Source organism: Macaca thibetana, chromosome 5 (assembly GCF_024542745.1).
Source record: "Macaca thibetana thibetana isolate TM-01 chromosome 5, ASM2454274v1, whole genome shotgun sequence".
NCBI classification, from domain to species: domain Eukaryota; kingdom Metazoa; phylum Chordata; class Mammalia; order Primates; family Cercopithecidae; genus Macaca; species Macaca thibetana.
This window is the reverse complement of record NC_065582.1, coordinates 128,074,821-128,319,063: the sequence shown is the minus strand read 5'-3', so window position 1 is coordinate 128,319,063 and position 244,243 is coordinate 128,074,821. Positions and strand designations below refer to the sequence as shown.

Below are 244,243 nucleotides of genomic sequence, written 5' to 3'. Positions count from 1 at the left end.
TGTGGTGAAAAGAGAACACTTTTACACTGCTGGTAGGAACGTAAACTAGTACAACCACTATGGAAAACAGTGTGGAGATTCCTTGAAGAACTAAAAGTGGATCTACCATTTGATTCAGCAGTCCCACTACTGGGTATCTACCTAGAGGAAGAGAAGTCATTATACAAAAAAGATACTTGCACACACATGTTTATAGCAGCACAATTTGCAGTTGCAAAAATATGGAACGAGCCCAAATGCCCATCAATAATGAGTGGATAAAGAAATTGTGGTATGTGTATATATATGATGGTATATATAACACTCAGCCATAAAAAGGAATGAAATAATGGCATTGGTAGCAACCTGGATGGAACTGGAGACCATTATTCTAAATGAAGTAACTAAGGAATGGAAAACGCATTGTACATTCTTACTCATAAGTAGGAGCTAAGCTATGAGGATGCAAAGGCATAAGAATGATAAAATGGACTTTGGGAACTTGGGGGGAAGGATAGGGACGGGGATGAGAGAAAAAAGACTATGCATTGGGTACAGTGTACACTGCTCAGGTGATGGGTGCACCAAAATCTCAGAAATTGCCACTGAAGAACTTATTCATGTAACCAAAAAAAATAAACAAAGGATGCCCAGAAATATTCTGAAGGAGGCATTTTACCGGAATCTCCAAAGGTTGTGACAAAAAGAAGAAAAAACTGACTACAATTTATATATCAGCAAGCAAGAGGTAGAGTTTCCTAAGATGGCTTTTTATATATTTTCTACAGCTTCAGTAATCCTTTTAAAAATATTTAGCAAAATAATATGTTGGCAAATTCTCACTCTTAAATAAACAAACAAATAAATAATTTGTCCAGATGCCTAGGGTTTCTACCAATTCAGGACTGCTTTCCAATTTCTCACCTTAAAGTTCTATTTTTTTGCTTTGTTTTGTTTTGTTTTGTTTTCTTTTCTTTTTTGAGACGGAGTCTCACTCTGTTGCCCAGACTGGTGTGCAGTGGTGCGATCTCAGCTCACTGCAACCTTCGCCTCCTGGGTTCAAGCAATCCTCCTGCCTCAGCTTCCCAAGTAGCTAGGATTACAGACATGCACCACCATGCTGGGCTAATTTTTGTATTTTTAGTAGAGATGGAGTTTCACCACTTTGCTAAGTTCTATTGTTTTTGTTATTCAAATACTTGTTTTTGTTATTCAAATGCTTGTTTTGTTATTCAAATACTATTATATATGAGTAATCCTTTTGGGAATGAAATGGCCACCTTACCTGGCAAAAAGTCTAGAAATAAACACCTGGAACATCACCAATCTCATTCTTAAATAACATATGCTCACTTGATTACTGTATTTAATACATTTCACCTTTGAGTTGAGAAACAGAGACAGGCTGAGAGATTCTCTAAGTAACGACTACAATTATGGTATGGAATGTATGGAGTCAAAATTACCATATGGAGCGATTATCAACTTGTGATGATGCAGATGTCATGAAAATAGGTGGTTTCTTATTTATTTATTCAGCAAACACTAGCATCGAAATACCAAGGTGACAATGATCAAGTCTGTTTTCTTCTCCAAATTGGAAAAATAGTCAAATAAATTCCAGAAGAAGTATGTTTTTAATGTTGAGCAAAAGAAGCCAGACGTCAAGAGTATACACTGTGTTCCTACTAACATGAAGTTTTAAAAGAGACAAAATTAATTTATAATGATAAATGTCGGAATTGTGGTTACTTGGCGGGTAACTGACAAAGAGAAGGCATGAGGGAGTCTGCTAGGAAGATGCAAATCTATATCTTGATCTGTTGGTGGATATGTTTCTTCTCCAGTGCCTAGTATGGTATATAACAAATCAATAGTTGTTGAATAAGTACATAATGTGTGTCAGGCACAGTACTAGGAACAAGATGGACAAGATGCCTACCCTTAGTCTTGCAGAAATCCTACCTACATGCAAAATAATGAAGTTGGGCCCTTACCTTATACTGTATACAAAAATCAACTCAAAACAGCTTAGAGACCTAAATTTAAGAGCTAAAACTACAAACTTCTCAGAAGAAAACACAGGGGCAAATCTGCACAATTCTGAATTTGGCAATGGTTTCTTAAAATGATAACAAAAGCCGAAGCAACAAAAGAAAAAATAGATACATTGGACTTCATTAAAATGAAAAACTTCTGTATATCGAAAAACATGATCAAGAGAGTGAAAAGATAACCCACAGGAGAAAATGTTTGCACATCATATACCTGAGAAGAGTTTAATATCCATAATATATTTAAAAACTCCCACCACTCAACGACAAAAAGACAACCCGATTGAAAAATAGACAAAATATTTGAATAGATATTTCCCTAAAGAAGATATACAAATGGCCAAAAATCACATTAAAAGATGTTCAACATCATTAGTCATTAAGGAAATGCAAATCAAAACCACAATGAGATACCACTTCACACCAATTAGGATGGTTATAATAATAAAAACAAATGAATAGAAAATAACAAGTGTTGGTGAGGATGTGGAGAAATTAGAACCCTCCTGCACTGCTGGTGGGAATATAAAATGATGCATTTGCTGTGGAAAACCGTTTGGCAGTCCTCAAAAAGCTAAGCATAGGTTTACCATATGACACATCAATTCCACTCTTAGGTATATACCTAAAAGAATTAACAACAGGAACTCAGATATTTGTACATCAATGTTTATGGCAGCATTATTCACAATAGCCAAAACGTGATAAGAACCCAAGTGTCCATCAACAGATGAATTAATAAACAAAATGTAGTATATACATACATGGAAAATTATTCATAAAAAGAATGAAATTTTGATAGGTTATAACATGGATGAACCCTGAAAACATGCTAAGTGAAAGAAGTCAAACGCAAAAGGACATATACTGTATAACTCCATTATATGAAATATCTAGAATAGGCAAACTTGTTGAGACAGAAAGTAAATTAGAGATTATTAGGGACTGGGAGAAGGAAGAAATGAGGAGTTAGTGCTTAATGGATACAGAGGTTTTTTGGGGGGATGATGAAAAAATTTTGAAATAGTGATAAATGATGGCATAATACAGTAAATATAATTAAAGCCACCAATTATAAACTTTAAAAAAATGGTTAAAGTTACAAATTTCATGTTACATATATTTTGACACAATTTTTTAAAGTTGTAAAAAATATGAAAAAGAGAAGGAAATTTGAAAATTAATGAGCTAAGAATCCAACTTAACAAATTGGAAAAATAGTAAAATAAATCCCAGAAGAAGTATGTTTTTAATGTTGAGCAAAAGAAGCCAGACGTCAAGAGTATACACTGTGTTCCTACTAACATGAAGTTTTAAAAGAGACAAAATTAATTTATAATGATAAATGTCGGAATTGTGGTTACTTGGCGGGTAACTGACAAAGAGAAGGCATGAGGGAATCTGCTAGGAAGATGCAAATCTATATCTTGATCTGTTGGTGGATATGTTAGTATATATGTAAAATTTTAATGAGCTGTACACATCAGATGTTTGCATTTTACTATGTAAGTTATTCATTAAGAGAAAAGTTGGCCGGGCGCGGTAGCTCACGCCTGTAATCCCAGCACTTTGAGAGGCCAAGGTGGGTGGATCACGAGGTCAGGAGATAGAGACCATCCTGGCTAACACAGTGAAACCCCGTCTCTACTATAAATACAAAAAAATTAGCTGGGCGTGGTGGTGGGCGCCTGTAGTCCCAGCTATTTGGGAGGCTGAGGCAGGAGAATGGCGTGAACCCAGGAGGCGGAGCTTGCAGTGAGCCGAGATCACGCTACTGCACTCCAGCCTGGGCAACAGAGCGAGACTCCTTCTCAAAAAAAAAAAAAAAAGAGAGAAAGAGAAAAGCAAAAAAAATGCAGCATTTTCCATCAGGAAAATAATCCTAGAGAATTCACTCCCCCATTATCACATAAAGAAACAAGCTTCCTGGGAGCCCTAAGGCACCCTAAAGTCTGCAGACTTTCCCCCAAACATTCTTTATTTTGTGGTACTCATCCAGGGGAAGAATATTTCAAATATTTAACAACCAGTAAAGCATATACACTAACCAATCAGGAAGATGGCCAGTAGATTGCAACAGCAGAGTCCTAGAGTCCCCTAATCATAATGGCATCTTCCTTTAGTTGCTGATCTTGCAGAGAGTGGCTGGAGCCGTCAAAGCACAACAGTCACTCAGAATTGCTCACAGCAGTGGCTATTTACCGACGAACACAGTGTTTTGACAACCATTCTAGTCCTAAACCTTGTTTACCTGCTTACTGTCAACCTTCTCCCTCACCCACAGAATCTCCCTAGAGATTTTCCTCCACAATGTTGTAAGTGGCTTCTTGAAAACTGCCCTCAGTGTCGACTACACCTGCAAACCAAATAACAATGGGGGTAAAGGCAGGACACCAATAGTCAACAAGAGCATTTCTCACTTGGTCAATAGCACTGAGCATGATGCCAGATAAGGGATTACAGATAAATTTGACAAGGTTCCTGCCCTCAGGAGGTTCTGGTTAAGTGGATGGATGGGTCCTTTAGTTCGGTCTGGCTGCTAGATTTGAGGAAATGCCTGAGGCATCTGCAATAGGCTAGACACACTTAAAGGAAGACAGTGGAGATCTGTACCTCCACTCTGTTGAACAGAGGGCCATGAAGAGTAGATGGGATGTAGGGATACATTGCTGGTGGGAGTGTAGCTAGGAGAGTTATTAGGAGAACAATCTGGCAGGACTTAGTCAAACCAAGTATACGGTATCTGCTGGCTGATTTGTTCTTCACTGCCCCTGCTCTGCCCTGGCATCAGCAAGCTGCATCGGGGGCTGGATTCGACTAGTGGAAAGCACTGATAGGAGATGGGGATGGAGGAAAAGAACAGGCTGTTTTTCTCTCTCTTATCTCTCTCCTATTTATAGAAGCATCTATATTTCTTCCCTCTCTTGCAGCTCCCACCAGGTGCTATGATTCCGGCTTTTGTCAGATGACCCAAACTCTTGGTTCCAAGCAATTCCTGCAGTTTAGATGTGGTAGGGGCTTCCTATTATTGCCAATCGCTAGATTACCTATGTCCCCTGTTTGGCCGTCAGCTCTTTCGTCACCTCTGTAACTATTCCCTGCATTAAAATCTTAGTTTTACACACGTAGACACACTGTTTTCCTGGTTTTACTCTAACTGATACGAATGTTACTTATGACTCAGTATTTCCACTGCTAAGTATAGGAATCCAGAGGAATTCTCACACACGAGGTAAGATGTATGAGGATATTGCCACAGTATCGTTACTAGTGTTGGTGAGTTGGGGGCAATGTGCATGTCCATTTCTGTGAAATGAGTGGATAAAATGGATGAATAATTAGGCATCATTAGAAGCAATAGTCTAGACAGATACTCAGCAACATGGTTAGACTTTTTAAAATATATTGCTGAATGAAGAAAAGCAGAATGAAAATTTTACTACAACGTAGTTTATATAAAAATGTATGTATAAAAAACAAAAATGTACCTATTATAAGAATTCTAACAGAGAGAAGACATATGTCAACACTTAAGAATGACTGCCTGTAGGCCAGGCGTGGTGGCTCATGCCTGTAATCCCAACACTTTGGGAGGCCGAGGCGGGTGGATCACGAGGCCAGGAGTTCAAAACCAGCCTGGTCAAGATGGTGAAACCTCTTCTCTACTAAAAATACAAAAATTAGCCAGGCGCAGTGGCAGGTGCCTGTAATCCCAGCTACTCAGGAGGCTGAGGCAGGAGAATCACTTGAACTCGGGGGGGTGGAGGTTGCAGTGAGCTGAGATTGTGCCATAGCACTGCAGCCTGGGCAACAGAGTGAGACTCCATCTCAAAAAAAAAAAAAAAAAAAAAAAGAATGCCTGCAAACAAACATATGAAAAAATGCTCATCATCACTGGTCATTAGAGAAATGCAAATCAAAACCACAATGAGGTATCATCTCATGCCAGTTAGAATGGCGATCATTAAAAAGTCAGGAAACAACAGATGCTGGAGAGGATGTAGAGAAATAGGCACGCTTTCACACTGTTGGCAGGAGTGTAAATTAATTCAGCCATTGTGGAAGACAGTGTGGTGATTCCTCAAGGATCTGGAACGAGAAATACCATTTGACCTAATGATCCCATTACTGGGTATATACCCAAAGGATTATAAATCATTCTACTACAAAGACACATGCACACGTATGTTTATTGCAGCACTATTCACAACAGCAAAGACTTGGAACCACCCAAATGTCCATCAGTGATATACTGGATAAAGAAAATGTGGCACATATACACCATGGAATACTATGCAGCCATAAAAAAGGATGAGTTCATGTCCTCTGCAGGGACATGGATGAAGTTGGAAACTATCATTCTCAGCAAACTATCACAAGAACAGAAAACCAAACACCACATGTTCTCACTCATAAGTGGGAGTTGAACAATGAGAACACATGGACACAGGGAGGAGAAGAACACATACTGTGGCCTGTCAGGGGTCATGGGGCTAGGACAGGGATAACATTAGGAGAAATACCTAATGTAGGTGACGGGTTGATGGGTACAGCAAACCACCATGGCACGTGTATACCGATGTAACAAACCTGCATGTTCTGCATATGTACCCCAGAACTTAAACAAACGTAAAACTTAAAAAGACATAAAACTTTAAAAAAAAACATAAAACTTAAAAAAACATAAAAAGAATGACTGCCTATGGAGAGGGCAGAGGAACAGAAGTGGAGAATAGGGTTGCAAAGGAGTGAATGAATAAGACAATTGGTAGTGGAGTGCCATGAATTTAAGATTAACCAATGCTCTGCACCTGAAGTAGAAAAATAGTTACTTGGTGGCAATGAGATACAATTCAAAGAATGCTTTGTGGGTTATGAAATACTAAAATAATACCTGCCCCAAATCCAAGTTAGTTTGCAGTAATAGGAACAAAATCATGGGACAGATGGTGAAACAAGACCCAGAGCTTATATCAGGTACTAGATAAAGCAGGAGGTGTTGTCAAAATTCCATGGCAATTTTATGTGAATCTTGCTGATTTCTTGCCAGCTGCATCAGACATGAGCAGAGATTATGATTTGGAGTCTCATGGCTTAATATATGTTTTAGTCAGTCCAGTCCACTATAACAAAATACCATAGACTGAGTGGTATATAAGCAACAGAAACAGTTCTGAAGACTGGAAGTCTGAGATCAGGATGCCAGCATGGTCAGGTTCTGGTGAGGACCCTCTTCCCAGATGCAGACTGACTACTTCTCGCTGTTTTGTTACATGGCAGAAAATAGGGCAAGATAACCGTCTGGGGTACATTAATAATGCTGGGCAACTCGCCCACAGTCTACATCCCAGCAGTTCTCCTTCAGTAAAAGAGACCTAACAACAGTCTATGTTATAAGATTGTTATGGGATGCAATATAAGAATAATGTAAAGCTATACTTTCCAATAGAAATGTAATGCAACCCACAATTGTGAGCCACATAAGTATCCATTTTCTAGTAGTCATTTTTTAAAGTAAAGAGAAACAGATAAATTAATTATAATAATATATCTTGTTTAGCTCCTCACAACAAAAATATGATTTTAACATGTAATCAACATAAAATATTACTGAGATATTTTACATTATTTTTCATACTAAATCTTTAGAGTTTGGTGTGTATTTTACTTTCAGCACATCTTAATTCTGACAAGCCACATTTCAAGTATTCATTTGCCACACGAGGCTGGTAGCAACCATATTAGACAATAGAAATAATAAGTATTTAGCCAAGTGCCCAGCACAAAGAGGCACTCAAGGAATATTGGCTCAAACACATTCCTTGGGTGTATTAGGTCGTTTTTACATTGCTCAAAAGAAATACTGAGGCTGGGTAATTTATAAAGTGGTTTGTTTGGCTCACAGTTCTGCAGATCATAGAGGAAGCATGGTAATGGCAACTGCTTCTGGTAAGGTCCTCAGGAAGCTTACAGTCATGGCAGAAGATGAAAGGGGCACAGGCATCTCACATGGTGAGAGTGGGAGTAAAAGAAAGAGGGAGGAGGTGCCATACATTTTTAAACAACCAGAACTTGTGAGAACTCACTCACTATTGCAAGGACAGCACCAAGCTATTTATGAGAGATCCACCCCCCTGACAAAATACCTCCCACAAGGTCCCACCTCCAACACTGGGGATTACATTTTAACATGAGATTTGGAGAGGACAACTATATAAACCATATCACTAAATTTATCCATAAGTTTTCTGTATTCCTTACTCTATTATAAGCATAGAAAAGATTTGTTGGCAACACAAGTTTGAAATCACATATAAGTCACATACTTCCTCCATTTCAGCTATTCTTGTCCTGTTTGCTCCAAGAAATAAGTGTTCCCCCTTTTTCCTTCTCATATGAGAAGATACTTGTTAGCCCTCAACCTGCTCAGATGAGGGACTTTCCTGCCGAGAACCAATGTGAAGAGTGTAGCTTCTATAAAGGATTTCACTGGATTTTTGTACTAATGAACAAAATTTTATTTGGATGAGTATTTTTTTTTTTTTTTTTTTTTTTTTTTTTTTTTTTTGAGACGGAGTCTCGCTCTGCCGTTCAGGCTGGAGTGCAGTGGCTGGATCTCAGCTCACTGCAAGCTCCGCCTCCCGGGTTGACGCCATTCTCCTGCCTCAGCCTCCCCAGTAGCTGGGACTACAGGCGCCCGCCACCACGCCCGGCTAGTTTTTTGTATTTTTTAGTAGAGATGGGGTTTCACCGTGTTAGTCAGGATGGTCTCGATCTCCTGACCTCGTGATCCGCCCGTCTCGGCCTCCCAAAGTGCTGGGATTACAGGCTTGAGCCACCGCGCCCGGCCAATGAGTAGATATTTAATGTGCTTTTATTACCACTGGAGTTAAAAGTATATTATAAATTCTTATGTCTTTAAAACTAGAGAGAGGATTCTGGGAAGACGGCAGAGTAGAAAGCACCAGGAATCTGACTTGCCACCTAAACAATTGTTCTAGCAGAATCTGTCTGACATAACTATTTTAAAACTTTGGGGTCTATTGAAAGCTTGCAACTTCTAGGGGAAGAGTTGGACAGTAAGCTGCAGTTAATTTCAGTGAATTTCAGCACAGTAATAGCCAAGAGTAGCCAAATCCTACTCCTCAGCCCTGTATCAGGCAGCCGTGTATGTGTTCCTGGAGCAGTATGCACACAACTTGCTGGAATCAAGGTTGGAAAAAAAAAAACCAAACTGTCCTCCAAATAGTAGGGCTCTGATTGCTGATTGTTGCTTTATGAAGGTGCAGAAAAAGAAATGACAGCCATTGTTTTGTTGTTGCACTTTCCCCCACATTGTGGCAAACCGCACCTCCTCTGGCTGAAGCAACTTCCAGGGGATTAAAACGATTAGAGCCTTTTTCTGCCCTTCACTTTTCTCTTTTTCTCCATTTTTGGAAGCCAGACATTGAAGGCTATGACATTCAAAAACAACTGTATATACAGAAGATATTAGAAAGTCACTGTGCATGCCCAGGGACAGGCTTAGAAAAGACCCAAGAAGACTGTAAGCTTATACTTCAGGCTATTTCCTCAGCACAGAGACAGCCTACAACAATAAAAAACAAAAAGCTAGTAAACCCTGCGGGAGGAAAATAATCTGATTTTCAGAATTACCAGATTATTAGATTCAAAAGTCAAGTTTTCAACATCAACAACAAAAAAACAAGAGATACAAAGAAACAGACAAATATGGCCCATTCAAAGGAAAAAATAAACCAACAGAAATTGTCCCTGAAAAGGACCTGATGGAGGATCTATTAGACAAAGACTTTAAAACAGCTGTCTTAAAGTTACCCAAAGAACTAAAAGAAGATGTGGAAAATATGAAGAAAATGATGTATGAACAAAATGGAAATATCAATAAAGAGACAGAAAACCTAAAAAGAAACCAAAAAGAAATTGGTTTCCAGAAATTTTCTGGAACTGAAAAGTACAATAGCTAAAATTTAAAAAAACACTTGCTAGAGAGATTCAATGGCAGATTTGAGCAAGCACAAGAATCAACAAACCTGAAGAAAGGACAAGGAAAATTATTGAATCTGAGGAATATAAAGAAAAAAAACTGAAGAAAACAGAGCCTAAAGGACCTGTAGGACATCGTCAAACAGCCCCACACATGCTTTGTGGGGAGTCCTTGAGGAGAAGTGAGAGGGAGAAAGGGGCAAAGAGATTATTCAAAGAAATTATGACCAAAACCTTTCCAAATTTAATGAAAGACATGAATATAAATATCCAAGAAGCTCAATGACCTCCAAGTAGGATAAATTTAAAGACACACCAAAAGTATTACCATCAAACTATTAAAAGCCAAAGACAGAAAATTTTGAAAGCCACAAGAGAGAAGTGATCATCACATATAAGGAATCCTCAATAAGATTATCTGCAGATTTCTCATCAGAAACTTCAGAGGCCAGAAGGCAGTGGGCTGATATAAAGTGCTAAAAGAAAGAAACTATCATCTAAGACTCCTATATCCAGCAAATCTGCACTTCAAAAGCTAGAGGATTCACACTTCTTTGTTTCAAAACTTACCACAAAGTTACAGCGATCAAAACAGTGTGGTACTGGTACAAAGACAGACATATAGACCAATGGAATAGAACACAGAGTCCAGAAATAAACCCTCATAGTATCTTTAACAAGGGTGCTAAGATTATCCAATGGGGAAAAGATGATCTTTTTGACAAATGGTGCTGGGAAAACTGCCACATAAAAAAGAATAAAGCTGGACCCTTACCTGATACCAATTACAAAAATTAATGCAGACTAGATCCATAACCTAAATGTAAGAACTAAAACTATAAAACTCACAGAAGAAAGCATAGGGCAGAAGCTTCACAACATTAGAATGGGCAATAATTTCTTGGATATAACACCACAAGCACAGGCGACAACAACAAAAAAAACCCACAAATTGGATTGTATTACAATTTCAAAATTTTGTGCATCAAAAGATAGTTTTAACAGAGTAAAAAAGGCAACCCACAGAATGGGAGAAAATATTTAAAAATCATGTATCTAATAAGGGATTAATATCCAGAATATAGAGAAAACTCCTAAAACTCAACAATAACAAAAAACACGATTCAAAAAAGAGCAAAGGACTTGAATAGACATTTCTCCAAGAAGATATACAAACAGCCAGTAAGCACATGAAATGATGCTCAACATCATGAATAATTAGGGAAATACAGATCAAAACAACGAGATACCACCTCACCCTTATTAAGATGGCTACTATTTAAAAATAATAATAATAATAAGTGTTGACAAGGATGTGGAGAAATTGGAACCCTTGTGCACTGTTGGTGGGAACGTAAAAGGGCACCACCGGTGTAAAATGGTGGTTTCTTAAAAACTGAAAGTAGAATTACCATATGATCCAGCATTTCCAAAAGAAGTGATAGCAGTATCAAAGTGGTATCTGTACACCTGTGTTTATAGCAGCATTATTCACAGTAGTAAAATGTGGAAGCAGTCCAAGTGACTATTGGTGGATGACTGAATAAGCAAAATGTGGTATACGCATACAGTGGCATATTATTCAGCCTTAAATAGGAAGGAAATTTTGATATATGGTATAACATGGATGAATCTTGAGGACATTATGTTAAGTGAAATAAGACAGTGACAAAAAGGCAAATACTGCATTATTCCACTTATATGTGATACTTAGAGTAGTCAAATGGTGGTTGCCAGGGGCTGGGCGGAGGGGAGAATGGCGGTTATTGCTTAATGAATACAGTTTTGCAAGATGGAAAGACTTCTGGAGATGGATAGTGGTGATGGTAGCACAACAATATGATTGTGCTTAATGCCACTGAACTGTACACTTAAAAATGATTAAGATAATAAATGTTATGTTATGTATGTTTTACCACAATTAAAAATTGGAAAAAATAATAAACAAAGTTTTTTTTAATGTTGTCTCTGTACCTAACATGACTAAGCACCCTCCTATTCTCCTTCCCATCACATCTCTCCTAGATTATCTTGGGCATCTGAACCTAAGCAGGTGCAACATATTCATTTGATTGCCCCCTTTAAGTCTGCTCCTTGGACTCAGAGTTGCCTTTACCTGCCTACTTCTTGGTTATCACTGGGCTGAGCTAGGAGTTCTGCCAACTGCTAGTTGCTGTGCTAAAGATAAATGTAGTATGAGGAAACAAACTCACCAGTGCCCTGGCAGGATCCTTCAGCCAGCCCACAGAGCAGTTGTTGCCTATTTGTCTTGGAAACTGCACACTCATATTTTTAGAAAGGGACAAACAGGTTCCCTGAGCCAGATCAAAAATCAGCTGGGAAGTGGAGGTAGAGAAAACCCTGTTCCTAGTACCTGAAGACTGTGAACCAGACTTGGAAACGCTAGGCTAACCCAAAGTAACCTGGGAACATTCAGCCTGACCTGGGTCAACCCTGATGCAAAGGAATATTTAGAGTCTTGGCAGGAAGAGACCTAATAATTCCATAGCCTTCCTTATGGGTCATGGCTCCCCATTAGATACAGAATAAATTCAGACTCTTTAAGCCGGTATTCAAAGCCTCCCAGGTCTGGCCTGCTCACCTATCTTCCCTTATTTCCCAATCTTTCTCCTCTCTATATCATTATAGGGCTACACTGCAAACTCAACTATGGGTCTGATACAGTTTGGATAAATGTCCCCATCCAAATCTCATGTTGAATTGTAATCCCCAGTGTTGGAGATGGGGCCTGATGGGAGGTGATTGGATCATGGGGGTAGATTTCTCAGGAATGGTTTAGCACCAGCCCCTTGGTGCAGTTCTTGTTATAGTGAGTGAGTAATCTTGTGAGATCTGGTTGTTTAATAGTGTGTAGCACCTCTCCTTCCTCTCTCTTGCTCCTGCTCTGGCCATATGATGTGCCTGCTCCTACTTCACCTTCTGCCATGATTGTGAGTTTCCTGAGGCCTCCCCAGAAGCTGAGCAGATGCCAGCATCATGTTTCCTGTGCAGCCTGTGGAACTACGAGCCATTAAACCTCTCTTCTTTAGAAATTACCCAGTCTCAGTTATTTCTTTATAGCATTGTGAGAATGAATGGACTAACACAGGGTCCAAACTCCTGGGTTTTTCCTCAGAATAACTGTACTTTAGTCTCTGAGATATTAATGATAAACGCAGGAGGATTGGGACAGACAGACATCCAAAGGACTAAAATTAACTCTGAGTCCTATATACCTTCACTGTTTTTCATACTATCTCAAGCCAACTTTTACCTTGTAAACCAAAAATAAAACTCTAAGGCCCTGCAACCATCTGAATGGACTTTCTCAGCCAGGGAGGGCACTTTTAAAAGTAAACCTGAGAGACTGGTTCAGGCCACGATGGGAAGTGGGGTTGGACATGCCAGATTATACCATTCCAGCATTAACATCAACACAGACTTTAAATCTGATAAGAAACATTTTACAGCCGGGCGCAGTGGCTCACACCTGTAATCCCAGCACTTTGGGAGGCCGAGGTGGGCGGATCACGAGGTCAGGAGATCGAGACCATCCTGGCTAACACAGTGAAACCCCGTCTCTACTAAAAACACAAAAAATTAGCCGCGTGTGGTGGCAGGCATCTATAGTCCCAGCTACTGGGGAGGCTGAGGCAGGAGAATGGTGAACCTGGGAGGCGGAGCTTGCAGTGAGCCGAGATCATGCCACTGCACTCCAGCCTGGGTGACAGAGTGAAACTCCGTCTCAAAAGAAAAAAAAAAGAAACATATTTTACAACCTATTCTCTCTGAAGCCTACTACCTGAAGGCTTCCTCTGCAAATAAGAACTTTAGTCTCCACAATCCTTTGTCTTAATCCAGACATTTCCTTTCTACTGATCCCAGGTCTTTAGATAAACAACCAGTTGTCAACCAGAAATTTTTTAAACCCACCTTTAAGAAGCCCCGACCCCCACCCCACCCCCCAACACCCTACCCCACCACTTTCCGTTGTTTCACCTTTCTGGACCAAACCAATGCATTTCTTAAATGTATTTGATTGAAGTCTCATGTCTCTCTAAAATGTAAATGTCTCCCAAAAATGTTCTAAGCTGCACCCCAACCACCTTGGGCGCATGTTCTCAGGATCTCTTGAGGGCTGGGTTATAGGCCAGAGCCACTCATATTTGACTCAGAATATATCTCTTCAAATATTTTACAGAGTTTGATTCTTTTCATCAACAACCTAGATGTGGGTTCTACCAGGCTGCTGCAGTTTTTATCCTGTGTTTTTCACAAATTACCTTTGATCATCTTGTTGGAACCGAACTGTCGATTCTCTCCTGGGCAGGGGTCGCCGCGAAGGATCACCGACACGAGATTCACAGCAGAGAGTTGTTTATTACTAGCGCGCTAGGGTCCCAAGCTCTAAGTTGGCCCTGGGACCCCGAGTGCTTGTTACAGGTTGTTTATATAGGCAAACACAAGTTTAAACACAGCTTAGGGCGCGAAATTCAAACAAAGCTTTAGGCGCGTGGTAATTGGGTCTGTCTATGGCCTGAGCAAGGTATCTTGTTCTGATTGGTTGGGGCGGGACCTTAGGAGGTTCTTTCCTGGAATTGCTGATTCCGGGAACATCGGGGACATTGAGGCAGGGTGGGACCCCATGAGTCTATCAGGGTGGGACCCCATGAGGCTATTTCCCGGAATTGTCTTTCTGTTTGGGTTCTGGGAACATCGGGGGGCTATCCGTGGCCATCTGGGGTTTAAGTTTCATGATGGCCAAGCTTTTTAAATTTTATGAGGCTTAGGAATTATGAGGCCTAGTTTCAATCTCATTATTTGAAATAAATACAATATGAAAAAGTTTCAGACTTGGTCAAAGTCCAAAGACATCTGGATTGCTACAAAAGCAAAGGAACTTAGATAATTGAGTGTATACTGGAATGAATCATTTAACATCTGTTTGTTTTCATTATTTTCCTTTAACATTCTTGTGAGAACTATAAAGTGACTTAAACCTGAATAACCAGTTTGACAGGTTTCTGTTGGGTGGGGACAACCAAAAAAAAAAAACAAAAAATGTTCTTTAATCTCTCCAAGCCACTTCTAATATGTAAAAAATTCAAACCAGTTGTTATACTTTGCTCTGGTGCCAGAGGTTATAAAAGACAGGTAAGAGTATGACATTGGCACCAGTCTGCCAGGAACGAATCCTAGCTCTACTGTTTACTAGCTGTGCAACCTGGGGAAAGTTATCTAACTTCTCTGTGCCTTGGGGTCCCATCTGCTAAAATGAGGATACTAATAGCACTTACCTCATCAGATTGTGTGAGGATTAAATTGATTATCACATACAGAGTGCTTAGAACATGCCTAGCATGTAGTTAAGTTCCCAGTAAATATTAGTGTTATAAAGCAGAGGATTTCTGAAATGGAGAATCGATCTAGAACTAGTCAATGAATTTCAGTGATTTGTGGGTCTCCTTTGTGAAACAGCAGCATATGGTCTTAAGGTGGTAATATGAACATGAAAAACACCTTCTTTTCTCTTAACAGGTTGATCTCTCTTGAGCCCTTAACTGGGAATCTATCTGTGCTTAGTTCCTACCTTCATGATCTTGGAGAAGCTAATTATTATCTGAGATTTTTCCAGGTTTTTTCAAATGTAAAATGGGGATAATAATTCCTAGCTCCCACAGTTGTAAAGGAGGTAAAATATGGAGAGTGCCTACTGCTGTCCCTGGCATAGGAGGCTTCTCCTCCAAACACCTTCTAATCCCAACCTTAGTTTTAGTGAGGACAGGTAGCTTAGAATTATATTTTTAAATATATTTTCCAAAATGAAACTTATCTTAATTTATTTTTATTTTTATTTATTTTTTTGAGACAGAGTCTCCCTCTGTCGCCCAGGCTGGAGTGCAGTGGTGCGATCTCAGCTCACTGCAAGCTCCGCCTCCTGGGTTCAGGCCATTCTCCCGCCTCAGTCTCCGGAGTGGCTGGGACTACAGGCGCTCGCCACCAGGCCCAGCTAATTTTTTTGTATTTTTTAGTAGAGACGGCATTTCATCGTGTTAGCCAGGATGGTCTCGATCTCCTGACCTCGTGATCCGCCCACCTCGGCCTCCCAGAGTGCTGGGATTACAGGCGTGAGCCATCGCGCCCGGCCAATTTATTTTTATTTTTATTTTTCAGGAGGGGCTGCTGGTCCCCACCCTGTCCCTACTATCTTACTTTAATTTCACTATTTAAATAAGGCAAAGAAAAATTTTGTTTGAGAGACAGGGTCTAGCTCTATTTCCCAGGCTAGAATGCAGTGGTACAATCCTAGCTGGCTGCATCACTGCAGCCTCAAACTCCTGGGCTCAACTTACCTTCCCACCTCAGTGTCTTCAGTACCTAGAGCTACAGGCACACACAGCCATGCCCGGCTAGCATTTTTTTCCCTTCCGTAGAGATAAAGGTGTTACTATATTGCCCAGTCAGGTCTTGAATTCCTGGTTTAAGTGATCCTCTCACCTTGGCCTGCTAAAGTGCTGGTGAGACAGCCAGGTGGGAAGCGGGTCCCCGGAAAATCTCCAACCGACATGCGCTCTGGGGTGGAGCCTCGCGAAGTTCACGCTGTTTGCAGCCAGGAGGCTTCAAACTTCCTTCACTTCCTGTGTGGAACCTGGGATTAGAATGGTTAAGCAGGAAGCGTTCTAGCAGGGACTCTGGCCTAGAAAGAGTCCCTGTTAACTCCTTTTCACTCAATAAAACTCTGTCTTACTCACCATTCAAATTGTCTGCAAGCCTGAATTTTTGTGGCTGTGGGACAAAGAACGTCATCTTTAGCTTCACTGAGGAAAAGTCCTGAAACATTTTTGACCCTCAACATGGGGCTCAAGAAGCGGTGAGTGAAATGAGGACTCAAAACCTGTCACTGTGGCTCCTAAATCTTTTCATCCTCAGACTTCTGAGAGTGGGAGAAATCACGCCCGCACCCCCCATCGCTCCCCAGCCTTTTCATGGCCTTTTCTTTCCTTTTTCGGGATGAACCAGAGCAGCGACTCCCCTCCACTCTCCCCTCCCTCCCGGGCTGGGACACAGGGCCCAAGGTGCGGCGGGCAGCTGGCTGGTGTTTTTTGCGACACGCCCATGGAGTCTCCTCCTCCCTGGGCCAGAAAGGCCAGCTCTGACCGGCAGCGATTAAACTTGTCTCCCTGGTGAAGGAACCACTTGCATAAGAAAAAGAGGTTCTTCCCGAGACATTTTTTAAACTTTTTATCTTTCCTGTTCTCCACCCCATCAGTAGTAACTTTTAAAGTTTTTTTCCTTTTAGAAGACGCTTTAGTAAACCAGCCGCCCCCTCAACCGTCACTGTTTGTATTATCTGCAAAGTTTTAGTTCTGAAATGAAGCCTTCCTCCTGTTTTACATCTTAGGGGCATTGCCTGTAACTCCTTGATAGGGCTTTGTTGAGCAATCCTGCCTTAGGGAATGAGCCCGCTCTGGTTTGATAGCTGGATGTTTTCCTAGCCCTGCCTCTTAAAGAACCCCACCCGGGACTGGGTTTTCTGTGCAGTTATGTGTGTGCGTGTGTGTGTGTGTGTGTGTGTGTGTGTGTGTGATGTCTGTAAAAAGAACTCTAATTAATTTGGCCTGAAGAAAGACAAGTGCTCACATCTAATTTTTTTAAGGGAAGATAAAAGCTGTGATGCCTTTCAGTACACGTGACTTTAATCTTTGAGAAATAAAAGCAACCTTAAAGATTATTGGTAAAAAGCAGATGTCGTTAAAATGTAAATAAGTGGGCTGCATAATGCAGGTCAGATGCAAGGTTTGCTAAATGTTTTATGGTTACAAACTGCTTTTTGGGTTGTGAAAAATATGACTTGCTGGCTTCACAGCTGGTAAGGCCTTGGGGTCATATGGAACTAACCACACCCTTAATTAAGAAGGCAAAATTTGGCTGCAGTTAGCACACAATTAGAACAACTTAACAGGTTTTAAATTAACGTTAAAAATTCTAGGAGTTACCATTACAACATGTAATTGAGACTACTGGAAATAGATTTACATGCAAGGTGTGTAAGAACAATGTGGTTTTTAAGTAAAAGGTTATAAGGAGGCATGGAAATGTAAATTTTTGCCTAGGGTTAAAGGATTGTTTTGAGTTAGATAGGAAAAGCTGAAGGTTCAAGCAAGTGGTGCAACAATTATGGAAATTAATCTTGCAGAAGAAGTTCTTTCTGTGACCACATTAACTAAATTCAAAAGTGTTACAAAAGGTTTTTGCTTCTTTAAAATTTCTGAGTCATCATTTTGGCAAAATTGTTTATAGTAATCTGGAATGCTGTTTCATAATATCAAGTGCTTTAAACATATTTAACAGCCTTCCAAAAATCAAACTTAAGTTTCAAAATTGTCTTTCCTGACACCTGGCTTTTAGATAGTCCAGAGGGCCCCTGAGACATCCAGAAAAGAGAGGTAAACGGGATGATTTGACATGTTTAGGTAAGTGAAATTGTCAAAATGATGTTCAATCTTCTTTAGGTTATATTTTTGTGAATGATATTAATACATGTTCCAAAACTGGGATTTTCCAAAATTCTAATGTCTAAGTTATGCTACCAATATAATTAAGGTTGTTAGGTTAACTTATTGTAAACCACAGAGAAAACCAAACTCCTTTGTCAGTTGTGTTTCTAAATGTAACTACCCTGGACATTTTGCTATTCACAGACAATTGTTGTCTTGTTTTAATCCTTTTCAAGAGATGATTTATAAGCCATAGAACTTTAACAGGTGCTCTCAAATACAGGCTTGTGATAACTTTGGAGATTGTGACATTGGAATAAAGGAAAATGTACAGAACTCATGAAGAGCTGAAATGTTCATGAATATCAACCAAAGCAAGAATTAACTGAATGAACGGAACTCAGAAAACTAAAGCAAATCTTTTTTACTTTTGCTTGGAATATTGCTCATCCTTGTTTTGTTTCTCAGAGTCAAGGAAACTTATTTTGAACTATTTATGGCCTTTAATAATTAAGCAAAGTACACTTCTGTAACCAAAATTTGGAGCATGTTTGTTTCTCTCTGTCTGTTTCCTCTAAAATTTGAAAACTATCTGTGAGTATTCGTGACTTACGGCAATATAGTTGTTTACATCAGTGCAATAAGAATCCATTTCTCTCTTGCAACAGGCCACAATTGGAAAAACTGGTTACTTTACCAAGTCTTTGACTGGAAGGGTATGCTTTACTTTAAGGAGTCAAACTTGATTTGCAGCGCCGATAAAAGCCCAGTGGGGAAACTGGCCTCATACCCTTGTTTACACAGTGCCTGCACAGGGTTCCTATGGTCAGTAAAGAATGCCACTTTTAACAGGTCCAGGAACTCCAAGTTTATCTTGGAACCGTAAGAGGAGAGGATCACCAAACTCACAGGTATTTGAAGATAAACCCATGGCTGGGCTCAGCTTTAAAAGGTCTTATCTGATTCCTTGTGGAACAAACTTCCATCAAAGCCAATCCAAAAGGCCTATGCAGAAATAATAATTCTTGCTGTATTTTATGCAAGTAATCAGGCCAAGCATACAACTGTAAAGTCTATTTTGCAAACAACTCAGTCCTATCATGATTTGTTTGTTTGTTTTTAACAAAAATGAGGACTGGCGAATGAGAAATCATGTTTCAAAACCTATCATATATTTGTCATTACATTATGAACTCACTAATTGTTTTTAAGTTTTTACCTACATTTTAAGACTAATCCTGCTCATTCCTGTCTACCAACCAGCAGTCTCCAACTGCAGCTCAGAAAGAATAAGAGGGATGGGTAATGTGAAAATCTGGATCAATATTCTAGTTCTGAGGAATTATCCTGCAAACCCTGCCAGGTGATGGGAATAAATAGGATGCCCATCACTTGGACGTTTCCTTTTGGGAAAATAAGACCAAAGGAGCTAACCAAAGCCAAGCATCATCCACCCAAATCTAAGTAAGTGTAACTTTAGTTATCAGTTATCTGGGTGTGTCACAAGACATCCTTTCTTCTCCCTTATTGGAGGAGGACTCAGTTCTACAGTTTCACCTTAGCATTCAGCTTATGATAAGGAGTCCATGCAACTCCCCTGAGACACATTTTTGTCCCAAACTCAATTCCAAGCTTTGGGTCAAAGCCCTGGGAAAGAAAACTGGATCTAAGGGATCCAGAGGCAGACAACAACAGCAGTTAAAAGGCATGGCACAGGTGAGCATGGCTGATTTCTGCCAATTAAGCCAAGCCCAAGCTTCCTGTTTCATGGATAAAGGCTACGTTAGTATCGATGGCATAAATGAGGTCTAGGGAATTCAAGGCTACTGACAGTAAGGGAGATAGGGTATATGTGGGTAAGAGTGGATGATTTTCATCCCCTAGACCCCCTGCTTCATGAGTGTAAGTTGTTTTAACACCCATGGTGCTGACTGCCAAGGTTGTCAGGACTCGGGGACAGAAGGACGAAGAAGGAAAGAGGACGACGCTCTTTCCTCTCTCCCTCACATACCCCAGGTATCTACTAGGAAGAGAAGGGAAGCTTCCAACTGAACTTTGTAATAATTTTACTGGGCATAAACTGTCTTGAGCAGAATCCAGGCATTGAACAGGAACTGCTGCAGAAAGGAGCACAGGAGCCATGGCCCATCGAATGGACAGACAGGGAGGGGCAGGTGAGGCCTGAAAGTCATGCTTGCTTTCTCAGCAGGGAAGCTTATAGCCTGGGGCAAGGTCTGAGTTCTCCCACAGGCTTCCTGGAGATTAATTTGCCACTGTTAGGAGGGCACAGAGGGAGCAAGACCAGCCTCACCAACTGTGTGCGAGTTGGGTTAGGCCTATTGTTACTGGCTTTCCCTCACTTTCTTAGTGACAGAGGTGGCCATAATCCCCTCTGGAACATAACCCCATTGGCCCAAAAACCACCCTGCATCCCCTACAGTGGGCACAGCAAGCCTTGCCCAAGGAGAGTCTGAGCTCAGACTTGTCTAACCCTGCACCCACCTCCTGGTTTTTCTCTACCCATCCCAACAGCCAATCACAAAAGACATAAACTTTTGGGAGCTTCATGGCCCTGACCATTACCTGAGAACCCCAAATACATATCCTGGCCAACTTAGGGCAAGCTAATATCCCCATTCTACTATACTAGCTGGTGCTCTCTTGAAAGCACCACCTCCTGGCTGGAGGCCATCCAACTCGGGACATTATAGCAATTAATGACAGAATAACCCTGCTCCAAGGGAGGAGAAAACAACACCTAATTCCACTGCCTGCAACATCCTGGCTAACCAGAGGGCCTGGGTCTGTCCACATAAAAACTTCACTGCTAGCATAACCAGCATTCAAGAAAGCCAGCACACTAAACATATCTACAACCAAGGACTCTCACAGAGTCTACTTCACTCCCCTGACACCTCCATCAGAGCAGGTGCTGGTATGCACAGCTGGGAAACCTGAAGACAGATCACATCATAGGAATCAGGTATTTCTCAGCACCAGCCTGGAGCCTGGAGCCCCACTGGGTGGCTGGACCCAGAAGAGCAATAATAATCATTCAGTTCAGCTCCCAGAAAGCCACATCCCTAGGGGAAGGGAGAGCATACCACATCAAGGGATCATCTTGTAAGACAGAAGAATCTGAACAGCGGCCTTGCATTCCAGCTTTTTCCACTGAAACAGTCTACCCAAATGAGAAGGAATCAGAAAAGTAATTCTGGTCATATGACAAAACAAGGTCCTATAACACCCCACAAAAGACCACACTAGCTCCCTAGCAATGGATCCAAACCAAGAAAATCATCTCTGAACTGCCAGATGAAGAAGTCAGAAGGTTGATTATTAAGGCTACTCAAGGAGATACCAGAGAAAAGTGAAAACCAACGTAAAGAAATTTAAAAAACAATACAGGATATGGATGAACAATTTTGCAGAGAAACAGACGTCATAAAGAAAAAACTCACAACTTCTGGAAATCAAAGACACACTTAGAAAAATATAAAGTGCACTGGAAAGTGTCAAGAATAGACTAGAACAAGTAGAAGAATTTCAGAGCTTAAAAGCAAAGCTTTTGAATTAACCCAATCTGACAGAGACAAAGAAAAAATAATTTAAAAATGAATAAAGCTTCTATGAAATTAGGGATTATGTTAAACAGCCAGAATAATTGGTGTTCCTGTGGAACAAGAGAAATCTAAAAGTTTGGAAAATTTATTTGAGGGATTCCTTGGCCTTGCTGGAGATCCTGATATCCAAATACAAGAAGCTCAAGGAACACCCAGGAAATTCATCACAAAAAGATCATTACCTGGGCACATAGTCATCAAGTTATCTAACATCAAGATGAAGGAAAGGATCTTAAGAGCTATGAGGCAAAAGCATCATGTAACCTATAAAGGAAAATCTATCAGATTAATAGCAGATTTCTCAACAGAATCTCTACAAGCCAGAAGGGATTGGGGTAGTGTCTTTAGCCTCCTTAAGCAAAATAATTGGCAGCCAAGAATAGTTTATCCAGTAAAACTAAACTTCATAAATAAATAAGAGACAAAGTATTTTTCAGACAAATAAATGCTGAGACTAATTTGCCACAAGCCAGCACTACAAGAAATGCTAAACGGAATTCTAATTTTTTTTCTTTTTTTAGATGGAGGCTTACTCTATCACCCAGGCTGGAGTGCAGCGGCACAATCTCAGCTCACTGTAACCTCCACCTTCCGGGTTCAAGTGATTCTCCTGCCTCCACCTCCCGAGTAGCTGGGATTACAGGCACACACTACCACGCCCAGCTAATTTTTGTATTTTAGTAGAGATGGCGTTTCACCATGTTGGCCAGGCTGGTCTCTTAACTCCTGACCTCAAATGATCTGCCCCCACTTCGGCCTCCCCAAGTGCTGGGATTACAGGTGTGAGCCACCGCACCCAGCTGGGATTCTAAATCTTGAAATAAAACCTCAAAGCAGACAAAATAGAACCTCCTTAAAGCATAATTCTCTCAGGGCCTATAAAACAACAACACAACGAAAAAAAAATGGTATTCAGGCACCAACTAGCACAATGAATAAAAAAGTACCTTACATCTTGAAACTAGGCCTCATAAAACTTAGAAACTAGGCCTCATAAAAAAACTTAATTAACACCAGGTGGCTCCAGATAGGGTCCCACCCTGCCTCGATAGGGTCCCACCCTGATAGGGTCCCACCCTGCCAATTCCGGGAAACAACCTCATGGGGTCCCACCCTGCCAATTCCGGGGGTCCCACCCTGCCTCGAAGTTCCTGGAATCAACAACTCCAGGAAAAAACCTCCTAAGGTCCTGCTCTAACCAATTAGAACAAGAAACCTTGCTCAGGCCATAGCTAGACCCAATTACCACGCGCCTAAAGCTTTGTTTGAATTTCGCGCCCTAAGCTGTGTTTGAACTTGTGTTTGCCTATATAAACAACCTGTAACAAGCACTCGGGGTCCCAGGGCCAACTTAGAGCTTGGGACCCTAGCGCGCTAGTAATAAATAACTCTCTGCTGTGAATCTCGTGTCGGTGATCCTTCGCGGCGACCCCTGCCCAGGAGGGAATCGACAGTTCAGTTCCAACAATCTCAATACTAAAGTTAAATGTAAATGGCCTAAATGCTCCACGTAAAAGATACATAATGGCAGAATGGATAAAAATCAAGCAACCAGGTATCTGCTATCTTTAAAAGACTCACCTAATGCAGAAGAATTCATGTAAACTTAATGTAACGGGCTAGAAAAAGATATTCCAGGCAAATGAACACCAAAAGCAAACAGGAATAGCTATTCTTTTTTTTTTTTTTTTTTTTTTTTTGAGACGGAGTCTCGCTCTGTCGCCCAGGCTGGAGTGCAGTGGCGCGATCTCGGCTCACTGCAAGCTCCGCCTCCCGGGTTCACGCCATTCTCCTGCCTCAGCCTCCCGAGTAGCTGGGACTACAGGCGCCCACAACCGCGCCCGGCTAATTTTTTGTATTTTTAGTAGAGACGGGGTTTCACCGTGGTCTCGATCTCCTGACCTTGTGATCCGCCCGCCTCGGCCTCCCAAAGTGCTGGGATTACAGGCGTGAGCCACCGCGCCCGGCCAGGAATAGCTATTCTTATATCAGACAAAACAGACTTTAAAGCAACAACAGTTTAAAAAGACAAAGAGGTGGCACATTATATAATGACAAGAGGATCAGTCCAACAGGAAAATACCACAATCCTAAATATATATTCACCTAACACTGGAGCTCCCAAATTTATAAAATATGTATTACTAGACCTAAGAAATGAGATAGATGGTAATTCAATAATAGTGGGGGACTTCAATACTCCACTGACTGCACTAGACAGATCATCAAGACAGAAAGTCAACAAAGACTCAGAAATCTCCACTAAAGAACTTTTCCATGCAACCAGACACCACCTGTTCCCCAAAAACTACTGAAATAAAAAATAACTAAATAAAAGAACAAAAATTAGCTGGGCCTAGTGGTGTGCATCTGAAGTCCCAGTTACTTGGAAGGCTGACCTGGGAGAATTGCTTGAGTCTGGGAGGCAGAGGTTGCAGTGAACCGGGATCATGCCACTGCACTCTGCCTGAGTGACAGAGAGAGATCCTGTCTCAATAAAATAAAAAAAGCATTTTTTAAAAAAAGTTATAATTGTAAATTCTTTCTCTGCCCTTTTAAGATGTATGTAAAGCTTCTTAAAAGCTTTAAAAAAGTCTCTGCCACCTTTACAACACAGGAATGTTTTTCTTAAGGACTTGGGAGTGAACCCTTTGAAGTGTAATCATCAAGAAAGACAGCCCCTCCTCTCTCCATTTCTGTGGGAGGCCAGGAGCCTAACTCTAAAGTGCCTGGCTCTAAGTTGCAAAACTACCTCCTTCATAAAGATATGAGAAGTTTTATTTTTCTTTTGGATAAAGGCAATAACACAGATGGCCATCACAATTATCCAGTGAATTTAGGATGAACTATGTGTGACAATGAAAACGTGTATGTAATGGACTGTATCTGCCTAGATATAGAAAAGGGTAAGATTTCTTTCTGATTTTGCAATCTACAATCTCTTTAGCAGATTACCTGTGATGCAAGTCACATTCTGGTTTAATACCTATCCAATAATAAATTGTCTTTCCCTTCTGTGTTTGTGGGGAGGTCTCCTGGTTTGGCAGGATATTTTATTTTTAATTACATTCCCCCAACATCATCAGAACCTGGGGAGACAGGGCATGACTGTGTCACACATCCCTCAGGGGTAGGGGTAGCAGTCCAAAGATCAAGCCTGAATGTCCCAAGACATACTGATCTTCAGTAGTCCAGGGAGATCCTGAGGGTGGAAAGCAGGCCAGGGACACTCTCCTTTTGGTGAGGTGGAGTCAGAATGGAGAGTCCAAATACCAGTTATGAGGTCCCTTGAAGGAGGGTTATGGGAAAGCATGGTTGTGACTGGGCCTTGAGGGACTATGGGCTAACCTGCTATGCTTCTCACACTTTACTCATGGGTCATAGGTTGTTCTTGTTCAAATGCAAATTTTGTTCAATTGGCCCAGACCAGGGCCTGAGAGTCTCTATCTCTAACAAGCTCCTAGCTGGTTCCAATGCAATGTCTTGGGATCACACTTTGAGTAGCAAGGGATTAGAGGAAGAGAGTGGTGATAATGAAGACAGCTGTGATAATATTATCATGCACATCATATTCTGATTCTGATTCTGAATTATACAGGATCCTGCTATCTTCTGACAGTACCCAGCCAAATTTTGACTTCTGGCTAAGTAGGACCCAATAAGGGGTGGGCTGCCATAGCATTCCCCAGGATGCAGATTACCCAAAACTCACTGGAAATTTACCAAGGAGACAATTCTGTCTCCCAAAGCCTTCCACAGGCCAAGCACTCTATGTGTTTGGAGGGAACACTTGGTTAAGCCACTTGCAGAAATGAGCTGAGGTTAAAATAAAGTACTTCCAAGGAGGGTAGTTTTCATTAACACCTGGAGGACTGTTTTACTGAACAGTGTACAAACATGCCCCCAGAGCTGGACTGACAAGGGTTGACATCTGCCACCAGCCGTCACCTTTGATATTGAACAATTATATGGCTTTGAAGAGGTGTGAAATTATCATTAGTCTGATGCATCCACCTGTCAAGGTCTGATCCTGTCAGAGAATTCTAACACCTACATGGTCCATTCCCATGCACGAGGCTTCACCTGGGCCTCTTCCCACCTGCCTTTCTTCTGAGCTTCAGCTTGGAACTCTTGCCTGACCAAGACTTAAACTAGGCACTCAGCTGGGGCTTACTAGTCCTCCGTAGTAGAAATATCCATGACCAGGGTCTTCTTCCCCTACCCAGACCTTTGAAAAATTAATAGATGTGAAGTCCTTAGAACAGAGCTTGGCATATAGCAAGTAATATTTACCTTTTGCTAAGACAGAGTAAATAGAGTTTGAGAGAACTTCAATAGTGACAAGCAAAGGATGGGTTTGTGCTGTTGACTCTGAAAGAATGTAAAGGACCAAAACCCTCCTCTGGCAATTACCTGGAACTTGAGAGGCTCCTCTAGGATAGGGCTGGTGGAAGCAGCGGAGAGAAAAGGACTAAGGAGAAGACAGGAAAAAGGCCGTGGATGGTGACTCACGCCTGTAATCCCAGCACTTTGGGAGGCCGAGGCAGGTGGATCACCTGAGGTCAGGAGTTTGAGACTGGCCTGGCCAATATGGTGAAACCCCATCTCTACTAAAAAATACAAAAATTAGCTGGGTGTGGTGGCTCACGCCTATAGTCCCAGCTACTGGCGGGGCTGAGGCACAAGGATTGCTTGAACCCAGGAGACGAAAGTTGCAGTGAGCTGAGATCATACCACTGCACTCCAGTCTGGGCAACAGAGTGAGACTTGGTCTCAAAAAAAAAAAAAGAAGATAGGAAAGATGATGCCCAGATATTCATGAATTGGACACTGGAAGGATTGGAGACTGAATTTAGAAGTATTATTTTGTACCACTGAATATTAAGATTTTTCTTCAGATAAAGGATTGGGCCTGCCCAGCCTCCCTGAAATTCTGTGTAGTCCTCATTCTTAAATGTGCAGTTTCCTTTTGTTGTTTAATATAGAGATATTAGTACACCAGGTGGATCTCTTCATGGTAGTCACCTATTGTTATAGAGTTTGGGATGAATTCCACAACATTATGTGGCATAGATTAAGGAATATGCATTTTTTTCCTTTGATTTTTATTTTAGGTTCAGGTGGTACATGTGCAAGTTTGTTACACAGGTAAACTGCGTGTGGCTGAGGTTTGGTGTGTGAAGGATCCTGTCACCAAGGTAGTGAGCATGATACCCAATAGGTAGGTTTTCAACCCACACTCCTCACCCACATCCCCCTTCAAGTAGTCTCCAGTGTCAATTGTTCCTGTCTTTGTGTCTGTGCATGTTTGATGCTTAGCTCTTTAGCTCATAAGTGATAACACGTATTTTGTTTTCTGTTCTTGCATTAGTTGGCTTAGAATGATGGGGAATAGGCCGGGTATGGTGGCTCACGCCTATAATCCCAGCACTTTGGGAGGCCGAGGTGGGCGGATCACAGGTCAGGAGTTCAAGACCAGCCTGGCCAACGTGATGAAACCCTGTCTCTGCTAAAAATACAAAAAATTAGCCAGACGTGGTGCCAGGCCCCTGTAATCCCAGCTACTCAGGAGGCTGAGGCAGGAGAACCGCTTGAACCCAGGAGGCAGAGGTTGCAGTGAGCTGAGATTCTACCACTGCACCCCAGTCTGGGCAACAAGAGCGAAACTTCATCTCCACGCCGCCCCCCCGCCCCTGCCAAAAAAAGAGGAATAATGGGGAATAGGCTTTAGAGGGGAAAAGAAAAACTCCCCAGGCCAGGACCAGTGAGGCAGTGGTCGCCCAAGCTTACCATCAGTGAAGCAGGTGAAGGCTGCTGGGCTGTATGGTTCTGTTCCAGAGGAGAAAGCCTGTCCCCTTCCCCTGCAACAATGGGTTTTTCTTCCCGTGGACAGGTATGTGAAACTGGCCTTGTTCGTAAGGGAATATATAGATTGCATGGTGCCAGGCAGTCTGGATTTAGGGAGCTGACTCTACAGGAGTTGATTAGGAATCAACTAGGGACCTTGGGGCCTGTGAGTTGTACAGTTTCCCATGGGGAAATAAAGAGGACCAGAAGGAAGCTGCCATCCCCAGGGGAAGCTGAGTGCATGTGCTGTCTCTGCTGAGAGAATGAAGAAGCCCCTGTGGTCCCAGCTGACCCCAGGTGAGCACCTGGAGGCATTCTTTACAATCTTTCTTCTTATGTAACAGAAAATGCACCTATGACTGGTTATGCCTTTTATTTCTCCCTGGGTAAAAAACTGCCAGAACTTTCTAGAATTCTTTTCCCATCACTGATTTTTAAAAAGATCATATTCTAAGAGGGACCATTACTCACATCAGAAATGGCAGATGAGAAAGAAAAGAAGTCTGCACTGTAGTAGCGTGTATCAGGACTTCATTCTTTCTTTAAGAGACAGGATCTAGCTCTGTCACAGGCTGGAGTACAGTGGCACAATGATAGCTCACTGCAGCCTTGAACTCCTGGACTTGAGGAATCCTCCTATCTCACCTTATAAGTAAGCTGGGACTATGGGTGCATGCCACCATGCCCATCTAATTTTTAATTTTTTTGTAGAGATAGGGTCTTGCTATGATGCCCAGGCTAGTCTTGAACTCCTGGCCCCAAGCAATCCTCCTGCCTCAGTCTCCCAAAATACTGGGACTACAGGTATGAGCCACCACACCCAGCCTATTTCTTTCCTTTTTATAGCTGAATAGTATTTTCCATTGTATGTATATAACATATTTTGTGTATCTATTATTGTCTGATTACATATGGGTCGGTTCCACCTTTTGACTATTGTGAACAATGCTGCTATGAACACTGGTTTACGAGTATTTGTTTGAGTACCTGTCTTCAATTTTGGGGGTTAGATACCTAGGAAGACAGTTGCTAGGTCATACGATAATTCTGTTTAACTTTTTGAAGAACTGTGATTTGCATCTCTATCTCCTCTGGTTTGATTCAAAATGGAGGAAACAGTGCTGCTTAAGATAGCTTGCAGTGTGGTTGAAGCAATCACTACTCATTAATATTCTGAAACATTTTACATTGACACTAATAAGAAATAGTATTTATTTATGAAAGAACTGGAAATGCTTACAACTGTTGTAAAGTTAACTGAATAGTAGTATTCTCTGAGGTTTGATGAGTATAGGAGGCTTCTGGGTAATCATTTCAGAGTCTCAGGATATGTCGTGAGTGCAGTGGTTAGGAGTCATGTGGGGACCAGGTTAGTGGTGAGGGGTGGGCTTATTTTTACCCTTTTAATAGTCTAATATCTAAGCCCCTCCTTCACCATTCCACCACTGCACCCCTATCTGTGGTCAAATATCTTCTCCCCACCACTCCAGGCTGACAAAGTCTGCCTCTACCCTCAGACAGTCCCGTCTTCACTCTCCATCCCCCCTTTCTCCCCTGAGAAAGATGCTGAGTAAACCTGGCTTTCTCGTTTATACAGCTTCTCCCCATGGAACACATCATTAAAGAATAACTGTGACCTCTCGTGTTGTTTATTTAGCCCTGATTTCACAACATGCAGGAAATCAGACAGCCTTGATATTTCATAATATGCTGGCTTTGCCACACTGACTTTAAACCCAACCCAAGCTTCATTTGCTTCTAGAAAGTACCATTAAAGTACCTCAAGTGAGAACAGATTAGAATACATTTCATGTCAGAATATACATTGGATATATTGGAAAGTATATTTTTGGCCACCGGACTGGCAACTCCTTCCTGGCCCTCCATTCTAGTTCAACATCAGGTTCAGGCAGAGGCATTCCCTCTCACACACACTAATTCCAACCTTTGCCCCTCCTGGATGCCCAAGTCACCATGAGTATTCCAATGCCATAGCTTTTTTTTTTTTTTTTTTTTTTTTTTTTTTGCAGTTTTCACTGCTTTCCTTTTACTCTCAATAAGCATGAGGCCAGAAGTCCCAAGCAGTGGCTAAGGGATTGAGAGTCTGGCTAAAGCATCTGACTGACTTGCGTTTAGTAATACCTTTGCTTCCTACCGGCCTGTAACATTGGACTACTTAGTCAACCTCTGTGTGCCTCAGTTTCCTTATCCTTAAATAAAGATAGAATGTTTACATCATAGGGCATTGTGAGGAGTAAATGAAGTAATGGAAGCCCACTGTCTAGCATAGTGCTTGGCATATGTACAAGTAGCAGATAACATTGCTGACATATTCACCCTTTCTGCCCACTATATTTTTCTCCTCTTTGCTCTCCTGACTCCTCACCCTCCAACCACACGTTCTATTAGTTAGACAACACTACGCTTGTGTTTTCAGGAAAGGGAAGAGAAGAAGGCAAATAGGATATCTCCTCCTAGTTCTATGTTTCAAAAAGTCTGCATTCTTAGGGGAACAAAAAGGAAAATAAGAATTTGAAGAGGGGAGTTCTCATTTTCCCATAACCCAAAACAAAAGAAAAACCAAACCAAACCAAAACAAACTGGAAAAGGCTCCCCTAGTTGGGGGTGCAAAGATGATAAGGAGGAAGCCCTGAGGGCTTCTTGATCGGAGGAGGCAGCAGACAGGGGCATGGGTAACTTTACAGAGATGCCCTGTGGCCTGGCACAGGTGCCTGTGATACAATATAAATGGTATATGAGCTCTCCTCTGGGATCTGTAAGCCTATCTGCATAAAGCAGTTCTGTAATGTAAGAACTTTGGGATGATAGGTAGGGGAGGAGAGAGGAGAGAGTAATTTTTTCTCATGGATCCTGTATTGCTCAGGATTTAGGATGCTCTACAAACATTTAGGAGTAACATATGTCAAATCACTAGGGTGTGATGGTACATTTTATAGATCACCTTCAATAAGAAGAAAGCCAAGACTTTTAGAAGTATCTTGGAGCCTGACCTATCCCAAAGTAGGCAAGGCCTAGGGCCATTTCCATTCATTTTTAGGCACCTGGAATATTAAAATGATCAATAAGTGATAAAAATACTGTTTCTGTTATTTCTCATGGCATAACAAACCACCCCAAAACTTAGTAGCTTGATATACAGCCATTCATTTGCTCACAATTCCGCAATTTGGACAGGACTCAGCAGGGACAGCTCATTATCTCTGTTCTGTGGGACATGAGATTGTATTCATCTGGAAACTTGGTTGGAGTTGTGACATCCATGTGGCCTCTATTCTCCAGTGTCCCTCCCCACATGGTCTCTTATCATTCAGTGGTCTAATCTGAGCTTCTGATATGGCAGTTGGGTCCCAAGAAGGCAAACGAAGAAGCTGCCAGATCTAAACCTGACACTGGCACATATGGGTTCTGTCATATTCTACTGGTCAAAGCAGGTCACAGGGCCAGCCCAGATTAAAGGGAGGAAACAGACTCCACCTTTGACGTGAAGAGCAGCATGAGCCTACAAAAACAGGAAGAATTGTTGGTAGTCCTGTTTGGAGATTATCTACCATACAGGGTTATAAACATTGTGACGTATTTTTTGTTTTATTTTATTGAGATAGGGTCTCACTCTGTCACCCAGGCTGGAGTGCAGTGACACAATCACTGCTCACTGCAGCCTTGACCTTCTGGGCTCAAGTGATCTTCCCACCTCAGCCTCTCGAGTAGCTGGGACCATAAGCAGGTGCAACCATGCCCTGCTAATTTTCTTATTTTTTTGTAGAGATGAAGTCTTGCTACATTGCCCTGACTGATCTCAAACTCCTGGGCTCAAGTGATTCTCCTGCCTTGGCTTCCCAAAATGCTGGGATTACAGGCATGAGTCACCGTGCCCTGCCTGTTGTGTATTTTAAATGCTTATATTTAACACATTAACACTTTGAACATAAAAATATATAATGACTACATCATTAAACTTGTTTGAGTATAGTATCGACATTCTAAATTTAAAGTAGAGCCCAAAGAGCCCTCTTGCTTCCCCATGATAGCCCTTAGAGTCTGTGAAGAAAGCTCTTTTTCTAAGTCCTGAATGACTGCATAATTTCAACAGGCACCAGTAATCATTCATTAAGCGTACTTGTTCTTCTCAGATAAAGTCTTCTGATTTTAGGTATAGAGAGGTCACCGTTTCTCCTTGCCACAGCATCAGCCTCATTTTCCACCCTTGTCTGTTTGTGTTGCTGTAACAACACCTGAGATTGGGGAGTGAAAAGAGGTTTATTTGGCTCATGTTCCTGCCGGCTGGACAAGACGCACGGCACAGGTATCTGCATTGGGTGAGGGCCTCAGGCTGCTTCCACTCATGGGAAGGCAGAAAGGGAGCACACATGTGTGAGGCACATGGGCAGAGAGGAAGCTAGAGGGAGAAAGAGGAGGTGCCAGCTCTTTTCAACAACCAGCTCTCTGACAACTCACTCATGCCTGAGGGAGGGCATTAATACATTCATGAACAATCTCTCCTCAGGACCCAAACACCTCCCATTGGGTCCCACCTGCAACACTGGGGATCAAATTTCAACATGAGATTTGGAGGGAACACAAATCCAACATAGCAGAGAAGTCACCAGGAAGATTCCTGATTGTCTCCCTGCCCTGGCATCAGCCTCCTTATCTAAATGCTGGGAGCAGTAACCCCTTCCCAAGCCGTCTGCCCCTCCAGAGTGTGTTCAGGGTTATTAGTGCCTGGCAAGCAGGGGCTACTCCCTGGATGAGAGGGCATGTCTCACCTGTAGGGTAAGATGATCCTGTGGCAATAAACTAACAATGCCAATTAGCGGTGTAGACATGTCCTGTAGATCAGAAATGAGGAGGAAGTCCCACAGGGCATTGAGAAACTTAAATCTGGATTTTGGGGCTTTGTGTCAAAAGCTTCTGCACGTAGCTGTGGGTAGAGAAGATGGAACTGAACAGAAAGACAGCCAGGCCAGCTGCTGAAAAGCTGTGCCAGCCTCTGTGATAAGACAGAGTTTACTGTGGGATCACAGACTGCTATTTTGGGAATATACATTATTTTCTTAAAAGCTGTTTATATTTTCTGTAATTAGGTCCTTTTTGTTTTATGTTTGTCTTATGTTTAAAAAATGCTAGTTTGGTCTCAGCTGTGTTAAGAAGAACCAAGTTAGAGGTTTTCATTCGGCTTGTCCAGAGTGTTAAAGGGGAAGCGGCTTACTAACCACCTGACATAGTGGAAACAGAGTGAGATCCTCGGAGGGAAGGTAAACTGAGGGCAACTTGAGCTGAAAGCCCTTGTTTAGAAACTCTCCTACAAGTGATACGTTTATCAAATCTGTCTCCATCTCTCCATCCCCACAGTCTATTACTGTCCTGGTGGCCCAAACAAGAGACAAGAAGGGACCTCAATGAACAATAAAAAGGAAGAGTACACTGGGATTGGTGGTTCAGGGGTGGAAGGGGTGGGTACTGATTGTAGCAGTCAGAGAGTAGGGGGTGGAAGTCCAATGTGAACATGAATTTCTGAGTGCCAAAGTACCCAGGCAGGCAAGTTACGAAATACTTTTTTCTAGTTAGGGAAGGAGAAGACATATAGATTACAGGAGGACTTCAACCAGTGCCTAGGTGGGGGGCATCTGAGGGTTTGTGGGCTAGCATTGCTCCTTAAGCAAACTGGGGCACAGAGCAGAGTTAACGTAACTAACTGGAACTTAACAGCAGAGAAGACGTAGGATTGGGGGAAGAGAAAGGCTGCCGATTGTGGACACCTGAGGACTGCAGACCACTCATCCATCAGGCTGGGGACAGTTGAATCATTCAGGACCCCACCAGGTTCTATTTGAACACAGGACTGGTCCTCTGGGGCTGCTGCTTGAAGAGCTTTGGTAGCTGCAAAATGTCCCAGCTTCAGTCCTGCCCTCACCATCTGCTCCAGTTATCTACTGAGTAACATACCACACCAACACTTAGTGGCTTAAACAACAACAATCCTTTATTTTGCATTTTGAGCAGGGCTCAGCAGGGACCACTCACCTCCGCTCTATAATGTCTAGGGCCTGTGACTCAAAAGGCTAGGGACAGCTGGGGACTGGTGGGACATTTCTCTTCCTACAGACTCAAGGCTTCTCCCCGGAGTCTTTCCCATGTTCTCTGCAGCAGTCTCTGGGCAGCTGAACTTAGGGGTGACTTAAGGCTCCAAGAGCAAGGATTTTCAGAGGCCCCGGCAGAAGTTGCAAGACATTTATGATCTAGCTTCAGAAGTTCCAGGATATGGTCATTTCCACTGTATTCCATTGGTTTAACAAATTGTTAAAACCTGCCCAAATTCAAAGCGAGAAAGTATAGACCCTACCTCTCAACAGAAGGAGTAACAAATAATTTGCCACCATTTTTAAACCATCATGCTATTTCGCCAGCTCCTCAACAAAGCCTCCTAACTGATTTGCTGTCCCCAAATTCTCATTAGTAACAGATTGGGAGGCAGCAATGCACAGAGTACAAAAAAGTGAGGGTTTTGGAGGCCAACAGCCAGCCCTACATCCCGGTTCAGGAAGGATCCACCACTCAGTAACCGGTTGAGCTTGTTAGGTTACTTAACTCAGAGCCCCAGTGTTCTTGAGTGTAAAATGAGGATAATACACTATAGTTGCCAAGAAAATGTACTTCTTCGGTCTTGCAGTGTAGACAGCATAACTGACCAATGGCTCCGCCTCAACTGCTGAGCTCTGCTGAAATCCATCCCCTGATATTTATCCCCAGGTTGCTGCAAAGGCCAGCTTCCTAAGGCTGCTCCCAGCTCATGACTGAGCACAACAGGGACACTAAGGCAGGCCTCTTTCTGGGAGATGCCAGACTTCTGGGACAAGCCCATTTGGCTAAATGACCTTGCTGAACTTTTTAGACATGAACTGTATATAGTATCAAATGCTTCCTTCCACCCAACCTTCCTTCCCTGCTTGCCTCTTTCCTTCACCAGGAGCACACCTGCAGCCCAGGTCCAGATCCCTGTTTTCCCTCAAAACTCTCTTGCATAGTACCCCCATCTGGGACTGTTTCTGGAGGGCTGGGACAAACACAACCTCCTATTCATAGGACTGCCAAGGTTATTAAATGAGTAGAACTGTGCAAAGAACCTAGTAAAGGGCTGGCATAGAAGAAACACTCATTTAACTAATACTTCTTGAGTCCTGGCTGTGTGTAGGTCTTGGTCCTGGGTGTCTGGGCCACGATAGTGAGCAAAGCAGGCAAGAACACCAGCGCTGCGTGCTTTAAGCTCCTTCCCAACTTCCACCTCTTCAACAGGATAGGAGCCCTTCAAAGTCTGACTCCTTGGGGCCTCAACACCTCCGACTCCAAACCCTGAACACCTGAGCCTACAGTCAAAAGGAACTTCCTTCTTGCTTCCTACAGGTTTTGCTCTTTCACCCCCAATGCCTTTGCCCACCTTTCCTTCTTCGTGAAATGCCTTCTCCTCCCTTTTTTGCACATCTTCCTTTCTTGCACATGCCCCTTACGTGACAAACTTTTATGCATCCCCCAGGCCCCAGTTCAGTGTGAGGGCCCTAGGTCATCCAGGCAGAACGTGCTTGCTGGCATGATCGCAGCAGGCACCTAGTAGAAGCACTTGTTACATTGTGTTCTAATTGCGGTAACAGTGTCCCCGCTAACTTGCGAGCGCCTCTAGAGCAGAGGAATGTCCCAACCACCTTGAATTCCCCGCGCGTGGCCCATAGGAGGCCCTCAGACCTATCTGCGGAACGAGTAAATGAGTGTGTGAACCGGGTTCGGCGATTTCGGTGGGGCGAGCGCTGGGCCTGCGGTGCAGGGCGCTGGGAGCCGCCAGGACGGGCCTGGCTCAGGCACCGCAGCCACTCAGGGCCACCGGGGACCGACCGGGGAGGGCGCGGGCCGAATCACTGCAGCCGCCGCAGGGCACATGACTGCGGCCTCCGCCCCCGCCCGCCTCCCCGCGCAGTCGCCGGCGATCGCCTCCTGGGGTTGCGGCGAACCCGGCCCGCGAACGTCACGTCCCTGCGCGCTCCCTGCACTCTGCTGAGCTGCGCTAGGCTGGCGCCGCGGCTGCAGGGCGAAGGAAACTGAAACCGAGGCCGGGCCCGTCCCTCGGTGGCCCCATCCGCCCAGTGCACCTGGGGCCGCGCTCGCCAGCTGCGCGCACGAACTGGGCGCCGGGAGGGCGCGGCGCCGAAGGGTCCCGGGTCTTCCAACGCCTTTGCGGCGGCTCCTCCCTCCTTGCAGTGGGATCCCGGGCGGGTGCGGCCCGGCCCGGCCCGGCCCGGCCCGTGAGCGGGGCACAGAATGGGCCGATGCTGCTTCTACACTGCGGGGACGTTGTCCCTGCTCCTGCTGGTGACCAGCGTCACGCTGCTGGTGGCCCGGGTCTTCCAGAAGGCTGTGGACCAGAGTATCGAGAAGGTGAGGCGGGGCGGGCTGTGTGTGTTTGTGTGTGGTGGAGTCTTCCAGCACGCCCCCCAACCCCTGCTGCTGCACCTTGTATGGGGAAGACCTGCACTCGGGCAGAGCCTCTGCACTACAGCTCTTCTTGCGTCCTTGTCTTCCAGGGTTTGGTAGGCGAGGGTTAGGGAAGGATGGGGAAGGATGGCGCCTACTCTGTTCCCTTTACAGTAATAAGTAAGGCTATGGATCCTGACTTTTAAAAAGGCCTTCGGTTGTGTTCTGTCGTTTGCATCTCTCCACATTCCTTCCGTCTACACCCCAATCTCAGGTGAGCCCAAACTTGTTTCCCTCCCACTTCATGAAGAAACAGAACTAAATGAAAGACACCGCAGAAGAGGCAGGTTGTGTTGTCTGCTTGCTGTGGCCTTTGAAGTGGTGTGCGCCTGGGGATGAGACGTGGGTGTGCGGTCTATTGTGTTCTTGCTTTCTTGGGCTGGGCAGGGGCAGTTGGTAGCTGGGCCAGTCCTTTAGGTTGGGTGACATTTCATCCATCAGTCTTCGCTGAACGTTGACTTAGTGGCTTTGTGTCTTGTACCAACAGCCTGTGTTGCTTTGTCTCACCATGAATTCTTGTTCTTCTCAAACGGCCATAATTTTCAGGCACAGATGCATTTAGATTCCCTACAAGAATCTGAACTTGTTTCTTACTCTAGATGATTGGGCTGGAGAGCCAGTCCTTTAAGAATACTTCATCTCTTGATTTCACTAGTCATTTCATCTGCCCTTTCCCCCACGTCCACCAAGCTGTGTCAAAAGAGGAACAAGAGAGAGTTACTGGGATCATTTTTTCCTTAAGAAAGAAAAAAATCACCGGAGCAGCAGCTTTTCTTGTTGGCATCCGTAACTGCACGCTTCATTTCTCCCACTGGTTTGCACTTGCTGTGGCCAGATAAAAAAGCCCAGGCCTAGTCTACTTTGAATCACTGCATTCTCCAGTTAGTAAAGCTGTTTTATTCCAGGTGGCAATGGATATATTCCTTTAACTGAGTTTCAAAAGTAATTAAGTGAGTACCTGAAATCTGGCAGTTAAAGGCAATTTTTCAAAAAGCACCATGGCAAAGCATAATGAAATTTTTAAAGTTCACATGGCCAAGGGAAGACAAGGCCCACCGTCCGAGCATCTCAAGGATCAGTTTCCTCTCAGTACTCATGTTCAAGGAAAAAAGAAACTGAATCCTTTCTCCACTCCTGTCCATGTCCAAATACATGGTGAGCTGTGTCTGAGGATGTAATCTCTTGCTTTGGGTGACTAGAGTTAAGCAATCCAATTATAGTCAATATGTGAGTTTTCTTATATGGCTTTGAAAGGCTGTTTCAAGGAGCCCTATAGGATGAGTGATCTTCCCCATGGTTCCAATATAGCCAGCCCTTAGATTCTCTATGTGTCTCCATTTTTCTGGGCGAGGGGGTGGCTGTAAGGCAACTTGACTGGGGCCTGAGTTTGTGTTGGTATTTCCAAGTGGTTTTCTCCATGAGGAATGGACTCTGTTCTGATAAGTAACAGTACAGGGAAGTGGACTTTCAGAGCTGCTCAATCCCAGCTAAGGAGGACTGCACGGTGTATTGTATGAAAATAAAGGACAGGGCTAGTTTCAGTGGACAGATGTGGAAATACTGTTGTCATTAGAGGTAAGTCACACATCACTGTTTTGCTTTTTCCTGGATTACCTGTAGGGTGGTAGGTAGCATGGGATAGTGGGAAAGAATGAGGATCTTACACTCCTGGGCATGAAACCTAGCTTCCACCATGTACCAGCTGGGTGACCATGGGCTGTTTAATCTTATTTGATTCATGTTTTCCCCATCTGTAAATAGGGATAATAAGGACTAACGATCACATCCGCTTTGTCAAATAACTCTGATAACCTTAAGATGTGATCTTTCTGGAATATAGTTAGTGCTTAATAAATGATAGCAATTTTATTTTTATTAGAAGCCACGCTAAGAAAATACATGAGATTTGGAGTCAGATTCCATATTTTCAAATCCTATTCTTGCCATTATAAGCTTTATGACTTACGTCAAGTTACTTCAGTTACCTGCTTCTCAATTTCATTGCTTGTAAAAGTGGGGATATGAGCTGTTAGCTAACTTGGGCACAGTGATGCATTTACCATGAAACTTGCAAAGTTAAGCTTTGGGTCCCTCACTTGCACAGGCCCTTCCAAAGCCCTGTACCTCATTCTGTATCCCAAATTTTCTTTTTCTTTTTTTTTTTTTTTTTTTTTTTTTTTTTTTTTTTTTTGAGACAGAGTCTCGCTCTGTCGCCCAGGCTGGAGTGCAGTGGCGCGATCTCGGCTCACTCTAAGCTCCGCCTCCCGGGTTCACGCCATTCTCCTGCCTCAGCCTCCCGAGTAGCTGGGACTACAGGCGCTCACAACCGCGCCCGGCTAATTTTTTGTATTTTTAGTAGAGACGGGGTTTCACCGTGGTCTCGATCTCCTGACCTTGTGATCCGCCCGCCTCGGCCTCCCAAAGTGCTGGGATTACAGGCGTGAGCCACCGCGCCCGGCCCCCAAATTTTCTTTTTCTTAAGAAGGGACCCACAAAACCTGTATTTGTCTCTGCATGTGTATTATTGTAGGACCAAGAATAAAGCACTTAGCATAGTATCAGGCACAGAATAGGTGATCAATATATGGCAGTCATCTTTATTGCCACTAGTATTACTATGGGAGAATTCATTCATAACTTGATTTTAATATAGTTGTAATATAATTTACTCTGATATTTCCAATTCTTTGTTTTTCATTTGAAGATTGTGTGTGCCCTGACTTGTCTACATCATAAAGGGGAGAGGGAAAAGGGATGAAATTCAAATGAGTAGGTGTGGGAAACTTAGTAAGATAATTCCTATCCAAAAAGTTGTCTCAAATGATAATTGTCCTTGAACCCTGCAGTGACCAGAGATGAGAGAGACTTTTAATTATGGCCAGTGATATTATATAGTAGAAGGAGCCAAGACAATTTTGTTTCATTCTTGGCCTCAGTGGTGACTGCCTTGTATTGGGCAAGGCCTGTAATTGTTTCTGCTTCAATTTTCTCATTTGCAAGACAGGCATAATAGTACTTCTCTTCTCTTTTTCCCACACCCTCTTCCTAGGGGATATTATGAGCATTAATACGGCATTTCCTTATAAGCATTTGGGCCTTCATGAAGAGAGAGCTTTGCAGAGACCCAGCAGTTCCTTTTCCTCCCTTAGGCCTGGAAAGGCAGGAGTTTATGTTACATTTCATCTGGTATCCCAGTGAACTGCCTTGACACCTGGCACAGTGCCTAAGATACATATTAAATACCTCTTGACTCACCTGTGATCATTTTAATAGAAAGAAGAGTGTCCTGAGAATCAGCAGAACTGAGTCAAACATTTTTTTTCTGTCCCTAATGATTTCTTGGACTAAGCTGAACAAGCAGAGTGGCAAGTTATTTAATCCCTCAAAACCTCAGGATCCTCATTTTGAAAATAGGAATAATAAGGATAAGAATACCTACCTCATAGAGTTGTCACAAGAATGAAATATGATTGCTATAAAGCACCCAGCACAATGCATCACACAATGCCTGAACGTTAACATTTGTTATGTCTTTAGCTATTATTTGTCATCTGTGAATTGAAACTTATTATACAAGCTATGGTTCCTCCTAGCTCCAAACTTCTGAGATCCTGTGACCTTTAAGAGCAGCTGTGCAGCTCAGAATATTAAGTGTGCACTCCTAATCTCTGCAGACATGCTGGCAGTTTGACTGTCTCCCAGTAATAGGGATGCAGAAGTGGCCACAGTCAGGGCTGGTCAACAAGGGATGGGCTGTCAAGGGAACCAGTGGGAGTCTAGTTTACACCTTTGACTTCCTCTTCACAGGTCAAGGCAGGACTGTAGCATTAGGTCTCAGAGATGCAATGAACACGACAAATACACTTCCCCTTCGTCTGGACCAGAGGCTTTGCGCAAGTCAGCACCAGCTGGTTTCTTTTGGGAGCCATAGCAACTTTGGAGCTGTTCTACTGAAGCCTCAAGAAGTAAAATATATGCCAGGCACGCTGGCTCATGCCTGTAATCCTAACACTTTGGGAGGCCAAGGTGGGTGGATCACAAGGTCAGGAGTTCGAGACCAGTCTGGCCAATATAGTGAAATCCTGTCTTTACTAAAAATACAAAAATTAGCTGGGCATGGTGGCGGGCACCTGTGGTCCCAGCTACTCGGGAGACTGAGGCAGGAGAATCACTTGAACCTGGGAGGCGGAGGTTGCAGCGAGCCAAGATGGCACCACTGAACTCCAGCCTGGGCGACAGAGCGAGACTCTGTCTCAAAAAAAAAAAAAACCAAAAAAAAGAAGTAAAATGTAATCACTGATAACCAGATTGCTTTGATTAGTGACTATATGGGATTTTTTTTTTTTTTTCTGAGACGGAATCTCACTCTGTTGCCCAGGCTGGAGTGAGTAAAGTGGCATGATCTCCACTCACTGCAAGCTCCGCCCCCTGGGTTCATGCCATTCTCCTGCCTCAGCCTCCCGAGTAGCTGGGACTACAGGCGCCTGCCACTACGCCTGGCTAATTTTTTTTGTATTTTTAGTAGAGACGGGGTTTCACAGTGTTCGCCAGGATGGTCTTGATCTCCTGACCTTGTGATCCACTGGCCTCGGCCTCCCAAAGTACTGGAATTACAGGCGTGAGCCACCGCGCCCAGCCAGGATCTTGTTTTTTAAAGTCAAATCAGTAAAACATCTTTATTGATGTGTATGTAAAGGCATTCAGCTATATATAATTTTAAAGGACTCCTTCTTGCATATCTACCTCATCTCCCGAGTTGCCTCTATTCAAAGAAGACTTATCTTAGTCTGAGATTTTTCTTGATCAGAAAAAACCAGTAAAGATATCTCAAATCTGTTATCTTACGGTCAAGGAAATTGAGGCTCTTGGAACAGAAGTGACTTATCTAAAGTCAAATGGAGAGGGAGGGGTAGAGCTAGCTGTGCCAGCTGGTCTCTTGATCCTGAACCCACTTTTCCCATCCTAAGGATGACCATACATCCCATTTGCCTGGAATAGTCCCATCTGGTTTCTGTGTACCTGTTGTTCTGGTGTAATCACTAACACCGCCTTCCCTCCAAAAGATTTCTGCTTTGGACAATAAATTCTGTGGCCATCCCTCACCTCTCATGCCACATTGTCCTTACAGACCACAATGTATCCCGCTTCTTGGCTCTCTTAAGGAGTTAAGGCCTATTCAAACTAGCTCAGGCAAGATGGGATTCTTTTTTTCTTTTTGTAAATCTGGAAGGGGAAACTCATAGAAATCAAAGGGCAAGAACCATGGCACAGTAAGGCCTCATGAGAGGACAATCGAAAGTGGAAAGTCAGCAGGAGCCAGGCACACTCTGTCTCCCACTTTTTCCTCTGCTTTCTCCAACAGGCTTCCTCTGTTTACTCAGCCTGGCTCTGTACTCATCCGGGCTTGCTCAGCCCCGCCTCAGTGTGACTTTCCAGCTGCTGACCTCTCATAGACGTCCTTCATCTCCTAGTTTCTCTTTTCCGAGTTTGTAGCGGAGCAATGTGATTGGCTCAGCACAGGAAGAAACTATAGCGCTGTAAACAGAGGCAGTGTCATTAATTTCCTTGCAAGATTCTCTAACTCCTAAGCAAAATTACCCAAGTTCTTTCCTGGCTTTTAGAAACATGATCTTGTGATATCAAAATCATATTAAGTTTCTTTCAGTGTCTTACTGATTCATGTTGACTATGAGTGCATTCCTTATTAATGATTAAGACAATACAGTAGGCTAACAGTTGTCAGCATAGTCCCTAGACTCTACGAGATGCATCTAAATCACTTACAAAGATTTAGACAATACCAGACCCCACCCCAGACCTGCTGAATCAGACTCTTTAGGAACAGAACCCAGGTTAAACTCCTTATCATAAAATCCATTACTGGAGGCAGGTTGCTGTGGGATCGTAATCTGCAATTTTGGGAATATGCATTTTTTTAAAGTTGTTTATATTTGTATAGTGATTATTTTAGACCATATCATCATTCCTTAAGATGGTAATTCTAATTGAGGATATTACTACTAATAATTACTATTAATCTGCAAGTTTACATTAAAGGAAATATTATTTGGTGAGGAGGGGAAGGTTCCCGCCTGTGGAAACTACTTTGCTTTATTGTTAAATAAAATCCAAGATTTCATTCTGTCAGGCCACAGCAAAGGGGCCATCTGTTCTGCCAGACGTTTGCTTGTTTCCCAGGAAGAATCAGGAGGTGGAATTATAAGCTCATTAATGAAAACACAGGACGTTGGCCAAGTGACTAGACATTCCTGGCCATATCATCAAGATATCACTGTCTATACACTATACACTAAGGAAGGGACCATTTTTAATCCAAGCTGGTGACTAGAAAAAACAACCAAGGGAAATAAAGACCACTTTAGGTGTTTGCTTTCTGTATCTAAAAGCACCTTTAGGTACATGCTTTGGCAGTCATTCTTTTATTTGACAAGTATTTACTGAGTGTGTACCATTTGCAAGGCAGTGTGCCAAGACCTATGGATATCACACTAAGCAAGATGCAGTCTCTACCCTTACAGATTGTATAATCCAATTTAAACTCCTGGGCCCCTCATACTCTTAAAAATTATTGAGGACCCCAAAGAACTTATGTTTCCATGGGTTATACCTATTGATATGTACAATATTAGAGATTGAAACTGATAGGTATTTTTGAGAAATGTTTAAAACAGAAGAATACACAAGCACATATTCCAATATGACATCATTACACACCATGGTAGCCTCTGGAAAACTCCACTCTACACTCAGAGAAATAATATAATTAAAAAGGCAAATGATACCTTGGTATTAAAATAGTTTTGACCTTGTGGGCCCCTCCTTAGAAGGTCTTGGGGCTCCCCAGGGGTCCTGAGATCACACTTTGAGAACTGTTGATCTCGTTTTCATTTAATTAATTATTTTGATTTTTAGAATATTTTAAAAAATACATAATATCCCTGTTTCATATTCCTGTAAGGCCAGTTTGGAAGCTATATTGTTAACGTTTTCAAACAACCAGGATTTTGCTTGGGGTGTCTTTCATTTACTGTGTCCTTTTGGCTTTCCGTGAGTCCAGTGTTAAAAACAGGAGTTTGGGCCATCAGTAATTCCAGTTTCACAATCTCCTGTCTTTCCCAGAATGCTGATCAAAGTAGACAAGAGCATTCATATCTCCATAATTGAATTACTCAATAATTCCCTTCTAGCCTCAGCCCTGCAGGGATTTTCAACCCGTATGAGGTAGTTTGGTATTTTAATCTAGTGTGAAACTCTCTTTGAGGGTAGAGGTCCTGTCATATTTGGTTTTGTGTCTTTTCTTACTGCCAAATGTAATGTCTTATTCACAATAGATGGTCAGTAAGTATTACTTGGATGAATAGAGAAAATAATTTCTTTGGAAATGATTTTGTTTGCATTTTGTTGTTTAATCTCACATTTTGCCCCACTTTGTAGGCCAGTGGTGACATGTTTGTCTCATGAATGATTTATACCTTTAAAATCTGGAAACTTCACCCATTGGTCCAGATTTCCAACTTCTCTTAAAACATGTGGATGTTCTTTGGTACTCGTCATACCAAGTTCTGTGTGGTAGCTATCTGGTCAGAAAAGAGGCTGACCCTTAGAAGAGACCTGCCTTCCCTGTTTCCCACTGTCTTAGTCCATTCAGGCTGCTGTCACAACATAGCATAGACTGGGTGGCTTATAAACAACAGAAATTTATTTCTTATAGTTCTGGAGGCTGGGAAGTCCAAAGCCCCGGCAGATTTGGGGTGTGCTGAGGGCCCACTGCCTCATAGATTATGGACTTCTCACTCTAACCTCACATGGCGAATGAGCTCTCTGGGGTACCTTTTATGAGAACTAATCCCATCCGAGAGGGTTCTATGCTCATAACCTAATCACCTCGTAATCTCACCACTTTGGGGGTAAGGATATCAACAAAGGAGTTTTGAGGGGACACAAACATTCAGACCACAGCACCCACCGTCCTTTGCGCCCTTATTGGCTCCCAAGGCCCAGTGAAGGTGTCTGTTGTTGTGCATGTGCTGTTGTGTTTCTTAGAGAAATATTTCTCTATATCTGACACTCCTTACCAAAGGAAGGAAAATGAAAGATAGCTTGAGAGGATCATGGGTTTAACAGAAATGGGCATGTTTCTTTGTAGAAATGAATATTGCTGCTGGCGTTTGACATGCAAACAAATGTGCAAACTCACGGCCTGTGTCACTCGTTTGCCCTAGCCATCTGGCCCCTTCAGCATCTGGATTTTACACACTTTCTAGAGAGAGTGTGAGGCAGAGTGCCATTGTTACACTAATGTAATCACTCATCGCAAGTCCCAGTTTTTTAAATTCATTTTTTAATTGACAAGTCAAAGTTATACATATTTAGGGCATGCAACATGATGTTTTGAGAGAGATATATAGATAGATATACATAGTGAAATGGCTAAATCAAGCTGTTTAACATACGCATTATCTCAATTGCTTATCTTTGTTTTGTGGTAAGAACACTTAAAATCTAATCTCAGCATTTTTCAGGTATACAGTATTTTTGGGGTTTTTTGTTTGTTTGTTTGTTTTTGTTTTTGTTTTGAGATAGGACCTCTCTCTATCACCCAGGCTGGAGTACAGTACTGCTACCATGGCTCATTGCAGCCTTGACCTTCTGGGTTCAGGCCATCCTCCTGCTTTAACCTCTAAAGTTGCTGAAACTACAGGTGTGCACCACCATGGCAGGCTAATTTTTAATTTTTTTTTTGTAGAGATGGGGTCTTGCTGTGTTGCCCAGGCTTGTCTGAAATTCCTGAGCTTAAGCAATCCTCCCGCCTTTGCCTCCTAAAGTCCTGGGATTACAGGTATGAGCCACTGTGCCTGGCTCAATATATTCACTGTAATCACCATGATGTATGTTAGATCTCTTGAATTGGTTTATATCAAACTGAAGTTTTGTATCCTTTGACTAACATCTCACCAGTCCTCCCAGCCCCCGCAGTTCCCATTTTAAGGATATTTTCTTTTAACACTGTGCTTCTGATAATCAATGGTAATGGAAGAGGAGACACAGAAATAGGTAGGTAAATGGAATACTATGCAGCCATAAAAAAGGATGAGTTTGTGTCCTTTGTAGGGACATGGATGCAGCTGGAAACCATCATTCTCAGCAAACTATCGCAAGAGAAGAAAACCAAATACCGTATGTTCTCACTCATAGGTGGGAATTGAACAATGAGATCACTTGGACACAGGAAGGGGAGCATCACACACTGGGTCCTATTGTGGGGAAGGGGGAGGGGGGAGGGATAGCAGTAGGAGATATACTTAATGTAAATGACGAGTTAATGGGTGCAGCACACCAACATGACACATGTATATATATGTAACAAACTTGCACGTTGTGCACATGCACCCTAGAACTTAAAGTATTAAAAAAAAAAAAAGAAATAGGTAGGTAATGAAAATATTACTTATTTCAAATTTGAGAGATATAATCACAACCAAACAGGTTGCAAAATAATGAGACTGGCTGTGTAAGTTACACACAGAATATCTGGGCCTTGTTTCCATGACCTTATTTCTTATTTATTCACATCAGAAAATCCTCTTTCTCTCTACCCTCCCCACTCCCCATATATGTATATATATTCCCCACCCTCTGCCCCCAATTTTCATCTGGTTCTATGTTTAAGTTTCTTTTTTTTTTTTGAGACGGAGTCTCGCTCTGTCACCCAGGCTGGAGTGTAGTGGCGTGGTCTCCACTCACTGCAAGCTCTGCCTCCCGGGTTTACTCCATTCTCCTGCCTCAGCCTCCCGAGTAGCTGGGACTACAGGCGCCCGCCACCGCGCCCGGCTAATTTTTGTATTTTTAGTAGAGACGGGGTTTCACCGCGTTAGCCAGGATGGTCTCGATCTCCTGACCTCATGATCCGCCCGTCTCGGCCTCCCAAAGTGCTGGGATTACAGGCGTGAGCCACCGCACCCGGCCTATGTTTAAGTTTCTATCTGGTAGCTGCTTTTTTCCCTTTAGGTCATCAGTTTTCAAACTTGGCTGTACGTTTGTAATCACCTAGAAACTTTCAAAAATAAGTTAGTGGGTATTTTGTAGCAGGAGGTTTTTTGGGGATTGCCATTCCACCATATTGTCCTTTTTGTAATTTATAAACAAAGTAACAGTCCACCCATGAGCTAGCATTTGAATCTGAACTATCAGCACTCATTAGTTAAAACTATGACAGTTGCAAAATCAAAATGAGTTAAGCAACAGTGACATAAATAAATAAATGCCAATACATTTTTACTGAGTTAAAATAAGGTGAGGGAATAAGAGTAGAATGTTAATGGCAGTTTATTTCTTTTATGTAAACAGTGGAAATTACTTAAATTACTGCAAGAGTCTGAGTTGGGTTTGCTTCATTTCAGGGAGCAATTTTAAAAAACAAAGCAAAGCAATTTGTGTTTTGCCATTTGATGAGTTTTATTAATCTGGAGTCCAGTATGCAATTAGGCCAATACCATCCATACACAATTAGGCCAAGTTCTCCAAGTTGGTCTGCATTATCTCTGGATGAATTTAGACTGTGCAGATGGCAACGTGGATGCTTAAGTTGCATTTAATTATTAAGTAGCACTTTACTGACCTTAAAGAACAACCAGTAGTGCTCTTAAGTCCTGAAACTTTCCTTAAAAGTCTTACTGATTCCCGTGAAAGCCTAATGGATTCCCTGAGTGCTTATTTTTATCATTTGGAAGTGACTTACATCAGGACAGCTGGTTTAACCACTCACGATGTTGCCTTCCCAAAAGATTGCTGTCAGGCTGACTTGGGTTGTGGCTGTAGTAAGTCATGTCAGTGTTCAGCAGTCAAGTTAATCCAGCCTGCATCTGTTCCTTCATCTGCAGGTCAGGTGTCAGCCTGGCCAGCGACTCTGTGTTCACTACACACAGCGCAGAGAGGCTGTTCTCAGTTCTGCCTCTGACCAGCCTTCTGTGTACCCAAATGGAAGGAAGCTTATGCTGGGAAAGATTCTTTTACTTTTGTTTTAAAACAGTCTCACTTCATACATGGTAAAAACTATTATGCTTCTCCAGTAATTCAAGAAATGCAAGTTCAAACAAGAAGATGCTATTTTGCCACTACTAAAGAAGCAAAGATTTCTGAAAACCTTAAACACCGATATTGGGATGGATATGCTGAAATGGTTGCTCATACACTGCTTTCCGGAGCAACTTGTTGATATTTAAAGGCTCATGAGTTCATGAAAACTTGTTGTCCCTAGAACCAATAATCCCAATCTAGGAGTCTATTCTAAGAAATTATTCACTGATTTGGGCGGGGTGTGATGCCTCACGCCTGTAATCCCAGCACTTTGGGAGGCCAAGGTGGGCGGATCACTTGAGGCCAGGAGGTAGAGTCCAGCCTGGCCAACATGGTGAAACCCCATCTCTACTAAAAATACAAAAAGTAGCTGGGTGTGGTGGTGTGCACCTGTAATCCCAGCTACTCCAGTGACTGAGGCATGACAGTCACAAGTTGCAGTGAGCCAAGATTGCACTACTGCACTCCAGCCTGGGTGACAAGAGCGAGACTCTGTCTCAAAAAAAAAAAAAAAATTCACTAATTTGGACGAATATATTCAAGAACATTTACTTCAGCATGAAAACAACACAAATTTCCTGTAGTAAAAGAATGATTAAATAAACTGATTTAGTATATTTTATAAAATAATATAGTGGATTAATATACAGACATTAAAATAACAGTTTCAAAAACTTTAATAACAAGGATAATCATAAAAGATGAGTGAAAAAATGATACAATACATATGATCTCAATTTTGTTTAAAATACACATATGTATGACTAGATCAGAGGAAAGTAAACCCATATGTTAATAACTATGATGTGGGTTACAGGGGATTTAAATTTTCTTCGTTTTACTTTCTTCATTATCCAAATTTTCTGTGACAAATACGATGGAATGGGTAGGGAGTGGATGGAATAGCATTTACCTGATTAAAAGTAACAACAGGCTGGGCACGGTGGCTCACACCTGTAATCCCAACACTTTGGGAGGCCGAGGTGGGCAGATCACCTGAGATCAGGAGTTTGAGATCAGCCTGACTAACATAGTGAAGCCCTTTCTCTACTAAAAATATAAAATTAGCTGGGTGTGGTAGTGCATGCCTATAATCCCAGCTACTCAAGAGGCTGAGGCAGCAGAATTGTTTGAACCCAGGAGGCAGAGGTTGTGGTAAGCCAAGATCATGCCACTGCACTCCAGCCTGGGTGACAGAGTGAGACTCCCTCTCAAAAAATAAATAAATAACTGAATAAATAAAAAATAAAGTAGCAACAATCAGTAGCCTCATTCGTGAATAGAAATTGGAGGCAACACATGACTTTTCTACACATTTGTAGTAATGTTATTTGCTACTTTAAACATCTCTTCTAATATGAATATAGAAATTTCTGTAGATTGATAATTTATCATGACATCTAGGTATTTTTCCCTTCGATAAATGTGATATTTTATTGCTTACAAGTCTAGTTTGTTCCGTGTTATCTCAAGGAGTTTTTAGAATTCCCCAATAAAATGAGAAGGTAGGAAATCTTGTCTACTGTTATATCTCCAATACCTAGAACAGTGGCTGGCACAAAGCAATTGCTAAGTTAATATTTGTGGAAAGAATGAAAGAGTTTCATCAGTTTTAAGGTTGTGAAAATCCTATGCTATACTTGCTATGAAAAAGGATATTATAAAAAATTTATTAAAACCAAAATTGCTAAAGACAGATCTAACAGACTTAGAACTAATGTTTGTGTGCCTCTGGCATATTAATTATGCATAAAAATAGACCCTGCTAATTCCAAACTAGTCTTAACCATTTATGAAAGGAGGCCAAAATGTCTCCTTGAAAAATAATATTTGCAGCTAAGAAAGTTACTATCTCTTCTTGATTCTGCAGTACTGAAATTCAGACTTTATTTATGCAGATCACCTTTCTCACATATTATTTAGAATATGCGGCATTTTGCCACACTGAAGACTTTACGAAGAACTAGGTAAACAGCAGAAGATGAATGCCTGGCACAGCATTGTGCTATACGCTACAGTATCATTTGTTTCTTCATTAATTATTTATTGTGTCCCTTCTGTGCCAGGTAAATGCTATTCCAGCCACTCCCTACCCATTCCATCATATTTGTCACAGAAAATTTGGATAATGAAGAAAGTAACCTTGTTATGTGCTGGGGATCCATGAAAAAGATACAGTCGCTGGGCGCGGTGGCTCAAGCCTGTAATCCCAGCACTTTGGGAGGCCGAGACGAGTGGATCACGAGGTCAGGAGATCGAGACCATCCTGGCTAACACGGTGAAACCCCGTCTCTACTAAAAAATACAAAAAAACTAGCCGGGCGAGGTGGCGGGCGTCTGTAGTCCCAGCTACTTGGGAGGCTGAGGCAGGAGAATGGCGTGAACCCGGGAGGCGGAGCTTGAGGTGAGCTGAGATCTCGCCACTGCACTCCAGCCTGGGTGACAGAGCAAGACTCCGTCTCAAAAAAAAAAAAAAAAAGAAAAAGAAAAAGATACAGTCCTTAGTATCAGACCCAGTCTGATACTAAAGACTAATAAACACATTTTCCTTCTAAAACTTGTGAAGTTTTGTGAAAGCAGAGAGAAAACACACAGCCCAGAGGGGCCTTCTGAGAGATGGCACTTCTGTATTGAGCCCTGAAGCCCAAGTAGAAGTGAACCAGGTGATAAGGGCCCTGCAGAGACTTCTGGGTGAAGGGCAGTGAGTGACTCAGGCCAAGGCCCTGGCTGAGATCTTGTATGGTGGGTGCTAGGTAACAGTAGATGGTTGCGTGTTGCTGGTGCATAAAGTGCCTACCAGGAAATGACAGCGACAGGTGATGCAGTTGCATCAGATCACAACAGGTCAAGGACTGTGGACTTTATCCTTTGAGCAGGGCTGGAGTATCTGTTCCATTAGGCACTTGTGACAGGCTTCTCTGAAGGCTGAGGTGGATGAAGCGTTTAAAAGGACAAAGGCTGGAGAGAGGGAGACCAGTTAGGAGCCTACATACAGCATTGTCACAGTCCAAGCCAAGGATAAAATGTGCCTTGGGGTAGAAATGGGGAAGAGGAGGAGGTGAAATAAGCAGGACTTAGTGATCAACTAGGGGAGAAAATCCTGAGTCCATTTTGGTCATGTTGTCTTGGAGCAGCCTGTGAGATGTTCGGATGGGGGAATTTTGTCACTGATCCATGCCACTGGAAGGATCTAAATCGTTTCAGGCATAAGCTGTTTGTTAGACTGAATTACTGGGTCTTACACATTTTTCACTCCCTGTTACATGCATGTTGGTTTTGTGTCCTTAGCTAAATTTCTTCTTAAAGACAGGGCCTATGCCTGTTTGCAGGGCATAGTCCGGGCACATAGGAAGCTCTCAGTAGGTACCTATTGGCTGATTAACTGAAAAGTATGTTTTTCAGTCCAAATTATTAATTTAAGCTGTTGACACTGCGAATTCACCATATAACTTGATTATTTTCCAGTATTTTTGTTTTAGTGGTAGTGCCACAGTATTGTGCATGGAAAAATTCTTTATGTTCGTCTTGGTTAAAATTAATAAGCAACAGTTACATTGTGACTCCACAGTGCCACTGTTAATATCCAGAGTCACACTGTAAAACTGATTTAAGGCCTTATGCTGCTTTTTCATTTAGTGTAACTAAGAAGACTCAGCTGATTACAAGGTTTGTCTGGTGGCTGTCACCACCACAGCAGAACCCTCAGTAAGGAGGATCAGTTGTTCCCAAGCCATGGCTTTCTGTTCAGACTGGCAAAGGGCGCTTTTGAGGGGGACACTAGCTCGTTGTATCTGGCGGAATGAATGACTTCCTGTGCCAGACAGTCCGCGGTCTTGAGGCTGAGGTTATTATTTGTTAGTTTCTCAGGCCTTCCTTTGCCGAGCAAGCTCCTGGGAGTGCACACTTGAATGCCCTGAGGATCAGAAATAGAAGGGGCAGAAATTAAAAGTTTAAGTCAAAACAGAGCCCTCTCTGGACCATCTTGTGGCAGGAGGTTGAGGTGCTTTCTTTGGACACATTAGCATACTGGGACTGCACGGCCACCTGGAAACTCTGGAGTTAAACTCTCCCTTTCCCGGTTCCTCACCTGTGGGCTCCTGACCAGGAGCTGACCGTGACCTCACACAGCTGTCCTAGTTTCCTTTCCTCCAGATGGCGGGGGTGACACTCCAGGAAACCCTGAGAGTTCAGGGTCCAACTTATGGCTGCTCCATAGTTTCACTGTCCCTCTGGGGCTAGAGTTGCCAAATAAAATAAAATACAGGACACCCAGTTAAATTTGAATTTCAGATAAACAACAAATAACGTTTTAGTATGAGTCTGTCTTGTGTGATATTTCGATTTAGTCCGATGTATCAGTTGTTAACATCCTGCCATATTTACTTTATCTCTCTGGTGCACTTTTTCTTGAATTATTTGAATGTAAGTTATAGATATCACACACTTTGTTCCTAAATCCTTCAGCATGCATCTCCTATGAATAAAAGCATTTTTGACGTAGCCCATGCAATATTTGGGACATAATCGTATTAGAAAATTATTTGTTGTTTATCTGAAATTCAAATTTAACTGAGTATCCCAGGTTTTATTTGCTAAATCTGGCAACTCTACCCTCAGGGTGCCATAGGGTGGCAGCTGCTGCATGGGTGAGCAAATCTGCAGACCTGGACTTGGTCAGATTTCATTTCACTTACTGGCTTTGTGACTTGGGACAGCCAGTGCCACCATTTCTTTGTTTGCAAAATGGGGATTTTAATTTTGTAGTGTCATTGTAAAACTCAGAGATAATGTACATTGTAAAGCCCCTAGCATAGCACCTGACTTTAGCAGACTCATAGTAAATTGCAGCTGGGGTGGTAGTAATAATGGTAACTGAATGGTAACTGTCATTTTCTGAGCTGAAAGTGAGAAAATAAAAATAAAGACACAACTGTTTTAGAAATGTTGGCAGCTGTATTTACAACTTCCCTCTGTTCTTTCATTCCCCATCTCTCTTCCTACTTAGTGCATTCGTGTGAGCATGCGCGCGCGCGCGCACGCACACACACACACACACACTCTCTCTCTCTCTCTCTCTCTCTCTCTCTCTCTCTCTCTCTCTCTCTCTCTCTCACTCACTCTCCAACACATGATCTACTCTGGGATTGACAGAGTTTCCTGACAAACATCCAGCTTGTAAGGTGGAGGAAAAGAGACATATGAAAGGATCAGGAAAAGCCACCACTCTTGAGGGCAAGATGTGAATGGAGTAAAAGGGGCTATGAGGATTTGTCTGAGTGCCGGTGACTCAGCTAAGAAGTGGCCAGGCAGAGAAGGGCCGTAGGGGTGGAGGCAGACAGAGGAGAAGCCCCGCTGTAACACAGTCTGGGTTGGTTGTGACTCTGGCATGCTGTCAAGGACTGTTTTTATTGTTCTTGTTATTTTTCGTTTGCTTTGTTTCATTAAGAAGTCAAATGTACTAAATGTTTATTTCTATCCTAAAGGTTGAAGGAACAAGTTCAAGTCACACTGTTTACACATGTCAGAACAACCAGGTTTACCTTTCCTTCTGGTAACCCCCTGTTTCTGGAAACCCTTTTACTTGTCTTTAGATTTATGGTTGCCTAAAAGCTGGACGCCAGCCCAGCAAGATAAACCCGGGAGGTTAGCCATCTGTTCATTTCTGTTTGCTGACTCTTTCAGGGTTCCTAATTCTGAGGTGATTTTCTTCACATGAACAAATAAATGAGATCTCAAGTCCTTTCTCACTGGAAACTTCACACACTATGATGCTTGTCAGGAAAAATTAGGCAGGAATACAGAGTGCTCACTCAACTGTCCTGACAGTCACAGGAAGGGAAGTGCGGTAGAGCCGGGAGTGGGGGCGGGGCAGCTGCTCCTGGGCCTTTGCAGCAGAGCGGACCGCAGCTGAGGCAGCATCAGGCTGGCCTTTGTTTTGCAAGAACAGAGGAAAGCCAAGATGAAGTGGGTTCTCTTTGTGTGCACTCCTTCTCCCTGCCTTAGGGTCTATCCATAACATCCTATAGAATCGGAGTTTCTTAGATTTTCACTTAAAAAGAAAAAGGTAAGGGAACTTTTTTTTTCCTGCTTACAGAAGTAATTTATTTCTGTTGTAAAAATCCAAACAAAAGCAACAGTGAATGGAAGACTCCTAATCCAGATGTGAATTATAACTGATACAAATTCTCAACACTCAAAGTTCACATTTTGGTTTATTTGCAATCTGTGCTTTTATATTATTTTTGTATTTCAGTCGTTTTTACTGTAAAAATACAAGGCTTTTCTCCATTAACAGATAGAGGACTGTTGGGAATACCAGGTGTCAGGTTTCTGTTAACCTCAGGCACTGTATTTATCAGGCCTCTGCTGCCATGGTGAGTGACAAGTAACTCCTCAGTCTCCTTGCTTGTAACAATAATATGTGGGTGTGCAGGCTGGTTGCAGTTTGGGCTCAGCTGGCTCAGTGGAACGAGGCTTGACCCCAGGTTTCTGGTTAGCTTTAGGACTAGTCTACACATCTCCATTTTAGAACCTAGGCTGAAGGATCAGCAGCTACCTGTGGCCTGCTCTTCTCTTTTCCGAGGGTGGCAACTCCGAGATGGCAGATAGAAACTTGCTGTGCATCTTAAGGCCTCAGCTCCAAATTGATGCACTGTCATTCCACCCACATCCTGTTGGCCAAATCTCGTCACTTGGCCTAACCTGAAGTCAGTGAGGCAGGAAGAATACTTCACTCTAGGGGAGCCATGGTGTATTAATTTGCTAGGGCTTCCCGAACAAATACAACAGACTGGGTGGCTTAAGCAACAGAAATTTGTCTCATAGTTCTGGATGCTAGAAGTCTGAGATCAAGGTGTTGGCAGAGTTGGTTTCTTCTGAGGCCTGTCTCCTTGGCTTGTGGAGGACCGTCAGTTCCGCGTGTTTTCACATGGCCTTCCCTCTGTGCTTCTCTGTGTCCCAGTTTCCTCCTCCAGTTAGGACATCAGTCGTATTAGATCAGGGCCTACCCTCATGACCTCATTTAACCTTCATCAGCTCTTTAAAGACCCTGACTCAAAATACAGGCACAATGTGAGGTATTGGGGATTAGGACTTCAGCTTAGGAATTTAGAGTATGGGGGGCATTATTCGTCCTATAATGCAGAACAGGGGTGGAACTTGCAGGAGGGATTGTGTGCAGAGTTCAGTCTCTGTTGTCAGCTAACCTCAGTGAGGCTAGGCCTCCTGGTTTTTGAAGCAGGGATAGGCAATTCCATTTTAGGGTTTTTGGGGATCCAATAAGAAAATACATTTAAAGCGCCTGGTGGTGGAGATAGTAGGGATGGATGTGGTTCGACTTGAAATGGAAGGACCAAAACTGGCCTTCTTGGGCCCTTCCCCTTGTTCTTCTCTCATCCGGGCAAACTGGGAGTGCTTTTCAGAATTGCTTAACTTCTATAGAAGATACACCATCCATGGAATCTTCAAAAATAACAAAGCCAGCAGGCCCTTTAGGCACTCAGTCTGTGGCCTAGGTTTTGGTAACACTATGCTTCATGCTTCTGCCCATGTGCTGTCTTTAGTACCCTTCTTTTACAATTATTAATTAATTAATTAATTTTGAGACAGAGTCTTGCTGTGTCACCCAGGCTGGAGTGCAGTGGCACAATCTTGGCTCACTGCAACCTCCACCTCCCAGATTCAAGCAAGTCTACTGCCTCAGCCTCTTGAGTAGCCAGGATTACAGGCACGTGCCACCACACCTGGCTGATTTTTTGTATTTTTAGTAGAGACGGGGTTTCCCCATGTTGACCAAGCGCAAACTCCTGACCTCAAGTGATCCGCCCGCCTTGGCCTCCCAAAGTGCTGGGTCACCAGGCCCGGCCACTTTACAAATATTTATCGAAGGCCTTCTCTGACTTATTAGAACTGTGGGCTCTATTGGTGTAAGATATGGCCCTATTCTCAGGAGACTGCAGTTGAATGCCTGTGAAATGATTAAAATAGTGATCTAGGAGGTCAGAATAGGGGGGCGTCCCTTCCTCTGCTTCTTGGGTTTAAAGCCAACTACTACCTTACATTTTTGTAAATCTTTTGGTTTTCTTCCTAGAAAATTGTGTTAAGGAATGGTACCGAGGCCTTTGACTCCTGGGAGAAGCCCCCTCTGCCTGTGTATACTCAGTTCTATTTCTTCAATGTCACCAATCCAGAGGAGATCCTCAGAGGGGAGACCCCTCGGGTGGAAGAAGTGGGGCCGTACACCTACAGGTAAGTCTTGATCGCCTCCTGTCTTGCAAGAAATACAGAGTGACCCTAATATGGCCTGCATCCTTACCTCTTCCCAAGAGCAGGGCTCCAGGGCTGTGTGGGAGCACAGTTCCTGATTTCTTTGTCTGAAACGCTGCTGATGTTTTGTATGTGTGTGTGAAACCTCAGCAGAGAATGGCTTTGTGGACTGGGCCAAGTCTCAGCATGTTGTGTTTTGAAGTGCGGCGGTTTCCTCCTGAGTTGGCAGACTGTGATTATTAAACCATGAAGAGTTACTCCTTACCCTGACGCTTTTAAGGTTGCCCCTTGATATTCTTTTAAAATTTTTTTTTTAAAAGACAAGGTCTGGCTTTGTTGCCCAGGCTGGAGTGCAGTAGAGCACTCATAGCTCACTGCCACCTCCAACTCCTGGGTTCAAGTGATCCTCCTGCCTCAACCTCCCTAGTAGCTAGGATTACAAGTGTTCACCACCCACACCAGATAATTTTTTTTTTGTAGAGATGAGGTCTTGCTATTTTGTCTAGGCTGGTCTTGAACTCCTGGGCTCAAGTGATCCTCCCGCCTCAGCCTCCCAAAGTGTTGGGATTACAGGCGTGAACATCACCACGCCTGGCTACCTTGATATTCTTAAGTGACTTTTAGGGTCTCCCTCCATTTCCACTCCCCACATAACTAGTTTTAAAGCAGTTCCAGAATTTACTGTTGTCTGGGACAGATCTTTCTGTTTCTTACCCACTCCTTTTCTCCACCCATCCTGGGTATAAGCAATAAGCAAGTAGCAGTGTCTGTTAGAGTCTTTGCTGGTGACCACCAATTTCAAACACTGGGGAATCAGGATCCCTTTAGTCATTTTTAAATGATTAGTAGAGGGAGATGCTTGAATCAGAGCATTTTCTCTGTTGCAATCTTCCCCTTTTCCCTATTATAATACCTTCTCCCTCCCCCATACAATAATCTTTCTAATAAAGTCTCTCCTTACCAAATTAGAAAACAAATTAATAGAGGAAGCAGACAACAGGATCTTTCTTTTTCAGAACTGCTGAATGATCAAAATGCCTCACAATTCTGTTGTAATCGATTGCTCAATAAATTATTGCTGACTGATTCATGTGTTATGAATCAGTACTAATCCTAGTTCCTTCTTGGGTGCTCATGCTGTGACTCTGGAGTCAGATGACCCATTTTGACCGTGCTCCCATTTCCTTATCTATAAAATGGGGATACAAATAGGACCTCCTTCACACGATTGTTATGAAGATTGAGTCAATGAGTCATTATGTACAAAGTGCTTAGACTAGTGCCTAGCACATAATTAGTGATACTTAAGTGTTTGCTCTTACTATTAGTTGGATTAGGCTATTTTTGCATTGCTATAAAGAAATACCTGAGTCTGGGTAATTTATAAAGAAAAGAGGTTTAATTGGCTCACGGTTCTGCAGGCTGTACACACATGGCATGCTGGCTCTGCTTGGCTTCTAGGGAAGCCTCAGGGAGCTTTTACTCATGGCAGAAGGCAAAGCAGGAGCAGGCACGTTACATGGCGAAAGCAGGAGCAAGGGATGAGGAGGTGCCACACTTTACAACAACAAGATCTCGTGAGAACTCACCACTTTGTGAGGACAGCACCAAACCATGAGGGATCCTCCCCTATGACCCAAACACCTCCCACCTGGCCCTACCTCCAACACTGAGGATTACAGTTCAACATGAGATTTGGAGGGGACATCCAAACTGCATCATTCCACCCCTGGCCTCCAAATTTCATGTCCTTCTCACATGTCAAAATATAATCATCCCTTCTCAATAGTTCCCAAAGTCTTAACTCATTCCAGCATTAACTCAAAAGTCCTAAGTCCCAAGTCTCATCTAGAGATGAATTCCTTCCACCTGTAATCCTGTAAAATCAAAACAAGTTATTTCCTTCCAAGATACAATGCAGGTATCAGCATTGGGCAAACATTCCCATTTGAAAAGGGAGAAATTGGCCATAAAAAAAGGACTACAGGCCCCAAGCAAGTCTGAAACCCAACAGGGTAGTTATTAAATCATAAAGCTCCAAAATCGTCTCCTTTGACTTCATGTTTCATATCCAGAGCACACTGGTGCAAGTGGTGGGCTCCCAAGGCCTTAGGCAGCTCCACCCCTGTAGTTTTTTTATGCTGAGATTGCAAGCTGATGGTGGCTCTACCATTCTGGTGTCTGGAGGATGGTGGCCTTCTTCCCACAGCTCCACTAGGCAGTGCCTCAGTGGGGACTCTGTGTGGAGCCTTCAGCTCTGCATTTCCCCTCCTCACTGCCTTAGTAGAGGTTCTCTTGAGGGCTCTGCCCTTGGAGCCATTTTCTGCTGGGGCACCCAGGCTTTCTCATATATCATCTGAAATCGAGGTGGAGGATGCCAAGCCTCTTTCACTCTTGCACTCTGTATTCCTGCAGGCTTAACATCACATGGAAGCTGCCAAAGCTTATAGCTTGCATCCTCCAGGGGAATGGCCCGAGCTGTGCCTGCACCCCATGGCTGGAGCTGGAGTGTCTGGGATGTGGGAAACAGCACAGGGAAGTGGTGATCCTGGCCTGGTCCCTGAAACCACTCAGTTCTCCTAGATCTCAGGGCCTGTGATGGAAGGGGCTGCCTCAGAGATCTCTGAAATGTTTTCAAGGCCTTTTCCCTATTGTCTTGACTATCAGCACTTGGCTCCTTTTTAGTTATGCAAATCTTTTTAGCAATGGTTGCTCTACAGCCTGCTTGAATTTATCTCCCCACAAAAATATTTTGTTTTGTTTTGTTTTATTTCTGAGACAGGGTCTCAGTCTGTTGCCAGGCTGGAGTGTGGTGGCATGATCATGGCTCACTGAAGCCTTGACCTCCTGGGCTCAAGGGATCCCCCTGCCTCAGCCTCCCAAGTAGCTAGGCCTATAGGCAAGTGCCACCACATCTGGCTAATTTTTAACTTTTTTTTTTGAGACAGAGTCTCCCTATGTTGCCCAGGCTGTGGAAATGCTTTTTCTTTCTCTGCCACATGCCCAGGTTGCAAATTTTCCAAACCTTTATGTTCTGCTTCCCTTTTAAATATAAGTTCCAACTTTAAGTCATTTTTTCACTCCCACATCTGAGTGTAGGCTGTTAGAAGCAGCCAGGCGACATCTTGAATGCTTTGCTGCCTAGAAATTTCTTCTGCCAGGTATCCTATATCATCACTCTGAAGTTCAAACTTCCACAGATCCCTGGGGCATGAACGTGACAGTGACCAAGATCTTTGCTAAGGCATAACACATGTGAACTTTGCTCCAGTCCCAGTAAGTTCCTCATTTCCATCTGAGACCTTTTCAGCCTGAACTTCACTGTCAGCAATTTGGTGACAATCATTTAATCAGTCTCTAAGACATTCCAAACTTTCCCTCATCTTCTTGTCTTCTTCTGAGCCCTCCAAACTCTTCCATTCTCTACCCATTACCCAGTTCCAAAGCTGCTTCCACATTTTTCAGCTATCTTTATAGCAATATTTGACTCTCAGTACCATTTTTCTATGGTACTGAGAGTACCATAGAATGGTTGTTCTTACATTGCTATAAAGAAATACCTGGCTGGGTGCGGTGGCTCATGCCTGTAATCCTAGCACTTTGGGAGGCCAAGGTGGGTGGATCACTTGAGGTCAGGAGTTTGGGACCAGCCTGGTTAACATGGCAAAACCCCACCTCTACTAAACATACAAAGATTAGCCTGGCGTGGTGGTGCCTGCCTGTAGTCCCAGCTAGTCAGGAGGCTGAGGCAGGAGAATTGCTTGAACCTGGGAGGCAGAGGTTGCAGTGAGCGAGAACATGCCACTATACTCTAGCCTGGGTGACAGAGCAAGGCCCCGTCTCAAAAAAAAAAGAAGAAAGAAAGGAAGGAGGGAGGGAGGGAGGCAAGGAAGGGAGGGAGGGAGGGAAAGAAAGAAACGACTTGAGACTGGGTAGTTTACTTAAAAAAGTTTAAAATTAGCCTATAGTTCCACAGGTTCTACAGGAAGCATGATGCTGGCATCTGCTTGGCTTCTGGGGAGGCCTCAGGAAACTTACAATCATGGTGGAAGGAAGAGGGGGAACAGGCATGTCACATGGCCAGAGCAGGAGCAAGAGAGGGGAGGGGTGCCACACTTTACAACAACCAGATCTCGTGAGAACTCACTTACTATCACAAGGACAACACTAAGCCATGAGGAATCTTTCCCATGACCCAAACACCTCCTACCAGGCCCCACCTACAACATTGGGGATCATATTTCAACATGAGATTTGGAGGGGACACCAAAACTATATTATTGGTCTTTGTGGATTAATTGTTTTAGTCTGTACAAGTCAATATGTAGAATTATAAAGATGAACCCTGTTGCTATATGAAGAAATCTAAGAAAATACGTGGGTCCTCATTTTAAAAAGCCATTTTGTATGTGTTTTATGCCTGAAGAAACATTGTGTACTGGGTAGAGAAAGTTTGTATTTCAAGCTCTCCCACTGGTGACAATTAGAAGTTGAACCAGGATCAGTATCTAAGTGTCCCTTTGTTTGTTGTTGTTGTTATTTTTAAATGAAGTTCCTTAAGATGTGATGGAGACTCTGCAAACTATCCAAAATAGTGTCATTCCAACATGTTACCAATATTTAGAATTATTAATGAGACACTTTACAATCTTTTTTATACTATTTTTGAAATCCTGTGTGCATTTTACACTTATAGAACATTTCATTTCAGACTAGCCACATTTTGAATGTGCAATAGCCATATGTGGCTAGTGGCTACCCTATTAGACAGCATAATTCCAACCATATTCCCATGATTTTTTTTTTTTTTTCTTTTTTTTTTGAGACAGAGTCTCATTCTGTCTCCCAGGCTGGAGTACAGTGGCACGATCTTGGCTCACTGTAACCTCTGTCTCCCAGGTTCAGGTGATTCTTCTGCCTCAGCCTCCCCCGTAGCTGGAATTACAGGTGCGTGTCACCACACCTGGCCAATTTTTTGTATTTTTAGTAGAGACAAGGTTTCACCATGTTGACCAGGCTGGTCTTGAATTCCTGACCTCAAGTGATCCACCTGCCTCGGCCTCCCAAAGTGTTGGGATTACAGGCGTGAGCCACTGCGTTTGGCCACTCCCATGATTTATAAGCTCCCCAGACACACTACCTTGCCAATATTCATGCTGTTGCTGCAGTCAAGAATGAATTCCCCAGCGCTACCTCTCTTGACCTTCACATCTTACTTAGTGCAAATGCTATCTCCTGAGACTTTCCTGACTTGGGATACTCTCTCCCTGTTACATCTTATTTAAAATGTCAAGTAGACTGGGCACGGTGGCTCACACCTATAATCCCAGCACTTTGGGGGGTTGAGGCGGGCAGATCACTTGAGTTCAGGAGTTCGAGACCAGCCTGGGCAACATGGCAAAACCCCGTCTTTAACAAAAATACAAAAAATTAGCCAGGTGTGGTAGCATGTGCCTGTGGCCCCCAGCTACTTGAGAGGCTGAAGTGGGAGCGTCGCTTGAGCCTGGGAGGTGGAGGTTGCAGTGAGCTGAGATTGCACCGCTGCACTCCAGCCTGGGTAACAGATTAAGACCCCCATCTCAAAAAAAAAAAAAAAAATGTGTCAAGTATACCACTTTATAGCAATTGTAAAGTGGTATGTTGATATGGTCTGGCTGTGTCCCCGCCAGCCAAATCTCAGCTTGAATTGTAGTTCCCATAATCCCCGCATGTCATGGGAGGGACCCAGTAGAGGGTAATATAATCATGGGGGCAGTTACCCTCATGCTGTTCTCTTGATAGTGAGTTAGTTCTCACGAGATCTGATGGTTTTATAAGGGACTTTTTAAAAACCCCTTTTGGCCGGGTGTGGTGGCTCGTGCCTATATTCCCAGTGCTTTGGGAGGTCAAGGTGGGCGGATCGCTTGAGGTCAGGAGTTTAAGACCAGTGTGGCCAACATAGTAAAACCCTGTCTCTACTAAAAATAAAAAATAAAAAAAAAAATTAGCTGGGTGTGGTGGCACACACCGGCTGAGGCAGGACAATCACTTGAACCTGGGAGGCAGAGGTTGTAGTGAGCCGAGATCATGCCACCGAATGACAGCCTGGGCGACAACGCAAGACTCTCTCAAACAACAACAACAACAACAAACAAGCAAAACCCTTTTGTTGGGCACTTCTCCTTTCTGCTGCCATGTGAAAAAGGACATGTTTGTGTCCCCTTCTGCCATGATTGTAAGTTTCCTGAGGCCTCCCCAGCCATGCTGAACTGTGAGTCAATTGAACCTCTTTCCTTTATAAATGACTCAGTCTCAGGTATGTCCTTATTAGCAGTGTGAGAACGGACTAATAAATATGTGCATCCATTATGACAGTGACTAAGTGCATTTTAATAATTGGCTTAGGTATCTGTCTTTCTTCCCAATGTACTGGAAGCTCCATGGGGTGCAGTGACCAAGTCCTTTGTCTCTGACTGTCTACTGTTTAATGAATATTTGTGGAATATGTGAATTAAACATCTTCAACTGTGGTTTAAATTCATAGGACATGTGTGGAAAAACTTTTTAACACTATAGGACACAATTATTAAAAAGTGTTTAAAAGTAATGACAAAAAATGCAGTTACTTAGCACCTACCTAATAGCCGGAACCATAGGACTTAGTTCAGGAAACCCAAGTATAGGTTCAAGAAAGGGGAATCAGGCCCTGAAAATGAATGGCTTTGTTAGGAATATGCACATGTGCAGTGCAGGCTGCTAAGAGCTCCTTACAGGCTAAGTGGGTCATGAGATCTGGGATTTGTAGAAAAACATGGCTTTTTAGGGAGCTGTCCAAACCCTCTGTGGAGCCTGCTAGTCTCTACATGTGCCTTTTGCAGTCATTCACTGGATTTGATTTCTGTCACTTGTGGCTTTATGATGCTATTGTTTAGGCTGGATAAGACAGAACATTCCAGTAGCTCCTGCTCCAGTGTTTTCTCCCAACTGACTCAGCTGATTCCATCAATCATATGCCAGGGGGCCTGGGACAAAGGAAGGGGAGGGTATGTAGCCCCTTTCGCCAGTTATTATGGATTGGTGTGGTGGTGGGAAACCTCTGAGATGGGGAAGGGCCAAGCAGGGCTGTGGAGGTGGGCCCAACTCATCTGACACAGGATTTACGGTGGCACATTTCCCAAACCTTTCACATATTGGGGAGTTCAGAATAGTAATATTTTTGGGAAAAGACGATGGGCGTTCCAAATGTTGATAACAGCCAGATAACAGTCTGTTTTAAGGAATGCAGTGTATTATTTATATTTTTGTAAAGCTACGGATTGAGCAGCCCTGGAACAGGTCTGTGAATACAAGGCTCATTGGCCTTATGATCCTTTTGCTCAGGGACATATTTGTATAAAATTTGTATCCAAGTCATGGTATCCCATGGCTTCTGCAGCCTTTTTGAGGTTTATTTTTTGTCTTGTCAGATACCTTTTTCTATTTTGCATACCATTTAATATTTCAAGGATTAAAAAAGAAAACAGTTTGTCTAAGGGCACTTCCAGTTAATTTTCATATTTCTAAGAAGTATTTGCTAAATTTACAATATCCCGTGAAATATCTTATTTTGGGGTTTCTTAGTTTTGCCATTTGGATTATTCATTTCTTTTTTAGGCTTGTATTATTTAAAAAGATGTAAGGGCTATATCTTAAGTTATTTTATTACTCATTGATATCAAGTAATACTGGATTTTCAAATATCAACATATATAATGTATACAGCATTATCTTTAAGAGTGTAAACTATATATTATTAAAATTACACATATATATGTGTCCCATATATATAATCACTAAAGATCAACTTGAAAATGCAGTAAAGTTTTGAACAAAAATTACTATCCACGGCTTCACTGTCTGAAAAATAACCAATGCTAACTAACATTTTAGTGGATATCTTCTCGGCCATTTTTCCATGGATGAGTTTTAGACGATTATCATACTATGTACATATGCATGTGCACATATAAAATACATATTTTTTTATTCACCTAATGTTATAGCATAGGATTTTTCAATTTTATATTTTTGTCTTCATACAAATGAATTTTAATGATGATTATATTTTATAGAGTAAATGTATTACTACACCTAACTGTTCCTTTCCTGAACATGTAGATCCGTTTTCATTTTCTCCTCTGGTTACCTCATGGATTGAATGTTCTGCCCATGTTTGCGAGCCAGTTGTGTTTCCACACTTTTAGTTCTTGTCCTTTGTTGATTTGCTTATCTGGGTTCTGGAACATTCATGCCACTCTGTGAACTTTTTATGTTTCATTTGGGGCAACTGTTTTTCCATTGTTTGCCTTGTTAATTTTTAAAATATATTGTAATCAAGTCTATTCTTTTTCAACATTTCTGTCATGTCTGAGCTTTAAAAGTCTTTTACTCCCTTCAATGGTTTGATGTTCAAGTTGATTTTCTTATAGTTTTATTTTTCCACTTTTAATTTCTTCAGGATCTAAGTGTCTTCCTTGCAATTTAGCAAAGGCAGGAATTTTGTTTATACTGTCTAATTCTGTCCTGTTAACCCTTTAGTTCTTTAACCATCTCTGAGCCAAGCTGTATAAAAATTTTTTTTAACATAAAGAGATAATAAAAAATTTAGGAACACCATGATCATTGTTTCCATTATTATAGGAGAATGCTGTATCCTTTTTTCTAAACTTGCCTCACCTTTCTCTGATAGTGTTTTTAGATTGGTAGCTAACATTGTGTGTGTTTTGCCAAAATAGAAACAGATTTCGAAAAAAAAATCCTTAAACTGCTCAGAAGTTAAAAAAAATAGAAAAAGATCTCTCACACCATCTTATCATGCACAAAAGGTTGTGACCAGGTGTGTGTGAGTTTTAAATGCACGTGGTACATCAGGTGAATTGCCTGCATGAGCCCAGGGGTCACTGCCTGGGGACAGGGAGAGCAGGGAGATGTTTCCATCTTCAGGAATGAAACTGTTTCTTGCACACTGTCAACAAGTGGCTGAGTCTTCTCCCGATCCTGTTCTTACCACTTCTTCTCAGTATCCTGCTTTGTATCTAGAGGTTGCTGCCTTCGGTTACCTGAGTGGGCAGGGTACTCAAAGTTAAGGGTAGGGGCTTCTCAGCCTGTGCCTTTGGCCAGCTCACCTTGCTTTCCCTCTGCTCGGTGGTCACCCTAAGACTGCAGTACTCTTTCCACATTGATGTGTTCATCACCCCAGCCTCACCTGGATCTGTGATGGTCTTTTAAAGCGTGTCCTCCTCCTCCATGACCACAGCTTTCTCTCTCCCCACGTGGGAAGTGTTTTCATGCTGTGCTGCCCGCCCTGGCCCTCCTGCTGCCTCTGCTGGAACGCCCTCTCCACCCTCCTACCTGCAGAAGCCCACTCTTTCCAGAATCAAGCAAAAGTGTCTCCTGCAGGAGTCGCCTTCCAGTCGCCATCCCTCCCTCCTCTGTATGCCCACAGCGCATTTAACTGTGAGGGAGGTGGCCTCTGAAGGCAGCCTCCCATGCTCTACTGTGGATTCTTGGAGGACAAGAACCAGGACTTAATGTCGCACCATCTCAAGAGCTTAGCACAAGCCGTTGCACGTGGTATCAGTAGCTAATCCCTCCTAAGCAGCAGGTGTGCCAGGTAGTGTTCTAACTGAATTTATGTGGATTTCATTCTCATAACAACCTACAAGGTGAGTACGTTATTACCTCCATTTTACAGATGAGGAAACTGAAGCACAGAAGCAGTGAGTAAGATGAAACCAGGGTTGAAAGTCAACCCTGCCAGCCACATCTCAATCTAGTTTGTATCCAGTGTGTGCTCAATCACTTCTTAATAGTAATTCTCAACAGAGGATTAGGTGAATGAAGGAACCAATATGACTGAAAGATAATGATTCTATGATAATATTATATGCATCCAATTTATCAAACACCTCTGAGGAATTAGACATACAGATGTTAATTTTCCACCTAATTCAAATTATTCCTTTTGATTTCTACTCCTTATCTCAGTCTGTTGTTTCTAAAATTATTTCTAAAACCAACCATGAATTTTCCTACCTGATTAAATAGTTCATGGAGCATAACTGAACCTTTTCTTAATGACAAGGACCATCATAGTAATTCACAAATGTTACACTGTAGTCTGAGATTCATTAGCATCTATTAAATACCAGGGACCATGCCGGGTACTTTTAAGTATAGTTCCTTAATTGCCTAGGCCAAAAATTTGCTTTGTTTTTTGTTGTTGTTTTTGTTTTGTTTTTTCAAACTCTTGTTTGTATTTCTGAAAGATCCTTTGGTCTTCTTTGATCTTGTAGGACAGTAACTGATCAATATGCCCCTCTCTGCAGGCACCAGCCTTGGCTTACAGAAAAGTTTGACTTTGAAATTTCCTTTCCTCCTCCATATGCCAATAAATTACTGTGAATTAACCTCTGTGTAAAATCAGGGAATACCCTGGATGAGAGGTGAGGTCACCAGGATTCTTAACCTGGCCCTGACACTTTTGATTGGTCCTGAATCTACATATTCTTATCTATGAAAAGACTGAGTTAATGATTTCTAAGTGAAGGCTCTTTGGTTATAAGCAAAATAAACTACCTCTGGCTAATTTAAGTAAAAGGGGAATCTGCTTGGAGGCTGTAAAGTAGGTTAACAGAATCAAGGAGAGCAGCTTGGAAGACAAAAGCAGGATGCAGGGCAGCTTTAAAGATCCAGGTCACGAGAATGTATTGATCATCACATCATGTGTCTGCCACCAGGAGGAATCCTGTCTGTTACTGAGTTTTCTTGTTTTTAAATTAAATTCTTTTTTGGTAGAGACAAGGTCTTGCTCTGTTGCCCATGCTGGAATGCAGTGGCACGATCATAGCTCACTGTAACATCAAACTCCTGGACTCAAGCCATCCTCCCACCTTAGCCTCCCAAGTAGCTGACACTACAGGTACAGGTCACCATGCCTGGCTCTTTCACTGTGTTTTCTGTCTTGAGGCACTGTGCTCAGGATTCAGAGGCCAGAAGAAAGGAATTGGTTGAGCTTAGGTCCCATAGCACCCTTGACCGATGGTCTTACACAGCTGTACAGTACAAGAGAGGAAAGAATATCAGGGCTATTACCAGAAGAAAGGGGAATGGTTGTCTAACAAACGAAAAGTCCACTGCAAACACCGAACTTCAAGCTGTGTAAGTGTTTTAACATGGAAGTGTCTGTCAGATTTTTAAATATATTCTTTGTAAACTGGAAGGGCATGTAATTTATCATTTAGATTTGGCTTTGGTTAGAGGCATTTGTTAGAGGCATTAGCTGGTTTCATCCTACAGGCGTTTCTTAGGTACCTGTTATGAGAGGTTGTCTCATACAGAGGGAGGAGCACCTTGTGCTAATGAGAAAGACGTGGGATCAAGTTCTGACTCTTCTGCCTATGTTCTGTGTCCCCATCTGTGAAGTGGGGCAATACTACATGCTCTATTTGTACTACAGACTTGTAAGGATTCAATAAAATAAAATAAAATAAAATAATGTGGGTTAAACTCTTTGAAGAGATATGCAAGTGTCAGATATTTATAGGATTTGTGGGCATAGCTTGGTGCTTAGTGTGATATGATGTGTGATATGCGTATATGTGATACGAAGTGTGCTTCCTTCTATACACTTGACAGAGTATAGGATATAGACATGTGATATGATGAAATGTATTTAGTCTTCCTCCATTTCCTGGTATACAGCTCCTAAAATCCTTGGAATCTCCTAAGTGATAAGTGTCTTTTTGTGTGCTAGTGAGTTGACTGATGACTGGCTGCCTCTATGGCTCCTGGATAGGAGCTGGTCCTGAAAGAAGAGGACAGGATTAGAGGGTTGGGACTTTTAGCCCCATCCCCCAACCTCCCAGGAGGGGAGAGGGGCTGAAAGTTGGGTTGATCACAAATGACCAGTGATTTAATCAATCATGCCTATGTAATGTAGCTTCCATAAAAAAAACAAAAGGACTGAATTTGGAGAGTTTCCAGAGAGCCGAACATGGGAGGTTCCTGGAGAGTAGCGAGCCTGCAGAGGGCATGGAAGTTCTGAGCTCCTTCCCCTATACCTTGCCCAGTGCATCTCTTCATCTGTGTACTTTGTAATATCCTTTATAATAAAATGTAAGTGTTTCCCTGAGTATTCTGGGCTGCTCTAGCAAATTAATTGAGCCCAAGCATGGGGGGATGGGAATCCCAATTTATAGCCATTGGTTTGGCAGCACAGGTAAAACAGCCTGGGGCTTTTGATTGGCATAGGAAGTGGAAGGCAGTCTCAACCTGTAGAGTCTGATGCTATGTCCAAGTAGAAAGTATCAGAATTGAATTGAATTGGAGGACACTGCAGAATTATTGGTGGGGAGAAAACGCCACACACTTCATGATGACCAGAAGTCTCAGAAATCTTCTGTGTAAATTGTTACAGTATGAGAGCACAGAAAAAAATGGTTTGTTTTTTTCTACTGGAGAAGATACAAAGACTCATTTATTTTTATGCATCATATGAAAGCTTTTGTTTATTTTCTCATCTGTTTTTATTTTAAAATCTAGAAGGGATTTAAGAGGTATAAAGAGATATAATATACAGACAGTCCTTGACTTACGATGGTTCAACTTAAATGATTTTTTGACTTCGCAATGGTGTGAAAGTGATAATGTACTCGGTATGCCCCTCCAATGATGATAGAGTTACATCCAGATAAACCCATCGTAAATTGGAAAAATACTAAGTTATTGAATCAAAAACAAACTTTCAACTTAGGATCTTTTCAACTTATGATGGGTTTATTGGGACATAACTCCATCATCACCGAGGAGCATTTTTACATACAAGTTTCAGCCTTCAGCTTGCTTGCAGTCTGAGGCTACATGATAATTCTTTCACAATCTAAATGATGTCACTCAGAAGTTTATAATTGAATGCTAAAGACATGTACAGACATCTACAGGTGGGTGAGAAAAATCCCTGTGCTACTGTGGTTGGGAAAGGCCTCAGAGGAGGTGTGGGTAGCCCAGCTGGCCAATGCCTTCCTAACCTGTGCTCTTAAATTAGCTCTGCCCAATAGAAATATTACATGATCCACGTGTGTAATTTAAGATTTCAAGATTTTCTAGTAGCTGCATTTTTTAAAAAGTAGAAGGAAACAGGTAAAATTAATTTTAATAATATATTTTAATTTTACCCATTATTACTGAAATGGCATCATTTCAATATGTAATCAACAAAAAAAAAGGTTGGCACAGTTTTTGAAATTCTGTGTGTATTTTACACTTACAGCAAATCTCAATTCCAGTTAGCCACAGTTTAAGTGCTCAGTGGTCACATGTGATTAGTGGCTACCATGTCAGACATAATAACCCTAGCTGGTTTAGGAAGAAGAAAAGTTAAACAAAGGGAAAGAAACTAAAGTCACTGGAATTTATCGAACACCTACTATTTATCGAACACCAGGCAGGGCTAGGGCTAGTGTGAGGCATTTGATGAACAAAAGATCAGATCCTGTTTTTATTTAAAATTTTGTTCATCATAAATTTTTGGCATAAATTTTGGTTTTAATAAATAGTGCATTAAAATACTTATCTTGATTACTACTTGTTTTGGCACATCTTACATCACACTGACTCTAGGCCCAGCCCTGGCATCAGGCACTTTCTAAGAACTTTCTAATGCTTCATTTGGGGGCACTAACTTGAACCAAACTGTGCTGTATATCAGAAACAGAGACCGAGTGTGCTGGCTCATGCCCGTAATCCTAGCATTTTGGGAGGTCGAGGCAGGAGGATCACTTGAGTCCAGGAGTTCAAGACCAGCCTGGGCAATATAGTAAGACCTCATCTCTACAAAAAAATTAGCTGGGTGTGGTGGCATGCTCCTATACTTCTAGCTACTTGGGAGGCTGAGGTGGGAGGATTGTTTGAACCCAGGAGGCTGAGGCTGCAGTGAGCTATAGTCATGCCACTGCACTCCAGCCTGGGCAACAGAGTGAGACCCTATCTCAAAAAAAGAAACAGGAGTGAATTCCTGTAATTTACTAAGCTTTGGGCATTATTTTTTAAAATAAAATTTCAATTTAATTCAATTTAGAAACAAAAAGACATTGGTAAACAAATTAAAATTCAAACTAAATCTATGAACCAAACTGAAAATTTTGAAAATACTTCAGGACCAAACCATAACCCAGGAGAGAGTTCACTGACTTTGATTCCCTGGTCAAGGTGACCCTTGACTGTTGCACCTCCCTCATCAGGGAAGAAAAGAATGAAAACAAAGTTTTTGAGAAGACTCTATCCTAGGCCTTGTTTCCTTCCCACATTATAGCTTCAGTCTCCAGCTTTTTAAGGCTTAGTAGCTGCAGTCTCTATATAGTGTTATATTGGGGATGTTATATTAAAAATATAACTTTGATGCCAAAAGAAAGGAAAAGTCTTGCTTATTAAAGTGGTGCCTATTTTCAAATAAAACCCTTCTTTCTTTCTTTTAGGGAACTCAGAAACAAAGCAAATGTTCAATTTGGAGATAATGGAACAACAATATCTGCTGTCAGCAACAAGGCATATGTTTTTGAACGAGACCAATCTGTTGGAGACCCTAAAATTGACTTAATTAGAACGTTAAATATTCCTGTATTGGTAAGTAGGCATTTTAATACCATTAATTTGGATTTTGGAAGAAAGGAAAAAGCTAAGTTAATGCTGTTTATGATTTTACATTTAGGAGCCATTAAGTTATGTTGAAATATACATATATAAAAAGAAAAATATTTTTTTTCTTCTTTTCTTTAAAGTGCATCTTGGACTTTTTTCTAAGATCTATCAAATAAGGTCTTTTCAAATGATGACAAAATTCAGATTTTAGGATTTGTTTTCAGTTTCTTCCTGTGTGTTCAGGATTAGCAATTGTGCAAATATGCCCCTGGAATTTTTTGGTAGCTCATAATTTTAAAAATGTTTATTTGCCCCTTGTTTTCATTCAGAAATTCTATCAGTGAAATTTGTATACCATTTCTTACTTCAGATTTTTATGTTGGATTTTATATTCTCAAAATTCATAAATTGACACCAGAAATCAATAGACTGGGCTGAGTACAACCTACTGTGATTTCAATGGGCTCTGTTTATAATGGTAATTCCACCTAATAATGACACCTATTCTACATCTATTCTATACTGAGACCCATGAGACGTTCTGTTTTAAAATTTAATTAATTTATTTATTATTAGTTTTTTTGAGACAGGGTCTTGCTGTGTCACCCAGGCTGGAGTGCAGTGGCTCCATCACAGCTCACTGAAGCTTCTACCTCCTGGGCTCCAGGGATCCTCCCGTGTCGGCCAGGGACTCCAGGCGTGAATCACTGTTCCTGGCCCAGTAAACATTCTAATTCACCTACACCAACCCCTTCCGACTCTCCCACCCTAACCCCTAGGTGACGGCTCCATATGCAGCTGGACACTGATGATGGACCCAGGACCTAGACAGTATTAGGTCCCTGCCGCCTAGTCCCAGGGGTGTAGGTCAGGTTTATAATGAGCCTCTGGCCCTGCTCAGGAGGAAGGTAGCGCCACCTTGTGGCCAAAGATGCCGACATGTTTACAAGAGCTTTTCCCCTTTTGTGGTGTCTGGATAACTCAGAGCCTGCAAATGGTCTCTTTGTAAATATTACACTTACAAAATGTAGTACTGAGAAAGGACAGAGAAGAGGCTTTGTCTTCCATATGCAGCCAGAATGGAGCTGACTATCTGATTTTTCAGCTATTTAATCTCAACCTTTACATTTATATTTCCAACCCACTTTGCTGAGGGGTAGTAGGAGAGAGTGGGTGGGGGTGCTTTGGAGGGGATGCTGCTGTCTTAATATACCTCTGCTCCGCAGACTGTCATAGAGTGGTCCCAGGTCCACTTCCTCAGGGAGATCATCGAGGCCATGTTGAAAGCCTATCAGCAGAAGCTCTTTGTGACTCACACAGTTGATGAATTGCTCTGGGGCTACAAAGATGAAATCTTGTCCCTTATCCATGTTTTCAGGCCTGACATCTCTCCCTATTTTGGCCTATTCTATGAGGTAAGTCGATTTTTCTTTTCAGAACCTCTTTTTTTAGCTGACAGCGGGTAGGGGCACCCCAAGCCAGATTAACTTTCAATTTCTTCTAGAAATTGCCTTAACTTAACAAGAAGTTAAGATATCTTGTAGAGTATGTGAAAAATGGAGTGTTTTTTGGAAATAAAAAAAACTTGAGGCCAGCTGCGGTGGCTAATGCCTGTAATCCCAGGACTTGGGGAGACCAAGGTGGGTGGATCTTTTGAGGATTAAGACTTTGAGATCAGCCTGGCCAACATGGCAAAACTCTATCTCTACTAAAAATACAAAAATTAGCCAGGTGTGGTGATGTACACCTGTAATCTCACCTACTCAGGAGACTGAGGCAGGTGAGTTGCAGAGGTTGCAGTGAGCTGAAATCACACCACTGCACTCCAGCCTGGGTGACAGAGCAAGACTCAGTCAAAAAAAAAGAAACCCCTTGAGTGCAGTGGATAGTTGGGAAGTTGTTAAAAGATAAAGTAACCCCAAGAAGGAAGAGTATTAGATTAGGGGTGTGCTCTGGGATTGTGATGAGTCTCCTCAGCTTTAAATTTGAAGCTGTTTTCTGGCTCTGCCTCTTCATGTAATCCTGTAGCATTCCAGTTTTTATGGCAAACAGCAATAATTGTGTCCCTGGGCCTTCAGGGTTATACTAAACTTAGAAATTGTTAAAACAGAATTGTGAGCAAGTTTTAAAAAATTATCTGTGTGAGAGACAGGAGTCCTAAAAGTAGGGCCTCACCAACTCTGAATGCATCATTCTGGAGAAGCAGACCAGACAGGAGTTCCCTAGAGGGTCCTGTCTCAGAGGAACACAGCTTCACAGGACCAGAGGAAGCACAGATTTCTTGTCAAGCCCTGACTGAACCTTCCTTCTGGAAATAATTTCAAGAGAGCCTCCTACTGAGAGATATTATGCAAAGGTTCCCTTGAGGCCCTTTTGGTCCCAGTGGCTGCAGTCCATCAGCCAGATAGATCTTGTTGCTAATATCTCACCGTTTCTCAGATAATTTGCATTATATAACTTGCTTTTTTGTTTTTACATCATTGAATTCACCAGACTGATAGCTACACTATCTTATGTGGTTGTGAGGATTTCATGAGATGATTCGTGCAAAAATTTTAGACCAGAGCCAGGAATATTATACTCAACAATTGTTCACTCCTATTATTATAGAGGAGCTACTACCTGTGCTGTTTCTGAGAAATCATAGCTACATGCCCAGATAAAGAATTTTAGGAATATATAGTGTCTGTATGTGCCCTTAAGAAGTATAACTTGGAGAGAATATGCAATTGAAGAAACCTTAATTGAAAATAGGACTATATTAATACCACCTTCTTCCAGTGTAGCTATTCTGGTATAATTGGTCCTGGTCCTGGACTTAGGCGTTTAAATTTGTTATTATTGAGAAATAATTCACTTACTATAAAATTTACCATTTTAAAATGTATAATTCAGTAGTCCTTAGTATAATCACAAGGTTGTGCAACCACTACTGCTAATTCCAGAACATTTTCATTATCCCAAAAAAGACACTGCATACTCTCTTTGCAGTTACTCCTATTCCCGTCTTACTCTCGCAGGCCTTGTCAACCACTGTCTACTTTCTGGCTCTGTGAATTTGCATATTCTGGACATCTCATATAAATGGAATCATATAATATATGCCCTTCTGTGTCTCCTTTTTAAATGTAGTATAATGTTGTCAGGGTTCATCCATGTTCTAGCATGTATGAGTGTTCCATTCCTTTTTATAACTGAGGTGTATTCCGTTGTGTCGATATACCACATTTTGCTTATCCATTTATCAGTTGATGGACATTTGGGTTGTGTTCCTTCTTGGCTATTATTAGAAGTGCTGCTATGAATATTCATACAGGCTTTTGTATGAACATTGGGTATATACCTTGAAGTGGAATTCTCTTGAGTTATATACATAGGTGTGGAATTTTGGAGTCCTGTGAATTCTGTTTAATTTTTTTAGGAACCGACAAACTCTTTTCTGCAGTGATGGCAACATTTTTATATTCCTGCTAGCAATGTATAAAGGTTCCAATTTCTCCACATCCTCACCAACGCTTACTATTTTTTTTTTTTAATTGCCATCCTAGTGGGTGTGAAGTGGTATCTCATTGTGGTTTTGATTTGCAATTCCCTAATAACTAATGATGCTGAACATGTTTTTATGTGCTTTTTGGCCATTATTATATTTTCTTTTGGGAAATGTCTCTTCAAATCCTTTGCCCATTTTAAAATTGAGCTCCTACTTTTTAAAACCATAAAATAATAATATGGTTAATATAGTATTTAGCAAAATAGTCACTATTTTCTGGTCCTGGTTCAGTCTTGTGTAGCAGTTAGGCCCTAGTAGGACAGTTTCATGAAGATTAAATTTTTTAGTTACTGTATTAGTTAGGGTTGCCAGAGAAACTGAATCAAGAGGGTGTGTATATGGAGATGAGAAAGAGGGAGAGAAAGAAATTTATATTATGGAATTGGCTTATGTGATTATGGGAGCTGGTAAGTCTGAAATCCATAGGGCATGCCAGCAGCTGGAAACTCAGGTAAAAGTTGATGATGTGGTCTTGAGTTTGAAATCTGTAGGGCGGGCTGGAACCTGGAAATCCAGGCAGAATTTCACTCTTGCAGTCTTGGGGAGAATTCCTCCTCTAGGAAACCTCTGTTTTTGCTTGTAAGGCTTTGAACAGATTGGATGGGGCCCCGCCACTCATTGAGGGTAACTTCGCTTAAAGTTAACTGATTGTAGATACTAATCACACCTACAAAATACCTTCACCGCACCATCTGGGCTAGTGTTTGACCAAACAACTGAGCACCATAGGCTAGCCAAGTTGTCATCAAATTATCGCAGTTACTTTAAATGATCGTATTCACGTATTTTCAGAAAAATGGGACTAATGATGGAGACTATGTTTTTCTAACTGGAGAAGACAATTACCTTAACTTTACAAAGATTGTGGAATGGAATGGGAAAACGTAAGTCTAATGATTTATCAGTGGAGTTATTTTTTCAGTTTTCATTTAAACTACATATCTACTTCTACATTGTTTAAAAAATGTGTTTAAGCCTTTTTTGGATGAAAAATATAAAAACATGTAAACAGTCTTGTAATTATTATTCTACAAATCAAGGTGGTGGTAAAACATCTTACAGAGTAAATATTCATGATTTGTAGATTTATCATGGCCAGGCATGAATTACAGGCCAGTGAAACTTCCCACTCTTGCTTAGTAGTCATTGAGTGATGTGTAGTAGCTACAGCACAAATACTTTTCAGACCACCACATGTTTTGGGCTATTTGGCCATTGCCTCTATGAAAACTGATTTGGGGCCAGGGACCTACTTTTTCTCCCCCTTGATCTAATTAACACTGTTGTGTCTGTGTATGGAGAAGACACTGTGTGTAGATAGCTCCAGTTAAATCTTGCAAAGTCCTGTCTGTTTAAGAGAATCTAAACTCAAATGTGATCATCTTTACTCTTTCTTGCGCTTATCAATTATAGGTCACTTGACTGGTGGATAACAGACAAGTGCAATATGATTAATGGAACAGATGGAGATTCTTTTCACCCACTAATAACCAAAGATGAGGTCCTTTATGTCTTCCCATCTGATTTTTGCAGGTAAAAGCTTTAAAGATAAGTTCTTTTTTAAAAATAAGGTCTTTCACTGCAAGACCACTAAAAGCATGAGGAATATATGCAGACACACTTATTATGCATGGATATTTATGCTTAATCAGTGATACATGCTGATGGCACATCGAGACAGTATAGTGTACTGGTTCACAGCACAGACTCCTGACTGTTGGTTTGAATCTTAGCTGTACCACTTATAGCTGTGTGACCTTGGGCAAATTACTTAACCACTCTGTACCTCACTTTCCTCATTTGTAAAACAAAGATAGAAATTGTTAACTATGTTAGAAGTTATGAGGACAAATGAGTTAGTATTAGTAAAATACTTAGCCCAGGGCTTGTCACACAGTAACCAATATTAAGTGTTGGCTGTTAGTTACTATGATATGCTCTGTCAAGCTTAAATTGACCTGGCCTACTTCCAGTCAATAGGTTGTCTCTACATGGAAGCCAAATAGAGGATACTATTGTCCATATTTCAGGAGAGTGGTGTCCTCAGGGGAGACAGAGACGGAATGGAATCAAGAGCATTATGTAGATAGGTTTGGTTATATCCATAATACAATTTTTATTTGTCTAAGTGGCGGATACAAAGGTATTTGTTAGAATATTTTTTCTCTTTCTGGTGCCTAAAATATTTCATTAAAAAATGCTGTGGGGGTGGTTCGTGCAGTGAAACCACCTATGTTATTCATAACCTTGCGAGAGATGTATCAACAGCTCTGGTTCAGAGATGAAAAGTGAGGCCCAGAAGGCTATTCCGGCCAGCCTTCACAGGAGGGCCTGAGGCTCACTGGTGACTGTACATCGAAGTGGTCTGTGAGGCACTATGCAGTGTAAGCAGTGGTCATATTACACGGGACCATGTTTGAAATCAGTAAGAATGAAAGGCAGAATTACGTTGAACTCCATTTAAATAAATGACTGGGGCAAAACATGGAATCTGATTTTTTTTTTTTTTTTTTTGGTGGGGGGAAGGAATGAATATCAAAGTGTATATTCTAATAAAATATCTGCCCAGTGTAACACTTTTCAAGTGCCCCTACAAGGCCACAGCCATCGCTGCCTGTTCTACCTTAGCTTTGGCTCTGCCATGCCCTGGTTTTCCTGGCTTTGCTGGTGACCCGTCCGCACTGGCATGTGTCCATGCAGGTCTAGAGGCCTCTTATTTTTTATGTGAGTCTCCATTCTAAATGTTATCATCTTAATTTTCTACCACATATTGTTTTTTCTTGTTTGGATAATACCTCCATTGCTACCACTTAAACACCTTTCACTACAATTCATCTTCTGCTTTATTACACGTTGAGCTGACAGAATGCCTTCCAAACATTCTTTTCTACTTACCCTATGAGCTTCTGGCCACGTTGTACCTGAGAACTGTTGCTAACTTGTGAATTTGGGGCAGATTACAATGACCAGAGTCCACATTCACTTTTTATTCTTACATCCTAACAGGTCAGTGTATATTACTTTCAGTGACTATGAGAGTGTACAGGGACTGCCTGCCTTTCGCTATAAAGTTCCTGCAGAAATATTAGCTAATACGTCAGACAATGCTGGCTTCTGTATACCTGAGGGAAACTGCCTGGGCTCAGGAGTTCTGAATGTCAGCATCTGCAAGAATGGTAAGAACTCAAGAGAGGGGGTATGATAGGGGTGTCAAGAATGCAGAAGGATTGGAGTTCAACAAAGAATATGTAGCTGGGCATAGTGGCGCACACCTACACTACCAGCTACTAAGGATGCTGAGGTGGGATGATCACTTGAGCCCAGGAGTTCTCAAGTCCATCCTGGACAACATAGTGAGACCCCTATCTCTAAAAAACAAAACAAACAGAAAAGAATATGTTGTCAGCCCAATAGAAAGATCAGTTTCTTTCAAGAATAATGTTTCATAACATGGCTATTGAATGGTAAAAAAAAAATTATTGGCTTTTCTGTGATGCTTTTTATTTCTAGAATGCCATGTCGTGTTTTTTTTCTGGACAGTGGTTTAGAAGTCTTAACAGTAATAATAGCTCATGTTTACTAAGCACCTGATGTATGCCAGTCGCTGTCCTAAGTGCTTTACATATTTGCATGTATTAACTACATGCAAAACATTAACTGATTTGAATGTTCAAAACAATGCTGAGTCTGGGCACAGTGGCTCATGCCTGTGTTCCCAACGCTTTGAGAGGCTGAGGTGGGAGGATTGCTTGAGTCCAGGGGTTCAAGATCAGCCTGGGCAACATAGCAAGACCCCTGTCTCTACAAAAAAATAAAAAATAAAAAATTAGCTGGGTGTGGCGGCACACACCTGTAGTCACAGCTGCTCAGGAGGCTGAGGCAGAGAGATTGCTTGAGCCCAGGAGTTTGAGGTTGCAGTGTGCTATGATTGTGCTACTGCATGCCAGCCTGAGCAATAGAGTGATTCCGCACCTCCCGGCCAAAAACAGATGCTAAAAGAAAAAGTGGACAACTTGGTTTTAAGAAAGGGCATATCATGGCAAAGATTCTCAGTGATTTTGAAGCAGAGTTAGTTTTAAACCCTGACACAAATGTCCCAGTGTTTCTTAAGGTCAGAGCTACTCTGTTCCTTTCCGTGAATGAGGCAGAATTATCAGTGGCACAACTGACAAAACTATTCTCTTCATCTTGAAGAGTAGTTTTAATAGCCACAAGTTGCAGAATTATTCACAACGACCTTACAGATGGTAGATATTCAGTGGCCTGTTTTTATAAGTGGGGAAACGGGCTCAGAGAGGTAACACGATTTGGATGCGACTCCTCCCTCTGAGCAGATCTCTGGCGGAACTCAGGGTCTTCTCATATTTGCCCTGTGATTCCCTCTTTGGCTATAATTCCTCTCTAAAGTTTCTCTGGAGAGCTCTCTCTGTAGTCCCTTTCTCCTGAATAAAGTAATGTGCTCACTTTTGCTCCCGTATTAACGCGTTTTAAAATCTCCTTTCAGGCCTGGCATGGTGGTGTGTGCCTGTAGACTCAGCTACTCAGGAGGCTATGATGGATGAGTTGCTTGAGTCCGGTTTGATTCTAGCCTGGGCAACATAGCGAGACTCCATCTTTTAAAAAAGAAAACAAAAAAGAATAAGATATCATTTTGGAATAAGTCTGAGGTCAGCAGTATACCTCCTGATCCTTGTCTGAGAGGGCAGTGACCCCCACACCTGGCCTGACATCAGAATTATCTGAAGAGTTATTAAAATATGTTGGTGAGGCACAGTGGATCATGCCTGTAATCCTAAGCCTTTAGGAGGCTGAAGCAGGAGGCGCACCTGAGGCCAGGAGTTTAGACCTGCTGGGCAACAGGGAGACCCCATCTGAACAAAAAATTTAAAAATTAGCTGGTCATAGCTCAGCATACACCTATAGTCCCAGATACTCAGGAGGCTGAGGCTGGAGGGTCGCTTGAGCCCAGGAATTCAAGGCTGCAGTGAGCTATGATTGCAACATTGCACTCCAGCCTGGGCAACAGAGTATCCAAAAAAAATTTATATATATATATATACACACACATATATATATATAAAATATATATGTTACATATGTATTATAGTGTATATATTATATTGTGTATATATTATATATAGTCTATGTATTATATAGTATATATATAATATACAACTGACAAAAGTATTTTCTTCATCTTGAAGACTAGGTTTAACAGCCGCGTGTGTGTGTATATATATTTATGTATGTATATGTTAATATATTTCTTAATATATGAATGTATTAAATTATATAGTTATATAAATATGCATATATCTGCATATACATATATTTGCTATATTTTAATATACTAGGTATGTATATAATATATAGGTATACACACATGTGCACAAGCATGCACACACACGTATGTCCTAGGGTCCCATGTTGAACATACCAGGGCCCCAGAATCTACACTTTTAACAAGTGATTTCAATAAACATGGCGTCTAGGTATTTGGGGACCATTGTGCGAGGGAACATGGTGCCCTTTACCTGGAGATAAAGACCAAGGGTGCATGGGGACATGTTCCTGGTTGTGATCTCCCCCATTGCCTTACTGGTGAATAGTCCTGAAACAGTGTCCCTGCCCCCTCATCTGGTGTGCATCTGGCTCAAAGCAAAAATGTAGATATATTTTCTCTTGCCGTTTTTATTAAATTCTATTTCCTCAAGAAGCTGATGCCAGAATCAACAGAAATATTCTACTTTACACATTTAAACTTCTTGCTACAATCCTTTTCCTCTGTTATATATTCCCAAATTGGGACTGCGGTGAAACTCTCCAGGATCATCCTCCAGTGTTTTGAATTCTACAGGGGAACATTTTGGATAGCAGGATGAGTGAGTGTTCTGGAGTCAGGCAGATCTGGGTTTGAATCCTATTCTATTTGTTGGCAAATTGGCCAAAGTTTATTAAGGAGGGTTCCAGACATCAGTTTTCTCATTAATAAAATGGAGGTGGTTATAGCTTCTTGAGGTTGTGTGAGAGTTAGAAATAATGTATGTAAAACACTCAGGACAGTGGTCCTTAATAAGCCATCAACAGATTTTAAAAATACATTTTCGAGGTCATTATAGGTCACAAAGAAGGAAGTCATGATTTTCTGGAACTGTTCAGCAGTAAACAGCAAAATGCATGTGCACGTGTGATGTGTTCCTTGAGCCATGGGCTGGTGGATATGTAAGCAAATTTAAATAACTTGCCGATAAGCTCCTTTCTCCAAAAATATATTGCCCTGGCAGCAATTATTGGGTCCCTCTCTTCTTTTCAATAGCCAGATCTAGAATAGGTTTCCTTAGTACCTTGTTTCCCTATTTGGTTTTATATATATATATATATATATATATATAAACATTAAATTTATAACATAAGCACTTATTTGGTTCTTAAAATGAATAGGAAAGGAAAAAAACCCAGAATCTTTGTGATCTGGTTAGAGGCTGGGTGTATAGCACAACCACAACCAGGCTAACTCTTAAAAAATTATATAAGCCAGGTGTGGTGGCTCAAGCCTGTAATCTCAGCACTTTGGAAGGCTGAGGTGGGCAGATCACTTGAGGTAAGGAGTTTGAGACCAGCCTGGCCAACATGGCGAAACACTGTCTCTACTAAAAATACAAAAAAATTATCTGGGTGTGGTGGCGCATGCCTGTAGTCCCAGCTACTTGGGAGGCTGACGCAGGAGAATCACTTGAACCCGGGAGGCAGAGGTTGCAGTGAGCTGAGATTGTGCCTATCTTTGGTTAAAAAAAAAAAAAGAAAAAAAAACCCACCACAATTTTTTTTTTTAATTTTAGAAATAACAAGAAATAAAAAGCCCACTTACTCCTAGAGAATTGTAGTTGAAACTAGTGCTTTGAGGTACAATACCCCTCATTCACTTAGTATTCTGCCTTCATAACCTGATGGCTAGCTGTCCCTGGGTAAATTTTGTAACTTTTGTGAACCTCACTTTCTTCAAATGCAAAGTGAGGCTAATAGTTCTAACTTCATTGGGCTGTTGGGAGCATTAATTAAAATAATGTATATGAAGCACTTTAACTTCTGTAAATATATGTTGAAGAATAAATAATTCAGCCTGAACTTCAGTATATAATGAGGAATAAAAAATTGGGGGTAAATGAGATGTCAGAAAATGAAGTATAAATCCTGAACTAGGAGGTAAAGAATGGTGTTTTAGCCTGCCCAAGTTAATTTATATGTAGCTTTTAAATTTTTCTTTAGGAACCAGGCTGTGGCCAGGAACTTTTATATTCAGCTTAGATTTTAAGAACAGCATCATTCATTTCTGTTTTCCTTCAAACGCAGGTGCACCCATCATTATGTCTTTCCCACACTTTTACCAAGCAGATGAGAGGTTTGTTTCTGCCATAGAAGGCATGCACCCAAATAAGGAAGACCATGAGACATTTGTGGACATTAATCCTGTGAGTACATATTTCCTCCTGGTAAAAGAGCATATGTTTTATTCTGTCTATACAGTGTTCACCAGTTTAGTCCTGAGCCTTCTTTAAAAACATCCTTACTTTCATATACATATTCAAGTGGGAGAAATTCACCTTAGTGCTAGTGGAGGCAGTGTCTCCTAGCCCTATAATTAGAAGGCTGAATTGTGTGGATTGAATAGCAGAAACACGAGCAAACCTGCCTTTAACAAAAAGCAACAGTGAAAACTCAGTTATTGGAAACTACTGAGATTGGACCCATGTAACCCGGTCAATCTTCTGTTGCTAGCCTTGGACCTCAACATATATTTATTTGTCCCCTTGGGACACAGATCAAAAAAGTTAAAGATGTCCCTTTGCTTCCTCACTGCCAGGAGTATTTTGGTTGAAATATGAATATGTATATTAACCTCAGGCACTTTTGGCAAACTTTTTTCTACAGGTTATTTGAGAGTTTATTATCTTATTAATTATAAAGGTATCAGATATACATAGAGGAGACATACATATATGTGTGTGTGTGTGTGTGTGTGTGTGTGTATAATACACATTTAATCCTGTATTCATAGAGGAGAAAAACAAAAACCATGCTAACCATGTCTTCATTTTTGGAATTTGAACATTATAGACCAATAAAAAAAAAGCAAGAACATTCTTTTAGCACAGTATTTTATGGGTACTTCACACTCTTAGCTACATACATTGCATTTGTATCTGAGAAGCCATTGATCTTATGCTCTGGTGAATAAGATCGTGTGTGGTTTTCTCCCTTTTCTCTCTTAGCCATCAGCTGATCAGTTCCCTTGGATCAGCCAAACTGTTAGCAGTGCTTGTCACCAAGGGATGAATGCAGTCTTTTTTTTTTTTTTTTTTTTGAGACGGAGTCTCGCTCTGTCGCCCAGGCTGGAGTGCAGTGGCGCAATCTCGGCTCACTGCAAGCTCCGCCTCCCGGGTTCACGCCATTCTCCTGCCTCAGCCTCCCGAGTAGCTGGGACTACAGGCGCCCACAACCGCGCCCGGCTAATTTTTTGTATTTTTAGTAGAGATGGGGTTTCACCGTGGTCTCGATCTCCTGACCTTGTGATCCGCCCGCCTCAGCCTCCCAAAGTGCTGGGATTACAGGCGTGAGCCACTGCGCCCGGCCGAATGCAGTCTTATAACCTTAGTGCAAAGATGGAGCTGCCCTAAGGAAGACAAGTGCTGCAGTTGTCCCCCATGGCTGTGCTAGGTGGGCCCTATACTTGGATGCCACTCTCTGGCAGTGACCACCACCCTCTGCTTAGCTCTCTGGACAACTGCCTGGAAATCCAGACGTGACAGGCTATCTTTTGGGTCTCCTTCCTGTTGGAGTCCTTCTGAGGCTGTGCTACTCAGAGTGGCAGCATCCTGGGAGCTTGTTAGAAATGGCCAGTCTACTGAATCAGAGCCTACATTTTAACAGGATTCCCAAGGACCCACATTCATACTCATGTTTGAGACACATTGGTGTACCAGCCACCTAATACATGGTTCTCATTCTGTTCTGGGGATCACTTTTACTTGTTTCCACTCTAACACATGGTAATGGTCACCTTGTTTATCAGGACTACACAGAAATGGTGCTCTATTGAAAAAGTTGTTTGCAGTTTAATAAATCCTAATGTTTCCTTTTCACTTCTCTGATTTGCAGTTGACTGGAATAATCCTAAAAGCAGCCAAGAGGTTCCAAATCAACATTTATGTCAAAAAATTAGATGACTTTGTGTAAGTTTTGTTTCTTTCTATGGAGGAGACAGCAGTTTTGCTCCATTGCCCTTCTGGTGGGGTTGATGGCAGGAGGACTACAGCCTACTTCACCTAAGTCTGCTCACCCCTGCCCTTCAGGGATGGGGCAGGATCAGCATTTTCATGGGTGCCTTGGTCTTGGAATTTACTTGTTGTATTTAATCATACAGTTACAGAGTGCTTCCCATGGATCAGGTATTATTCTTAGCACCTCATGTAGATTCACATATAACCTTGTATTGTCCCCATTTTACAGATGAGGAAACAGAAGCAGAGCGTTTAGGTAACTTGCTAGAGGCCACACAGCCTTACTGTCTAGTCAACTTTTACCCACTCCACTAAGCCTTTCTCTCATGCACCTTGACTCTCTTGGTGTATTAGGCTGTTCTTGTGTTGCTATAAAGAAATACCTGGCCGGGCGCAGTGGCTCACGCCTGTAATCCCAGCACTTTAGGAGGCCAAGGTGGGTGGATCACGAGGTCAGGAGATCGAGACCATCCTGGCCAACATGGTGAAACCCCGTCTCTACTAAAAATTCAAAAATTAGCTGAGCATGGTGGTGGGTGCCTGTAATCCGAGCTATTTGAGAGGCTGAGGCAGGAGAATCGCTTGAACCAGGGAATCAGAGGTTGCAGTGAGCTGAGATAGTGCCACTGCACTCCAGTCTGGTGACGGAGCAAGACTCTGTCTCAGGAAAAAAAAAAAAAAAAGAAAGAGAGAGAGAGGGAGGGAGGGAAGGAAGTGGGGGAAGGAAAGGAAGGAAGGAAGGAAAGACCTGAGATTGGTTAATTTATAAAGAGATTTAATTGGCTCACAGTTCCGTAGGCTGTACAGGAAGCATGGTGCTGGCCATCGGCTCAGTTTCTAGGGATGCCTCAGGGAGCTTTTGCTCATGACGGAAGATGAAGCAGGAACAAGGTACATCACATGGGGTGAGCAGGAGCAAGAGAAAGAGGAGGGGAGGTGCAACACACTTTTAAATACCAGATCTCATGAGAACTCACTGTCACAAGGACAGCACCAAGGGAATTGTGCTAAACCATTCATGAGAAATCCACCGCCATGATCCAACCACTGCCCACCAAGCCCCATCTCCAACACTGGGGATTACATTTCACCCTGAGATTTGGGGGAAGAAGTATCCAAACTCTATCACTCAGAGACTTGAGACAGAGTCTCTTCCTCTTCCCCTCTCTCTGTTCCCACTGGTCCCACTTGGGGCCAACCATAACTCTCATTTGTATAGTTATAATCTCTTGAGTCTAGCCTTACCTCCCCATGCTGCAACTTAATTTGAATTCCAAAGTATAATCTCCTGCTCAGATTTTTCAATGGGAATTTTTTAGGAATGAAATAAACAGGATGCAAAACTATGCATAATTATCTATCTATAAAACTTGACTTGTTTACCTCATTGAATTTGCCAGATTTAATACCAGGTGTCATGGCTTTTTCTAAGAAGTAGATGTGGTTTACAAGAATGCATTTTGTCATCTGTGTGTGTATTTCTGAGGCAGTATAATTTAGTAGTTAAGAGCTGGAACCTTAGAATCAAAGTGGAATTACATTTCTGGCTCCATCACTTACTTGTAGTGATCCTAGGCAAATTATGTAGCCTTTCTGAGTCAGAATTTTCTCATCTGTAAACCTAGGACAGTAATACCTACTGCATGTTACTACTGTAGGAATTGAGTGAGATAATATCCCAAAAACACCTGGCACAGAGCTGGTATGTGGTACGTGCTCAGTTGGCTCTTGTTGCAAAGACGGTACTTCAGTGGCCTAGTTACAAAACACTCTGAGGAGTGACAGCTTTGTTCTGTCAACTGGAGCCTTCTCTGATGACTCTAAGGAGAATAGTAATCATTTTAAGGAATCTGCCTTCAGTATCTTGTGTTTTGATAAACGTACAGCACTTGAATTGCTAGACAGACTGGAATCTAACTTGTGGTGTATATGTTTGCAAAGATAACTAAGAAATCAGTAAATTCTGGGTAATTTAAGAAATAAGTGTACTGGAATCTTCATATAAATGTGTCTGTCCAGGAAAGTGTGCCATTGTGATGAGGATGTCTCTGAAACAATCTCATCCTTTATCTTTGTAGTGAAACGGGAGACATTCGAACCATGGTTTTCCCAGTGATGTACCTCAATGAGGTAAGTCCTGAGACAGAGGGAGCCACGGGTGTTTTCAGACTCAGAAAAAATCCATTATGATGTCTACTGTTGTAGTTATGTGTAAGTTATGACAAAAAGGCAAAAGATTTTTAAAACCTGTTATTCCTCTGAAATTTTCACTTAAATGTTCACATGAATCTGCCTGTGTCTGAGAGCTGATTTGGAGAAATGACGGAAAGAAATTTTCCTTCTCAAGAATACTATTTGGGCAAAACTCCCTTTTGGGGAGCTGCTCATGTAAGAAACAAAAACAGGAAAATGAGCCATTGGCAGGCATTGTTGAAGCAGGGAAATAGCTCACACTCAGATAGATGCCAGCTAGACCTTTGTCTCCTCCTCCTTTGAAACCATGCTGGTTTAAGACACTTGTGGTAAATTCTTTTCTGAATCACATATCACGTTTACTGTAGTTATATCTCCTCAGTTTCTCCTGCTTCCACCCAGCTTGAGGAAAAAAACACAGGTTTTTTTCTTCAACGAATTCTTGACTGGCAAATTTCTACTTTTTATTGTTTTTCTATTTCCTAAAAATACTTACTGTTTGTAGAATATCAATAGAGATTAGCAAGAAAAAGAAAAATTAAAATCACTATTCACAAAATCTGTGTCAGCCTGATAATATTGTTTCTATTTTATTTTACTCAATGTGTTGTACAGTTTTTTCCAATAACAACTTTAAAAGGTAATCTAACGTTTTACATTTTATAAAACGTGTGCTCTTTATAGAACTCTTAGAAATTTTTTTAAAAATTGATTTAAAAAGTAAATTACTGCTAAGTCCCTCTCTCTCAGAGACAGGTGCCGTTCAGATGTCAACTCCTGATATTTTCGTGTTCTTGCTATTACATAGCTGAAATCATATGATAGATACAATTTTATATCTTTCTTTCTTCATTTAGCATTATATTGGTATTCACATTTACAAACTTAAGGGTTTGTGATTACAATTCTAAGATGAGGTTTTTATTGTTTCATAGGAAAAATTCAGGCAATATTTACCAATTCATAGGATCTCTTTGCAATTGCTCCTGGATCATCCATGTTCCTGTTTGTGGGCAGGGGCATGAAAGTAGGTCTTTTTGAATATGCAGAAGGGCCCTTTTCTGCCAGTTTCTGTTAAGTTGTGGCATATTTGAAGTCCTTCCACCCCCAACTTCTACTTCGCTTTTTTGTGAAAGACTAGATTAAGTCCAGGTGTGTGGAGTGGAACCTTGTATTTTTGCTGCCTCCTAGGAACAGCTTGATTATTCTCTTCTCTAGAAAAATAAAATATTAGACCTGGAAGTGACCTTGGAGACTGTTGCCGCACCACCTTTTTACCGAGGAGGAAACTCTAGCCAGTTATTGGAAAAACTGTCTTAGAACCCAATCCCCTGACTCGGTCCAGTGAAAAAAATTTCTTTTTTTTTTTTTTTTTTTTTTTTTTTTTTTGAGACAGGGTCTCACACCCTGTGCAGTGGTGCAATTTCGGCGCCTGGGCTCAAGTGATCCTCCCACCTCTGCCTTCCAAGTAGCTGGAACTACAGGTGTGTGCCACCATGGCTGGCTAAATTTTTTTTTTTTTTTTTTTTCCTGAGATGGAGTCTAGCTCTGTTACCCAGGCTGGAGGGCAGTGGCCCAATCTCAGCTCACTGCAACCTCTGCCTCCTGGGTTCAAGTGATTCTCATGCCTCAGCCTCCCAAGTAGCTGGGACTAAGGTGCCCACCACCACACCTGACTAAGTTTTGTATTTTTAGCAGTGATGAGGTTTCATCATGTTGAAACTCATGACCTCAAGTGATCTGCCCACCTCGGCCTCCCAAAGTGCTGGGATTACAGGCATGAGCCACCATGCCCAGCCCCGGCTAATTTTTGTATTTTTGTAGAGAGGTGGTTTCACCACATTGCTCAGGCTGGTATCAAACTCTTGAGCTCAAGCAGTCTGCTTGCCTTGGCCTCCCCAAAGTGCTGGGATTACAGGCGTGTGCAACTATGCCAGGCCTCCAATGCAAATTAAGCGTAAACTAGGCCAGAATTGTTGCTCATAATTTCTATGGAATTAAGCTCTTCAGATACCTCACTCATTACACTAGGTGGTAATTCCTCTGCTCTGCATACACTAAGTGTTATTCTAGTACATTTCCTACTATCAACAGTCTCTGGAATTCTGGTTAGCCCACAACTTCGCTGAGCACTTTCTGTAGAGGGCTGTGGTCCTGATTACTATAGATGTAACCAAGAAAGAAATTATACTTTCCACATACCATTTTTGGAGTGTTTATTTATTCATTTAATCAGCCAGCATTAATCAAGCACCTACTGTGTGCTGGGTGCTATACCCAGTGTGGAGGTGACTGAGGTTAAGTCTTGCCTTCAGGGTCTTCACAGTCATTGTAAGATAGACAGTTACAATGCAGAGTGCAAGGACAATGATGGAGGTAGAGAGTGAGATGGAAACTTAGGGAAGAGGCCTTTGACTAGGCCTGAGGTAGCCAGAGAAAACTTTTGGAAGGAAGTGATGCTGAGCTGATTTTTAAGGATGAATTGGAATTATCTGACATAAAACAAAAGATGTTACTGTCTCAGTATTTCTGAATACATTTTACCTCCTTTTTCCAATCTATTTTAAGAGTAAAAAGATGTCTTCAGGAGAAGACAAGATATTAATGAATAAATGTCCCTTCTGATTACTCTGACTTATAAATGGATTTTCAGTATATTTGGTTTGCTAAGAGGAGGAGATTCCCAAATTGTATTAAATAAAGGAAAGATATAGCAAAAAAAGGTTACACACTGGATGTTTAGTCATCAAGGGAATACTATTTTCTTGCCTCTCCAGAGTGTTCTCATTGATAAAGAGACGGCGAGTCGACTGAAGTCTGTGATTAACACTACTTTGATTATCACCAACATACCCTACATCATCATGGCACTGGGTGTGTTCTTCGGTTTGGTTTTTACCTGGCTTGCATGCAAAGGACAGGGATCCATGGATGAGGTGAGAACTGGCTGAAGGAACTTCTTCCTTATTGGATAACTTTACCTGAGGAATTCAACTGTACTTCACTGAAGGGCTGTCAGCTGGCTTATTAGGATGAATTCTGGGATTTTGTGCTGGGCATAGTGATTTCATTCTTATTTTACTGTTGGACCAAATGGGAAGCAAAGGAAGTATGTCAAAGAAAGTGGAGGGATAGAATGTACCATCTAGTATTTGGGGAATAGAATCTCTTTGGATATATCCTCTGGGAGTTAACTTTACGTCTTTGAAAACAATAACCTGAAAGAAAAGGAAGAATATATAACAGTTACACATCTGATCTTTGGTGTCAGACTGCCTGAGTTCAAATCCCAGTTCTGCCACTTAATAGCTATACGACCCTAGAAACTGTGCTTGAATTTCTTCATCTGTAAAATGGGATAATAAAAGCCTCCCTTATGAGTTTTTCATGAGGATTAGATGATATAGTAGACATAAAGGACTTGGCCCAGTGTTAGCATATAGTAAGAGCTCAATAAAGGATTAAGTATTATTAAATATGATAAAACAGCTCCAAGATTATAGAGCAAGGCAGGCAGGGCCCTGCTTGGAAAGAATCCCTGATGTATTCGAAGATACCTATGATTTAGGTATCACTGCATAATAAATGATTGGAACATGGGCATACTTTCCTGGAAGGCTAGGATAAAGAGTTGGGTTGGCCTCTCCAGTGACCAGCAGCCCAACCAGGAACCTGAATACCTCCAATGAGCCTTTTCTGTAGAAGCCCTTCTTAAATTTTCTGCAACTTCCTTTTTTACAACAGAGGCCTTTTTTTCCTCCAGTTTCCTCAACTAAGTGTCCGAGGCAAATGTGAAGTAGAAAATAAATAAGTGAAACCATCTGAGTAAAATTAGCTGAATTTCCCTGACTTCCATATTCTTCCATTATTTCTCTGATCCCATGGCAGTCACTTTAGCTTGAATTAGCTGTGAGGCAAACTATTTTGCCATTTCTATGTGTGGATCTTCCAGTCTGACTTTGTACAGTCACTGAAATTGTCTTAAGCACAAATGAAACCTCATGGAAATGTTAATTACTGCTCCTATAATTAACCTTCCTCATATATTCAACAAGCAAGCAATTATTGAGAACTACTATCTCTGAGACACTACTCCTTAGTAGGTTTCAAACCAGGAAGCAGGCAAATTCCATAGAGTCTAAGTTTTATAATCCAGATCAGCACAGAGAAGGGTACTGCTCTGGTATTGAGGGTGAGAGTGGTCAGAAAAGGCCTCCTGAAAAGGTTAGGCCTGAATCTTCAAGAACAAGCAGTAGTCCAATAGGGAAGGTAAGGGGGATGAGCCACCTTCCTATAGGTCTCTCCTCCTTCCATGCCCCCACTCCTCACCCAAACTTTTCACACCGGGGAGAAGTTTCTGACAGGAACACCTAACTTCTTTGTCTTCTCTCTTCTGTGTTTCAGGGAACAGCGGATGAAAGAGCACCCCTCATTCGAACCTAAACATTGCCTTTGCTTGGTGAAGAAACCATGTGAGCTGTCCTGACCTGGACCATGATGTGGGGAAACCCTCCACCTCCTCGCAGGCTTGTTGCCTGTTGAAAGAAGGGAAAAGACACGGCGCTGGCAAGTGATAGGAACATTCTGGCCAGAGGTTAAAGAGCAGGCTGACATGGCTGGCCATTAAGCTTTATAAAATCATGTGGGCTCTGAAATTGTTTTTTTATGTGTCTAGCAAGTATTTAATAAACCCATGTATAGTAATTTTGTTGTTGTTGGGTGCTGGTAGCTCCAGAATTTTGTGACCACTGTTGTGGGTAAAATGTCTCTGCATCACTTGTTAATGCTACTTGGTCTAACTTTATTCAGTATGCTTCATTCACCGAACTTTGTGCTCAAAATGCGTATATACCATTTTATGTTGTATTCCATCATTTCACTTGCAAAACAGAAGTAAATAAGAGTTCGGGACCCAGGGTAAAATGGTAGCTTCATCCAGTATATCATTCAAATGCATCTGATTTCTAAAATATTACATATTACATTTTATGTTGATCTTCAGTTCATAATTCCTCCAGGAAAACTCAGTCTTCCAACTACAATAAAATACTGGGTAGAATCAAATAGGAAAGGGGTTGGGTGGGGCAGTACCCATGAGTTGATAGTGATAAGCTTCTAAGGATTTTTAACTTGTACTTTTGTGAACGAAGAGAATGCATAAATAATGTCGGTGAGGATAAGTACAGATATTTCATGTAGAGTAGAATTAAATGCTAGTTATGATGCTTGTGGATAGTTAACTGTTATTTTTTTAGTCAAAATGATCGTGCTGTGAAAAGATGCTCCTGAATGTAATGAGTAACTGATTTTTCTTCCTGAGTCACCCTTGCCAAATATGATACTGTATGAATTAATCTAATATTGAGTGATTATTTGTAAAATTATGAATATGGGAAATCCATTTATCTACAGCCTAAGTTACACATAAGTTTCAGAAAGTCTGATTAGACTAAAGAGACATTTCTTCTGGGAAAGCCTTCTTGGTAATTTTGAAATTCTTTTTACAAGTTCTTTCCTCAGATTCAGTTCTTTCCAGTGTTTTGTAGCTCACAGTCACTCACTGAATAGAAAAACATGTGCCCTACACTTCCTGTGACAATCATTTTGCTGACAGAATGATGGATGTTTAAAATATTGCACAAAGTACTTTAAAGAAAGGTCTGTTAGGACCAGAAGCAGAGACACCACTTTTCAAAGGACTTCTTGGTTTCAGCATAACCAAAGGCAGGGAATTGGGAACCACCATATGTCACAGTGTTCAGAATTCAAGCATATTTAAGGGCATTTTCTTTGATTCTCAAAGTTCACCATTCATTTTGAATTAAGAAGCCTATGCATTTAGCTGACAAAGTGCTTACAGAATTTCTTAACAACTGAACCACTCGAAAAGATTTTTTTTGTTTAAAACTAGATTTCAATGTAAGCAAATGAAGAAAAAATATATAGATTCCATTTCCATAGCTTCTTATCCCTGTATTGAGGTAATAAATTGTTTTACTGACAATTTTTCCTTTTTCTACACTAAAACAATATGTGGTATGTTTCCCCTCTTGAAGAGGCAATTCATTAAACTCTCAACTTTTCTATAGAATCAAGATAGAAACTTTAGATACTCCAACTCACCAAAATGTAAAAAAACTAAGAAAAATATTGGGTCTGCAATAATGCTAAATATCTAGATTTTTAGAATTTATAAATATTTAACTAGATAATTGGGCATGTCTTATTTATGCATGTACTTATCCATACTAATAAAATGGACACGCTAGTGCATACTTATTGGCTTAGTCCTATTATCAGGATAGAATCATCTGTGAGGATATTTTAAATACTGTAAATGATAACAGTTAATGATATACACATTTAGACTGAGTTACACACTGGCAGGGAGACCAAAAACATATTACTTCCATACTTGTGTCATGATTCTTTTTTTTGAGACAGTCTCACTCTGTCACCCAGGCTGGAGTGCAGTGGGGTGATCTCACCTCACAGCAACCTCTGCCTCCCGGGTTCAAGCAATTCTTCTGCCTCAGCCTCCCAAGTAGCTGGGACTACAGGCACGTGCCACCACGCCCAGCTAAATTTTGTATTTTTAGTGGAGACGGGGTTTCACCATGTTGGCCAGGATGGTCTCGATCTCCTGACCTTGCTAGCCACACGCCTCAGCCTCCCAAAGTGCTGGGATTACAGGTGTGAGCCACTGCCCCTGGCCTGTGTCATGATTCTTAATAGTTACTTGGTTAAAATCACATTTGATACTATCCTTCTGAAAAGTCTGAGACAGACGTACAAACTACAGTCAAAATTATAGCTTAAGAGGAATGAATGCACCTATTAGGCTTTAAGTTAAAGATAAATTATTTCTCATGCTTATTCTCTTGCGGCAGTTATCTTAGAAAGACCCTCAAAGGCTTTGTGATTGTAAGCACTGTCATGATCACAGAATGCAAGCTTCTGGTACCATGATCCTCAACTTAGGAAGAAACCAAGACAGAGAGCTTAACTCACTTCTCTCAGGGAAAATTAGGAGTTGAGCACAGGACAGGAGATGGGCTTTGCCACTTTTAGCTCCAGGCTTTTCCAACCAGATTTTATTTCCTTATGTTCTAGAAAGATCACTAATGGTCAAGTGGAACAAGCACTACACGACTAACCCCTATTGGGGTTTTTAACTTAAGGGAGGCTAATTTTTAATTTAAATTGCTTGAGATATGAGTTCTGCAAAAGGTGGTCCGTATCCTTGGCCCTCTGGGCATTATCACTAAATTGCTTGTGCCTGTTAATGAGAATACTGACCAGAATGCTCTTCATGTAGCTCATACAGTTGGTTCACTTCATGCGGTTCTTGACGTGTTTATTTCTACCCTTAATGCAATGAAATGTTTCACTAATAAAAAACCACTTTATATAAAATTGCACTAGAAGTTATATGTCATTGGATGTCCTGTTGTTTATGGAGTTTCACTGGAAAGATGTTCCTTGACAGAGGCAGCCCTGAGTCACACACTTGGACCATGTCTGATTTCAGCTTCACTGTAGTGGACGGTTACAATCAGCCTGACAAGTTCCACTCCAAGCAGTCCCACACTCTGCTTTTCTGTCTTGAGTCTTTCTCAAGAGCCCTTGAGAAAGTATCAGGGAGTTAATAACCCAAGGCAACCCTCAACTAAATGGGGCAGGAGTCAGTCAGCTGATAGATGTTTCAATCCTCAGAGGACCAATTCTCAGGCTTATTCCACATGGGTCCTCAATTAGGGTTGCCCACAGTGGTAACTACTTTCCGTTAGTGTTTCTTTGTTCCCTGTCTTAATCGCCCAGCCCTTCAATGCTGCTTCCCAAATCATCCACCTGTCCTAACATCTTACGTCTGCTTATCTTAGGTCTGCTTCCAGGTACACCCAACCAAAATGCAGATAAGTCCACCCAAAAGGCTCAGTGGGATCCAAGAGCTATTGGAGAGGCACTGGGGTGTTTTTTTTTTTTCTTTTCTCTCTCTTTTTTTTTTCTTTTGAGACAGAGTCTTGCTCTGTCACCCAGGCTGGAGTGCAGTTGTGCAATCATGGCTTACTGCAGCCTCGACCTCTTGGACTCAAGTGATCGTCCTACCTCAGCCTCCCTAGTAGCTGGGACTACAGGTGTGCACCACCACACCTGGGTAATTTTTGTATATTTTGTAGAGACAAGGTTTTGCCATGTTGCCCAGGCTGGTCTTGAACTCCTGGGCTCAAGCAATCTGCCCACCTCAGCCTCCCAAAGGGCTGAGGCTTTTGTTTCTAGGGATATTTATCTACGGTACTATCTAGGGTACTAAAGTTATTAGTTCCAAACTTCAGATTACCTTTAAAACCTTTCCCATCCCAATACTGCAACTTATTTTTGAAATCAGCAAATGCAGAAAAGTCTTAAAATATCTAGCTCAGTGTTACAAATGTCATGTATCAAGGACACTTGATCCCTAAGATATATACTTCCTAGGAATCCTAACTCTGCAGCTGGTTTATGTCACAGGGAAACTCCTTGTACCTATTTCTTCTTACTCAAGGTAGTTAGAGACACCTGGAACTTTGTAACATGCCAAGCCTGATTATTTCAAATCAGGGAGTAAGAAAAATCCAGAAAAAAATTTTTTTAAGCAATAAGGTATGTTAAAACATATATCCATTAGCACTAAGAAAACAGTATAGGATGAATGGTATAGAAGACAAAGTATAAAAACATGTATACACATTCAGCACAAGATAAAGATCCCATTTCCAGTAACTATATTTTTTCATTCAGTCAAGTTTTTATTTTTAAACACTTTTGAAGTATAATTTACATACCATAAAAGTCACCCATTTAAAATGTACAATACAATGATTTTTAGTAAATTTACTGAGTTGTGCAGTTTTAGAACATTTCCATAACCTCAATAAAATTCCTCATGCCAGTTTATAAGCACTCTGTTGCCAACCTTAGCCCCTGGCAACCACCATCATCTTTCGGTCTTTGTAGATTTGCCTTCTCCAGACATTTTATTTAATTATAGAGTATGTGGTATTTGGATCCTGGCTTCTTTCTACATTATACCTAAAAATGTGTTCAACTAATTTCATTAAGCACCCACTTTATGCTAGGCACTTTGAATATAAACTAGGCTACTGGTTTAAAAGAGATCTGTGGATCTTACAGTCTAGCGTGGAAAACAGTTACCAAATAATCATACAGATAAAATGTAAAATTTCAACTGAGTTTAGTGTTTTGGGAACATGACTAGGAGCTGGAGTTAATTAAGCAAAGCAAGGTCTTTCAGACAAAGGGAACAGGACATGCTCAAGGGCAGGAGGAAATGCGGTTACTACAAGTGACTGAGAAAATGGCCGCAGTCCAGAGAGGGACGAATGGTGGGAAGTAAGGTTTCATTAAACCATATTAAAGATTTGGGTATTTTGGTATGTCTTAAGACCAATGGGGAGCTATTGTGTTTTCAATTGGGTTGTGGGAGGAAGGTGGGCAAGTCTGTTTAGAAAGGCCCATTCTAGCCGCAAGATGAAGACTACAATTGAAGAGAATCAACATGGATGCAGGGAGATCAATTAGGAGCTGTTGTGCTAGGTCTCCATTGGCATGCAAGATGGGTCTTCTGGGTCATCAGCTGTCATACACCACCCTTCAGGGTGAATCCACAAAGCTACATAGCATGGGCTAAGGAATGAGCTTCACTGGAGGAAATACAAATTTACAGGGCCAGGAAAAAAGAAGGTACCATCCTCATGTTATCCCATGGAGAGGTGAGCCAAGGCCCACAACACTGTTTGGTTTCAGAAGAGCACGTCCTCCTCCTAGTCTCCCTTTCTATAGGGCAAGCTTGAAGAAGTCTCGTCAATGGGGGAATACACAAGATGCTGAGCAACAGGCAGTTGGATTTGGAGTGCCAATGGTTTACAGGAGTTGTCTGGAAATGCCAGCTGTCCATGGAATGTTAAAAATCTCCACTCCTGTGATGAAGAAGGCGCCAGTCCCATGGGAACCTGAGCTTGGGTGCAGCCTTTTCCCTAGAAGGAGGAAACCCCAGCCACAGCTAACTCATTCTGCAGGCAACCAAGAATGAACTGCCAAGGTCACAGAGAGTCTTGCTCATTGTGCTACGGGGGCTGCTGCCATAGTCTAGGTGGGGTTTGGTAAACTTCTCTAAAGGGCCATACAGAAAATAGTTTTGCTTTGCAAGCCAGGTGCCCTGTCACAACTATTCAATTCTGCTCTTGCAGCATGAAAGCAGCTGTGGACAATGCATAAATGATGTCTCTATGTTCCAACAAAAGTGTATTTTACAAAAATCAGCAGTGGGCTGGATTTGGCCCCTGTATCTCAGGCTCCCTTGAAGACTCTCTGCTCTCTTCTTAATAATAGTGCTCAGCTACAACCTCTCCTCACTTGATACTCTCTCCCTGACAATCCCATTTACTTCCCAGACTTCAATTACAACCAAAACACAGGTTGGGTTTTGTTCTGAATTGTGCATTTTTCATGTACTTTTTTTTTCAACTCCAAGGATGAACACTCCACATGTAATTTATCTTTGAGGTCTTTCTTTTCACAACACAGGCTGGGTTGTGTTTGGGTTGTAAATGAAGTCTGGGAAGTAAATGGGTTTTACTCTTCAGCTTCAGCCTCACATATCCAGATACCTGCTAGATATCCTTAGCCAGGTTGCCTCAAATGCAGTAAGTATAGGAACTCATTTTTCTTTTCTTCCCAAATTCCCATTACTAGAAAATGGCATCACAATCATATCTCACTGTACAGCCAGAAATCAGGGACTCATGCTAGACTCCTCCTTTCCCTCCCCTCCACATATAATCAATTAAGCAATCACCCATCAGTCTTCATTCCTGCTGTCCTCACCTGCATATCTGCACTCTCACTAGGACTCCTGCAATAATCTCTATTAGCGTTACTTAGGTTTTGTGTGTGTGTGTTTTGTTTTTTGAGACGGAGTCAGTCATCAGGCTGCAGCAGCACGATCTCGGCTCACTGCAACCTCCGCCTCCCGAGTTCAAGCGATTCTCCTACCTCAGCCTCCCAAGTAGCTGGGAGTACAGGCGCATGCCACCATGCCTGGCTAATTTTTTGTTTTTTTAGTAGAGATGGGGTTTCACCATATTAGCCAGCATTACTTAGTTTTTTAAATAAGTAACCCTTTTACATTCTCAGAATGCATAAAACGGGTTTAGGGTAAAAGTCTTCCTCCACCCATTTCCTAGCCACCCAATACATCTTTCCAGATGCAACCAATATTATTTGGTTTTTCAAACGTATTTTTCCAGGAATATTTTGTACAAATCATGTGTATTTATATATTCTAGCCCTTTTTTAAAAACCCAAATTGTAGCATACATACAGTGTTCTGAATTGTGCATTTTTCATGTAATTTTTTTTTCAACTCCAAGGATGAACATTCCACATGTAATTTATCTTTGAGGTCTTTCTTTTCAGTACACAAAGGGCTTTTTTGTTCCTAGCTCATAGCGGAATAGTATTCCTTTGTATAAAAGCAACAATTTATTTACCCAAACCCTGGTTTGTTTCCAATCATTATTATAGATAGTGTTGTAATGAATTATCTTGTATTCCATTATTTTGCCAAATCATTTATAAGATAAATTCCTAGAAGTAGTATTGCTGGGTCAAACAACATTAGTAATTTTGATAAGTACAAAGCCTTTTTGTTATTGTTTTCATTTTTATTAAAGTTATACATATAAGCACATAGATTTAACAATCAAACAATTCTACAATTGTTATTTTTTAAAAAAATAGGAAAAGCAGACACTACTCTCAGAGTGCTTGCAGACACCTGTTTTAGCCTTTTTTAAATTGTTTTTTTTATTTTACCCTCTGTCTCTAGATGATACGCTGCTTGGTGAATTTTGTTTCAGTGTTACCCACTGACTCCCCACCATGGTGCATGAGGGTTTAGCTCTTTTCTATTCACACAAATATTCTTTTCATTCCCCCATCTTTCCAGTATAGTTATGCCATAATTTTGTACAGCTCAATATTCAATTCACATTATTGGGATTATGTGGAAACTGCACAATTGAGCCATGTAGTAACCTTTCAACACTTTTCCTTTCTCATCTAATACTGTTTAATTGTCCCACTGGCTTAGTTTTCATGTATTTATCACCAATTCAACCCCAACCTTGTTGCTGATTGTCTAAATCTCTCTCCAATTGCTCATCCTTTTGAAGTAGCCTTCCCCAGAACCAGACTTGCTACAGTCTGGACTGGTTATTCTCCAAGTCATCCTGGGGATTCCTGCCATCTGTGCTGGAGCTCCGAATGTCTTCCTCTTTCAGCCTTGGCTCCATCTTGGTGGCAATCATCCTCTGGTAACTAACTGCCTAAAAAATAGGAGGTGTTTTATTTTCTTAAAGTTTTTTTTTTTTTTTTGTCTAAAAATGCTGTTAGTCTCCCTTCACAGCTGATCTACAACTTGGCTGCGAATAGAATTGTAGCTGGAAACAATTTGTATTCAGAAATTCAAAGGCATTTCTTGACTGCCTTCTAGCTAGTGTTACCATTGAGAAGTCTGATGCCATTTTGATTCCTGTTTTTTTGTGTGTGACCTCTTTTATTCTCTGGAAACTTCTTTGCCATCATGGTTCTGTTATTTTGGAATGTGCCTTAGTGTAAGTCTATTTTCATTAATTGTAATGAGCATTTGGTGAACCATTTTCAAACCAACAATGTCTTTCAATTATGATAAATTTTCTTGAATTATTTAATAATTTTCTCATCTGCGCTGCATTCTTGAATAGTCACAAGTACACTATTTTCTTTTTGAGATGTCTCACTCCGTCACCCAAGCTGGAGTGCAGTGGCGTGATCTCTGCTCACTGCAGCATCAACCTCTGGGGCTTCAGGCATCTGCCACATCTGGCTAATTTGGTCTATTTTTTTTTTTTGTAGAGATGGGGTCTCTCTATATTGCCCAGGCTGGTCTCAATCTCCCCAGCTCAGCGACCCTCCTGCCCTGGCCCCCCAAAGTGCTAGGATTACAAGTATGAGCCACTGCACTTGGCCCACAAGTGTACTATTAACTTAATATCTGGTTTTCCCTCACTCAACAGTAAGTTCTCAAAGGCACAAACCATACCTTTTCTGTTTAGTGCTCAGAATAGTGCCAAGTACATAGTAGGACTCAATAAACTCTGAATGAATGAATAACAGGAATAATAGGAATAATCTTGAAAGACTTTAAAGGACAGATTTTTCTGTATACTCTTTCTGATGTGCATAATATAACAGTGTGTGTGATAGACAACTTTTTGAACTAGTCCTTTAATTTTATTTTTTCTTCAATTTTCCATCCTTGGTCTTTTTGTTTTACTTTCTGAGAGATTTCTTCACCTTTATCTTCCAACACTTCTACTGGGTTTTTCATTTCCGGTAATAGCTTTAAAATTCCTACAGCTCTCTTTTGTTCTGCTAAGAATACTTTCTTTGAAAATAATAACATCCTGATATTATTTCATGGTTACAATATCTCTTGCTATCTCTCTGTGGACACTTTTTAAAAGTTTCATTCTCCTTGCAGTTAGTTTCCTCCAAGCTGCTTTTGCTGCGCTATTTGTTTTGATCTCTATACTTTGCGTTAAAGCCTTTCCTCAGCTTGGTAATCCTTGCTGGTCTACTCATATTTAAGAGTGGAACTTAAAAGCTGAATGGAAGTTCTGTGGGTCTTAGCGAGGCTTGCGAAGTGTGAGCTTTATTATAAAGCAGGATTTCTCAAACTCTGTAAAAGTGATATTTGGGGCCAGATAATTTTTTGTTTGGGGAGGAAGGGAGTCTGTCCTAGAATATTTTGCAGCATCTTCAACTTCTACCCAATAGATGCCTGTAGGATCTTCCACTCTTAAATATGAGTAGACCAGCAAGGATTACCAAGCTGAGGAAAGTCTTTAACACAGAGTATAGAGATCAAAACAAATAGCGCAGCAAAAGCAGCTTGGAGGAAACTAACTGCAAGGAGAATGAAACTTTTAAATTAAAAGTTTGGTTGCAACAACCAAAACTGTCTGTAGACACTGCCACATGTGCCAGGGGGTGGGAGGAGTAGAAGTCAAAATTGGCACCAGTTGAGGACCACTGCTATAATGTGATGTGGCTAAATCATTTATTTAGAGATTTCTGATGTCAGATGACTGTCTTTTCTCTGATACTGGTCATTTCACCCATAGAAGATTCTCCTATACCTTCCTGGAGGGTAAAGGGTTGGCTGCCAATGCTCTGGGAGCAGTAGGGGAAGGTGTATAGGCATGCATTTCCACTCAGTCTTCCAGCATTCAGTAGGGCACTACCCACTCTCAATAATGTCTGGTGCCCCCAAGTCCAGAGACACTACTATTTTATTTTTTTGACACTGGCGGGGGGCAGGGGAGAGTCCCCACCGTGTTCCCCAGGCTGGCTGAACTCCTGGGCTCAAGCAATCCTCCCACATCAGCTGTCCGAGTAGATGTGACTATAGGCTGGTGCCTGGCAAATAATACTATTTTAATCACTGTAGAGAAGAATTCTCCATTATTTTTCTAGAGTGGGGAAGAAGCATTCACTTGGCTGCACAAGGTCAGAAGAGGATTCTGGGAGCTCTAACTGCTTCTTAAATAGACTTTCAACCAGTTCCTCTCATTTTATCTTCCCTTTACCCCAACTGATGAAGATACATGATATCTCCAATTTCTGAGCTTCTGGCAGATTCCATAAATTAATCTTTGGTTTTTCTTTCTGCTAGATTGGGGGGTTGTTTTTTTAAGGTAAGCTAAGTACTTAACCATTAGACTATGTGCTAACTCAGGGGTGCCCAATCTTTTGGCTTCCCCGGGCCACACTGGAAGAATTGCCTTGGGCCACACATAAAATACACTAACACTAACAATAGCTGATGAGCTTTAAAAAAATCGCCAAAAAACCTCACAACGTTTCAATACAGTTTATGAATTTGTGTTGGGCTGCATTCAAAGCCATCCTGAGCCATGAGCCACATGTGGCCTGTGGGCTGCAGGCTGGACAAGCTGGTGGTAAATCAAAGCTCCTTAACATGCTAAGGAAGGTCTTTCAAGATCTGGTTTCCACCTATCTGTCATTCATTCATTCATTATTTCCCCCTGTTATATGCCAGACACTTGTGCAGGGCATGGAACAAGAGGGACACGGTTCTTGCATTTATGGAATATATATTATTGTGAGTAAAAATTAGACTGATAAATTATCTGTGACAAACAGTGAAAGAAGGCAGTGCATTGGGTATGAAAGCATACTTAGTTTGCAGGAGTCAGACACTGGTCACCATTCACCAACTTGCCCAAGCCAGAAAGCAGGAAGTTGTCCTTGAATCCTTACTCCCCATGTCCAAATACTACAAGTCTTATATATGCTATTTCTTAAGTATCTCTCAAATTTATTCTCATAATTCCACTGCCAGATATAATCCAAGTCATCATCATCTCTTACCTGTGCAACTACAACAGACTCCTAAAAGCTCTACCTTCCCGAGGCATGCTGGCTCCTTCCAATCCATTCTCCTCATGGCAGCCAGAGGGATCTTCTAAAAATAAAATTCTAGTCATACTAGTCCTCTGCCTAAAACCCCTTAAAGGTTTCCCATTACCCTCAAGAAATAGTCTGAAATCCTTACCATAATTTACAAGGCAATATAATATAATGGTAATTTTTACAAATTGGGACTCTGGAGTGGAGAAACATGAGTTCAAAACTAGACTCCAGAACCTACTTGCAAGGTGACTTTGGGCAAGCTGCTTAACAACTCCAAACCTCAATCCTCTCATCTCACCTGCAAAATATAGTTACAGAATCTCCTCTATTGAGTTATTCTGAGGATTAAATAATATTACAAGTAAGATGGAGGGGGACCACTCTTCCCCTCTTTTTCAGTGCTCCTTAGAGCTGTGGTTAGGAGTACTGACTCTGGACACAGCCTGACCCTCTGGTACCTGTTTCCTCTTTTATAAACTGGAGATAGCAGGAACCAACCTCACAAGATAGCTGAGAATTAAATTATGTAAAATGTCTAGAAGAGTGCCTGGCACAGAGTAAACGCAACGTGTTTGCTACAGTTCCATTCTCTTTCATTTCTTCCAACGTGCACCCTCTTTACTTCTTCTGCTCCGCCTACTCATCCTTCAGCACTGGGTTCAAATACCATCTCTTCGTGGGTGGTGGTGGGTTCTCAAACCCAGCCCAGCTGCCCGACCTCCCAGCTCCACTCTTTGATGGGGCAGCAACTTCAACCCTACCACATGCAAATTCTAGCTGTTTACCGCGTATCCCTACAGTAACAACTTCAGCCTCTGCACATCTTTCCCAAAGAACCTCCCTACGGCAGTTTTTAAAGGACTCCCAGGAGGCACACCCTCGCCAGCGTCCCAGCATTTTACCTTAGCAGTGATGCCCCACATCTTGTGAACCCCACCGGAAGTGAGCCGGCTGGGGGCGTTCCCTCACAACCACCCGGCTCCTACGCCCTTGGCGCCTTCCGGCCTTTTAGGCTAGGCCAGAAAGGAGGCGGAACTCGGTGATCTGACTGGCGGTTTCCGGGCCGGACTGAGAAGAGGAGCGCGCTGCGCGTCGCGGGAGTAATCTCCTTGGTCTCCTGCTCTCGCGACATGGCCTTCAATTTTGGGGCTCCCTCGGGCACCTCCGGTACCGCTGCAGCCACCGCGGCCCCCGCGGGTGAGTGATCCCCCTGGACCTTCACCCGGGAAGGAGGGGAAGGGTCTGGTCCGCCCCCTCTGTCCGAGACTCTCCGATCTGGGTATCCTGGGATCTCCCGCCGACGCGGAGACTTTAGAGGCATTGGGAAAGGGCGGGCGGCCGCAAAGTGGGCCGAGGCGGCTCCCGAGGAGGCCGCGGGGGTACTCGAGGTCCCACTAGAAGCTCGCGCGCCGCGCGTGAGTTTCCACAGGGCCCTGGCTTCAGCGGTTCGCTTCCCGCCACCGGGGAGTTCTACTCAGAGAAATTGGAGGTTGCTCCCCTCTCACCTTGCCCGAGAGCCTCCCTCCCTCCCTTCTGCACCTCAGCCTCCCAGATAGGCGGGAACGCTTGCGTGATTCCCGCTGCCAGCGAGGATGGGGCTGGGGATCCACCGGCACTGCCCATTGACTCCCTTAGTTCCAGCCCCGGCCCCTTGTGGTCCTCGCTATGGGGCTTATCCGTCGTGCTTCTTCCATCTGCCCCACCCCACCCCCACTCTGCTTTCTTAAACTGTTTGGAGCAAAACCAGGTTTGTTCACTTCTGTGAAACCTCCTGCTGATTCTTGTAATCCTTACCTTGCTTTCTTTTCTTTTTCCCTCTCCCCCTTTTTAAAATTTTGTTTCTTTGCCTACACGCCTATCAGGATTTGGTGGGCTTGAGACTGCCAACTCCACCGCCAGTGGGTTTAATTTTGGGGGTTTCGGATTAACTGCTAATCCTGCAGTGAACTTTAATATTGGGAATTTCGGTGTTTCTACTACCTCGGCGACTCCGTTCAATTTTGGTAACAGTCTGGCAAGTGCAGGTAGATACTGCGGGTTGTATGTGTAACGAGTGTTGGGAGCTGGAGTCCAAGAATATTGTGGTTCCTGGAGTTTGGGAAGGAACTGTTACTTGTTTAATAAGGAAAGGAAATTCGTTTCCTGATCTCAGATCAAAAACATTTATATCAAGTTTTTAGTACCTTAAAAGATGTGGTTTAGGAAAGTTTTGCAAGTTGTGTTCCTTTATTAAATGTGTACTTATCTTCCAAATGATAAGCATTTGGATTATAATTTTGAATAGAATATATCTTTTAAATTATTAGATAAGACTTCCAAAGTATAAACTCACCACCAGTCAAGCCCATCCTGGGATTCTTGGACTCCTGCAGTCATTTTTCATTTTTTCTGCATCTTTCATTGAGATTTCATTTTATTGTCCTTCTGTTTCCAAAGAGAAACAAGTCTTATACGAACAGCAGTAACCTGTTTTGTTTTTTAACTTGTGTTATAATGATAATAATGTATTTCTTTGGTCAACTCAGCAGATTAGGATACTATAAGATGTGTAATTTCTATAAGATGTGTAATTATAGAAAGAATCCCCAATTCTTTTCTGGAATTTTGGGAAAAGCTCAAAGAGAGCAGTTTAATTTTATGGCATATAGCCCCGAATTCTAAAAGGTAGGCTAGACGTCTTTGCATTCAAAAAGATAATTATGAAGATTTTCTTATGCATGTGGGTTGTTTGAAGCTCATTAAAAAAATTTTGCAAGACGCAATAATGATATTATGTATGCATTTAAAATAGGTTTATGTGTACTTTACATAGTGACACTGTAGAAAAAAAATCTTGTTCTTCAGCTGCTCGTATATGAATTTATCGTCCATAGTCTCTTACATTATGCCTCTTATGCCCGTGCCAATTATATGCATTTGATAAACATTATTTACTCCCTAAACCTTACTTGGGAAGTTTGGTATTTTATTCATTCACTTGTTACTGCAATGTGATTATCACCCTAGCATCTGAGTTGAAAACAGAAGAATATTTGAAAACTTCAAAGATGAGATGATCCATTTTAATTAAGATGTATTCGAAGTGATCACATATCACTGTCCTTTGGTGTGTTTGCTTTTCCTTGTTTGCTTAAAATTGGCACTGGGTAAAACAGAAATCTTACTTTGAAATTTGTGTTTCCGAATAAAACCACCCAGCTCATAATTCAACAACAGTAAATAAACTTGTTGGTATTTGCTTGATTTCATGTTCATTTGGAGTTATCACTGTTAAGTTTTGAGTTACGATAATGTAACATGTTTTAACTACTTTTGTATGTGTTAACCTTCAGCAGAGGGCTGATAAAAGTTCTTGTTTACTTTTTATTTTGTATACTTGTAGACCTGCTATTACTAAAAGATTTTTGATGTTGTGGAGCATGATAAGAAACTGACTAGTGTTTATTGTGTAGCCAATTCAGATTATATCGTAGTTATTCTGTGGAAGTGAAAAGTAATGAAAAGAGATTACAACAATGCTTAGTACTTTAGGTGATTTTTATGAAAATGTTTACAGTTTGCAGTACTGCAGTAGAACCTACAAGTAAATAGAATATTTAGTTGTGCCTGCATGCAACATGCAGCTTACTTGAGTAGTTTTCCAAATCAGAATGAGGTGATTAATATAAAATGGTTGCATTTTTTTCTTGTATTTTCTGTATTGCAATATTGATGAATCTGTGTTGTATACCAGAAATAAATAAAATTGAAGGTAGATTCCAAAAAACCTGCAATATAATTCGACACTAATGGTTCAAACATTTGTCTTGAAAGGCTTTTTGATACCCTTGGTAATCAGCTGAAGACTGACAATAAGTTACAAAAATAACAAAACAATTTTAGATTGGCTAGCATTCCATTTATCTATCAAATCTCTTCCTTCAAGAAACACATTCTTGTTGTATGGAGGTAAGTGTATTGGTGTGCTTCCTTTGAAAAGTTACTTAGTCTTGACAGAGACTAAGTAGAAATATAAGTTAATCTTGACATAAATTCACCAAAACCAAGGTTGCAAACTGGCAACGAGTCTGCTAATGTGATATGTTTGGCACGCTATTTTCAAAACATTTGAATTCCTTGCAAAAAAAAAAAAAAGTAGTTGAATTAGGGTTTAAAAACCCATACATTTTACATGGAAAATCCAGATTTCCTGTTTCTCTTGGGGTAAAAACTGGGAATATGTGACACTACTAAACTACCTTTCTTGTATCTGCTGGAATTTAGGAACTGCTGATCTAAAAAACTATTCATTTTAAACAGTTCCACCTGTCAGTAAACACATAGTCTACTTTAGTCTTTACTGTTTAGACATATGAATTTGCAACACATCCTCTAAAAGTACATACATAGTCGTTTTAGAATTATGGCAATAGGCTTAATGTGTTTTCTCATCTGTAACTGTTAACCACCCCTTTAATTGAAGGGTATATATTACATTGTGATATTTCTATTTTAAATGCTTAGTTCATTTCTTGTAACATTTTGACTTCTCGATTGGTAGTATAGTTTTCTAAAAAATTGATCTTGAAAGTAGAGAAAGGAAAAATTAGATCAATATATTTTGATTTTATATGTAGCAATTATAATTTTAAAAAGTTGCCTTTATATATACAAAAGATTCTTCCTTTCTATTTTTGTTCTTTTTTAATTAGGTGGGTTTGGAGGATTTGGGACAACATCTACAACTGCAGGTTCTGCATTCAGCTTTTCTGCCCCCACTAACACAGGCACTACTGGTAAGAGGCCATCTTAAGTCATTTGTAGAAGTAAATGAAGTAGAGGTCGTTTTTTGTTTTTTTTTTTAACTTACGAAGTTCCAATTTTTCATTCAAAGGACTCTTCGGTGGTACTCAGAACAAAGGTTTTGGATTTGGTACTGGTTTTGGCACAACAACGGGAACTAGTACTGGTTTAGGTACCGGTTTGGGAACTGGACTGGGATTTGGAGGATTTAATACACAACAGCAGCAGCAGCAGCAAACTAGTAAGTATGAGGTTTTCAGCTTCAAATAAAAAACCGTGACGATGCTAGCTGACATTATTGGGTGCATTCAAAATACTTTAGTGGACTTTTTATAAGAATTATTCATATGTTCCAAAAGATTTGGAATGTTGCTTTTCATGTTTATATATGATAGCAGCTGGGGAGAACACTGATTGGCACAGTTAGAATTATAAGGTTCCTGTGTGTAGGATCATTCCATTTAAATTTTTGTTGTTAAAAATAACAAATAGAGAAACTGCACAAAAGTACAGCTTAGTAAATTATATATAAGTTTACAAAGATTAACAGCCTTGTAACCACTGCCTATGTCAGGAGATGGTCCCTGGCCAGCTAGTTCAGAAGCCTACCACGTTTCCCTCCCATTCGCTTCCCCATCAGAGGACCTGCAGTCTTGGCTTTTATGGTGATCATTTCCTTACTTTATAGTGTTGTCATTCAAGTATGTAAACAGCATTTAGTTTTGCCTGTCTTAAATCTCTATAGGCTCTTCTTTTATCTTTTTTTTTTTTTTTTTTTTTTTTTTGAGACGGAGTCTCGCTCTGTCACCCAGGCTGGAGTGCAGTGGCCGGATCTCAGCTCACTGCAAGCTCCGCCTCCCGGGTTCACGCCATTCTCCTGCCTCAGCCTCCCGAGTAGCTGGGACTACAGGCACCTGCCACCGCGCCCGGCTAAGTTTTTGTATTTTTAGTAGAGACGGGGTTTCACTGTGTTACCCAGGATGGTCTTATCTCTCTTTTTAATTTATTTTTATTTTTGGAGACAGAGTCTCGCTCTGTTGCCCAGGCTGGAGTGCAGTGGCACGATCTCGGCTCACTGCAACCTCTACCTCCCATGTTCAAGCAATTCTTCTGCCTCAACCTCCTGAGTATCTGGGACTACAGGCCCAGCTAATTTTTGTATTTTTAGTAGAGATGGAGTTTCACAATATTGGCCAGGCTGGTCCTGAACTCCTGATCTCGCAATCTCCCCACCTTGGCCTTCCAAAGTGCTGGGATTACAGGCGTGTGCCACTGCGCCCGGCCTCTCTTTTTTATGTTTTAATTTGTTGAAGAAAACAGATCGTTTATCCTAGAGAGTTTTTTAGTCAAGACTTTTCTGATTGCATGCCTATGGTATAGTTTAACACATTCCTTTGTTCTCTGTATTTCTTGATGATTGGGTTAGATCTGGGGCATACATATATATATTTTGTTGTTTTGTTGTTTGTTTGCAAGACTATTTCATAGGTATATTTTTTATCAGAAGACATATAGTATCTTTTTTTTGAGTGATCAGCCATTGGTGATGGCTGATCAGCCATTGAGCCATTGGTGATCATTACCTAGATCCATTAATTCATTGGGGGTTACAAATAGTGCCATTTCACCTGGATTCATTTGTTTGTTGAAATACTTCTATGAGGAGAAACTTGACTTCATCTGTTTGGTTGATTCTTTCTCTTTATTACTGGTTTTCAGAATAAACAGTTGGTGGTCTAGCATTCTCCAAAGATTACCAATTTTTTTTTTAATGTCAGAAACTGCAGTCTTTAAACTAGTTGCTATTTTTTAATCCATTGCAGTTACCGTTCTTATTGATGCTTAAATTATTACATCTTTGGCCGGGGCAAGCCTTTTGAAGTTGGCTCCCAAGTCCCTTAGACACAGTCAGGTTATTAGTCTTTGATGGCTTCCTTACTAACCATCCATACTAGCTGGTGTGGCAGTAGGTTCCAGGGGTTGTTCTGTATAGATTAACTTATCCTCACAAGAACCCTGTGAAATAATACTTTTGTTATCCCCATTTTATGAGTGAAGAGAGGAAAGTGAGAGATTGTGAATTACCTGTATACCTCTGAATTTACAGGGACGTAAATTCAACTACTCCTTCTAGTGCTGTTTTCACTTTTCCAATCTGATGCCTCTTAAAATTACTTTTGTTTCATTTTTCTTAAGTAACTTGATTGACTAGTTAAAATTCATCCTACTCAGTCATTGAAGATTAGTTATTAACTTATTAAACATGACTTTCAAGGATTGCCTAACAGTAGGATGAAGATAATAGAATACTATTCTCAGAACTATTCTTCAATTATTCCAGTCATTCATCTTTTCTACAATCCTGCAAAAATACAAAATTTGATGAAATATTTAAGTGGTTAAGGAAAGGACAGCAAAAATGAAGTGTTTCCTTTGTTTCTTAAAATAGTCTCTCCAACTATGAGTAACTGTAGTTCCATTTAGTTTTGTTAGGAAAATGGGAATTTGAATCTGGTGATGTTTTAAAAATGGAAGGGACTCATTTTGTTATGTAATAGCCATTTATTGTATGTATCATATGTCAGGCATTGGGTGTACAAGGTTGAAGACCACAATCCCTGCTCATAGTCAAGGAGATTCTAGGGTATCCACGCAGAGGAAATAATGTGGCATCGTTTATAGCAGAGTATAATGCATTTGGGACCAGTAACTAGATCAGTGCAGTTTTAATGCATAAATGACCTTAGGGTCAGTGGTGAGAGTTAGAGAAATAGATATGAATTGGATTATTAGCATGCCTTATATGTTCTACTAAGGAGCTGTCCTTTAAGCAATTCTAAACCATTATAGGATTTAAGCTGGACAGGAAAATAATCAGATTTTTACAAGTATCTCTTAGAGAAATACAAAGATAGACTATAGGTGGGTTGGAATGGAGGCAGAGATATGGGTTCTGAAGCTGTTGCCAAAATCTAAGCAGGAAATAGTGAAGACCTGAATTAAGGCAGTGACAGTTAAGAGTGGAGAGAAAAAACAGAATGTGAATTTGAGAGAGATTTAACTTGCAGAATCAGTAAAAGCTAATGACTGGATAAAGGTAACTTGGGCTTCTGGATGGCATAACTAAAGGATCCCTTGCCCTTCACTAAGATACAGAATACTAAAGCAAGAGCAGATGTTTGTGGGTAATGAGTTTGAGGAGTCCCCTGGGTAGTTGTATATATTTATGAAAGCCATCAGAACATAAGTAGTATTTAAAGTGGTGAATATGGATGATGTCATTTAGGAGACCTGATTCCAGAGTAAGAGGAGAATACTAGAACAAAACTCTTAGAAACACTAACACTTAAATGCCAGCATCTCATACCCCCAAGCCAAGTAGGTTATTGACCATAAAATACTGAGCAGCATTGTTAGGATCACTGCTTGTCATCTCTCAGTATAGAGATGCCCGTTCATGTATTCCTCATACTAATTAGCTCCCTTTTACTAATCACAGCTATACTCATCTCAGTTGGCAACACCTGTGAATCAAGGGGAAAAGTCACATTTGGCTTTTCTGACAACCACCAGAAGTCCTTTCCAAGCCAAAGCATTGATTATATAGGATCCTTCAAAAGACTGTTGGATCTTTCGACAACTGATACTTTCTGCTCTGTTAGCTCTTTCTATCTTCAGTATTCTAACTAGCTTAGATTCCATGGCCTTCCATTTTCTATATCTCTTGCCAATATGCCAAACTTCCTTGTTTTTGTCACATTTGCCTGAAAAAACTCCAAGCCTTTATAAGCCCAACTGTCTATCTAGATAGTGTTTGAGAAAAATCACATGTTATGGAAGAGGGGATAATATCTCTCTAAATTCTTGATCACGAACCTCAGGTCTCAATGTTGCCTGGTAATCCTGTGAAATTTCTACTTTCAGCTTATTCTCCCGCTTTCTATAGCAGTAATTTTAAACCTTTATTCTCTTCAAATCTCAAATTTATCTGTTCTTACTTTTAGCAGATGGCCTTGACTGCTGCTTCAAAGACAAAATAGGGCTGAGCACAGTGGCTCATGTCTGTGATCCCAGCATTTTGGGAGGCTGAGGTGGGCGGATCACCTGAGGTCAGAGACCAGCCTGGCCAACATGGTGAAACCCATCTCCACTAAAAATATAAAAATTAGCCAGACATGATAGTGAACACTTGTAGTCCCAGTTACTTGGGAGGCTGAGACACGAGAATTGCTTGAAACCCGGTAGGCAGAGGTTGCAGTGAGCTGAGATCGTGTCACTGAACCTCCAGCCTGGGTGACAGAGCAAGACTCTGTCTCACAAAAAAAAAAAAACAACACAAAAAAACAGAGAAAATAGAATTCCTTATTGCAATTCCTTCACCTTCCCTCCACCAAATCTATTTCTTTTTCTCCCTCTATCCGCATTTTCCTCTTTTTACCTTACTCGGGATCTCAACCTCCTGCCTTCTCAGGGTGCGTGTGCTGTTGATTATTCTAGCTGCACTCCCTCCCCTAGTCTTCACCTTCTCATCCACATATAAATAACTAAAGTTTATTTTTTCTTGAAACATTAATAACAAAAAAACTACTTTAATCTCACATTCACTTCAGCTACCACTCTCCTCCCCATCACAAACTATTTGCCAGTCTGGTTTTTGTTTCTTTATTTTATCAAATAAGTTAAGGTCATCAATCATCTCAGTAAATCCAGTGAACACTTACTGTTCTTTAATTATGAAAAATGCTAACAAAGAAAAAAAGAATAGTGATGTGAACCCTACCAGCTGGAGTCATCAAAAGTCAGAATTTGCCACATTGGTTCTTGTCTCCTTTTTCCTTTTTTTTTTTTTTAAATCACTGACATATTGGAGAGCAAATCCCAAGCATGTCATTTCATGCTTTACTATACTTCTCTCTTTAAAAATGTGTACCTCATTCCAACCCACAATAATTCCTTGGTGGTATCTAATACCCCATCTATAATCAGAGTTCCCTATGTCTCAAAAGTATTTTCTTATTTGGTTTGTTTGAATCATGATTCATGATCCAAACATGGACCATACATTCATTTTCTTGTCATGTCCCTTAAGTTCTTTTTAGTGTAGAGAATTCCTCATTCTGTTTTTTTCCCTCATAAATTTTCCAGTTGTCTTGTTAAATGTCCCCCATTCTGTATTTTTCTTCTGCTTCCTTGTAATATTATTTAACTTTATCTCTCATAATTGTGGTAAATAAAGTTTGCTTTAGGGACTTGATTCTGCTTTTTTGGTAAGAACATTTTGCAAGTGGTGCTGTGTGCTTCATATCACATCACATTGAAAGACTATCTCACTTATGGTGATGCTAAGATTGATCAGTAGGTTCAGATGGTTACAGCATATTTTTATCTTACTACTTTAGATTACTTACTACTAATGAAACCTAATGGTTTCATTCCTTGAAGATTATTGCCTCAATCAGTTATCTTATTAGGGGTTGCAAAATGGTGATTTTCTAATTTGCTCCCTATCACACTGAAATTTCTTCTGTAAAAGAAACTTTTTCTTCATCCTCCAAGACTGCTTGATCACGCTAATACACAGTTTAGATAGTAAAGGCAGGATAATTTTCTTTTTAATGGACACTTTTTGTAAAAATGAGTTTGTGGCCTCATTATTTCTTATGGTATCCAAGGAGTTAGGATTTTAAAAAAATTTGATCTTATACTTCATAAAATTACCATTTTGAATGCATGGTCTTTAATAAATATGTTTCAGTTAGTTGCATTTGGCCAGTGGGAGACCTTAACTTCTGTGACACTAGTCTAGTTTTTTCCTACCTTATTGTTAGTCCTCCTTATTGCTTTTGTCCACTCATCTTCCTCTCTCTGTCTCTACAGAGATGTTGCTTGCCTTTACCCCTACCCCATGGCTTAGCTGGCTCCTTCCTTTAGGCCCTAACTGAAGTGCTGATGGAACTGTCTTCTCTTGACCCCTCTCTCAGGCTTGATCATCTCCCTTATTTAGTACTCCCAGAACCTCTGTACTTCTCTGAAGGACTTATCACAATTGTTAATATTTGTTTGATGTGTTCGGTTTGTTTAATGCACCTTGTCTACCTTGTTTACCACTGTATCTTTAGCATTTAGCTCTGAGCACTTAGTAGGTACTCAGTAAATATTTGTTGTATGAATTAATGGTGAGTGAATGAATGAATGTGTTTATGTATATAAAAAACCAAGAGAGACTGTATTGTCAGGAAATTTAAGGGACAAGGGCTTTCAAGGAGGATGTGTATTCAGCAGAAGGTGAAGATTTTCTTTGGGGGCCAAACGAATAATCAACAGCAAGAGGGCTCTGAGAAGGTCGCAAGGTATAAGAAGTCTAATATTATTCGGTCTTGAAAAGAGTATTGGATTTTGTAATTTGAGTTCATCAGTGCCCTCCAGCTGGTGAACTTTAAGTAAACTGGTACAGTCATAATTCAGTGTGAAGTATAAAATGAGAGGCTGACTACATATGTCTCAGTATAGAGATCACAGTTGATTCATGTCATTTAAAAGTTGAGGAAGATAAAGCCCGGGAATTTCTTGCTGAAGGATAGAAAGTGACCTTGTAATAAACCAGGATTCAGGTGTTCTGAGTTCTAGTCCAGTTCTTGCCAATGTTTATATATACTCATTTGGGAATTAATACTTTTCTGGAGAGTAAAAGAGTCTCTCTCTATCTCTGTAGAAACTCCATGGACCTTCAATGTTTAGAGCTGAAAGAGAACTTAAATAATATCTAATACAGTGTTTTAAAACTCAGGTCATTTTAGTATTCACGTTTTCTCCTTATCTGTATACCATTTGTATTACTATTTAAGAATTTTCTGCCGGGCGCGGTGGCTCAAGCCTGTAATCCCAGCACTTTGGGAGGCCGAGACGGGCGAATCACGAGGTCAGGAGATCGAGACCATCCTGGTTAATACGGTGAAACCCCGTCTCTACTGAAAAGTACAAAAAACTAGCCGGGCGAGGTGGCGGGCGCCTGTAGTCCCAGCTACTTGGGAGGCTGAGGCAGGAGAATGGCGTGAACCCGGGAGGCGGAGCTTGCAGTGAGCTGAGATCTGGCCACTGCACTCCGGCCTGGGCGACAGAGCGAGACTCCGTCTCAAAAAAAAAAAAAAAAAAAAAAAAAAAAAAAAAAAAAAAAGAATTTTCTTTAAATCAGTTTACTTTGAAACACTAAATACACTTATTTTAAAGTAAAATTTATTGCTGCTCTAAGTGGAAAACTAGTATCATTTGCTCTAAGGAAAAGGTAATTGAAATTAAGTACAAAGAAAATATAGTGTTAATAAATTCTAGGTAGATACCTTTGCCTTAAGCTCTGAGCCTTAGACTCGCTCCTCCCTTTGTTAAAAGATGACGTACTTATCTCACACTTTGGGAAATATTTATCTGCCCTAAGAACTTGGCCCTTCTTTCCATTAGAGAAATTGGTATCCCACAGAGGTTAAGTGATTTGCCCAAAGTTACACAGCCATCTAAATTTTTAGCCTAGAATACTGATGGTTAATCCTTTTGTTATTACTATATTTTTTTAATAATGAGAGAAAGGAAAATGTTTAGTAAGCTGGTATTGATATAACAATGATTTTTAGACTTTGACTTTGTATCCCCCAATTTATATTTATTATACAAATATAACAGTAATAATGGTTATTTAAAAAAATCTTACATCTTTATGCATCCTACATCCTCATGCATGCTTCCCTCCCTCCCTCCTTTCTTTCTTTCATGTGTAGGTTTAATTTTGTGGACCCAATTTGTGTTCTGGTAATGGAATTAATTTGGATAACATCATTAGGGCTGGGCACAGTTGCTCATGCCTGTAATCCTAGCACTTGGGGAGGCTGAGGCAGGAGAGTCTCTTGAGCTCAGACGTTTTGAGACCACCATGGGAAACATAGTAAGACCCTGTCTCTACAACAAATAATTTTAAGAAATTAACCAGGTGCACGTTGGTGCACTCCTGTAGTGTCAGCGACTCAGGATGATGAAGCAGGAGGATTGCTTGAGCCCAGAAAGTTGAGGCTGCAGTGAGCCATGATCTGGCCACTGCACTCCAGCCTAGGCAACAAAGTGAGACCCTGTCTCAAAATATATTATTAGAAAAGCAAATTTAACGTTATAAGGTTTGGCCTAGTGTATTAGTTTCCTATTGCTGCCATAACAAATTACCACAAACTTAGCGGCTTAAGACAATAAAAGTTTATTATTTTATAGTTTCTAGAGATTAGAAGTCCAGAAATGGATTTCACTGTGCTAAAATGAAGCTCTTGGCAGTACTGTGTTACTTCTAGAGGCACTAAGGGAGAATCCATTCTCTTGCATTTTCCAGTTTTTAGAGTCTTCCTGCATTTCTTAGTTTGCGGCTCCTTCTTCCATCTTGCCATATGCCAACAGCATAGCATCTTCAGATCTGTTTGACTCTGAGCTCACTCTTCCACTTTTGAGGATCTTATGATTACATTGAGTCCCTCCTGATAATCCAGGATAACCCTCTATCTAAACATGCTTAATTTAATCACATCCACAAAGGCCCTTTTTGCTATGTAAGATAACATATTTATAGGTTCTGTAGATTAGGATATGGGCATCTTTGTGGGTGGGGGGGCGGGGGCATTATTTTGCCTACCATGCCTATGATCTGGATTAAGTTTTGTTTTGTTTTGTTTTTAAATACTAATTTTGGGTACCTTTTTAGCATTAGGTGGTCTCTTCAGTCAGCCTACACAAGCTCCTACACAGTCCAACCAGCTGATAAATACTGCGAGTGCTCTTTCTGCTCCAACGCTATTGGGAGATGAGAGAGATGCTATTTTGGCAAAATGGAATCAACTGCAGGCCTTTTGGGGAACAGGAAAAGGGTATTTCAACAATAATATTCCGCCAGTGGAATTCACACAAGAAAATCCCTTTTGTCGATTTAAGGTATTATTAATACTGTTTATATCTTCAATTGAAGATTTTGTATAACAGAAAATATATTTAGATTAATATCCGGATAACAATTGCTTGGGGTCTTTACTCCTTGAACATGGTATGATTATACTTTTATTTTGAAAATATAGAAATTATAAAATTGAAGTGATTTCATACATATGTGTGGTTGAAGGTGACCAGAATATGAATGAAGGAAAGTGTGACTAGAATGTGATTTATAACTGAAGAAAAAAAATGTAAACAGGAGAGTGGTTTGCTTGGCACCTGTAAAGGGGAGACACCAAACTACAATTTAGTGGTATTCATTTAACATTGGCCAGGAGAGTATACATTAACCAGCAGACAGGAATTCCCCTTGGCATGTATTACCCCAAAGCTATTAAAACAGTATTGCCCATTTTCTGTGTTCTTATTCCCTGCCTACCAAACAACCTTCTCATTTGTCTGTTCAGAAAATCTCTTTATCAGCCAGTGAGAGTATTTAGGTCCATTTGGTAATGCATTTTCCATAACAAATTATGTATTGCATTCCAGTTTATACCTCAGCCCCTTAGAAGTTATATTGGCCTACATTGGTCTCGTAAACCTAATCAATATGTACATAACCCTGTGTTTGGAACTGTAAGGCTGAGGATGGGATCCTTGAATAAAGTGGTCAGCCTGTCTTGTTGCAGAACAACTCTTTGTCTCATCACTAACAAAAAGTATATTGAGTGCATGTAGTTGAAATTTTGATACACGTATTTAGTTGCTAAGAGGTATTCAATAATAGACATAAGTTGAATATAGCAATTTAATAAAGTTGGTGTATAACATGGTAAAATGCATAATGTACACTTGAGTTAATTTAAATTCTTTTTTAAAAGTTGCAGATGAGTGGTGAAAAGGATAAAAGGCTTCTACCTAAAGAGCAATTCTTTAGAAAAGTATAATTGGTCCTATTAATATGTGAAAAAATACAATCCTGTTTCATAAAGTTTTGTATTATATAAACCAATAAAGTGATACAGATATTCTTTATAGTATTTGTAAGTTGACTGTTATTACTGTGATTTAAAAGTATGTATTTGTAAATTGCTTCTTTATACATTTAAAACTTAGTTTAAGATTCCATGAATCAGATGTACAGATACTCCTCAAGTTGTAATGGGTTACATCCCAATAAACCCATCATAATTGAAAATATTGTAATTCAGAAATGCATTTAGTACACCTAACCTACCAAGCATCATAGCCTAGCCTGCTTTAAACATGCTCAGAACACTTACATCTGTGTACAATTGGGCAGAATAATCTAACACCAAGTCTATCTTATAATAATAATTTTATAAAAACTAAAAGATCAGAATTCCATGTATGGTTTCCATGTATGTATATATTAATGCATATTGCTTTTACACCATATAAAATGGAAAAATCTTAAGTTGGGAACAATCTGTATAGTGAAATAAATGATAATTGGTGATTTTTACAGTCACTTTTATAATTGCATGCATATGGTTTAGAAACAACAAACAATAATGAATATCAAAATGTTTTAGGGGAGAAAGCTCTTTAGTTACTCTCTCAAAGGGGAAATTTTAATCTTACTGTATCAGTTAATGTTATTCCCGGGTAAAATAGTTTTTCTTTATAATTTTGTGACCTCCTAGGGCACAAAATGATGGGAAGAATCATCATTCCCTTAATTACCAGACATTAAGTTGTTTTTCCCATTTTAGCAGATATTAAGCTGTTAATATTAAACACTTGATTTAAGATCCGTACATATTTTTTATATTGTTTATTTTGTCATTCCACAGGCAGTAGGTTATAGTTGCATGCCCAGTAATAAAGATGAAGATGGGCTAGTGGTTTTAGTTTTCAACAAAAAAGAAACAGAGATTCGAAGCCAACAACAACAGTTGGTGGAATCATTGCATAAAGTTTTGGGAGGAAACCAGACCCTTACTGTAAATGTAGAGGGCACTAAAACATTGCCAGATGATCAGTAAGTATACATAAATATACTGTTTATTGTGTATTTATTTCTGGTCCTAAGGGAGTGATCAATAATGTTTTCGTTGCTAAAGCACAAATTAAATCTCAAAGCAGAATGTCTTTTCTCGGGTAGTGATTATTCAGTATTTATAAAAACATTTATTTAAAAGCTTTTTTAAAAATTTGGATTTTTTAACTTACTAGATGCTAATAATTTTCTAGATTTTCATTCAGGCCAGGAAGGGACCATTTGTTATAGATACGTGCAAATTGAGAGCCATAAAGATGTTATTGGAAAATGTTATTAACTGATTACTGTTCATGTTCATTCATGGATAAGTATTACTGCTTTACTTCCCTTGACCTAAGTATAATTCTCAGTGTTCGTGGCAAGACATTTATTTTAGGATATTTGGAGGAATGATTATTAATGAGATGCAATAATTGAATCAGATTTTACTCGTGGTTGTAATTGCAGAGAACCCATAAATTTCAACAGAATTTTCTATATAAATAACATTTACATAGGATTTTGCAGCTAAGCAAACCGCTTTATAAATATGATCTTATTGGCCGGGCACGGTGGCTCACGCCTGTAATCCCAGCACTTTGGGAGGCCGAGACAGGCGGATCACGAGGTCGGGAGATCAAAACCATCCTGGCTAACACGGTGAAACCCCGTCTCTACTAAAAATACAAAAAAATTAGCTGGGCGTGGTGGCGGGAGCCTGTAGTCCCAGCTACTTGGGAGGCTGAGGCAGGACAATGGCGTGAGCCGAGATTGCGCCACTGCACTCTGGCCTGGGCGACAGAGCGAGACTTCGTCTCAAAAAAAAAAAAAAATCCCAAATATTATCTTATTTACCTGGTTCATTTTAACTTTATCATTTTGGTTGATTTGTAAATGAACATTACATTAAGTAAAACTTTTTTATTTTCAAGATTTAAGAAGAAAACAATTGGGCACAGCAGCTCATCATACCTGTAATCCCAGAACTTTATGTATATACACACACATAAGCTAAACATAGCAGGTGTGTGACTGTACTCTCAGTTACTTGGAGGCTGAGGTGGGAGGATTGCTTGAGCCTGGGACATTGAGGCTGCAGTTATCACGCCACTGTACTCCATCCTGGGCACCAGAGCAAACTTTGCTCCAAAAAACAAAAAAAAGGAAACATTTTAATTGCCTCCTAAAACAACCATGTCTGAATTCAACTTACACTTCTGAAATCACATGCTATGATATGCTGAGGTTTGTGGCTATGAGTTTTGTGCTCCGTATTTTATAAATTCGTTATTCTTCCTTCAGGACAGAAGTTGTTATTTATGTTGTTGAGCGTTCACCAAATGGTACTTCAAGAAGAGTTCCAGCTACAACGCTATATGCCCATTTTGAACAAGCCAATATAAAAACACAATTGCAGCAACTTGGTGTAACCCTTTCTATGACTAGAACAGAACTTTCTCCTGCACAGATCAAACAGCTTTTACAGAATCCTCCTGCTGGTATGTTTCTAGAATCACAGAGTTCAAAAAAAAGAGAAAGATTTAGAACTAACACTCCCCCCCTATTTCAGAGGTGTTGGTTGGTTATTAATGTTAATAAAATTAGTATCATCACATATCTACTTATTTGGGAAATAGTTTTGAATATTTGTATTCATTTAGTTTTTTATTATGTAACTAATATGTATGTATTAAAATAGAAATTTTGAGGAATAGTGAACCGAAGAAAAGTAGTCCATAATCCATCTAACCGAAGGTAATTTACTAGTAAAATTTTGGCTTTTTTCTAGCTTATCTCATATTCATTGAATATTCAAGTAAAACCTGAATGTGTTCTCACTGTAAAATATTCTGGATGGCATAACTAGATTGACTGTGTGATAGATTACCTTTAGTTCCTTTCTGCGGAAGTAACTACTATCAATTTATGGTACTCTGTTTAATCCTTTATCTGTGATTTGAAATGTAAGCATATTTACAAGTAGATCTTTTAAAAAAGGATTCTGCATATACATCTGCAGCTTGCTTTTTCACTTATAGTATTTGTTAGTACTTTTCATGTCAATACATAAGATAAATCTTGCTATATTTAAACATTGCATAGTATTCCAAGGATACACCTTTACTTAACACCTCTAAGTTGTTTTCTATCTTTTTACTATTACAAACTATGTAGTAATTAACAACATCCTTTTAAACATGTAATAAAACACATTGGTATATATTTCTTTAGAATAGATCTCTGGTAATGAAATTTTTGAGTCAATATTATGTATGTTAGATACTGCCAAATTGCCCTCCAGGGAAAGTTCTACCATTTACATTCATAACAGGAATGTTATTTTTCTGGCCACTGATGGCAAAATAATTAATTTAAAAATTAATACTTATTTTTAATATGTTTATTAGCTACATTTGTATTTTTTGTGAGTTACCTATTTGTGTCCTTTGCCCATTTTCTAGATTTTTTTTGTCTTCCTTTTTGATGTTTAGGAACTCTTTCTATATTCTGGAAGTTAATCTATTATCCTATAGGTTATAGATACTTCCTTTCAGTCTGTACTTTTTTTGAGCTTTATTTATGCTGCAAAAATTTGTATTTTTACCATGATCATATTTGACAGTCACTTTTCATTATAGCTTTGGGTTTAGGGTCTTACTTTAGGAAAGCCTTTGTCATACACATATTATAAAAACAGAAAATTGTTTTAGAAAAAATATTTTTTATTTGTGGTAGGTGTTGATCCTATTATCTGGGAACAGGCCAAGGTAGATAACCCTGATTCTGAAAAGTAAGTATGTCTTCATCTTGTTTCATTTAAGAACTAATATTTGCTACTAGGAAAGCAAACATATGAGCTATTAATTATAATTATTACATATAAGAGAAGTTTATTTTCATTTTCATGGTCTTTAAAAAATATTGATTATAGTCCAGCTAAAGCTTCAGCTAAAACAAAAAGGAAAAAAAAAGATTATGGTAAGGCAGCATAGCATAGTGAGAACTAACTAGGAGTGGAAAAATCTAATTGCATTTGCATTTAATAATGTAATGTTTTGACTGACCTGTTTTTCCTCATTTGTAAAATAGGGAGGTTGAATAAAATCTCTTTGGTGTAACATGGTTATCTAATAGTCATAGATCTGCCTTAGAGCCCTAGAAAGTTGATGTAAAATTACGTGAATGTTATTAAAACCATAACTTCTTGTATTTTGTAGTAATGGGCTTAAGATCTGAAAATTGTTCACTGCATTTCTTCAGGTTAATTCCTGTACCAATGGTGGGTTTTAAGGAACTTCTCCGAAGACTGAAGGTTCAAGATCAGATGACTAAGCAACATCAAACCAGATTAGATGTAAGCATTTAGCTTTTCATTCCCTGGCCCTGGAAGTAGGGAAAGGGATTATAGCCATTTATTTCTTTTTAATATATGTGCTACTATTTTATCTTAATCAGGAAACAATGTAGCATACACTGCAAATTAATAATTATAGTTTTATGCAACTACCTTCTTTATGATAGAAGTCCCCAAATCATATGAATCTGATTTGATATGATAATGAATTTAGAATTCTTGGCTTAGTAGATTAATTAGACTGTCATTTCCAGTTTCAGCCAGGGATTGCATATTATTATTTATGGGGCCTTATGAAAATGAAGGTTATAATTAAGTTTTTTTGTGTTCACATATAATTGTCTTGGTATATTATTGTATGTTGATGAAGCAAATTTAAAATTACTTAATGCTTAAATATACTTAATATTTTATTTCATAAAGTAGACTTTTCTAGGAGGCCAGGGTGGGTGGATCACTCGAGATCAGGAGTTTAAGAGAAGCCTGGCCGACATGGTGAAACCTGGTCTCTACTAAAAAATACAAAAATTAGCTGGGTGTCATGGTGCACGCCTGTAATGCCAGCAACTTGGGAGGCTGAGGCATGAGAATTGCTTGAACCCAGGAGGCAGAGGTTACAGTGAACAGAAATCGTGCCACTGCACTCCAGTCTGGGCGACAGAGTGAGACTCCTCAAAAAAAGACTTCATAATTAAATACTTAAAGAGTCTTAAAGGTCAGAGAAATTTGTATGATTTCAATTCTTTTAACTGTGCTAAGGTTTTTTTTGTTTGTTTGTTTGTTTTATTTTTTGAGATGGAGTCTCTCTCTGTTGCCCAGGCTAGAGTGCAGTGGCGCAATCTGGGCTCACTGCAAGCCCCGCCTCCCAGGTTCACGCCATTCTCCTGCCTCAGCCTCCCGAGTAACTGGGACTACAGGCTCCCACCACCACGCCCAGCTAATTTTTTTGTATATTTAGTAGAGACGGGGTTTCACCATATTAGCCAGGGTGGTCTCGATGTCCTGACCTCGTGATCCGCCCGCCTCAGTCTTCCAAAGTGCTGGGATTACAGGCATGAGCCACCACGCCCGGCCAACTTTACTAAGGCTTTATATCCCAGGAGCCTATGAAAATAATGTGTGTTCTGCAATTCTTAGGTGACGTTTTCTATTAATGTCAGTGAGATCCAGTTGGTTGATAACATTTCTGTTCTGTATTCTTGTTGATTTTTCTGCCTGCTAGTTTGAGAAGAGAGTTGAAATTCACAGCTACACTTAACGGATTTGTGTTTTTCTCCTTTCATTTCTCAGTGTTTACTTCATTAATAGTTTGTAGAATGTATTAATAGTTTGAAGGGCTGTTGTTATATAGGATTGTTGTGTTTTCTTGGCAAATTTACCTTTTATTATTATATCATATCCCTCTTAATCCCCAGTAAGTTTTATATCTTCTCTAATGACTTTTTTCTTTTATTATTATTTTTAATTGATACATAACTACATATTTACAGGGCATATTGTGATAATTCAATACATGGATACAGTGTGTAATGATCAAATAAGGGTAATTAGCATATCCATTACCCCATTCATTTATCATTTGTTGGTATCATTGAAAATTCACTCCTATAGCTATTTGAAATACAATAAATGGTTGTGAATTATAGTTACCTATAGCGCTGTAGAACAGTGGAACTTAATCCTCCTATCTAGCTGTACTTTGTATCTGTTAAGCAACCTTTGGCAGTTCCCTACTCCTACTCTTTCTCCACCTCTAGTAGCTACTGTTCTACTCTCTACTTCTACGAAATCAACTTTTTTGTAGCTTCCACGTATGAGTGAGAACATGCAGAATTTATCTTTCTGTGCATGCCTTATTTCACTTAACAAAATGTCTTCCAAGTTCATCTGTGTTGCTGCAAATGGTAGCACTTCATTCTTTTTCATGATTAAGTAGTATTCTATTGTATGTGTATATATGTGTACACATACACACCATGTTTTCTTGTTTTCTTTATCCATTCATCTGTTCATGGACACTTACTCAAGACACTCAGAAGTCTTTGTCTGATGTTAACATAGCCACGCTACCTTTCTTTTGATAAAAAGTGTTTGTATGGCATACCTTTGTCCATCTTTTTGCTTTTAACCTACGTATATTGTTATATTTGAAGTGAGATTCTTGTAGACGGCATAAAGTTTGGATTTAGTCCTACCATTATTTGTTTTGTGTTTGCAGCCTCTGTTTTTCATTCCTGTTTCCGTTTTTCTGCTTTCTTTTGGGTTATTTGGACTTTTTTTTTTTTTTTTTTTTTTTTTTTAGCATTTCCTTTTAATCTATTATTTCAAGTCTTAGAGCAGTACTTCTTAGTAGTGGCTTATGGTGGTGGTGGTGATTTTGTCTCCCAAAACACATTTGGCCGTGTCTGGAGACTCTTGGTTGGGGAGTGCTATAGGCATCTAATGTGTAGAGGCCCAGATGCTGCACACAGTCTACAGTGTACAGAACAGTACTCCCACAACAAGTAATTACCCAACATTAATAGTGCTGAAGTTGAGAAACCTTTCTCTAGGTAATACGATGTATCTCCTCCTACTAGAACTAGCAGACTTCTCTTGGAGCTCCCTTTCAGCATTTATGCTCATTTCCAGGTTTGAGGCTGGGTTGAAACCAGACTAGGGATGCCTGAGGGGAAAAATGGGTAAACTCACCACAAGTTCAGCGGTACTTTAAATTCCTATCTTCCCTGATCTTCCTGCCAGAGTCCTCAAAATAGCTGCCCCATGTATTCCATCCCAGTTTTATAGCTGTATTAAATGGGAAGATTGGGGTTGCACGTACTTAGTTCATCTTGTCCAGAACTTAACATTGTAAATATCTTCTTCTCATCTCTCTGTTAACTCTGTCTTTGGTGTCTGTAGTTGAAGAGAAATCCTTAATTTTAATGTAATGATATCCATTAAATGTTTGCCTTGTGTTTTCTTTTTGGGAATTTGCCTCAATAATTTTTCACCCTAAATTCTGAGAGTATCCTACATTTAAAAAAATTTAGAGTTTAACCTTCCACATTTGAGTCTTTTGTTGTCATCATGGAGTTTACCTTTATATCAAGTATGTGGTATGAACCCAGATTTATTTTTCTCTAAATAGTGGGTCCATATTTTTAATATTGCCTATAAAAATGTGATATTCCTCAATGATTATCAAAGAATTTAAATTACACTAAGTTTCCATATATATGTGATCTATTTCTAGACCCTCTCTTATGTATCACTGGTCAGTTGGTCTGTTCTTATACCCACCCATTCCACATTTTTTTAGTGTTAGGGCTTTGTAGTGTATCTTAATATCTAGTAGAATGAATCTCTAATCTTGATTCTTCTTTTCAGAGTTTTCTGGGTCTTTATGGATCTTTATTCTTCCATAAAAACTTTAGAATCAATTTGTCAGAATGCTAGAATTATGGTTGGAATTGCATTAGATGCAAAGACTCATTTGTGGGAATTGAATTTTAATATTAAATCATTTCATCCATGAATGTGGTTTGTCTCTTTAATCCTTGTGGTCTTTTATGTCCTTTAAAATAATTTTTAAATATTCCCTTTTAAAATCTTGAGCATTCTTTCTTGAGTCAATTCCTAGATGGTTTTAGTATTTGTTAGTAAATACTGTGACTGATAACATGTCTAATTTTTTTAGTTATTACTGGTAGGAAATAATGTCGTAAGTACTCTTGTATCTAAAAACCCTGGTGATTTTTCAAAATTGGGATGGGAGATTGCCTAGGTTATGTAATATAAAACATGACCACCTAATTTTGTCCTTTCAGCATGGCATGGCATTGGAAAGTTTCTTTAAAAGGTGATGTGCGCAGGTAGATGTGCTAAAATATGTCTTGCACAATCGTCTTATCCTCTTTCTTATAACATGTTAATATAAGCCAGTGACATAGAATGATTAATTATGATAGAGACAATTATGGGATTAATTCTGATTGGGATGCTTTAATAAAATAGTGAGGTTTTAACCTACCCTGTAAGGTTAAGACTTCCTAAGGCAGAATAGTGGATTTCAGTCAGGTAAAATAGCAAGTCAAAGATCCAGAGGCATAAAAATGTATCCTGCTGCATCATTAATATCACTCCTTTTCCTCTGCACTCTGATGACTCCCTCCAAGTATTCTGTAACAGTTAATGTTGAAATTACTGTACTTTCTGTCAATAGTTACATACAGGGCTACTTGTCTATTAAGACACCCCCTAGATATCATCTTATACATCTTAACTTCTTCCATTCAGACCTGGTTGTTGGCTGTATTCCATATTACTTCAAATTCCTTAATTTCCTCTCTCTCCGCCTCCCTCCCCCCAACCCCTACATGCTGGAGTGTGATCACGGCTCAAGTCATCCTCCCACCTCAGCCTCCTAAGGAGCTGGGACTACAGGCATATAGCACTCCACCTGGTTAATTTTTTATTTTTTGTAGAGACAAGGTCTTGCTATGTTGCCCAAGCTTGTCTCAAAATTCTGGTCTCAAGCACTCTTCTTGCCTTGGCCTCCCAAAGTGCTAGGATTACAGGAGTGAGCCACTGTGCCCAGCTGTGTGTGTGTGCGCGCGCGTGTGTGTGTGTGTGTGTGATGGAGTCTCACTCTTTTTTTTTTTGTTTTTTGTTTCTGTGACATGGAGTCTCACTCTGTTGCCCAGGCTGGAGTGCAGTAGCACGATCTCGGCCCCGTCCTCTGGGTTTAAGTGATTCTCCTGCATCAGCCTTCCAAGTAGCTGGGATTACAGGTGCGTGCCACCACGCCCAGCTACTTCTTTGTATTCTTAGTAGAGACAGGGTTTCACTATGTTGGCCAGGCTGGTCTTGAACTCCTGACCTTAAGTAATTTGCCCGCCTTGACCTCCCAAAGTGCTGGGATTACAGGTGTGAGCCACCATGCCCAGCTTATTTTTTTCTATGTATTGCCTCATTGCTAAATTTCCTAGAGCTGTAAAGATATCTTTGCATGATTCTTTTAAAAAATTTTTTAGGTATGTAAAAAGGGAAGAAATATAAGCATAGATTTGTAGGGAAAGAGTTTATATTTTGAGGGATGCATCTCTGGCTTATCCCAAGATTAGAATTTCCATACAGGTGTAACTGATAAATAGTTGTGGTATTTGATTAACACCCCCCCAATTTTTTCTTAAACAGATCATATCTGAAGATATTAGTGAGCTACAAAAGAATCAAACTACATCTGTAGCCAAAATTGCGCAATACAAGAGGAAACTCATGGATCTTTCCCATAGAACTTTACAGGTAGTAATTTGGATTTTTTTCCCCCAGTGTTTATAAGGCTGTGTATGTGAAATAATGTACTAAATATGGATTTTTAAAATAGAAAAAAAAAGACTAAAATAATAATGTGAAACTAGAACTACTGAATTCTTTCAGTAGAACTTTGAAATTGGAAAACAGGTCTCATAGGGTTGAGTGAGGAGAATAAAAATATCCTAAAGTTCATATTTCAGTGAGAATTTGAAGGAAAGCAGTGAAGAAATAAAGTATCTTAGTGCAAGGGAAGCTTCTGTGAGATTATCGATGTCTCATAAATTTCATAAAATAGTTCAGAAAATTTTTTATTTTGAGTGCTAGAAAAAGGAGTGTAACCATAATGGTCGAAAAACAACAATAGAATTTACAAATTAACAAGAGGAATTAAAAGAATAATAACAACTGAAATTATAAACTATCATGAAAAGAGAAATATTACATACCAGTACCAATGGGAAACAGCTGTGAGATTATCGATGTCTCATAAATTTCATAAAATAGTTCAGAAAATTTTTTATTTTGAGTGCTAGAAAAAGGAGTGTAACCATAATGGTCGAAAAACAACAATAGAATTTACAAATTAACAAGAGGAATTAAAAGAATAATAACAACTGAAATTATAAACTATCATGAAAAGAGAAATATTACATACCAGTACCAATGGGAAACAGCCAAATCTGTACTCAGAGGAAAATTTACAGTCATAAAAAATCTCATTTTAAAAGATCAAATGTGAAAAATAAAGGAACTGAGTACTCAAATTAGAAAAGGAATATCAAGATAAGCCAAAAGAAACTAAAAAGAAAGAAAGATAAATGTGAAATTAGTGAAAAACTAAAAAATGTAATAGTGGAAAGAATAAATTGTAAAACTGTTTCTTCGAAAAGACCATTAAAATTACTAAGCATCTCATCAACTAGAAGAAGGGAAAAGCAGAGCAAAATACACAAAATTGGTAGTGAGAAAAGAGGCATCACCATAGATACACAAAACAGAATAAGAAGATACTGCATGGGCCGGGCACAGTGGCTCACGCCTGTAATCCTAGCACTTTGGGAGGCCGAGGTGAGTGGATTGCCTGAGCTCAGGAGTTCAAGACCAGCCTGGGCAACACAGTGAAACCCCATCTCAACTAAAATACAAAAAAATTAGCCACGCATGGTTGCTTGCACCTGTAATCCCAGTTACTCGGGAGGCTGAGACATGAGAATTGCTTGAACCCGGGAGGTAGAGGTTGCAGTGAGCCGAGATTATGCCACTGCACTCCAGCCTAGGTGACAGAGCAAGACTCCATCTCAGAAAAAAGGAAAAAAAAAAAAAAAAAAAGATACTGCATGTACTTTAGGGTAACAAATCTGGAACTCAGAGGAAGTTTTATTTTGATTTTTCTATGAAAATGAAAATTACCAAAATTAATCTACAGAGAAGTAAAAAAAAAAAAACCACAGAAGCAATCGGAAAAATGAAAGATGAAACATGAAAAAGGCCTCAAGGACAGATAGTTTCATTGCCAAATTTTGTCTAACCACAAAAGAGCTAATTCCAGTGTTATTTTAATTATTCTAGACAAATGAGGAATAATGTATATAGCTTCCTTATTTGTTCTTTTTTCACAGCTTGAGATAATTTGCATACCATACTATTTACTCATTTAAAGTATACAGTTCAATGGCTTTTAGTATATTCAGAGACTTGTATAACCATTATTACCACAATCAATTTTAGAACATTTCCATCACCCTACAAACAAATCCCATACCCATTGTCAGTCACTTCCCCATTTCACTGCAAATCTTCCCCATTTCACCGCAAGTCCTGTGCAACCAGTTTTGCCCTATGGATTTGCCTGTTCTGGAAACCTCATATAAATGGAATCATAATGATATTTGGTCTTTTGTGACTGGCTTCTTTTGTTTAGCATAATGTTTTCAAAGTTCATCTGTGTTGTACCATGTAATAGTACTTCAGGTACTAATAAATGATGATTATTCATTTATTGCTGAATATTCCATCGTATGGCTAAACCACATTTTACTCGATTGATGGACATTTTGGTGGTTCTGCTTTTTGGCTATTATGAATAATATTGCTATTAAAATTTATTTACAAGTGTTTGTGTGCACATATACTTCTATTTCTCTTGGGTGTAAACCTAGGAGTGAAATTGCTGTGTCATATGCACACTGTGTTTAACTTTTTGAGGAAATACCAAACTGTTTTCCAAAGCAGCTGTACCATTTTACATTTCTGTTTGTAGCATCTGAAAAGAAATTATAAAGTTGTTTTAAAGAGATGCAAATTATGCTAAGTGAAAAAAGCCAGACTTAAAGGCTATGTAAGGCGTGATTCTATTTATATAACATTATACAAAAGAAAATTAGGGGCAGATAACAGATTAGTAGTTGCCAGGGACTATAGATGAGGAGAGAAGTGTGACTACAAGGGGCTTGGGGTGATGGAAATATTATGTACCTTAATCATGGTGATGGTTACACAACTGTATGTATTTGCAAGATTCATAGAACTGAACACCTAAAACAGATTAATTGTCGTATGTGGAGTATACCTCAAATCAGACTTGAAAACCACATTCTAAAGTATAAGCAAAGAGAATCCAGCTATTTATCAATTTCTTAAAAAATATGCTATGACCAAGTAAAGTTTATTTCAGGAATGCAGGGTTGGTTTTAATAACAGGACATCTATCAACATGACTTATTATAGCAACACATTAAGGGAAAATATATAATAGAAACTATAACCAAAAATGAATAGCAAATACTCAAAAAGGCAAAACACTAAAATTACATTTAGAAACTAGATACGGACACCCAATATTATCATCATTATTCGTTGCTGTCTTGGAGGTTTTCATAAATAAAACAAGCAAAGAAATAATATAAACATTGGGAAAATGATTAAGTGTTCTCTTTTTGCTGATATGATTGTATTTCTGGAAAACCCAAGGGAATAAACCATAGAATTAATGTAGTAAGCCGGCTAGATATAAAAGTACAAAAATCAACTTTTCTTTTTACTATCTGGAAATAGGAAAATGTTCCATTCACTATGGTGACAAAACCGTAAAATACTTAGGAATATATTTATGAGGAAAGTATAGGTATTTACAAATAAACTATATTCTTAGATGAGAATACTTAATATCCACTTTACAAAATTAAAAATGAATTACAGCTTTTTAAAAATTGATTAAGCTGGGTGTGATGACATGGTGCCTATAGTCACAGCTACTCAGAGGGCTGAGGCAGGAGAATCACTTGAGCCAAGGAGTTCGAGGCTGTAGTGAGCTATGATTGTGCCTATGAATAGCCACTGCACTCTGTTGCCTGGGCAACATAGGGAGACCCTGTCTCTAAAAGGATAAATGTTTGAGACTAGCTTGTTCAGGAACAAAAAAGAAATAGTGAACAGGGACTTCTTTACCAGATTTCAAAACCTATTTTAAACCTCTTGTAATTGAATCAATATAGTATCTGCATGAAATTGGACAGAAACATACATGGAACAGAATAGGGAATTTATAAATAGATGATAGTGTGCTGACAATGTAATATATGGTAAAAGTGGTATTTCAATTCAGTGGGTTTATTTAATAAATAATGCTGGAGTATAACTATACATAAGGAAGAAAATAAAATTAGACCATTGCATCATATAAAAATAAAGTGGACTGAAGACTTAACAAAACTTTCAAAGCTGTATGTACAACCTGGGATTTGAGAGACATTTGATCAGAAAGCTAGAAACTATAAACCAACGTTGGCCATATAAAAAATAGTGTATAGCAAAACATACCAGAAGCCATTTGTCAATAGTCATGTGATAGAATTTAGGAAAAGGGAATTTTGCAAACAGCACTGATTTTAGATTTGGTGTTCATATTCATATTATACAAAGAGATCCTATAATTTGACAATAAAACCCAATTGAAATTTGGGCAAAAGATGTGTAAAGGCAGTTCACAGAAAAAGCAAATGCAAAATAGTTTAGTCATTAAAAGATGGTCCCTTCAATTTACTAGGAATCTGGGAATTGCAGGTTAAAGAAAAAAAATGAGATCCCGGCTGGGCACAGTGGCTCACGCCTGTAATCCCAGCACTTTGGGAGGCCGAGGCGGGTGGATCATGAGGTCAGGAGTTCAAGACCAGCCTGGCCAAGATGGTGAAACCCCGTCTCTACTAAAAATACAAAAATTAGCAGGGCATGGTGGCGCGTGCCTGTAATCCCAGCTGCTTGGGAGGCTGAGGCAGAGAATTGCTTGAACCCAGAAAGTGGAGGTTGCAGTGAGTCAGGATCACGCTACTGCGCTCCAGCTTGGGTGACAGAGTGAAACTCCATCTCAAAAAAAAAAAAAAAAAAAAAAGAAAATCCTTTTACACTCATCAGGTTGGGAAAAATTTAAACAACCACCACCTGTACTTGACAGGAGTGTGGGGAAAGGGTATTCTGATGTGGGGCCTATGAATCTAAATCATTAGGATCTTTTGGGAAAGCAATCTAGCAGGTTACTCTAAAACTCAGCCTCATTGTTAAAGATCTATACCAGTTAAATAGATCTATGCACAAAAATGTTTATTACAGCATTGTAGTGTCAAAGCTACAAAATGTTTATTACAGCATTGATTATAGAGTCAAAGCTACAAAAATGTTTATCATGGCATTGTTTGTAGTGTGAAAACAAAATGTATATGCATCAAGACAGTAATGATTGATTATTGGTTAATAACACATTAAAAAAGCATACAGCCATTAAAAATAACAAATTAGAGCTATACTTCTTAAGGAATTTCATGAGATTTTGATAATAAAATTATAATTTTAATTTGTAGTAAAATTTAATGATTAATTTTGATGATAAAATTTTGTTAATTATATATAATCCATTTTTTAAAATTTAGATGAGTAAAAAGCAGTCGGTCTGTGTGTGTGTTTATGAAAAATATATGGTTATAGGAGTATGGCTGAGAGTATGGAGGGACTTGCACTGTTTTTAACTGAGTAAGCTGGGCTTGGAGAGTAGCAGCAAACCAAGAGTCTGCATTTAGAGGCCACTGCTTTAGACCCTTTCTCGCGATGTATTGTTAAATTGAAAAGAAAGAGAAGCGGCCTGGCACAGTGGCCCACGCCTGTAATCCCAGTATTTTGAGAGGCTGAGGCAGAAGGATCATTTGAGTTTAAGAGTTCAAGACTAGCCTGGGCAACATCGGGAGACCTCATCTCTACTAAAAAAAAAAGAAAGCAAAAAGAAAAAAAATTAGCCAGGCATGATAGTGAGCACCTGTAATTCCAGCTACTTGGGAGACTGAGGTGGGAGGATTGCTTGAGTCCAGGGGATCAATGCTGCATTGAGCTATGTTGTGCCACACTCCTCCAGCCTGGGCAAGAAAGTGAGGTCGTCTCAGAAAAACAAAAACAACAACCAAAAAAAGGAACCATGTCACAGAGTGATACATATTGTTTAGTTTTATTTTGGATCTGTGTGTGTGCGCTCTCTCTGTATGAGCAAGGAGAAAGGTACAGGGGAATGAAAATCAGTTAGCACTATTTGTCTTGGGAGTATGAGAGAAAATTTGTCTTTTACGTTCTCGTTTCTTAACGCTTTTGTAATCTCAAAAAAAATCCAAGAAATAATTTTTAGACATAAATATTATAGACTCATCTTTAAAGAACTCTTTCTTTAGAAAGGCTGTGAGTAAATGTCTGAAACGGGTATTATGTTGCCTATTTTTTTGTACTGCTTTTAAGCCATACCATAGTTTTTTTATTTGTTTGTTTATTTTTTGAGATGGAGTCTCGCTCTGTTGCCCAGGCTGGAGTGCAGTGGCGCGATCTCAGCTCACTGCAAGCTCCACCTCCTGGGTTTTCCGCCATTCTCCTGCCTCAGCCTCCCGAGTAGCTGGGACTACAGGCGTGCACCACCTCGCCCGGCTAATTTTTTGTATATTTAGTAGAGACGGGGTTTCGTCGTGTTAGCCAGGATGGTCCCAATCTCCTGACCTCGTGATCCGCCCGCCTTGGCCTCCCAAAGTGCTGGGATTACAGGTGTGAGCCACAGCACCTGGCCAAGCCATACCATAGTTTTAAAATTGTTGGCTGGGCAAAGTGGTTCACACCTGTAAACCCAGCACTCTGGGAGGCCAAGGCTGGAGGATCACTTAATTAAGCCCAGGACTAGCCTGGGCCACATAGTGAGACCCCCTACAAAAAATTTTAAAAATTAACCAGGTGCAGTGGTGCACACCTGTGGTCCCAGCTACTCGGGAGCTGAGGCAGGAGGATCGCTTGAGCCCCAGAGGTCAAGGATCCAGTGAGCTGTGTTTACACCACTGCACTTCAACCTCAGAGACAGAACAAGACCCTGTCTCAAAAAAAAAACCAGTGTACATCAGTGTATGTGATAACTTTTGCCCAGTTAAAATGGACAGAAACATAATTCAAATCCTGAACTGTTAAACCCTACTGTTCATTTTCAGCTGATTTCTTTCAACAACTAATTGTAATACTACTACTTGCATAACTAAAAAGAGATGATTCTATTGTTATTGGTGGTTTTTATTTGTATAGGTCCTAATCAAACAGGAAATTCAAAGGAAGAGTGGTTATGCCATTCAGGCTGATGAAGAGCAGTTGCGAGTTCAGCTGGATACAATTCAGGGTGAACTAAATGCACCTACTCAGTTCAAGGTAACCACGTCCAAGACCATAATGCTAAAGTTTGTTTCAGGTGGATCTGCAGACAAAAAGTTATGTAGTCTTCAAGCAGGAATTTTGTATACTTGTGTTTGTTATCTCCAATTAGAACTTCCTTTCTAAAGTAAACTCAGTCATGGTTCTTTTGGCTAGTATTAGTGTCTCAACTATAATGTACAGAGAGAGAAATAGAAATTTTTAATAGATGGTTTTGAAACCATCCTTAGAAAACATTCTCTTTTACAAGTCTTTATTGGCAGTTGTCATTTGACTCAGTCTTAACTTTTAGGGTCGACTAAATGAATTGATGTCTCAAATCAGGATGCAGAATCATTTTGGAGCAGTCAGATCTGAAGAAAGGTATTACATAGATGCAGATCTGTTACGAGAAATCAAGCAGGTAAGTGTTGTATGAGAGTGTATTATTAGGCCGGGCGCGGTGGCTCACGCCTGTAATCCCAGCACTTTGGGAGGCCGAGGCGGGCGGATCACAAGGTCAGGAGATCGAGACCATGGTGAAACCCCGTCTCTACTAAAAATACAAAAAATTAGCCGGGCGCGGTTGTGGGCGCCTGTAGTCCCAGCTACTCGGGAGGCTGAGGCAGGAGAATGGCGTGAACCCGGGAGGCGGAGCTTGCAGTGAGCCGAGATCGCGCCACTGCACTCCAGCCTGGGCGACAGAGCGAGACTCCGTCTCAAAAAAAAAAAAAAAAAAAAAAAAAAAAAAAGAGAGTGTATTATTTAAACTGTGAGCTCACCACTTCACACCTATTAGGATGGTTGTTATCCTAATAAAGAAAAGTGTTGGTGAGAATGTGGAGAAATTGGAACTTTCTTGCAGTGTTGGTAAAATGGTTCAGCCTCTATGAAAAACAGTGTAGTGTTTACTCAAAAAATTAAAGATAGAATTACGATACAATCTCTCAGGTCTACTTATGGATATATACCCAAGTACGTTGGAAGCAGGGACCCAAAACATATTTGTACACCCATGTTCATAGATCATTATTCACAATAGCCAAAATGTGGTGGTAACCCAAGAGTCAATCAAGGAATAGAGAAACAAAATGTAGTATATATACACACAATGGAATATTATTCAGCCTTGAAAAAAGAAGGAAATTCTGACACACGCTACAGTGCAATTTGACCTTGAAGAAGTTGTGTTTCATGAAATAAGCCACTCGTAAAAGGGCAAATATTTATGATTTCACTTGTGAAAAGTACCTAGTAGTTCAATTAATAGAGAGTAGAAAGGTGGTTGCCAGGGTGTGAGGGGAGGAGGGGATGGGAGGAACTTAATTGGTACAGAATTTCAACTTGAGAAGATGAAAAGTTCTGAACAAAATGGATAGTGTTGATTATTGCACAACAGCATAAGTATACTTAATGCCACTGAACTGTATACTTAAAAATAGTTACAGGCAAAATTTTATGGTGAGCCTGTTTTGCCACAATTTTTAAAAGGTGAAGTATCCCTCTCCTCACCAAAAAGATGAATTTAAGAGGTAATAGAGACACTACAGTTTACTAGACCTTGCTCCTTAAAGTGTAGGCAGTAACCGCACCTGGAAGGTCATTAAAAATGCAAAATTTCAGTCCTTACTCCAGATGTATTCGATCTGCATTTTATCAAGATCATAGAATGATTTGTATGCACTTTAAAGTTTGAGAAGCAACTGCTTTAGATAATACCTTCCCTGCCTATATGTCACACGTAAGTTATAAACATGTTGTTATTGATCTATCCCCTAAGCCCTCAGGAGATCTGGATGGAGGTAGGTTGAGGTGGCCAGAACCTCCAGCCACTCTTCTCGGGTTTTCACCTTGTGTGAAAAAGTTGGGAAACACTGCTTTGGCTTATTTTCATTAGTATAAATGCAGATTGGTTTAATGAAAATGAACAGTTGTATCTAAAGAAAATATATGAAGATGATGAACTTTGTGGAGCATACTAGGTAGCTAATGACTGTTGGCATGGCCCTGAGGATTTTAGATTAAGGTTATAAATGTCATCAACAAATCCAATTTTATTATATGCTTTAGAATGGATATGGCTGGTTTTATGTAACCAAAAACTAGTTTGGCTTCTAGATTCTTGGACATTACACAACCAATTATATTCCATTGTTTTAAGTATTTGCAATAAATTAACAGATTCCAGTATATTGTAATAGTTGTAGGTTGATATATGCAATAAAACTGAATAATTTAAACACTTGTCTTTTTTAAAATGATGAGCAGTGTATTGTTCAGGGATTGAATCATGGTTCACCATCTACTTTATGACCTTGGGTAGGTTATTTACCTGTAGTTTCTTTAACTGTGGATATGATAATGGTACCCCAAAGGGTGCTCAAAAGGATTTTAAATGAGTTGAACAAGTGAATACCAGTACTCACTATTAAAACAGCACCTTAACCCATAAGGAGGAGTCTTTAAAAAATGTTAGCATCTGTAGTCATCATCACCATTATCGCTATATACTTTGTACTTCAAAACATGAATATTCTCAGTTTTCAGAATGTTATTTTGTTAGTCATCTATATTTGAATACCTCCTTTGAGTTCTGTTTTATTATGCCTTTATTAAAAGTTGGTAAAAGGAAATAGCTATCTAAAAAACATTTTTGTTGGAAGATACTGTTCATTTTATATTTGTTTGATTTTATTGTTCTTTAGAGTTTGTCTTTCACTGTTAGCAAAAGATGTAGTACAAATGTTTAAATATGCATGCCCTCTATATTTAAAGCACTTACTAGGTACTGTGTTATTAGTAAAACAGTCAAAGTGGAGTCCTTTTTCCTGTGACTAGCTTGCAGTTTTAATAAATTAATACATTAATATGTTGTTTCTTAATTTGTTCTAGCATTTGAAACAACAACAGGAAGGCCTTAGCCATTTGATTAGCATCATTAAAGATGATCTAGAAGATATAAAGCTGGTCGAACATGGATTGAATGAAACCATCCACATCAGAGGTGGTGTCTTTAGTTGACAGTTCACAAACTTGTGTAAAGGTTTGTGAAATTCATCTTCTTACTGCATCAGCCCTTCCTTAAGAATGAAACCGACCACGTGGAGGGAAAAAGAAAACAATTCTCTCTTGGCTTGGTTTTTTGAGAAGTTTACTGACAAATTACTGTCCATCAAATCTGAAATACAGTCACCTCACAGCTCTTCAGAGAAAACCTTTGAAAGATTTATATCTAAAAGCTGTATTTACTTTAAAAGGAGAAGTGCATAATTACCAAAATTATATGTACTATTGTACATTTTTACAACAGCATTTTCTTAAACATAATCTGTTTAATGATTATTGTCCACTGAGCCTGTACTCTGCTTTCCATACCAAGTAAATATGAAATAATCTTTGCACATAACAGAAGAAACTATAATTACTTGGCTGTTGGAGATTTGTACTTCAGAGTATAAATGTACACCAGTTTTTATATTTGTGAACTCATCTGTGGGAGGAGTAAAGAAAATCCAAAAGCATTTAATGTTTTTTTTTTTGTTCTATAAAGATTTGAAAATGTATTTTTATATTATTTTACTTATTTGGAATTTACAGAGCACACCTAAGCAATTAGGATATAACAAAATTAACCATTTTTGCAACCATTTTGTTTTTTAAGCCTTTTTATTTCTAAAAAGATGAAAACTTATAAATAAATTCTTAATTTGTAATTTTATATAATTTTGTCTGGTGCTTTATTTGGCTTTTGAGGAATGACCATTTTTTGTCCACATAGGTACTAAATTAATAATCACAATTCAGAAATTTTAGTCTTAAGTCTGATTTTTCCCTCCTAGGGATTTTTGTCAGTGCTGATATAATCAGCACAATTTGATTAGGGTATGGCAAATAAAACTTACTTCAGATATCATCTAGTATTAAGAATTCCCTAATACGTCATTAATATTTGAAATACTAGAAAATCTGAGTTAAACAGATTAAATAGTGTTAAATAGTGGGTCTTTAACCAGTGGGTCATTTTAAACAGTATTTCTGACTACACACTGTATGTTTGGGCTGCATCATGTTTGCCGCTCTTGAGATGCTTTAACTTTGCACTTCTCTGTGATGCTTTGGTTTATATTGACAGGTGTTACAAGAAACAGCCCCATGAATCTTGGTATTGTATTTACTATGGGGATGGTGAACAGTGTGATGCACTGTATATCTGGAGTCCATCCTCTGAGAACCCACTGAAGAGATTTATGCTCAGTTGTATAGGTTACAGTTGTGTAGACTAGGATATTTTGTGGTTTTTGTTTGTTTGTTTGTTTTTTTGACAAGTCTCTCTGTCACCCAGGCTGGCGTACAGTGGCATAATCATGACTCACTGCAGCCTTGACCTCCTGGGCTTAAGCAGTTCTCCCACCTCAGACTCGAGTAACTGGGACTACAGGCATGCACCACCACAATGGGCTAATATTTTTTATTTTGTGTAGAGATGGGGTCTTGCTATGTTGCCCAGGCTGGTCTTGAACTCCTAGACTCCAGCAATCCTCCTGCCTTGGCTTGCCAGAGTGCTAGGATTACAGGCCTGAACCTCTATGCCTGGCCAAGACTAGGAACTTTAAAACTGATTGTTTCTTTCCAAATTGACTGCCAGAAGTATGCAGCTACTTTTGCCAAGTTTATGGCATGTAAATTTGTTACACTACTACCCTCTCATCATTCTTTCCTGTCCATTATACTGCAATACCAACGGTGTTGGGACAGGAATTTCTCTCCTTTTCCACATTTTCTCCATGGCCCAGAAGATCTGCATGTTCATCATTCTTACCCATGTAGCCAAGTATAGGAGTTTCTGTCCCTCTACACACCCCCTTATCGTAGGAAGAGTTGTTGGTCTAATTGATGAGAATTGTTACTCACTGAGCTATATAATCTAGCGGATGGATCACTCATGCATACCATGCTCGCTTCTCTAGCCTCTGATTTTTCATGTTCTAATATTGCTGGTTGCTAGTTCAACCAGATAAATATACCAGACAGGGCCTAAGGTCAGCCTTTTAAAGACAGTCCCAGTCATCCTGTTAGGTTCCTGTCCCACTGGTGATTGCGTATAGAAGGCAGGCCTGTGGTCCTTAATCATATAGCTGGTTAGATAACTAGACTCAGTTATCGAAGCAAATGTTGTAGACTGAGTAGTTTGTGTCCTCAAAAAATTCATGTTGAAATCCTAACAATATGGTGATTGTGGGAGGTCATGATGAAGGTGGGGCCTTCATGAATGGAATTAGTGCTCGCTCTCTGTTGTCCCTTCTGCCATGTGAGATGGTGAGGAAGGGATAAGGAAGAGGGCCCTCACCAGGAACTAAGTCTACTGGCATCTTAATCTTGGACTTCCCAGCCTCCAGAACTGTGAGAAATAAGTATCTGTTGCTTATAAGTTACCTAGTCTACAGTGGTCTGTTACAGCAACCCAAACAGACTAAGAGAGATGAGTAGACAGATATTAAATACAGATATTAAATGCAGATATTAAAGTTCTACTACAGATATTAAATTCATGTTAAACACTAACAGTATTGAGCATACTGGCAATTCTGAAATATCTAAAAATCTTTTATTGAATTCAATCAGAAGTATACAGTTTTTGGGATTTTTTTCAATTAGTATAGAAGTGAAAAGTTCTGTGACATATATCTGGACCAACTTTCTGAATTTGCAAAATGAATAACAAATATACAATTCTCATTTTATCAGTGACTTTGGCCAACAAGTGAAAAATACATCATTCCTTTTGATCTCCTGTGGGATCCCTATAGTTATTTCAAGTAAAGAACAAGAAAGATAAACAATGCATGAAACTACAGAGCAACAAAGAGATTTATAGCAGAAACACTGATTAAAATGATGACCATCCCAAACTCTGGAAGCAGCATTTTGCCCAAGGATGCAGAAGGATGGCTTTTGGGACCTGGAACAGGAACTGGAACTGGAGCTGTTAACGAGAATACACAGTCACCGACACATCATTTTTTACATCAAGTATCACCACCTATACAATATAACCTCAATATGTAAACAGTGACACTAAAGTTCAATTAGAAACTTACCTGAAATACTTCCAGCCAAAAGCAATTTTCAAATAAGTGTAATTCACTACAGATTTCAGGCTGTATTTCCATATGCAGTTGACCCTTAATATGGGTGTTGGAGTGCCAGCCTCCACACAATGAAAACCTACATGTAACCTGATTCCCAAAAACTTAACTACTAATAGCCTACCATTGACTGGAAGCCTTACTGGTAATAGAAATAGTTGATTAACATACTTTATATGTATTATATACTGTATTCTGGTTGGGGCATGGTGGCTTACACCTGTAATCCCAGCATTTTAAGAGGCCAAGGCAGGAGGATCGCTTGAGACCAGGAGTTTGAGCCTGGGCAACATAGCGAGAGCCCATCTCTATTTTTAAAAAGAAAAAAATAGTGGTTTAGCACATATTTTGTATATGTATTATACTGTATTTTGGCCAGGCGTGGTGGCTCACGCCTGTAATCCCAGCACTTTGGGAGGCCAAGGCGGGCGGATCACGAGGTCAGGAGATCGAGACCATCCTGGCTAACACGGTGAAACCCTGTCTGTACTAAATGTACAAAAAGTTAGCCGGGCGAGGTGGTGGGTGCCTGTAGTCCCAGCTATTCGGGAGGCTGAGGCAGGAGAATGGCATGAACCCGGGTGGCAGAGCTTGCAGTGAGCCGAGATCACACCACTGCACTCTAGCCTGGGCGACAGAGTGAGACTCTGTCTCTAAATAAATAAATAAATAAATAAAAATATGCTATATTTTTACAATAAAATAGACAAAAGAAAATATTAAAATCATAAGGAAGAGAAAACATTTACAGTACTGTACTGTATTTACTAATACCCTAAGTTTACAATCTGTTTATAAGATGACTTATCTGTCTGAAATGGCTGGCAACTGCGGCTGCAGACCTGAATCTACATACCAAGCAATTCAACTTCTTGTAATGTCATGACTTCTCTCTGCTTGTGAGACTTACGGCATCACTAGTAGCACTTCCTTTGAGTCCCATGGTGTTATTCAAGGTTTTCAGTATTGCACCAGACATGACAAAAAATACACAAGAACTGTGAGAGATCACTTTTTACTGTGATGTGCAATTTACTGGAGATGAACTCCTCGGAGACGTTTAGCAACACATGGTGTTTTAAGAGGATACTCGAAACACTTGAACTCACTGCAATAGCAACAGGAGGTGGCCATGAAATGATTACAATGATACAGTATGTACTATAGTTAATTTTATGCAGTTAAGTTTTAATACCACATCTTTACATTTACGTTTCTTTTGACTTTGAATGGTGCCACATACGGTCTGTGTGCACAAATTTGGATAAATACTAACGTTTTACAATAGATTTGTGTATGTTTTATGGTAGTAAATGATAAAAAGACTAGTATCTACATATATTTTATGCATTCATGACATATATATTTCTAGGCCATGCAGTTTGTCTGCAAGTTTCTTCAAATGGATGCAAATCTCCAAAAAAATTTCCAATATATTTATTGAAAATCCATGTATTAAGTGGACCCATGCAGTTCAAACCTGTGTTGTTCAAGGGTCAACTATATATCATCAAGGTTTGCTACGCTAGGTTTTATCTAAGATTTCACATGCTTTTACATTTCTATATAGCCAATATAATGATTTTCTGTTGTTCAAGTTCTCTAGTATATTTTTTAGCAATTTTTCTATTTCCATTTTCTATGTGTCTCTTCTATTTCAAACAAGATAACCACCAACATACAACTGGATATACAGTCATCCCTCAGTATCCTTTGGGGACTTGTTCTAGAATCCCTGAGGATACCAAAATCCACAGATGCTCAGGTCCCTTATATAAAATAGCATAAATAAATAAAATAGCTACACAGTATTTGCATATACCTACACACATATTCCTGTATACCTTATACCCTCTCTACATTTCTTATAATACCTAATACGATGTAAATGATATGCAAGTATTTGTTATACTGTATGGGATTTTTAATTTGTATTATTTTTTTCCCAAAAATATTTTCGATCCACAGTTGGTTGAATCCCAGAGGATACAGAGGGCTAACTATAGCTGCATTGTTTTTTAAACACTAATCTCTGCAAGATGATTTTAAAAAATGTTTTTCCCTCCATACATACACTACTGGAGAAACTCCTTCCCTTTTTTTTTTTTTTTTTTTTTTTTTTGAGACGGAGTCTCTCGCTCTGTTGCCCAGGCTGGAGTGCAGTGGCCGGATCTCAGCTCACTGCAAGCTCCGCCTCCTGGGTTTACGCCATTCTGCCTCAGCCTCCCGAGTAGCTGGGACTACAGGTGCCCACCACCTCGCCCGACTAGTTTTTTGTATTTTTTAGTAGAGACGGGGTTTCACCGTGTTAGCCAGGATGCTCTCAATCTCCTGACCTCGTGATACGCCCGTCTCGGCCTCCCAAAGTGCTGGGATTACAGGCTTGAGCCACCGCGCCCAGCCAACTCCTTCCCTTTCATTTGAACTAGTGGAGAGGAGCAGTGGAGTCCATCCATAGGATAAACTGTTTCACGCTGCCCTAAACTGTTTTTGTTTAAACTACAGGGAAGCGTTGACTGGAAGTATCCAAATGGGATCACCACTCAGATATCATAAATAAAACCAAGAAAAATAGCCAGTAAGATTTGTAAAAGGCTTCATAGTATCAATGTACTTGCCATAGTTACAAACATGCAGTTAGATGTATACACATGGAGAAATGGATAGGCAGATGCACACATGCATTAGTACAGTCATGCAACACATAAACGATGTTTCCGTCAATGACAGACCACATGTATGACAGAGATCCCATAAGATTATAATAGAGCTGAAAATTTCCTACTGCCTAGCAACATCGTAGCCGTCGTAACATATTGTTTGGGGTGATGCTGCATGGCCAGTTGTATAACTGTATAGCACATACAATTATGTACAATACATAACATTTGATAATAAACAACTATGTTACTGTTTTATGTAGTTACTATACTTTTAATCATTATTTTAGACTGTACTCCTTCTACTTATTAAAAAACGTTAACTATAAAACAGCCTGAGGCAGGTCCTTCAGGAGAAACCCCAGAAGGCACTATCATAGGAGATGACAGTTCCATGCATGTTACTGCCCCTGAAGACCTTCCAGTGGAACAAGATGTGGAGGTGCAAGACAGTGACACTGATGATCCTGACCTTATATAGGCCTGGGCTAATGTAAATGTTTGTGTCTTAGTTAACAAAAGTTTAAAAAGTTAAAAAAAGGTGATAAAAAAAGCTTTACAGAATAGGATATAAAGAAAAAATATTTTTGTACTACTGTACAACGTGTGTTTTAAGCTAAGTTATCACGAAAGAGTCAAGAGGTTAAAATTAAGTTTATAAAGTAAAACAGTTACATTAAGCTATGGTTAATTGACTGTTGAAGGAAAATTTGTTGTGAATTTAGTGTAGCCTCTGTACAGTATGTATAAAGCCTACAGGAGTGTACAGTAGTGTCCCAGGCCTTCACATTCGCTCAACACTTACCACCCAGAGCAACTTCTCCGCCTGCAAGCTCCATTCATGCTAAGTGCCCTATATACCTGTACCATTTTTTAATCTTTTATATTTTTACCGTAACTTTTCTATGTTTAGATACACAGATACTTACCATTGTGTTACCGCTGCCTACAGTACTCAGTACAGTAACATGCTGTAAAGGTTTATAGCCTAGGAGCAGTAGGCCATACCATGTAGCCTACATGTGTAGCAGGCTGTACCATCTAGGGTTGGGTAAGTACACACTAGGATGTTTGCACAATGATGAAATCACTTAACACATTAATCAGAACATATCCCCATTGTTAAGCAATGCATGACTGTATGTTACCACAGACCAGTGGTTCTCAGGGGGGCAGCATTGCCCCAAGAGGCAGTTTGGACAATTGTCAAGAGTATTTTTTTTTTTTTTTTTTTTTTTAATAACTGCTAACAGTGGAGTGGAGGTAGAGGGCTAGATATCCTGCAGTGCTCTATTCCTGGACCATGAAATTTGACCAACTTCCTGCACGACTTTCAAATGGACTGCTAGATATACATATAAGTTAAAACCTATTTAAAATAATCAAACTCAGAACCTAAAGCAGTTTTATGTATAAATATTTTTAATAGTTTTGATAAACATTAAACATCAGTTTTTATTATCTACTGTATTTCTTCATTTTCTTATACTTTCTGTATAGAGCAGCTTCCACTCCCAAATTTATTTGCATAAATAAATGTAAACGTCTGTCTACTTTAGACATGATGTTGATTTTTATGGGTATGAGTGCATCTTATCTATGGATCTTCTTTCGGGATAATATAAGGACTTTATAAAATACTGTTATAAAAAGGGAGAATTGGGTTGAGAACCACTGTTCTTTTTTAATATATATTTTCTTTTTTATTTTATATTTTGCTCCCAGTCTCCAGACTGGTGAGAACCACTGTTCTAAAGAGTAGAGACTCTAGGTACAATGGAAAATGATTATTGAAGAAACAAAGCTATACTGTCCCCAACACACACATGCACACACAAGCTTTTGGATGTGACATTCTACTCTGTTGTTAAGATGCCTGAGACCCTTGCAACTTTGTTCCCTTTATTGAGGAAAAATAAATTTCTCACTTTTTCTATATTACAGAAGCAGGCATTTATCAACTGAGGAAATGATATATTTCTTACTAGGATTGTTGATATTTCCTTGACTTTTATCTTCTAAAATATAAAGAGATTTTGAGTTAGTTATATTGTACATCTGTTTATCCAGAAAAGAAAGATCTGATTAAAAATTAAGCAAACTCGGTTATCTCTGGGAGTGGGTCTGAGGGGCAGGGTAATAGGTTTACGGGTATGTGTGGGGTTAGGGGAAGGGTTTAATTTGTTCTCATCTGTGCTCTTTGAATTTTTTTTTTACCATCAATATGTGTTTACATTAAAATAAAAGTTAAAATTTTGTTTACAAAAAAGTATTTTCTACATATTGAACTTAGATTCCCAAGTACATTAATACCTAGTATTCATTGAGTGTTTACTGTGTGCCATGCATTGTGCAAATGCTTTATGTACACTGTCACCTTTACTTCTTAGTCTTATTAGCCAGGTATAATTATCCATATTTCACAGATATTCCTTAAAACATTCATGCAATGTTTTGAGGAATGCCATGCATAAAATCACGGAGGTAATTGGTGCTAGAAACATCAAATTTCAAATTTGCTCTGAATTACTATGCTATACAGATGCTTCTCGACTTATGGTGGGGTTGTGTCTCAATAAATCCAATGCAAGTTGAAAATACCGTAAGTCAAAAATGCATTTAACTCACCCAACCTACAGAACATCATGGCTTAACCCAGCCTACCTTAAACGTGCTCAGAACAGTTACATGAGCCTGCAGTTGGGCAAAATCAGCTAACATAAACTTATTTTATAATAAAATATAGAATGTCTCATGTAATCTATCGAATATTGTACAGAAAGTGAAAAAGAGAATGGTATGGGTACTTGAAGTATGGTTTTTACTGAATGTGTATGGCTTTCAGACCATTGCAAAGTCAAAAAACCCTAAGTTGAACCTGATAGAGCAGGAGCACCATCATCTTGGACAAACACCGCCACTTTAAATTCCAGCTCCCTTTCTAGCCTCATGCATTTCAAGCAAATCACCTCTTCTAACTACAAGCAGACAGAAGGAGCAAACAGTAAAACACAGATAAAACAGCTGGGGCACAAAGGGAGGTGAGGGGAAAGTCTCTTGAGTAACTCCCAAACTTCACCCTCATACAATGGGCCCCAGTAAAACGGTGGGCCTTAATAAGCACATTCCTTTCCCTTCAGGTGCACTAAGTTAGGGAAGCTAAAAGCAGACTTGGGGAATATGCCTGCAGCTGCAGAACGATGTAGTATGGGAACAGACACACAACTCTCCCTCCCAGATAAGCACAACCAAGAGACACAGAAGCAGTCCAAGCCTCTGATAAACTCTCCCACCCTGAATCCTTAAAAACTCTTAGTCTGTAAAAAAGTGGGCCTCTAACCTCACTCGGCCAGAAGGCGCCTCTCAGGTTTTCTCTAAAATAGATCTGTCCTAACTGGCAAGCCACCTTTTCGTGTTTCTTTCCTCTTTAATTCTTACAGAACCATTGTAACTTGGAGACCATCTGTACTACCAAGTGTGTGCCTAGCATTGAAATATTATGATATTACCATATTTTAACAGCTTTGAAGCCAAATAGCAATTCTAGGTGCCCAAGATAGAGGTGGATAACTAAATCTGTTTGGAAGACAAGTGTAGCACAAAGTGAACAAAGCTTGAAAAGTTTGAGTCCTGGGTGTCTCTTTCTAGCCTATTATAAATTCCTTAATCTTCTTATGTTCCATGTTCTCATCTCTCAAGTGTCAATAACATTTATCTCATTGAGCTCCTGTGTACTGTTTTCACATCACCTTTTTAAAAGCTACACACAGCTTTCCAGGAGAGGGCACAATACACTGTAGTCCCAGCAAAATCTAGTGGCCTATTGGACGATACAGAGTGTGGTGAGGAGCACAGAATGGCTGGTCCCAGTATTGGCACGCTGCACAGTCCTCATTCACAGTTCTTGGATGATACTATTTCTATGTCTACAGATTCCCTCACCCTGGGAAGCCTGCCTCATTCTGGAATAGACAGGCCCAGCTGGAAGCCAACTGTTCCAGTTTAAGATCAAGTGCCTTTTTTGATGTTTGGCCCAGAGAACCATAATAGCAGCCTGCTGCTCACACTGAAAGTTCTCAACGTTTTCGCTGTCTGGCTTGCAGACTGGGGTATTGGCAAGTGTACAGCCCAGATGTCTTCCCCAGACCCCGTAAGACTGAACTAACTGAATGATTATGGTAAAGGACTTAGAATCCATGGTGCCTCCACCCCCAGTAAAGAATGTAGTACCAGGTTTTTCATTCAGTTGTATCATTTTTATTCCTAAACAAGAAAGAGGTTTTCAGATAATAACAAAGGCAGCTACTATTTACTACTATGCTACTACCATTCATTTTGCTGGGTACTTTATCTCATTAGGTCTTTAATCAGCCCTGCAAGACAGAAGCTTTCCTCATTTTACAGATGTGAAAGCAGAGGCATAGAAAAGTGAAGTAACTTATATAAAGTTACTGAGAGGAAAGAGACAGAGGCTTCCTGAAGCAGGTCTGTCTGTCTACACAGCTCACGTTCATCTCCCGCCATGCTCACTGGCTGCTTTCAGATAACCACAGTTTGATGAGCCAGACCCCCGTGACGGCACTGTGCAAACCCAGGACCAGCGAGCTGAAGAGATGTAGATGCACAAGGTGTGTCGTCAGTGTCACTAGAGATTCACTTCAAAGTTGTGGCCAAATAAATCCAACAGTACAAACTTGGGTCAATATAAAAGAGGTCCTGGACCCTTTTCTCTGAGCCTATGTTCTCTGAGCCTTTATTTAATAGAAAACGCTGTTTCTGTACACAGCATGCAGCTTCCATTGACAGCAGTGTTACGTGAAGTTCAGCACTGTGTGGCTGGATATAGTTTTTAAGATGCCAAATATCTAATTTCTTTAACAGATCATCATTTCCATAATAACAAAACCTGCAAAAAATATTTTCAAAGTACTGCATGAACTCAGGAGAAAAGATTTTAAGCATTGGACAGTGGCTTGCACCCTGAGAGTCTATGGTTTCATAGTCCTTACAAATATTCCTGTCATGTACATGTGACTACTGATGGCTACATTTAATAGATGATAATTATGAGGCATAGACAGTCCCGTGCATATCTAATGGTGACTATACTCCCCAAACTGGCATCTTCCCCTCTGACATGCCTATCAGTTGCTTACCAGGTACTGGAAAAGGTTCTGGAATTTTCATTCCTAAATGAGAAGGAAGTTTTCAGTGACTTACAGTTTGCTCCACTGAGTATAATTTTCAAACTCTTGTCTGCTGAGCTTAAGAGATGCAAGCACCCAAGGTCCCGATGCACTATAGTTTCTGGCTTTTTATTTAAAAGTTCTCCTTACATAAACCCTCATACAAATCCACACCAAGATTAGAAGAGTCGTCTGCCATAGCACTTCACTGAGCGTGTTTATGCCAGGAGAATACCGTGTTTTGTTACCTGGAGATACAGGCAATGAGATGTTAGCCAAGACTAACAGTCAACTTGTGCATAAAGTTAGGTTTCTATTGAAGCTGTAGAACCTGGAAGGTGCTGGATTGATGCATCCAGATCCCAGGAGCCTTTCCCTCAGCCATATCCAGAGCAGAACTAACTTTCCTGCCCCAGAGACGATGTTCCAGGAGCACATGAATGCACAGGGGGAAAGGGACTTTCTCTACGCTTCCCCAGCTAAATATTTGTAGATGACTGGCAGGCAGCTATAAGGGAAATATTCATGAATAATAGTCTCATGACAGTATTCTCTTAAATGCGTGGGGAATCCTGCTCACCTCATTCTTGGGCTCAGGGAATAAATAGAAAGCTGTCTTACCTGGTATTTCGGTGGGTTCAAGGATTTTCACACCTAAAGGCAGAAATGAATATTGGTTTGTATTAAACAGTTATCTTATATTGTTAATACTCTCTTGGGTCTATCCTTCCTCCATTTCCAACTCAAAAAAAAAAAAAAAAGGCAGGGAGAAAGAAAAAAGAAACAGCAACAACAAAAACACCAACACCTTTCAGTGGCTCTTCATTCTCCATGTGACAGAGTCCAAACTCCTTAGCCTGGACTTTAAGAACTTCCACAATCTAACCCCTGTCTCTCCAACTTTATCTTCAGGAGGCAGTCCTAATACATCAGTTTGTGGATGACACAGTACTGGTTTTACATTTCTGCTTGGTTTAGCTCTGTTGTAATTATAGTTATTAGCTCCGTGACTTTGGGCAGACTACTTAATCCCTCCTAACTTCAGTTTCTCATTTTGCAAGAGAAATATTTACTTCTTACGTTTGTAGTTAGTGAGGATTAAAGGAAAGACCGCATAAAAGTGCTTGGTACACTGCATGGAGCAAAAAATAGAACTCAATAAATGAAGTCCCTTTCTTTTTTTTTTTTTTTTTTTTTTTTTTTTTGAGACGGAGTCTCGCTCTGTCGCCCAGGCTGGAGTGCAGTGGCGCGATCTCGGCTCACTGCAAGCTCCGCCTCCCGGGTTCACGCCATTCTCCTGCCTCAGCCTCCCGAGTAGCTGGGACTACAGGCGCCCACAACCACGCCCGGCTAATTTTTTGTATTTTTTTTAGTAGAGACGGGGTTTCACCGTGGTCTCGATCTCCTGACCTTGTGATCCGCCCGCCTTGGCCTCCCAAAGTGCTGGGATTACAGGCGTGAGCCACCGCGCCCGGCTGAAGTCCCTTTCTTCTAGTCTAACTCATTCCTCAAACTCTCCAGGCTCAGTAATATTTTTTCTCTTTTTTGAGAGACAGGGTCTCACTGTGTCACCCAGGCTGTGGTGGGGTACAATGACACGATCATAACTCACTATGATTCTCCTGCTTACGCCTCCCAAAGAGCTGGGATTATAGGTGTGAGCCACTGTGCTGGCCTTCCACAATGTTCTTAATCCTAGGAATCCTCATTGTCTCCTAACCATGTAGCTAGTCTCAGTAAATAGATTATTTACCAGGTGAAACAGTGAGCCCCTGACTTTTTATTCCTAAGGATGAGAATAAGAACTATTTAGTAAAAAAATGCAATCAGCTTGAAAATTAATTTGACCTTATACTTGACTTCTGTAGTAGAAAACTCAGAACGTTTTGAGAAATGGCAGGGGACAAGGTAACAAAAAGAAGGTATTTAACCCACTGGAGCCTAACTGATGATAAGAACTAAGGCTAGTGACCCAGAATCTCTCCTAGGTTAAGCATCTCTTGTTCATTTTTTAAAAATTCAACCCAAAGACCTTGACCCAAAATTGTCATTATATGTAATATATAAAATATGCTTCCTAATTATATAATATGTTATAATTTGGAAAAATACAGAAAATTATTAAAAATTAAAGTTCTCTTAAAACTGCAGATCTCAGAAATACTCTACTCATTCTTAACATTTTTGGTGTATTTCAATCATTTTGCTATGCATACATATGTATGCATATACATTTTTAAAAGTTGGTATCATACTGTATATGCTGTTTTATATCCAATTATTTACCATTGTATTAAGAATACTTTCTTCTATCTTTAGATGGTTTCAAAAACATGATTTATAAGTTGTCTAGTGTTTCATGATATAGATAGTATTTTATTTAACCATACCCAACGGTTGGACACTGAGGCTGTTTCTAAATTTTTGCTACTGTCAAATAAAAATTATAGGAGACCATCGCTTTAGACTAAGTTTCTGCAGTAGGCCCCAAAAGACCAGACTAAAAATTGACATGGAGTCGCCCATGCTAAAGTTCCACACCACCTAAACTAAGTTGTCTGACCTTCTAAGAAATTAGGAGAAAGAAATAACAGAATTTCCCAAACAGGCCAGTTTAAAATCTTCAATCAGCTTAATAAATGAAGTTCCTGCTGCTTCAATCCTTACACACAAAAAAGGTAGCCTGAAATAAACTGATGTTAACTAATCAGTTATTTTTCTACTGTTCTGTCTAAAAGTAACTAATACACTCTGTTCTTTGCTTCCACTTTCTTTGGCTCTTCTTTGTCTTTAAAGCCAAACTTCTGTGCTCAGCTCAATGGAACACTTATTCTATGGAATAAAGTGTTGTCCAATTCTAGAATCTCAAATAAAGCCAATTGATCTCTTTAAATTTGTTGTACTTTTGTCTTTTGACACTACCATAACACTGTGATAAGCATTTTTGTACACAAATCTTTGTGTTCATCTCTAATTTCCTTGGGACAAATATCCAAAAGTGTTTTAACCGAGTCAAAAGGTATAAACATTTTTAAGACGAGTAATACATACTACTAAATTGCTCTCCAAAAAAGTTCCAATTTATAATCTCACCAGTAATTTATGAGACTGTTCCTGTCCCGGTACCCTTGAGGACATCTGAGTAATTTTTTTTTTCTAGACGGAGTCTCATCATGTCACCCAGGCTGGAGTGCAGTGGCACGATCTCGGCTCACTGTAACCTCCACCTCCCAGGTTCAAGTGATTCTCCTGCCTCAGCCTCCTGAGTAGCTGGGATTACAGGTGTGTGCCACCATGCCTGGCTAATGTTTGTATTTTTAGTAGAGACGGGGTTTCACTATGTTGGTTGGGTTTCACAGGCTGGTCTTGAACTCCTGACCTCGTGATCCACCCGCTTTGGCCTCCCAAAGTGCTGGGATTACAGGCGTGAGCCACCCAGCCCGGCCATTTGAGTAATATTAAAAATAAAACAAAAACAAATACTTGAGGATGAGATATACTTTGGATGTACTAAATAATCAAATGGATATAGCTAATGGCATATATTAATCAATATATGCTGGAGATAGAAATAAATACAAAGAATAGTCATTTTAATTTAGAAAAAACGACACTATTTGTTATGCCCTGCCCAATACCCTAGAGGTCACAAGAATGTGGGGAAAAATTAGCCACACCTTCCTCTATTTGGTGGGATGACCTAAAGATTGTTAGACGGGAGAAACAGAGTTGCTATGTCATTTTTCTAAAGAATTCTACCTGAAATCCAGGAGGGTCTCTAATATACCAAACCAGTAAGCTAAGGTGAGCTCTGCCTTCCTCCCACTTTTCTTACCATGACATTCTTCCCTGTTCCCACATGTAAAGGGAGATATATTACAAAATGTAAGCCCCCAGAATTTATATAAATGTCTTACCACGGTCTTCAAGCTTCTGGTTTTTCTCACCTGAGTCACAAAAATAAGCTCATCAGTTTTTAATGTTGGAACAAAACAATTGGCAGTTACTACAGCAAAATTATTTTCAAGAAATATGAAAATATTCCCACCTGTAAAGGGAGGTATCTTGCAAAATGTAAGCCCCCAGAATTTTTTTTTTTTTTTTTTGACACGGAACCTCGCTCTGTTGCCAGGCTACAGTGCTGTGGCACGATCTCAGCTCACTGCAACCTCCAACTCCCTGGTTCAAGGGATTCTCCTGCCTCAGCCTCCCAAGTAGCTGGGATTACAGGCACACGCCACCACGCCCGGTTGATTTTTGTATTTTTAGTAGAGATGGGGTTTCACTATATTGGTCAGGATGGTCTCAATCTCCCGACTTCGTGATCTGCCCGCCTCGGCCTCCCAAAGTGCTGGGATTACAGGCATGAGCCACTGCGCCCGGTCAAGCCCCCAAAATGTATAAAAATGTCTTACCGTGGTCTTCAAGCTTCTGGGTTTTCTCACCTGAGTCACAAAAAAGAAGTTCATCAGTTTTAACCATGACACAAAAGAACTGGCAGTTACTATTGCTACAGCAAAATTGCTTTCAGGAAATATGACTATAAAGAACCATTTGATATGTCCAGGAAACTACCCTACTAAACTTACGTTGTCAATCAGAGTCTAAATGTACCTTAGCTAATGAGCTGGAACATTCTCTGCCCCCACTATTAAGAAAAGTATTACAAATAGCTTGTCTACCAGGGATCTCAAGGAGCCGAGAAAATGTCTATGTTGAAGAGTCAGCTAAAGTCCCTGTGAAGTGATCAGTAGAACCTGTGACTGCAATGGAACAATAAAAAGAAGGGCTGCTAAGAAGTCCTCAAGGTGTAAAGTGCTTCACTTCTATCAGGACAGGAAGTATCTTCCCAAACATGAAATAAACTGCATGTTTTAAAAAGGCTGGAACCTCTTCTCTTTTCAACAAAGAAAAATTTACTGTAGCCACGTAAACCAAACACATGATAAGGAACTCACATGCAAAGAAATGATTTGGGCCATATATCCTTAAGTGGAAACTTTAAGAGCATCTAATCACCTACATATTTTAGTTAAATAACATTAAACATCAAGCATCAGCATATTTGAGAGATGCAAATATGCTGAGTTCTGTGTTTTCATCTGAGTATTTGGAGTCACATAGGTTCATTTCAATGACTGAATACAGAGCTGTACCTAAGAAGCCCCCAGAACTGGTCAAGAATGACTAGCTCTTCATTCTCACCACCCGTATTCACCAGAAAGTTTCCATGTTGTTCAGATCTCCAAAAAGCCAATTCTCTCATTTGAGAAAGGTACATTTCCCTAGAATAGCTTCTTTATTTTTTTCTTCTCATATAGGCCAAGTCACTGCTTTATATCTGCAAATATTCTTCAGCTAAGAAATACATTTGCTAAACAAGAAAGAGCTATTAAACATCCAGGTGAGGATTATTATTATTAACTTTGGAGACAGGGTTTCGCCCTGTCACCCAGGCTGGAATGCAGTGGGCGTGATCTTGGCTCACTGCAACCTCTGCTTCCCAGACTCAAGCAATCCTCCCGCCTCAGTCTCCCAAGTAGCTGGGACTACAGGTGCACACCACCATGCCTGGCTAAGTTTTGTATTTACAGGTGCACACCACCATGCCTGGCTAAGTTTTGTATTTTTTGTAGAGATGGGGTTCCACCATGTTGCCCAGGCTGATCTCAAACTCCTGGGCTTAAGTGATCCACTCACCTTGGCCTTCCAAAGTGCTGGGATTACAGGCATGAGCCACCATGCCCAACCAAGATTTTTTTTTAAAATTAGAGCATACTCACCAGGGTTGTAGACATAGACGGGTTGAAAATATTCTGAAATACAGACATGTTTTCATTACATGGTACTATGCTTAGATGTGAATGTCAGGTTCAGTCTATTTTTAAATGTTCATTAATAATAAAGATTTAGTTGGCTTATATTTAAGAAACATAAAAATATGGTTATTATGAGAGACATAAAATTTCAATTCAAAGACAAATGGATGTGGATTCACTTTTTTTTTTTTTTTTTTTTCCTGAGATGGAGTCTTGCTTTGTCGCCCAGGTTGGAGTGTAGTGGCACGATCCCGGCTCACTGCAACCTCTACCTCCCAGGTTCAAGCAATTCTCCTGCCTCAACCTCCCAAGTAGCTGGGATCACAGGCACCTGCCACCACACCTGGCTAATTTTTATATTTTTAGTAGAGCCAGTTTCACATGTTGCCCAGGCTAGCCTCAAACTCCTGACCTCAAGCAATCCACCCGCCTCAGCCTCTGGATGTGGATTCATTTAAGTTACATGAAAAAAAAAAATTCACAGGAAAGCTAGCCAGGAAGACAGCTAGAAACAGACCCTTGTTTTTGAACTTTTTTTGTCTCTCTTCTGATACCTTTGGTATGTTTTTAAACTTTTTAATGAGGAAATCTTCAAAAGGATCCGCCCAGAGCATGTCTTCATCCAAAGGCATTTTTGGTATCTTCAATTCAAATTTATTAGGCCTATTTGATAATGCTGTTCCTTAATACTCTTAGAATTTTCTACCTTCCCAAATCTTTCCACAGTCCTCTAAGAAAGATTTTTTTTTGGTCACATCCTCTTATTTTTCCCCGAAGAAGTTAAAATCGACCATATTACCCTTGTGTCATCCCATTCTCCTCCCTCCTTGACCTATATTCATGCCATTCCTTCATTGGTCTCCCAAATGTTATTTCCTAAGATAAGAAAATACAGGAACAGGAGCTAGCTCTTTGCACAGGAGTCAAGCGGGAAATAGCTGAAGATGCAGGGGAATTAAGGAGTCCTTAAACTCCTGTAAAGTCAGGCTCAGATGACAGCGGTATGTTCCCTTTATGCCCAGGCCAGTGCAGTGTTTGAGAGAAGAGCCACAGGCAAGTCTGTGGGTGGGGATGAGGGTGGCAGTGGGGAGCTGGCAGCAAAGGCTCCTAGGCCCTCCACCGGAAAAGGTACTAGCAGTAGCACAATTTAGCTTTGAGAAAATGATGTCTGACAGTATGACAGCACAGTGGTGGGGTGGCTCTGACCCATACCTATGAGAAGTCACTGATAAAATTCCTACTGTAGGGATAAGACCTTAAAGCATACCTTACCTAGGTTCTCAACACAGTTTTCAGTTTTTAGTCCTGAAACACAAAGATAAAGCTTTATTAGTTAGACATAATCTACCCTAGTAAAATATTTCAATTCATCTATGGCTATTGGTAACCAAATCTGTCAGCTCCTGGTCTATCAGACTCATAATTAGTAAGATGCAAATTGCAGGCTGGGCATGGTGGCTCATACCTGTAACTCCAAGGCTGATGCGGGAGGATCGCTTCAGCCCAGGAGTTCTAGACCAGTCTGGGCAATATAGGGAGATCCCATTTCTACAAAAAATTTTTAAAAATAATTAGCCAGGCATGGTGGCACACACCTGTAGTCCCAGCAACTCAGGAAGGTCAGGTGGGAGGATCACTTGAGCCCAGGAGGCTGAAGCTGCAGTGAGCTGTGATCACGCTACTACACTCCAGCCTGGGCAACAGAGTGAGACCCTGTCTCAATTATTTAAAAAAATTGCAGAACAATTATATTTTAGTATTTACAGTACAGCCACCAAACAGCCATATGACCTCTGACAAAACACCTAAGCCTTCTGGAATTCAGTTTTCTTATCTGTATCTTTTACTAGGAGACTGCTTCAAATGACTTTCAAGGGCCCATCCTGGGCTGATACTTTATCATTCTATTCTATAATTAGTCTGCAAAATTTAGGAGAAAATTTACCTGTCCAACTAATCCTCTCTTCAGATACTAAATATCCTCAACAAACCTATCCCTCTACTACAACAATTCCTATCCTTTGAAGAAAAAGAATCTCAATGAGACCTTCAACATCCTTTAATATTTGAACAAAGATCCTTCGCATTCATATAAAGGAAATGAGTTGGTATGCACCAGAATATTCATTTGTATATGAGGAAATCCACAGTATTTGGAGAACAGAACGTGGCATCTGACAGTACTTTTTGTAAGGTCATAGATGTTCTCACTGGTGATGCCCTAGAAAAAGTTGTCAGTGCTGCAGTGATTCCCCTGAGACTTGACAGAAAGGGAATCTACCAGCCAACAGCAGTAAGGTAAGAAGGTTAGTGAGACAGCATACAGATCTGGTGCAGTATGAGCCATATGGAAGGCCTACCAGAATGCACAACGAAGGTCCAGATGCCTCGCGGTCTCTATTCCATACCTGACGAACACACTAATCTAATCTGGAAGTTCAGCTACCTGAGGAGGAGCCTCTTTACCTACAATAGGAGAATCCCTAGAGAGGCCTGGCTCCTAAAAAGATACATACTTCTATAATCTACTCTCAAGTCCTGCTCCATTTGTAGTGAGTGTCTGAACCAAAAATCCAGGTGATTTGGTCCATTTTCTACTGGTCCAGGAAATAACAGATCTGTTATAATCTGGACAGTGCCCTGAGGTTAAACTCAGGCATTTGACTACACTAGAAATTTAAAAATTGGTTCTAGAGATTATTGCAAAATATTGTCTCAGGGCATGGTGGCTCACACCTGTAATCTCAGCACTTTGGGAGACCAAGGCGGGTGGATCACCTGAGGTCAGGAGATAGAGACCATCCTGGCCAACATGGTGAAACCCCATCTCCACTAAAAATACAAAAATTAGTCCAGTGTGGTGGTGTATGCCTATAATCCCAGCTACTTGGGAGGCTAAGGCCAGAGAATCACCTGAACCCCAGAGGCAGAGGTTGCAGTGAGCCAAGATCGCGCCATTGCAATCCATCCTGGGCGATAAGAGTGAAACTCTGTCTCAAAAAAAAAAAAAAAAAACCAGTTGTCTCAGCAGGAGATGAGTGAGTACGAGCCTCATCCAGAGAGCTTATTTGAGGATAAGGTGAAGGTGAGGGGAATTGTGGATGAGAAGGCTACAGATGTAAGTTGAAAGATGCAACCTGGAGACCAGGCACCAGGGGGATTTTGAAAGGCTTTGTCTTTTGTCTGTAGCACAAGTTAGAGCATGTTTCTCAAAGTGTACTTTTCTAGCCACATACTTCAGAATCACCTGGGTGCTTATTAAAAAGGCAAATTACAGGACCAAAGCCAGGACTATTATTGCTGCATACTTTCTAGAGGGAGATGCCTTGTAATCTGCATTTTAAATAAGCACTTCAAGTGATTTTTATGCACAAAATTTTTGAAGGCCTCCTGAATAGAAAAGAATGGGTATCTTTATTTATTATATATTTTTTTCTTTTTGAGATGGAGTCTCGCTCTGTCACCCAGGCTGGAGTGCAGTGGCGAGATCTCGGCTCACTGCAACCTCTGCCTCCCAGGTTCAAGCAATTCTCCTGCCTCAGCCTCCTAAGTAGCTGAAATTATAGGCACCCACCACCACGCCCAGCTAATTTTTTGTACTTTTAATAGAAGCAGGCTTTCACCATGTTGGCGAGGCTGGTCTTGGACTCTTGACCTCAGGTGATCCACCTGCCTCATCCTCCTAAAGTGCTGGGATTACAGGCATGAGCCACTGTACTGGCCTCTTTAATGTTTAACACAGAGTCATTTTGTTAATATTGCATTTCTCTTCCCTATTTAAACTCTGGATTTAATTTTCTATTTAGCATTTTCAATAGCAGTAATCAAACTATTTTGAGTTTCTGAAGAAGTAGCAGGGTTAAAAACGAATAAGAGAATTGGTTCAGAAATAAAAGGAGAGGCACAAATACATAAGGAATGAAAAAGGAAACCTGACAACAGATTCAGCAGATGTAAAAAGACATGAGAATATTATGAACAGCTTTATGCCTACTAATTTGAAATACAAAGGCCAATGGACAAATTCCTAGAAAAATTTAACTTACTAACCATTAAGTAGTTTAAAATTTTTCCAGAAAGAACATACCAAGATAATTCAATTTTTATAGACAGAGTACCAGAGAGAAGGCAGTGGCACAAACAGAACTCCAGAGATCTGCAAAGGGTTTCCCTCAAGTATTCAGTGGAGTGCTGATCAGATTATATGTGTGAGATAACTACCCAAGGCCAGAGAAAGAACCCGCAAGGTCAAAAATAGTGTCTATTCCCATCAACCAGGCTGGAAAACCTTATAATCCACAGGCACTAAATAGAGTATTGAGAAGGGTACAGCCTCAGCAGTGAGAAATAATGAGCCCTAGATTAAAGTGACTCTGGTTCTGCCTAGAAAATCTGAAGAATCAGCCCTAAAACAATCAAACTGTTTTAAAGTAAATTAACTATGTACCAGAACAAAGCTCAAGAATATTTTTAGAAATATAAAATTACCATGCACACAACAAGGTAAAATTCACAACATCTTGCACCCAATCAAAAAATACCAGCAAAGAAGCAGGAAAATACAATTCATCATGACAAGAGAACTCAATCTAATGAAACTACCCCAGAGCTGACACAAACGTTAGTATTATTAGAAAAGTAAATTAAAGTAGTCATTACAACTGTATTCCATGTGTCCAAAAAATAGATTAAAGGTGTTGTCTTACCTCCAGTTGCCACACAAAATACCAGAGACTGGATGGCTGAAACAACAGATTTTTGTTTCTCATAATTCCAGAGCTGGGAAATCCAAGATCAAGGTACTGGCAGATTCAATTTCTGGTAAAGGCTTTCTTCTTGCCTTGCAGATAGCCACCTTCTCACTATATCCTCATATGTCAGAGAAAGAGCAAAGCCATGGTCTCCTTTCCTCTTCTTAAAAGGACACTAGCCCCATCATAGGTACTCCCACCCTCATGACCTAATCTAAACCTAATTACTTCTCAAACCTACCTCCAAATACCATCACAGTGAGGATTAGGGCTTCAACGTATGAATCTTGTGGGGAGAACATTCAATAGTGAATGTCAGTACTACTAACAGGTGTTAAGTAGAGATGTGGAAGATATAAAAAGACCCAAAATGAATTTCTAGAGATAAATTTTCTGAGATGAAAAACACACTAGAGAGAATTACTGACAAACTAGACACTGCAGAAAAAAGATTAGCAAACTTGACATATTGCGGTATGCAGAATAATACCCTTCTTAAAGAGGCCTACGTCCTATCCCCAGAACCTGTGAATATGTTCTTTTACATGGCAAAAAGAGAACTATGGTTGCAGATGTAAATAATGTTGCTAATTAGCTGGCCTTCAGGTGGGGTATTTAGCTTGGATTATCCAGGTGAGCTCAATCTAATAACATAAATCCTTAAAAGTGGAAAAAACAAGAAGTAGAAGAGAGGATCAGAGAGATGCAAGGTGCAGAGGACTCAACATGCTGTTTCTTTCTTTTTTGAGACGGGGTCTCAGGGTCTCTCTCTGTCACTTATGCTGGAGTGCACAGTGGTGCGGTCATGGCTCACTGCAACATCAAACTCTTGGGCTCATGCAATCCTCCCATCTCAGCCCACCACAGGCAGCTGGAACCACAGATGCATGTCACCATGCCTGGATAATTTTTTTATTTTTTATTTTTGTAGAGGCAGAGTTTCACCATGTTGGCAAGGCTGGTCTTGAACTCCTGACCTCAGGTGATCCTCCTGCCTCAGCCTCCCAAAGTGCTGAGATTATAGGCATGAGCCGCCACACCTGGCCATCAACATGCTGTTTCTGACTGAAAATGGATGAAGGAGGCTGTAAACCAAGGAATGCAGGTAACCTCTGGAAGCTGGAAAAAGAAAGAAAACAGATTCTTGCCTAAGCCCCCAGGAAGGAATGCAGCCCTACCAACACCTTAATTTCAGCTCAGCAAGACTTATGTCAGGCTTCTGAAATACAGAATTGTAAGATAATAAATTTAGATGTGCTGTTTTAAACCATTAGATTTGTGGTAATTTGTTATGGCAGCAATGAAGTACTGAAATATACAAAATAATAGAAAACATCTAAAAATGAAACAGAGAGAAAAATACTAATAACAAAAACCATTAGAGTTTCACTGAGCTGGAGACAACCTCATGCAGTTTAATATACATATAAACAGAATCCCTAAAGGAAGAAGAGAGGGGTGAAAAGATATTTGCACAAACAGTACTCACAACTTTCCTAATGTGATGAAAACTATGAACCTACAAATCCATAAAGTTCAATGAACTCCAAGCACAAGATACATGAAAAAAAAGACACTAAGTAACATCATAATCAAATTGGTCCAAATAAGTATGATAAACACAAAGTCTTAAAAGCAGCCGGTGGGGAGAAGGGGGGTTAAATAAAGAGGAACAGAAATGAGAAGCACAGCAGATTTTTTTGTCAGAAGCAATTTAAGTAAAACAACAGGGAAGCAGTAAATTTGTAAACTACTCAAAGAAAAGAAAAAAAGATCAATCTAGAATTCTATACCCAGTGAAAATAGCTTTCAAAACTGAAGGTGAAATAAAGACTTTTCATACATACAACACTTAAAGGTAAATCTGACAAAAGATGGAAAAGATAACCTCAACACTATTCGGATACAGCTGACAGAAAATAAGACCTAAATAAATGGAGATTTTATGCTGTGTTCATGAGTTGGAAAAGTATATATTTTTAAACTCTTCTCATATTGATCTATAAATGCAAGGCAAGCTTAATCAAAATCCAAGCACAAATTGTAGACATTGACAAGGTGATTCTAAAATTCATATGGAAGCATAACGAACATATAATCACCAAAACGACTTTGCAAGAAAAGAATACGATGAACACTACCTGGTTTTGAGGTTTATTATATAGCTGTAGTGATCAATATATGATACTAAGATAAAGATAAATCACCAGGCGCAGTGGCTAACACCTATAATCCCAGCACTTTGGGAGGCTGATGCAGGTGGATCACTTCAGGTCAGGAGTTCAAGGCCAGCCTGGCCAACATGGTGAAACCCTGTCTCTACTAAAAATACAAAAAAATTTAGCCGGGCATGGTGGCACATGCCTGTAGTCCCAGCTACTTGGGAGACTGAGGCAGGAGAATTGATTGAACCCGGGAAGCAGGGGTTGCAGTGAGCTGAGATCGCGCCACTGCACTCCAGCCTGGGTGACAGAGTGAGACTCTGTCTCAAAAAAAAAAAAAAAAAAAAAAAAAGGTAAGCTACAAATTGGGAGAATATATTTGCAAATCACATATCAAACAAAAACCTCGTATCTACAATACATAAACAATTTTCAAAAGATAAGAAAACAATCTCGTTAAAAATGGACAAAAATCTTTGAACAGATGTTTTAGTAAATATATACAAATGGCAAATAAGTATGTGAAAAGATGCTCAACATTATTACTCATTAGGAACACGCAAATTAAAACCACAATAAAATATCACCACATATCTATTTAGAACTGTTAAAAAGACATCTATGAAGTGTCGGCAAGAATGTGGTATAGCTAGAACTCTTATGCACTCCTGGTGAGAATGTAAAATGGTACAGGTACTCTGGAAAACCATTTGGCAGCTTCTTTCAAAGTTACACATATACCTATCATATAATCCAGCCAATGCATTCCTACGCATTTACTCAAGTGTTAATGAAAGCATATGTCCACACAAAGACTTGTACATAAATGTTCATAGAAGTTTCATTTGTAATAGCCAAAGACTGGAAACAACCCACGTACTAATCAACAGGTGAATAGACATGTAAACTGTGTTATGTCCACTATTCTACAACAGCATGAATAAACTATTGATACATGCAACAACACAGATGAATCTCAAAACAATTATGCCGAGTGAAAGAAGCCGGGCAAAAAAGAGAACATACTGTATGATAAGATTTGGATGAAACTCTAGACACTGCCAACTAATCTATAGTGACAGAAAGTACATTAGTAGATGCCTGGGGGGATTGGGAAACAGGGAAAGGGAGGAGAAAGGAATTGCAAAGAAGCATGAAACTTTTGCAAGCAACAAATATAAAATGCTCATAGTCTTGACTGTAGTGATGATTTCATTGGCATATACATATATCAAAACTTACTAAATTTTACTTTATGTGCAGTTTATTATACCAATTATAACTCACTAAAGCTATTAATTTTTTTTTCTTAATTATGAGGATGAGATGAACAGGGCAGGACTAGGTTTTGGATCTGGTCTCTAGTTTCCTACCAACAGAAGCCCTTCACATCCCTGACTTGTTAAATACTGGAGAATTACATGGCTGTCATGTTAGCAGAGAAGTCTACAGTTAGAAACATTAGATGCAGTCTGGACAAGAGTAAATAAAGCCCTCCCACAAGTTCCCATCTTTTTCAGATCCAAAGAAATTACAAATGTCAATGACTATACTCACAGCAGATTAGAATCTCTGGCAACAAGACTACGTCAGAATTTGTAGGTCACAAGGACTTCCTCTTTCTGCAGGGCTGCTACTGCTAGCCTGTTAACTGGTCCTGATTGAGACAGACTGTCTTATCGAAAGAAAAGTCATGATTCACTAAACCAGTATCTTATTATGTAATACGTTCTCTCTGAACTAAATTCCCATAAGGTTGGACAAACTCTCAAAAGCTCCACTGTCATATGGAAATCTCACCTCCAATAAACAGTCAAACCCGGCTCCTAAAACCTAATCCACTTTCACAAACATGTGGCTGACCTGCAATTAGATCTGTGGTTTTTCTAAACAGTGGCTGAGGTGTTCACAGGGCTACCAGAGAATATTTTTATTTATTTATTTATTTATTTATTTATTTATTTATTTAAGATGGAGTTTTGCTCTTGTCTCCCAGGCTAGAGTGCAATGGTGCAATCTCAGCTCACTGCAACCTCTGCCTCCCAGGTTCAAGCCATTCTCCTGCCTCAGCCTCCCAAGTAGTTGGGACTACAGGCGCCCACCACCATGCCTGGCTAATTTTTGTATTTTTAGTAGAGACGGGGTTTCACCATATTGGCCAGGCTGATCTAGAACTCCTGACCCCGTGATCCTCCCGCCTCGGCCTCCCAAAGTGCTGTGATTACAGATGTGAGCCACCACGCCCAGCCTCCAAAAATATTTTTAAATTTCAAGAAAAACACAGCCAGGCTTGATATCTGTCAGACACCGTGTGAACTACTAGCTTGAGGTAAAACTCAGTTTTAAAGTTACACATTATATCATGTTACACACTGTTTGATGACACATGTTTGCTGTATTAGTCTGTTCTCCCACTGCTATAAAGAAATACCTGAGACTGGGTAATTTATAAAGAAAAGAGGTTTGATTGGCTCATGATTCGGCAGGCTGTACAGGAAGCATGGCAGGGGAGGCCTCAGGAAACTTACACTCATGGCGGACGGTGAAGGGGAAGCAGGCTCATTGTACATGGCCAGAGGAAGAGGAAGAGGGAGAGGGGGAAGGTGCTACACAATTTTAAACAACCAGTTGTTGTGAGAACTCTATCGTGAGAACAGCACAAGGGGGATGGTGCTAAATAATTAGAAACTGCCCCCATGATCCAATCACCTCCTTCCAGGCCCCACCTCCAACACTGGAGATTACAATTGAGCATGAGATTTGGGTAGGGACCCAGATCCAAACCATATCATTTGCAAAGCTAGGTCTTTTTAGCAATTGTCACAAAAAGCTAGTATATGTGAAAATCAGTGTGGAACAGGAAATGAGATAGTACATAATCTGATTCCAGGGTCTGAGAAGCTGTGAACGTCCAAAAAGCAAACACATCCCATTAGCAAGTAATTATTGTTACAATAATAGTACTTTAAAAAAGTATGTGCTATTTTTCAAAAGTTTACTAAGGTGTTAAGATATAAATACTTACTGATTTGTGGTATTCATAAATACCACATTGATTTTCACATATACTTGGTTTCATTACAATTGCTAAAGATCCAGCTTTGCAAATTTATGATGTCATCAAACAGAATGTACTATGATATAACATGTAACTTTGAAACTGAGTTCCACCTCAAGCTAGTAGTTCACCCAGTGTCTGACAAATATCAAGTATGGCAGTGTCTGTTGTGAAATTTAAAAATATTCCTTGGCAGCCTGGTGAATTGCTGTAGCATTCAGGGACACTTCAGCCACTGTTTAGAAGTACAAATTTCTTATGGTGTTGGGTATGTCACTTCCTATTAGGCCTAGGGACATGGATCTTATTGATGTCTCAATCCTAGACAATTCCAGACAACAGTACAGAAACTTTGCTACTCCTAGGAAATGCTACAGAAAGGTGCCAATCAGAACCAATGGAGACACTTAACATTTAAAGAACACACAAGGGCTGGGGGTAGATTTATAACAAATAAATCTAGATAGTCCTGTAGGCTCACCTTCTTTCCGCCTTTTTGATGGCTTAGCAGAGAGCTGGCTCAACAGGTCTCAGTAAACTCTACAAAATACTACTACAAGCCACTGGAGTCTAGAGGCTCCTCCTTTCTATCAATGCTACTTTCCAGCCAGGGAACAATATTCCCTGGCCCTCTTACTCTATAAATTATGTAGAGTATTATACAGGCTGGCCTCTCTCTATGGAAACATGGACCAAAATGCCAGATAATCTCTGCTTCCTCTGTTCAGTAAAAAAAAAAAAAAGAGAGAGAGAGTTCAGGGGATGATATGTGCTCTACTATTTCTCTGTATATAAATTTTCTTCATATAAACCTGACATATTTGCACTGTAGGGTGGAGGGAGTCCCAAAGCCATGGCTTCCCAAGAGGTATTTATAATTCATTCACCGTCCTCCCAGTCGAGGGATAATTTTCCAATGGAGTAATTTTTTTTTAAGAGATGGGTGTCTCACTATGTTGCCCAGGCTGCACTTGAATTCCTGGGGTCAAGGGATCCTCTTGCCTCAGCCTCCCCAGTAGTTGGGTCTACAGGCACACACCACTGCACCCAGCCCCAGTGGAGTAATTTTTAATGATAATGGATGTAGCTTGATTATACAGCTAACATTTCAACTTTATCACATTTTCTAGAAAAAGAGCATAAAAGACAGTTAACCTGGGCTAATTTTCTATTGAGGAAGAAGAAGGGTTTCTGTTACTCCTTTTCTCAGAGTTCACTCACATCGGCTTGGATTAATACCAAGATTAACGCCTATGACCACCAGGAACTCTGTTATCTAAAGAGACGTTGATTTTCTCTCCACTTCCTAATGAACAAAGTTTCCAGCTAACTAGTTTTTGAAAAACTCACAATATATTTTTATCTTGGAAATCACAGGCAAGTTTAAATCATTATTGTCAGACTGTGTTTAGCACACTAAACTTAATGCAGTAAAATTGTTTTTTACCCCTTTTAGAAATACTGTCTTTTTTAATCCAAAGTCTCAGTTATATCCAGTCACAATGGAACAAGATTCTGACTATATCCTCCTTAGCTAGGGCTCTTAAAACACTTGGCCATTGTTCTTCAGACTATTTCAAACTGCCTGTCTTTAAAGGTTACTCCAGGGAGTTTTTGATCCTGCCTTCCCATCTCTAGATGGCGGCAGAGGACTCCAACGCAGGGTTAAATCAACACACGCGAGTACAATGGCTGACTGTCAGAGCTCCCTAAACACATGGTACCTGTGCACCTCCACAATGGCCTGCACTTCTCCATGCGGGCCTGAACTCTGGCGCTTTCAGAATCAATCCAATAGAACCTCTTTGGTTCTTTCATAATCCGACTCACAAACATGGAGTCTGTGGGCTCCATGGCCCACCGCAGCCCATCAACCAGACCCCTATGCTAAATTTAGCTTGTAGCCACTGCAGCCAGGGCTTTGATATAACTAATGGTTCCACAAATGGCATCTGGCCAAAGGCATCAAAAGCACCAAAAGCGGTACCATTTCTGTCAGCCCAGCTGCTGCAGCTGGGATTTTGGCTGTGCTATGCTGGTAAAGTTTCACAAGATTGGTGTAGGGAGGGAGGGTCTATGGTATAACTCGAAACTATGGCCAATTTCAAGCTACTGTCACGTAGGGGGAGCTGGAAAGAAGACATGCATACCCACAATCCGTTCCCATGAGCTCATCTAAACTGGCCCCAGCTGGCTTGGTTTCGGGTCAGGTCCAATGTATGGTTGGTGAGAATGAGCACTTTTCCTTTTTTAAAAAATGAATTTTATTGTATATATTTAAGGTTTACATGATATCACAAAATACATATGGATAGTAAAATTGTTACTATAGTGAAGCAAATTAACATAGCTATCATCTCACATATTTTTGTATGTGTAACAAGAGAGCTAAAATCCACTTATTTAAGTAAAATACAATTTTATTGACTTTAGTCCTCATGTTACACATTAGATCTCTAAATCTATTCATCCTACCAATCTGCTATTTTGTATCCTTTGATCTACATCTCTTCAGTTCCTCTCCCTACACCTGTGGTAACTACTGTTTCATTCTCTCTCTTGTTTTTGATCTCATATATATTCCACATATAACTGAGATGATGTAATAGCTTTCTGTGTCTGGCTTATTTCACTTAGCATAATGTCCTCCAGGTCCATCCATGTTGTAGCAAATGGCAGAATCTCTTTTTTTAAGGCTGGATAATATCCTATTGTATATATACCACATTTCCCTTATCCCTTTGTCTGTTGGTGGACATTTAGGTTGTTTCTATATCTTGGTTACTGTGAATAATGCTGCAGTGAACAAGGGAGTGAAGATATCTTTATGAGGTGGTGATTTCAACTCTTTGGGGTGTATACCCAAGAGAGGGATTACTGGGTCATATGGTAGTTCTATTTTTTTGTGGGGGTGGGTGGGAGGGTTCTTGTTGCCCAGGCTGGAGTACAGTTGTGCAGTCTCGGCTCACTGCAACCTCCTCTTACTGGGTTCAAACAATTCTCCTGTCTCAGCCTCCTGAGTAGCTGGGATTACAGGCATGTGGCACCACGCCTGGCTAATTTTTGTATTTTTAGTAGAGATGGTGTTTCACCATGTTGGCCAATCTGGTCTCGAACTGCTGGCCTCAGGTGATCTGCCCGCCTCGGCCTCCCAAAGTGCTGGGATCACAGGTGTGAGCCACTGTGCCTGACCAGCAGTTCTATTTTTAATTTCTATTTAAAATAGAAACCCCCATACTGTTTTCCATAATGGCTGCACCAATCTGCCTTCCTACCAATGGTGTTCTAGTGTTCCCTTTTCTCCAAACCCTAGCCAGCATTTCTCATCTTGTCTTTTGCCTTTTTTTCCCTATCTTTTTGATAAGCACTTTTCCTTTCAACACAAATTTACTCATTTCGCTTTCATCTGCTTCTTCTAGAATCGTCCTTCTCAGGTGCAACTCAGTTGCAGGACCAGGGTGAGGCAAATAAGGTGCCTAGAGAAAATTTAAGGAGGCACTCTCAGTAATATACAAGTGCAGGGACAGCCCTAAGTGAGGACTTCCTTAAAATTTTCACCCTAGGCACCCCAATAGCCACACAGCTTCTGCCATCCAATCATAAATGGATCTGTCCCTACCTAAAAATCAATGTCTCATTAGCACTTCCCTACCACCCAGCCTTTTTTTTTTTTTAATCTCATAGTACCTTGGCTACATTTAGTCAAGGTCTAAAAGTCTATCCCACTTTAAGGCCTACTGCACGCATTACTCCACTGTACCTAGCAGCGATGGTTTTTGGTTCAGTTAGGCAATCACACCTTCAAGACCTGAAAAGGCCAACCCCTCACCAGTTTACTCAGTTTTGCAGAAAAATACATGGCAGTGAATAAAGCATACTGTCTAGCAGCAGAGCAGCATCAGACATGTTCCTTTAATGCAAGTCTTCACCGGAGTCCAGGGCTGTTCTTTTGCCTCCAAATTACAGCTCAGGTTCAAGGAAACAAGATTACACAGGTGGGTGTGTAGGAGCCTCTCTAGCTTAGTAGCCTCATGCCACACATAAAATACAATATATTTTGAACCTATGCAGGATTGCTATGAGAGAGTACTGCTCTCCTTCCAGGACTCAACAAGAAGAACACCTGGGTATGTCACACCACATTCAGGAAAGCCCAAAGCTATGGCTTCTCCTCAAGTATTTATAGTTCATTCACAAACCTCCCAGCTCAGATGCACTTTACCAATCAAGGGTTATGTTTACCACAGACAACACTGTAAGATCACACAGCTGTCATTCCACCTTTCGTAGATTACAGAGAAAGAGTGCTGGAAGATCACCAGGAGGCCATTTTCACAGGAGACAGGAGAAAGGGTTTATTAACCCTTTGCTCACACATACTAAGGCACAACACCATAAAATTTCAGAATGTTAGGAATAAAGAAAACAACCTAAAAACCTTCCAGATTTTTGTTTTTAAAAAGTCTCAATCAAAGTTTTAGTAATTAGAATGGCTTCATACCTTTCAACAACAGCTACAGAACCTACAAGTCACTGGGGGAGTATCTTCAAAATTCCAAGGAAAAACAGTTTCTAAAATAGAAATGCAAATCTATATAAACTATTAATCAAGCTTAAAGGTCGATCTCTGAGAGATGCAGAGACTTAGAAAATTTTCCTTAATGGACCATTTCTCAGAAACTTTTGCAGAACCCCCATCCCCACCACACCAAACAAAGGAGTAATCCAAGAAAGAGTTGCAAATCCAAGAAATAGGAGATCTCTCATAGGGAAGAAGCAATGTCTCAGAATAGTAATGAATAGAGATTTCAGGACAGTCAGCAGGCCTAAAGAGCATATCATAGAGCAGTATGATGAGGGAATTATCCAGGGGAAAGAAGAAATTTATATTTCTGTCAAAGGATTTGGGGGTGAATTACTGATTGAATATAAAAAAACTAAGGAAACAAACAAACAAAAATCATCCAATAACCCTGGGGTGAAAGAGGGATTTAAGCGCAGAAAAACCACTCTAATTCAGCTATGTCCTGTCTTTACTGTGCTGGGAGAATGGGAAGGGGGAAATGGAGGTACATTGGGAAGGAGGGTGTTGGCTTTCAAAACTTTTGGTTTACTGATCTAACAGCCATTTCTAATTCCCTTTTCCTTTGTCTCCCCCACACACTATATTCCCTTGGCTGGAGAAAGGCTAATTACTGCCTTCTCAAGCTTCTCTGGTAGCTATGGGTGACCACGAAACTGTTCAAGTCAATCATTTGTAATTAGGAGTTTAGTAAGGGTTTCTGGGAAAGCTTTTACTTTCCTTATTGAACAAGTAGATTTGGCAGTCATTCCCTTTCCTTTCTTTTTGTCTTGGACATGGATTGATGCCTAGAGCTGCAACAGTCACAAGTGCAAACATGAATCAACAAACAAAACGTGGTAAGGATGGTGGAACAGAAAGGAAGAGCGTGAGTGACTGATGACATAGATGAGCCACTGCGCTGACTCTGAACAGTCTGCCTCTAAGACTTATTAAATGAAAGCTCAGTCAGGTTTTCTGTTACTTACAGCTGAACGCATAAAAAATTCTTAGCTAATACATGATAGATGAGAGTTAAATATTCATTCTCTATAGCAGGAAGTCAATACATGATATCTAAAGATTTAAAAACTAAGAAATAACATGTTGAAGCATGTTATTTACTTGGAAACATGACAGTAAGCACCTGAAGAAATAGCTAAAAGAATGAAAACTGGATGCCACTGAGGAGTGGAAATCGAGAAAGGTGGGGCTGGCGACTGCTATTTTTCTTTTTCTTCTTTTTTGAGACACCGTCTCGCTCTGTTGCAAGGCTGGAGTGCAGTGGTGTGATCACAGCTCACTACAGCCTCGACCTCCTGGGCTCAAGCAATCCTCCCACTTCAGCCTCCCATGTAGCTGGGATCACAGGCATGTGCTACCATGCCTGGCTAATTTTTAATTAATTAATTTATTTTGTAGAGATGGGGGTCTCCTCCCAGGCTGCACTATTTATTTATTGTAAGCCTTATAGTAGGGTCTCTCAACATTAGCACTACCAACATTTTGGGCCATATAATTCTTTGTTGTGTGGGGCTGTCCTATGCATTGTTTATCAGTGTTTCTGGCCTCTGCCCATTAGATGTCAGTGGCAATCCTCCTTTCCCCAATTGTGACAACCAAAAATGCTTCTGACCATTGCCAAATGACCTTGCAGGGCAAAACTGCCTTTGGTTAAGAACCACTGCCTTATAGTGCTATTTTTAAAAATTTTTAATTATACTGTAAATGTATAATTTTCATAAAATTAATTATGGTTAAAGAGACAGTATGAAATAAGCTAGACAGAAAACTGCCAAATGTCATTTCACCTTTCAAATACCTCTCACTCTCCTTCACTGACCTTTCCCTAAGCCTAAGAATCCCACTCCTTTCCTCCCAGACAAGCACAGACAGAGCAGACACTTACCACCTAGAAATGCACACTCATAATGGCTGCAGGTCTTGTTTGTGCTTTGAAGGATAAGGTTATTGCCAGCCCCTTCCTGCGACACTTGAAAAACCTCATTCAGAGGTATTAAAGTAATTCTTTCACTTTCTTTATCAAGAAATTTTTCAATGTCAACTCCAAGGCATGTGTAGATGGATAACACAGTGAGCTGGCCATCAGCAGCCTGAGGTTTGACTGAATATGCCAAGGTAAAATGGCCAAACCTGGCTTGGTTTAGCCCTCCAAATGTAAATGAAGTGCCCTGGCTTGTTCTATATACCACATTTTTGGAATTGGCCTCACAAGGTCTTCTCAGCAACTGCAGGGCTCTTGTCAGGTAAAAGTGGAAAGCTTTGAACTGGAAGCCATAGATATAATCTTCTCGAGATTGCCCAGCCATCTTCACAGCTTCACTGAACAGATGGTAAAAGGGAGTTTGCTCTTGAGCTTCGGAAATATATGCCATCAGGGCTATTCCATGGTTATCCTTAAAATTCACAGGGAGAAAGATTTGAGTCTTTCGGGCTGCCCATTTGGCTTTTGCATTTTCCCACACAGTATCTAATTGCTGGTGGCTTGCTTTTTCCTCCTTTAGCAGTTGGGGAACGTATTTAATTTCCATCCTGTCAGTACATTTCAGGTATTCATCATCAAATGCATTATCTGCCATGTCTAACACTTCAGCCTTCACCTTCAAAGGAAAAAGAAAGTAATACTCTTGAAATAAGAAATTTAGTGAGTATCATTTTCTCTCACATTATTACCCCCATCTTCTCATCCCTTGCCAAAATTCTCTCCTTACTTATAACCAACTTTGGGTAGGATTTTTATGCAGGAAGTATATTCCACTGCTACTGATAACTTTTCTCAGCTGTGATATATTTGTGTGAAAGAGTAAATGTCAGTGGGTGACAGGGTGACAGGTATGGGTGAGATTGTGCCTGTAGCTCATTTATCTGGACATTATGGTACAGAGCAAAGAACAATGAATGTGAAGCTAAAGAAATGGGTAGCAGTCCCAGCTTTGAACAATATTCTTAGCTAGATTTCTTCGACCCGTCAAGGCTGTTAGGAATTTGAAGTATCATATGCAAATATTATTCATGATCTATAACACATAATGACAAACATTACTCCTTTTCCTTTGGGGTTGCCCCCTCCCTTGTCCATATGGCTTGGGTAGAAATGATTTTGCATTTCCTGGATAAGCAGGTGATCTAAGTCCCGCAGTCAGAGCTCCCAGAGGAAAAAAATGAATCTTTCTTCCTTTAAAGCTATAAGCTCTAAGGATAATATTGACCTAAGGCTTCCAACAGTTATTCTTTTTGTTCCATGGAGAATTCTGTCTGAAAATAAAGCAACAAATAAGGCTTGCTGAGCTGAGAAGTAGAGATAAGGCCCTGAAAACATACTTTAGACACTGAGTTAACTGTACCTGAAGACTGTGTTCTTCACCAATTCTAAGAATCAATAAATTCCCTGTTTGCTTCAGCTAGTTTGAATTGTATTTCAGTCACATACAACTGAAGAGGCATAATGCCACATACAACTAAATTATACATATACATATGTTCACATACCATAAGAAGCAGGGTGGTGTAATGTAATCAACACTACTTTGAAGCCAGGCAGATCTGAGTTCAAATCCCATTTGTTACTAATTAGGTATGGGAAAGTTACTTGACATTTCTAATCCTCAAGTTTTCCATTTAAAAAAATGAAGATAAAACACCAGACTCGGTGGCTCATGTCTGTAATCCTAGCACTCTGGGAGGCCAAGTGGGCAGATCATGAGGTCAGGAGTTCAAGACCAGCCTGGCCAACATGATGAAACCCTATCTCTACTAAAAATACAAAAATTAGCTGAGCGTAGTGGCAGGCACCTGTAATCCCAGCTACTCAGGAAGCTGAGGCAGGAGAATCGCTTGAAACCGGAAGGAGGAGGCTGCAGTGAGCGGAGATTGTACCACTGCACTCCAGCCTGGGTGAAAAGCAAAACTCCATCTCAAAAAATAAAAAATAAATTAAAAATGAAGATAAAGTGGAGGAAATAATATCTGAACTGCGGGATGGCTGTGAGAATTAAATTACATAATGAATATATGCAAAGCCCTTTGTCCCATGCCTGGCACTTGTCAAGTCTTTAACATGCTGTGGTTATTATTATTTTTTTCATAAGGTCTTTCTCCAGTGTGATGTGGTTATTTTGTATTATTTCATGTTAAGAACATATGTATTATACTGTTAGTTCCTTAAGGGTAGGATCTGTATCGTTTTTATCTTTGAATCCTATGCACCTAGCACAGAACCTGGCAAAATATTCAAGTGAACTAAATTAGAACCCTGTACTCTGGCTTACGGATCAAAAAATAAGATGATCAAATCTCCCCAGGAATACCATTTATGGGTTTCTGCAAATAAAAGGATAATGTCTCTTCCATTATTCTATACTTGTATGGTGCATAGTTGCATAAGTCTCCTTAGGGACCTCAGTTGGAGACTTTATAGACACATTTAGTCAGAAGCTGTTAAAGTTACAGATTCAAAAAAAAAGTTACAGATTCTATGTGAATGATTCTTAAAAACTCTCTCTCTTACTGTGTGTGTGAGAGAGAGAGACAGAGAGAGAAAGAGACAGAGAGAGACAGATACATTAACTTGTAAAAGCAAAACAAAACTTGCTTCCATATCCTGCCCTAGGTATCTCCTTTCCCGTCTCTCTTCTCTCCCTCATGAACAAACATCTTGAAAGAGATGTCTATCCTTGCCATCTCCACTTCATTTCCCACTTATAGCTCAACCCTCACCATTATGGCTTCCCACCCATTTCTCCACCCAAACAGCTCTCACTTAAGGGAGCATTTCTTCTTAGACTCTTTTGCAGACCCAACATATTCCAGTTAGCCACTAAATGTTGGAGTTTCTCAAGGCTACATATTTTCTAACTCTCAACTCCACGCTCCCCAGGCAGTTATATACATGCTTACAGTTTCAATTATGATCTAAATATATCTGATCTATCCTGTAAGTGCCAGTCCTATATATCAAATTTATTTGCCTACTTAACACCTCCACTTGAATGTTCAAAGACCCTTCAAACGTAACATGTCTAAGACAAAACTTACAATTGTACAGCCACAACGACCTGGTTCTTATTTAAAACCATCCATTTGTTTGTGAACTTTTCCTACATATTTCCTTCTCAGACACACTCCGTAGCCACTCTATCACTAAGCTTAACAAACATCGCCAGAGTTCTTTCTATATGCCAGGCACTAAGTGTTCGGCAACCTTGTGAGGTAGGTACTACTATTAGCCCCCCTCCTTTTTTTTTTTTTTTTTTTTTTTTAACAAAGATAAGGAAACTAAGAGATTGAGACTTACATGGAATTGGAATTTGAACTCAGGCAATCTAATTCCAGAGTCTTGTCCTCTTAACCAAACTGTTCTGTTGCCTCTAAAGAATGAGAATGTTTCCAATGACGAAGACCATGGACATTTATGTAGCACTTGAAGAAGAGTGTAATTCTGTCTTCAGAACAACCATTATAAAAGGTTGAATAGAAAATCATTAACACCATTTTACAAAAGAGGGAACTGTGCCAGCTTCAGAAACTGTCCTGATTACTAGCCACGGAGAATTCTGCCATGGAAGTCATTGAGACCCCTGTAGTCCTGGGTTTGTAGGTCAGTTTCCTGACATGGGAATTTGAGCTTCAGGAGATCAAATCACTGCTATCTCACAGCCAAGAAATGCACTTTCCTCCACAGCACAGAATGTACCACAGTGCAGCTTGGGTGCCAATGTCTGATTTATTTTCAAGACTTCAACACCGTATAAGACACCAGACTCTGAAAACACCTCCCACATTCCTTACATTATGTCAGAGTTGATCTACGTTCCTGTCTTTTCCCTATGCCTCTAACAAGTCTCCAAATGTCTAATTTTAGACATCAAGTCTTTCTGGCCAGACACCACAGCTGATTGTGTATTTTGTATGATGTGTGCCTTTAGCAGTGGCAAAGTTCATAAATGCCACCACTATTCAGAGACAACTGAACAGATACTAAAAAACAGGTACAAAAGGCTAGGTGAACAAGCTGATTATATTTCTCTGATATAACCACTGAGAAAAAAGGTCATACTGATGAAATTCAATTACCAAAAATTTCTTACAAAAACATGGAAATGACCTAAAGGTCAAGGAGAGAAATTGGCTAAACAAATCACGAAACAATTACAAAACAAATACACTTAAATTATGCTGCAAGAGTATATTGAAAACCAAATCAAAACCACATTGAAATACCACTTCATATCCTCTACGATGACTATAAATGATGAAAACCAAGTAACATGTAACACAAGGATGCAGACATATTAGAACCCTAATATATTGCTGGTGGGATTGTAATACCGTGCAGCTAGTGTAAAAAAGTTTGGCAGTTCCTAAAATAGTTAACATAAAATTACCATATGACCCAGCAATTCCACTACTAGGTGTATACCCAAGAGAAGTGAAACATGGTCACAACAATAGGTAATTTTGTTATCATGAATCATAAATCATAACCCCCAAATTCATTTTTACACACACATTTCCTATATATAAGTAAACTTTACTCTGTAATGCTACCAAATAACCAAATAGTGTTTGTCTTATCTCACTATGTCAAGATTACATGATTAGAAAACATTTTAAAAAGAAAAATAAAACACATGTTCACACAAAAACTTGTACATAAATGTTCACAACAACACTATTTGTAATAGCCATAAAGTACAAACAACCCAAATGTCCATCAGCTGATAAATGGATAAACAAGATGGGGTACGGCCATAAGACAGAATATTACTCAGCTATAAGAAAGAATGAAGTACTGATAGGACTCCTGAGAACATTATGCTAAGTGAAACAAGCCAGACACAAAAGGTCACATATTGTATGATTCCATTCAGGTGAAATATCCAGAATAGGCAAAACCATAGACACAGAAAGTAGATAGTGGTTGCCAGGGAATGGGGGATGGAGAAAATTGGGGCTGACTGATAATAAGTACAGGGTTTCCTTTTGGGTTGATGGAAATGTTTTGCAATGAGACAGTGGTGATGGTTGCAGAACATAATGAACATACTAAAACCACTGAAGTAGACAGCTAAAAACGGTAAATTTTTATGGTATGTAAATTATATTTCAATAAAAAACATACTGTGACACAGGCAACAGGATACACAACAATTCTATAGAAAATGGATTAGAATATTAAATTCAAAAAAGGATAACAGTTTAAGAATTTAAGATATTTTTTAAAAGGCGTCTAAAATGGTACACAAATACAGAAGTAATGTGGCAGCTAACAACATGGGGAAAAAAAACAAGTGAAATATTATATTTTACATAAAAATATGTTACAGATGCTTAAAGAGTCAATTGTAAATAAAATCATAAAAGTTCTGCCACAAAAAAAAGTGAGAAAATCGTCATTAATTAAAAAACATGTAATCAAACAATGCAGCATTATCTTATTTGGAGAAAAACATATTTTCAGAATATCTGATGACATGTGAGACATGCAGCACAGTATTAACTGAAAATGCAAAGAAAAAATACTACGTACAGTGTGAACCCATTTTTTTAAATTAAAAACAGTATACACATAGAAAAAAGCCAAGAAGCCTGTATACACCAACAGGTTGGGAATCATTCCCTCTGAGTGGAAGGATTATGAATAATCTTTACTTTCCTCTTTTTGCTTAATTTTAATTTTTTCAACTTTTTACAGTTAATGTGTCACACATTTAAAATGAAAAGAGTTACTTATAATAAATTAATTTACCTATCCTACCTACTTTCATTTCCACCCTCAAGCCACACAGATGCCTCAGGTAATGTTATATCAAGAATTTCCATTCCAATGACCACATGCTTCCCATTACCAACATTACCTGGAAAATGTCCACTAGAATCATGGTTGCCAGCAGCATGGTGACTATTTCAAAATGTCCTGTCTTCATTTTTCTCTTCTAAATTAAAATAAAGAAATTTCAATTCAGTAGACTCAAAAAAGAGATGTAGGGGAGTAGAATAGGATGACACTGTGTATTTTTTCGTTTAGAATGCGAGTGGATAGCATGATGGTCAGGAAGTGATTATCAATAAATTCCTAACGGGCTACAAAAGCAATTAGGCTTTATCTAGTGGTCTAACGCTCTCATTCTACAGACGAGAAAACAAAAACTCCTTAGAATTTCAGTGATTTGCTCAAGATTAAATCTGTCCATTTCCATACTTCTCCAGACATGTCATCTCTCCCACCACAGTCACTGGGAGTCAAATTTTCTTCCCATCGCTAAATCTCCCCTCAGCATGCACAGGAAATAACACAATCAGACTGAAAAACAGCAGTCTCAAATAGGTCCCCTAGCTCCCAGTTTCTAAGAATTCTCCAGGAATATGTCCATGCACATTATCCATTCTTCTATCTTCTTTGCACATTAAGTCATGCCCTTTTGAGTGGGACGGAGGAGATGATGAGGCCATAGTGGTACAAAGCAGTGGATTGTCAGAGATGGCCCCCTTCCCACAAATACTCACAATCAAGAGAAGCCTGAGGGTAAAATAAGTGTGTTGCATAACTTTCTAAAGGCGGGAACAAGAATAAGAAGGAACTGGGTAGGCAGCAATTCTAAGATTATACAACTATTGGCTGAATGCCTAATATTCATCCCAGTATTTATGATACTGTAACTCAAATGAAGCTTCTATTTTATCCTACCAATCACCATATTCTGGATTCTAAAAATGAGAATGAACAGCACAGGGGAAGGGAGACAGTCTTCCCTTTTATAGATCATTTTGGCCTCAATTTCCCATATTTCTTCAGAAGCAGTTTTGTTTTGTTTTTACTAAAAATACTAAAATATAGTACCAACATGCTACTTTGTGTTAAACTTCTCTTTCCAAAAAAGATTTGAATATAAGATAATAGATATCTGTCACAAGGCAATATATTTTAAGCAAGCTTTGGATCAGGATTTTCCTAAAAATTGTTCATTTCTTTAGTCTGAGTGTAAATAAGTCAAAAGGTTTACCTGGCTTTTGTGCCTTTGGAGGAAGTTTAAATGATGCTAGGCCTCAAACTGACTCCCCACTCTCAGTTGTGGTAAGCGAGTCTTCAGGATGGGATGTTGTTGACAGTGAGAGCTGAGACAGGAATGCTTTTCTTTTTATAAACACCCCCAGCAGTAGCTTGGCAGTGGCACATTACGCTACTTGTGTTCTGCTATTTATATCTGGCCCCCACACTATGCCTTGGAATCACTGCTGTTAACACTTTAAATCTCCAAGAGGCTGGTAAAGCCATAGCCATTCCCTTTAGCCACACAGCACGTTCGGTTCTGAGCCCACAGTTCTAGGCTTCTCTCAGAGAGAAATGACTTCCCATTCCTAATCCTTTGACACTGAGATATCAAACTAAAGCATGGATTTTACTCTAGGCTAAGTGATTCACATAACTAAGGGAACTTGCTTTGTTAATCACTGGCAATGGTGACAGCTATCACCATTTGCTCAACTAGCTTACTGTATTTCAGGTACCTTGTCAGGAGTTGGGATATACAAGCAAGTGAAACAAAGTACTAAAAAGCACTCACGATCTAATAAAAAACATGAACATGCATACTTAACCAAAATACAACATGTTAAGAATCCCAAGTATAGACAAAGTCCAGTGATAACACTAAGGAGGGAAGGATTTGGCAATGCCTGCAACTAAAGCTCTCATTTGCGTAACGTATACATGGTAAATATACTGACTGCAATGCTGAGGAACACTTAGGGTTCACTGACTGTGGATTAAAAAAACACAAAAATGTCCTAAGAAATTCACACATACATACACCACAATGCATTAATAGAATGTTTATAGTCGCACTATTCATAATAACCCCCACACTGGAAACCATCTAAATGTCCATCAATAGTAGAATGGTTAAACTGTAGTATATTCATACAGTGAAATTTTATATAGCATTGAAAATGAACAAACTCTGACCATATATAACAATGTGGATAAATCTCACAAAATTTTGAGTACAAAAAGAGATACAAGCATGTTTATACTATATGATTTAATTTATATCGGCAACAAAATTAGGCAAAACACTTCCAAGGCATGCGAAGTCAGAATAGAGGTCACCCTGGATAGTAGCTAGTAACTGGGAGGGCACAGAGGAGCATCTGAGATGTTAGCTGGGTTCTGCTTTTTGCTATGGGTGCCAATTACATTGACACATTCAGTTTGTGAAAATTCAGCAAGCTATATACTTATGATATGTGTATTTTTTTGTACACACATATATTACTTCAAGAAAACATTTTCAATTATCATGAAATACACCCATGTTTACAAAATCCAACTCTACTCTTTAGAACTGAGACAAGTTCCAACCTTTTCCCACCTCACTGGCTTGGCAATCCAAGATTAAATACACAGCACAGACTCACTCCCAGAAATATCATTTTTTAAAAAGCAAGAGTTTGGTTAGAAAGAAAAAAGAGAGTGTGCATGTTTTCAGGCCTTAGGCTCACAATAACCTGCTTTTAAGTCCCAGGTATGTAGACTTACAGGAAATGAGGTAGAGAAGTTCTCCTGTTGCTGGCCTCCCAAAACCTGCCAGACTCATCTATATATCACACAAACGACAACGTTCATCAAAAAGAATAGAACAAATGCGAGATGACATTCACGGCAAGTTTGGCCTTGTTTATGCCCAATGTGATTTTGTTCCATTCCTGTTTTGTTCCAGTTTTTAACTAAATTTCTTTCATTCATTCATTGAACAAATACTTGAGTCCTTAAAATATGCTAGGAACTGTTTTAGGTACTAGAGGTATACCAGTGAACAAAATGGATAAATATCTTGCCTTTGTGAAGTTTATATTCTTGTGGGAGGAGGTAGTCAAATAACTAAAATAAGGATGTAAATTATACAAGTATGTTAGAATGTAGTGAGTGCTATGGTTTTGGCTTTTGTTTATAAGCAGCACAAAGGAGACTAGGAGTGCATGGAGTGTTTGCAATTTAAATTGGATTGTTAGGGAAGACTCACTGAAAGGTGATATTTGAGCAAAGACTTGAAAGAGATCAGTCATGAAGACTGTGGTAATCAAACACAGTGAATAGCAGGTACTAAAAGACCTGAGACAAAAGAATGCCTACTTTTGTTTGAGGAACAGTAAGCAGGTCAATATGGTTGGAATATCAGAGTAGTACAAGATAAGGGTGAGAGAGGTAAGGGGGTGGTGGGGAGACCATGTCAATCTTTGTAGGCCACTGTAAGAACACTGGCTTTCACTCTAAGAGAAAAGGAGCAAATCACAGGTTTTGAAAAGAGGTATTACATGATCTATTTTTTTTAAGAGGATCACTCTGGCTGTTATGCTGAGAATGGTCTGCAGGGTGAATGTAAGATGACTAATTGACAGGTTATTATAATAATGCAAGCAGAGATTATGGTGGCTTGAATCAGGAAGGCAGCATTAAACGTAATGAGAAGTAGATGTGTATGTATGTGTGTTGTTGCTGTTGCTGAGGTGGTATGAAGTGGATGTCTGAGTGTATGATGGTATGAAATGGATGTCTGAGTGTATGTTTATGTTGTTGCTTTGTTGTTGTTTGCTTGTTAGAAACAGGCCATTTTTATTTGAGGCTGTTAAAAATCTGACTGTTGTAGGTTAGACACAGTATTTCCCGATATGATAAGGAAAAGCATTTGTGGGTTCTAAAAGTCTACTATATTTTCAAAAATGTAATAACTCACAAAAAAAATGGAAATGATCTATAAAGATACCAATTTATTATACAGTTAAAGTGCTTGTAATCTCAGAGATTTGGGAAGCCAGGGCAGGGGGATCGCTTGAAGCCAGGAGTCCTGGCCAGGGCAACACAGGGAGACTTTGTCTCTACAAAAAGTTTTAAAAATTAGCCAGGCATGTTGGCACATGCCTGTAGTCCTAGCTACTTGGGAGGCTGAGGCAGGAAGCTCTCTTGAGCCCAGGAGTTCCAGATTACAGTGAGCTACGATGGTGCCACTGCACCCCAGCCTGCAACAGAGCAAGACCTCGTATCAAAAACAAACAAAAAAAATGTTTAGACTTAAATGCAGGATATAATTTGAAGATTGAGGCAATAGGATGCACTGACAAACTAGATGTGGGCTGCAAGAAAAAGAGGGGAGTAAAGAATAGTTCCAAGATTTTTAGCTTGAATAACTGGAAGGACGGAGTTGTCACTGACTGACATGGAGAAGACTGTGTGTGGAAAAAGCATCCTGGAACTCAAGTGAAGAAAATATTTTCAAAACAAAGGAAAGATCAAAGGTGTTAAAAGCTTCTGATAGGTCAAGTAAGATGAGGACTGAGAACTGACCATTGGATTTAACAATGTGGAGGACATTGAAAGTTTTGATAAGAACAGGTCTGATAGAACAGTGGGAATGAAAGCCTGGTAAGAATGGCCTAAGAAAGAATGAAAAGAGGAATTGGAGACATTGGAGGTGGTTGATATCTTCAACCCTTTCAAGGAGTTTTTCTATAAAGGACATAAAAGGAATGAGGCAGTAGCTTGATGGCGGGACTGGGGAAAAGGTAAAGAAAAGAGTCCAAGAAATTTTTTTTTTTTTTTTGAGATAGAGTCTCGGTCTGTCACCCAGGCTGGAGTGCAGTGGCATGATCTCAGCTCACTGCAGCCTCCAACTCCCTATCTCGGCTCACTGCAGCTTCTGCCTCCCCAGTTCAAGCGATTCTCCTGCCTCAGACTCCTGAGTAGCTGCCCACCACCAAGCCTGGCTAATTTTTGTATTTTTAGTAGAGATGGGGTTTCACCATGTTGGCCAGGCTGGTCTTGAACTGCTGGCCTCAAGTGATCCGCCCGCCTTGGCCTCCCAAAGTGCTGGGATTATAGGCATGAGCCACTGTGCCCAGCCAGAAAGATTTTTAAAGACAGAAAAAAACCAGCATGTTGGATATGATCTAGTAGATAAAGGAAAAAACTAATAATATAGGAGAGAGAGGGTAGAATGATTGGGTTAATCTTCTAGAGTAGGCAAAAGGGGATGAGACATAGCGTACAAGCAGATGAGGTGGGCTTAGATAAGAGCAGGAGCAGTTCATATAATATGAACAGGAGGAAAGGCACAGTATATTGGCAGATACCGGAAAGAAGTGGTTGCAATAAAAATTCTTTTCTACTTGCTTCAATTTTCTCAAAAAAGTAGTAACAAAAGATGATGGTTTAAGTGACAGAGATCTGAAGAAACTGGAGAAAGAATGAAACAGTCATCTAGAAAAGGAGAAGAGTGAATGCATTATGATTGCTGGGCTGCATTAAGGGCCTACTTGAATTTAAAATGAAACCACTTAAGATGGTTGTGTTTTTCTCCATCTACATTCAGTTCCATGGTAGATGCAGACTAAGCTACACTGGATTGAATAAAAACTGTAGCTTTTCCAAGCAAGGATAAAATGATTACTTTATTTTATTGAATGATTATGGGCAAAAGATCTGAATTGACACTTCACAAAGGAAGATATATAAACGACAAATAAGTAGAAAACGATGTTCAACATTATCAGCATCAGGTAAATGCAAATTAAAACCACTATACATCCACTAGAATGGTTAAAATTAAAGACTAACAACATAAAATGTTGATGAGAGTACGGAGCTACCAAAACTTTCATAAATTGCTGATGGGAATGCAAGATGATACAGCTATTTTTAAAAAAACAATTTGGCAATTTTCATAAACTTATATATTTACCATGTGACCCAGTAATTCTACTTACAGGAATTTATTATACTTAAAAGAAATTATTAAAGTGTGTGCTCACACCTGTCAAATGTTCATAGCAGGTTGATTCATAGTAGTCAAAAGGTAGAAACAACCCAAATGTCCATCAACTGGTAAATGGACAAACAAATGAAATAGCACTCAGCAATAAAAAGAAACAAACGTCCTCAAAATGTTAAACATAGGGTTACTACATGATCCAGAAATTCCACTCCTAGGACTATATCTTGGGTATATGCCCAAGATCCAGAAATTCCACTCTGAGGCCTACATCTTGGGTATGTTCACACAATAACTTGTGCACAAATGTTCACAGCGGTCTTATCTATAAATATAATAGCCAAAAAGTGGTCTAGATTTCAATCCAAATGTCCACCAACTAGTAAATGGATATACAAACTGTGATATACCCATGCAGTGGAATATGATTCCACCATAAAAAGGAATTAAGGCCGAATGCAGTGGCTCATGCCTGTAATCCCAGGACTTTGGGAGGTCGAGGCAGGCGGATCACTTGAGGTCAGGAGTTTGAGACTGGTTTGGCTAACATGGTGAAACCCCGTCTCTACTAAAAATACAAAAATTAGCCGGACATGGTGGCGTGTGCCTGTAATCCCAGTCATTCAGGAGTCTGAGGCAAGAAAATCGCTTGCACCCGGGAGGCGGAGGTTACAGTGAGCTGAGATAGCGCCACCGCACTCCAGCCTGGGTGACAGAGACAGACTGTGTCTCAAAAAAAAAAAAAAAAAAGGAATTAAGTACTGATACATTTACGTGAAATGTCCAGAACAGACAGATCTATACAGACAGAAAATAGATTAATTTTTTTTTTTTTTTAGGGCTGGACGTATAATGGGGAAGTAAGGAAGACTGTTAATGCGTACTAGGCTTCTTTTTAGAGTACTGAAAACATTTCATCTCCCCAAAATGTCACCACATGTCCTTTGTAGTCAATCTCCTCCCTTCACCCAAGGCTCTGGAAGTCACTGATCTTCTTCCTGTCACCAGTTTTGCCTTTCCTAGCAAGACATGTAACTATTATCATACAGTCAGTATGTCATTTTTTATGACTAACTTCTTAGCATAACACTATGAAATCTATCCATGTTGTTGCATGTATCAGTAGTTCTAAAAATGACTGCAGTGATGGTTGCACAAATCTTTACACACAATAAAAACTATTTAAGCCATGCACAGTGGTTGGGGTAGCTGAAGGAGGATCACTTGAGCCCAGGAGTTCCAGGCCACTGGGGCAACAGAGTGAGACTTCATTTCTTAAAAACAAACTCATACAAGTGAATACTTTAAATGAATTTCTTTTCTTTTAAACTTTTATTTTAGGCTCAAGGGTACATGCGTAGGTTTGTTATATAGGTAAACTCGTCTCAGAGGGGTTTGTTGTACTGATTATTTCATCACCCAGGTACTAAGCCTAGTACACAACAGTTACTTTTTTCTGATCCTCTATCCTCTTCCCCTTCCCACCCTCCACCCTCAAGTAGGCCCCCAGTGCCTGTTGGTCCCCTCTTTGTGTCCATGTGTTCTCATGATTTGGCTTCCACTTACAAGTGAGAGCATGTGGTATTTGGTTTTCTGTTCCTACCATCAGTTTGCTAAGGATAATGGCCTCTAGCTTCATCCATGTTCCTGTATAGGACATAATCTCATTCTTTTTTATGGCTGCATAGTATTCCATGGTGTATATGTACCACATTTTCTTTATCCAATATTCCTAAATGAATTGTATTGTATGTGAATTACGTGAATTATATCTCAATAACCATGCTTTGAAAAAGAATAAACTATTAATACATGCCACAATATGAGCATGAGGGAACATTATTTGGGTGATGAAATGTTTTATATCATGATTGTAGTAGATGTTACATGATGATACACATTCGTCAAAAGTCACAAAACTGTACACTTCAAATTTGTGAATTTTATTTATATTAATCATACCTAAATAAAGCAAATTTTAACAAATAACAACAAAAACTAGCTTGCCTACATACTCCCAGAAAACGAAATACACAAAATGAAGATAAGGAAAGCTCTTCCATGAAAGATGAGGAAAGAGAACTAGGTGAGCCAAAGAGGCCTAGAGTTGTAGTAAGATAAATACAAGGTACTTGTATCTTAGGGACTAGATGCCAAGGCAGGACATTACAGTAATGAATGCAAATTTCTATCATCCAAAGACCAAGCAGGATCAGATACCTCAGGGAAGGCCAATGACCGCTAGAGGTCAGCACCAGAACAAGGTATTTATCCAATGGCAGGCCACTGCTCTTAGGAAGAAAAAGAACTCTGAATTTAAATATTTATTCAAAGAAAACTGTTTCAACTTAGAAGTGACCAAATTTTAATTGACAATATTAAGTGTTTTTACCATTAGTTTTTACTGTTAACATGGGGGTTTGTGAACTAAGTTGATTTCCAATAAAGAGAAATACATACTCCTTTTTGCACATGATTCCTCACACTATGACATTCTGACATTGGGAAAAATTGTAGTTTGTTCTTTGTTCTGTAGTTCTAGCTGTTAGTCTGGTCTCCAGCAATGGTGACGTTCAATTGCTAGCTCAGTAACTTAGTATTTTTTATAGATTTTGGGAACCTGGTTGCTAAATTGCCTCATCATAGCCTTCTGGCACTGGGCATTCTAAAGACAAACAATTTCCATGCCCTCTCACCCTGTTCGGTGGCCCTCCCACAAACTCAAGATGCACTCCCTTGCCCTTGGTGGGCATCTTCTTACAGAAGATCATAAACTTGTTTGTACCCCAGTTACCTTCCCTAAGCCCAAGGGAAACCTAGGAATTCTATCATGACAACTTTGATTTTAGAAAACTGGAGAGGATCTTTTGTCCTTTCTCAATTCATTCTACTTTGTTATGTTCAACTTGTTAAATATAATGCTTTTTCTAAGAGACCTTAAAAATTCTCCAGTACGCCCAAGTGATGGTGGCAGCCACTCCAGTTGGCCTACCATCATCCCAGCTGTGGCAGGAAGGTGTGGCCAGGGCTGCCTGTTCCACAGAGCAGGCAGGAGCCCTGCCCTTTTGGGCAGCAGTGCAATTGCTCAAACTATGGCAGCAGACTCAGGTATCCCTGTACTCTTGGGGACCTGGGAAGGCTTCCCCTGTCCTCACAAGCTCGGAAGTGCCTGCTCCCACTGCTTGGCTTCTCCCTGCTGTTGGCTCCCACTCCAATCTTGGAGCAAAGTCAGGCTGAGCCCAGGCATCATGAACAGTGGGAGGCAGAGGTGGAAGGGGGTGGGTCTCCAGTGAGGTCCCTCTGTCAGCTCAGGGAGGGCCTGAAGGCTGGGGGCCGGGTTGGCAGCTCCACTGACTGGGGTGGACACTGGTGCCTTTTCCAGGCCTGCCCATGACCACTCATGGGCCAAACAGCATGCACTTCCTCTCCTCTGAGGCCCATAAATAGCTGGGCTCAGCCAGAGTTGAGCAGACGACAAGATGACCAGCAGCAGAGAGGAGCTACCCTCTCTGCTAATAGCTTCAGAGATCTGCAGAGACTACCGAACGACCTGCCTGCAGAGAGGAGCAGACCTCAGGATGACCAGAGAGCAGAGAGGAGCTGCCCTCTCCAGGGCCTTCTTCTTCCTCACCCTTCATTTGTCTTCTTCTTCTTCCTCACCCTTCATTTGTCTGCATACCTCATTCTTCCTGGACGCAGGACGAGAACTCGGGCAAAGGACCCACTGGCAACAGAGGTTTACAGGGGAAGAAAATCAACACCCCAAAGATCCTGTAACACAAGAAGTATGAAACGAAAAAATCTCTGCTGCTAAAGGATTCCCTGAAAATTACTACTGTGTTTCTAAACCCCTACATCAACCCCTTCTAGGGTTTCAGTCCAGAGGAGCCACAGGAGTCTGAATTCTCTTTTCTCCTTTTCTCCGTTCTAGAATCAGGTCTTCTAATCCCAATTCCTGTTAGGCATACTTCCTATGTGCTATTTCTTTTGCCTTTATCCTATGTTGATAATCCTATCTTGTTCTGGCATTATCAACCTTTTCCTTCCTTTAGACCACTAAGGATAATCTTAAAGGTTACTGGAGTACAGACAGACTTTATAAAGGGAATGAAACACATACCTATTTAGTAGTTTCAAAACAATGCATATTATCCCTACAACATTCAATATATAATGATTATATTGCTTTATTATATTTAATATATTGATGTTATATAATACAACATACTAGTATATGTATACATTATAATGTAATATATTATTATATTTGCGGACACATCCTACTGGTAGATTTTAGGTCTCTAGGCTTTAATTCTCAACTTTCTTTCCCCCATTGCAGTGAGAGACACGCATTCTCATCAAGTACAGGAGTCTCTATGACAATGATTTCAACAAGAGTGAGTGTGTGTGTGTGTGTGTGTGTGTGTGTGTGTGTATTGGAGGGTTGTATCAGAGTGTGGGAGGTTCAAGAGGTCCTTGAATAAGGCCATTTCATTATAACATTAATGAGAAAAAACCTGATTCTCAGCCAGGGCCACTGTCTGTGTGGAGCTTGCACATTCTCCCCATGTCTGTGTGGGTTTTCACTAGGGACTCTGGTTTCTTCCCACATCCCACAGATGGGCATGTTAGGAGAGAGGTTTGGAAATGAATGGATGAATACAAATTATTGTAAAATAAAAATTCCTAAAGCATACAATAATAATACAAATGCACAACATTAAATGATTCAGTACAAAAGCACTCAGTGAGCCCGCCATATTTGTAATTGTTTGTTTTTGAACTTTGTGGTGGTAAGAGGTGCACCTCACAATTTTTGCTTTGCAAACACTCCCTCCTTGATTGAACTCACCACCACTATGGCTACCATTACTCACGCCTGTAATCCCAGCACTTTGGGAGGCCGAGGTGGGCAGATCACTTGAGCTCAGGGGTTCGAGACCAGCCTGGCCAACATGGTAAAACCCCGTTTCTACTAAAAATACAAAAGTTAGCCAGCCATGGTGGCAGGTGCCTGTAATCTCCGCTACTCGGGAGGCTGAGGCAGGAGAATCGCTTGAACCTGAGAGGTGGAGGTTGCCGTGAGCCATGATCTCGCCGCCACACTCCAGCCTGGGCAACAGAGCGAGACCCTGTCTCAAAAAAAAAAACCAATTTACTCAATATTCCAACTCCCATCTTTCTACCAACACTGATAATTGAAACAATTTTGTTAGTATATTTTATAGCATCCACTTTCAATATTCTCTTTTTGGTACTCATTTTGTAATAAGAGGACATTAGCACTGATACCCTTCCCTTCATCTCCTTTCTGCCTTTCACCTCCCAATTTCCATCAGTAGTTCTTTTATCTTTATGTTGTCAAAATGTAATAACATTTGCTTTTTGTTCTGTAGCCATGCTTTCAGTACAGGTCTATTCTAAAATTAAAAATAAAAAAATATGGTTTACTGCAAGTTTATTGCAATCAGGTGTATACTCTTTAGTATAAAGACAAGACATAAGTTAGGATTTTATTTCCATCTCCGCTGTTTCAATGTCATGATCACTATTCACACTCAAAACATTTTTATGTCAAGATCAAATGAATGCTCCTTTCCCATACTCCACTAATCCCTTAAAATCGTGCCCCACTTTTGTTTCTTTCATATTTAGATCACTAAAATTTTTTATTTTTCCTTTAGTTTCTGAGTGCCTTTTTTGGTGGTGATGGTAGTGGTGATCGTGGTGGTTGTTGGGAAAAGTAATATTTGTCTCCATCACATACCTAATGTGCTTCTATTTCCAATTCTATTGCTTGGAATCCATTTTGTTCTTATTCTTGAAGACCAATTCTAACCTGGACTAACTGCTCTCCAGGCCAACAACTAGGAGATTAAAAAATCTTTCAATGGAATCCCTGGGTACTTTTTCCATTTCTTGTATTCCACAGTGTTTTTTTTTTTTTTTTAATTTAATTTTTGTCTCATGCTACTGTATCTACAGCTTTTTGATTTATCTTTGTTTTGTAGGAATATATTCTGAAAGTATTTCTTTAAAAAGGATGCATGGAAGATAAACATTTTCAGTGCTTTCATTTTTGAAATGTGAATCTGATGAACAGTTGGGATAGTATATAATTCTAGGTTCAAAATATTTTTTCCTCAGAACTTTGTATAATACATGAATCTCTAAAAGATTTGTATAAATTCAATGTCTAATGCCAAAATTATTCTATTTTTCACTATCATTGTTTTAAACTAATTCTCAAGTGCAGGCTTTATAATACTTTTAACTTTCTTGTTTTTATGTTCTCCGTCTCTGTTAAATACATATAAATACATAACTACTTTATATATATATATATATACACACACACACACACACATATATATTACTACTTAAATATCTATTGGGAAATTCTCATCAAAGGAATATATATGGCACAACCAGAGAGACCTTATTGTAAGTCCATTTTCTAATTTTTTCAGCAAAATTCAGGATTTTTTTCATATTTTCTTTTTGTGAATCTTGTCTTCCTAACTAGAGATTTAAGCTTCTTTTAATCTCATTTTAAACTACTCATTTCTCTCCCCATTACTTCCAGCTTAAAATGGTATAAGGTACAGAGAATATATTCAAGATTTAGTTAAGAGAGATTTGCTCAGCAATGCTTTTAACTCTGAATTATATCTTGAATCTAGTATATACTTATTTCTAATTGTAATAAGTTTTTACAATGACTCATTCATTCATTACGTTTTATCTACAAATGTTTATTGAGCACCTACCACAGGCCAAGCACTATTCTAGGTGTTGGGATGTTATCAGTGAACAAAATAAAAATCCCTGCCTCCAGGAAGCTTACGTCCATCAAGTAGTAGAAAAAAAGGAGGAAGGCAATAAACAATGAAAATAATAAATTAGTAATTACGCAGTGAAAGAGATAAAGTAAGAATGAAGAAATGTGAAGTGTGGGGAGTTGGGGCACACTATAGTATTAAATAGAGTGATCAAGGTAGGCCTCACTGAGAGAGTGAATTTTAGCAAAAACCTGAAGAAGGTAAGGGACTTAAACAAGTGATTAGCTGCAGGAAAGTATTCCTTACAGAGAGAATAGCTGGAAGTGTATTGTTCAATGGCCACTAGCCACCACATGTAGTTACTGTGCATTTGAAATGTGATTTGGTTTATAAAAACAAATTTTTAATTGCATTTAATTTAAATTTAAAAACTGATAATTGATTTATAGGAAAAATTTTAAGTATATTTGAAACAACTCAGGCATGTAAATCTATATTTCAACTATAAATTTTATAAAGTGTATATACAGATCAAGTATTTCTAATGGAAATTTCATATCCAAATGAGAAATGCTACTGCCTGTGTAAAATATTCACAGGATTTCAAACACATAGTATTTAAAAAATGGTGAAACATCCCATTAATATATATTTGGTGAAATAAGTTATTAAAATGATTTTCACTTCCTTCTTTTTGTCTTTTGATATGGAGCTACTAGAAAACTTAAAACTACATATGTGGCTCACATTTTATTTTGGACAACACTGAGTTAGAATACAGAGCCTGCCTATCATGCCTGAGGAAAACCAGGATGGCTCAGAGGTGACTGGGGCTGAGTGGGTTAAGTATAGAAAATAAGGTCAGAGAGGTAAAGGGTCCATGCCATATATGTCTTCGTATACCTTTACTTTTTATCTATAGTAATAGCATAAATTATTATGATAGCACAAATTATCTATGATAATAGCAATGACTGAAATTACAAGGTTAAAGGCAGAATTGACATCTGCAACCACTATCTTTGCTGTGGGAAATTTCTAGGAAACCATTTGGCTCTATTAACTGTGCCTCTATCCGTACTGTAACATGGCACAGGTAGGATGGTGGTTAGAAAGGGATTATAGTTAAGCCTCATTAAAGTCCTGGCAGTGAGCAGGACAGGACTGAACAGTCTTCAAAGAGTAAATCTACCAAATTCCCATGATGCCAGGCCTAGAGAGACTCTAGCAGTGTCAAGCCAGATCCAGCCCAGTATTCCTTCTTTCATTTATTCTCCATATTCCTCTCGCCCATTGTCTCCTTCCATTCAAGATTGCTTCTCCTCAAATATTTTAATCTGCATTTTTCTCCATATAAAAATCTATGTTGATTAACATACTATGTGCTGATACTGTAAGCAATCTGTGTGCATGTGTACGTATGCATCTGTTTTCAGGGGAAGAAAAGCGGTTAAAGCCAATTAAGGTTATGAATTCTTGCTACTACTTTAATATTAAACCTTTAAGTGAAAATTGATTGAACGCTATTACAAATGTGGCAAACTGACATAGCTGGTTTACTGCACAAACTTTAATGTCAAAGGGACTAGATCAGAGCTCCAGTCTCACTTATTGGACATATAACATTGTGCAGGTCACTTAACTTATCTGGGCCACAGTTCCTGCACCTCAGGAAAATGGAAGTAACTGCTTCATTTACAGAGCTATTAAATGAAAGAAATGAGAAAACTATAAACCAACATTGAAGCCTAAATTACTACTTAGTATTTATTTTAAAGTCTAGTACAATTGCAATGTTTTTAATTAAAAAACTCATTGATAGGTGAATTTTTACAATATATCTAGAAGCAGCATTTAATATTAAAAACTTAATTTTTGAAAGAGTACACAACCAGGCAGGGTGGAGTGGTTAAATGACTGCAATCTTAACACTTTGGGAGGCCAAGATGGGAGGATCACCAGAGGCCAGGAGTTCGAGACCAGCCTGGTCAACACAGTGAGACCCCAACTGTTTTTTTTTTTTTTTTTTTGAGACAGAGTTTCACTCGTCACCCAGGCTGGAGTGCAATGGTACGATCTTGGCTCACTGCAACCTCCACTTCCTGGGTTCAAATGATTGTCGTGTCGCAGCCTCCCAAAGTAGCTGGAATTACAGACGCCCGCCACCATGCCTAGCTAATTTTTTTGTATTTTCAGTAGAGACAGGGTTTTACCATGTTGGCCAGGCTGGTCTCGAACTCCTGACCTCAGGTGATCCACCCACCTCATCTTCCCAAAGTGCTGGGATCACAGGCGTGAGCCAGCATGCCTGGCCAATGCCATCTATTTAAAAAAGAAAGAAAAAGAGTACACAACCACAAAGCACTGGGCCAAATGCATTGTTTTCATGTTTGCAAGGATTTACCATAGAAATATTAGGTTGGTGCAAAAGTTAATTTCCAGACTGCGAATTTTAAATCATTGTAACGAGGCTCAAACTTAATTTTTTTTTTTTTTTTTGAGACGGAGTCTGGCTCTGTTGCCCAGGCTGCAGTGCAGTGGCGCAATCTTGGCTCACTGCAAGCTCCGCTTCCCGGGTTCACACCATTCTCCTGCCTCAGCCTCCCGAGTAGCTGGGACTACAGGCGCCCACCACCACGCCCAGCTAATTTTTTGTATTTTTAGTAGAGATGGGATTTCACCATGTTAGCCAGGATGGTCTCGATCTCCTGACCTCGTCATCCGCCCACCTCGGCCTCCTAAAGTGCTGGGATTACAGGCGTGAGCCACTGCGTGCGGCCTCAAATATATTTTATTAATCAAAACAGGAACTATTACAATCAACACATTTTTGCCAATGAGAAATAAGTTTATTTATTCCGGTAGCATAAAAATCCTTGCTTCAGGATTCAAAGAACTCTTGGAAAGCATTTTCTGCATCCTGTTGAAGCGTTTTCCCTGCAAAAAGTTGTCAAGATGCTAGAAATGGTAGTCAGTTGCCAAGAGGTCAGGTGAATATGGTGGATGAGGCAAAACTTCACAGCCCAATTCCTTTAACTTTTGAAGCGTTGGTTGTGCCACATGCAGTCAGGTGTTGTCATGGAGAATCGGGCCCTTTCTGTTGACCAATGCCGGCTGCAGGCCTTGCAGTTTTCGGTGCATCTTATCAATTTGCTGAGCATACTTCTCAGATGTAGTGGTTTCGCCAGGATTCAGAAAACTGTAGTGGATGAGACCGGCAGCAGACCACCAAACAGTGACCATGACCTTTTTTGATGCAAGTCTGGCTTTGGGAAGTGCTTTGGAGCTGCTTCTTGGTCCAACCACCGAGCTGGTTGTCGTATAAAATCCACTTTTCATTGCTCGTCAAAATCCGATTGAGAAATGGTTTGCTGTTGTTGCGTAGGATACAAGACTACACTTCAAAACGATAGTTTTGATTTTCGCTCAGCTCACGAGGCACCCACTTATCAAACTTTTTTACCTTTCCAATTTGCTTCAAATGCCGAATGACCCTAATGACTGTAGAATAGTAAATGCTGAGTTCTTCTGTAATTTTTCACGTAGTTCGATGATTACTCTCAATTGGTTATTGTCAACTTCCCACAGCCCACCATCACGTTCCTCCATCTTCAAGGCTCTCTTCTCCTTTGCAAAACTTCTTAAGCCACCACTGCACTGTATGTTTGTTAGCAATTCCTGGGCCAAATGTGTCTAACATCATTAGACAAAAAGCATAGTCCAATACAACCCCCACTTCCGACCTACAGATGCTCTGCTGAGCGGCTGGGCGAATCTGTCCCGCCAGTCAGGGCCCGGCTTCTTGCATCAACAGACACTCTGCGACCCTTCCAGAAGCCTCGGCTAAGCGGGAGGCCAGGGTGGAGGCCACCACTGCGAGGACGGTCCCCACCCAGCCACGAGGAGCTCGCGGTTCCCCCAACTAACACAGTTTTAATGGCATTCTTGTGATAGCTCACAATTATATATCTTATTATTTTTATTTTTATTTCTTTTCTTTCCTTTTTCTTTTTTTCTTTTTTTTCTTTTTTTAGGCAGAATCTTGCTCCGTTATCCAGGCTGGAGTGCAGTGGCATGATCTCAGCTCACTGCAACCTCCGCCTCCTAGGTTCAAGCAATTCTGGTGCCTCAGTCTACCAAGTAGCCCAGCTAATCTTTGTATTTTTAGTAGAGACGGAGTTTTGCCATATTGGCCAGTTGAGCTTGAGCTCCTGACAAGTGATTCGCCTGCCTCAGCCTCTCAAAGTGCTGGGATTACAGGCATGAGCCACCATGCCAGCCTATCTTATTTTTTTTCTGTCTCCACTATCCATCCTTCTTTTCCTCAAAAGTAAACCTCTTACCTTTCATTTCCTTCATTATCTACCTCCTCATCTTTGTGAATTTGTCTCTCTTTCTACTTTGTCTCCACTAAGGCTACCAATTTATTTATCTTCTGTTCTTAAGAGCTGCAAAGATTCTTCCTTGATAAGCTTCCTTCAACTAAATGGAAACAAAAACTTGTTCCTTGCTCCTCCTTAATTGCCATTTCCATTCATTTTCAAACATGTGACCTAACATGCCACAGCAGGGACTCTGGATATAGGTGATGTTTAAGTTTCTGCAAAATGGTGGATCATTTTTAAATGCTTAGCAATAATGATAATTTATAACAATTTATAGATATCCTTTATTAACTACTTAATTACACATAAGGCGCTGTACATTTTATATTGATTAAACTATAGTTCCTATAATAAACCTAAAGAAATGTTATTAACTTTTTTCCCAAGGTTGGAAACCCCCAGGAAGTAACTATCATCAGAACATAAGTCAAATTTAAAAGAAAACTAAAGATACTTAATGCTTTTTAATGTAAGCTCACTCTTTCTGGAACAGGAAATCTTAGCTTTTAAAAAATAGGAAGCAAAACTAAAAGGGGTAATCCCTCTTGCAGATAAGAACATGAGACCATCATCCATAATGACTTTCTCTTCTGAAGTAACTCTTTAGTGAGTTCCTGTCTACTCCTACTCCAAATATCAAACTCAAATGCTCTCTTCTTAGCATTTACATAAAACCAACAAAAGGCTACCCTCAAACTATTCCAGAAACATTGCCATCTAAAATTGTCCTTTAGGGAAAGAGACTCCAGAAATTCGTGCAGAAATCCACTTCAGTGGTTCACAATCCTTCGGCATTCTTCTCATTTACTCTTTAAACCAACATTTACTGAGCCCCTAACTAAAGTGACAATTCAGTTGAAGACTGAAGAAGTAGGAGTTAGGGAAACAAAGAAAGGAGGGCCTTCCAGTCAGATAAAAAAGTATGTACAAGGTACTGATGGCATACATAGCATATGTTCAAGAAAATGCAAGCCATTTAATACAGCTGGACAGCATGGTATGTTTTAAGGAACACAATGAGTTGGGGAGGAAAGCGGAATCAGATCATAAAGAGCCTTGTGTGCAATGCTTAGAAATTGGAACTTTACTGAAATGGCAATGGGAAACCATGAAGTAGAGGAGAAACATAATCTGATTGAAAAGGTCACTTTCATAGAACACAAGAATGAGTTACCAAGACATTTTAACCAGAGGCAGGAAGATGTGTTGGGAGATTACCTGATAAATCCAAGTGAGAAGTGGTGGGAGCTTGACCTAAATCAGTGATAAACTCCAAATCAAAACGATTTGGTATCAATTATATAGAGTAGGGATGTGTAGAGAAATAGCATATGAGAAAAGGAGTTTATACTGACCCCCAGATTTCTGGCTAAGGAGTCTGAATGGTTAGGAGCAACATCAAGAAAAAAATATGAGCAGGTTTTAGAGAAAAGAGTTTCATCTCAATGTAACGAGTCTGAGGTCCCAGCCAGATACTGTAGAGAAGCTATTCAATAGGCAACTGACTATAGTTCATAGAAAGATCTGAGATAGTAATTTAAATTTGAGAGTCATTAGCTGCAATAGTTTGTTACTGTTGCTGTGGCAAATTATCATGACTTAGTGGCTTAAAATAATACACATTTCTTATCTTAAAGTTCCCAAATCATAAGCCTAACATAGATCTCTGTAGGCTAAAATCAAGGTGTTGACAGGGCTAAGTTACTTTCTGAGGGTCTAAAAGAGAATCAATTTCTTTGCTCATTCAGGTTGTTAGCAGAATGCAGTTCCTTGAAGACTTAAGATTGAGACCTGTGTTTCCCTGTTGGCTGTCAGCTGAGGGTTATTCACAGACTCCAGAGGCCACCCACATTCCTTGGTGTGTGGTCCTCTTTCTCCATCTTCAAAGCCAACAACAGCAAGTGGAATCCCTCTCATACTCAAATATCTCCTGCCTCTTCCCCTGCGTCTCTCTGACTGACTGCTCTGTCTTCCTCTTCCACTTTTAAGTGCCCATGTTATACACTGGGTCCACCCTATATATATATATATGTATTTTGAGGTCCATAAGTATAAGTCCAGTGTTCCTTTTGCCATGTAATATAACATATTCACAGATTCCAGGAATTAGGGCATGGAAATCTTTGGGGAATAATTATTCTGCCTACCATGTTAGCCAATAGGTGTGTAAGCTTGCAGATAGAGAGCATAATACCCTAAAGAACACTAGCATTTAGGTGCAGAGAGAGGTAAGATTCCAAGAAGGAGATTGAGAAGGAGAATAAGAAGCCTCAAGAAAAGAGATTTTCATGAGGCTTTCATGAGAGAGAAAACAGTTGATTGTCACAGGCCAGAAGAAATCAAACTGATACGAAATAAAAAGGGTTCTTTGGGTTTGGTTATATATTACCAATGTACTTACGATATCAGTAACTTAATCAGTAACTTATGATTCCACAATATTCCACAACAGTATTATGTTCCAAAATAGAAAAATATCTGACATCAGTAGGTTAAGAAGAAAACAGGACAAAGGCTTGAATTTGGGGTATCTTATATGTTAATTAGACTTTATAAGCCAAGAACTACGGAAATGAGTCTATTAAGACCTGACTCCATGCCAGGCAACAGGGTGAGATGGAAGATAAATCAGACAAGGTTACTTGCCCTGGAGGGACCTCTCAGGCTGAACAATGACTCTCAACATTTAACATCTATAGGAAAGTAGGTTCTGATTTCCTAACCGGTGACTCACAAACAGATTTCTTCCATATAAATCCACAACATCCTCTTTGCTAATTTTATGTGTTAGTGTTAAATATCTAACTTATATTTGGCCAGTGGTTTATTCTGTATTCTTCATCTCTGTCAGACATGTACGAACTTGATAGTTCTCCAACTTGTGTTTATAAAGTTTGCCTGCTTTTTCTCTTAAGTAAATCCGCCTGTGCTTAATGCTACTAAACTTTACTAATTCATTTCTCTAAATTGTCAGAGTCACTTGTTACTTCAACTGAGTTGTCCATACAAATTGGGATTGCCTGAATATGTAATGAGAGTACTGAAAGTACATTTCTTTTTCCTTTAAGGTACCTACAAGGAGAAAAATCAGTTGAGAACATATTTAAGCAAAAAGCCACTTAATTACAGGTTTTTTTTAGTTAAAGAAAGAAGAAAGGTTCAATTCACAGCCTTTTAAATGCAAGATCAAGAAATAAACTTTTAAAAATAAATTTTACAGATTTTTTTTTAAAAATTCAATTCCATATTACAGTCAATCAAAAAGTAAAGATAGAGAAAAGGACTGGAGAGGCAAGTAAAGCTTACGCAAAAAAAAAAAAAAAAAGAGAAAATAACGAGAAGACAGCAAGAAAACAAAATTGATCTTTGGACCTTCCAAAGCAAATATCTGCTATTAGATTCTTCCCCTGCCCCACCAATCCAAAGGCAACCGAAAAGCCTGTTAAATTAAGTTTAGCCTAAAGCTGTCTCTTTATACAGCTTAAGTTCAGTCTAAAGGTTTCTCCATACCTTGTGAACTATAACCTAAAGGTTTCTTCATACACAGTGAACTGTAACCTAACTGGATGTGTAAACAGACTGTAATCTACTCTTGTGCCAATCACTAAGTTTCGGCCAATCAAGGGCAGCCAACTATTCAAACTATGCTCAGATAAGGCAAACTTCAAGCTGTAATCAATCCAGCTGTTTGTGTACCTCACTTCCATTTTCTCTTCATCACTTTCCTTTTTCTATCCATACTCTTCTTTCACCACACAGCAGCTCTGGAGCCTCTCTATTCTGTTTCAGGGGCTGCCCGATTCACAAATCATTCTTTGCTCAATTAAGCTCTACTAAATTTAATTTGTCTAAGGTTTTTCTTTTAACAAGCCACAATCCCTGCTGTTTACAAATTTTAATTCAACGCACAGAAAAAAAAAATGCCCTAACTATGGAACGAAAGACAAGCTGCTTCTGCAGTAAAGGCTACAGGCTTGTGTTTGTGTGTATGTGTATAAATAGATAGGAAATTCCTGTTACTTTTCTCACCTCTTAAATATTGGTTTTCTTTTTTCTTTTTGGCCTAGGAAACAGAAAGATAGAAATGAGTATATCTAAACATATGAATCAGCAGTGATTCCTAGAATTATAAAGCTTACTGAGTCAGTAACTGTCAATATATGCATTTTTATCAACTTTCTATTTAACTCAAAGTCAGTCTTCCTTTACAGCAACCAGTACCTTGTGAAACTTTACACCTCTGGCAATTTAAGGAAGCTCAGTCTCTACATTAGGTACACTAATCAGACCAAACTCAAGCAATTCATTCAGACTCTCAAAGGTCTAATATATAGTAATTCACGTCGTACTCTTTCTTCAATTTTAAAGACTACAAACAAAGCCATTGTTACAACAGCTGGCAGTTTTTGAGTTAAAAAATGTAATTTCAATAGTAAAATGAAAAAAGCATTCATACTAATCAAAGTATTCAGGAGAGCAACTGCAGAATTTGGTTAAATTCCGAATGAAGTTTTAGTCTACTTAATCATACTGTACTTAATCATAACATAGTAGTTATGAGCAATTAGCACTTTACTCACAGACTTTGACCAACTCAGATGGGATTCCCTAGTTTCTAACACAGTTGCTATCTACAATTGTTAGCACGCCATGAGAAGATTCTGAAGAGAGACTAAAACACGGCCATAGCATAGCTTTGAATATTGCAAATTAAAACCAAAGTGAGTTGCCTTCCTATCAATGTTCGAAAGTAAGTTCTTCCTTGAAGGATTAAAAGAAAAGCCAAAAACTTGTAACAGAGATTGCTTCAGAGAAGAGTATAACTGAATCTTTTTAAACTATGTGCATATATAGCACATTGAAAGCCAGTACGCTGTAATTGATTTCTGGATCCAAAGTGCTTCAGTTCAAATCCCAACTCAGCCACTTTCTAGCTATGTGACCAATTCACAGCCATGTGACATTGGACATGCTTCTTACCTCTCTGTATCTAGGTCTCCTCATATGACAAATGGAGATAACAGCAGTTCCCCTCACAGGGTTGTTGAAAGGAACCAGAGTTAATAGATGCAGAGTACATGTGGTAAATAGGAAGCACTATGTAAGTGTTACATAGCATTATTTTTTAACTTTTTATTTTGAGTTAATATTAGATTTACAGAAAACAGTACAGATAGTACCTTTATTTCCTTCACTCCTCTTCCTCTAATGTTAACATCTTTTATGACCACAGTACAATTATCTAGAACAGGAAATGAACATTGGTACTTGGAACCAATTGAAACATTGGAATATTGTTAACTAAACTTTAGACCTTATTTTAATTTCACCAATTTTGCCACTAATGTCCTTTTTCTAGGTTCCTATCAGAACCCACACTGCATTTAGTTATTTCTCCTAAGTCTCCTCCAACCTGTAAGGTATTTCCTAGTAGATGGCAAATGTAATAAAACAATCAAGGTAAACATCACTAATAATAACACATAACAATATTATGAACCCTGATACAACATACTGAAAAGAAAACATAATTTTGTAGTTTTCATGCCAAAAATACAAAACCTTATTCCAATTATGAGAAAATGTCAGATAAGACAAATTGAGGGATATTTGATAAAATAATTAATCAATGCTCTTCAAAAGTGTCACTATTATTTTTTAAACTTTTTAAAGAATAGTAAATAATCTTAATAAATATGTGTAAGCCATGATAAAATACTAAAGTATGGCTAACTCTTCTTTAATTCTAATTGATAGGTGATTCCCCTCTTATTAGTGGAAACTAATTCAAAAGTTCATTTGATAACCCACTGTTTTCTACCAAGATTTTTCTCATGATACTTAGAATCTGTATTTCAAGTTCATTATGAGGAAACTATTTTAGCAGGCTAGCCTGGAAATCTAATCTAGTATGTATTTTTTTTCTAGAGAGAAAAGTATTCTAAATCTCAACGTGAGATGTCAGGAATACATTTATTTCTCCTCCTCAGACTGATAGGCAACAGGAACTTGGCACCTTTCCTGGTCTCTTCGCACACATCGTCCACCCCCACCCCATCCTCCCATTACTCTGATGCTATTAAGCTATAATGCTGCTTCTTGGCAATTTCCAGGTCTGCTGCCCCCTTATTCTAAACCTGCAACTCTTTTTCTCTTCCCCTAACCCTTGATTCCTGGCTTTTAGGACCTATTTTTGGAGTCCTTAGTTTTAGAATATGTTCACAGGCCTCTCTGACTTTCCAGACTCAGCTTTGGGCTCTGCATATTCATCAGATTTTAGGAAGACCCCACAGGTAGAGGTAAAAAGTCTCCCTCCACTCATTTAACCCTTAGAAGCTTGACCTACTAACTGGGCTAATCCCTGGCATCCTTGCAAAAATGTAAACTCAAACTTCAAGGGTTCTGGAAGGAAAGGGACCTAGAATGAGCAGAGAGATAACACTTAGGGTTACTGGGACTCTAGGAAATTATTTAGAACAAAAGCTAAAGAAGGAGAAAGGCAGTGGGGTAGAGGGATGGCACTGAGGGAGCAGCACTGTCACTGAAGTCTTAAAGTAGTTTCACTGCCTCCTTCTCTATCCTTTCCTGTTTCCACAAGACCTTCATCTGGTATAAATCCTTAGGGACAGGAGTTGACCTGCTGGCTACCTATTGCACTGACATCAGTTACTGCCTCAGATCAGAGATTCTGTTTATCACAGCTAAATGCAGAAAAGAGCACAGGCTTCTCCCTTTTTATCCAGTCCCTGGAATAAACATTGGCTGTTCTGAAATTTTCTTTTTTTTTTTTTTTTTTTGAGACACAGTCTCGCTCTGTCGCCCAGACTGGAGTGTGGTGGCACGATCTTGGCTCACTGCAACCTCTGCCTCCCGGGTTCAGGCAATTCTCCTGCCTCAGCCTCCCAAGTAGTTGGGACTACAGGCGCCCGCCACCACGCCCGGCTAATTTTTGTATTTTTAGTAGAGACGGGGTTTCACCATATTGGCCAGGCTGGTCTTGAACTCCTGACCTTGTGATCCGCCTGCCTCGGCCTCCCAAAGTGCTAGGATTACAGGCGTGAGCCACTGTGCCCGGCCTATTCTGAAATTTTCTAAGGGTTACTATTACAAATCACAATGGGGAAATAGAGGATAAACTTTACCAACAAAATACAAGTTTTAACAAGTCTCACAATAAGCATTCTCCTGTTATTCAATGAAATGTAAATTAAATGGGGCTCTAGACACCTTCTCTAGCTTTCTTAATTGCTTTCTCACCAGGACCGTCAGATATTATTTATCCCAAATTGTTCCACATTTAGTCTTCTGCTCTAATCTTCTTTTGCATTTTCTATTTTCCAGGGAGGCTTGGGTCTGGGAGTTACACTGTCAGACCTTTGAGACGCCTTTCACTCCCGTTTCATCCCAGAAAGGAATTCCTGTGTTTTTCATTGCTGCTGTCCCCTGACCCCGCTTCTTAACTAAATGTAAAAAGTAACATTCCAAGGCAATTAAATTTGGTTAGAGATAAAACAAATAATATTTATATACTGTGCTTTGCCAGGTTGAAAAAAGAGACAATTAATAGCTGTTTTTTTAAATAAGTCTTCTACCAAAAAGGTAGAGAAACACTGTTTTCTTTTCAGAAGAGGAACGGTAGATCAAACTCTTAATTAATTTATAAGAAAATGACAGAGCCGTAGTTAATAAATCAGGTATAGCTTAAATGTTTCAGGAAGACTCCTCCTGTGCAATAAATTTAATTAAGCCAATAAGAAACGATCCAATTCCAGTAACAAGATAGAGATAACCTGTATGTGATCAGCATGAATAGGCAGAGTTAAAAAGCAAAGTAAACTGAACTACCAGTAACTATTTTTCAAATCCTTAACCACTGGAAACTAAAGCTTATTTCTTCTTTTTATGCTCAACTTTCAGGGAACAAATAACTGCCTTTCCTTTAACATCAGAAATTTGGTACACACCAGCTGGGCGCAAGGGCTCATGTCTATAATCCCAGCATTTTGGGAGGCCGAGGCAGGTAGATGGCTTAAGACCAGGAGTTTGAGACCAGCCTTGCTAACATGGTGAAACCCCGTCTCTACTAAAAATACAAAAATTAGCCTGGTGCGGTGGCACAGGCCTGTAATCCTAGCAACTTGGGAGGCTGAGGCACGAGAATTGCTTGAATATGGGAGGCAGGAGTTGCAGCAAGCCGAGATCGTGCCCCTGCACTCCAGCCTGGGTGACAGAGCAAGACTCTTTTTTTTTTTTTTTTTTTGACTCTGTCTTAAAAAAAAGAAAAAAGAAAAAAGAAATTGGGTACACACATGTTTTCACTTATAAGTGGAAGCTAAATAATGTGTACACATAGAGTATGGAATGATAGACAATGGAGACTTGGAAGGGTTGGGGGTGGTGGATGATGACAAACTACTTAATGGGTACAATGTACATTATTCTGGTGATGGATACACTAGAAGCCCTAATTTCACCACTATGCAATATATCAATGTAACAAAATTATATTTGTATCCCCCAAATGTATACTGACAAGGAAAGGTAGATGGCCACCAGTGGCACTCTCAAGCATGAGAAGGTCCATATGGTGATAGGGTAGTCACTAAAAACTGGCCCTTCTTTTGTGCATGCACTTGAGACTGCAATGTTTGGGGTAGCAAATATCAAGGATGAAGTCGTCCTTATAAAATGTGAGCGCTGGTATATCTCATTCTCAAATACCAGACTACATTAGCAGAATACAACCTTTGGAAATCTCTTCTTATATCAAAGTCCCAGAAAGAGATAAAGCATAGTGGCCAGGCTGGTCTCGAAATCCTGACCTCAAGTGATCTGCCTACCTAAGCCTCCCAAAGTGCTGGGATTACAGGCATGAGTATGGTGAAACCCTGTCTCTAATAAAAATACAAAACAAATTAGCTGGGCGTGGTGGCAGGTGCCCGTAATCCCAGCTACTTGGCAGGCTGAGGCTGGAGAAAGGCTTGAACCCAGCAGGCGGAGGTTGCAGTGAGCTGAGATCGCGCCATTGCACTCCACTCCAGCCCTGGCAGCAAGAGTGAAACTCTGTCTCAAAAAAAAAAAAAAAAAAAAAAAAAAAAAGAGATACAACATAAACTCGGAAACATCCTTATTTAAAATTCATTGTCAGCCAGGTACAGTGGCTTATGCCAGTAATCCCAGCACTTTGGGAGGCTGAGGTGGGAAGACCACGTGGGCCCAGGAATTCAAGACCAGCCTGGGCAACATGGTGAAACCCCATCTCTACCAGAAATACAAAAACATTAGCTGGCTGTGGAGGTGTCTTCCCATAGTCCCAGCTACTCAGGAGGCTGAGGTGGGAAGATGATTTGTGCCTGGGAGGCAGATACTGCGGACAGCTGAGATCGCGCCATTATACTCCAGCCTGGGCGATAGAGCAGGTCTAAAACAAAAATTCATCGTCACTTTGAAACTCTTTTCAGTGGCAATAAAACATGCACTATTCCTCAATGTCTTAATGATTTGAATGTTATTTATACAATTTACTCCAAGTTTTGGGGGAAAAAATAGAGCCTTACCCAGTGCCTAATGGCTACCTTGAATATAGCCTGCAGAATCTGTCTAATTTCTGGGTTTTATTTTAATAATATTATAAGAAACTCACAGTAGTATTCTATTTAAGAGCTCTCAAAAAAAAAAAATCCACTGGCAGCTCCCTAAATTCATTGGCATGCCTAAGTCCCTGTATAAAAGAACATCAGGTACTATACTACTGTACTTTTAAGAATTTAGGATTCTACATTAATCTGTTCAGTCTATCTACATTATTTTAGGTGTCTATTACATGCCTGGCAACTTCTTCCCTAGGAGTGAGTCACCTGCCTTCTAACACTCAAAACAGGATTCTTTTAAATCATACTCGTTTATAATAAACGGAAACATTAGTATCCATTTGTAACCCACTTTTCACTAACTTAACTGAACAAAATATCCTTGATACTACCTTTTTTTCTTTTGTCAGGCAATATATTATTCAGAGACCTGGTGAATGGTGAGTTGGAAATTATTTTTAAATAGCTTACATTAATCTCCTCTAACTTGGAAACATTTTAAAATTCTACATTAATTGGCTAATTTGGGAGCATTAATAAAATTTCAGAAGAATTACAGATTACAGATTGTTTAAGCTGAAAGAGTGATTACTTATGGAAACTGGTATTCCATCATTTCCTGGGATGCTCCTACGTCTTTAAATTAAAAGCAAAGCTTATTTTAGTAGGTGAACCTGGGAAAATAAAGTAAAATAGTCCAATTCTGGAAACAACAAAAAAGGCCAACACTACTAAACACAGAGAATGTATCTGATCTTTTTTGCATTTAATCAAAGAAAAAGAGCAATGAGATATAATGACTTAGAGAAGGAAGAAAGCAACTAGGGAAATTTACAGGAGTTTGACAGTTATCTCTCTGCCTCTCCAACCTCAGCTTTAGTTTAAAATAAGTATGGAGTATGGAGTCAGCATATAATACATGCCAAATGAATAACTAGACCTTCACTGTCCAATATGGTAGCCACTAAACACATATTATCAAGCATCTGAAATGTAGCTAGTTCAATTTGAAGACTTAGTAATAAAAGGTAAAATATTTCGTTTAATATTTTTATATCCACGTTGATTACACATTGAAATGATAATATATTTTTGTGCTTAATTATAGAAAATATATTTAAATTAATTTCATCTGTTTCTTTTTACTTTCTAAATGTGGCTATCAGAATATTTAAAATTATGTACATGCGTTGCATTATATTTCTACTGGATAAAGTTAGAAAAGACAGTAAGTTCTACAAAGTATAAAGGACAAGAAGACACCACGATGTAATGAAAAAGACTTCATGAAGACATCAAGACTAAAAGGAAGGAAAGGATTCAAAAGAGAGGAAAGTGCATTCCATGCTAGAAAAACCGTATTATACCAATATAAAAAATAGGGATCTCTCAGGCTCACCAGATGAGGAGATGCTGTGAAAGAAGGTAATCTTCCTCATGTGATGTCAGAGAGTATAGAGCCAGAACAAGTCACAATCCTGAAGACACGTCTGACCCCACACATCTACAGAGCCAGCAGTAATCAGGCAGACTAACTTCTACAATAAGGCAGAAGGTTCTGAAATTTGCAACACACGGAAAGAACTTGGTGAGTTTTGTTCACTGTTCTATCTCTAATACCCAAAAGAGTGCCAGACATGTGACAGACATCTAAAATAAACATTTGCTGAATGAATGAGTAAATGAACAAATGAACTACTATAGAAAAGAGTAGTGCTTTCCAAGAAACTCTAAGGCAGGAACAACTGGGAGGAAGAGCAGTAAAGAGAGAGAGAGAGTGTTATAGAAGGAGAGAGCAACCATATTAGCACCTGCTAAAGCCTAATTAGGCTTATTTAGTGGTTCAAGGAGATGAAGTGAAAAGGTTACAGCACAAAACCAATCCCTCTCCTTACTCTGCATAATCTTGGATCTATCACCTGAAGAAGTGAAGAACTAAATAAACCTCCCTCAGTTTTCAAACTAATTTAGCTCTGAGGAAAAGCAGACAAAGATGTGTCTACATGGGCAAGGGATAGCCCCCTCCTCTAGGGTCATACACAAGCAGCAGCCTCTGTGAGGAAGATTATGCAGTAGTCTTCCTCACAGAGGAAAAGGAAGAATTTTTTTTCTCCCTGTCTTCTCCTCTGTCTCCTTCTGAAGTATCTTTATAGTCCCTGACACATGGCGGGGCAGCGTGGGGGAACCTGATATAGTCTGATACAGCACTTATTAGGTGAAATGTGTGTGTGTGTGTGTGTGTGTGTGTGTATCCAGTGTATGTGTGTATCCATCCAGAGGGAAGAAAACTAAAATAGTGGTCATCTCTGGTGGTAAGGTTCTTCTTATTACATATGTTCTAATGTTTAGCTTTTTGTTTTTTTGAGACGGAGTCTCACTGTGTCACCTAGGCTGGAGTGCAGTGACGCAATCTTGGCTGGCTGCAACTTCCACCTCCTGGGTTCAAGCGATTCTCCTGCCTCAACCTTGCAAGTAGCTGGAATTACAGGCATGCACCACCACACCCAGTTAATTTTTGTATTTTTAGAAGAGACAGGGCTTCACCATGTTGGCCAGGCTGGTCTCGAACTCCTGACCTCAAGTGATCCGCCTGCCTCGGTCTCCCAAACTGCTGGGATTACAGGCGTGAGCCACCATGCCCCGCTCTAATTTTTTTTAATATATCAGATATTACCTTTGCAGTAAGGAAGAAAATAAAACACTAGAAAATAAAATACAGTAGCCCCCTCGTTATCCTTGGGGGATACATTCCAGGACTCCCAGCAGAGTACTGAAGGAGAAAATTGTGATCCACAGTTTTTCTACACAGCTAAGTAGTAATTCACACGTGAAGGCAAAAGGAAGAGTTTAGTCATGTTTTATGTAAATTTGAATTATGTCTATTTTCTATTTAAAACAGTATACTGTAAAAATATGTTTAATAATATCAATTTCCAGGGTCTTTTAAAAAAATTAATTAAGAATCCCTATTTAAGAAATTCTCTTACCCCAAAGCTATATGACAACACAACTTTAGCTAGTAAGCAGAAATATTCACTATTGTCTGTATTATTTGAACTATGCTATTGCATTCATGCACTTTCTGTAAGTGATTTTTATGATTAGTGTGCTATTTTTATATTCATGGTTATTATAATTTAAAATATTTTGATATGCTATAACAATGTCAACTAATCTTTTATTAAGTGGTTGTGTTTGTGTTAATGCTGAAAAACAGCTGAAAACAAGCTAGATGTGGTATGCCAATTCAGAAAAGGACACTGATAATAGTAATAGCAGTTAATACATTTCAAGTGCCACATATTTTTCTAAATGATTAATATGCATTACCTCTTTTAATACCTAGTTTATAACAGCCCTATGAAAAAGGGGGTTGAGACCAGCCTGGCCAACATGGTGAAACCCCATCTCTACTAAAAATATAAAAATTGGCTGGGCGTGGTGACACATGCCTGTAATCCCAGCTACTTGGGAGGCTGAAGCAGGAGAATCGCTTGAACCCAGGAAGCGGAGGTTGCAGTGAGCCGAGATCACGCCACTGCACTACAGCCTGGGTGACACAGAGAAATGCCATCTCAAAAGGAAAAAAAAAAAAAAAGGTACTATTATTATCCCCAGTCTATAGATGAGCAAACAGCCTCAAAAAGTTGAGGTAACTTGTTCATAAATAATTGAATGTGGGCTGGGCACAGTGGCTCACGCCGGTAATCTCAGCACTTTGGGAGGCTGAGGCGGCAGGATCACCTGAGGTTAGGAGTTCGAGACCAGCCTGGCCAACATGGCAAAACATCATCTCTACTAAAACTATAAAAATTAGCCAGGCGTGGTGGTGCACACCTGTAATCCCAGCTGCTTGGGAGGCTGAGGCAGGAGAATCACTTGCATCCAGGAGGCAGAGGCTGTGGTGAGCCGAGATCACACCACTGCACTCCAGCCTGGGCTACAGAGCAAGAATCCATCTCAAAAATAAATAAATAATCTAGTGTGGATTTGAACACAGACTGACTCCAGAGCCTCCCCTATTAACTATGCTCTACTGTGTTTCTAATGCTGAGAAAATGAAAAGCAACATTAAAAAATAATAGCAGATAAGGATTTATGAGCTCCACAAACACATTCCTTTTACTTTACCCATATTCCTAAGGAAAAATTAGTCTCTATTTACATATGTCAAATGAATTAACGGAAAAGAGGGAAAGAATATTCCAGTTACTTGGAAATTAATTAAAATATACTAGCCCCCCCACCTTATCTTTGGGGGATATGTTCCAAGACCCCAGTGAATGCCTGAAACTGCAGATAGTACTGAGCCCTGTATATATTGTAGTTTTTTCTATACATACAAACCTATAAGAAAGTTTGATTTATACATTAGCCACAGTAACAGCATCAATAGTAATATATAGAACAATTACAACAGTATTCTGTAATAAAGTTAAGTGACTGTGTAGTCTCTCTTCAAATATCTTATTGTACTGTACTCACTCTTCTTGTGATGCTGTGAGATGATAAAATGTCTATGTGATGGGATGAAGTCATGGAGCAAGATGATGTGAGATTTCATCATGCTACTCAGAAAAGTGCACAATTTAAAACTTACGAATTATTTCTAGAATTTCTCATTTAATGGGTGACTACTGTAAAGACTTTCAGAGGTTTTAAAGATTAGTCACGGTTGTTAAAGAATTTAAATGCAGGATTATATCTAAATAAATATATAATTTAAAGATAAAATGCAAATGGTAATTCTCAAAAAAAAAAAAGAAGTTGAATAAGATAAAATAATAATCTAAAAGTAATAAACCAGCTATAAATTCCCAGATTATACCAACTTTTATTGGTAAAACTAGGAAATAGGAGAAAAATTCTTGAAAGAAAGTTACAGTGATTTTCTTATGTTACAAAGATAGGAGCTAAAAAAATATTATTGATGGTTGATGTAAATAATTAGAAAAATTCAAGTAAAAATCTTTTTAAAGAATTTTAAGAATATCGAAATGTAAAACAGTGTATTCCTTTCAAATTACTTAAGGAAGGCCAAGCACCGTGGCTCATCCCAGTAATCCTAGCACTTTGGGAGACCAAGGCAGGAGGACTGCTTGAGGCCAGGAGTTCAGGGCTGCAGTGAGCTGTGATTGTGCCACTCGACTCCAGAATGGTGACAGAGTAAGACCCATCTCATTAAAAAAAAAAAAAATTGCTTCAAAAAGTTAAATAAAACATATTTAAAGTTAGAAAGAAATCAAAGAAAACATAAAGAATCAGCAAGGAAGCATTTTAAAAATTACAGATTACCAGTTAAACAGTAAATGTATTTTATTAAGCTTACCCATTAGAAAGCTCCTTGGATATGATTTTCTTAAATGTCTACAAGTGACACACTTAAAACAAAGATTTAGGAAGCTTAACAGGAAAAGATAAAGACAAAAAAAGATAGGAATTACATCAAAGTAGAATCTCAGAGGTAAAACTATCACATGAGGAAAGAGGATCACTTTTTTTTATGATCCCTAACACAACTCATACAACTTCATGTACTAAGTAACAGTGCTAAAATATTTATAAAGTAGTTTTCCGCCATGGCCACCATTGGAGGGCAGAAGCCATGACTCTGTACTACCCTATAGTGGGCCTCAATAAGGGCCACAAGGTGACCAAGAACGTGAGCAAGCCCAGGCACAACCACCGTGGGCGCCTGACCAAACACACTAAGTTTGTGTGGGACATGATCCCAGAGGTGTGTGGCTTCACCCCTAACGAGTGACGTGGCATGGAGTTACTGAAGGTCTCCAAGGTCAAACGGGCCCTCAAATTCATCAAGAAAAGGGTAGGGACAAACATCTGCCCCAAGAGAAGGCAGGAGGAGCTGAGCAACGTCCTGACCGCCATGAGGAAAGCAGCTGCGAAGGACTGAGCCCCCTGCCATCTGCCTGTAATAAAAGCTTCGCAGAATAAAATAATTATAAAATAAAATAATTAAATTAAATTAAATTTAAAAATAAAATAAAGCAAAACAAAATAAATAAAATATATAAAGTAAAAATTGTTGAAAATGCAAAACAATATGGACATAAATACAGAAGCACAGGGAAACTTCTTTAGGCACTCATTTACAGGCAAAAATATGAAAAGGTCATCTGGTGTCAAATAATATAGGCCTTATCTATCATAAGAGTTTGAACTGGAAAGAAAAAGTTAGATGATAAAGAAAAAGCTTCTCAGAATATTCTTTTGTATAGTTATGTGAAGGATGAAGGGTGGGTGAAAGGACCAAAAACAGAAACACAGTCTTCCCGAATGAATGACAATCAGAATTCCGCTGCCCACCACAATTAAACAGATTTCTAGGAAAAGCTACCTTAAAAAGGCTGGTTACCATCTGGGTTTACACAGTGCTTTCACATTCTTATCACTTTCAACACTACTACAAATAGGAAGGGACAGTAGCATTTAGAAGAGAACAAAACAGAAACTCTTGGAAGCAAGAAAGGTGCATGACTCAAAGAGGGAAATTCCTGTGCCATAAAAGGATTGCCGGGTGTATAAAATGCTCTATATATACCAATTGTCAATTTCCTTTCATGTTCAGCATTTCTACTCCTTCCAAGAAGAGTAGCAAAGCTGAAGTAGCAGCAGCAGCAGCAGCAGCAGTGGCAGCAATCGCAGCAGCAGAAAAAATCAAACATGAGTGTGAAGGGCATGGCTATAGCCTTAGCTATGATATTGTGTACTACGGTTGTTCAAGGTAAGCAGGACTTTTTATTTCTCAACCTATAAGTTCCTTTTCTAATGTTTCAAATGTCTTTTCTTCCACTTTTATCCTAGAAGACATGATAAAGTTATATTTAATCTCACAGATTAGAAGTTACACAGCTTTAGCACAGAAATGATGGATGTGTTTAAGGTACTAGAGATGATTATTGAAACTAGAAATTATGGACTTCATGGAATTTTTGATTTGGCTAGAATATCTGGCAAGAGCCTTTAGCAACAGTTTTAAGTGTCTATTAAGAAGATTTTATATAGCGATCATGTTAACAAGCTTTCTGGGAAAATACTTGAGGATAAAATCAAGGGGGCAAAACAAGCTTCACCTCCAATAAACTTCCTTCATGCTTCCCGTTTTTTAGTGATTCGCTTACAAATTTAAAGAGAATTAATCAACATCTTACTTAACTCTTTTCCCAGTAATAGTTGTGTTAAGTGCTATTTGACAAATTACTATCTTCACCCTTAATGAAAATTCTGCTCACGTTCGCCACCAGTTATAAACCACAGCCATCTGTTGCAATCAGATGCATTACTAACTAATGCTGTGATCTATTCTAGGTTTCCCTATGTTCAAAAGAGGACGCTGTCTTTGCATAGGCCCTGGAATAAAAGCAGTGAAAGTGGCAGATATTGAGAAAGCCTCCATAATTTACCCAAGTAACAACTGTGACAAAATAGAAGTGATGTAAGTAATGAACTTGCTGAAGATGACAATGGTGCAGGCTTTTTTGTTTATGTATTTGCATCTAAACTTTAAGACTCTTTTGTATGTTCTTTTAACAGTATTACCCTGAAAGAAAATAAAGGACAACGATGCCTAAATCCCAAATCGAAGCAAGCAAGACTTATAATCAAAGTAAGTTACCAGATTACTCCCATGTTATAATCTGTTTTATCCAAGACAGATCTTTTGAAAAAGAAAATAATATGGACAACTACAGAAAGATTCTGCTATGATCCTGTGTGAAATATTCTGTTAAGGGGTCCTTGGTTGTAACAGTTTCCCTTTCTTACTATATGTTTCTAGATGTCCTGGGGGAAATAAGAACAGTCCAAGTAAATAAAACTCTTGTTTTCTTATTCCAGAAAGTTGAAAGAAAGAATTTTTAAAAATATCAAAACATATGAAGTCCTGGAAAAGAGGATTTGAAAAACTTAGAACAAGTTTAACTGTGACTACTGAAATGACAAGAATTCTGCAGTAGGAAACTGAGACTTTTCTATAGGTTTGTGACTTTCAACTTTTGTACAGTTATGTGAAGGATGAAAGGTGGGCGAAAGGACCAAAAATAGAAACACAGTCTTCCTGAATGAATGACAATCAGAATTCCGCTGCCCAAAGTAGTCCAACAATTAAATGGATTTCTAGAAAAAGCTACCTTAAGAAAGGCTCCTTACCACTGGAGTTTACAAAGTGCTTTCACATTGTTACTTGTTGTATTATACATTCATGCATTTCTAGGCTAGAGAACCTTCTAGATTTGATGTTTATAACTATTCTGTTGTGACTATGAGAACATTTCTGTCTCTAGAAGTCATCTCTCTGTATTGATCTTTATGCTATGTTACTATCTGTGGTTACAGTGGAGACATTGACATTATTACTGGAGTCAAGCCCTTATGAGTCAAAAGCATCTATGTGTAGTAAAACATTCCTCAAATGTTTTTTCATGCAAATACACATTTCTTTCTCCAAATATCATGTAGCACATCAGTATATAGGGAAACATTCTTATGCATCATTTGGTTTGTTTTATAACCAATTCATGAAATGTAATTCATAAAATGTACTATGAAAAAATTATACACTATGGGATACTGGCAAAAGTGCACATATATCATAACCAAATTGGTAGCACTGGTCTTAATTTGATGTTTTTCAACTGTTTTTCATTGAGATGTTTTGAAGCAATTAGGATATGTGTGTTTACTGTACTTTGTGTTTTTATCCATTTGTATAAATGATAGCAATATCTTGGACACATTTGAAATATAAAACGTTTTTGTCTACCAAAGAAAAATGTTGAAAAATAAGCAAATGTATATCTGGCAATCACCTTCACTTTTCGTAATTCTGTCTCTTAGAAAAATACGTAATCTAATAAATTTCTTTTTTGATGCCTATATACTATAAAATTTGGGTATACTCAAGACTAGTTTAAAGAATCAAAGTCATTTTTTTCTCTAATAAACTACCACAACCTTTCTTTTTAAAAAAAAAAAAAAAACAACAACAACTACATACTTTCCAGGACATTTGAGATGCCTTTAAAAATTTTGCCTTATATTTCAGAAACATACGCCTATCCATCATCATGCAGAACTGTTTAGAAATATATTTTAATGGGTAGGTGGGAAAGACAGTTGTTTGTTTTGTCAGTGGGGGGAGGTCTTGATAGTCCAAACCCCCTTCTTACTTGGAGAAAATCCCTTATGTGAGTGTTGGAGGGAGGCCAAAAGAGAGAATCCAAAGAGAGGAGATCCTCTCCTATAGCCACAACAAGGACTCAGCCATGCTGTTTCTACCCTAGACTTTGAACTCCAACTGGCATCACAAAGATACTACGAGTAAGAAAATTATTTAAAGCCTGGCAGCAGCAGCAACAACAATGAAAGTCTTACAGTAGTGGCTTCCCAATGTGTGTTCCTGTAGCATGACTCTGGCTAGTCCTTCCTATCACCTAGCTCCCTTAGGTCTTTGTCCATTTTCCAAGACTTATTCTCCATTGTCCTGTGGATTCTTCAATCTCCAACTAAATTATTTTTCTCCTTAAGATAGCCAGAGTTGGTTTCTCTGCATGTAACCAAAAGCCTTGACTGACAGCAGTACTCTCTATATAGGCACCCGTACATTTGAAAAATAAAAATATTTATTTTAGGATTATAATCAGGTATATATATTGTATTATTATACAGGTCATAGATACAAAACAGATTTATAATAAATTGTTATATTAATCTATATAAATTTCTATATAGAGATGGGACTTCCATATAAATTCCCTGGATAGTTTTAAGACCTGAATCTGGCTGGGTGGGGTGGCTCATGCCTGTAATCCCAGCACTTTGGGAGGCCGAGGCGGGCAGATCACCTGAGGTCAGGAGTTCAAGACCAGGCTGGCTAACATGGTGAAATCCCGTTTCTACTAAAAATACAAAAAATTAGCCGAGTGTAGAGGCACGCGCCTGTAATCCCAGCTACTAGGGAGGCTGAGGCAGGAGAATCGCTTGTACCTGGGAGGCAGAGGTTGCAGTGAGCCAAGATCATGCCATTGCACTCCAGCTTGGGCAACAAGAGCGAAACTCCACCTCAAAAAAAAAAAAAAAAAAAAAAAAAAGACTTGACTTTAATCTTTAATCTTTGACTACTACACTGATTTTTTTTTAAGTCTCTTTAAAAATAAAAATTCACATAGTTGGCTGAGCATGGTGGCCCACACCTATAATCTGAGCACTTTGGGAGACCGACATAGGTGAATGGCTTAAGCCCAGGAGTTCAAGACCAGCTTGGGCAACATGGCAAAAATTCATCTCCATAAATAATATGAAAATTAGCTGGGTATGGTGGCACATGCCTGTAGTCTCAGCTACTTGGGAAGCTGAGGTGGACGGATCACTTGAGTCCGGGAGGTTGAGGCTGCAGTCAGCAGTGATCACACCACTGCACTCCAGCCTGGGCAAAAGCCTGCCTCAAAAAAAAATTTACAGAGTTAAGGCTGCACGATAAATTGGTATTTGTAAGAAGTATATTAAATATTATAGGCCAGTACATTATTATTGAGAAGAAAACATATACCTAAAGTTCTTCATAGCAAAATAAATATATGAAATATGAATAATTAACATATTTGAGCCAAGATCCTCCCCACCTTGGTACCTTTGCACATACTATTCTCTCTGTCCATTTCTTCATTAAGCTAACGCCTACTAATTCCTTAGGTCTCAGCTTAAATGACATTTTCTCCAAGAAGCCTTTGAAACCACCCCTTCAGTTTCAATTAGATCAGATGTCCTATTTATTTATTTCCATAACACTCTCTATTTTTCTATCATACTACTTACTGCCATTGTAATTAATGAATTATTTCTGTGCCTATTATCTGCTGTCTCATAAGTGTAAAAGAAAGCCATTGCAGTCCAGGCCAACAGTACAGTTTTTGGTACATATCAGACCCTATTGAATGGCAATATGAACTAAGGGAAAAGGAATTTACGGCAGAGGAATGACATAAGGGAATGTACAGTAGTAGGAAGTATAAAGTGATTTTTAGGAATCATAATTAGATTCGTTTGGTTGGAGGGATGAAAGACATGAAAACATAGATAAACAACCTTGAATTTTACTCTGTACAAAATGGGGATTCAACAAATGTCTGTGAAGAACAGAGTGACCCTATCAAAGTCATTGGAAAATATTCTAGGAATTGCATGAATGGTTGATTGAAAGTGAGAAAGACTGGAGAAGGAAAATCAGTTGGGATTTGCTGCAATAGCTGTAATAGCTCAGGTCTGTATTTCCAAAACTTCAAGGCATTCTCGTATCATCTTTACAATTTTTTTTAACATTTCTCTGTTTGATCTTCATTATATTTTTAGAAACTCTATATACCACTTTATTTTACATATATTAACATCAAAAGTAAACTTTCACTACTATACATGTGAAATGGTAATACATGCCATGGAAATAAAATGTAACGATAAAACAAAATACAATGAAAAAAATAATATTCCCCCTGATTTAATTAATCAGAGGGATTGAAGTTAAGAAAAGAATAATTCACTGATACTAAATGTTATTATCAATGTACATGGTAGTGTCCCACGTTTTGGAAAATACTGGTGTGAAAAGTATGGGGCTGGCTCTGCAATAAGTTAAACAGAATTATAGTAATTATATATTACTATATAATCCATCAATTCCATTCCTAGATATATACTCAAAAGAACTGAAACAGCTCTTTAAACAAAAACTGGTACACAAATGTTCGTAGCAGCATTACTCACAACAGCCAGAAAGCAGAAACAACCCAAATATCCATTAACAAGTGAATGGATAAAATGTGGTATACACACACAATAGATATTCAGCCATAAAAAGGAATGAAGTACTGATACATGCTACAACATGGATGAACCTTGAAAATATGCTACGTAAAAAAAGCCAGACACAAAGGACCACATATTGTATGATTCCATTTTATAGGAAATATCTAAAGTAGGCAAAAACCATAAAAACAGAAAGCAAATTAGTTGACTGGGGCTTGGAGGAGGTGTTAATGAGAAGTAACTACTTAATGAGTACGAGGTTTCTGGGTGATGAAAATGTTCAGGAACTAAATTATGGTGATGGCTTCATAGCACTGTGAAAGTACTGAATTCCACTGAATCATACTCTTTTAAATGGTTAAAATGGGAAATTTTATGTTATTTGTATTTTACTATCATAAAAAGAAGAAGGGCTAAACTAAGGTGATATTGGTAAGAGTAGAAATATAATGACAAGCACACTCTACAGAAAGAATCAAGACAGTGATAGATTGGACGTGAAAGTTGAAGCTGAGGCTGGGCACGGTGGCTTACGCCTGTAATCCCAGAACTTTGGGAAGCCGAGGCGGGTGGATCACGAGGTCAGGAGTTCGAGACCAGACTGGCAAACATGGTGAAACCCCGTCTCTACTAACGATACAAAAAAATCAGCTGAGTGTGGTGGTGCATGCCTGTAATCCCAGCTACTCAGGAGGCTGAAGCAGGAGAATCGCTTGAACACGGGAGGCGGAGGTTGCAGTAAGCCGAGATTGCATGATTGCACCCCAGCCTGGGCTACATAGAGTGAGACTCCATATCAAAAAAAGAAAGTTGAAGCTGAGAAAAAGAAACAAAGAACATGTTAAGGATTTGAATCTAATTTTAAAGCAAGAGAAGAAACAAGGGAAAAAGACTGAACTTTTGACGTCTGAAAGAATAGTTCTGTCACTAACAGAAATAGGGATATGAGGGGGAAGATGTAGTTTAGCAGAAAAAACTGCAGATTCAATTTTAAATACATGGAACTTAAGAAGCCAAACACCCACAGTGACTTAAAATTTCAGGACTGTTTCCTCTAATTAGCCAAGAAGAGCTTTCAAACAAATGGAGTAGTTTTGGATAATACTATTAGAAAAGGAAAGATTATACTTAATTATTTTTGGCTACTGAGTACGGGACCTAATATGCTCACATGGAATTAATATACCTCTTTGTATCTGTTTCTGAAAAGATTTTCATAGCCAACAATTAGAAATCTTTATGATAGGGTCAGCACATTCTGTGGATTATAAGTAGTACTCACACAAAAAAACTGGGTTTTTTTTTTGGAGAAGGGGTGAATGAGGCAATATTAGTTGCTTCTTCTTGCCTTGTCTGGAAATTTTATTTATCAGACACTGGTAATGAAATTGAGCAAGTCTGAGATTAACACATAACACTGACCATAGTTTCACTTAAGTACCTAAGAAGAATATGTCCTAAAACTCCTGGCAGCATAAGTACAGATGTATTCATAGTTCCTTGGTGCTGCTCAATAAACTGCTTCTAAATTGGAAATGCCCTAGTGTGAGTTATAGACTCTATACAATAAATCCTGACTTAGCATTCGTCTTCAAATTGTTCACAAAGACAAACTGTCAGTAAGAGGTTGAAGAAAACTAAATGATAATGAGAGGTGACAACATGCTAGCAGCCCTGGCTCTCGGCGCCTCCTCGGCCTCAGCGTCCACTCTGGAGATGCTTGAGGAGCCCTTCAGCCCACCGCAGGCACTGTGGGAGCCCCTCTCTGGGCTAGCCAAGGCGGGAGCCAGCTCCCTCTGCTTGCAGGGAGGTGTGGAGGCAGAGGCGTGGGCGGGAACCGGGGCTGTGCAGGGTGCTCTCGGGCCAGCACCAGTTCCAGGTGGTCATGGGCTCAGCAGGCCCTGCACTTGGAGCACTGGCGGGCTGCGACGGCCCCAGGCGGTGAGGGGCTTAGCACCCCGGCTAGCAGTTGCGGATGTGCGTCGGGTTCCCCAGCAGTGCCGGCCCGCTGGCACTGCGCTCAAATTCTCGCTGGGCCTCAGCTGCCTCCCCATGGGGGCAGGGTTTGGGACCTGCAGCTCACCAAGCCCCAGCCTCCCCCACCCAACACCGTGGGCTCCTGTGTAGCCCGAGCCTCCCTGAGGAGCGCTGCCCCTGCGCCATGGCACCTGGTCCCGTTGACCACCCCAGGGCTGAGGGGTGCAGGTATGTGGTGCAGGACTAGCAGGCATCTCCACCTGCAGCCCCAGTGTGGGATCCACTAGGTGAAGCCAGCTGGGCTCCTGAGTCTAGTAGGGACTTGGAGAACCTTTATGCCTAGCTAAGGGATTGTAAATACACCAATGAGCACCCTGTGTCTAGCTCAAGGTTTGTAAATGCACCAATCAGTGCTCTGTGTCTAGCTAATCTAGTAGGGACTTGGAGAACTTTTATGTCTAGCTAGAGGATTGTAAATGCACCAATCAGCACTCTGTGTCTAGTTGAGGGATTGTAAACGCATCAATCAGCACCCTGTCAAAACGGTCCAATCAGCTCTCCGTAAAACGGACCAATTAGCGCTCTGTAAAACTGACCAATCAGCAGGATGTGTGTGGGGCCAGATAAGGGAATAAAAGCAGGCTGCCCCAGCCAGCCAGCAGCAACCCTCTGGGATCCCCTTCCCTGCTGTGAAAGGTTTGTTCTTTCACTCTTTTTTTTTTTTTTTTTTTTTTTTTTTTTTTTTTTTTTTGAGACGGGAGTCTCGCTCTGCCGCCCAGGCTGGAGTGCAGTGGCCGGATCTCAGCTCACTGCAATCTCCGCCTCCCGGGTTCACGCCATTCTCCTGCCTCAGCCTCCCGAGTAGTTGGGACTACAGGCGCCCGCCACCGCGCCCGGCTAGTTTTTTGTATTTTTTAGTAGAGACGGGGTTTCACCGTGTTAGCCAGGATGGTCTCGATCTCCTGACCTCGTGATCCGCCCATCTCGGCCTCCCAAAGTGCTGGGATTACAGGCTTGAGCCACCGTGCCCGGCCTGTTCTTTCACTCTTTACAGTAAAGCTTGCTGCTGCTCCCTCTTGGGGTCCGTGCCACCTTTATGAGCTGTAACACTCACTGTGAAAGTCTGAAGCTTCACTCCTGAAGCCAGCAAGACCATGAACCCACCAGGAAGAATGAACAACTCCAGACGCGCCACCTTTAAGAGCTGTAACATTCACCACGAAGGTCTGAAGCTTCACTACTGAAGTCAGCGAGACCATGAACTCACCAGAAGAAAGAAACTGTGGACACATCTGAACATCTAAAGGAAAAGACTCCAGACACACCATTTTTAAGAACTGTAACACTCACCGCAAGGGTCCGCGGCTTCATTCTTAGTCAGTGAGACCAAGAACCCACCAATTCCAAACACGATAATCTAAAATATGGAATAACATGCACTACTGAACTACATTGTATCTCAAGATTCCTCTTCTGAAAAGACAACCAATGATCAATCAATTAAAATTAAAACTACACATTTTCTAAAGATTTTGATTAAAAACAGAACAAAATATCACAAAATTCTAATTTATTTTGTTGAAATATTTATGGGAAGGAGAAAGAAATGCACCACACTTCCCCCAAACACATTTCCTTTATTATAATGTCCTCCAATTTTGTCTCTTCCTCCAAATGATGAAATCTGCCATATTTGTAAAAGTCCTCTCAAGTGCATGAGTTCAGAAACACTGAATAGCCTAAAATATATCCAAACAGAAGCTATTCTGAGCCCCTCCCTCCTCCAACGCCATGATGATTGTTAGGGTCTACCACCCACTTTGCCAGCACTCATTTTGCCCTCTGCTTAGGCTGGCTATGAAAGATGAGACGCATGGGTAATCGAAAAGTATATAACCAGTATTACCAAACACCGTGAGCTCAGGGAATCTTTTGAGAGCTCAGAGTGAAAACTATGAAGGGGAAGCTTTGCCCTCCTCTCCCATACTTTCCAAGGCACATTCTGCACCAGCAGAGGGGATTCCCAGTCCACAGAAATCACTGATGTCCTCCTGCTCACTTTTTAGAAAATTTCTTCTAAGCACAACAGTTTCCGGGAAAGCATTTTTTCCTTGGTCTATGCTCATTAGTCTGTCAGGGCAGACTGTTTCTTTTTTTATGCTTGTCTTTTTTGGCCTGATGCCATAATCAGAGGCTTAAAGATAAATCAATAGCAACTGAAACAGAAACTAAAGCGGGATACTTCCTTGATTTTCATTTTCTTTCAAAACTGTACTCAGATCAGTGAATTCTAGGAAAGTTAATATACCATAAACCTTGCAAAAATTGAGAGAAATATATAAAAAGAGTTATCAGTTAGATTTTTATTTAAATGACACATGCAGTCTTGGTTTTGGGTGAAATAAGTAATAGTGGTCTTGCTACTGTCTCTAAAAGTTTGATTTTTTTTCTAAATGATTTTTCCATGCTGATCACATTTGTCAGGTTTCTACCCTGAGCAGACCCCTCATTTAAAACGAGAAGGGTCCTTCGTTTGACTCTGCTCACCATGCACTGTTCTGATACTAATTCAATTTCATAGGTAATCTGATCCTGGGAAAGGGGTGACTTGGATACCAAAACCAATCATCCTACTCACTGAAAAAGTTCTCATTGTAAATGGATACACAGTCTTTTAATTTTCATCTTAGTCTCTTTTAGATTTTGTTAGCAGAGTTAACTCTCTGAGAATATGCTTACCGTGGATGACTAGGAAAAATGAGAATTTCTGGACTGGAAAAACTAAGGACCAGATTTTACAGAATCCTAACAAGGCATTATCACTCCTATGAGACCACCAATCTTCCTGACTGGTTAGTTGGCTTCCCCCTTTGCCATTTTTTAATGACATTTATCTGTAATTGCACAAGCTTTCCTCTCCTGGCCACTTATTTAAGTAAGATTCACACTTTATGGCTCATCTGAGGTCTTTTTTTCTGAGGGATCTTCTGAAAACTTCTGACCTTAATGAGTACGTATAGTCTCCTATGAACCTCCACGTTATTTATTTTCTATACCACTCATTTGGTACTGATCATAAAGGTTTTTTTTCTTTTTTATTTTTTTTTGAAATGGAGTTTCACTCTTGTTGCCCAGGCTAGAGTGCAATGGTGTGATCTCGGCTCACTACAACCTCTGCCTCCAGGGTTCAAGCGATTCTCCTGCCTCAGCCTCCCACGTAGCTGGGATTACAGGCACCCACTACCACGCCCGGCTAATTTTTTGTATTTTTAGTAGAGACAGGGTTTCACCATGTTGGCCAGGCTGTTGTTGAACTCCTGACCTCAGGTGATCCGCCTTGGCCTCCCGAAGTGCTGGGATTACAGGCGTGAGCCACCATGCCTGGCCTATAAAGTTTCTCTTATTGATATTTATTGTTTCATAGTTTTTGGTCTTCCCAATTAGAATGTAAACCCGTCAAGGATAAATATTGGATCTTATCCCTTCTAGTATTCCCTGAGATTAGCTTAGTTCCCTACACAAAGTGCACAGAAAATAATGAGAACAAGTCTACTTCTCCTTCTTCTAACACTGTCCATGGCCATATACATAATATGCACTGAGGAGATTTGCATTCCTGCATTCGTTCATTCGATCCTTAATTACAGATAAAAAGCAGTGAATAATTAAGAAGCTTTTGGGGGCACCACTCTATATTTACCAGAGTTCTTGGAATGAAGAGTCTGTCCTATAGCTAGCTGAGAATATCTGTATTGATTTTACCTAACTAAATCTAAACTAACTTCTGGGGAAATTATAGTCTTCTTAAATTAAACTTGGTTCTTAAAGCTAAGGAAAACAATAATACTCATGTTCAAATTCAGAAATCTGATGAACCAACAGAAATACTTCTTGAAATACAATCCTTGTATGCTGTTACTTAAAGTCTGTAAAGATTCATTCATCTACCCTTCTATCCAATATTTACCAAATGCCTCTCATATGCATTTCAGTTCCCTGTTCTCCTGGGGCATACATTTTAGTGTGGAGAAACAGACATTACACTAAAAAAACAGAATGAACTGAATATCAAATAGTATGAAATGCCATGTAGAGAATTAAAGTCACGTCTGCTTCAGATTGTGTGACAAGAGGAGGTACAAGCCAGCTAAAATCTAAATGTCCAGAAGGAACATTCTATGTGACAAACAGGAGGAAAAGCATTCCAGATGGAGAAAACTGCCAGTGTATGGGCCACTGACCGGATTGTAGTGGTTGAGAAGGAATGATATGAGGTTGGACAAACAGGTAGCACCCAGATCATAGAGGACTTAGTAAAGCAGCTTAATTAGAAATTTAGATTTTATTCTAAGTGGAAGTTGTTTGAGGTCTTAAGCAGCAGAGTGACATGATCACTTAGGTTTTTAAAATAAAAAAAGTAAGCGATCATGTTCCACTGCTACATATGTACCCCACAAAATGAAAGCATATGCCCAGAAAAAAAATTACACAAAAATCTTCGTGGCAGATTTATATATAATAACTGAAATCTGAACACAGTCAAGGTGTCCATCAACAAGAAACAAACTGATATGTTTGTGCAATGGATTACTATTCATCAATAAAGAGAAACAAATTACTAATTCATGCAACTACATTGATGAATCTAAGAAACATACTGAGCAAAAGATGTCTTGCACAAAAGAGTATATACTTAAGTGGTTCTATTTATATGAAGTTCTAGAACAGGTAAAAATAATCTATGGTGAAAAAAATAGAAGAGTGGCTGGGTCAGGATAGAAATTATAAGGATAAAATGAGTCAATATGGTCAATATTCATAAAGCAGTTCAAACAATGTCTGGCACACAGTTAATGTAATACAATGTTTAGTAAAAATCAAATATTTTATCCCTAATAACAGATTTTTAGTCCATTTATCAAGTATCTCCTTTTTACATTGTCTTCTATATAGAGACATCTTAGCTGACAACTCAGATACTAACTAAAATAAAACCATCACCATCTCTTGTTTTCATTGGTTAATCTTGAACTTTTCCGGGCCTCTTCCATTCATGATGTCAGACATTTCTCTGAAATTTGTTGGCATTCTATTCACAGGCAAATGTTTGTTCTGCATAAACAAACATGGAAGCATCCTTCCATGTCACTATTTCTCATAAGCCTTTCTCTCATCAGAAGGAACACCTCTTTGCTAGGTGAAAGTCTTTCGGGTTCTGTCAGTCTCTACCTCACCTCCCTCTCTTTTGTCTTTCCAGTTTCCCACAGCTAATTCCGCTGACTTATTCGCTTGAAAGCTTAGCTCTATTCCAGTCCCTAGAATAGATTAACATGGGAGTCAGCTCTCTAGCAAACTCCATTTGCCCCAAGCAACTCACTCTCTGTTCCAATGATGAAGTTCCTGCATTTGAGGATCCATGTCTTGTGTGTGCCCAGTTTGCAGATATAGGCTTTATTCTTGGCCCCTGATACCAGGTTCTGAGACAGTATCTGCCAGGTACAGTAGCCTCATCCTAGGATGGAAGCTTTTCCATTCCCTGACCAATCCCTGCATTGTTGCAGCCCAGCTGACTATGAAAAGAACTCCCAGCTGACTATGAAAAGAACTTCCTAGGTTCTAAATATCACTTGCCTCAGATCTCTCATTGCTGGGTGGTGCCTGCTTTTGAAACAGTAATTCATCTTGGATTCCCTGTTATTAATCATTCGCAAAGAATACAACCAAGGACCACTATATCCATGGATTCTGTTAAATTTCCACTTTCAGGTTCAACATGTGTTCCATTATATGAGTATCATGTGTTTCTACTGCTGGCTACTATAAATAATCAGCCAAGTACTATTGAATGCTAAGAAATTAAGTTTTGCCACAATTCATCATCCAGTTAAAATTGTGCCAATTTCAGTTATCATTGTTACTAGCTCAATGGCTGACACATTTTTTCTTTTCCTTTGCATTTAACAGTCCCTTGCAGTTGAACCCCATCTTAAATCAACCTGTTTCCCTCCTGTCTCAAGCTGCTTTCCCAAGGTCTGTCTCTATGCATACCTCCCCTTTTAAATTCATTTCCTCAAATAGCACCCTTTGTTTTTTACAATAACCCTAAGATAGCTATGAATCCTTTTCTCCCACCATCCTAGATACCATCTTATGATGTTTTCATTCAGGGACTGCTGTAGGACATGAAACTTGTTTTAACACACCAGAAATTAGATACCCAAATGAGCAGTGCCTTCCCTCAAAATAGTTATGTTGGAAGCTGTTTACTTAATCTAATGGTGTTATGAATGAACAAAGCATTTATTGAATTATTTAAATACTTGCCAGTTCCATATCTTTGACCTTGTCTGAGCAAGCCAATCCTATTACTTTACAGTATTTGATCAAGGAGCACTGTCCAGGTAAATCACTGTTCTAATAATCAGGCACAACTTGCTGTTACCAAAAAATTAGGTTTACCTATAAAGGATGAAAAATTTCTATTACTGGGGATATTTTTTAAAATAGCCTCTGAAATTAACTATAAAAGTTTAAGTGTTGAGAAAAAGCATAGTTAGAATGGATTGCAACCTTTGTTTTTTTCTATATGCAATGAAGTTCTTTTTTTCAAGAAACAGTTCATGTTTTGGAAAGTGAAACCTAATTCACTATTACCAAAAAAAGTGGGGCAGAGGGAAATTCCATACTTGTAGACTACAACAAACAAACATAATACCTTCGATTTTGCAACATGGGACTTCCCCAGGAACAGCCAGCAGGTTTTGCTAAGTCAACTGTAATGTTATCCAATCAGAATTAGGGAGGGAAAATGCCTTTGCAGATAAATACGGCACACTCGCCTCACGTTTTCTGAGACATTCCTCAACTGCTTAGACATATTCTGAGCCTGCAGCAGAGGAATCTCCAGTCTCAGCACCATGAATCAAACTACCATTCTGATTTGCTGCCTTGTCTTTCTGACTCTAAGTGGCATTCAAGGTAAGGAACATCAAAGGATACTTAATTTGTAAAATGAGAAATAGGAATAGGTATAAATTCTAAAAATACAGAAATAATGTATTTGTAAAAGTTTCACTGCATGTTTATAAATAAGAGGGAAATAAATAGAGATTCCCTCAGATCATAAAACTTATGTGAATTGAAGTGAGAAAAACAAATAGAATAAGAGAAAGAGAAGGAAAAAGGGAAGGAGGACAGAAGAGATGGGGAAGAGGGAGGATAGAGAGAGAAAATGAGGGAATGCGGAGAGAGATGAGATAGATACTTCCTTACCTAACTAAGCTCAATGAACCACAGGAACAGTGTTTAAGGGTTAGACTTTATAATCAATAAGCTGCAATTCTTTTCTTCCAGATAATCAACTATTTAATCATTTACAATTGTGTTATGATGCGATTCATTCCTCCTCAGATTAAGTGACTGTTTGCTAATATGGGGATATAGGTTCTGCTAAATACCACCAGTCTACATTAAATGTCTAACATGAACACTGTGCTAACTTTCTCTGCTGTTCCTTTCTCTTTTCCTACAGGAATACCTCTCTCAAGAACTGTACGCTGTACCTGCATCAGCATTAGTAATCAACCTGTTAATCCAAGGTCTTTAGAAAAACTTGAAATTATTCCTCCAAGTCAATTTTGTCCACATGTTGAGATCATGTGAGTGAAATCCCATCTGATTATCACTTCCCTGGTTGTAATTATATACTGTATTAAATATGTAATGATAATAACAAAAGATCAGTAAGGGTTTATGATGATTATAAAACTAATGTACAGCAAACAAAAACATGCAGAGTGCAACTTAAATGTCGGACTTCAGAACTGTGTATGCCATCTGTTTTATTGACCCAACATTGTTTTAAATATTTTCATCCCTATTTATTTCTCCAGTGCTACAATGAAAAAGAAGGGTGAGAAGAGGTGTCTGAATCCAGAATCTAAGGCCATCAAGAATTTACTGAAAGCAGTTAGCAAGGAAAGGTAGGTTTGCTTTTGCTTGCAGAATTGCTCTTAGGAAATGGCAATCTTGGGAGTCAGAAATACTTGCATTGTGGTTTGCTTTGCAATCACTGGTTTAAAAGTATGTTACCACCATGCCCTCTCCTACCTCCATTTATTTAAATGCTGAGGCACCATCTTACGTGGTAAGTATTAGAAGTTACCCTGATTACCTGTCAACCTTAAAGTACAGCTATAACTATCTAAGCAAAACTGACACATTTTCCCCAAGTCTTTCATGGCTTTAAAAAAAAGGAGCCCCTGTAATCCATAATGAATGCATAGCAGCAGGAAAGCTCATCACATCCTTTACCTGAGGATCTTTGGGTTATCTATGAACTGAATATGTTCCAAGCAAAACCCAGTCTGAAGTCTGAGTCTGAATATCACACTTTTATGTCCCCTTTCTTTTCTTACAGGTCTAAAAGATCTCCCTAAAACCAGAGGGAAACAAAGTGCTGCCAAGAATGGACCACACAGAGGCTGCCTCTCCCATCACTTCCCTACATGGAGTATATGTCAAGCCCTAATTGTTCTTAGTTTGCAGTTCCATTAAAAGGTGACCAATCATGGTCACAAATCAGCTGCTACTACTCCTGTAGGAAGGTCAATGTTCATCATCCTAAGCTACTCAGTAATAACTCTACCCTGGCACTATAATGTAAGCTGTACTGTGGTGCTATGTTCTTAGTGGATGTGCCAAGTCCTAACCCTGCTTCCGGTATTTCCCTCACCTTTCCCATCTTCCAAGGGTACTAAGGAATCTTTCTGCTTTGGGGTTTATCAGAATTCTCAGAATCTCAAATAACTAAAAGGCAATCAAAATGATAATACAATCTGCTTTTTAAAGAATGCCCTTTACTTCATGGACTTCCACTGCCATTCTCCCAAGGGGCCCATATTCTTTCAGTGGCTACCTACATACAATTCCAAATACATACAGGAAGGTAGAAACATCTGAAAATGTATGTGTAAAATTCTTATTTAATGAAAGACTGTACAAAGTAGAAGTCTTAGATGTATATATTTCCTATATTGTTTTCAGTGTACATGGAATAACTTATGTAATTATGTACTATGTATCAACAAGTAACAGGAAAATTTTAAAAATACAGATAGATATATGCTCTGCATATTATGTAAGATAAATGTGTTGAATGGTTTTCAAAATAAAAATGAAGTACTCTCCTGGAAATATTGAGAAAGACTATCTAAATGTTGAAAGACCAAAAGGTTAATAAAGTAATTATTAACTAAGATGAAGTGTCTTGTGTGTCACTTGGTTGGGATATTTATTTCATAAGAAATTTAGATTGGAGAATCCATGGCCTGGAGAGGAAGGCGGGATGGGCAGAAGACAAATGAGTTGGAGAATTACCACTCTCTCTCCTTCCAACTGTAATCTTCTGAAAGGCTCATCATATAAGATCCTACAGAACTAATGTAGCATAACAGAGCTTGGCCTAATCTCCAAACCCCTATAGTCAGATTTCTTTCTTTTTTTCTTTCAATCTCTTATTTTTTTAGACACAGGGTCTTCCTCTGAGTGCAGTGGTGCAATCATAGCTCAGTGCAGCCTCAAACTCCTGGGCTCAAGTAATCCTCTGACCTCAGCCTCCAGAGAAGCTGGAATTACAAGTGCAAGCCACCACATCCAGCCCAATAGCCAAATTTCTCTAAGACGTCTCCACTTGAATATCCCATAGGAACTTTAAACTCCGAATTAATTCTCCTCTCCCTGAGATCTGTTTCTCCCCCTCTATTCTATGTCCTAGTTTAATTGTACCATCATCCAATCAGTTTCCCAAACTAGAAACCTAGGAGTAATTCTATACTACTTCTTCCTCCCCTCCCACATCCAATTACTTACTAAGAAGATCTTCACAATACATTTAGTTGGCAAATTATTAGCATCTAGAATATGCAAAGAATCTCCATAGATCAAAAAGGAAAAGACAAGGCTGGGTGCGGTGGTTCATGCCTGTAATCTCAGCACTTTGGGAGGCCAAGGCAGGAGGATTGCTTGAGCTCAGGAGTTTCAGACCAGCCTGGCAACACAGTGAGACCCGGTCTCTACCAAATTTTTCTTTTAAGCTACTCAGGAGACTGAGGTAGGAGGATCACCTGAGCCCAGGGGTCTGGGGTTACAGTGAGCTATGACTGCACCACTGCACTCCAGCTTGGGCAACCGAGTGAGACCTCATCTCTAAAAGAAAAAAAAAAAAGAAACAGAAGTGAGTAAGAATTTAGAATTTCATAAAAGCATAAGCCCCTAACATGCAAATATGTTCAACCTCATTTGTAATCAAGGAAATGTACATTCAAATCATTATGAAATAACATTTCACACCACTAAACTGGCAAAACTTTTAAAGTTAGATAATAGCAAGCATTACCAAGGATGCAAGGCAATGAGGAATGCGCTTCCACTGCTGATGAAAGAAAAAATAGCTATGACTACTCTGCAAAACAGTTTGGCATTATCTCATAAAGCTAAACACTGGCATACCTCATGCTCCAGCAATTCTACTCCTCTGTATATACCACAGATACTCTTGCAGGTATTTTTTTTTTTTTTTTTTCGAGACGGGGTCTTGCTCTGTCACCCAGGCTGGAGTGCAGTGGCACGATCTCAACTCACTGCAACCTCCGCCTCCTGGGTTCAAGCGGTTCTCCTGCCTCAGCCTCCTGAGTAGCTGGGACTACAGGCACACGCCACTATACTCAGCTAATTTTTGTATTTTTAGTAGAGATGGGATTTCACCGTGTTGTCCAGGATGGTCTAGATCTCCTGACCTCGTAATCCACCCGCCTCAGCCTCCCAAAGTGCTAGGACTACAGGCGTAAGCCACCGTGCCTGGCCAAGAACTGCTTTTTTATCAGATTGAATTTTTTTTATTTAATGAGCTTCAATGTACAGTACACTGATCATCTTCCCAGAAACAATAAAATCTGTTGTAGTATAATTTTAACACAGTTCATTCAATTGCAAGTATAGTTTAATTTTTAATAACGACTGTATTTAAAAACTAACTCACATAATTCATGAAAATCTAACCATTAGCTCTCCCTAGCCAATATGAGCCATCAGCAGAATAGTACTGCCTTTATTCCCTGTAAATATTCTACTTTTCTTTTTTACTCCTTTCCTGAGTATTCCAAAAACACACTTAGTTCTAATCTTTTTTATATTTTTCATCTTTTAGTGGGGCCATTTTTTTTTCCCATGACTTCATTGGATTACTTCCTTTCTGGAATATGTTCTTTTTTTTTCTTTTTCCTTGAGATGGGGTCTCACTCTGTCACCCAGGCTGGAGTGCAAATGGCATGATCTCGGCTCACTGCAACCTCCACCTCCCAGGCTCAAGCAATCCTCTCACCTCAGCCTTCCAAGTAGCTAGGACCACAGGCATGTGCCACCACACCTGCTAATTTTTTGGGGGCATTTTTGGTAGATAATACAAATATGAGGCTTCACCAGGTTGACCAGGCTCGTCTCGAACTTCCGAGCTCAGGCGATCTACCCACCTCGGCCTCCCAAAATGCTGGGGTTATAGGCATGAGCCACCATGCTCGGCTCTGGCATATGTTCTCCATTTGCTTTGTTCAGATTCCCTTTTATGTGGCAATGTAAAACACAGTAAACTTGGCATTCCATTCGTAGCACAGGGAGACTTTTCATGGCATGCTACTTTGTATTTAATACTTCTTGAAATTTTTCTTTCCAACTTTTATTTTAGGTTCAGGGAGTACACATGCAGGTTTGTTACATGGGTAAATTGTGTGTTGTGGGGGTATGGTGTATAGATTATTTCATCACCCAGGTAATAAGCATAGTACCAGATAGGTCGTTTTTGGATCTTCATCTTCCTCCCAACCCCCACTGTCAAGTAGGTCCCAGTATCTATTGTTCCCTTCTTTGTGTCCATGGGTACTCAATGTTTAGTTCCCACTTATAAGTGAGAACATGCAGTATTTGGTTTTCTGTTCATGTGTTAATTCGTTCAGAGTGATGGCCTCCAGCTTCATCTGTATTGCTGCAAAGGACATGATTTTGTTCTTTTTTAGTATTCCATAGTGTATATGTACCACATTTTCTTTATGAAGTCCACCGTTGATGGGCATCTAGGTTGGTTCCATGTCTTTGCTATTGTGAATAGGGCTGTGATGACATACGTGTGCACGTGTCTTTATGGTAGAATGATTTACATTTCTTTTGGCATATACCCAGTTATGGGATTGCTGGGTTGAATGGTAGTTCTATTTGAAGTTCCTTGAGAAATCTCCAAGCTGCTTCTCAAAGTGGCTGAACTAATCAGTACCTCTTTCAGTGATAGGAAGTTAAAACCAGGTAGGAAAGATGGTCTTGAATTGCCAATGCCACCCCTCTCCCTTTCCCTGGCAGTGGCCATGTGGCACAGAAAGATAGTCTGTGTGCTTGGGGGAATCCAGTGCTGCTCTGTCAGAGTGGAAAGCAAAATTAGGCTGAACTCAGTTGATGCCGATGGAGGGAGCATTTAGACCAGCCCTAGGCAAAGGGGAATCACCCATCCTAGTGGTTAGAAGTCGAGTTTTGGCAAGTCTTGCCTCCGCTGGCTACAGTGCTCTGGGGTCCTAAATAAATCTGAAAGGCAGTCTAGGCCACAAGGATTGCAACTCCTAGGCAGTCCTAATGCTGTGCTGAAGAGCCAGTGGACTTCGGGGGTGCACAACCTAGTTGGGGGAACATGACCTAGTGAGACACCAACCAGGGCAGCACAGAGAGTGCTTGCACCGCTCTTCCCAATCCCAGGCAACACAGCTCACAGCAATAAAAGTGACTCCTTCCTTCTGCTTGAGGAAAGGGAAGAGTAAAGAGGACTTTGTCTTTCAACTTGGATACCAGTTCAGCCACAGTAGGACAGGGTGCTGGGCAGAGTCATGAGGCCCCTAATCAAGGCCCTAGATCCTGGACGACTTTTCTAGACATGCCCTGGGCCAGAAGGGAATCTGCTGCCTTGAAGGGAAGGACCCAGTGCTGGTAGGATTCATCACCTGCTGACTGAAGAGCCCTTGGGCCCTGAATAACCAGCAGCAATACCCAGGTAGTACACAGTGGGCCTTGGGTGAGACTCAGACAGGCTGGCTTTAGGTGAGACCCAGCACATTCCCAACTGTGGTGGTTAGAGTGAGAGATTCCTTCTGCTTGAGAAAAGTAGAAGGAAAAGTAAAGGGGACTTTTTCTTGAAGATAGGTACCAGCTCAGCCACAGTGGAGCAGAGCACCAAGCGGGCTCTTGGGTCCCCAATTCCAGCCTTGGCTTAGATGGCATTTCTGGACCTGCCCTGGGCCAGAGGGCAGCTCACTGCCCTGAAAGGTGAGTCCCAGGCTGGGCAGCATTCACCATAAGCAGACTGAAGAGCCCTTGGGTCTTAAGTGAACATTGGTGGTAGGTAGCCTGGCAGTACATCCCATGGGCCTGTGGTGATGGGCATGAATAAAAGGCTCCTCTGCCTCTGGAAAGGGGAGGGAGGAATGGGAAAGACTTTGTCTCATAGTTTGAGCGTCAGCTTAGCCACAACAGAATAGTAGATATCTAAGGTTTTTTGACTCCAGTCCCTGGCTCCCAGACAGCATCTCTGTGCCCATCTGGTGCCTGGGAAAACTTGCTGCTTGCAGGGAAGGATATAAGCCTGGCTGACTTTTCCACATGCTGATGGTAGAGCTGCAGGGCCTTGAGCAAACACAGATGGTAGCCAGGCAGTGGTTATAGTAACATGCCTTGGGTGAGACCCAGTGCTGTGCTGGCTTCAGGTCTGACCCAGCACAATGCCAGTGGTGGTAGCCACAGGGGTGCTTAGTGTCACCCCAACCCCAGCCCCAAGCAGCTCAGCACAGAGAGAGAGACTTCATTTGTTTAGGAGAAACTAAGGGAAGAGAACAAGAGTCGGCCTGGTAATCCAGAGAATTCTTCCAAATCTTATCTAAGACCACCAAGGAGGTATCTCTTTGAGTCTGCAAGAACTACAGTATTACTGGGCTTTGGGTATTCCTAATGCAAATATGGCTTAGACAGCAACGCTCAAGTATCTTCAAATATCTGGAAATACGTCTGGCAGCAAACTTTTCAATGGAAACCTTACAGGCCAGGATAGAATGGCATAACATATTTAAAGTGCTGAAGAAAAAGCATTTAACCTAGAATGGTATATCCAGTGAAAATATCCTTTAGACATGAAGGAGAAATAAAGACTTTCCAAACTCATTCTATAAGGCCAGTATTAACCCTGATACCAAAATCAAAGACACATCAAAAAAGAAAACAACAGGCCAGTATCTCTCATGAATATTGATGCAAAAATCCTCAATAAAATACTAACAAACCTAGGCCAGGCATTGTGCCTATAATCCCAGGCCAGGCTTGTGCCTATAGTCCCAGCACTCTAGGAAGCCAAGGCCAGAGGATCGCCTGAGCCCAGGAGTTCAAGACTAGACTGACCAACATGGCAAAAACCCATCTCTACAAAAAAATACAAAAATTAGCTGGGCATGGTGGCGCATGCCTATGGTCCCAGCTACTTGAGAGGCTGAGGTCGGAGGATTGTTTGAGCCAGGTTGAGGCTGTAGTGAGCCATAATCATGCCATTGCACTCAAGTCTAGGCAACAGAGTAAGGCCGTGTCTCAACAAACCAAAGCAAATCAAATCTTGTATACATATAAGCTCACTAGGCCAGAGCTTAATACATTTACATTTAAAGTAATTACTGATAAGGAAGGTTTTACTTTGACTTTCAGCTACTGAATTTTTTAAGAGTCTTATTTTTCTGTTCCTCAATTTCTCCATTACTGCCTTTTTTGGTATGTAGCTGAATTTTTAGAGTGTACTGTTTTGAGTCCCTTCTTTCCTTTTCTGTATATTTTTAGTTATTCTCTTACCGGTTACTTTGGGGATTACATCCTAAACTTGTAACATCCTAGTTTGAATACCACCTTAGTTTCAACAGTAAACAAACACACTCTGCTCCTATACATCTGCATCCTTCCCCTTTGACAATTATTATTGTCACAGATTACAGCACTGTGTGCCCATTAATACATATTTATAATTATTGTTTTATGCATTTTTTAATTCACGTAGGAAAAATGAGGAGCTACAAACCAAAAGTGCAATAATACTGGTTTTTATATTACCTACATAGTTACCTTTACCAGTATTATTCCTTCATATGGCTTTGAGTTAGTATCCTTTCATTTCAGCCTGCAGGACTGCCTTCAATATGTTGTGGAGAGCAAGTCTACTAGTAAAAAACTCCCCCTAGCTTCTGTCTATTTATGTCTTCATTTCTTTTTCATTCTTGAAGAGTGGTTTTGCCAGATATAGAATTCTTCATTGACAGATTATTTTTTCTTTCAGCACTTTAAACATGTTGTTTCACTGCCCTCTTGCCTCCTTGGTTTCTGATAAGAAATCAGCTGTTAATGTTATCTAGGATCCCTTGGATGTATATGATGAATCACTTCACCTGCTGTTTTCAAGATTCTTTGTCTCTTAAGGTTTGACAGCTTGACTATTATGTATCTCAGTGTGGATCTTTTTGAGTTTAACTTGCTTGGAGTTCACTGAGCTTCTTGATTCATGTATATTCATATGTTTCATTGGATTTTGGAAGTTTTCAGTAATTATTTCTGTGAATAGTCTTCTGTCCCTTTCTCTCTCTTCTCCTTCTGAAACTCATATTATGCATGTATTAGTCCACTTGATGGTGTCTCATAGGTCTCTTCGGCTCTGTTCACTTTTCTTCATTATTTTTTCTTTCTACTTCTCAGCCTTGAAAATTTCAATTACCCTATCTTCAGATTTGCAGATTCTTTTTTCTGCTGGCTCAGAACTGCTGCTGAACCCATCGATTAAATTTTTTCACTTCAGTTTTGCACTTTTCCGCTCCATCATTTCTATTTGGTTCCTTTTTTATAATTTCTATCCCTTTATTGTTATTCTCATTTTGTCTGGTTTCCTTTTGTTTTTTGTACATGATTTCCTTTAGCTCTTTGAGTATATTTAAGACAACTGATTTAATATCTTGGTCTAGTAAGTCCAAAGACTGTGCTTCCTCAGGGACCTCACCTTAACTTAACTACCTCTGTGAAAACCCTATCTTTAAATACAGTCAACTTCTGAGGTACTGGCAGTTAGGTTTTCAACATAAGCATTTGGTGGGGGAGCACAATTCAGCCCCTAACTTGCATTTTCTTTTTTTTTTTAATTATGAAAGAAATTAATTTAACAAAATGGAAAAAGCAAATATTTTCACTAAAAATGCATTGGAGCTTCCTAATCAAAATATGTAAAGAACTGACAGATATTTACAAGGTCAATACTCCGACTCTACTTGACGAGTGGTCTTGAAAAGGTAGGAAATGAAGACATTAAACCAATACAAAGTAAATTCTATATCAATTTGTAAAGAAAAGGGAATTAACACTAGTCTCTAGTGCCAATTTTCACATGCTAAATGAACAAAAGTAAATAAAATGACAAGAGGATTGTGAAACAGATACACCTACATACTGATAGCCCAATCTTTCTGGCAAGCAATCTGTCAAAATGTTACAGAAGATACAGAAATGTTTTTAACCCTTGTCCCTATAGTTCCAAAGATGAGAAATATCCCCAGAGAGTAAAATCTTTTTTAAAACAGTAAGAGCACTGTTGTATTACTGAGACATTATTGGAAACAACTCAAAGACACAGCACTGAGAATGAAGAGGCTAGAAATATGAGAACATTTTACAAATATATAAACTATGTAGACACAAGGAAATGTTCAAGTAAAACAAGATTAAAGACTGGGGTCAAGGGGCAGATGTATATACAGGGGGGTGTGTGTGTGTATAAATCTCATGTCATTCCCTTAGTTAAAATTCTGCAGTGTCGCCTCCCCACATAGAGATTCACAAGGCACTTCATCATGTTGTTCCTGTCACATTTCTAGACCAATTTCTCACCACTCCATTATTCATTCTACCCTCCACCCTTGCTAAAGTACTTGCAGCTTCTCAAATTTGGCATACCTTCTCCCGCCTCTTGCTTAGAATATTCCCCCACCTTCTTCTTGTAACAAATTCCAGCCAATTCTCCCTTTCAGACCTAACTCAGACAGCTGTGTCTGACCTAACTGTGTCTCCCTTTCAGACCTAACCCATCAGCCAGGGTTGTGCACTTCTCTGTACCTCCAATTATTCTGTACAATCCTTTATCATACCACTTCTTCTATAATAAGTGTTAATGTACATGCTGTTTTCCCCCACTGAACTGTGAGCTCCTTGAGGAAATCATTGTTCATATATGTGTCCTCAGAGTCTAGAACCATAAGAATAAAAGTTTGGTGAATGAAGTGAATGATAAACAGTAAATGAAGATTTTTAAGAATGTGAATTTTTTCTTGTAAAATTACTTACATAGGCAATTTTAAAGTGCCATTTTAAATAAATATGGATATTTTAAGTATAAACATTTTCTTTTCAGGATAATTTTTCTTCAGGTTAGTCAGCAGCTTCTTAATGGCTGTTGTTACATATCATCAGACTACAAGCTGACTTGCCTAAAGTCACCAAGCAAAAATGTTATTGTCAACATTTTGGGAAACTTGTCCTTTACATGATGTCCTTAACATGCTCTCTCAAAATTGTTTATTCACAAACCTAACCCAGTCCTTCAGTTTTACATGAGAAATATAAACCAAGAAGTCAGATAATAAGATTAGCAAAGAAAGAACTTTATCCTTTCTCTTAGTGATTTAGAGGCAGACAGGATGTAAAACCTTCCACAGCTAGGATTTGCCTGCATGTAACCTACCATGTTGTATTTAGGAAGGAAGAAATGACTCCCTGCATGAGGAGAGGAGAGGAAAAAAAAAAAAGTAAAATGTTCTCTTGGGGCAGAAGACTTTCAATAAATAAATCCCTTTCTAGTCAGTTTAGTACTAACAGCTGCCGAGAGGAGGGGAAGTCCACACTGAGGGAAACTCAAACAGGCCTGGAGGTTTCTTTATGAGAGAAACTTCTCCTCTCACAAGTAAGAAAGGAAGGCTCCTATCGTCCCCGCGACAGTTAGTCACCCTGGATAATTAAACAGAACACCTCGATTCCACAACCAAAAAGATTCAAGGGGGAGGCTGGGCTACACCCGTGAAAACTAAGAATTCCGCTTGGTAAAGTTCTTTGGGGTCACATTAGCATTTGGATCCCCTACGGACACAGAACTGGAATTTTTCAAGGCACAGGAAGTTAAAATTCTTGTCCAAAAAGGAATTGGTAACTGCTGATTTCAACTCTAGATCATCCTTGGCTCCATTCCCAGGGCTGAGAAAGGCCTGCAACATCCTCTCACCAGGTTTCTGTTTCTCCTAAAAGCCTTGTCTAGCCATAAATGCAATGATCAATGGGATTTTCTCCTTCCTGCTGCCTGCTTCCTGAGAGAAGGTGGCTGCTCTCAGACGTTGCATGACAAGTTCCTAAACGAAGCCCAGGAAACTAGTGTCTGGACAGGCCTGAGCTGAGAGCAGCGGCCCCAGCCTGCTCGGAGGGGCCCTACCCTACCATGGCAGAACAGTTTCAACATGAAGCAGGGTCAGGCGAGAGAAGCCTTCCCATTCCGCTTGCTACCTCAGAAAATCAGCCGCTTTTTGGGTAATAAATAAGATCTGGCCTCAGTGACTCCTAACTGACCCCCACACCTCCTTTCTCTTATCCCAAGGGCCTTTGTCCCAGTCACTGAAGTCCACAGCCCAGGGTTACCCCGAAGCCCAGTGCCCTGGCCCTTCTGGGGCCGTCCTTACCTGCTGGCCTCACCCAAGCCTCGTGTGAAACCTGCAAAACAGGCCTCTCTGCTCATGGCCACCGCCCCTGAGAACCTTCCCACCCACCCCCAAAAGCACCGCCATCTCGGCTGGGGAGGCTGCGGGCCGCTCAGGGGACAGAGAGGAGCGATCCCGAAGGCACAACCACTACCTTTTGCCCCCAAAGTGCTTCTCTTCGCCTCCGGCTGGATCAGCACTGGCAGCAAAGGTACCCAGTGGTACCACGAGCAGCACCAGCGAGCGTTGAGAGCTCCGGATACAACCTCCTCACGAAAGAAGGTTCTGGAAGACCGGTTGGCTGGGCATGCGCAGTACATGCACCTCGGGCCCGGCTGAGGTCACTGCGTGTGAGACCCCTGGAGCCAGGCAGCCCTTTGCAGACCCTGTCCAACTTCCAGACCTGCCGTGCCAGCTCCCAGCTCCTTCCCTCGTGTGTGTGCGCTTGCTGGGTGCCAGGCACCGTGTTCAGCACCATGCTCAGACGGGGACCCTCGCAGGCCTTCCTTGCCTATTGGCGGAAGGAAATGTTAACCATAGGGTCGCAAGGAAACGTAGCGTTGCCGCGGACACGGGCTCAGCGAGGTCTCTGTAAGTGTGCCGTGAGAGCTCCCCTGGGGTTCAGGGAAGTCTTCCCAGGGAAATGATGCTGGCCTGGGTAACTATGGTAAATAACTGCTATGCAGGAGGGCAGGAATGAGGAGCAGGCACAGTCTCTCCAGGCGGAAGAATGGCATGAGCAAAAACAGTGCCATGGGAAGGAGCATTGTCCCCTTTGAAAACTGAGAGAAGGGCCGGGTGCAGTGGCTCACGCCTGCAGTTGCAGCACTTTGGGAAGCCTAAGCCGGCAGATCACCTGAGGTCAGGAGTTCGAGACCAGCCTAGGCAACATGGCGAAACCCCATCTCTACGAAAAATACAGAAATTAGCCCGGCATGGCGGCGGGTGCCTGTAATCCCAGTTACCTGGGAGGCTGAGGCAGGAAAATCGCTTGAACCTGGGAGATGAAGGTTGCGGTGAGCTGAGACTGCACCATTACACTCCAGCCTGGGCAAAAAGAGCAAAACTCCGTCTCAGAGAGAAGAGAAAAGAAAAGAAAAAAGAGAAGAAAATAAAAGAAAAGAAGAGGGGAGGGGACAGGAGGGGAAGGAGAAGGAGAAAAGAAAAAACTGAGAGAAGACAAAATGATGGGAGCAGAGAGATGTGCAAGAAGAGGCTGGAAAGGAGGGTAGCACCGACAGTGCTGGGTCTTAGTTTTTATCCTAAGAAATTTCCTTCCTCCTTTCTTTGCTGGAAAGAACAGCCACAAGTCCTGTGATGCTTTGCAGTCGACAAGCTGTCCTTGGCATTAATCTTAACACTCCGTGAGGTCTAATAATTTTCTTAAATGAGGGAGATGAGGCTCACAAAAATTATGTATTTTGCACACAGTCATTAAGTAGTAAAGCAGGAACGTGAACCTATCTCCACTCAATGCATTGCCACAGTCAGTACCAAAACTAAGCATGAGCAAATGGATAAGCTGTATCAATGGTCACCACATGTTTTCTTCAAAAAGAATTCTGTAATTCCATTTAAGTATTAATAATCTGTATAGAAGCCAGTCAAAAAATGTGCACCATGTGACATAAAATGCTAGTATCCATTTTCCTCCAATTCTACAGCATGCAATGTCAATGAGAGGAGGGGTAAATTGCTCCCAAGGGGGACAAAAATCGGTTCTCGGAGAGCTAAAAAATCTTAGATATTACAATGACTAGTGGCCTACCAAACTTCAACCCTACCCAACAAAATCTTATTTCTTAGCATTTGATTTCTCTCTTTAGGAAGAAATTAAATTTAGTTTTCATTTAGCTGAGTCCATAATGAAAAAAGTTAAGAAACATTGTTTTACAATAATGAAATCTCCAGTCTTTAGCTAGTCAACCAAAATAAAGATCACATTTCTTAACTTCCCCTACAGCTAGGTGTAGCCATGTGATTAAGGCCTGCCCCCTTAGGAGGTGATAGAAAATGATGAGTACAACTTCTAGGATGTCTACAAAGGAGGGACATGCCCTTTTTCTGCCTTCTCGCCATCCTATACTTGGAAATTGGACATGGTGGCAAGCCACCTTTGGCCATGTGCATGAGGGCAGCAATCTAGAGATGGTGACAACACAAGAAAGGAGGAGCCTGGAAGACCTCATGGGAAAGAGCCACCATCCAAGTGCTAATCCACCTATGTCTTTCAGGGAGAAATAAGCTTCTATCTTAACCACTGTTTTCTGTTGTTGTTGTTGTTTTTTTTTTATTTTTCCATAAGTTATTGGGGTACAGGTGGTATTTGGTTACATGAATAAATTCTTTAGTGGTAATTTGTGAGATTTTGGTGCACCCATCACCCAAGCAGTATACACTGCACCCTATTTGTAGTCTTTTATCCCTCACCCCTCTTTCACTCTTCTCCACAAGTCCCCAAACTCCATTGTATCATTCTTATGCTTTTGTGTCCTCATAGCTTAGCTCCCACATATCAATGAGAACATATGATGTTTGGTTTTCCATTCCTGAGTTACTTCATTTAGAATAATAGTCTCCAATCTCATCCAGGTCACTGCAAATGCCATTAATTCATTTCTTTTTATGGCTGAGTAGTAGTCGATTGTGTATATATATATACCACAGTTTCTTTATTCACTCATTGATTGTTGGGCATTTGGATTGGTTCCATGATTTTGCAGTTGTGAATTGTGCTGCTATAAACCTGCATGTGCAAGTACATTTTTCAAATAATGACTTCTTTTCTTCTGGGTAGATACCCAGTAGTGGGATTGCTGGATCAAATGGTAGTTCTACTTTTAGTTCTTCAAGGAGTCTCCACACTGTTTTCCATAGAGGCTATGCTAGTTTACATTCCCACCAGCAGTGTAGAAGTGTTCCCTGATCACCACATCCACACCAACATCTGCTGTTTTTTGACTTTTTGATTATGGCCATTCTTGCAGGAGTAAAGTGGTGACATATTGTGGTTTTGATTTGCATTTCCCTGATCATTCGTGATGAGCATTTTTTCATATGTTTGTTGGCCATTCGTGTATCTTCTTTTGAGAATTGTATTTTGATGTCCTTAGCCCACTTTTTAATGGGGTTGTTTGTTTTTTTCTTACTGATTTGTTTGAGTTCATTGTAGATTCTAGATATTAGTCCTTTATCAGGTATATAGATTGTGAATATTTTCTCCCACTCTGTGGGTTGTCTGTTTACTCTGCTGACTGTTCCTTTTGCTGTGCAAAACCTCTTTAGTTTAATTAGGTCCTAGCTATTTATCTTCGTTTTCATTGCATTTCTTAGCCACTGTCAATTTGGGTCTCTTACATGCAACTGACCCCTTATGCTAACCAATCTAATAATTTAAAAAATAATAAACAGTAGCAGGAATGACACAAAATGAGCTTACCACTAGTAGAAAATGATCTGGTCCTGGCCAGGCGCGGTGGCTCAAGCCTGTAATCCCAGCACTTTGGGAGGCCGAGGCGGGTGGATCACGAGGTCAGGAGATCGAGACCATCCTAGCTAACATGGTGAAACCCCGTCTCTACTAAAAATACAAAAAAAAAAACTAGCCGGGCGTGGTGGCGGGCGCCTGTAGTCCCAGCTACTCGGAGGCTGAGGCGGGAGAATGGCGTGAACCCGGGAGGTGGAGCTTGCAGTGAGCCGAGATCGCGCCACTGCACTCCAGCCTGGGCGACAGAGCGAGACTCCGTCTCAAAAAAAAAAAAAAAAGAAAATGATCTGGTCCCAGAGGCAATTCAGGTGCTTTAAGTTGTTAGGTGGGGAATATAAGAAAATATCAATGTAGCCATCTATTATGCAGAAGAACATGCCATAAATAGTAAGGGAATTTGAAAAGTATATTACTTATCTGGACTTTAATATTTCCCATCTGGAAACCACATCTCCAACCCTTGTTGTATAACATTAGCATATTCATTATATAACCTATTCTTCACACAGGTGAGCAGCTGTGAATATGCTAAAGGCTATCAGTGTTGCTAGTTTCACATCCCTTACTATAAACCACCCATTTATGTGAAATGGAAATAAAAACATGCAGAAATTCCCTTGGATCTGAGACTAGGGTTTCCCCCAGCACAATCAAGTTTGTGGTTAATTTAGTTAGCTCAGCTAAAGATGCTAGCCAATCAGAGTTTAGGAGAGAAATGAATTTCCTAAATAAATATGATTCCCAAAATGTGTTCTCTAAAGAATTTCTCAGGCTCAAAATCCAATACAGGAGTGACTTGGAACTCCATTCTATCACTATGAAGAAAAGTGGTGTTCTTTTCCTCTTGGGCATCATCTTCCTGGTTCTGATTGGAGTGCAAGGTAAGGGGTTCTGAGTTAGATTGCAAAGTAAGAGAAGTGATTCACTGTAAAAGAATCTTAATTAGCCAGATAAAGGTGAATGTTCTGCCTGCATTGAAGAGTAATATTTGGTCACCTATAAAAGCTTCTCAGTGACATGATCAGTTATCCAAAGTTCATAACTTAGATCTGCCAAGTCAAACACAAGTCTTTGTAGTCTAGGTGTATGAATTCCTAGTAAGTGTTCAATAAATGTTCATTGAACTGGGTAATAGTGAGATGAAACTCTATCTCCTAAATTATTTTCTTCTCCCTGATACTGTTTTTTGATAAGTAAATCTGTGGCTAACCAATTAAGGATCCAACCAATAATCAGAGAGGTTGTCCCTAATCTATTTACTAACTATCTTTGTTACCTTGAACAAATTACTTAATCTTTCTAGACCTCAGTTTCCTCATCATCTGTAAAATAGAACTTTGTAGTTATACCTTTTCTGACCTGACTGCTACACAATGTACGGCATGTAATACAATAAGTACCAAGTAAATATATAAATTGAAGAATTAAGATAATGTATTTTAAGGGGTTTCCAAAAATTTTAAACACTATTGAAAAGCAAGGCAGTGGGGAGGAGAGAGGATGAGGATGGAAGTGGTGATTGGTTACAAAGGAGTGCTTTCTATTCAGCACCAACACCAGTTCCATTCCCTAAGATCAGATAATAAATAATAAATGGTTTAGGAGTTGCTTAAGAAACTGTGATCAGCATAGCATACATGAATTAGTTATCTGTTTGTCTTGTGGTAGGCATTTATTAAATATTGTGAAAGTCTCTTTTTCTCCCAAGGACATAACGGTGCGGTAGTTAAGAGCAATGCCTTTGGACTCAGAGAGATCTGGGCTAAAACCCTGCCCCTGCTCCCTAAAAGCTGTATGACTTTGTTCTTAATCTTTCTGAACCTTAGTTTCCTTATGTATAAAATAGAGATGATACCTCCTTCAAAGGTTTGTGGTGATGATTTTTAGGCACTCAGTAAATGATAGCAATAATCATGACTCAGTCAAATGTATCATTTTGAGAGATCACCTAAACTGAAACACTGGCCTATACTGATGTGTTCTCTTTTTCTTTCCCTCAGGAACCCCAGTAATGAGGAAGGGTCGCTGTTCCTGTATCAACACCAACCAAGGGACTATCCACCTACAATCCTTGAAAGACCTTAAACAATTTGCTCCAAACCTTTCCTGCGAGAAAACTGAAATCATGTAAGTAACAACCCAGCTAACATGCATGCACCATATTGGCAAGAACATTAAATTTAGCATGAGTTTTACCCTTGGAGTGCTTGCCCATAGAAACACTTAAAAATCAGATGGTTAGCCCCTCCATAAATTTGGGCAGCTCCTTTCTTTTCTTCTCCTTAAAAATACAAGGAATTTCTGGTAGATTAGGCCCCAAGAACGACATATTACCAAAGTAACACGTGTTTATTGCACAAAATGTTTAATGCAGATAACACAATAGAAGAAAATAAAAATCACTCATAATTCTACCCTTGAGTGACAAATACTGTTAACCCCTTAGTATACAGTTTTCTAAATCTCCCTTACTTGCTTCATGTGTACATAACATAGATATGTATTTATATACACAATACATAAACACAAAAATTAAATCATACACTATACACTGTTTTGTAATCCACTTTTTCATTAACACTATATCATGAACATTTTCTCATGTCAGTAAATCTCTAATAATGTCGTTTTAACCTAATGTCATTTTTAATGGCCAAACTGTATTTCATCATATGGATAAACCATAATTTATATGACCAGGATTGTTGTTGGAAATATAGATTTTTCCAAGTTATTACTGCTGAAATAAAACTTATTGTGGCAGTATTGTGTCTGTAATTCTTTCCTTTCTAGAGATTAGGATTGCTAGGTTAAAGAATGTGTGCATATTTTGTCTTTATAAATCATCCTTGACTACTCTTATTCTCAGACTATACAGAAAAATTAAAGAAATATTTAAATTATTTCCAGACAGTCTACTGTAAGTAATTTTTAAAATTCAACCAGGGCTGGGCGCAGTGGCTCACACCTGTAATCCCAGCACTTTGGGATGCTGAGGCAGGCAGATCACAAGGTCAAGAGATCGAGACCATCCTGGCCAACATGGTAAAACCCCGTCTCTACTAAAAATACAAACATTAGCTGGGTGTGGTGGTATGCACCTGTAGTCCCAGCTATTTGGGAGGCTAAGGCAGGAGAATCACTTAAATCCAAGAGGTGGAGGTTGCAGTAAGCCAAGATGGTAACACTGTTCTCCAGCCTGGTGACAGAGCAAGACTCAGTCTCAAAAAAAAAATTCAACCAGTGACTCTTCTTGTCCTAGGAAATAATTTTAAGCAGTTTCATTAGAAAATTCAGCAAAATTCATACTGATTTTCATTATTTCTGAGAAAAAGCATTTAAATTATTAATGAGAAAAAACTATCTCATTGCTATTTATTTGGCAGTGCTACGCTGAAGAATGGAGATCAAACATGTCTAAACCCAGATTCAGCAGATGTGAAGGAATTGATTAAAAAGTGGGAAAAACAGGTTGGTGAAAAGGAGGATCAAAGATTTCTTTCTTTTAGAAATTAACTTTAGAAGACAAGGAATCTGCTTTTTCATTAACACTATAAGAATACATAACTTTTAAGAATACATGTTTCATTCATATTATGGTGCTTCTATTTTGTTCCTAGGACAAAATTAGATTCCTACATATAGTATCTCCTCTCTGTCTTCCACCGGAGGAATGTGTGTTCCTTGGGGGTACAGAGCTTGTCCTTATTTAATACAATAAGTATGTAAAGAATTTAATGGTAGACACAGAGGATACAAAGATAATAAGGTATAATCCCTTCCTGTTGTAGCACATATGCTAATAATTATGATACAATGTGAGAAGTATAAAAGTATGCACAAGAATCTTGAAGACATAAAGGAGGGAGTACTTAACTTTGCTGGAGGAATGGGGCAGGAGAAAGTGTTAAGGAAGATTTCTCATGTCAGGTGATACTTGATTTGGGTGTTGAAGGATAAGTAATTTGCCAGGAAGGTGAGGAGAGCGTGAACAGAAGAGTAGAATCATGAGAGAACTTGCTGTGTTCAGGGAGCCTCCATTAATGTGGCTGGAGTTTGTGTGAAGAGAATGAAGGGAATGAGGCAGAAAAGTAGATCAGGATAAAGCAGGAGGAATCCTGCATGGCACACTAAGGAGTTGGATTTGAAGAGAGCCACAGAATATGTGGGTGGGAGATTGGGTTCTGGAGTCTCACAGACTGGTGGTTCTGCCACATACTAGCTGTCCAGTTTTGGGAAAGTCACCCTCTCCAAGCCTCAGCCTCCTCCTATGTAAAACGTGGAAATAGTGCCAACTTCAGAGGGTTGTAGCTGGGGCAGGAGAGTGGTAAGCACGGTTGCCAGGAGAATGTAGTAAGTCAGAAGAATAGATAAAAGACAGCCAGTTAGAAGGCTGTTGCCTCCTCCTCAAAGTGAGCAAAGTAGAGAGAATGTAAAGGAGCCCCTCTGAGAGTGAAGCAACTTTAATGTGGTTTTGAGAGTAAAGAAAGACTATGATCAGGAGAGTCCAAATATAAGGAGGTTAAAATGGTAAGATTCAGAAACATTGCCCTTTTTTCCCTTCTCACAGGTCAGCCAAAAGAAAAAGCAAAAGAATGGGAAAAAACATCAAAAAAAGAAAGTTCTGAAAGTTAGAAAATCTCAACGTCCTCAACAAAAGAAGACTGCATAAGAGACCAGACCACTTCCCCAATAAGTATTCTGTGTTAAAAATGTTCTGTTTTAATTATACCAAGATCATTCCAAAGGAGGATGGTATATAATACAAAGGCTTGTTAATTTGACTAGAACATCTAAAACATTACTCTGAAATTGTAACTAAAGTTAGAAAGTTGATTTTAAGAATCTAAACGTTAAGAATTGTTAGAGGCTATGATTGTCTTTGTTCTTCTACTGCCCACCAATTGAATTTCATCATGCTTAAGGCTGTGATTTTAGTAATACCCATGTCTACACAGATGCTCACACAACCCCATGCCACACACAACAGCTGTCTGGAAGAGCAGCCCTAGGCTTCCACGCACTGCAGCCTCCAGAGAGTATCTGAGGCACATGTCAGCAAGTCCTAAGCCTGTGAGCACGCTAGTGAGCCAAGCAGTTTGAAATTGAGCTGGACCTCACCAAGCTGCTGTGGCCATCAACCTCTGTATTTGAATCAGCCTACAGACCTCACACACAATGTGTCTGAGAGATTCATGCTGATTGTTGTTTGGTATCACCACTGGAGATCACCAGTGTGTGGCTCTCATAGCCTCCTTTCTGGCTTTGGAAGCCGTGTGATTCTATCTTGCCCGCTCAGGCTGACCATTTTATTTCTTTTTGTTCCCCTTTGCTTCATTCAAGTCAGCTCTTCTCCATCCTACCACAATTCAGTGCCTGCCTCCTCTCCAGTGTACATGTCATATGCTCTGATTTATCTGAGTTGACTCCTTTCTCACCTTGTCCCCAACAGCCCACAGAAATGCTTTCTTCTCCCTATTCATCCTCACTCAATCCAGCTTAGTTCAAGTCCTGACTCTTAAATAAACTGTTCTGGACACACAAGTTATCTTAAAACTCCTATTTCACTTGGTTCAGTACCACATGGGTGAACACTAAATGGTTAACCAATTCTTGTGTGTTCATCCTATCTCTCCAACCAGATTGTCAGCTCCTGGAGGGCAAGAGCCACAGTTTATTTCCCTGATTCTTCCACAGTGCCTAATAATACTGTGGAACTAGGTTTTAATAATTTTTTAATTGATGTTGTTATGGGCAGGAGGGCAGTCAGACCATTGTCTCAGAGAAGGTGCTGGTTCCTTCCTGGCTACTCCATGTTGGCTAGCCCCTGGTAACCTCTTACTTATTATCTTCAGGACACTCACTACAGGGACCAGGGATGATGCAACATCCTTGTCTTTTTATGACAGGATGTTTGCTCAGCTTCTCCAACAATAAGAAGCACGTGGTAAAACACTTGCGGATATTCTGAACTGTTTTTAAAAAATATACGGTTTACCAAAAATCATATAATCTTGCAATGAAAAGGACTTTATAGATCAGCCAGTGACCAACCTTTTCCCAACCATACAAAAATTCCCTTTCCCAAAGGAAAAGGGCTTTCCCAATAAGCCTCAGCTTTCTACGATCTAACAAGATAGCCACCAAGATCCTTTTCAAAACTTATTTTAGGCAAATATGAGTTTTATTGTCCGTTTACTTGTTTCAGAGTTTGTATTGTGATTATCAATTACCACACTATCTCCCATGAAGAAAGGGAACAGTGAAGTATTAAGCACTAGAGGAAGCAGCCAAGTCGGTTAGTGGAGGCATGATTGGTGCTCAATTAGCCTCTGCAGGACATGGAAACCTCCTTCCAGAGGAGGTTCAGTGAATTCTGTAGGAGAGGTTGTCTGTGGCCAGAATTTAAACCTATACTCACTTTCTCAAATTGTATCACTGCTCACACTGCTGATGATTTAGAGTGCTGTCCAGTGGAGATCCCACCCGAACGTCTTATCTAATCATGAAACTCCCTAGTTCCTTCCATGTAACTTCCCCGAAAAATCTAAGTGTTTCATAAATTTGAGAGTCTGTGACCCACTTACCTTGCATCTCACAGGTACACAGTATATAACTAATAACCAAGGACCACATATTATCACTAACACACACATGTTATAATCATTTATCTCATATATACATACACACATATACTCTCAAAGCAAATAATTTTTAACTTCAAAACAGTATTGACTTGTATACCTTGTAATTTGAAATATGTTCTTTGTTAAAATAGAATGGTATCAATAAATAGACCATTAATCAGAAAACAGATCTTGATTTTTTTTATCTTGAACATACCCTTCAACTATTGAATATTTAATAGTAAATCTCATGTCTTTATTATTTACTTTTTAGCTTTCTCTCAAATAAAGTGTAGCACTAATTGAGATAACACATGAAAGCTCTTTAAAGGGCTGATCGGGGACAGGAAAAAAAAAAAACCTATGGAAAATATGACAACACCGCCTTATAACAACATTGTTTT

At 39.9% G+C, this 244,243-nt stretch overlaps 6 protein-coding genes and 1 pseudogene across 12 annotated transcripts; 6 read left to right on the top strand and 1 right to left on the bottom strand.

Moving 5' to 3' along the window:
- Window positions 1-35,988: 35,988 nt before the first annotated feature.
- Window positions 35,989-93,000, top strand: SCARB2 (scavenger receptor class B member 2). Its single transcript, XM_050790859.1, has 12 exons — window positions 35,989-36,450; window positions 55,733-55,890; window positions 70,401-70,548; window positions 71,790-71,978; window positions 74,906-74,997; window positions 75,527-75,646; window positions 77,120-77,289; window positions 81,464-81,582; window positions 83,270-83,343; window positions 85,470-85,521; window positions 88,362-88,520; window positions 89,989-93,000. Exons 1-12 carry the CDS (start codon window positions 36,334-36,336, stop codon window positions 90,025-90,027), a joined length of 1,437 nt encoding a protein of 478 aa, XP_050646816.1. The 5' UTR covers window positions 35,989-36,333; the 3' UTR covers window positions 90,028-93,000.
- A 9,118-nt stretch (window positions 93,001-102,118) lies between these two features.
- NUP54 (nucleoporin 54) lies at window positions 102,119-135,924 on the top strand. The gene is made up of 12 exons (XM_050790858.1): window positions 102,119-102,321; window positions 105,816-105,899; window positions 105,998-106,147; window positions 114,638-114,864; window positions 116,679-116,866; window positions 118,169-118,365; window positions 119,603-119,657; window positions 120,128-120,221; window positions 125,400-125,507; window positions 132,108-132,227; window positions 132,523-132,633; window positions 135,102-135,924. The coding sequence occupies exons 1-12, from the start codon at window positions 102,255-102,257 to the stop codon at window positions 135,228-135,230; spliced, it is 1,530 nt and encodes a 509-aa protein (XP_050646815.1). The 5' UTR covers window positions 102,119-102,254; the 3' UTR covers window positions 135,231-135,924.
- A 1,873-nt stretch (window positions 135,925-137,797) lies between these two features.
- On the bottom strand, window positions 137,798-234,021 carry ART3 (ADP-ribosyltransferase 3 (inactive)). Of its 6 annotated transcripts, XM_050790873.1 has the most exons (12): window positions 233,881-234,021; window positions 195,533-195,566; window positions 174,430-174,507; window positions 168,462-169,173; window positions 153,293-153,325; window positions 151,985-152,017; window positions 150,617-150,646; window positions 150,119-150,148; window positions 146,823-146,855; window positions 146,172-146,204; window positions 143,001-143,033; window positions 137,798-138,192 (listed from the first exon to the last, which is right to left on the bottom strand). In XM_050790873.1, exons 3-12 carry the CDS (start codon window positions 174,496-174,498, stop codon window positions 138,059-138,061), a joined length of 1,140 nt encoding a protein of 379 aa, XP_050646830.1. In that variant the 5' UTR covers window positions 174,499-174,507; window positions 195,533-195,566; window positions 233,881-234,021; the 3' UTR covers window positions 137,798-138,058. The 6 variants fall into 6 exon arrangements, with proteins under 6 accessions (XP_050646830.1, XP_050646829.1, XP_050646828.1 ...); XM_050790872.1 differs by lacking the exon at window positions 195,533-195,566; XM_050790871.1 differs by lacking the exons at window positions 195,533-195,566; window positions 233,881-234,021 and adding an exon at window positions 175,576-175,706.
- On the top strand, window positions 206,699-207,007 carry LOC126954437 (60S ribosomal protein L36-like; annotated as a pseudogene).
- Window positions 207,208-210,076, top strand: CXCL11 (C-X-C motif chemokine ligand 11). 2 transcript variants are annotated; one of them, XM_050790893.1, is made up of 4 exons: window positions 207,208-207,838; window positions 208,423-208,549; window positions 208,648-208,720; window positions 208,955-209,970. In XM_050790893.1, the coding sequence occupies exons 1-4, from the start codon at window positions 207,778-207,780 to the stop codon at window positions 209,012-209,014; spliced, it is 321 nt and encodes a 106-aa protein (XP_050646850.1). In that variant the 5' UTR covers window positions 207,208-207,777; the 3' UTR covers window positions 209,015-209,970. The 2 variants fall into 2 exon arrangements, with proteins under 2 accessions (XP_050646850.1, XP_050646849.1); XM_050790892.1 differs by having other exon boundaries at window positions 207,210-207,838; window positions 208,951-210,076.
- CXCL10 (C-X-C motif chemokine ligand 10) lies at window positions 221,742-224,147 on the top strand. The gene is made up of 4 exons (XM_050790891.1): window positions 221,742-221,868; window positions 222,422-222,548; window positions 222,783-222,872; window positions 223,310-224,147. Exons 1-4 carry the CDS (start codon window positions 221,808-221,810, stop codon window positions 223,326-223,328), a joined length of 297 nt encoding a protein of 98 aa, XP_050646848.1. The 5' UTR covers window positions 221,742-221,807; the 3' UTR covers window positions 223,329-224,147.
- Window positions 234,022-234,256: 235 nt separating the features above from the next.
- CXCL9 (C-X-C motif chemokine ligand 9) lies at window positions 234,257-244,025 on the top strand. The gene is made up of 5 exons (XM_050790888.1): window positions 234,257-234,317; window positions 237,975-238,094; window positions 239,214-239,340; window positions 240,600-240,684; window positions 241,784-244,025. The coding sequence occupies exons 2-5, from the start codon at window positions 238,031-238,033 to the stop codon at window positions 241,883-241,885; spliced, it is 378 nt and encodes a 125-aa protein (XP_050646845.1). The 5' UTR covers window positions 234,257-234,317; window positions 237,975-238,030; the 3' UTR covers window positions 241,886-244,025.
- The last annotated feature ends 218 nt before the right edge of the window (window positions 244,026-244,243 follow it).

Bases quoted from the DNA above. Each gene is read 5' to 3' on its own strand.
- SCARB2 (XM_050790859.1), top strand. From the start codon at position 36,334: ATGGGCCGATGCTGCTTCTACACTGCGGGGACGTTGTCCCTGCTCCTG. The intron at 55,891-70,400 runs GTAAGTCTTGAT...TCTTTCTTTTAG, and splicing joins GTGGGGCCGTACACCTACAG to GGAACTCAGAAACAAAGCAA. The intron at 70,549-71,789 runs GTAAGTAGGCAT...TCTGCTCCGCAG, and splicing joins CGTTAAATATTCCTGTATTG to ACTGTCATAGAGTGGTCCCA.
- NUP54 (XM_050790858.1), top strand. From the start codon at position 102,255: ATGGCCTTCAATTTTGGGGCTCCCTCGGGCACCTCCGGTACCGCTGCA. The intron at 116,867-118,168 runs GTAAGTATACAT...TTCTTCCTTCAG, and splicing joins AAAACATTGCCAGATGATCA to GACAGAAGTTGTTATTTATG. The intron at 118,366-119,602 runs GTATGTTTCTAG...TATTTGTGGTAG, and splicing joins TTTACAGAATCCTCCTGCTG to GTGTTGATCCTATTATCTGG.
- ART3 (XM_050790873.1), bottom strand. From the start codon at position 174,498: ATGAAGACAGGACATTTTGAAATAGTCACCATGCTGCTGGCAACCATG. The intron at 146,856-150,118 runs GTAAGACATTTA...TTCTGCCTTTAG, and splicing joins CCAGAAGCTTGAAGACCGTG to GTGTGAAAATCCTTGAACCC. The intron at 146,205-146,822 runs GTAAGACAGCTT...CTTCTCATTTAG, and splicing joins TGAACCCACCGAAATACCAG to GAATGAAAATTCCAGAACCT.
- CXCL11 (XM_050790893.1), top strand. From the start codon at position 207,778: ATGAGTGTGAAGGGCATGGCTATAGCCTTAGCTATGATATTGTGTACT. The intron at 208,550-208,647 runs GTAAGTAATGAA...TTCTTTTAACAG, and splicing joins TGTGACAAAATAGAAGTGAT to TATTACCCTGAAAGAAAATA. The intron at 208,721-208,954 runs GTAAGTTACCAG...TATTCCAGAAAG, and splicing joins AAGCAAGACTTATAATCAAA to TTGAAAGAAAGAATTTTTAA.
- CXCL10 (XM_050790891.1), top strand. From the start codon at position 221,808: ATGAATCAAACTACCATTCTGATTTGCTGCCTTGTCTTTCTGACTCTA. The intron at 221,869-222,421 runs GTAAGGAACATC...CTTTTCCTACAG, and splicing joins GACTCTAAGTGGCATTCAAG to GAATACCTCTCTCAAGAACT. The intron at 222,549-222,782 runs GTGAGTGAAATC...TTATTTCTCCAG, and splicing joins TGTCCACATGTTGAGATCAT to TGCTACAATGAAAAAGAAGG.
- CXCL9 (XM_050790888.1), top strand. From the start codon at position 238,031: ATGAAGAAAAGTGGTGTTCTTTTCCTCTTGGGCATCATCTTCCTGGTT. The intron at 239,341-240,599 runs GTAAGTAACAAC...TTTATTTGGCAG, and splicing joins TGCGAGAAAACTGAAATCAT to TGCTACGCTGAAGAATGGAG. The intron at 240,685-241,783 runs GTTGGTGAAAAG...CCCTTCTCACAG, and splicing joins TTAAAAAGTGGGAAAAACAG to GTCAGCCAAAAGAAAAAGCA.